The sequence below is a fragment of the Staurois parvus genome, unplaced genomic scaffold (assembly GCF_062004578.1).
Source record: "Staurois parvus isolate SC_StPar_1 unplaced genomic scaffold, SC_StPar_1.0 ptg000059l, whole genome shotgun sequence".
Classification (NCBI taxonomy): Eukaryota; Metazoa; Chordata; class Amphibia; order Anura; family Ranidae; genus Staurois; species Staurois parvus.
The window spans coordinates 12,900,634-13,188,991 of record NW_028317855.1 but is presented as its reverse complement, the minus strand read 5'-3'; the positions used below and the strand labels follow the sequence as shown (position 1 = coordinate 13,188,991).

The 288,358-nt window shown below is 41.9% G+C and overlaps 4 protein-coding genes across 7 annotated transcripts; 1 reads left to right on the top strand and 3 right to left on the bottom strand.

Moving 5' to 3' along the window:
* Window positions 1-1,254: 1,254 nt before the first annotated feature.
* ZC3H12D (zinc finger CCCH-type containing 12D) lies at window positions 1,255-20,272 on the bottom strand. The gene is made up of 5 exons (XM_089668651.1): window positions 19,621-20,272; window positions 11,668-11,807; window positions 6,851-7,085; window positions 5,541-5,647; window positions 1,255-2,828 (listed from the first exon to the last, which is right to left on the bottom strand). The coding sequence occupies exons 1-5, from the start codon at window positions 19,929-19,931 to the stop codon at window positions 1,804-1,806; spliced, it is 1,818 nt and encodes a 605-aa protein (XP_089524777.1). The 5' UTR covers window positions 19,932-20,272; the 3' UTR covers window positions 1,255-1,803.
* A 50,794-nt stretch (window positions 20,273-71,066) lies between these two features.
* On the bottom strand, window positions 71,067-118,911 carry PPIL4 (peptidylprolyl isomerase like 4). Of its 2 annotated transcripts, none has more exons than XM_089668620.1 (13): window positions 118,634-118,911; window positions 115,323-115,390; window positions 114,193-114,257; window positions 113,280-113,397; window positions 110,483-110,625; window positions 104,056-104,152; window positions 102,803-102,919; window positions 101,591-101,715; window positions 101,011-101,077; window positions 100,820-100,931; window positions 98,440-98,536; window positions 81,762-81,897; window positions 71,067-72,619 (listed from the first exon to the last, which is right to left on the bottom strand). In XM_089668620.1, exons 1-13 carry the CDS (start codon window positions 118,701-118,703, stop codon window positions 72,410-72,412), a joined length of 1,425 nt encoding a protein of 474 aa, XP_089524746.1. In that variant the 5' UTR covers window positions 118,704-118,911; the 3' UTR covers window positions 71,067-72,409. The 2 variants fall into 2 exon arrangements, with proteins under 2 accessions (XP_089524746.1, XP_089524745.1); XM_089668619.1 differs by having other exon boundaries at window positions 81,762-81,900; window positions 118,634-118,909.
* A 123-nt stretch (window positions 118,912-119,034) lies between these two features.
* Window positions 119,035-192,698, top strand: GINM1 (glycosylated integral membrane protein 1). Of its 2 annotated transcripts, none has more exons than XM_089668622.1 (8): window positions 119,035-119,330; window positions 152,848-152,898; window positions 156,962-157,058; window positions 163,588-163,739; window positions 164,137-164,296; window positions 169,075-169,205; window positions 170,423-170,586; window positions 190,723-192,698. In XM_089668622.1, the coding sequence occupies exons 1-8, from the start codon at window positions 119,217-119,219 to the stop codon at window positions 190,829-190,831; spliced, it is 978 nt and encodes a 325-aa protein (XP_089524748.1). In that variant the 5' UTR covers window positions 119,035-119,216; the 3' UTR covers window positions 190,832-192,698. The 2 variants fall into 2 exon arrangements, with proteins under 2 accessions (XP_089524748.1, XP_089524747.1); XM_089668621.1 differs by having other exon boundaries at window positions 119,036-119,330; window positions 169,072-169,205.
* A 3,147-nt stretch (window positions 192,699-195,845) lies between these two features.
* Window positions 195,846-267,109, bottom strand: KATNA1 (katanin catalytic subunit A1). Of its 2 annotated transcripts, none has more exons than XM_089668617.1 (11): window positions 266,952-267,109; window positions 243,613-243,772; window positions 224,920-225,077; window positions 222,640-222,817; window positions 215,297-215,412; window positions 211,652-211,757; window positions 209,714-209,872; window positions 205,912-206,038; window positions 202,073-202,207; window positions 198,975-199,101; window positions 195,846-196,384 (listed from the first exon to the last, which is right to left on the bottom strand). In XM_089668617.1, the coding sequence occupies exons 2-11, from the start codon at window positions 243,769-243,771 to the stop codon at window positions 196,186-196,188; spliced, it is 1,464 nt and encodes a 487-aa protein (XP_089524743.1). In that variant the 5' UTR covers window position 243,772; window positions 266,952-267,109; the 3' UTR covers window positions 195,846-196,185. The 2 variants fall into 2 exon arrangements, with proteins under 2 accessions (XP_089524743.1, XP_089524744.1); XM_089668618.1 differs by lacking the exon at window positions 266,952-267,109 and adding an exon at window positions 233,900-233,926 and having other exon boundaries at window positions 243,613-243,747.
* Window positions 267,110-288,358: the final 21,249 nt, after the last annotated feature.

Here is a 288,358-nt window from a genome sequence, read left to right as displayed (position 1 = left end):
GAGTGTAGGGGACGGAAGCCAGACTGTAGTGGATCAAGGAGGTTGTTGTCAGTTAGGTGGGCGCTTAGGTGATTGTAAACTAAGCGCTCAAGGAGCTTGGAAGTGAGTGGCAGCAGGGAGATGGGTCTGAGGTTGTTTGGGTCAGTGGGGTCCAGGGAGGGCATTTTGAGTATGGGGGTGATGTGCGCATGCTTTAGGGGGGAGGGGAATGCGCCAGTAGAGAGGGAGAGATTGAAGATGTGGGTGAGGGAGCGGATGAGGGAAGAGGGGGGTGACCGAGGAGTTGAGAGGGGATAGGGTCCAGGGGGCAGGTAGTGAGGCGGCCTTCTGAGAAGACCCTGGTGACTTCCTCAGTGGTAGCAGGGCTGAAGGAGTACAGTGCTGGGGGGGTTACGGTAAGCGGGGCCTTGGGTGTGATGGGGGGCAGTGCGGTTGCAAGGTCAGAGGAGGGGAGAGATGAGGGGGTGATGGGGGGGGGAGGCTAGGTGGGGAGGTAGATTGCGAGTTGACTATGTCCTTAAGGATTGCGTCAATCTTGTTTTGGAAATGGGTGGCAATCTTGTGGGCGGTAAGTGAGGTACTGAGTGGAGGAGGGGGGGGGAGAGAGCAGGGAGTTGAAGGTCGAGAAGAGTCGGCGAGGGCAGGTGGAGAGGGTGTTGATCAGGTTTACGAAGTAGGCCTGCTTGGTGGCGTGGAGGGAGGAGGTGTAAGTGAGGAAGGCAGATTTGTAGAGGGAGCACCATACAAATATTACCTGGAGGGTGGCAAAAAAAATGTTATTGCATGTGGTGCCACCACCTGGACTCACCTCACAGTGCTGTGACCAGGACATGGTATTGTGCAGGGGACTTAGAAGGACTGGAGTCTGCCTGCAGGCCTGCTTTCTGTCTTCAGCCCAGAAAGCCATCCCCTCCCAATGCCGTGACCTCAGAATCTGGTCAGGTAAAGTTAATTTGGCCAGATCCTCCTCCCGCCCTCCATCCTGAGCTGTGCTGTCCTCCGCTCTCCGCTGTGCACTGACAATGACAGCAGCAGCGGAGGAGACTGGGGGTAGGAGGGGACAGGGACTATTTGTGGTCTACCTATCACCTGCCTGTGGTCAACAGGTAGACAACAAATGACGGGTTGCCGACCCTCGACATAGACCCTACAGCTGCAAAAAAGCTCACAGTGCATCATCACTGTACAGTTTCTAAATGAGGTGCTGAGGTTCATTTACAGACACGAGGTTTGAGGCAAGATAGCAGTGCTAAATAGCAGCATGAATCAGATTTATTCTTGTTTTAATTTATGCTGCAATTTGTGAATATTCTGAAGTGAATTATTACCCGTGTGTAGAGCGAAGTAGTACTTGCATCCCTATAAATACAAAGGGTCAGTGAATGCCTTTTACTGGTCAGATGTCCCAAGTCCAATCAGCCTCTACTACTGAGGCCCAGACTACACTTGAATAGGGAGCATCAGTGAAATCAGATAAATGAAGATTTCAACCAGGGGCTACCGGCTGACCACTTCTGACATTGAGGGACCACTCTGCACACACACACATAAAAACATGCAAGAGAAAGACCTGCCATAAGCCAGAGACTTGAGGAAAAAATTCTCAACTCTCGTACTCTCACCTCAGGAGCAGACAAGCAGGGTTTAATTATTACATGTGGGATTTTGACTATACATTGCATTTCAATTATTACTAATGCTGTTGATTTATTCCCAAATGATTGTAAATTTATGAAAGACTTTCATAGTTGTCCTGAAGGTGATGTTCCCCTATATTTTAGCTCTGGATGTTCTACAAAATGGTCAACTCCTTCTAGTTTTTTGAATTAAGGCAGCTAATTCTGGAATGTTAGTGGTCTCTGGGTTTGAAGCCATAACTTGATCAATCTCTACATTTGTATAAACACCACATAATAAAGCATATATTTCTTTTCTTTGATTCAAATGAGTATCTGTCGAAAGTCTACAATTATCCTTTAGAACTGAAGATAAGCAGTCATTCCTAGTAAATTGGCCATGGTTCCAGGATGGTTTCATTATGGTGGGATTCTGTCGCTGAATCAGGTGATCATTTGGTTCCTTATAAATATCTTTCTCAATTTCAGGGTACAATAAAGTGTCTATTCTTTGACGATGTGTATGTTTCCTGCTATTTCCTAAATGTCCATTATGTTCATGCAAACAAGGCAATTGTCTTCTTCCTTGATGTTCACAACACCCACTTTGTGTATGGAAGTTATGAGGAAGAGTCAAAAAGTTACAAGGAAGGTAATGTTGTTTGGTGCGCGTACAGTCCATGCTATGTGCGTGAGGATTGAGGAAGCAGTTGGTATGAATGTAATTACAGCTACAACAGTGATTTAGATCTGTCATTCTATATTGTGTTTGTTCACCATCTGACTGTGGATGAGTCCATTTGCACATATGCACTGCAGAAAATACATGTTCTGTAATACTCACTTCCCTGTGCAGAATTGGATTTTGTCCTTCTAATGTGTTTAGGGCTGATTTTTGATGGCAACTGCTGTCAGCCCATTTACTCATATCAGAGTACCCCGGCTGCCTTTCCTCTGGTATCTGCTTCATCTTTAAACTTGGAGATATTTCTTTGGTATCCGTAAATTGTTCTGGCCACTTGTAGAAGCTTGGAAGGGAGAAAACCGGGTTGAACCTTGCATGACCTTTTGACAACAACTCATTACAATGTTCAGACTCTATGAAGGCATGCTTTGTTTTGGCCCTTAGTTCATCTGCAACTGATAGCTGCTGCTGATTTAGTCTTTCTGGATGGGAAAATTTGCACTTGATGCCATAAGTGCATTTTTGTCCTGAATGGAGAAGAACAAATCATTTTAATAATATTTTAGGAATATAGTTTCAAAAACTGTGTTTAACAAAAAGCAATTAATAGCTAAACAGTACAATACATTTAGAGAAAATGGCAAATAAAGACCTACAGACATAATCTACTTTAGTCGAGGGACTAGTAGATCACGATTACCAGTAGATCACAGCCAGGTGACTAGTAGATCACGGCCTGGGCTTTCTGACCCGCCATCCCAGAGCATCAAACAGAGTGCAATGCAGAGGGACTACTTATAAAGTTGGATCTCTAGTAGGGAGCAAGAGTCGCATAAGCCAATGCCTCCTCTGTAGTGCCGGTTCCTGTCCCATGCGGAGTGATACTACCTGCTCTCTACCTTGTATCCCAGCTAACGATCTCTAGAAAGCTTCCAACAGCAGGAAAGCAGAGATCTTCAGGTCAGTGTGAAGCAAGACACTGGGAATAATAGTATAGGCCTGCTTTCACTCCGATTCCTGCAGGTTTGCTGTACTTAGCTTTAGACTTCTAGTATATCCTGCAGGTATACAGGAGTGCAGGAGTTTTGATGTGCTTTCAGAAAGTGCACCACACCTGCAAGTGCAGCAGGCACTGCTACTCCTCTTGAAAGCGATTCAAGTGTGTTTGACAGGTGGTGAGGAGTGGATATGTTGCGATAAGTATGGCAATTAGGGGTTTAAATCAGGCGAGGAGGCAACACTGTGCCCGGTGATCTTCTCCTCCTCCCATGTTGTTCAGGTAGATCTCCCCCTCTTTAACCTTCCTAGCGGTCTGATTATGTCAAAATTTCTGTGCTCAAAGTGGTACATTTTATTGCATGGAAATATGTCGTTTTTTTATTGTAGGCCTTTAATTTTTAGGAATAACTCACTGAAATCTGTCCAAACAAGAGTCTAGTAAACATCCCGGGCATGATAAAATTTGAAACAAAAAATCATAATTTATAATATAATAAATAATCATAAATAATAACATAATAATACATTTAATTCAATAATGTAATCAAACTAAAAACACTGAAATTTGAAATATAGGGCCAAGTTCGCACATCACTGAGTAAAGTCGCAAAATCGTTTTCAGTGTCTGATGATGAATTTCCCCCACGAATCATTATCACTCAATTCTGCAAGTGGTTCTAATTTACTATCGCTGTTTTCTAGCTGGTCTAAAACCGCTTTTGACCTAAAGGGACGCTTTTTGGATGGCATTGACGTTTCTCAGTTTCCAGGCAGAAACAACAGTAAAAATGCGGGCAGGGCACAGGACAAAGCACTAGGGACAAAATGTATGTGAAATGGTTTGATATAGTATTGTTATACTATGAGATTTTAGTGAATTGAGTGACTGTCACTCAATTTTTTAATTTCCCGCCGGTTCCATCCCCCGTACGTCCCGACGCTCACATGGAAGACGGATGCCGGCATCAGCCAAAGGAGATGGCCGGGGACGCTCTGGGGGGGACATCATGGGAGCGCAGGACAAGGTAAGTGAAACAGGGATCTCGGAGCAACGCTGCAGGGTAATCCCGAGTGTAGCTCGAGGTTACCGCTTTTGGTACTGAAAGTTTACCCCGAGCTACTCTCAGGAATACCGCCAGGAAGGTTAAGGTTGCCTATCCCTGACTTAACTGATGGGTTGTCCACCTCTTCTTTGACAAATAAGTTCAACACTCTTAGGACTGAGCCTGGAGTAGGCATGAAAAAAATGCTAAACTTGATTTCTCTGCAAAGTTATTTTTAAATTTGAATTTTTAGCAAAATTGTCCTTCATATTGCCTTGTGGCACTGCCAGGGAAAAATCAAGGAGTCATTTAAAGCTGACCTTCATTGACGGAAAGCTTTCATAAAAAGGATGGCTTTGAGTTCTGGACTTAGACTACGTTCACACTGAGGAGTTTTTGAAGCGGTTTTGCGTTAAAAAAAAAGCACCTGAAAAGCTCAAGAAAAACACTTCCTTATGTATGTGAATGTATATCTATGTATGTTTTCACACTGAGGCATTGTGCTTGCAGTGCAGTGTAAAAACTCCTGCTTGCAGCATCTTTGGGGTATGTTTGGCGAGTTTAAAAAAATGCCCTAAAACACCTCTTCCCATTGAAATTAATAGAAAATGCCTGAAAAATGCCTCTGAAAAGCATTTTGGTGCAGTTTTTAAGTCACGTGTCCTTTACTAACGCTCAGAAAGAGCAGCAAAAGCACGGTAAAAACACCTATATGTTTTTGCTGAATTTTTGCACTGGATCAGTGTGAAAGTAGCCTTATTATGTAGCAAAGTTCATGCATTACCTGTTGTTTAGGATAATGGCAATGCACTGTTTATACCAACATTGTCCCCCTGTCATTCTTGATGGAGTCTTTGTCAAATTGAAAAAGGTTTCTCACTCTCCCCAGGCTTTGATAAATGGAATTTACTGTTTTTCCAACCATCTCATTCATTGTACTAAGTGCAAGATTTCAGCATGTGTCCTTATTTATGTTTTTAATGTGATTTTGATATGGTCTATTTACAATACAGTTCAATAAAAGAGAAGTCAATTCATAAAAAGATTTTGGAATGGAACTTCTTAATCAATGAGCTGTTCTATAAACAGATCCTTCTGTTTAGCAAGGTGTGTGTATTGCCCGAATGGCTGCCAAAGCCTGACAAAACCTCTGGTAAAGATAAATGTAATTTGTGAGTGATGTTAAATAAAACATACCATATGGACAAGGTTGTCTTTCTGGATCAAATGGAGCATGTGTTTTCCTGAGAAAATTGGAGATTGTAGGTCCATGACGTCCTAATGGATCATCTGGAGGCATAAATCTAAATGAACATAAATAAATAGTATCAGAAGATTTTAAAAAAATCTAAAAAACATTAGCAATGTGGAAGTCACCATTTTATTTAGTCATTTTTGTCACTGTTTAGGCAGAGGGTCCAGAATTTATGTAAAAAATGTAAGTAATCTATGGACTATTTCTGTTTGTTCCAGTGAACTTAACCACTTCAACACTGGGCACTTTCACCTCTTCCTGCCCAGGCCAATTTTCAGTTTTCAGCACTGTGACGCTTTGAATGACAATTGCGCGGTCATGCAACTCTGTACTCATATGACATTTTTTTGCATTTTTTATAGGTATAGTTAAAGCTGATGTAAGGCTGTGCCATTCCAGTGTGGTTCCCTTATTCATAGAAATGCTAATTACTATGTAAATACTACACACAGGTAATGCAGGTTACAAACAGAAATTTATTAAAAGATTAGTCCACACAAAAGTCTTATTTCAGCTATAGGTAGAGTTTTATGTAATACATTTGTTTGTGGCTTTCCAAAAGGTCTGGCTGCAACAAATTGTTCTGTTTCAGCACACTGGAGTTTTCCCATCATCCTTTTGCAAAAAAAGTAAGCTTACAGAAAAATTCTGATTGTTTGGCAACACTACATTATATCTGCTGCCATTTGTCAATGTATCCACTAGGCATGTGTGTTTTTCTTCATTTCTATTATTTTTCGGATGAAAATGTAATTTTTGTAGATACAGATGTATACAAATCTCCAAATTGATTCAGTAGTGAATGTCAATGAATCCAAAAAAAAAGTTATAATGAAATTAACTAATGCATTTGTTTTATGATGCAATAGTAGTGACATTGGGCAATGAATTCAATTTTCAAAGTTGTTTGATCATTTGGATTTGGATAAAGAATAGATACAAATGTTGTTTCATTCATTAATTTGGATGCATATGACAGAAGTAAACATTGTCCAAACAGCTCATGCCATTTCTTTTGGTGGGTTGGACTAGCGTCCGAAAAATATTGAATCCTTCTAATCAGAATCCATCTGATTCGATAATATATCGCATATATAGCAATCTTCCGGAAAAACCGCAAAATTTTCAAACCCACCTGGACCAAAGAGTATATGAAACAATTGCCAAAGATACAAAACAAATTCCGAAAATGAATGGGGTTAACATAACAATAATATGACTAAATGAAACATATTAAGATATTGTAACTTACTTATCATTTACAAAGGAATACATTAGCAATCTTTTTTCTATGAAGCGTTTCCAGTGTACATTTTCACTCTGTAGGTCACGATAGTTATCATTGGATACAATGATGGCATCTTTCTCAAAGGCCAGTTTGACAATGTAGCGATCATCGTAGCATACAATCCTTTTTCCGTTAATGTTTCTAGATGGAGTGTAAACTAGAATCATTTTCTTTTCCAGATCATCAAGAATGTGCTTGTCTATAAAAACCAAAACATTTAAAATAAGTTAACTGAACACAATCTTGTATTAGGAAAATCTATAATCAATGTGGTCTTATCAACTCATAAAGCTGTGTGGATTATTTTAACTTGGTTTTTTTCATGATTCTTTTCTTATCTAAACATCAGTTTTACATGCAAAATATCACATAAGTGTGCAGTTATTATTTGCACTCATCTGACCTTTACTAGCTTTTTACGAGCTATAAGTATATCCAATGCAGACTCTGGGTGTGTTAGACACGGACAAAAAAATGTCACCATTGTACACAGGGCATCTATAACACATCAAGTCCTTCTGCCCTACTTCCAGGACCTCCTCTGTCCCAGTACTCAACAATTCAGCTCTGATTAATCAAAGAGGCATTGCCCAGTACACAGAGAAAGTTCTGACAGCTGGAGCTGTCAAAAAAAGCAGTCTGTCAATGTCAATTGATAACAACAACAATGCTCAGCCTCCAATATAGGAACATGCAAAGAAACATTGGGGTTGATTTACTACAGGCAATTAGATTGTGCACTCTACAAGTGCAGTTGCTTCAAAGCTTAGTAAATCAGCAGAAGCTCTGCTGACTTCCATCATCCAAGCATGTGCAAGAAAAAATGCTGTTGCTGATTGGGTATTTTTGGCAAAGGGAAGCTTTACCTCATTTACTAAGCTCTGGAGCAAATGCACTTGCATAGTCTATTTGCCTTTAGTAAATCAGCCCCCAAGTTTCATTTTATATTTTTCTATTTATTCGTCTACAGATCAAAGGGATGAACTTGATCTGCAGATGACATCAGTTAAAGCAACCTGACAAGTAAAAAAAGTTGTTGTTTTTTTAATTAAATGTTCTTCTTTAACCCCTTATTAAATCATAGTTTACTCCAATCAGCCCTAATTAACTCATTCTTTTTCTCCATTCAGTTAGTATTTCCCTGCTGATCTGTTTTTTTATTTATTTTATTAACTAATAATATTTAAACGTTTTTTGGTTTAGTTTGTTTTGTTTGTTAATATTTTTACACCTTTAACATATATGTACAAATTTCATATTTAAAAAAGTGCAAAATTATAAAAAAAAAAAAAACATTTTTACTTAATTTGTAAATAACTTTGCAATGTTTTCTACCAGTATCATAATTTTAGTGTCATTTTAAAGAGCCCAAATTACAGAATACAATGCACACTATTTATGTGGAGTAACGCTATTTATTTTTAAACCAACTTGACTAAAAAAAAAAAAAGGAAAAGGTGTGTTTTATTTAGTATTTCTATGTTTACTTGTCTAAAGTTTTTAGAAAAAAAAATCATTTTTGTCAGAAAATATTCACTTTTCCTGTTTCTGAGCAATACTTTTCATCTGCCCGCCATGACCTTTTGCCTGTTTGACTGTGATGATCTTGTCTGCCGATATTGTACCATGCTTCATTTCTGCCTGCTGCTAGCTGTTGTTGGGTCATAACCTGAGAGCTATCTACAGCATCATTCCTTCCCACATGGAAGAAAAATATATTTAAAATATATTTTAAAAATATTCTTCCAAAATATATTGCCATATATTTGAAATGCTACAATTTTAGCCATATTCAATATATATATATATATATATATATATATATATATATATATATATTGCATGTTGAAATGCGTTTTTATTACAAAATATATGAAAAATATTTTTAAAAATACATTTCAAATATACTGTGTGTCTTTAAAAATACACATCTACATTTTTGGAATGCATTTACAAATATATGTAAAAATATATGTTAAAATTAGAGATGAGCGAATCGAACCAGGCGAAGTGGAATTCGATTCGAATTTCAGGAAAAATTCGATTCGCGTCGAATCCGAATATTAGCCTACTTCGGGTGCGCGAATCGGATTTTTACCGATCAGCCGGCAAAAGTGTCCCTGCAGAGAGCTCCGCTATTTCTGACAGTTCTCTGACAGTTCCTTCACATGTACAGCGGTTGAAACATTGTATCTATTTGTTTCCATTTAGGATACAGATGTTTTTATTCGGAAACAGATACAATGTTTCAACCGCTCTAAATGTGAAAGTCAGAAAACTGTCAGAAATAGAGGAGCTCTGCAGATACACTTTTTGCCGGTTTGGAATTATTCTTATTTTCATCCTACTTCTTCTTCTTCTTCTTCATCCTCATCCTCAGAAGAAGAAGAAGAGGATGAGGATGAAGAAGAAGAAGAAGAAGTAGGATGAAAATAAGAAGAATTCCAAGCCGGCAAAAAGTGTATCTGCAGAGCTCCTCTAAGTGTATCTGCAGAATAGAGGAGCTCTGCAGATACACTTTTTGCCGGCTTGGAATTCTTCTTATTTTCATCCTACTTCTTCTTCTTCTTTCTCTTCATCCTCATCCCCATCCTCTTCTTCTTCTTCTGAGGATGAGGATGAAGAAGAAGAAGAAGAAGTAGGATGAAAATAAGAAGAATTCCAAGCCGGCAAAAAGTGTATCTGCAGAGCTCCTCTATTCTGCAGATACACTTAGAGGAGCTCTGCAGATACACTTTTTGCCGGCTTGGAATTCTTCTTATTTTCATCCTACTTCTTCTTCTTCTTCATCCTCATCCTCATCCTCTTCTTCTTCTTCTGAGGATGAGGATGAAGAAGAAGAAGAAGAAGAAGAAGTAGGATGAAAATAAGAAGAATTCCAAGCCGGCAAAAAGTGTATCTGCAGAGCTCCTCTATTCTGCAGATACACTTAGAGGAGCTCTGCAGATACACTTTTTGCCGGCTTGGAATTCTTATTTTCATCCTACTTCTTCTTCTTCTTCTTCATCCTCATCCTCAGAAGAAGAAGAGGATGAGGATGAGGATGAAGAAGAAGAAGAAGTAGGATGAAAATAAGAAGAATTCCAAGCCGGCAAAAAGTGTATCTGCAGAGCTCCGCTAAGTGTATCTGCAGAGCTCAGCTATTTCTGACAGTTCTGTGACATTCCCTCCATACAGCGGTTGAAACATTGTATCTATTTGTTTCCATAAATGGAAACAAATAGATACAATGTTTCAACCGCTGTATGGAGGGAATGTCACAGAACTGTCAGAAATAGCCTATTTCTGACAGTTCTGTGACATTCCCTCCATACAGCGGTTGAAACCGCTGTATGGAGGGAATGTCACAGAACTGTCAGAAATAGCCTATTTCTGACAGTTCTGTGACATTCACTCCATACAGCGGTTGAAACATTGTATCTATTTGTTTCCATAAATGGAAACAAATAGATACAATGTTTCAACCGCTGTATGGAGGGAATGTCACAGAACTGTCAGAAATAGCGGAGCTCTGCAGAAATAGCCTATTTCTGACAGTTCTCAGACATTCACTCCATACAGCGGTTGAAACATAGCCTATGTTTCAACCGCTGTATCTATCTGCAGAGCTCCGCTAAGTGTATCTGCAGAGCTCCGCTATTTCTGACAGTTCTGTGACATTCCCTCCATACAGCGGTTGAAACATTGTGTCTATTTGTTTCCTTCTCCTTCTTCTCATCCTTCTCCTTCTTCTCATCCTTCTTCTCATCCTTCTCCTTCTTCTCATCCTTCTCCTTCTTCTCATCCTTCTCCTTCTCCTTCTTCTCATCCTTCTCCTTCTTCTCATCCTTCTTCTCATCCTTCTCCTTCTCCTTCTTCTCATCCTTCTCCTTCTCCTTCTTCTCATCCTTCTCCTTCTCCTTCTTCTCATCCTTCTCCTTCTCCATCTTCTCATTCTTCTCCTTCTCCTTCTTCTCATCCTTCTCCTTCTCCTTCTTCTCATCCTTCTCCTTCTTCTCATCCTTCTCCTTCTTCTCATCCTTCTCCTTCTTCTCATCCTTCTCCTTCTCCTCATCCTTCTCCTTCTCCTTCTTCTCATCCTTCTCCTTCTCCTTCTCCTTGTCCTTCCTCATCTCCAAGGGCATTTAAATTAAAGGTACAGTGTTCTGCACTAATTTAAAGGCTCTCTGAAGCCTAGAAACCCTTTTAATAAGTTAAATTCGTTGCGAATTAATTCGCATCGAATCGAATTTCTTCCTCAAATTCGGCGAATCAGCCGAATCGAATTTTTGAATAATTCGCTCATCTCTAGTTAAAATGACTTTTTTATATGTTAAAAAAAATCTGAAGAATGTATATTAAAAAAATATATTTTTTAAAATATATTCTTCAAATTTTTTTAACATATATTTTTACATATATTTGTATATATATATATATATTTATTGAAATATATTTTGAAATATTTTTCTTCCGTATGGGTTGAGGGATGCATTCATGAACACCTCCTGGTTCCTTAGACCCTGGTTCTCAACCCTCTTTAAAGCCTATATTTGCCAGGCAATACAGAAGGTCCACTATCTCCCTGTAACTTTAAGAAATAAACCTCCAATGTTTTGTCAGTCACACCTGTCATACAATATTTTATTCATCTTATAAGAAGAATGATTCAGTCAACATAGTCAAACATGTATTTCTATATGCAGAAGGAGATTCATTTTACGACTTCTTTCCATTCGTGACATTCTTTAACAAACCATTCATTTCTTCTGTTTGGCTTTGTTAAGCAGATACACACGTACCTGATATGGGTGAATCAATTCTTGGCTGTTCCTTTCTCCAGGAAGGCACAAACACCTTAATGTAGCCATGTCCTCTCTTTCTAAACCAGTCCACCGCAATTTCTATGCCTCTGCATGAGAAAAATGTCTTGCACCCATGACTGTGAGTAGAAATAAAATTGTAATATCAGTTGCATGTTTAGTATTACATTGAATTACTTCAAATTACTGTCACTTTAACCAAAACATAAAAAAGGTGCTCATGGTTATAAAGGGCACACACTTTGAGATGCCTACACTTATCTGGTATTGTTGAAGTCTGCCAGACAACCTTCCCCTTATTCATTCATTCCTACTAGCCCATCAGTATAATGGACTGCCTTACTCTCCTATAGGCAGGGCCGGTGCTATCACTAGTCAAACTAAGCGGCTGCCTAGGGCGCACTGCCACCTAGGGGCACCTGGGCGCAGCACAGGCCGGCACTCTCTCTGTGTGGGACACCGCCACATCATGAATGATCCTTCAGCTGAAAGGAGGGGCGGCAGAGGGGAGGAAGAAAGGACAGAGGAAGATGCCGGGTGTCTGGGGTCAGTGTAGCAGCTGAGCTGCCGCTCCTTCCAGTGTTCCTCTCAGACTCAGTGCCTTACTGCAAGCTGGGTCGCCGCTGCGGATCACTGTTGAGTTCCAGCCCTTCTCTTCCAATTCATCAGCAGAGGTAGAGCTGCGCCTGCTGAGGAAGGTAATGTCTGACACTGATGTCTCATTTCTCTGTAAGTGTGACCCGGCCGGCCATCCATAACATGTGCAATGTGTCAGTGAGTGATGATATCATCATGAGCCCACGGCCTGCTTTTCTAGTGCCTGCTGATCTGTGTCAGTGTTGGTGGTGGTGTGTTGTGTCGGATCTGTCACTGTGTGGGATCGTTCAATTCAAGTGTTCTCACTGTGTGTGTGTGTGGGCTGGGCTGCCTGCAGTCACAGCATTTTTATCTCATTGTCTGGGGAATTCCAGCCTGGGATCTGTCAGAGCTATCTTATGGCACTTATTTTTGCAAATTAAAAGAAATTTAGCAGTTTCATGTTTTGTTGATTTAATATTTTCTACTGTTTTAAAAAAAAAAATGGGGGAGGGGCACAAGTAGCTGGTCTTGCCTAGGATGCAAAATAGTCTAGCATCGGCCCTGCGTATAGTAGTGTGTAATAGGTTGGTGAACTTCAGTATTTCCAGGAAGAGCCACAGCTTTGCCTGATCAGAAAAGCACAGAATTCAGACAAATCAGGGACTCTAAAAGCTGCTATAGATATGTGTAGTCACCGCTGGATGTCTGCACTTTATACCGATCAGTGTTTTTTATTTAATGTAATTCTTCAGGCTGAACAATAAACTGCAAAGGGATAACAAAAAATGAATGTGATTTTCATACTCTACACCTATCAGTGGCTTTTGTTTATTAAAGCCAAGAGCATTTATTAGTTTCCATTTTTTAAGTTTTTTTTTCTTCTATTTTCATCTAAAGATCCAGTCAGTGCGTCTGTTGTTTTCCAACAGAAAACCTCTCTTGCAGTTGCAAGGATAAGACAAACCACTTAACACTGGCAGGGGTGCTTACAATGATCAGATTTTATTTATTTATCTGAAACCTTTCTCCCAAATTGAAACAAACTGTTTGCTGTAATTGATTATAAAGTGTTATCTGGAATTTGGCTTCAGTTTGTTATTGTATTTAAGTGCCCAGTTATACCGGTGTGACTTGTCATGCGATTTGATAGTTTCAAATCGCATTACAAGTTGCACTATTTTGTCGGCAATTGAAGCGGTCATATCGGTGTGATTCTGACTTGGTCGGAGTCGCACCGATTTTGAAAGTAGTGCATGCACTACTTATTGCAAGTTCAGGTGCGACTTGCATAGACATCTACAAATCGCACCTGAAGTCGAATTGCCATTCTACTTTGAAATCCTGCGACTTCAAGTGAAGTCACGTGATTTCAAAGTCAGATTGGTGTGACCAAGGTCTAAATCTGACAATGCTGCTGTCCAAATCTGCCTCCTGTGCTCCTTCATCCAGAGTGGTGGCACTCTAATACAGGAGGCGTGTTACTGGCCAGATCATCAGAGAAAAACAGGGAAAAAGCCTAAAAAAAGAAAATGAATGCAGCCACCACATCTAATGATTAGTAAGCTACAATACATTACATTACAGATATAGGCGGCACTGATGAGCTGGCACTGATGATGGGTACTTATAGTTGGCACTGACAGGTGTCACTGCTGGGCATTGACAGGCTGCACTGCTGAGCACTGACTGGCGCAACTGCTTGGCACTGACTGGTGGCACAGCTGGGCGGCACTGAGTGGTGGCACTTCTGGGTGGCACTGATGGGCACAGGTGAGCGGCACTGCTGGGCACAGGTGGGTGCACTGCTGGGCACAGGTGGGCAGTACTGATGAGTGGCACTGCTAGGCACCAATAATCAGGGCACTGACCATCAGTGCCCTGATGATCGGTGCTCATCCCTGCTCTGACAACTGCCGGTTCTCAGCAGTACTTTCCTCACAGCGTGAGGAAAGTGCAGCCGAGAACCGGCAATTGCATTTCCCGGTGATCAGCGTGTCCTTGGACACGGCTGATCACGTGGTAAAAGGCCGCTGTGATTGGCCTTTTACCACATCACGTGATCAGCTGTGTCTGTAGCTGGAGAGTGCGTTCTGGGAGGTACGGAGTTAACCACTCCAGCAGTCAGTTTACAGGAAAATCCACGCATCATTACACAGCCTTAGAGAGGAGGATATGCCAGCCAAATGCATTACTTGCAAAGTTGCACACAGTTCCCGTGCACTAGCGTTTATCTTCTAGCACACCTGCTGACATCTAAATGACCTCACACCGGGCCGGGACTTTTTTTTAATGGTTGAACTGGGTGGACTTTTGTCTTTTTTCAACTGGACTAACTATGTAACTAACACCAGAAAGTTGCTGTGCCCAGGACTTCAGCCCCTAAAGCCACCAACCCCCCCGTCCCGGCCCGGCCTTGATAATAACAGAGGGTTTCACAAATACTATTAACCATACAGGTTTACTTTTCTTTACATCTTAGTGAATTCCCACTTCCATGTGGCCATCTTGTGAGAGTCTCCTGCCTCAAGAGACAGCCCTATAGACATTTGTAAAGATGGAGAAGAATTTTCTTAAGCATGAAAGCATCGCTGTGTTGGGGAGATAGAGGTAAGTATTCGTCTATAGTGGGGAGATAGAAGTACTTTATGCAGGGGGACAGCAAAAAGGATTATTGCACTTTATTTGAAAGTGCACATATCCATTTGAACATACTGGCCCTGATGTACTGAAGGAGTAAAGCAAGTTCACTTTAGAGCTGAATTAGGGCTAGTTCACACTAGATGCAGTCCAGTGCATTTTTCTTCTGCATCAAAAGTGCATGCACAGTATTCTCCATGTATTCCAATGCCCCTTGTTAACACTAGTGCAGTCAGTTCCGGTCAGTTTCCAGTGCAGAAAAAAAAAATAGAACATGCTGCATTGTTTCTGCACATACTGGAACATAGCAAACTGCACTGGAACTGCGTGTGGTGTGAACTGTTTGCAAAAATATATGAGGAATGCATCCGGAGTGCATTTTTGTAGTGTGAACTGGCCCTTACACATATCTGTTGCGGATTGAAGTTCAGGTTTCACAGCTAATTTATACAGTAGTTGTTCAGCGGTTCACATCAGGGTTACATCAGGTTCAGGAAAGGATCAGCTCAGGATCTTATCCTGTTCACACATATGCGGTTCCCATAGAAGTCATTAGCCTGTAATCAGCACCTGAACCGGACCGTACTGTCCAGAAATTATTATTATTATACAGGATTTATATAGCGCCAACCGTTTGCTCAGCGCTTTACTATATAACGGGAGACAATACAGCAACAATACAGTTCAATACAAGAGGGATAGGAGGGCCCTGCTCCTTGAAGAAATTGGACATGACTCTTTTAAAATTACATTGAAACCGCACTGAATCTGCACCGCCAGTGCACCGGACATACGTGAACAGGCACCGTAGGAAGCAATGTTATTTCACATGTAATGTGCATTGGATACGGTTCAAACCACATCCAATCCGCATATATGTGAATGGGCAGTTAAACAAATTTTTATTTTAAAAAAACTCATTTTCATCTGCCTTAGTGAATGAGGCAAAATAAAGATCAAATTCAGTCAACACAATTTATTCTCATTCACTAAGCTATAAGAAAATTCACATTGCAAAGAGAAAATTTACTTAACTTAGTAAAAGGAGCAAAGCTGTGATGACTTCAATCATGCAATCATGCGTAAGCAAAAATCTTGTTTTTTTTTTATTTTCCTTGTACATGATTGGGTATTCTTTGCAAAGAAAAATTCCACTTGCAAGGGAAAATGTACTGCTCCAAGTCAGTCCACCACTTGCCAACCAGACACAACACAGGGTACAGATCCGGTTTGCGTCGGAGAACCTGCAAATGTTAAGAATGGATGACCGCCCCCTTAAACCATGACAAAAAAATCCATAACCCTGATTATAACGTCAGTGAGATGTGAAACGTGCAAACCCTGTTATCTGTGTGTGCTGATGTGCTGTCAATGTCCTATTTTTAACCGATGAAATAAAGAAAGATTTTTTGCCATGATTTGAGGTGTGCGATCATCCAGTCTTAGAATTTTCACTTTGTTTCCCCTCATTCACTAAAATAAGTAAAAATTCAGTTTGAAAGTGAATATTCTCTACCGCAAGGGCTAGGCAACAATAAAGAGGTGGAGGTCTACCTGAACAACATGAGAGAAGTCATCACCGGGCCCAATGTTGCCCAGTGTCGCCTCCTAACATCAGATTTAAACTTCTAATTGCCATACTACCGTGTCCCAATCCAAGCATGGGTTTAAATCAGGTGGTGAGGAGGCAACATATCACCTCCTCACCACCTGTCAAAAACACTTGGATCACTTTTCAATGGAGCAGCAGGACAGTGACAGTGCATAGTTTTTAGCACTGCTGACTATATTAGTGTCACTGGTGATGTCAATGTCAGTTAGTCCGTGCGCCAGCTAGTGTCAGATTTCCCTCCGCACTATCACAGTCCTGCTATAAGTCTTTGATCATCACCATTACTAGTATAAAAATAAATAAAAATAAATAAATAAATAGAAATTCTAGTATATATCCCATAGTTTGTAAACAGTATAACTTTCACGCAAACCAATTGATATACACTAATTGGGATTTTTTTTTTTCTTTTACCAAAACATGAAGCACAATACATTTTGCCCTAAATTTATGATTTATTTTTTTCACTGAATATGTTTTATAGCAGAAAGTAAAAAATATAGGGTTTTTTTTCAACATTTATGGTCTTTTTTTTTAATTATATGATTAAAAATAAAAAACCTGGTGGTGATCAAATACCACCAAAAGAAATCTCTATCTGTGTGAAAAAAAATATATATAAATGTCATTTGTGTACAGTGTTACATAGCCGCGCAATTGTCAGTTAAAGTAGTGCAGTGCAGCATAGCAAAAAATGACAGACAATGTTATATTAGTAGTGATGGGCTTTATTGGCCGTTCATGTGTTCGCTGACGCTGAACACATGAATGGTAAGGGTGTTCGGTTGGCTGTTCGCCAACTGCGCCTCACAATGCACTGCTCTCTTACAGTGCATTGTGATTGGGCAAAGCAATGCGGCTGACCACAGGTCAGGTGTAATGCTTTGGCCAATCACAGCACAATTGGGTGGAGCTAGCTCCGCCCAGTTTACATCTCACCGGCAAATGTCAGATTGCAGCGAATGCTCGACAGGTCAGCGGGCATCAGATTTTTTTTAATTTGGACGAGTCGTTGTTGTTGTGACAATGCTGGATGCCATGATTGATGATGGATTGTGCTGTGACTGGCCAAAGCATTGCACCTGACCTTTTTTTTTTTACTGTGGGGTCCCTCCTAATCTTCCTACCAGACCTAAAGGGTCTGGTATGGATTAGAGAGGGGACACCATGCTGTTTTTTTTATAAAAATATAATTTTTTTTTAAAAAGTCAGTCCTGCTGCAGTAGGTTCTATACATTGTACAGATGTGCAGGTTTGCAGGTAGTTTAAGGGGACTCCCCAGGCATGATATTTAAAGGTATTTTTAATTTACTTATTTTTTTACTTTTAAAAAATGAAAAATGACTGCCCCTTTAAAAACGGTACTTTTTTAAACTTTTTTTTCACTGATTCAAGTCCCTTAGGGCAGTACCCAAGTACCCATACCCCTTTTATGGCCAATAACTTGCATAATGCATATAAGCCTTCAAAATTGGCACTTTTGAATTTACAAGTTCGAGTCTCATAGACTTGCATTGAGTTTGAAGTTCACGGTCGAACATTCATTAGGTTCGAATGTTCAACTGGGAATCGAACATGGGAGTGTCCGGCCCACCACTATATATTAACACAGGTAGAGATAAAACACCACTACTATTACAAAGCACGTAAAGCATGATAGGTAACTTTGTGAAATGAGATCTCAGTTGGATAAGGTGCAGCATGGAGCAAATACTGGCTGAACTAGAGAAAGAACGTTTTATGAATTGAACTAATTGGTTTGAATTACTAAAAGCAAATAGGCTGACCACTTGGCATGTGAATTTCTATTATGCAAGAGAATTTTCTCTTGGCTAAGTAAATGAGGTGATGCTCTGTCATACAATCATGTGCAAGCAAAAGTACTGTTTGTTTTTTCTTTGCACATGAGTGGATGTTCACTGCAAAGTTAATTTTCACCACATTCATGTTCAGTGCAAAGTGAATGGCCTATTTGCTTCTAGTATATGAACATTGTTGTCTTTATTTTTAACCCGTAGCCTTACTTCTAGCTCTACAATTAATCCCTAACTATCATCATAACCCATAAATTTATCCCTGTCAGATTAATAAATATAACCATATAAAAGCCATACTCTTAGCTTAGATGTACTTTTGTAGCAAAGCATACCAAAGGAGAAATTTTAAAATCTGGTTTTAGCTATTCCTTATAATATGCAGTTGTTTGAGGGTTGTATGAATGTGTTTACGCAATTCTTGTATTATCATTTATATTGACATTACATTTTCAGCACTAAATTTCGCTGCCTGTATGTCACTGATTCAGCATTTAGTTCCTGGTATGAAAACATTTCAAGAGGACCATTGTGCCAATTTATAGTCAGCTTATAACATGTTATTTGCTGAAGCATTACCAAGGATCCTGATATCCTCCGGATACCTGATCTATGTACTAAATATTGCTATGGTCATTATATGGTTGTAAGATACAAACAGGAATTGTATATCAAGGACACACAGTAGTTAAATTTTAGCTAGAAATTTCAGCCAATTTTTTTTTCTTTTTTTAAGCATGCCAAGATACAGTAGAAGAAGGCATTGTTTAATCTGCAATATACAGGGAATATGCTTGCCAGAGTAAATAGGGATCTAGCAAATGCATAAATAGGAACCCTTGCATACGAATAAAATTAGAGGCTCAAGAAGACCTTTTGAAGCCTGGCAAAATAGACTTCCTTAATAATTTGTATAATGGTACTGTTGCAGCTTGGCATTACCCCAGAAGTTCCTGAACATTTAAAAGTATCAGGACAAGAAAAAAATACTGTTTTAATAATATAACATTCCAGTTGTGATTTTAAAAATGTAATATCCACCACTGGTATAAAGCAATTTTAATGAGATTATGTCTATTTAAATTTACATGTAAGTTAACTGAATATTTTGTGTGTTTTTCTCCTAATATCTTCAAATGTGTTCAGCCATTGCATTGACCATCTTAGGTCAAAACTTTTATTTTTAATTTAGGATAGAGCAGAGAAGTATTAATATCGCTTGGCTTTTAGATACACTTTAGCATTATGACATACAAGACATAAAAAAATTGAGGCTAGATGAACCCCTACCTCATTGCTATATTGCTACCGTCTATGACTATTGCCCTTAAACTGTTGGAAGGATGATTGCTGTCCTCTGTATGTTTTCTTTGTTCTGTGTCTTCTGTGTTGATGCACCCCCGAGCCACCAACCTTGGCATGAATGTTTTTGGAAATGTTGCATCTCTGTCAGCTTGGGCTCTGTTTCCTGTGATTATTAGCTCCTGTAAAATATCGTTATCCAGTGCCTTCTCACCTAGCTTCTCCAATGCTTTCTTTATCTCTTCTTCTGCATAGCCAAGTTTTTGAAACCAAACCAGCTTTCTATCTCTTCCATCCATGTTGTTGAGTTGGGTTCCGTAGAATAGTTTTATTTTTTTGTCATTTCCTTTTCAAATCAGAAAGGTTCAAAGGATTTCCAGAAAAGCTTTGAATGTATTTTTTTCCAGCTGCATTCTACTTTGGCAATTTTCAGAGAAGATAAAGACTAAATTGGTGAGCACTTTGTGTGCTTTAATTCAGTAGTGAAGGTGAGTAGATGTAGCTGCTCCAGATCAGAGAAAGAAAAGAGAATGTCAGTGAACATATAAATGAACAATGAAACAAGCTTTGTCACATGGTTTTACATTTTTTTTAATTTTGGGTCAGGAAGTCATGTTAAAGATAACTAGGGGATTTTCTATTAGTCACAGCAGTCTAGCAGCCAAATATTGCTATTTTACTGCCATGCTGCAATGTGAAAACATGACTAATGAAAAATAGCACACTAAAGTAATTACTGCTTTTTGTAAACACAACACTCTGCCAAGCTAGATTTTTTTATTACTTTTTCACATTTTGTTGCCAATTGCTCATTAAAGCCCAGCTACCGCCAACCTTTTTATTTTGTTTTGGACAGATCAGAGAAGTCTACATCCTCTAAGGTTTTTATTTTGGTCTGTTTCCCTTTTTCCATTTTCACTCACTTTCTATCAGTATAGGTTATGGTAACTTTTCTAAAGGGAAGCACAGGCAAAAACACATTTTTAGTTAAGTGGGAAAAGGTTAGAACGTATGACAATGTTTTCATTACCACCAGGACCTCCCTAATATGGTGACAACCAAACCCCCCATTACTTGTGTAGGTGTTACAGGGACAACCTCTCCAGTGTGGCTCATCCCTATTAACAAAAACCTCCCCAGTCAAGCCACAAACAGAAATAAAAGAACAGCAGAAAATATAACTTTTCCTCCCTCTATCCAAAACTAAAATCATTGTCTTATGAGGGAGGTCATAGACTGGGGCATTGTCCTGCATGAGTGCATTTTCTGCTGGAGTGCAAAACAGCAGTTGAACACAGCAGTTCTATTAAAGTAGGATAAATAAAGCATCAAGAAGATACAAAAAGAACTCTACTGCACTCTGGATGGACTGCAAGCAAACACCCTGGGAAACATCTCCTACAAGTCTGATTCCCACTCCATCTACCTTTTAATATGACCCCTCTACTCCTCCTTTTCATATTACTGTCCTCTGTTCTCAAAATCTTTACCCCTCTGCTCCATCCCAAAGCTTATACATATCACCCCCACTTCTACCATCTCCCTACTACTGCTCTCATCACCTCCTGCTGATACTTAACTCACCTGCTGACCCAAACACCAGAACAGGAAGGCATGTGCACTCATATACATCCCACTCCCATCTTATTTTCCTCACCCTCCTTCTTCTCCTAACCTCTGGGGATATCTTCCTGAACCCTAGTCCTCCAGTATCTCACCCCCACACAAGGCACCCTCCTTCCTCCAGGAATAGCCACAATCCACTCAATTTAATCTCAATCCCCATACTCCTAAAAACCACCCTCCCTTTCTCATGTGCACTCTTGAATGCCCGCTCTGTCTGTAATAAGCTCACCTCTGTCCATGACCTTTTTGTCTCCCACTCCCTTAACTTACTAGCAATTACAGAAATCTGGCTTCAAGCATCAGATTCTGCTTCTCCTACAGCACTTTCCTATGAAGGCCTCCACTGGACTCACTCATCCAGACCTAGTGGTCAGAAAGGAGGTGGAGTTGGTTTGCTTCTATACCCACTGAGCACCTTTCAAGTCCTCCCTACCCTCCCTCTCTATTCTTCTCTTCTTTCGAGACTCACTGCATTTGGCTGTTTTCTCCCATTTCTCTGAGGATTGCAGTGATCTATCGGCCTCCTGGACCGGTGTCCTGCTTTCTTGATGACTTCTCTGCCTGGCTACCCTACTTTCTCTCCTCTGAAATACCCACTATCATTCTTGGATATTATAACATCCCCATTAATGCGAACAACCCAGCTATATCCCAACTCAACCTAACCTCATCTTTTGCCTTAACACAATGGACACAGTCCTCCACTCACTCTGATTGGAATAGATTAGACTTTGTTTTCTCCCATCTTTGCACTCCCTACAACCTCACAAACACCCCCTTTCCTCTCTCTGATCACAATCTCATCACCTTCACAGTGTCCTCATCTTCACACACCTATCCCTCCAAGCAGCAAACAATTACCTGCAGAAACCTTCACAACTTTAACCCTTCTCTTTTCCACTCTGCAACTGACCTCCTCTATGATAGAATCTCTCCCCTGTTCTGCCCTGATCTGATCACTTCTGTCTACAACAGTTCGCTTTCAGCCATACTAGACTCACTTGCTCCTCTAACTACATGAAGTATCAGACCCCGAACATTATAACCGTGGCAGACTGATGACACCAGAAATCTTTAGAGTTATAGTTGTGCACTGGAGCGACTGTGGCATAAAACCAAATCCCAGCAAGCAATCACCCTATATAAATCTGCTTTCTTAAAATACAATTCCTCCCTCCATGCTGCCAAACAAGCCTACTTTGTCACTCTTATTAATACCTTGTCATCCAGTCCTCATCTTCTCTACTTTTAACTCTCTACTTTCTACACCTCCACCCAGTAACTCACTCACTGCTTACGGGATTGCCAAACAATTCAAAAACAAGATAGATGCAATTCGTAGGGGCATTTCCACTACACAGACATCTATCCCATTTAGCATACCTTATACTAAACCTCCCTCAACACTTTCCTCTTTTGACCTTGCTACTACTGAAAAGGTCACTAAAGTTTTCTCAGAAGCCTGTCTCACCACCTGCCCCCTGGATTCTGTCCCCTGACAACTACTATGGTCACCTTCTTCTTCTATCCTATGCTCGCTTACTAATATCTTCAATCTCTCCCTCTCTACTGGCACCTTCTCCTCCCCACTAAAGCAAGCACAGATCATTCCCATACTTAAAAATCCCTCATTGGACCCCACCAAACTGAACAACTTTAGACCCATCTCCCTGCTCCCGTTTACCTCTAAACTCTTAGAATGCTTAGTCTACAATCAACCTGAGCTCCTACCTCACTGACAACAACCTTCTTGACCCTTTACAGTCTGGCTTTCGCTCACTACACTCCACTGAAACTACCCTACTAAAACTCACTAATGATTTACTAACTGCTAAAACCAATGGCCACTACTCCATACTCTTACTACTTGACCTCTCTGTGACTTTTGATACTGTTGACCATCCCCTCCTCAAAAAAAAACTCCACTCTTTTAACTTCCGAGACTCTGCTCTCTCCTGGTTCTCTTCCTACCTATCGCAGGAATCCTTCAGCGTTACCTATAACTCTGTCTCCTCCTCTCCACTTCCTCTTTCTGTTGGGGTCCCTCAAGGTTCTGTCCTTGGACCCCTTCTCTTCTCCATCTACAACTCCTCCCTTGGTCACTTGATAAACTCCCATGGCTTTAAGTACCATCTCTATGCTGATGACAAACAAATCTATCTTTCTACTCCTCACCTCACCCCTTCATTCTCCTCTCGCATTACTAACTTACTAAGTGACGTATCGGCATGGATATCACTCCACTTCCTCAAACTAAATCTTTCTAAAACGGAGCTCTTACTACTCCCTCCAGCCTGTGCCCCTCCCCTGACTTCTCCATGAAGTTCAATAATATAAACATCAGTCCCTCCCCTCATGCCAGAGTAATAGGTGTAATCATAGACTCTGATCTGTCCTTTCAGCCCCAAATCCAACCGCTGTCCAAATCTTGTAGACTTCACCTCCACGCAACATCTCCAAGATATGCCCATTCTTGACCTTTGAAACCACTAAGTATCTTATTCACTCCCTTGTTATCTCTCGCCTTGACTATTGTAACTCCCTCACTGGCCTACCTAATCACAAGCTATCCCCTCTTCAGTCTATCATGAATGCTGCTGCCAGACTCATCCACCTTACTAACCGTTCCATATCTGCCATCTCTCTCTGCCAATCCCTCCACTGGCTTCCCATTGCCCAACGAATAAAATTCAAAAAATTAACAATGACATATAAAGCCATTTATAACTCTGCCCCAAATTACATCACCGATCTTGTCTCCAAATATCACCCAAACCATCCTTTCCACTCCTCACACAACCTCCTGCTCTCTAGCTCCCTTGTCTCCTCCCATGCTTGTCTCCAGGTCTTCTCCAGTGCCTACCCCATCCTCTGGAACTCTCTACCCCAATCTATCTAACTATTGCCTGCTCTGCCCACTTTTAGGCAATCTCTGAAAACCTATCTCTTCAGGGAAGCCTATCTTGCCGTCAGCTAATAACCGAATCTTCTATTTCTCCTATCAGTTCATCCCCCGTAGTTATTACCTTTTGTACCACCAGCCCCTCCCTCTTAGATTGTAAACTCCAAGGAGCAGGGCCCTCCTAACCCTCTTGTATTGAACTGTATCGTTGTTGTATTGTCTCCCTTTATATTGTAAAGCGCTGAGCAAACTGTTGGCACTATATAAATTCTGTATAATAATAATTGTCTAGGGCTAGGCTTTAATTCTTTTTGGCATGCAAGTATTTCTTATTTTAAATTATGTTTGCTGACAGTTAAAATGTTACCTGAGCTACAAATTCTCTTGATTAAAGCAAATTCGCCTACCATCTCCATGCTTTATTTTGTTGAGAAATCACGTTGAAAAACACTGCCTAGCAATTCTAGCTGCTGCCATCTTTACTAAGGGCAGATGATTCGTATAACATTTACTAACTGGAATCCAGCTGTCCTTCACTCTGGCATGCAGGTAGGAGGGTGTACTTAGTTGAGAAAGCTCCCCTCTTGCAGATGAGAAAAAATTGCATAAAGACTCCTGGGACATATGATGTCATTTTGGCCTAGAGCAGGAACCAACTGAAGAAATGTAAAACAAATTAAAACAAGTAAATGTAATATACCTACCTATTTACTAATGTTAGCAGCATAAGGATTAAAACAGGTAATGCTGATTGAGACTGAGATTGAGTTTAGTTCTGCTTTAAAGTGTTACTAAACCCATCTGTATATGCAGTAAAGCATGCTTGTTATACTCACTATGGAACCTAAGGGGTTAATTCTCTGCACTGTGTAAAAAGGCTGTTTGATCCTGTCTTCTCTGATCCTCCCCTTCTTCCAGTGCCCCCCTCTTATCTCCTGATAAGACATATTGTGTGGCGTCACTCTGCACATGCTCAGTGTGGTGTGCATTGCTACAGAGGTTGTTTTTTCTTGGGAGAATGCGTGTGATTAGCACAGGGCCAATCAGCACTGTCCAGACAGAGGTCAGCAGTCCTGCATCCTCCTACAGCAGAATGAAAACTCCTCCTACAAGCTTCAACATGTGCTCAGCTGGACACTGATGGAAGTCACAAGACTGCTCTAACTACTGATGAGAAAAGGTATTTAGCAGTTTATATTTACTAAAATAATTGCATTTCCATGTTCTGTGTACTGTGGGAGATCAGATATAGTGAATGTAGGGTTCTGGGTTTAGTAACACTAAGTTTCTGAGGTGCATATGGTACAATTTTATCCTAAACTGGGATAACCAAGATGTAATAATAGCAAATCATAATACAGAAAGGACAAGAATAATTTGCACTATAGAAAGCACTTTTGAGAAAGAATTCTCATTGTTAAAAAGAGCAGAGTTCAATTTTTTTTTTACGAATACTTACAATATATACCACAGGTGACAACCCAAGCTGAAAGAAAACACAATAGTATTTTTGCAGTATTTCAGGTTGTGCAGGTGCTTACTGCTACAAGTAATTGATCCAGACCAAATAAAACAACATAAACATTAACAGGCAGCATCACCATCTATTACAAAAGATACATTTTGCCCATTATACAAATAATGTTTTCTAAGGGCTAGTTAACATTAAATGTAGTCTAGTACATTTTTTTCTGCATCAAAAATGCATTCCCAGTGTTTTCCATGTATTCCAATGACCCTAGTTCACACCAGTGCAGTCAGTTCCAGTCAGTTTCTGGTGCAGAAACAAAAAGTAGAGCATGCTGCATTTTTTCTGCACAGAACTGTACTGGAACACAGCAAACTGCATTGGAACGGAGTGTGGTGTGAACTGTAAGCAAAAATGTATCCGGAATGCATTTTTGTGGTGTGAACTGACCCTAAGGCAAGCAATACACATATAGTATAAATCAGCGTTTCATAAGCAGCTCTCAGTTATGGTACTCGTTAAAAGTATGCAAAATCTTGATGCACCCCAGTCTAAAATGTCTAGTCTAAAAACCAGAAATGTTAGGTATATATGTGGAGCCTGAGCCTGGGACAATGCATACTACTGGCTTGATGACCTGAGCCTCACATCGGAAGCCCCTCCTTCACATCAGGGGTTCCCCATCACATTAGAGGCCCCCAGTCACAAAGTCCCCTCATCACAGATCCTCCTAATCACACAGTCCTCCATTACGGAGGCCTCCAGTCACAAAGTCCCCTCATCAAAGATCCCCCCAATCACACAGTCCTCCATTACAGAGGCATCCAGTCACAAAGTCCCCTCATCACAGATCCTCCTAATCACACAGTCCTCCATTACAGAGGCCTCCGGTCACAAAGTCCCCTCATCACAGATCCTCCTAATCACACAGTCCTCCATTACAGAGGCCTCCGGTCACAAAGCCCCCTCATCACAGATCCCCCTAATCACACAGTCCTCCATTACAGAGCCCTCCGGTCACAAAGTCCCCTCATCAAAGATCCCCCTAATCACACAGTCCTCCATTACAGAAGCCTCCAGTCACAAAGTCCCCTCATCACAGATCCCCCTAATCACACAGTCCTCCATTACAGAGCCCTCCAGTCACAAAGCCCCCTCATCACAGATCCCGCTAATCACACAGTCCTCCATTACAGAGGCCTCCAGTCACAAAGTCCCCTCATCAAAGATCCCCCTATTCATACAGTCCTTCATTACAGAGGCCTCCAGTCACAAAGTCCCCTCATCACAGATCCCCCTAATCACACAGTCCTCCATTACAGAGCCCTCCAGTCACAAAGCCCCCTAATCACACAGTCCCCTCTTCAGCTCTACTTTTTGACTCCAGGAGTACGCCAGAGGGTGGGAGGTGGAAGGGATCTTAAGGAAGTGGAATTCTATCTTTTCCTGATTGCTGGGGGGGGGGGGTGGTCCTGCAGGCTGCCTTGCCTGGAGTCATGCATTACCATGGTTTAGAGGAGCCAGCCGCAATCAACATAACAACAAATTATACCATGCGTGGCGGCCCTACAACATTACTGATTGTTATGGAGGAAAGAGAAAATTTGGTCCTGTGCTTACAGAGCCCTAGGGGAACCTAGGTGACACTCTAGGGTGCCACAGCAACCTGGTTGTTAGGGACTGATATCAATATCTGGCAAACTCTAAGCAATTGTTTAGAAAACTAATGTAATAATAGGATTTGTACACATTTACACATCTATCATATTAATTTGAACTGCTTAGCTGCAGCAGGTAGGTGACGGAACAAACTGGCAGTAGGGTTGGGCATTGTGAAGTGGAGGATGAATACACATTTCCAAAAAGATGTCATTGGAAAAAAGCACCATTTTTAAAAGCATCAAAACAATTCTTGATTCCAAGGCAATTTTCACAATTGGTGCTGCAGTCACAGGGATAAGCTGTGAGCTGAGGTTGCTCATTGGTTCACGGTGAACCCAGTTCACAAACCCAGCAAACTAATGCAGCTTTTTTTTAATATCGTAACCAAGTACCAAAAATGCACTTTCTGCCTTTGAACTGTGGTCAGGTGGCCTAGAATGGCCAATAATGTGGGTTTCCCTGTGTGCTAGCCCCTTCCCTATAAAAGGCATAGTTCCCAGCAGCCTTTTGTCAGTGTGTGCTGGAATAGATAGGGGGAGCTGATATTTTCTACATAGGGAGAGATTAACTTAGTGTTGTATTGTGCTACAATTACCAGGGAGTGACATTTGCTACTATACAGTGGTATAGGTAGTGCTATACACACTGCTGCATTGTGCTACGTTACTGCCAATAGCATTGTGGTGGGCGACATACTAGTGTGTACCCCCCACCTCCCACCTTAGTAAGCTCTGCATGGAATGAAATGTATTGGGGTGTCTGCTGTCAAGTGGAACAGTCAATAAATCAATAATCAATAACAGTCAATATGTCGATAGTCAAAACACTCAATACATTTGTACAAAGCTTTTAAATTGCGGGTGTCTTTCCCTTCCCTTTGTGATTTTTTTTGGGATTAATTCCTTGGAGCAACAATAGAACAAGGTGCAAAATGATCTAACTATTTATAAAGCATTCAGAAAACAGTAAATTATTCAGTAACTGCCTAAACACACTTGGGTTTACACAATGAGCTGCATAAGCAGATAAAATATCTCCTTTTCCACAACGAAAAAGGTGATTCTCAGGTGGTGCATTCTTATCAAACTCCTCGTCTTTGTCAGGCAAGACAGTAATGTCTGCTTTGGCAATCAAAAAATATTAATGAGCTTCAATATGCTTGGCCTTTCTGCAATTGCCCCAACAAAGTCAGTTGGATAGAGGACCTTATGCTTTGGCACCCACATCAATCATCTTTGGATCTAGAGTTCCAATTGGTTTGTAAACGCAGAGCCATAATAAATCATTCTATCAGTACAGATGTCTCTGGGAGCAGAAAAAGATTGTCCTGCCTTTATTTAAATTAGAACTATAGGAAAAACCTTTTTTTTTTCATTTTGGATAGCGTAAGGGACACTTCTTTCCCTTGTCAAATTATTTTTTTTTTCGTCCTTTGCTTCCCATTGCAGAGATTTCTCTTCACTTCCTGTCGATGGCTGAAGCAGGAAGTGAGAGAAAATCCCTGTAAATTAAGAGAATTCTTTGGGGATCCCCAAGTCACCAGAACTAGTGTCCCCATTGCAAGATTTCGGATTTTCTTTTACTTTCACTTTCAGCCCTGGTTCACACTGATGTACAGAATTCGCAGCATTTTCTGTGCAAATTCAGCACCACATCAGAATCACACCCCGTTCATGCGAACCGCTGCGGGTGTGTAAGTTCACAACACCCCGAAAGCAGTCCGCAAAATGCGGTGCGATGTGAAGAAACGGATCGCATAGGTGTGAACACCTTTGCGATCCGATTCTAGTGCGGACCAAAAAAGGGCCTTACACCTTTTTGGTGCAGATGCACTGTGATTAGAGCCATACAAAATGTATGGCTCCAATCACACCGCACACAAATCTTATGTGATTTGCACAGGAATGCGCTGCGGTGATACGTGATATACCGCACTGCATATAAGTGAACCCAGGCTCAAGCGTAATGATAAACAGGACAAATAGAGAGGGTGAATCTCCTCAACAAGGACACAGATAGAAATAAAAACTGACGTGTTCTAATCCCTTTCCACTCTATCCAAAACTAAAAGAAAACGATGACACAGTCTCCCCCACCAGGTAAGTGACAGATACCCCTCCACCACCAAGTAATGACAGATGACCCCCTTCCCCATTAAAAATGCAAAATTCCTTTTTAATAACATGCCTGGGGGATGCCATTAACCTGCCTGTGAAGTGGTGCATATGTATGATGAATACAACCAATTGCACCAAAATTAACATTTATAAAGACATTTACTGCTCCTGGCTGCTTACTTTTGTTTGTAAACAAAGTGGTCGGAGATTCCCTTCACCTTTACAGAAAAAATTATAAATGCACATTTTTGGCAGAAAAAAAATGTGCATTTAATATTTGTTTAGTGCAGGAACCTTGAAAGCATTGCACCCATGATCAGCAAATCATGGGTGCAATGTGGTCGCCTGCAGACATTTCCCCTGGCTTTCAGACCCTACCTCTATGCAAGCCAGAGGACATTATTATTATTATACAGGATTTATATAGCACTAACAGTTTGCTCAGCGCTTTACAATATAACGGGAGACAATACAGCAACAATACAGTTCAATACAAGAGGGTTAGGAGGGCCCTGCTCATTGGAGCTTACAATCTGTCAGTGGACTATGAGACAGCTCAACATCACCCTCGCAGACCATTGATACTACTAGTCCATCTGCCAGAATGGCAGACGGTACTTATAGTATATTTATTTTAAGGAATCCGTGAATGAATGATGCAGCTGCATGGGTGGAGCCCCCCACAGCCACACTGGTTTTAGAATATGACAACAGATGCTGTTATGGGGGTAAGGGGATGGGGGAGAGGGGGCATAAGCTGGAACATGTTACATGTTCCACCATAAATACAGGTGAAACATTGAACATGTTCCAAAGGTGAACTTTGCCTCTAATGGGATCCCTAAACAAGAAAAAAATGGCATGGATATATTTGTCCTTGATGAGGAATATGGTATTGATTTTAATGAGGAACCCCATGCAAATACAAGTAAGCAATTAACCCAAACTCACTATATGAAGATTATTGTACAATTCACAGAGTTCCTTTGTTTTCATGGATATTCTAGTATAGACACATATACCGAACTGATATGAGTTTTGTTTCGTTTCATGACCCCTGCACCTGAAGTCAGGTTTATTTGATATTACCATGTTGTATCTAATGGTGTGCTAGCTGCTGGTTTAGAGATTTTACCCTTTAGCACAGTTTTTTATTTTAATTATTTTAAACAAGTAAAAAGCATAGGATCCCTCAAAATTCAAACAAAACCCTGATCTGAGCATTCAGCCTGGGCCTGGCAAGCAAGCCAGGAAAGAGGGGGGACAAATATGTAAAGTGAACCGTGCCAGACCGCATGCCCTCAACATGGAGACTTTGGCAAATCCCCATAGTGATGAGGACAAGGAGTTCTTCCACACAACCCTGGCTCAGGGGTTGTGGGAGTGAGACTTATCATAATCTGAAAGTCCCCTTTAAAAACAAGGGGCCCTCCAGATATGTCCCACTTCATGCAGATGAGTAAGGAATGTATACTCATTCAGAAAAAAGTGAAAGAAAAAAAAAAAAGACACTGACACAGTTTTTGTCAAGTCCTTTATTATAAAAAACAAAAATGCCCCATTATGTAAAAATCCATCATAAACCATGTCATCCTGCGGTACAGGTCCTCGTCAGTCATGATGATTGAAACCCGCCATCCCACAGAAAGAAAAACCCACTGACACGTTGCTTCTTGTTACTCACTCATCATGAATGACAGCTCCCAGTCTTTGACAATAAATGTAAACAAAGAGACGGGATCTCCCAGGGGACTTCATTGACCAAAAATGGCCTTGTCCATAATTGGTTAATGCATGCTCAGGTCAGAGTCTGGTATAGAATTTGGGGGATACACACTTTTTTATACTATCCTTGCCCCTGCCAGGAATCCCCAGCTAGAAGCTGAATAGGTTGGGGAGAGATGAGTCATGGTTTTTAGGATGTCAGGGGCTCCCTAAAACCCAGGAGTCCTATGTGGAAAGCTGTCACATTGGGCAGCGGTAGTAACATCGCTGTTGAATCTATCACTTTCTGCTGTAGCTGGAGGTTCAACTCAGGTCTGACTCTGAATACCCTTTTAGTCCAATCCTCTGCTGAACCTCATGAACAAGTGATTCAACAAGTTCATCCTTACAATTTAGAAAAAGAAAAAAAATACATCTGGAATTACAAAATACTGTTTAAAACAAAAATCATTTTAAAAAAATGACTACATCAGCATGCAGACCCTTTGCCTCTCACTATAAACCTTCCTCATGCTTTGGTGCACACAAGAGTTCCACACACGCATCCAATGGTAGGCTGCACACAAGGGACAGACCAAAGCCACATTGCAGAAGGGTTGCCATCCTACAGCCTTAGGTTTTCCACCTTCAGCTATCCCTAAAGTGCAGAGGATCTAGCCACCATCATGAAAGGAGGCAAAGGGTTTCTTCGTACCACATCCTCAGAGTAGGACATTTAAAGCCCACTGTTGAAACGTTGGCATTAGATTTCCCCAGGTTTTTCCATTATATTGGGGTGGGAGGGGTTAAACACCCACTTTGAAGCCTTCTCCAAATAGTTCCTCTTAACCAGCAATACCACAACATTCCTTCTCATATCCCTCTTTTGCCTCCTGCTGCCTCATGCCTTTCCACATATTGGAAGGCAGGGATAGCCATCAGTGAAAATGAACGGTGCTGACTCTGGACTTCCGGCCCAAATTATGGCAGCTGAGTACCTGTCCTTGAGGTGTAACACACTGTACGCCACTAAATGAAAATGAGGTTCAATAAAAAAGAGGCTACTATGCTCCAATGAGGAGGAAGAGGAAATGGAAAAGGCCACATTAAGAGTCCAAAGAAATGACTGATATATGCACCCGTAAGAAGGAAGAGGAAAATGGGGCATTGGGAGTCCAGAAAATGGTTGATATGTGTTCTTGAGGAGGAGAAGGATGATGGAAATGGATAATTAGCAGTCAAGTGGCTGCTCTGCACCCAGGGGGGACAGACCCTTCACTACCTCCTGTTAAATTCAACATACATGGACACATAGGCTTTTATTGAGTTCAGTTCAGGGGCTTTGGCAAAAAAAACGCCAAAAGCTCCTAAACTCACATTTAGGAGCAGCTATGTACATGAGGCCTTAGACTCCATGTACACGAGCCTACCCTGACCACCGGCTGCAGGAAACCGCAAATCACGGCATAACGCTGTAGCCACAATACCGCGATTTTGCCACAGTTTTGCATTTTCCCGCAGCTGGCGGTCAAAACGTTCCTACCGTTCCTAATGGACACATAGGCTTTTATGGAGTTGAGTTTAGGAGCTTTGCCAAAAAAATGCCAAAAGCTCCTAAACTCGAGTTTAGGAGCAGCAGTGTACATGGAGCCTTACAATTGTTGAACAATGCATTGTTGAAAGGGCAGACAACCATTTTTATTTTTGCATAGGTACAAGGTAGTGTATTGTACTCAGATCACATTGCTATCCCATGTTTCCATTACCAGGACAGGGGCAGCCTTACAATTAAAAAATATATACATATACATTCCCATAACATTTTCAAACAATTGTAAAAATGTAAACAATACCTTGCAAAATGTTTTTTTTTTACAACACACAAACAACACGCACACAACATCTACTCTACGACAGCCTCACGCTGTCTCTAGACGTTTGCCTGTTAAAGTGATATTTGGGTAAGGGCAGGCAAGCTGTGGCCATTTTTTATTTATTTATTACAGGTACTTATATAGCGCCATCAATTTACGCAGCGCTTTACATATATATTGTACATTCACATCAGTCCCTAACCCTCAAGGGGCATACAATCTAAGGTCCCTAACTCACATTCATACATACACATACCAGGGCCAATTTAGACAGGAGCCAATTAACCTACCAGCAAGTCTTTGGAGTGTGGGAGGAAACCGGAGTACCCAGAGAAAACCCACGCAGGCACAGGGAGAATATGCAAACTCCAGGCAGGTGTTGCCATGGTTGGGATTCAAACCAGCGACCCTAGTACTGTCAGGCAGATGTGTTAACCATTTAGCCACTGTGCTGCTCATATTGGATGTTACAATTAGTTTTTGATGCTGCCTGCAATTTCCCCTAGTCATACAATTTGGCCCATTCATTTCATGCTGCCTGCCCTTCCCACTGCCTTTTTTTTTTCCTATGCTTTTCCAAAATAACAGCACCACATCCCTCCTACTCTATGGTGGGATTAGCAGAAGAGACAGAGAGAAGGGCGCACTAGCTGTCCTCCAAAAAATAAATGGCTGCTATGCATCCTTGCGGAGGAGGAATAGGTGAATTAGCAGCCCTAAAAATAAAATGGCAGCTATGTGCCCTTGAGGAGGAGAGGAGGGGGGGAGACATTAGCAGCACTCTAAAAGAAACTGGCTGCTCTTCACCGGTCAGGAGGAGAAGGAGGACAATATCGCGCTAGCAGCACCATTAAAGAAAGAGGTTGCTTGTGTCCTTGAAGAACGAAGAGGACATACCTTTTGCTGTTAATCAGTTTCATTGAAGTGCTGTTTCCACCATGTTCTTACATAGTTACATAGTTAGTGTGGATGAAAAAAGACAAAAGTCCATCCAGTTAAACCATTAAACAAAGAAGTTATAATCCTATACCCACAGTTGATCCAGAGGAAGGCAAAAAAACCCCAGCAAAGCATGATGCAATTTGCTCCTGCAGGGGAAAAAAATTCCTTCCTGATCCCCCGAGAGGCAATCGGATATTCCCTGGATCAACTTTACCTATAAATGTTAGTATCCAGTTATATTCTGTGTATCTAAGAAAGAATCCAGGCCTTTTTTTAAAGCAATCCACTGAGCTGGCCAGAACCAACTCTTGAGGGAGTCTATTCTATAGTGCAGAGTCATGTGTTTCCTCAATACTGAAATGGTTTTTACTTTTACCACAGTTGATACGATGTAGGCATAGGCTGCATATCACAACAGTGCTGTTGGCAGCAGATACCTTAAAAGGGCCCACACTGCACAGCCCTTTCTATTTGCTGCCCATTTAACCGTTACTGTCCCGACACTGCCAGTTTTTGACCAAAGCATATCTGAGATTTTTGAAATATTTCGGGAATAACTGGGGATATGGGGATGAGAGGGGTTTGGGGAATGTGGGGTTGTGTTTTTCCTGCGATCTGTCAGGACATTTTATTAAACTTTTAAGACAACGCAGTGTGATACAGCAAAAAGGAAGCTTACAAACTATATTATTATTATTATACAGTGTTTATATAGCGCCAAAAAGTTTGCTCAGCGCTGTACATTATAGTGGGGGACAGTACATGAGACAATACAGTAACAATACAATACACGAGGAGTTCGAGGGCCCTGCTCCTTGGAGCTTACAATCTAGGAGGGAGGGGATAGTGGTACAGGAGGAAATGGCTGTGGGGGATGGAGTGGTAGGAGGAGTGGAGAAGATCGGCTGTTAGGTGAGGGCGGGGTAGGCTTCCCTGAAGAGATGGGTTTTCAGGGTGCACCTAAAGGTGAAGAGGGTAAATGACAGTCTGATGGATTGGGGTTGTGAGTTCCAGAGGATGGGGGGAAGACATGGAGAAGTCCTGGAGTCGGGCATGGGAGGAGGAGACCAGGAAACTGAAGAGTAGGAGGTCTTGTGAGGAGTGAAGAGTACGTGTTGGGTGGTATTTGGATATCAGGTCAGTGAGGTAGTTTGGGGCAGTATTATGACTAGCTTTGTATGTCAATGTTAGTAGTTTGAATTTTATGCGTTGGGCAATCGGAAGCCAGTGGAGGGAATGACAGAGGGGGGTGGCGGATACGAGCGGTTAGTAAGGTGGATGATTCTGGCCGCTGAGTTCAGGATAGACTGAAGCGGGGAGAGTCTGTGATGAGGTAAGCCGGTGAGGAGGGAATTGCAGTGGTCGAGTCGTGTGATAATAAGGGAGTGAGTAAGTTGTTTAGTAGTGTCTGGGGTTAGGAACGAACGTATTTTGGAGATGTTGTGGAGGTGGAGCCTGCATGAATTTGCCAGTGATTGGACATGGGGCTGGAAGGATAGGTTGGAGTCTAGAGTGACACCTAGAACTTTGGCTTGCGGGGTGGGACTGATGGTGGTGTTATTGGTCATGATGGAGAGGTGGGGGGGGGCATGGGCTGGGGGGAAAACTAGAAGCTCGGTTTTGGAAAGGTTTAATTTGAGGAAGTGGAGTGACATCCAGTCTGATATGTCGTTCAGTAGGCAGGTGATTCGGGCGGAGACTGAAGGGTGAGGTGAGGGGTAGAGAGGTAGATTTGCATGTCATCGGCATAGAGGTGGTAGTTGAAGCCGTAAGAGTGTATCAGTTGGCCAAGGGAGGAGGTGTAGATGGAGAAGAGAAGGGACCCGAGGACAGAGCCTTGGGGGACCTCAACAGAGAGGGGGAGAGAGGGGGAGGTGGCAGCGTTATACTATGCTATGAATCAGATTTCCGGGTGGCCAATTTGTACAAAGTTAAGGGATTTAGCTTTATTTTTTTAAGAGTAAACTTTGTTAGCTTTTAGACCTGTTGTCTTTTTTTTTAGCCATGTAGCTTTTCCATGCATTTTTCTGCTGTTTGAAATTGTGGCAAAAAGTGTATGAACAATAGTATTGCCTGCAGTTAGAGATTGCGTTTTGGTTCAATGAACTTTAATGGAGATGCTGCAGAAATGCATGTAGTGCGTTTTTTACGTGTATTTGATGCGTTTTAATCTGTCCAGCAACAAGTTGGCAAAAAAAACATAAAAAATGTGTCAAACACTCCTGTGCAAAATCGCAAAATGCACCACAAAAAGCACTTCAGAAACAGATCAAAAGTAAACTGCATAGGTGCGAACCTAGCCTTAAGGTGTTTTACATGCAGTATTTTTTTTTTCACACTAAGGCCAATGGAAAGATCACCAAAATGCTTGCAAAACGATCAATAAACTGAACAAAAGACTATTCAGTGCCCCAATTTGTTCTAAATGCTTACAAACCTCTTCTAAATGGCTATGAAATATTTCAAATATTATTATAGCTGCCCATGAATGAACATGACTATATGCTTTGTATATTTATGGCAAACATCCCAATAAGGAAGTTTAACAGCAGGAGTACAAAGGGCAGTTACAGTATCTCACAAAAGTGAGTACACCCCTCACAATTTTGTAAATATTCTATTATATCTTTTCATTGTGCCAACACTGAAGAAATTATACTTTGCTACCATGTAAAGTAGTGAGTACACCCCTAAGTGAAAATGTCCAAATTGGGCCCAAAATGTTAATATTTTGTGTGGCCACCATTATTTTCCAGCACTGCCTTAACCCTCTTGGGCATGGAGTTCACCAGAGCTTCACAGGTTACCACTGGAGTCCTCTTCCATGACGACATCACGGAGCTGGTGAACGTTAGAGACCTTGCACTCCTCCACCTTCCATTTGAGGATGCCCCACAGATGCTCAATAGGGTTTAGGTCTGGAGACATGCTTGGCCAGTCCATCACCTTTACCCTCAACTTCTTTAGCAAGGCAGTGGTCATCTTAGAGGTGTGTTTGGGGTCGTTATCATGTTGGAATACTGCCTTGCGGCCCAGTCTCCGAAGGGAGGGGATCATGCTCTGCTTCAGTATGTCACAGTACATGTTGGCATTCAGGGTTCCCTCAATGAACTATAGCTCCCCAGTGCTGGCAGCACTCATGCAGACCCAGACCATGACACTCCCACCACCATGCTTGACTGTAGGCAAGATACACTTGTCTTTTGTACTCCTCACCTGGTTGCCGCCACACACACTTGACACAATCTGAACCAAATAAGTTTATCTTGGTCTCATCAGACCACAGGACATGGTTCCAGTAATCCATGTCCTTAGTATGCTTGCCTTCAAGAAACTGTTTGCGGGCTTTCTAGTGCATCATCTTTAGAAGAGGCTTCCTTCTGGGATGACAGCCATGCAGACCAATTTGATGCACTGTGCGGCGTGTGGTCTGAGCACTGACAAGCTGACCCCCCCACCCCTTCAGCCTCTGCAGCAATACTGGCATCACACTCATACGTCTATTTCCCAAAGACAACCTCTGATATGACGCTGAGCACGTGCACTCAACTTCTTTGGCCGACCATAGCGAGGCCTGTTCTGAGTGGAACCTGTCCTGTTAAACCGCTGTATGGTCTTGGCCACCTTGCTGCAGCTCAGTTTCAGGGTCTTGGCAATCTTCTTATAGCCTAGGCCATCTTTATGTAGAGCAACAATTCTTTTTTTCAGCACCTTAGAGAGTCCTTTGCCATGAGGTGCCATGTTGAGCTTCCAGTGACCAGTATGAGAGAGTGAGAGTGATAACACCAAATTTAACACACCTGCTCCTCATTCACACCTGAGGCCTTGTAACACTAATGAGTCACATGACACCAGTGAGGGAAAATGGCTAATTGGGCCCAATTCGGACATTTTTGCTTAGGGGTGTACTCACTTTTGTTGCCAGCGGTTTAGACATTAGTGGCTGTGTGTTGAGTTATTTTGAGGGGAGAGCACATTTACACTGTTATATAAGCTGTGCACTCACTACTTTACATTGTAGCAAAGTGTAATTTCCTCAGTGTTGTCTCATGAAAAGATATAATAAAATATTTGCAAAAATGTGAGGGGTGTACTCACTTCCGTGAGATACTGTATCTACAGCAATCAATCTGTTATCAGTCTATTAAATCCAGTAACTCTAGATTGCTCAGATTAGAATTCCGTTTGGCTTCTAAGAGTTTCTTCACACTATCACAATATAATGATCAGGACCAGATTTCTGTTAAGCAGTCTTTGGCCCTCAAAGCAACACACCTCTGCTATAGTCACTAAAGTGCTTTTACACATAAAATTTCCTGGTTTTACTTTTCCTAAACTGATTCTTTGTTACAATATGAGAATAAGCTACTAGAGGACTGATGAGCGGGGAAATGGAAAGTATGTGCATGATAACTATGCAAGTCCTATTTTTGTTTCTTCCATGTACAGTCCAGTTCAGTGGTGGCCATATAAACTTTGATTCATGATCGATTTCTTTTCCAATCACTCTCTTCCAATAGGAATTACTGATCTATAGGCATCAACCTATTCAATTGATATGCCACACATACAACAGTGAATTTGATTGATGTCTAAAGCATAAGTTCACCTTTTTTGACAAAAATAATAAATGCACATTTGTTTGTAGGTAAAAAAATGTGCATTTATTATTTTTGTCCAAAGGAGCCTGGAAAGCATTGCACCAGCGATCATTAGATCGCTGATGCCATGCAGGTATCCTGCAGACCTGTCAGAATATCTGCTTGCTGTATTGGATGTACGGTCAAGCAGATATTCTGACAGGAAGCTTCAATGAACTACCACGGTGCTCCACAGCACCATGGTAGTTCATTGAAAACCACAAGTTGACAGCCGCTAACACTGCCGGGACCTGTAGGCACTCATTCACAGAACACTGTGAACGACAGACACAGCCATGTGGGCGGAGCCCCGTATGCCCACGCTGTTTTCAAATCTGAAAGTACGGGGAAACTTCTCCCTACACTATCTGTCAGAAGGGGGGCCAGGTGGGGGGTTCAGCAGGTGCGGCTGCAGCTATGGGAACATGTTACATGTTCCACTCTAAAAATAGGGTGTAACATGTTCCAAAGGTGAACTTATCTTTTAACCACTTGAGCTCCTGAGGATTTACCCCCCTTAACCATTTCAATACTGTGCAATTTTACACCTTCCTGCCCAGGCCAGGTTTCACGTTTCAGCGCTCTCACACTTTGAATGACAATTGCGCGGTCATACAACATTGTACCCAAACTAAAATTTTATCATTTTCTTCACACAACTAGAGCTTTCTTTTTGTGGTATTTAATCACCGCTGGGGTTTTTATTTTTTGCTAAATTAACAAAAAAAGACCAAAAATTTTGAAAAAAAACACGTTTTTCTTTGTTTCTGTTATAAAAGTTTACAAATAATTGTTCTTCATAAATTTAGGCCGAGATGTATTCTACTACATGTCTTTGGTGAAAATCACCCAAATTAGGATGTATTTTTTAGTTTGTAGGAAAGTTATAGAGTTCACAAACTATGGTATAGATCTGAAAATTGATCAATCTTGAAGTACTGACAGCCAATCTAATTTCTTGAGGTCCAAGAATGTCAGAATAGTACAGATATCCCCAAATGACCCCTTTTTGCAGAGTAGACAGTCCGACGTACTTCATAAGAGGAATGGCGAGTTTTTTGAAGTTGTATTTTTTTGTCATAATTTTTCGGAAAATTAAAATTATTTTCACAATTTTTTTTTTTACATACGGTCACCAGTGCAGTACAGCGTCATCATATAACTGGCATGGCGGTGATCAGGGACACTGACTGGTGACAGTATGAAAAAAAAAAATAGATATATATATTTTTTTTAATTTTTTATTACATTTTTTTTATTTTTTTTAAGATTTTTTTTTCATATTTTACTATGACCAAAGTAGTACAATGTTACCATAGTAACATTGTACTACTTTGGGGAAGTGATCAATATTTTTTTTATTTTTTATTTTTTTACACAATTTGCTTATAGCAAAGAATTACTTTGCTATAAGCAAGCATTTACCAGAATGAAATCGATTCATTCAGTTGTTTTTTTTTTGTGCTTAGCTGTGATTTGGTCACAGCTAATCACATGACATGTGCATGTGACCTGCTGTGACCATTCACAGCTAGGCACTAGTATACAATGGATGGCATGAATGAAGCCATCCATTGTATACAACTGTCATGTGACCTGCTGTGATTGGTCACAGCAGGTCACATGGTACCAGCAATGGGAGCCGGTACTCGGATCTGTCATCGGCCGTGTCCGAGGTACACGGCCGGTGACAGATCACGCTGCCGCGCCGCTCTGCAGTTGCGCCACTCTGCAGTTGTGCGAACTGAGCATGTGCGGGAGCACGCCAAATGGCGTGCACCCGGAATGCAGAAGCACTTTTGCCGCCGCCAAACGGCCATTGGCCGGGCGGCAAATGGTTAATGACCAGGCCTCTTTTTGCTACTCGGCGCTGCAAGAATTCAACTGATAATTGCGCGGTCATGCAATGCTGCACCCAAACGAAATTTACGTCCTTTTTTTCACACAAATAGAGCTTTCTTTTGGTGTAATTTGATCACCTGTGCGCTTTTTATTTTTCACGCTATAAACAAAAAAAGGCCAAAAATTTTGAAGAAAAACAGTATTTTTTATTTTCAGCTATAAAAAATATATAGTAAACTCAAAGCTGGTTATAAATTTAGGCCAAAATGTATTCTGCTACATGTTTTTGGTAAAAAAAATCTCAATAAGTGTATATTGATTGCTTTTTGTGGAAGTTATAGTGTCTACAAACTATGGTATAAATACTGCATTTTTTTGCTATACAGCGCTGCGCTAGTTTAATGGACAATTGCATGGTCATGCAATATGGTACATAAATGAAATTTACATCCTTTTTTCCCCACAAAAAGGCTGACAATTTTGAGAAAAAAAAACAATGTTTTGGACTTTTTGCTATAAAACATGTCCAGTAAAAAAAAAATGCAAAAAACAAATTTAGTCATACATTTCTGCCAAAATGCATTCTGCGACATGTCTTTGCTAAAAAAAAAACCCAATACGTGTAAATTAATTGGTTTACGTGAAAGTTATAGCGTTTACAAATGGCGGGAAAGATACTGGGATTTTTAGGGTTTTTTTTATACTAATAATGGCGGCGATCAGCGAATTATGGCGGCGATCAGGGACTTATGGCAGCGACCAGCGACTTATGGCGGGACTGCGGGACTGCGGCGGACATTTTGACATTGGGGGGTACTGAATTGGGGTCACTGACATCCCCAAAAACACTAATACAGTGATCAGTGCAAAAAAAAAAAACTGACACTGTACTAATAACAATGGGGAGGAAGGGGTTAACTTTATTTTTCAGGGAAGGGTTATACTAGGGGACGGGGGTGTGTACTGGGCGGGACAAGGCTGATCGAGAAAGAGAAACTGTTCTTTCTCGATCAGCTCATCCTCGAGCTGAGAAGGAAGTGACAGACAGCACAGCTACTGTAGCTGTGCTCTCTGTCACTGTTTGCCGCCGATCGCCGGGACATAGCCGCTAAGGAGCGGCTGTGACCCGGCGACTGACATCTGCGGCGGTGATCCGCGGGACATATAGGGCGGCGGCGCGCCTTGAGCGCACCCCCTATTTGTTTACAAAACACACGTCTTAAAACGTGGTTTTGCCTGTGAGTGCCGCCCTGCCGCCGTATATGTACAGTGGCTGGGCGGCATGCGGTTAAGATACTATCTTAACGTATGATTGTAAGTTATTAATTGCATCTCTGTTTCCACAATGTAATCTCATAATCTGATTGTTCAAAATATGATCTTATTTATGAACAAAGGGGTTGATTTACTAAAACTGGAGGGTACAAAATCTGGTGTAGCTCTGCATAGAAACAAATCAGCTTCCAGGTTTTTGTGTCAAAGTTTAATTAAGCTGAATTAAGTTTAATAAACTGAAGTTAGAAGCTGATTGGCTACTATGCAGAACTGCACCAGATTTTGCACTCTTCAGTTTTAGTAAATCAACCTTAAAGTATCTCAGCGCTGCTGGTGGATACAAAATAAATAAAAATACCCCTGGCAGACCAACTCTGATCCGATTCAGTCTAAATCAATCAGAAGGGACATTATGGCTAATCAATTGTGTGCTGATTTGATCATTTTGATCGAAACGCACATCGATTGCAAAAAAAAAATAACAAAGTGTGTATGGCCACCATAATGGTAAACCCAGCCCAGATCATTAGGCTAAACTGTCTCCAGTGAAGTTTGTCAACCAGGAACAACATGTGTAGTTTTCATAGATGTGCATATCCATAAAGATCTGGCATCAATGGAGAGAGTCGCATGGAAGATTGGAAAGAGGCAACCATTCTGTCCTTGGACTTGTGAGTACAGACTCTGAGAGATCTTGGGGACTCTCTGTGCTTTGCTACCCCTCTGGTGCTTGATAGTCAGCGTGGGTCTAAAAAGGAAAGGGAACCCTGGCTAGTGTTCTGAAGAACTTGTCCAAGTGTTGCTACTGCAAAGGATTTTGCTCAGCTTTGTTACCTTTGGGCTGTTGCAGTCTGTCATAACTGGCTTATACCTGAGGAGCTCAGCCCTGTAACTACTACTACAGCAAAAAGGGATTTGCTCACTCCTAAAACTACTTGCTGCTATATGTTACAAGAGAAGTCTGCTATCTACTATCAGCCAAGACTTCATTAGTGTACAACTAAGAGATCAGCTAGATGTCCTCAGTGTGAATAGTTTTAATTTTGGAGTATCCTACTACAATTCCCTATTCCCAATTTTACAATAAAACTCCAAAATAAAACATCCCCTAGACTGGTCATTGCAGACAACGAGCGGACATGTGTGTGTGTATTTAGCTGAAGAAATACACTGTGTCTGGCTGCGAGGCAAAACAAGGGGAGCCCATGGAAAACATATAAGCTACATATGAACTATATATGGGCACATGTGTCTGCTTAATTGTATGTTGTTGTTGTTGAATGTGCATTAACACTTTGGCTTTTCAAGTATAATAGATTGGAGAGCTTTGGAGAGCTACATGAAAGGTTCTTAACCCCTTGCCTACCTGGCACTTATACCCCCTTCCTGACCAGGACAATTTTCAGCTTTCAGCGTTGTCGCACTTTGAATGACAATTGCGCGGTCATGCAACACTGCACCCATATGAAATTTTTATAATTTTTTTTTTCACACAAATAGAGCTTTTTCTTTTTTCTATTATAAAATTTTGCGAACAGGTAATTTTTCTCCTTCATGATCTGCGTTGATGAGGCAGCACTGATGAGGTGGCACAGATAGGTGGCACTGCTGGGCACTGCTGGGCACTGCTGGGTGGCACTGCTGGGCACAGGTGGGTGGCATTGCTGGGCACAGGTGGGAGGCACTGCTGGGCACAGGTGTGTGGCACTGCTGGGCAGAGGTGGGCGACACTGGTGGGTGGCACTGCTGGGCACAGGTGGGCGACACTGGTGGGTGGCACTGCTGGGCGACACTGGTGGGTGGCACTGCTTGGCGCCGATCATCAGGGCACTGATCATCAGTGCCCTGATGATCGGTGCCAATCCCTCCTCTGACAACTGCCAGTTCTCGGCAGTATTTCCTCACGCTGTGACAGCGAAAGTGCAGCCAATAACCGGCAATTGCATTTCCTGGTGATCAGTGTGTCATTGGACACAGCTGATCACGTGGTAAAAGGCTGCTGTGATTGACCTTTTACCACATCAAGTGATCAGCTGTGTCCGTAGGATACAGCAATCACAGAGATCACCAGGTGCGTGACCCCGGGGGCGCACAGGAGAGTGCATTCTGAGAGGACATCATATGACGCCCTCCCAGAACTGGTCGGCCGCAGTGAAGCTGTCATTCCGCTATCTGCGGTCGGCAAGTGGTTTAAAGGGATTATGCACTTAATTAAATGGTTTATAACACATTTCACTTTTGGAGTTGATTGCACTTTTTTTGTTTTTGAATTGTATGTAAATGTAGAAGAGAACCTAATAAGGATGGTTAGATTTATTAGGAGCACCACACTATTTTTTTATTAATATGTTTCAAAATGGCAAGCTACATCTCCTCTAAACTTGGCCTCATTAACAGGATGAGACAAGGGCCTTCATCAGAAGAACAAAGCTAGTTCTGTACAGCTCACATGTCTAAGAAATCTACTCAAAAGAACAGATTGTCAAGTAATTACTATGCAAAGTCAAGGAGGAAGTATATCCCTTGCAGAAAACAAACTCACTGTTTAAAGTCACAGGAAGACAATGATTTGAGTGATGTGAATTTCTCAATACTTTAACACTTCACAAGCTGACTTATAAAATTTTTGCAAGCTATGAAGTTTTGATAAGCTTATTAAAATTCTGATTACATTTACAGTATTTCTTTGATGTGCCAAACAAGGAGGAATTCTGAGAACAGAGTTAGCAATCAGGTCCAGTAAGAACTGACAAATTCTGCAGAAATAGCCAAACATGCTCGTTAGTGTGGTTAATAGCACAAACATGCCTAAACTTATGCAAAACTGAAAACTCTCACGTGACCCTGAGTCATTAGAACAGCTAAAGAAACTGGAATGAAGTTGGTTTGGTTTAGCAAAAAATTAAAGCATTATTTATATCTGTAAAATGCAAGAACCGAAAAAAATGAAAAAGTATTGCAGTGCATTTTAAAACAGTTCTAACAATCTTTTTATTTTCCAAAGTAGTACTAGTATTCTTTGCAGGACATCAGCAATGATAGCTCCATTATTCCTCTCCATTCTGGTTTATTTATTTATTTCAGGTACTTATATAGTGCTGTCAATTTACGCAGCGCTTTACATATATATTGTACATTCACATCAGTCCCTAACCCTCAAGGAGCATACAATCTAAAGTCCCTAACTTATATTCATACTGTATATACACATACTAGGGCCAATTTAGACAGGAGCCAATTAACCTACCAGCATGTCTTTGGAGTGTGGGAGGAAACCAGAGTACCCGGAGGAAACCCATGCAGGCACAGGGAGAACATGCAAACTCCAGGCAGGAGGTGCTGTTGCTGGGATTTGAACCAACGACCCTAGTACTGCCAGGCGGAAGTGCTAACCATTTAGCCACTGTGCTGCCCATAAGGTTTCCCTTAATGGCAATTTTTGCCACCCAATTTCCTGGAGGACGGAACACTACTACCTTTCTCTAGCTCTCTCACTAGCTTTTGAATTGTCACTCATGTGTTGGGGCTTGCTATAGACTAGAGGATTTTGGCCATGCTTGGCTATGGTTGGATAGGCTTGGTCCAATGCTGCAGCTGTCCCCAACCGGCTCTAAGACTGAGAACAGAGCGATCACCTAACATCTTGATCTTCACTAAGCAGAAAGCAGTGACTATCAGTCACCGACTCTCTGCTCTGCCCCTCCAGCCCTGGCTGGAATGCTGGGCCATGAATGGGGCAGAAGCAGCTAGCTCAAGCTCTCAGCAGCATGCTTGGAGGCTGAGTCAGCTGCCAGTTAAGCATCTGGGTGGATCCTGACCTTAAAGTCAGAATCCTTGCAGAACCCAGACTAGCTCTGTGATGTCGACCCATTGCGTGATCTAAAGCCTTAGCAAAAAATAACATACTCCTTGCTACGAGGAATTTTATGTGCTACATTGTTACAGACTGCAGTGAGACTGTTACTTTCAATGAGACAAACCCTGCCTTTCAGATTTTCAATGACAGTATATATTAGGATCAGTAAGACATAAACAGAAAACAGAGAGTCTGCATATGTAATAAGAAAATTTGGCTCCACCATGTATATAAATAATTATATAATAGACATACAGTATAGACCCTTGTTGCCCAATAAGCAGCCCACTGAGCCTGCCTGGCTGCTGAACAGGTGGGTCCTAACCAGGGCTTTCTTTCTGCCGGAACGCGGCGGTACTGCGTTCCGCCACCTTTTTCTTCTTGTCCCCGCTCACCGACTGCCTCTGCAGAGCTGACAAGCTATGCAGAGCAGCGAAAGTGACAGGTGCCGGACGCGGCTTGTTTATGTCATGCTTGCGCGTGCCCGGCACCTGTCACTGCCGCTGCTCACAGCCGGTGAGCGGGGACATGCACGCTTCACCCCCCCCCCCTCTACCGCCAGCGTGTAAACATCGGGGGCGCGGACGATGGGCGAGGACACTATGCACGCTTCACCGCCCCCCCCCGCCGGCGTGTAAACATCGGGGGCGGCGCGGCGACATCAACGGCAGTGACAGCGTGGACGCAGGGGCCGTACAGCTTGGAGTAGGTAAGCTGCGCTCGGCTCCCTGTCACTGACTGCAGTATCATGTATTGCTCTAAATTTTTACTCTCTCCCCAGCCTGTGCCCACCTAAACTATCCCAACCACCTGTGCCCACCTAAACTATCTGAGCCCACCTAAACTATCCTCACCCACCTGAGCCCACCTAAACTATTTCAGAACGCAATTGCTCAGCGCTCAGCGGCGCCGATCGAGAGCGCCCCTCCTGTGCATGAGGAACAGGAAAGATAAATTCAGTGATGGACGGTATTTTTTGGAGGAAAAGGTGGCAACCCTAGGGGAGCCTGTAGGAGCAGGCACATCTACCAGACAGGGTACACATGCATGCTAGACTGATTTTATATCTATGCTGGACGTTTACAAATGGCCTGCCATGATTTTATATCTATGCATGTGTTCCTGGTGTCAGTACGGTACTGATTTTATATCTATGCGTGTGTTTCTGGTGTCAGTACGGTACTGATTTTATATCTATGCATGTGTTTCTGGTGTCAGTACGGTACTGATTTTATATCTATGCGTGTGTTTCTGGTGTCAGTACGGTACTGATTTTATATCTATGCATGTGTTTCTGGTGTCAGTACATTAGTCATTTTATATCTATGCATGTGTTTCTGGTGTCAGTACGGTACTGATTTTATATCTATGCGTGTGTTTCTGGTGTCAGTACGGTATTCATTTTATATCTATGCATGTGTTTCTGGTGTCAGTACATTAGTCATTTTATATCTATGCATGTGTTTCTGGTGTCAGTACATTAGTCATTTTATATCTATGCATGTGTTTCATGCAGATCATGCAAGAGGCAGCCGGGGGTCCGATGACATCATTTCCCTTATATGGTATGTACGGGAAATGATGTCATCGGAAGCCCCTCCCAAATTTTACTTGCATTCCTGTTCTCTAAAGGGGTGGTCCTAGGGTTTGATGGGGGCGTGGCCAGGTTTGGGTGGGGGAGTTCCACCACCTTTCCTCTGAGAAAAAAAGCCCTGGTCCTAACACTTGGCCCTGCTCTCCCCCCACCTGCCAGCACACTCCCAAGCTAGGTGACTGTGTGGACACTTGGCTGCCCCACACTGCCTGGTACCAGCTCTCTTCTGTCACCACTGCTCTGTCAAAAGTTATTTTTTTCCCAATCCCCCAAATTTCACTTTGCTTTCCCCAGTATGTGGACCCTCAGTTCCTCACATCATACCGTACCTGGTGCACTGAGCCCATTGGTACATTGCTAAAGGTACATGAGGGCATTTCCAGATATTACATTTCCCATCACTTTTTGCACCAAAGACTATAGTCACCTGGGAATATAGAAAAGGTAAATATCCCCAGAACAGCAATAAAAATTTGACAGGGCTTTTATCATTTCCCCACTCTATCCAAATATATTTTAAAAGTTTGGACTTTGCATACACTTTAACGATGCTAAGATTAAAATGTGAAGGATAAAGTGAGCTTTCTATGGGACAAAAGAAACTGACATTTCTAGAAGTGCCAGTTTCCCAGCAGACCTTCCAAAACCATTTCACAGTCCCTGTGTTGCCTCCATCTAGATGGAGCCCATAATAAATGTACTGTTTTACAGAAACTAGAGACTGTTTAGCCTCATAAAAAATATTTAATTCTAAGAAAAGGAAAGAGATGCATCTTGGGAGCTCAGACTCCATTTTAACAACTGAGGGAAAGGAACCAGCCACTGCAACATACATCATGGACTGAACTTTATCCCTTACAGGCAGCATCGCTGGTGAGCATGGACTTATTGTCATCTACAGCCTAATTATTCACTGTGTTTTCAGTAAATTTCTTATACAGATTATATGCACTTCTTATCTGTTTTTCCTAATAGTTTCACCCACCCTGTTTTGTTAATAAAGCTTCAAGATTAGATTCAGTCTGGCTTATTGCAGAATAGGAGGGTTTAGCTGTATCTGGAGTAACACGCAGAAAAACGTGTAATGAGGACAGAACAGTCCCAATACTAATTGTGTACCAGGCTGCTGTTCGGTGTAAAATCCACCTGGTCACCAATAAGTTGGTCTGCTGTAACGTCTGAATCTATGAAAGCCAAAAAGTCCAAAGTTCCTAGCTACACCCATGAGTAACAAACAGAATAAAGTACATGTTATTATGTTATTGCATGTTAATATCAAACTTTATGTTAAACCACATATGTGACTGTTTAACTGTTGTAAGTACATTTAACCTGTTTTTTAATTGAGATCTTTATTTCTTCTGAAATACCTGGCCATGTCAAGCACAGCAGCAGATCCATGCTGGTGTGGTCAGTTAACCTATTTACGTTCTGAATGGAGCACTCAAGGAAACATATAGGAGCAGAAGAGCAGGTACTAGCAGAACAAAGAGAACACTGTGGAAACACACAAGAAAAGAACAAGTGTCTTGCAGCGCTGGAGGCCTGGATACACTAGACTGTAGGTAAATACTAGGAGAGTGTGAGAAACACAGGCTGGGAGTGCAGGTGCAGATAAGAAGGGATTGACTGAGACACACAGGGAAACAGACAGGTGAAGACAAGCAGGAACAACTGAAGTGCAGAGGGTGAAGAAATACAAGACACTGGCAGGAATGCATGGGATAACTGAGGTAGGCAACAGACAGGGAAACACAGGCATGGGGTCACAGGCAGGAAGACTGGAAACCAATAACACTGGGAACTCTGGGATACAGAGGCACACAGACTAAGAGGCAATACGGAGAAGCACAGAAGGCAATCCTTAGATCGACTTCTGTCGAGCTGGAGTGACCATAGATGTATCAACATTTCGATCCATCTATGGCCAGTTTAGGACAATCTCTGAATAAAAAACACCAAATGTACAATATACAGCAATGATAGGTTGACGGGCATAGTTGGTGAAATAAGGAAAGGAATAGGCTATGGAATGGGAAGGGTGGAGGGAGCAGCAGAGAGTCACAGAGGTGAGAGTGGACTGTAGAATGATCATTCATATGTAGGCAGGTGCTTAGCTCAGGACTGGATTTACATCTCAGGAACCTATAGGCAGAGAATTCTGAAGCGCACACCACCATTTCCAGTATTGGTGGGTGGTAGCATCGCGTGTCGCTGGGCCTATGTGTGATGCCGCAGCAAAACCACAGCAGGTAGCAGCCCACGGCCACAACACAAATGTATGTTCCATTTGTATAAATGCAAGCGTATTATAATGCCACAATATATTGCACTATATATTTAGATATACAACAATCATTGGTATGCACAGCCTATGGCATTAGGGTGTGCACCACTAACCAAAACTCAAACACACGCGTGTATGTTTATATATTGCCAGTTAAAATCACATCTCTGCCACCCTATAGCAGATATACTGCCATAGGGTGGCAGAGGTGTGCAAAATTACGTATATATACGTGACTTTGCATTTCCGGGTAGGGGGCATGCACGGGCCGTGCGCACGCCCTACCCGTGCTACCATTCACAGCCGTGGCTGTGAATCACCAGGTCCCGGCCTGTAATTACCCGCTGACGCCCGGTGATTACCGAGGATCTCCGATGGGAAGGAGGGCTACTTTGTTTACTAACAGTCCCCCTCCCCATCGGCTCGGTGCTCTGGATGGCTGTGCTGTAGGCCATGCGCACGCCCTACCCGTGCCGCCATTCGCGGCCGTGGCTGTCAATCACCAGGTCCCAGCCTGTAATTACCTGCCGCCGCCCGGTGATTACCGAGGATCTCCGATGGGAAGGAGGGCTACTTTGTTTAATAACAGTCCCCCTCCCCATCGGCTCGGTGCTCTGGATGGCTGTGCACAGCACAGCCATCCAGACCAGTGTCCTTACAGTTAAGCACCAACACACCGCCCCCCAGTACAACACTCCCAGCACACAGTTAACCTTTTGATCGCCCCTCATGTTAACCCCTTCCTGCCCAGTGTCATTAGTACAGTGTCAGTGCTTTTTTTTAGCACCGATCACTGTATTGGTGTCACTGGGGATGTCAGTGACACCAAGTTAGTTTCCCCCAATGTCAGAATGTCTGCCGCAGTCCCGCTATAAGTCGCTGATTGCTACCATTACTAGTAAAAAAAAATAATTCCAGTATCTATACCGCCATTTGTAAACGCTATAACTTTCATGTAAACCAAATAATTTGCACGTATTGGGATTTTTTTTTTTTTAGCAAAGACGTAGCAGAATACATTTTGGCCTGAATTTCTGAGGAAATTAGATTTTAAAAAAATTTTTACTGGACATGTTTAATAGCAAAAAGCCAAACATATTGTTTTTTTCTGAAAATTGTCAGTCATTTTTTTTTTATAGCGCAAAAAATAAAAAACGCACAGGCAATCAAATACCACCAAAAGAAAGCTCAATTCGTGGAAAAAAGGATGTAAATTTCATTTGGGTGCAGCGTTGCATGACCACGCAATTTTCAATTAAAGTAATGCAGCGCCGTTACACAAACAAATAGCATGGTCAGGAAGGGGGGTAAATCCTCAGGAGGGCAAGTGGTTAAACAAAGACAGTGTGGAATAACAAAAAATGGCCTAGTCATGAAGAGGGTAAAACCTTTGAGGTCAAGTGGTTAAGTTTTTACCTGTAATTTTTAATTGTTCACACATGTTAAAATAAAGCTGCGGTATCCTATCAGATATCAAAGCATTTTGTTTTTAACTTGTGTGAGAAGAATTAAAAATAACAGTTAAAAATCAACTTAAAGTGTATGTATGACTGAGGCATTTTTATTTTGTTTGCAAATTGCTATATTTTATATATATATATATATATATATATATACACACTGTGTGTATATATATATATATATATATATATATATTTTATTTTTTTTTAAAGAAGCACTCTTCTCGCAGAGCATCACCTGTGGCTCCTAATAATGTTGGAAGTGGAGGTTAAGTCTTTGAGTCAACCATTTGTCCATACATTGTTGCATTTTTTACATTACATTTTTTTCTGCTCATTTGCTGGTGACCGGCCTGCTGCTGTCCTTTGCTTTGCTCCTGTCCCATGAGAGACACCAGAGGGCAGGTGAAGTGCAGCTATATCACTCCACTGCCTACTGTAAGGTACCTGCAGCCCGAGAGCGGGTGCATCGGACAATGCGGCCAGCTCCCCGCTTGCCTGCATACTCCATGGACCACGGCTGAAGTCCAGCCACTGCCACTGGTGTACTGTATATATAGCAGGGATGCCGGACCGAGTTCCAACATTTCTGCCAGAAGAAATCCCAGCTCATGTAGGTGATTAAGGTTGCTACATGATCATCCCATGATCATACAGACGGTTGCCCCTCTAGGAAAGGCGCCTGTAGGCACATGCCTACAGCGCCTATTGGGAAATCCGGCCCTGGCTTGGCTAGAGAAGAAACCATTATAAAGACCCTGTACTACATCTGATTTGTGTGCCTATACAAGACTCTTATGTTGGCTTTCAGTGCATTTCAGCATCCATCCAGCAGTGAGTCATTGTACAGGAAAGACTTGAGAGACATTGTTGCAAGCTGCATTGAACTTTGGGAAATGTAGTCTGGGAGTGATTGACTGCAACTTCCAGATATACACTCCTAACAGGAGGGGAAAAGTGCAGTTTTTCTCCAGGGCTTAGAGAGAAAACATCCTCTTTCTGTGAGGGGATCTGAGTGTGCACATTTCTATTCTGAGTGTAATATAACTTGCTACAAGTCTTCAGCCTGGGACAGAAACCAGAACAATGTTAACCTGTGTGCTGAGGACTGGAGTCGCTCAAGGCAGATCCAGAAGTGATAAAACAGGAACCAAGGCTGCTGTATCGCTGGGATTGGTGAAAAGGTATTGCTGCCATTGATCTATCGCTGCTAGCAGAGCCTGAGTACTTGGGGACTGGACATTTAACTACCAGCCTTTACGTAGACTATACTTATATGCACCATCATAAAGACTGGGCCCCAACACTAGTTGGCTGAAGAACTAGGGCAAAGGTCAGCTAGCTGCTCTATAAAGACTTATCTTGTTGACTATAGAAAGGGGTACCTGTGCATCAGCATTAATGCTAATGTGAAGATTACCATGCATAGATTATTCTAACCATATAGATCCTTATTTTTTAACTATTACAATATAGTAATACTTTTGTCTAGAGAATTGTGTTTGCCTTACACTCTACTTGTTCCCATATGTACATATTGCCATCTACTTGAATCCGTTACTGTAAAAGGCATTTCTTAATTCCTAACCAGTCTTATGTTTGCTTCCTATACTGTAGTGTGTGCAGGATATTTATTTGTGTGCTAGTAATAGTGGTGAAATATCCTTTTTGCTTAGCTTAGTTTGTCAGGTGGGGCTGAGGTTGTTTACGAGTCATGGAAAAGAACAGAACAATTTACCAAGCGGCTCCTGAGTAGTGCTACACAGTTCAAAAATAGTCTTTTCCTGGGTATTTTTAAAGTTCCCTTTAAAAACTAAAACATTCATGTCTTCCACAGAGTGGTCAAATTGTGAGAAATCATATCCCCATAAGTGTGTTTTCCCTATGTTTTAGGTTGTGTTCATTGTTTTTTTTGTAATTTCTGTCCTGTTTTGCCAGTGTAAGATCCTTTGTTGTATTTTTTTTTTGTATTGAATGAGCTGCAACTGTGGAGATTTTCAGAAAATGTGAAAACATTTCACTCACTGTTTAATGCTTTTTATTCTTCAATTTAAAAATGGACTTATCAGAGTTGTGACTACAGTTGGGATCAGGGGCGGACTGACAACTCATGGGGCCCCCGGGCAATAGGGGATCATGGGGCCCCTGTGTCCTTGCCCACACTCAAAAAAGCCTATGACAAAGGTACCAGGGGCATCTCATGGGGCCCCCTACTGACCCCGGGCCCTCGGGCAGTGCCTGAGTTTCCAAATGGTCAGTCCGCCAGTGGTTGGGACTGTTCTTTTTTATGTTGTGTTTTCATTTGAGCTGGGGAATGCCCAAAGGCTCTGTTTTGTAGAGTATTTTTCCAAAACCAATAAAAACATACTTTAAAAAAAAGTTTTATGCTGGGACATTTCTATGATTATTTAGGCAAAGGTCTTGTTGTTGCTGAGAAGCTTTTAGTATCTAAGCCATGTGCTTGCTTCTTAGACACCATGATAACAGTGGCAAAAAAGGTGAATACAAGAACTCCACATTTAGCCCTGGTGCATGGGGCTCCGGCATTTAGCCATGGACAGAATGCACAGGTGCATCATCCAGCCCTGCTGCTGGCAACCTGTTAACTCAGCAGTATATTCATTTAATTTTAGTATGAGCGCTTGGACGAATGCCTGGAACTTTGTACATTCTGGTCATTCGTCCCTGGGCACATACCGCACTAAACATAAGTACCTTTAGCTGCACCACCCAACCCCATCCAGCTGCTGCAACTGTCAGCTTCTCATAGAGTTTGACAGACTATTGGCAGCAGGGTTGGACAAGTGTACCTGTGCCCTCCAGCTGAAGCTAAACAACAGAGTCCCATGTACCCAGGGCTAAATGCCCAGGGTGAATGAGGCCTTATAATGCATGGTAGTAAAGTGAGGTGACCAAATGACATAGGGTATTGTGGGACTAGAAATTATTTTGTAGAGATGATACCTTAACCTTGGCTTGCATGCTGTAGACTAACAGATGGAGGTAGCCAGCCATGAACCTCTGGTCTGCAGCACCAGGACTCCACAGATAGAATCTACCTATAAAGCACTGGGAACCTTCACCTCGGTACATCAAAACATGCCACCCTCAGTTTAAAGAAGAACAAGAGGCTATAATTTACCTAGATGACCTACTGGATCCTGGTCCAGGGGTATCAAACCAACAAACACCTGAACTCTGCCAGCACCTAGTACGGACAGTGGAGAGGGGCTTTTTAATCTTATTTTTGGTTCCTGTCCTTGTAGATAGGCAGAGAAATCTTTCTGTGGGTCAGTATAGGGAGGAAATGGAATATCCAGAGTATACTACCTATGGTGGGGTGGTTCCCCTGTGTCCGGGAACCCAGAGATTTGTTAAAAAAGGAGTTAAATAGGCATGTGCCTGCATCTGGGCATAGTGAGTGAATGGGCACTCCACTACAATGCTCACTTGTATGCAGTAGAACAGTACAATGGGATTGCATTGTAAAGGGGGTCTTAAAGTGGTTGTAAAGACTCAAGTTTATGCATGAAGATAAAAAACCTGTGTGCAGCAGCCCCCTCAGTCACCCTAACATTTACTTGAGCCCCATCATGATCCAGCGATGTGCACGTGAGCCTCATTTTTCCAAGGGCTCTCCCTCCTCATTGGCTGAGACAATGAACCAATGAGGAAAGAGAGGGGGCAGGGCCAAGCTGCGGCTCTGTGTGTGAATGGACACGCAGAGCAGCAGCTCAGGACGTAGCCTGCTTGGGTGCTCCCATAGCAAGCTTCTTGCTCTGGGGGTACTCAGTAGAAGGGAGAGGACAGGAGTGCGGGTGGGGGACCCAAGAAGTGGAGGATTGGGGCTGCTTTGTTGAAAACCACTGCACAGAGCAGGTAAGTATTATTTGTTTGTTTTTTTTAATTGCCTTTAATATTGCTTTAATTTTTTGATCTGCATTGCAGGCCAAGTCATGTGTGGACTATTAGGACTTCCCAAAATGGCAGGCAGTATGTGCTTTCCATATTGTTTAAAAATTTCCATATTATTAAATCTCAGCTGCTATTTTATATGTTAGACATCTTGGCAAATATGTCTTAAAGAAGTTCAGCATTTAATACATTGGATACATTTATTGTTAAAATAATTGTCATGCAATATATTGAAAAACATAAATATAACTGCCTTCTGAATCATTTTAACATAAAGGATAGGGAAACTTTCAAATCACATTTTCTGACTATTTCTTCCCCCTGTCTCCCCCTTGCCCACTGTGCTGATCTCCCTCTTATCTCCTGATAATACATATCATGTGGAGTCACTCTACACATGCTTAGTTGGTGTGTATTGCTAGAGAGGTTTTTTTTTTTCTTGGAAGAGTGCATGTGATCAGCACAGGGTCAATCAGCACTGTGCAAACAGAGGTCAGGGGTATTGCATCTTCCTAGAGCAGAATGAAAACTCCTCTTACATGCTTTAACATGTGCTCTGCTTGACACTGATAGAAGTCACAAGACTGCTCTAACTGCTGATGAGAAAAGGTATTTAGTAGTTTATTTTTACTAAAATAATTGAATTTCCATGTTCTGTGTACTGTGGGAGACCAGATATAGTAATTGCAGGGTCCAGGGTTTAGTAACCCTTTAAATGCAAAAATATATACGATCTTAAAAGCCTTGTAATAACAAGAAATTTGACAGCACAATATCTGTGCATTGTACAGGAATTCTAACAATATGATGAATAAAAGAATGTCAAAGACACAAACTGTAACAATTATTTCCATATATGATGTACATAACATGTTGTGAAAGTAATTTAATTTATATAACTTGTTAAATAAAACACAATTTTTTTAGTGCAGGTTTAAAAAGCATAGCTTATTATATTGCTATATTATTAAGTCTTTGTAATGCTACACTATACTGTAAATAACAATAATTATGATAATAATAAGAAGATATACAAATTGTTATACTTACAGACTACAAACAGATGTTGCTTCTAAGAGACAAGAACATATTTAGACAGTGGATGAAATGCAGTAAAATAGAAATCTGTGCTTCTACCAGGAAATTGCAGAGCTGTATTTACAAGTAAGCTATACAAATTAACCAGGGTGACTTTATTTTTTACTTCTACTTCCTTCTAGGATAATAGCTAGCAAACTATTTGCAGTGGTGCTATTGCAGTATGTATATTTTTGCATACAAGAAAAGAAATCAGCCTGGAACATTGTTCTGATTACCTGCAAGGTAAAGCACTTTCTTTAGTTTTCACCTTTTAAAATAGAACAGCATTTAGAACAGTGGTTCATTGCTAGCCTGATTTTTGCTAGCAATGTAAGCCTTCCTTTTCACAATCTGGCAGTTTATGCAAAAAGATTAAATACTTTTGAGTTCTACAACAGACAAAAAATATCTAAAAAAAAGACAGGATCAGTTTTAGACAAAAAACGAGAGGTCTCATACATTGACATTCTGTTTTTAGGGTGGCAGGGGGTCTCAATAGATAAAGGGGCCAAAGAAAAGGTAAAAAGTAAAGTCTAAAGCAGTGGTTTTGAACCTTTTTGAGACCACCAAATTATTCCAAAATCTTGCCCCAACAGTAAAGAATAAGGTTTATACTAAAACAATAAAAGTATTGGGATGCAAAACCTATATTGAAATGCTAGAAGGCTATAGCTGGTGCTGGGTGTCACTGTGGAGGGATGGGGGTTTTGGAGTGGGTTACGGGATTCTGCAGCAGACTTGGTGGCCCTTTAGGGAATGAGGTTTCTGGAGTGGGCTGGGGACCACTGTTGAAGGTTGGGGGCACTATGGAGGGCTGGATGCTCTACAGTAGGCTGGGTGGCACAATGAAAGGCTAGCTGGTGGGAGGTTGGGGAGCACTGTATAAGTGGAGGGCTTTCAGGTGGTCACTGAACACTGTTAACCACTATGGGAGCTGTGAGAGATTAAAGGATCTGCAGCTGACTGGAGGACTGGGAGAGGGGAGGGAAATCTAATTGCTGTGGCACCCAACCTATGGTCCAAGTGCCATATGCAGCCCTTTGTCACTTATTATGCAGCCCTGGGGCCCCTGAGGACAGTCTGTGCTTCCCTTACGTAGGTGTTTACTCAAGCCAGTGAAGGAAAATAGTCTTTAAACTGGCCTTCAGTAGTTAAAGGGTTTGGTTTATCTATCTGATTTTTTCTGTATTGTCCATCCCTTTTCTCTTTTTATGTTTTATTCCTTCGATCTTTTATAATGGATCTTGCTGTCAGAAATATCAGATTTGGCACATGTAACTTAAACAGTGCTGTAGGAGGCATAAAATAGATAGTCACATTCAGCTGGGCTTGTTCTGTAATGTTGAAGACATTTCGTAGCTTCTAAGCCACTTCTCTGGTTCTAATGAGTGTGAAGAAAACAATCCAGCATTTACACTCACGAGCCACTTTATTAGGTTCACCTGTTAAATTGCTTTGTAACACAAATTGCTAATGAGCCCATCACATGGAAGCAACTCAATGCATATAGGCTTCTAGATGTGATGAATACAACTTGCTGAAGTTCAAACCGAGCATCAGAATGGAGAAGAAAGGGGATTTAAGTGGCTTTGAACGTGGCATGGTTGTTGGTGCCAGACGGGCTGGTCTGAGCATTTAAAAAACTGCTGATCTACTGGGATTTTCACACACAACACAACCATAACTAGAGTTTACAGGGAATGGTCCGAAAAATAGAATAAATCCAGTGAACGGCAACTCTATGGACAAAAATACCTTGTTGATGTCAGAGGAGAAAGGGCAGACTGGTTCAAGATGATAGAAGGCAACAGTAACTTGTGTCAATATGGACCAAAATCTCTGAGGAATGTTTCCAACACCTTGTTGAATCTATGCCATGCAGAATTAAGGCAGATATGAAGGCAAAAGGGGGTTCAACCCAGTACTAGCAATGTGTACCTAATAAAGTGGCCGGTAAGTGTATATCCACACAAGTAGCACAGATATCCTAATCTAATCTTCATGGAAAAACAGATGTTATTGTCCAAGAACAGGGTGGGAGCAATGAAAGTTGTGGAAATGTCCTGTTCTGGTCACATAATCCAATTCTTGATGTAAGGGAGTCTGCATAGGTGTCAATCCTTCGATTTATATGGCTAAAGGTATGAAATGTTGTCAAATCACCAGGATAGTGCTGTTAAAAAGACATATGTGGGTGACTGATGGCGTTTAAGACCCAACCCTAATTCAATGATGGCTCCAATAGGACACAGAGGGCCTCTTTCATGCAAAGTAGTTGTTCAAAATGTGTAGCTCACTGTCCTCCAAAGAATGCCCCTTTTCCTTAAAGTGTAGGAAAACTGCTAAGTCCAGACCTGTAGAATATGCCCTTCCATGCTGGGCTATACATTTGTTGAGAGGTTGTGAAGTGCCCTAGTATCCATGTCTTTGCATTCCTCACTATAGCGTACTGCATATACCACATTACTATGCTTGAGTTTGGGTGTACAACCTCCTGTCTCAGTGTAGTGCTGTATTCCTGCAGAATGTGCGCAGTCTCTAATCATCTATTGTAGCATTCCTGTAGTCTGTGACCATCTGTTGTAGCATGCCTGTAGTTTCTGACCATCTACCGTCTCACAGCCTTTTGTAGCATTACCCTTACTCAATATTATGTGCAACACTTTGGTGATATCAGGGGTTACCCCCTATATCAAAAGCAGGTTGACCATCACTGCTCTATTGGGTTAAGATAAAGCAGGTTTGTTTACAAAGCGTATGCATTAGTAAACCGTATCATATACCTCATAAATTCAGAAGTATGATAACCATCAGTGTAAAATATTAAACTATTCCTATCCTTCAGACCAGAAGTTGTAGAGATGGTCTGGCTGGGAACTAGACAGCATGTCATACGCATCACGTCACGGTCACGTGACTCCATCAGGGAAATCAGGATTGGAACGTATATGGCAGACGCAGACCAGCAATGACATATGAGGAAGCGCATCCCTGTTCTCCTGTATGTTTTACGTGATTTAAAGTTTTAAAGTGTAAGTGCAATTCATTTTTAATAAAGAAGTTATTTATTTACTACACCATTTGAGGCCTTCTGTTCTTTCTTACATGGGCAAGACAAATATGGCTGCGTGAATATACAAGAGTCTTAAAGGTACCTTACCCTGTATATTACTGGAGCACTGGGAATACATTAGGAAATTTTCTAGTGGATTGGTGGATTTATCCAGTGGAGAAACCCTGATGGATTAATGTCTACAGGCCTGGTTACATCTGTATGGAGGTGAGAGAGTTCTGTGAGCACAGAGGTGGCACGAGTGATTTACATTTAGTAGCAGAACATGGTATTATTTAGAGATGAGCGAATCGAACATGGCGAAGTGGAATTTGTTTCGAAGATCAGGAAAAATTCGATTCGCGCCGAATCCGAAAATTAGCAAACTTCGGATGCACGAATCGAATTTTCCCAAAAATGGCGGCGACATGTGTGGCGACGGAGCGGGGATCTCTGGGAAGGCGCGCAGACAAGGCGCGCTGACCCATAATGCATTCATTCATGACATGTGATCGCATTAGCCAATCAGCAGCAGGCCAGCCAGCACTGTGTAATGGTGGAGCTATAAATTGCGGCCATCTTACAATTCTCCATTAGCCTCCGGTCATTCAAGAGAGACAGACCTGTCTGTATTAGGGACAGAGTTAGGGCCAGAGAGACTTTAGGGCCACAGAATCGTTACTTAGGGACACAGAATCGTTACTTAGGGACACAGAATCGTTACTCAGGGACACAGAATTGTTACTCAGGGACACAGAATTGTTACTCAGGGACAGACACAGAATTGTTACTCAGGGACACAGAATTGTTACTCGGGGACACAGAATCGTTACTGAGGGACACAGAATCGTTACTGAGGGACACAGAATTGTTACTCAGGGACACAGAATTGTTACTCAGGGACAGACACAGAATTGTTACTCAGGGACACAGAATTGTTACTCAGGGACACAGAATTGTTACTCAGGGACAGACACAGAATTGTTACTCAGGGACAGACACAGAATTGTTACTCAGGGACACAGAATTGTTACTCAGGGACACAGAATTGTTACTCAGGGACACAGAATCGTTACCGAGGGACACAGAATCGTTACTCAGGGACACAGAATCGTTACTCAGGGACACAGAATCGTTACTCAGGGACACAGAATCGTTACTGAGGGACACAGAATCGTTACTCAGGGACACAGAATCGTTACTCAGGGACACAGAATCGTTACTGAGGGACACAGAATCGTTACTGAGGGACACAGAATCGTTACTCAGGGACACAGAATCGTTACTCAGGGACACAGAATCGTTACTCAGGGACACAGAATCGTTGAATTAAAGAGTATGTCAGACAACACGCAGAGGAGTGGCAGAGGAGGCAATGTTTCAGGAGCGAGCAGACGTGGCAGCAGAGGAAGGGGTCGAGGCAGCACTAGTCGCAGCCAGAGGCCAGTGCTCCCGGTGTCATCCAGCGGTCGTGTTTCCACCGACAACCCTGCCGTCATCGATTGGTTGGCTCGGTCGTCTTCCTCTTCCCAGGTCACCTCTGACACCTACAGCCAACGGTCGGTGGGTACGTCAGACACAACCGTTAGTTGGCATGGCCCGGGAGCAAGCCCACTGAAATCACGTGTCCTCTACCTGCCCCTGTCCTTTGGTGTTCCCTCACCAAGCGAAGTATCGCATGCTGTGGGCTCAGCCCCACTGTACAGTGAAGAAGAGCTAACAGAGGGCGGTCAGGAACGGGGGGAGACATCCGCCTCTTCAGCAGCCAGGTGAAGAAGTACTGGCGAGGAGAGTGGCTCGGTAGCCGGTCTAGAGACAGGTCTGTCTCCTGACCCACACGCAGCCGAGGGGGCTAGTAGTGAGGCGGAGACCCTAATTGATGATGATGAGGCTGATCGCACTTGGCAGCCTCGTCGTCATCAGGCTATTGCTTCCGCATCATCAGGAGAAGAGGGTGCCAGCTTGGCAGCGAGCAAAACAGTCGGTGGGTTGCCCAGGAGGCAGCAGGGTCGCAGCAGTGTCAGTGGAGGCAAACGGCCACGGAGTAGAGCACCAGCTCCACTGCAGCCTACCACCACGGCCAGTAGTGGTGCCGGTGTGCACGGAGGAAGTAGCAGTCAGCCAGTGAGGAGTAGCGGGGGCAAAGTTTCCTACTCGGCGGTGTGGCAATTTTTCGTCAAGCCGCCCAAGGAAGTAAACGTAGCCGTATGTCGACTATGTGGCCAGAAAGTCAAGCGTGGCCAGGGGGCCCATGTTGGGACTACAGCGTTGCGTCAGCATATGCAGCGTCGCCATTCGGTGGCCTGGGAAAACCGTGATAAAGATACGGCGGTTCTGCCTGCCCCAGCCCCCGCTCCATCACCCGCTCCGTTACTTGCTCCGTCACCAGACGTCAATCGCCCTCTATCAGCCAGTCAAGGCTCCAACACCTCTGCTGAGGGGAGTTGTCGCTCGTTGGCATCTTCCGCTCGTTCAGATGCTCCTTCTCCTGCTACTCCTCTTCACGGATTCCGTCAGCAGTCTTTCTTGGAATCCGTTTCCAAGAGACAACAGTTTGCGAGCACGCACCCGACGGTGCAGAAGCTGAACGTCCTCCTGTCCAAGTTGCTGGTGCTGCAGTCCCTCCCTTTCCAAGTGGTGGACTCAGCACCTTTCCGAGAAATGATGGCTTGTGCCGAGCCGCGGTGGAGTCAGGGTGGTCAGGGTGGAGTCAGCCAACAATGGCTGGTCAGGGTGCGGTAGACGTGGCGCACAGATCTCAACGCCACATGACCCCTGTGGGGGCAGGACAGGAAGAAGAGGAGGAGGTAGAGGAGGACATCGGTGCTCAGGAATTATTGAGTGAAATGGGTGGTTTTTCCACTCAGCGGACAGGAGTGGAGGAGCAGGAGCATCTGGTAGAGGAGGAGGAGGAGACAGAGGACCCAGACGCACCGTGGCAGTATGCTGTGGAGATGGAGGCAGGGAGTCCCTCGCATTCCTTGGCACAAATGGCCCATAGCATGCTCGCTTGCTTGCGTAGCGACAGCCGAATAATAACCATCAGACAGAGGGATGACTTTTGGCTGTCCACCTTGTTGGACCCTCGCTACCGTTCAAAAATGGTGGCCTTTTTCACACCTGCTGAGAGGGAGGCCAAAATAACGTACTATAAAAACCACCTATGTAGTCAGTTGGTCTCTGCCTTTCTGCGCCAACGTCCATCCTCAGACACTGTGGGCCCTGTGCGCTCGCGTTCCGCTGCCATGGCAGCAGGGGAGGGGTGGGGTGGTAGGAGCAGTGGCAGCTCCACCAGCAGCGGCTGCCTCAGTCTGCAGTCGATGATGAGTAGCTTTCTTCACCAGCGCAGTGAGGAAACTACTAACCAGCCGCAGCAGCAGCAGCATCAGGTGGACCTGGAGCAGGACCTCAAACAACAGGCTTGGGCCTACTTGGACAGCACCCTGCCAACCGAGGTAGACAATCCCCTTGACTACTGGGCAACGCAACTTGACCTTTGGCCCCAACTAGCTGAATTTGCCCTTGAAAGGCTGTCATGCCCGGCCAGTAGCGTGGCATCGGAGCGCGTGTTTAGTGCGGCAGGAGGTATTGTAACTCCGCGGAGGACACGACTGTCCACCCAAAGTGTGGAGAGACTCACGTTTGTGAAAATGAATCAGGCGTGGATTAGTCTGGATTTCAAACCACCAGTTCCTGACACAACTGACTAAATCCGCCATGAATCATGCCCCAAACATGTTATTATTTTTAACATAGGCCTCTGTATGGCCTTCAATTTAAGCTGCTTACGCTTCGCCACTCTGCCATGGGCCCCTGTACCGCCTCCTCTTGCTGCTGCCAGGTCCAGAGTGTGTCATGGGTCCCTGTACGGCCTCCCATTGCTGCTGTCTCCATCGCCACACTCTGCCATGTGCCACTTTCAGGTCTCCTCACACTGCTGGTGGGTTCCATTTTGTCATAGGGTGCTGGCAGATTACGGGCCTCCCATTGCTGCTGCCAGGCCCGTAATCTGCCATGGGCCCCCGTACTGACTCCTCATGCTGCTGCCAGGCCCGTAATCTGTCATGGGCCCCTGTACCGCCTCCTCATGCTGCTGCCAGGTCCAGAGTGTGTCATGGGTCCCTGTACGGCCTCCCGTTGTTGCTGTCTCCATCGCCACACTCTGCCATGTGCCACTTTCAGGTCTCCTCACACTGCTGGTGGGTTCCATTTTGTCATAGGGTGCTGGCAGATTACGGGCCTCCCATTGCTGCTGCCAGGCCCGTAATCTGCCATGGGCCCCCGTACCGACTCCTCATGCTGCTGCCAGGCCCGTAATCTGTCATGGGCCCCTGTACCGCCTCCTCATGCTGCTGCCAGGTCCAGAGTGTGTCATGGGTCCCTGTACGGCCTCCCATTGCTGCTGCCAGGCCTGTAATCTGCCATGGGCCCCCGTACCGACTCCTCATGCTGCTGCCAGGCCCGTAATCTGTCATGGGCCCCTGTACCGCCTCCTCATGCTGCTGCCAGGTCCAGAGTGTGTCATGGGTCCCTGTACGGCCTCCCATTGCTGCTGTCTCCATCGCCACACTCTGCCATGTGCCACTTTCAGGTCTCCTCACACTGCTGGTGGGTTCCATTTTGTCATAGGGTGCTGGCAGATTATGGGCCTCCCATTGCTGCTGCCAGGCCCGTAATCTGCCATGGGCCCCCGTACCGACTTCTCATGCTGCTGCCAGGCCCGTAATCTGTCATGGGCCCCTGTACCGCCTCCTCATGCTGCTGCCAGGTCCAGAGTGTGTCATGGGTCCCTGTACGGCCTCCCATTGCTGCTGTCTCCATCGCCACACTCTGCCATGTGCCACTTTCAGGTCTCCTCACACTGCTGGTGGGTTCCATTTTGTCATAGGGTGCTGTATGGCCTCCCATTGCTGCTGCCAGGCCCGTAATCTGCCATGGGCCCCCGTACCGACTCCTCATGCTGCTGCCAGGCCCGTAATCTGTCATGGGCCCCTGTACCGCCTCCTTATGCTGCTGCCAGGTTCAGAGTGTGTCATGGGTCCCTGTACGGCCTCCCATTGCTGCTGTCTCCATCGCCGCACTCTGCCATGTGCCACTTTCAGGTCTCCTCACACTGCTGGTGGGTTCCATTTTTTCATAGGGTGCTGTATGGCCTCCCATTGCTGCTGCCTCCACCGCCACACTGTGGCTCCACACTCTGGTTTTGGCCCCGTGATAGCCCAAATGAGTGAAGTGTGCGGTGATTCTAAGATCGACGGCACTCATCTGCATGTCATACTGACTGACAGTATTATTTCTCTTCCCCAGCAGACTCCAAGGGCATTTAAATTAAAGGTACAGTGTTCTGCACTAATATAAAGGCTCTCTGAAGCCTAGAAACACCCTTTTTATAAGTTAAATTCGCAGCGAATATATTCGACTCGAATCGAATTTATTCCGCGAATTCGCCGAATCGAATTTTTGAATAATTCGCTCATCTCTAGTATTATTGTGGTGATGATGGTCCCATGATCACAGAAGAAGGCATCTGTTATTGTTATAAGAACGCCTTGAAAATTTAAAGAGAGACTCTAGACCTTGATATGAACTTACCTTTGGATGGTTTCCGAGTTGTGCATTTATGTGATTTAACACTGGATATTTTTTTTTTCTATTAGGAGCTGCACACACTAATGAGGTGTTTTACATTATTGAGTCACTATTTACAGTGCCTTGAAAAAGTATTCATACCCCTTGAAATTTTCCACATTTTGTCAGGTTCCAACCAAAAATGTAAATGTATTTTAATGGGATTTTATGTGATAGACCAACACAAAGTGGCATATAATTGCAAAGCAGAAGGAAAATGATAAATGGTTTTCAAGATCTTTTGCATTTGTATTCAGCCCCTGTTACTCTGATACCCCGAACTAAAATCTAGTGGAATCAATTGCCTTCAGCAGACACCGAATAAGTAAACATAGTCCAGCTGAACATTTGTGAACAAACAGCATCATGAAGGGCAAGGAACACACCAGACAGATCAGTGATAAAGTTTGTGGATACGTTTAAAGCAGGGTTAGATTTTAAAAAAAAAATATCCCAGGCTTTGAACATCTCACGGAGCACTGTTCAATCCATCATCTGAAAATGGAAAGAGTATGGCACAACTTCAAACCTACCAAGACATGGCCATCCACCTAAACTGACAGGCCAGGCAAGGAGAGCATTAATCAGAGAAGCAGCCAAGAGGCCCATGTTACTCTGGAGGATCTGCAGAGATCCACAGCTCAGGATGGAGAATCTGTCCACAGGACAACAATTAGTTGTGCACTCCACAAATCTGGCCTTTATAGAAGAGTGGCAAGAAGAAAGCCATTAGAAGTCCCGTTTGCAGTTTGGTAGAAGCCATGTGGGTGACACAGCAAACTATGTGTGGCAGAAAACCAACAATGCACAGCACCCTGAACACACCATCCCCACCATGAAACATGGTGGTGGCAGCATCATCTTGTGGGGATGCTTTTCTTCAGCAGGGACAGGGCAGCTGGTCAGAGTTGATAGATGGATGGAGCCAAATACAGGGCAATCTTAAAAGAAAACCTGTTAGAGTCTGCAAAAGACTTGAAACTGGGGTGGAGGTTCACCTTCCAGAAGGGCAACGACCCTAAACATACAGCCAGAGCTACAATGGAATGCTTTAGATCAGCGGTTCTCAACCTGGGGGTCGAACGACCATTTCCCAGGGGTCGCCTAAGACCATCGGAAAACACATATTTCCGATGGTCTTAGGAACCGAGACACCGCTGCTGTCTCCGGCGATGTGTGGGCGGGATGATATGCTGCCCCTGTCACCGCCTCCTCGCCGCTGATTGGCCACCGGAAATGTAGCTCAGGAGAGGCACACAGGCGGCCAATCACCGGCGAGAAGGTGGAGCTTGGAGAGGAGGAGCCGAGCGGCAGCGCGCGGAGATCGAAGAAGATCGAGGGAGCTGCAGGAACGAGTGAAGAGAGAGGCCAGAGAAGGAAGACAGCTGACAGGTAACTGCAAATTTTGCTGCTGCAGCCAGGTATGCAGGCTGTAGATGGGAGACGGAGAGAACGAGCCCAGGCTGGAGCAGGAGTCAGCAAGGTAAGTATCATTGGTGTCAGTGGAAGGGATAGTGCCCCATCATTTGTGTCACTAATACCAACGATGGGGCACTATTCCTCCCCCCCACTGACACCAACGATGGGGCACTATTCCTCCCCCCCACTGACACCAACGATGGGGCACTATTCCTCCCCCCCACTGACACCAACGATGGGGCACTATTCCTCCCCCCACTGACACCAACGATGGGGCACTATTCCTCCCCCCACTGACACCAACGATGGGGCACTATTCCTCCCCCCACTGACACCAACGATGGGGCACTATTCCTCCCCCCACTGACACCAACGATGGGGCACTATTCCTCCCCCCACTGACACCAACGATGGGGCACTATTCCTCCCACTGACACCAATGATGGGGCACTATTCCTCCCACTGACACCAATGATGGGGCACTATTCCTCCCACTGACACCAATGATGGGGCACTATTCCTCCCACTCATACCAATGATGGGGCACTATTCCTCCCACTGATACCAATGATGGGGCACTATTCCTCCCACTCATACCAATGATGGGGCACTATTCCTCCCACTCATACCAATGATGGGGCACTATTCCTTCCACTGACACCAATGATGGGGCACTATTCCTCCCACTGACACCAATGATGGGGCACTATTCCTCCCACTGACACCAATGATGGGGCACTATTCCTCCCACTGACACCAATGATGGGGCACTATTCCTCCCACTCATACCAATGATGGGGCACTATTCCTCCCACTGATACCAATGATGGGGCACTATTCCTCCCACTCATACCAATGATGGGGCACTATTCCTCCCACTCATACCAATGATGGGGCACTATTCCTTCCACTGACACCAATGATGGGGCACTATTCCTCCCACTGACACCAATGATGGGGCACTATTCCTCCCACTGACACCAATGATGGGGCACTATTCCTCCCACTCATACCAATGATGGGGCACTATTCCTCCCACTGATACCAATGATGGGGCACTATTCCTCCCACTCATACCAATGATGGGGCACTATTCCTCCCACTCATACCAATGATGGGGCACTATTCCTCCCACTCATACCAATGATGGGGCACTATTCCTCCCACTCATACCAATGATGGGGCACTATTCCTTCCACTGACACCAATGATGGGGCACTATTCCTCCCACTCATACCAATGATGGGGCACTATTCCTTCCACTGACACCAATGATGGGGCACTATTCCTCCCACTGATACTAATGATGGGGCACTATTCCTCCCACTGACACCAATGATGGGGCACTATTCCTCCCACTGACACCAATGATCGGGCACTATTCCTCCCACTGACACCAATGATGGGGCACTATTCCTCCCACTGACACCAATGATGGGGCACTATTCCTCCCACTCATACCAATGATGGGGCACTATTCCTTCCACTGACACCAATGATGGGGCACTATTCCTCCCACTGATACTAATGATGGGGCACTATTCCTCCCACTGATACCAATGATGGGGTACTATTCCTCCCACTCATACCAATGATGGGGCACTATTCCTCCCACTGATACCAATGATGGGGCACTATTCCCCCCACTGATACCAATGATGGGGCACTATTCCCCCCACTGACACCAATGATGGGGCACTATTCCTCCCACTGACACCAATGATGGGGCACTATTCCTCCCACTGACACCAATGATGGGACACTATTCCTCCCACTGATACCAACGATGGGACACTATTCATCCCACTGACATCAGTGATGGGGCGCTAGTCCTCCCACTGCAAAATTACAGTTATGAAGTAGCAACGAAAATAATTTTATGGTTGGGGGTCACCACAACATGAGGAACTGTATTAAGGGGTCGCGGCATTAGAAAGGTTGAGAACCACTGCTTTAGATCAAAGCATATTTATGTGTTAGAGTGTGCCAAGTCAAAATCCAGACCTAAATCTAATTCAGAATCTGTGGCAAGACTTGAAAATTGCTGTTCACAGACGATGGCCATCCAATCTGAAAGAGCTTGAGCTATTTTGCAAAGAAGAATGAGCAAACATGTCACTCTAGATGTGCAAAGCTGGTAGAGACATCCCCAAAAAGACTTGCAGCTGTAATTGCAGCAAAAAGGTGGTTCTACCAAGTATTGACTCAGGGGGGCTTTATAAAAATGCATGCCACACTTTTGATATATGTATTTGTAAACAATTTTGAAAACCATTTTACATTTTCCTTCCACTTCACAATTATGTGCCACTTTGTGTTGGTCTATCACATCAAATCCCAATAAAATACATTTATGTTTTTGGTTGTAACATGACAAAATGTGGAGAATTTCAAGGGGTATGAATACGTTTTCAAGGCACTGTAGCTTGGGGCAGAGTTGTGGATGGCTTTGTATGTTGCTAGTATTTTTAATTGAATTTGCTGGGCAATTGGAAGCCAGTGGATGGATTGGCAGAGATGGGTGGTAGACACTGAGTGGTTGGTAGAGGATCTGTTTTTGGTTGTAACATGACAAAATGTGGAGAATTTCAAGGGGTATGAATACTTTTTCAAGGCACTGTATATTATTGTTTACTTGTATTTACACAAGGAGGTCACACATTCATTTTATGCTGCTTGGGTATAGGTTAAGCAACATTTAAAACACACCATGGGGTCACATTTGAGTTTTTTTAATTTGCGTATAAGCAGGTCAGCATCACATATTTTCACATCATGCACCATGTTACAACCAGCACACATTCTGGAAATCTCACCATGTACTTCAAATACACCCTACCATTAACCCCAATAGACACAGCATCACTTAATAGATCAAACTCAAGAATTTCAACTATGCACCTCATTAAAACATAGAACACAGAGCTTGTACCTTGTTACAATGAACACACCATATATGCACCCCATTATGCTCAGTACATTTCACTTCAGTATCCCATTACACTCAGCATCATTCACTTCAATACGAACAGCACCACACACCCCAAATACACTCAGTACATCACATCATAAACACCATTGCATAGCACAATCACGTCTGTCTGCAGTCACGTGGCTGCAGGAAGGTCTGAAGCTCCCAGACAGCTTCTCCATGATGTAAACCTCTGCCTATATTCTCAGAATCATATCCCTCTCTACTCCACCTGCAGTACTTTAAGGTTTCCTGCATCAGGTCATTGCAGCATGAACAGAACATTACAGCTCTGGATCCTGCCGTCACTCTTCAGTACTCTATTCAGCTGGAACCCTATCAGAGTGGTGACCATGGGCAATTATCAGTATTTTTCATCAAAGACTGCAGCCCCGGCAGAGATGTAGATTTAACTAGGTATACTAACCAGAATATCTGTTGATTGTACTGCTCTTTGTAGAAGTTACAACAATATTTACAACCATTGCATAAAATCATAGTGGCAAGCCACGTAATGGGGGTGGAAAAGGGTGGCATGGTCTGTTTTAGGCTGGCTGTACAAGCAAAAAAACCTGAAAAAGAACTGTGCTCAGAGAAGGACAGCAAGAAGGCAATCACTACTACTACAAAAAAAAAAAAAAGAAAGTTAAAAATGAAATTGTGTGCACCCACATCACTAATTTGTAACCTAATCTTAACACCTTAGGTCATGAATAGGCAAAAAAAAAAAAAAAAATTTATAAAACCCCACATCCACTACTCTCCATTACATGCACATTTTCCAATGTTTTGTATCTTTAAAAATGCTCTCAATAAAGAAAAATACCTGTTGATCCTGCCAGAAACCTACTGAGTTTGTGACTTCCTGTGCGTTCTACCTTTGTTGCACTGAAACCCCAAGCAAAATTGGGTATTATATTGTGTTTGTGTGCACTAAAATTCATAAAAAATTTTTTTTTCCAAAAAATTTGTGTTTGAAAAACCCCTATGCAAATACTGTGTGAAATAAAATATTGCAACACCCATCATTTTATTCTCTAGGTGCTCTGCTTGAAACAAATATAGAATGTTTAATGGTTCTAGTAAGTAATTTTCTAGCAAAAAAAAAATTAGATTTTTACACGTAGGACAAATGTCAGAAGTGGCCTGGGTGGCAAATGGTTAAATGCACTAACAAACTGATGCTGAACTCCAGCGAATACTCTATAAGGGTCCATGTACACTGGCTTGGAAGCTGTAGAAGTTAATGTTACCCTATGTGTCCATGAACATTAGGGAGTGTAGAGGCATATATTAAGCTCAGTGTATAGAGGCAGTTTTCTGCCAAACTGCCCCCCCCCCCCCAAAAAAAATCTAAAAATGTTCCTAAATGATAGTACTAACAAAAAAAAAAAAAACACACTCAGAATTAGTGGTTTTTTTCTTGCAAAAGCATTGGGGTTTTGTTTCCAAGCCAGAGTGCATGGACCCTAAAAGCTAATAACTTTAAGCACCCCTGCCAGTGTTAAATGGTCTATTCCATCTCTAACTGCAAGAGAGCTTTTTTTGTTGAAAAAGACAACGGACTTACTGGCTGGATGACCAGATGAAAATAGCAGAAAGGAAGCTAATATAGTCATCCCATCGAAGAACTGGTAAGCTGCAATATAGGTTAGCTTTTGCCTTTAAATAGGAATTTGTTTTACTATATTTGTACGACTAAAAAACGGGACTTACTGCTGGCCATTGTGCTGCTTTCACTTCTGAATTAGTAATTCGCCCGAGAGGAGCACATGACTTCTTTGCATGACTAGAGAAGCAAATAAGTGAATAACATCCCATTTCTATACATATGAACCTTCTTGAAGCAATTATTTACTGTACGTATATACAGCTATCTTTCACCTAGTACATATGGCACAACATAAAATGCACTAAATTTACAAATGTTTAGCATTTTTCCTTTCATAATCAGATGTTAACCACAAGGGGAATTCCTCATGCCATCACTAAGGGGATCCCCACAATATGCTTGATTTGTTTCCCATGTACAAACATCCCCTGCTGTTTTTTTATTGAACAAAGAAATCCCCGAGTGGCTCACATTGCTAAAAATGTCACTGAATAAAAAAGGTAACCAGTTTTCAGTCTGTTTCATCTACTGTTTTATTACACATGGATATCACACATTGGAATATATGAACATTTTTTATTCTATAGCGTATGAAATGGTTATGTACATGTTTTCATTGTTTAAAATATATGCCTCATTTTCACAAGTGTATGGCCTGCGCTCTCACTGATTATCTCAAAGTTCTGCTTATTAAATACAGCACTGCAAAATGCAAGATGGAAAGAATCTATGGCAATCAATCAGCATCTTGCGCTGGTCTGCCTTCAGTAAAATGGTTGTTGTAAATAATTGTGCTTTGCTGGATGCAGTGCTTATTGTAAAACTGTATAAAGAAGTATTCCTACTCAAAGTTTTAGGCCAAGGCAAGAAATAAAGTCTGAAGTCTAACAACATTGAGCATGTGTGCGCACAGACATGCCATGGCACACAGAACACTTCCATCTGATATTCACAGTTATGTTTTCCTTTTTTTTCTGCCCTCTGGTTTTGCTAGCCCAATGAGGTTTTATTTTATTTTGTATAATGGTAACATTTGCTTTACAGTAAGGGATTGTGAGGGATTGTGAGTTTCAAACATTGAAGAAAAAAAAAAATAAAAAATTAAAAAGCGGAATTTCACCTCAAGAGTTCAGCTGATCCTCCTCCTTCCCCCCTCATCTGCCTGTATTGTAAAAAGTTTTTTTTTCTTCCTAGGATTGGGTACCTATTTCTGGTAGGTACCTACTCCCACAAGCAAGATGGTGCTGCTGGGAACCCGAAGACCGTCAAAGAACTGGTCTAGGTAATGACAGCGCTGGATCCCTGCGCTGGTAAGTGTCTATATACTAAAAGTCAGTAGCTACAGTATTTGTAGCTCCCGACTTATTTTTTTTCACAATGACCAGAGCTCATCTTCTGTAATTGCTCAGACTCATTACTGATATCTTGATAATTTGACCTGTTTTTCAAGAGAGATACAAAGGTTTGTTTAAATAGTAATTCTAAGCAACAATAAATGGCAATCAGCAAGCTATCTAGAAAAAACACTGCAATTATGCTAAAGTCAGAAGGTATCCAATTCTCCCTAAAAGGAGTTCCATGTAACCCACTGCAAATTCTATATTAATAAACTATGGAATGGTGTAAACCCATGTCAGTGACTTTTTTTTTTCATTGCTGTCTGTGTGCCATTTGGGACATTTTTACTTCACTTTTTTTTCCTGTAGCCAAAATAGGAAATTAAAGAAAACCTTTACAAAAGTGATGGGAAATCCCATCTTAAAACAGTTGTCTCCAGGACAGGTTTCCCCATTAGAAGAATTTCTTTTCTACTCCAATAACAACAACAGCTGCAAACTTTTGGATTTCACATCAATACTTGGACCTCTCTTTGTATGGCTTTGGACTTCTGTCTTTTCTCCTGTCCTTGTCTCTTTCTTTTCCATTGTCCCTGGAGCTATGGTAACTACTACGTTCACGGGAAAGACTACGACTTCTCCTGCCTTCTTTTTTCTCACTTCGCCTCTTCTCTTTGCAATAATCCTCTTCATGTCTTCTGTGGCGATCATTTCGATCAGAATCCTGCAAATGCAAAAAAGAAATTCATAACTACAAAAGGGCTAACTGGTCAAAACGAAAATAGGAGGAAATTCATGGACTTTTTGGGCACTACAACAATAATTCGTAAAATACAACATTTTATTGAACATATACATACATGTATAAAATCATTACAGAATATGACTTAACCCTGTAACATCAGAGAAATTCACTGCAGATTCACATACTATTGATGAACCCCACAATCTCATAGATATGCCGCATCTCGCCAATAAATAAAGGGGATACTCTTTGTATAGTGATGGTAATGGCTCAACATGTTTCGCAATGATATTGCTTCTTCAGGAGCTATAAGAAGATTTCTAAATATGAAATATAAAATTACATTGATAACACATAAATCCTACATAAAATAATTATAGCATACATATGTCAAAACAGATAATGATACAACAAATACAATCATACAATGTACATATATCTGCACATGGACAATGGAGGAACGCACCCAATGACACCATGAGAGGCCAATCGATGAAGGGATCCCAACAAAGCCGGAGGAATAGACCATAGAGGAAAAAAAATAGCCCAAGTGGGCAGTTTTAGTAGAGGATTTCCCTCATTGAGCATGGGTTCACATATATGAGATGTGGTATATCACATGTGATTCGCACAGGAACCGCACCTCATTCCTGTGCAAATCACATGCGATTTGTGTACAGTGCGATTTGAGCCATACATTTTGTGTGGCCCTAATCGCACCGCACCAAAAAAAAAAAAAAAAAAAAAAAAAAAAAAAAAAAAAGGTGCAGGACCCTTTTTTGGGTCCAGACTAGAATCGGATTGCATGGGTATTCACACCTATACGATCCGATTCTGCACATCGCACCGCGTTTTGAGGACCACTTTTGGGGTGTTAACGTAACATACACACCCGCACCGGTTCACATGAATGGGGTGCGATTCTGATGTGCGGAATTTGCACAAAAACCGCTGCAAATTCTGCACTGCATCAGTGTGAACCAGGGCTGAAGGTAACAACCTTGCTGAAGTAGAAGTACAAGAGTTAGTTCCACATCTTCAGAAGCAATACAGATTCTCACCAAGAGGTCTGGGACAATCTAGACATGGGAAGAAATAGAAGCCTCTTATAAAGACTTGGTTGAGCACCTAGGGGTCTCACAGGGATCAATTTCAAGAATAACTTTTAAAGTACCACAAAGTGTCTGCTTCCTTAGAGACCCTTTCCTTTTCCAATAAGCCTTTACCTAAAAGTTCCTCACATAAAGCAGGTTAGCCGTGCTACAATGATGTTGCAGATAAAATATTTTTTTATAAGTAAAATGGCAATACAAACATAACAGCTCACATAAGGACAAGGCAAAGTAACACATTTCACACAAACATGTGCATAGGCTGGCCATACATTATACAATTATCTGCAGATTTTTGGTTTAGATTTACCAAAAACCATATAATAGGACAAACCTAAACAACACTTTCAGTTGTATCCAATTAGGCAGGCCCTTGAACTACATAGTTGAAGGTAAATCTAAAGGAAATTGGGCAGAAAATCTGCAGATAATTGTATAATGTATGGCCAGCCTTAGTCATTACTTAAATTTCACCTGTCAGAAAACAGCTTAAGTAGTAAATAGCCCAGCTGATTTCAATTAGTGATTACTTACCCTTTCCATAGCATAGACATATTCAATGAATATATTGATCATGAATAAAAAGTATTGAATAAATATACTGCAACATAATCCAAAAACACAAAGAAAGATAAAGCAAAAAAAAAAAAAACAAAACAAAACAAAAAAAAAAACGCACCAAAAGATCACAAAAATGGTATTAATTCCCCAAAAGTGATATGTACTCACGAATAAATTTGTATGCATTCATACAGCCTAAAAAAATATTATAAATCAGATAATCTCTCCCTTCTAGTCAACCTATGCAAATAGAGATGTGAAATAATTTAAAAAAACAAGAAAAATTAATCAAAAATTTAAATAAAAAACAATGCATGGACATCCAGGACTCAATCATGAAAATTAGTAACATCCCACTCAAAGTTTTACCCCTGGGGAATGCGAGTCTGTAAATGGAATATCCAAAAGACCCTTCTGACTGGCATAGCAGACGAAAAACATCACCCCCACGTACAGAGGTCTTGATCTTTTCTATCACCTGAACACCAACTGCTGTACAGTCAGCTGCATGTATGGAGATAAAGTGTTTGGCCACATTAATTGAGTGATTATTTCTCACATCACTTAATCACAAAATCTATCTTTTAACCTTCTGCTAGTACAGGGGTAGGCAACCTGCGGCTCTCTAGCTGTTGTGGAACTACAATTTCCCATGAGGCATTGCAAAGATTACAAAACTTGACAGTTACAGCTATGACTTGCAGAGGCCTGATGGAACGTGTAGTCCTGCGGCTCTCAGGTTGCCTACCCCTGTGCTAGTACATCCCACATGCTGGACATGCTATAAAATGACAGGTGATCAAATAAATTACATATTTGGTGTTGCAAAAGAAATTTGTTAATTTTAAATATTTTATTAGTATGAGAACAAAAACTATCACCTTAATAATGTGGAAGCATGATAGACACTCTGAGGAGCCACATTTAAAGTTTCCTTAAAAATTAAGCCAGGATATAGATTGAGTTGAAAGAGGATTAAAAAAAAAAAGCGAACTTTTCCTACGGAGGGTGTTCTTCTGGAAATATTTATTCCACTGCCCAGAATTTCAGAACAGGTATGATCATTGTATCAAATCTGTAAATACACTATATTGCCAAAAGTATTGGGAAGCCTGTCTGTACAAGAACATGAACTTTAGTGGCATCCCAGTCTGAGTCTGTAGGGTTCAATATTGAGTTGGCCCACCCTTTGCAGCTATAACAGCTTCAACTATTCTGGGAAGGGTGTTCACAGGTTTAGGAGTGTATCTGTGGGCACGTTTGACAATTCTTTCAGAAGAGCATTTATGAGGTCAGGCACTGATGTCAGACGAGAAGGCCTGGCTTGCAGTCTTCACTCTAATTCATCCCAAAGGTGTTCTATCGGGTTGAGGTCAGGACTCTGTGCATGCCAGTCAGGTTCCTCCACCCCAAACTCGCTCATCCATGTCTTATGGACTTTGCTTTGTGCCTGGTGCACAGTCATGTTGGAACAGGAAGAGGCCATTTTCAAAATTTCCCACAAAGCTGGGAGCATGAAATTGTGCTAAATGTCTTGATATGCTGACACCTTAAGAGTTCTCTTCACTGGAACCAAGCCCAACCCCTAACCCTGGTGCACAGTCATGTTGGAACAGGAATAGGCCATCACCAAATTGTTCCCACAAAGCTGGGAGCATGAAATTGTCCAAAATGTGTTTATATGCCTTAAGAGAGTTCCCTTCACTGGAACTAAGGGGCCAAGCCCAACCCCTAAAAAACAACACCACGTCATAATCCCCACTCCACCAAACTTTATACTTGGCAGAATGCAGTCAGGCAAGTACCCTCCTCATGACAACCGCCAAACCCAGACACGTCCATCAGATTGCCAGACAGAGAAGCGTGATTTGTCACCCCAGAGAACACGTCTCTACTGCTCTAGAGTCCATTGGCAGCGTGGTTTACACCACTGCATCCGATGCTTTGCATTACACTTGGCGACGTAAGGCTTGGATGCAGCTGCTCGGCCATGGAAACCCATTCCATGAAGCTCTCTGCGCACCTTTGTTGTGCTAATCTGAAGGCCACGTGAAGTTTGGAGGTCTTTAGCTATTCACTCTGCAGACAGTTGGCGACTTCTGAACACTGGGTGCTTCAGCATATGCTGACCCCGCTCTGTCATTTTACGTGGCCTACCATTTTGTGTCTGACTTGCTGTTTTTCCTAGTTGCTTCCACTTTGTTATAATACCACTAACAGTTGACGTGGAATATATAGTAGCAAGGAATTTCACGGATGGACATATTGCACAGGTGGCAAACTATCACGGTACCACAAATGAGAGCAACCCATTCTTTCACAAAATGTTTGTAGAAGCAGCCTGCATGCCTATTATACACCTGTGGCCATGGAGGTGATTGGAATACCTGAATTCAGTGATTTGGAGGGGTGTCTCAATACTTTTGCTAATATAGTGTATCAGTGCCTTCTCATTAGTGCCCCATCCTTGAAAATAAAAACTACTTATTTGCAAAATTTTATAACAGAAACTAAGAAAAACATTTATTTCATTTGTTTTGCAAAAAATAAACCCAGTGGTGATTAAATACCATCACAAGAAAGCTCTATTGGTCTCCCAAAAAAAGGATAAAAATGTGTTGCATAACCGCGCAATTGTCACTCAAAGTGCGACAGCACTGAAAAATTAGCCTGGGAAGGAAGGGGGTGAAAGTGCTCATTATTGAAGTTGTTTAGGAACTTGTGGACAAACATTTGTGTTGCTTTTTAACCACTTCCTGCCTGCAATGCACTGTGGACAGGTGACAGCTATAGACAAAAGTGACGTACCCGTACATCACTGCCTACTACTTCCGCGTTTCAGGTGCCCCCCCCAGCTGGCACCCGCTGTAACTGTACATAGCAGGAGCCTGTTAGCAAGTTCCAGCTAATGATTCACAGCTGGGGTCTGCTGATCAGCCATGTACAATCATAACCCAGAGCTCTGTGTTGACAATCAACACAGAGCTTTGTACACAGAGAATGATCTCTCTGTTTCTCATCCCTGCAAAGCAGGGGTGAGAACCTTAGAGATCTACTAGTAAAAGTAGCACACATCACACATATTTAGGCACACATTTAACCCCTTGATCGCCCTAGATGTCAACCTCTTCCCAGTCATCATCATCTTTATTACAGTGACAGTGTATAATATTATCACTGATCACTGTATTATTGTTACTGGTGATGTCAGTGGCAGTTAACCAGTTCCCCCTCCAGCGTCAGATTGCCTGCTGCACTATCGCAGTTCCATTATAAGTCGCTGATAACCTCCATTTGTAGAATAAAAAAAAAAAAAATTACAGTATATATACACCATAGATAGTAGGCACTAGAACTTTCTCGCAAACCAATCAATATACACTTATTGGGATTTTTTTTAGCAGAATACATTTTGACCAAAATGTATAAAGACATTTGAATTATGTCAGATATGTTTTATAGCTGAAAGTAAACAAATTTTTTTTTCAAAATTTTCAGTCTTTTTCGATTATATAGCAAAAAATAAAAAAAATATCATGGTGATCCCATGCCACCAAAAGAAAGCTCTATTTGTGTGAAAAAAACAAAAAAAAAAAACAAAACAAAAAAAAAACAAAGAGGGGGGGGGGGGGGGAAGAGTGGCCTGGAGTAGGACACATGTGAGGTGTGCTCTGTCTTCCAAGCATCCTTTTTCTGATATTCTACCAGTTATCCTGACCAGCACTTATACAGTTTTGCTCCAGAGGACCCCCACATCGTACACTATGTCCCGCCCCCCAAAAAACATCTGAAGCCAGCTCCAAACTTCCAAACTTTGAGAACAGGAGGCCCCAGGGGAAGATGGCAGTGCCTCCACTTTAGACTTAGAATCCTCAGGAGACAGAAATAGCCAATGTCCTAAACATGAACTCTACATGCCAGACAACTCTTCACGCTAAGATAGAGGAGGTCAAGTTTGATATCTCTGTCCTCCACCAGGATTTTCACAAGCTGCTTGACAGAATCAAGGAGGCCAAGACCAAACTTAGTAGTGAGGAAGACAAGCTGCATCCACTGATCACCACACGGGTGGCTACGGATCGCCACCATTGGAACATTAACCAACTGGGTGCCCATTCTGGCTTATGTATTAACTGGGAAAAATCCTAAATTCTTTCCCTAGACCATTTTCCACCAACTGCTAACCAGGCCAGCTTACCTTTAGCCCCTGTGACCTTTCACCGGTATTTTGGGATGAGGGGTTCCCGGTCCAATTAGGATCATATTTTGTTAACATATTAAACCTTTGTTTACCCTAATCAAACAGAAAACTCTAATATGGGCTAAACTGCCCCTTGGAGTCATGGGCAGCACCAATTTAATTAAAATGGTCTTATTAACTAAACTATTGTATCTTATCTGGAAATCTTCTGCTTACCTACCTCTGAAAATTTGACACTAAAATACCTTTGTCTGGGGCAAAGGCAGACATACATTACCTTGGTTAACTTTGAAAACCCTGAATGCTTTGGGGGGGGGGGGGGCGTAGCCCTGTCCGACTTTAAACTATGTTGCTGCCCAGTTGTCTCATATTTTACAACTTTGACAAAAAACAGACCTAAAAAAGGTACCAAACATTAGTCTGCGGGCATCCCTCTCACCCAGCCCACATGCAGTCAATATTTCGAGGTACTAGAGGCACCAGCTCCCAGTATGCACGGAATAGTATTTTATTTCACCATCAAAGTATTTGGGAGATAACTCTGTCCAGGCTTGGCAACCCTCCCTCTCATAGTTTACAGCTACAGATATTAAACCATTTTCAGAACTATGGGTTGAGTTCTCCCTCCCCAACACTATGCGCTTTCGCTTTATACAGATTCATCATGCCCCGTGAACTCAGTTCCTAGATGCAAATCCTTCCTATACCTTTTTGTCCTTGACAGAGGTTCTTCTGATCACTGACCCCGCTAAATTGATCTCCACAGTGTATAATATCTTACTAACCCCCCACTGTGACTAAGCTGGCTTTCATAACTAAAAGTAAATGGGACCTTGAATTGGGTACTGTTGATCAGGCAGATTGGGGAGAAATACTGGATAACTACAAGTTGGTCTCTCCCAAGATCCCATTTAACACAGATGTACATTTTACACAGGGCTTAACGGATTCCAGTTCGTGTCTCTCGCTATAAACCTTCTCATAGCTCCTCCTGTCCTTTATGTCTGCAACATGTGGACAACTTTTTTCACCCAATATGGTCTTGTCCTATTGTACAGACCTACTGGAGTCAGGTGGTCTGATTTCTACATGACCATATGGGCTCCCCTTTGTCACTTGACCTTAAATCATGCATGCATTTCCTGAACCCGATATGGATACATTTTATGGAACACCAATTTGCTGCTCGCAAAGAGACTGCACGAAACTGAATGCAGGCTAACCCTCCAAACACTTGAGACGTGGGTACAGGAGGCAAATTCTACTCTCCGTTACAAAAAGCAATTTACATACATAGAGGATGCCCTGATAAATACAACAAGGTGTGGGACAGATGGTTCGCACAACCCTCCACACGTATGTCAGGCACCTTTACTGTAGCTTATTGACCTGAATAGGTTGTCTATTATTCTCTCTTCCCAACTCTTGCCTAAATGTCTATAAGCTCCAAGGAGCAGGGCCCTCCTATCCCTCTTATTGAACTGTATTGTTACTGTATTGTCTCCCATTATATTGTAAAGCGCTGAGCAAACTGTTGGCGCTATATAAATCCTGTATAATAATAATAATAATATTGACGCAGGACTGTAATGGTAGATCACTACTTTTGTCCCTTGAAGACTTACCAGGCCACACAACTGGCTTGTTTATGTTAGTATGCAACATTATTTGTATCTCCGCTCTTTATCTCAAAGCTTTTTGATCATTTCAGAGGTTTTTATACAGAACATTACCTTTAGAAAAAAATCTCCTCCTCCCTGCAGCTCCATGGCCGCATTTACTGGCAAATCCCAGGTTTCATTTTAACAACCGGGACGTGTTCTGTAACACAGGAGAAGAAGGTCCTGCTTGTGTAAACTGATGCAGTGTCTTCAGTGTTAATAAGAAGTACAATGTAGCATTGCTCCAGCCAACAGGGGGAGGTATAGTCACCTTCTCACATAATTTACAATGATTATCAAATAAACAGAGCCTGCTTTCTCTTTAGATAACCCGTAGTGCTATAGAAACCCTTTATCATTTATTACTTTGGTCTGTAAAAGAATGTATTTAGAATAGATAGTGCAATTTGACCAGAAACCATTATCGTTTCCTTATTAAAAACGCATATACCCTTAACCACTTTAGCTCTTTGAAGGTGTCTGATATGTCTAAAGCCTGAAGAGGTTAAAGCAAGTTCACAGCTGCAAGAGAAGCTTTGAGCTTGCTTATGTTTTGTGCAGTAGTTGCTCGGCTTTTATGTAAAAGTAATTCAGTTGGCCACTGTGTCAAAATATCTGTGCCTAATGAGCTGGAGCAGAAGGCAGGGGAGACATTAGGGTTCAAATAGACCCCTGATGCCACCATAAAGAGTACTTGTCACTTGTCCACTGCCATCACATAGGGAGCTTGTTAAGCCCCTAGCAATAGAAATAAAGTGAAGTGCAAAAAAAAAAAAAAAAAAAAAAAAACCACATTAAAAAAAAAAAATTACACGACTGTAAATGATTTTTCCCTACATATACATTGCTGCACACACCAGAGTAAAAGCAATAATTCTAGGTTTCTCATATACAGTTAACTTGCAACCCATGAGTGGTACAGGAATATAAAGTGTCAGCTATTGATAATTTTAAGTACCACAATTCTTCTCCATTTTGCAGGCATTCAAGAATTTTTTGACAGGTTATGTTGAGTGAAAAGATACCAAATATTTTATTTGGGGGGGGGATTAAAGTGATTTTATAGCCAAAAATGTTGGTCTTAACATTGTTAAAGATATTTAGAAACTGCTCCAGATGGGAAGTGGTTAAACAAAATGTAAAACCTGTCATGAGAATTACGTAAGCTACTTTTGCGGACGTCTTTTTAAACATCAAAGCTGCCTGACTGTCATGTTGATCCAGTCGTTTCAGTAATTTCTGGGTCACTGACTCAAAACAGGTGTAGATATCAGAAATGCAGAATTTTCTGACTTTCTCTGTACTTGTTTTCGAGTCTGTGACCCAGAGGTACTAAAGCCAGATTCAGTCAGGAAACTAGCATTCCCAGGAGACCAGCAATGCATTTACACTGTGAAAAGTGAGCATTTTGGAGCATTATGTAGCTTTGCATCAAGGTTCAATCCAAAATATGTATACCAATGCATTATTTATGATACACGGATATTTTAACATTGCTGGAAATGTTGAAGGAAATTAACATATACATAAAGAATGTATAAAGGAAAAAAAAGTTCACAAGTGTAGCAACGGGCTGAATACAGTACCTTTGACTTTTTTATTCTCCTTTCATCTTCATCATCAGAGTAGTGGCGTTTCTTTTCTTTTTTATGTTTAGAATGTCGATGACTTTGACTTCTGCTTGTCTCCTCTGCATTGTCTTCTAACAGAAGATCATATTTGCTGCTAAGACTATTAAGGTTTTTTTTTTTTTTTTTAAAAGGGTAAAAATACTCCTTACAATAATGATGTCTTCTAAACAGCAATTCATAGGTGTCCCCTCTATATACACTTAAAATAAAGCTTTGTAACACTAAGAGCAGTGGGGGCCATCACCTTGTATTGTTACAACGCAAGGATTACTTTTTACAAAATGACATTGTAGTCATTGCTATGCTGCGGTTTGGTGATGGATGAGGTGAGCTGTGGAAGAATGCAGGTATGCTGCATTTTTCTGTACCATATCCCTCTGTTGAAATTTGGTGTGAATAGGGCAAACCGAAAACAATTATTTTCTATTTACCTTGGACTTTGCCTCCATTGATTCAGTGCAGAATAGCAGAGGTAAATGGAAAGAGTGTGAACAAGCCCTTAAAGTGTCCGTTATCTTTAACAAAAAAATCAAAGTTACATTTACGGTAACGCCTTTTAGGACAGAACCTTGAGAGACCTCGGCTCCTCCCCCACTTGAGGAAACCCCTCCACCCAGAATAAAAGTACGGTCTTCCCCACTCCAACCTAAGTTCACGACTTAGCACCTCTGGTCACCTGGGGAGACAACACAAGGCACAAAAAAAAAAAAAAAAAGGGAAGAAGAACCTAACCGTATAACCAAATCCTTAAAAAGGGCGGGCAACTGGCACGGTTCTGAAAGACACCTAGAAAAGGTGCTACCGTAAGTGTAACTTTGCTTTTTCTCTTCCCTGTCATTCAGGACAGCACCTTAAGAAGATAGGCGAACACTCACCCCATGGTCCGCTTGTAGAACCTTGAGTCCGAAGGCCTGCTCCTCTACCGAGACCAGGTCAAGTCTGTAATGCTTAACGAAGGTGTTCTTAATTGGACCAGGTAGCAGCCCTACAGATCTGTCCTGGAGTTGCACCAGCCAGCTCAGCGTACATGACCGACATGGCCTGGGTGGAGTGCGCCACGATGCCCTCCGGGACTTCCAGACCCTCAGTAAGGTATGCCCAATTGCCAGTCTTAGCCACCTAGCTAAAGTGCGCCTAGAGGCTTTACAACCCTTGCTTGCTTCTGAAAATGATACGAAAAAGGGAAACTAACTTCCTGATCCCTTTAGTCCTATCTAAATAAAGAACACCACATTTCCTAACATCCAACGTGTGAAAATTCCTTTCCTGGTCACACGAGGGGTTAGAACAAAAAAAAAGGTAAAGTAATTTCTTGGCCTCAATGAAATCTCAAGGCTATCTTGGGTAAGAAGGCCAGGTCCGTCCTAAACGCTACCCTAACTGCAAAAATCTGGAGTAAGGGGGCCTTGATTGATAAGGCTTCCAACTCACTTACTCTCCTCGCTGTAGTAACCGCTACCAGGAATACGGTCTTGAGGGTCAGGATCTTGAGAGAACTTGAATCTAGGAGGTTCAAACTGGGGGCCTGTCAGAACATTAAGCACCGTCGTCAGGTTCCACTTTGGAAAGGGCCTCTCTCCTACAGGTCTCTGTCTGGTCAAGGACTTAAATAATCTAGCCACCAGCTCCTCCCAGGCTAAAGGGAGACTGCAGGATAAACGCTAAGAGCCGACACTTGGCCTTTCAGCCTACTCACCGTTAGCCCCTTGTCGCCCTCCTGCAAAAATTCCAGGACTGAAACTAAGCTATATGTTTCCAATGAAGTCTGAGCTCACATCTGTTAAAAAGCGTCTAGACCTTAAAAAGGTAGATAGATCGAGTCTCCTTTTTCCTACTATTTAGGAGAGTGGATACTACCCTAGCTGAAAACCCTTTGCTCCTCAGGAGCTGTTTCTCAGAAACCAAGCCGCTAGGTTCCATCTGTCTACTTGGGGACACAGGACCGGACCGAGACAGCAAGTTCTCTCGACATGGCAGTATCCAAGGAGGGTAGACGGCCAGGGTCGAAAACCAAGTGCGGGGCTATTTCGCTCGGTTCTGAATTTCCTCAGAACTGCTGGTAATAAGGAGACTGAAGGGAAGGCGTAACACAAGGAAACGTCCCACTACTGCACTAGTGCATCCACTGCCATTGCTCCTTCCCATCAGTTTAGAGAGAAGAAAACCGGAACTTTGGTATTTTGGCCTGACGCAAAATGTTCTATGGATGGAGACCCCCATTCCCTTATGATGGCTTGGTAGATCCCCCAGCTGAGCACCCATTCTGATTCCCTCAACTGCCTCCTGCTGAAAAAGTCTGCCAACTGGTTTATATCCCCCTTCAGGAGGACGGCGGATAAGGAGGCTACAATGGTCTTGGCCCAGCTGAGCAGCTCCGAGGCCAGGGACCACAGAGTCTTGCTTCGAGTTCCTCCCTGTCTGTTGACATATGTCACAACGGAGGAATTGCCCGAGAGGATTCGCACATGCTGGCCCCGTAGCTGCTCCTGGAAGGCCAGCGACACTGCTTTTGAGTTCTTTCCAGTTCAAGGATCTGTTCCTCTCTTCTGGTAGCCAAGAACCCTGCGCCTCAGACTCCTTTAGGTGCGCTCCCCAACCCCTGGCACTCGCATCCGTCGCAACTTCCCTGGAGATGGGAAAGGCTGATAACAGCCCCTGGGCCAAATTGGCTGACCTCCTCCACCACCATAGGGTCCTCTTCACCCAGGGGGTACCTGTATCAAGGAATTCAAGGACTCCTGCCGGCGATCCCAGATGTCCAGAATGAACAGCTGGAGGGGCCGTAAATGTAAACCTGCCCAATGTACCGCCGGGATAGACAAGGTTAGCAGGTCCAACACTGACATAGATTGTCTTAGGGACACGGCCTGGTTCCCTAGCAGCTGCCCGATTCCCCTGTCCAACTTTAGGACTTTCTCCTGGGGTAGAAAGGTTTTTTGAAGGGTGGAATCCAGTTTGTAGCCCAGGTACACCATCCTCTGGGCAGGGACCAAATTTGACTTGGATAAATTTTTTAGCCAGCCTATATTTTCCAGGTGTCTCATCACCAAGGTTATGTCCCACGACAGCTGTTCCACTGAGTCTGCAAATAGGATATCGTCCAGGTAAGCCACCTGCAAGACTCCCGTTAGGCGAATGGACATCAGGGCCTCAGCCATGATCTTTGTGAAAATCCTGGGCAAGGAGGAAAGCCCAAAGGGCAAGGCTCGGAACTGCAGGTGAAGTATTTCCCTGGGGCCCCATACTGCCAACCTAAGGAATTTTTGAAAGGCCTCTGCAATTGGAATGTGTAGGTAAGCGTCCCTTAGGTCTATTAAGGCCAAAAAGCAGTTGGAGGGGAAGAATCCCTGACCGAGAAAGTCAAATCCATACAGAATCTCTTGTATTTGATGGTCTCGTTCAAATGTCTGAGGTTCAGAATGAGCCTGTAATTCCCTGAGGGCGTTCTGACCACAAAGATGCAGGCAGAGTTAGACCTAGCCTTTATCCTTACGGACTCCGCTGAGGCGTCTGCAATATAGCCCACCTCCTGTAGTAAGGAAGGAGGGTAATATTTTGTCCTTCGGGGATCCTGCCACGATATGGGCCTGTAGCTGTGAAAGCCAATATTCCATGTTCCGAGCTACCACAGTAGTGGCCATTTCAGGCTTTAAGTTGGATAGTGTGGAGTCCCAGGACTTTTTAAGAAGGGAATCCGCCCTTCTATCCATGGTGTCAGACAAGACCTCCATGTCCTCAAAAGGCAAGGTCCATCTTCCTGGCTACCTGAGAAAAAGTCCTGTCAAGCTTTGGGTTTCCTCGTCAAATGGGAACCTGCGTTTCAGAAATTTGGCAAAGAAAGGCTTTCTCTCCGGATCCCACACTCACTCTTTATGGTTTCTACTAGCAAAGTATTTTATTAAGTTTTCCATTACAAAAACACAGCCCTGTAACAATTACATCTAAAGTACAAACAAATCTCCTAAATTTATCATCCCAACCTCCCCTCTCCCTGTCCCCACCCTCCACACAACCCACCCCAGTCCATGTCTCTGCAACAATCCAGTTCATATCTATACCCTTTACTCTTCATTTTCTGGTTATTCTTTCTCTTTCCCTCTGACTTTTCTTTTCTGTTTTCCTGTTTCTGCTACAGTCATACAAGACATTCCCTTTAAATCTCCTACCACATAGATCACTGGGCCTCCCACTACTTCCATATATTTTCCAGATGTCTTAAAGTCAAACCATCTTTCCCATTCCTTTCTAAATTTTTCTATTTTACCTTCATCTATATGGTATAATTCCTCCATCTTGTTTATATAATCCACCCTCTCTAACCAGTCCCTCATTGTTGGCGGCTCCTGTACCTGCCAAAATTTGGGAATATGCCTTTTAGCCGCACTAATTAGATGGTATAATACACTATTTTATACTGCTTCACTGGTACATCTGACCTATGGAATAAACACACCCGCCGATCCTTCTGTATGGTTGTCCCCAATATCTATTGTGTAAGTTGAATTACATCTTGCCAATACCCCTGTATCTTTGGACAATCCCACCATATATGAGCCATTGTTCCCTTTGCTCCACATCCTCCATACCCAGATACATTTGATCATGCAAAGTGAGGGGCTTCTTATCTTCCTTAATGTATATTATATAGGGCACGGTTGTTAGAGCCAACCTCTGTAGCTGTAGGATAAAGGTACCAGATGGATATCAGGTATGGATGGATGGGAGCAGTAACACTGATGTAGCTCTTCTTAGATTGGAAGCAAGGCTCTAATGCAGTAAACATGAAAAAGAGAGGAAGGCACCTCTAAGTGCAGTATAGACAATTTATTAGTGAACAAAAGATAAATTGCACTTACAAGATAAATAGTTAAAAAGACTCATTGTATGGTGTATTAAGATCCAGGTGAGACATCCAGCAGCAGCTCAGTCTATAGGATCAGGAAGCAAGATCTAGGATGTGTCTGTGTATCAAAATGAGGCTTGGAGAGCAGAGTCGGATGTAGGAGGTGAAGGGGGCAGTAACACTTTTCAAAGCATGCTCAGTAGGCTCCTTCAGTAGGTCTTAAGAAGGAGCCTACTGAGCATGCTCTGAAACACGTTACCGCGCCCCCCCCCCCTCACCTCCTACATCCGACTCTGCTCTCCAAGCCTCATTTTGATACACAGCCAGCGCCGTCCATTCAGAGCGCAGTATGCATATGCTGGTGACATCACTGGCACTGCTAAAAAGGAAAGATCTCCTCAACGGTGCACGTTTAGGAGATCTTTACAGTACCTCCAGGTAAGCCTCTTTCATGTTTTACCTACAGGTAAGCCTTTAATAATGAGAGACTTTACTACCACTTTAAAAAATACAAACTATTGCATTATTGCTTTCAGTTACCCCTATCTACCAGGGCTACACTACATGTTGTAGACATATGAAATATTTTTCTTCTCGAAAGTGTCTTATTGTGAATTCTAATTGGCTGAAAAGTGATGCTGGGACCCTTAACCTCATGGACTTAGGAGAAACTGCACCACCCCCCTGTGCAACAGTAAAAGATCTTATGCCTAATAACAATTCTAGAGACAAGTTCTGCTTTAGAGAGGTGAAATTTTTATAAACATAATAATAATAATAATAATAATAATAAATTACATTTCCACTCTTTAGCTGTAGGTCAACTATGTGGAATACTAATAAATATAATGAACAGTGGACAAGAAAGGGTAGTTTTACCAAGACTGGAAATATAATTTCAATTTAATGTTTCCTGCATATTAACAAATACCTCTAATGTAGATCGGATCTAGAATATCGTGATGTCCAAAGAGCCTCACATTTGTGCAATACCTGTTTTGTACATGTAGAATATATTAGTCTTGGAAGAACCAATAGGCTATACTTCGTACATTTTTTTCAGTTTGGCATAAAAACAGCTGTGCATGTTTGCCATCTATAAATGCTTTTCCAAAATAGATCACATTGATACCACATCTGGAATTACACACAGGGGGGAATTTAGCAAAACTGCAGCATGAAAAATTTGGTACAACTCTGCATAGAAACCAATTAGCTTCCAGTTTTTTTTTGCTAAAGCTTAATTAACAAGCTGTTTGAAGCGGATTTGCTACCATGCACAGCTGCACCAGATTCTGAGTGCTCCAGTTTTCATAAATCTCCCCCAGAGTGCATCTATAAATGCATGCAACATTTGAGTACACAGTTCCATTTACTGGGTAGAAATGAGAATGCAATATTCAGTATGTAACTGACTAAATCACTATTATATTTTCATTAAAAAGTAATGCTTACCTTGCAAGTAATATACTAATGCACATTTCCAATGTGTAAAGAAAAAAAAAACAGAATTACCAACAGCATATTGACATCTGTTATGCTATTGAAAGCAACGTATTGAAAGCTGATAAAAAATGTTTTGAATTAAAGGAAGCTTAAAAGGATAAGTTCACCTTTGAGAACATTTTGCATGTTTCACCTGTTTTTAGGGTAGAGGAACATGTAACATGTTCCCATAGCTGCAGCCGCTCCCCTCCCTCTGACAGATAGTACGGGGAGAAGTTTTCCTGTACTGTCAGATTGGAAACAGCGCGGCCGTACTGGGCTCTGCCCCCACGAATGTGTCATTCATTCATTCATTCACGGACTTCCGTGAATGAACTGCAAGTCCTGACAGCCTCGGCGGCTGTGGGCTTGTAGTTTTCAATGAACTACCATGGCACGGTGTAGCACCGTGGTAATTCATTGAAGCTTACTGTCAGAATATCTGCTTGGCTGTACATCCCATACGGCAAGCAAATATTCTGATAGGTCTGCAGGAGACCTACATAGCATCAGCTATATATACATATATATATATATATATATATATATATTTTTTTTTTTTTTGGTTGATTTATTAAAGCAGAAAAGGCAATTCACTTAGCAAAGTGAATGCTTGTAAATAAGATAAACCTGTGTTCACTATACAGTCACGTTCACTCTATTTACTAGTGAACTATACCCCATGGAAATAGTTGTAACGTATTTCAACAGGTAAACATTAGATCCGGATTTACACAGTGCCTACCATTAACGGTAATATATTACAATAAAAGCACAAAAAGTGTGATTTCAATCAGTGTGCACAAATGTAAATGCCCCCCTGTCCTCAGAAACCCATATTGTCCCATTTAGCAGATTACTTTTTTGTAGGAACTTTGCATAAATGGTCTACTACTTTCTGAAATTGTTGACCAATCCTCCTGAGAAATTCCTTCAATTTCAAGGCATTTGCGGATTTCCTTGCATGAACTACCTGTTTCTCTTTACAACATTACAAAATTATTCTGATAAGGACATTGACAATACCAGCGTATAACCTTCAAATTCTCCAATATTTTTCTGCATTTGGTATATTCTCTCTTTTGTGCTTGAATAATCCATTTCTGGTGCAACTTTCCTTTTAAACAGATGGCCTCACAATCATATCAAGCACCTTTGTTATGATACAGAATTCATATCTAACCAACTGTTGCTGCCTAGGCCCTGAAGCAGGAATGCAGCCTAAAATCAGATTTAAAAAACGGCATGCTTCACAGTATGAGGTTCTTTTGCTAATATGCAGTTTTCAGTTTGCAACAAACATGTCTAATGTTACTGTAGCTAAACTACTATTCCATCAGTCCACAGCACATTGTCCTGTGCTGATCTGGCCTTTGCCTACATGATTAACAGCAAACTAGAATTGCTTTTATGTTCTTTTTGGACAACATACTTATTCCTGGCACACCTCCCAAGCAGGTTAAATTGGTGAAATCTTTATGATTGCAGATGCATGCACTTTGTTTATAAAAATAATATAAAATAAAAATACACAGGCAATTAAATACCACCAAAAGAAAGCTCCATTTGTGGGAAAAGAAAGGACATAAATTTCATTGTTTCAATGTTGCATGACCGTGCAATTGTCAGTAAAAGTAATGCAGCGCCGTACTGGCCTGGTCAGTAAGGGGAATAAATCCTCTGGAGGGCAAGTGGTAAAAAAAAAAAAAAAAAGAAGGGCATTGTTAATTTTACAATGGACCCTGTAAAGCATTGCATCTGCGATCAGCAGATTACGGGTGCAATGCCAGGCTCCTGCAGATATTTAGTCTGCTGGTACCTCCTGTATGAGAGCACTCACCAGCTTCCTCTCAGTTCTTTGAGGACTACAAGCTGTCGGCCGCAATGGCTGATGGTACTTGTAGTTCAATCACAGAATGAATGATGCGGCTGTGTGGGAGGAGCCCCGCACGACCGCACTGTTTTATAAAAATTGTGACAGTACATACTGAAAGATGATCCCCCGCCTGTTTTGAGGGGGGGGGGTGTAATTGGGCATTTGGTTTGGTCAGGAATTGGAACGAGGTGAACTTGGCCTTGACATTTTGTGGCTGCTGGAGATTTATATTATATTCAAACAGTCACATTTTGGTCTTTTGCCGAAACCTACACTTGTAGATTATATTCTTTGCTGTGAAATAACTAATTTCATATAATTTGGCAATCTTTTTAAATCTCGAGAGACTCCTAGCCATCAACAACCTTCTTTCTAAAGGAGAGTTTTTTTTTTTTTTGGGATGAGTACACCAGACCCTCAAAAGGAGGTTTTAATTTGTGACACCTAATTTTAATTACTTGAAGTAGTGGTAAATAGAGGTGTGTAGTTATTTTTTCCATGTAACAAATCTGCATTTTCATTAATTCAAAAGTCAGGAAAATGCATACACCATGTTAATATTATGTATCATTGTGAAAGCATGGCAGAGCTCAGGAAAAACCACCAGTCTACAAGGCTCTCAGATTCCCCTCATTGCTGATGCGAAGTACTAACCCCAGGAGCCCATCCAAGCTTCATATACATATAATGCAGGCAAAAAGGTTGTACTCCAATGACATCACTGGCATTCTCTCTCAGTTACATCTCTCCATCTCTACTGGTACCTTCTCCTCCCCCCTAAAGCATGCACCGATCACTCCCATACTAAAGAGCCCTCACTGGACCCCACCAACCTGAACAACTTAAGACCCATCTCCTTGTTCCCATTCAAATCTAAACTTTTAGAAGGCTTTGTCTACAACCGTCATAGCTCCTACCTCACGGTAAACAACCTTCTTGACACCTTACAGTCTGGCTTCTGCACTCCGCTGAAACTGTCCTACTAAAACTCACTAACGATTTACTAACTGGTAAAACCAATGGCCACTACTCCATTTATTTACTACTAGACCTCTCTGCAGCCTTTGATACAGTTGACTACCCGCTGCTTCTCAAACTCCACTGCCTTGGTCTCAGAGATTCAGCTCTATCCTGGTTCTCCTCCTATCTGTCACAGCGCTCTTTCAGTGTTACCTATAACTCTGTCTCCTCCTCTCCCTGTAGGGGTCCCCCAAGGCTCTGTTCTTGACCCCTTCTCTTCTCTACATACAACTCCTCTCTTGGTCGCCTGATAACCTCCCATGGCTTCAAATACCACCTCTATCATTCCTTCAGTCTCCTCTTGCATTACCATATTACTAACCGACATATCAGTATCAATGTCACACCACTTCTTTAAACTAAAGTGCTCTAAAACCGAGCTGATAATATTCCCTCCCCGTCATGCACGCCTGAATGACTTTTTCATCAAGATCAATAATACAACATGCAGTCCCTCCCCTCAAGCCAGGGTACTAGGTGTAATTCTAGACTCAGACCTATCCATTCGGCCCCAAATCCAAATCACTGTCAAAAGCTTGTAGACTTCACCTCCATAACATCTCCAAAATTTACCCCTTTTAACCAATGAAAACACAAAACTACTAGTTCACTCCCTTGTTATTTCTCGCCTTGACTATTGCGACTCCCTTCTCATTGGCCTACCTCTCTGTAGGCTATCCCCTCTTCAGTCTATCATGAATGCTGCTGTCAGGATCATCTACCTTACCAACCACTCAGTGTCTACCACCCCTCTCTGCCAATCCATCCACTGGATTCCAATTGCCCAGCAAATTCAATTCAAAATGCTAACAACATGCAAAGCCTTCCACAACTCTGTCTCAAGCTATAGTTCCTTGAAAAAGTATTCATACCCCTTGAAATTTTCCACATTTTGTCATGTTACAACCAAATGTCATGTTAAAAAGTAAATGTATTTTAGTGGATTTTTTTGTGATAGACCAACACAAAGTGGCACATAATTGTGAAGTGGAAAGAAAATGATAATGCAGTTATTTACCTATTAACTGGATTTCCAGGAATCTTCCAGGACAGCTTCACATGATGGGCTCCTCCCACCAGGAAACACCTGATCCACGTTTTTCCTAATAAGTAGCCTCTTTCCCCAGGGATCTTCAGTACAGGAATATAACTAGGATAAAGCACAAGGATAACAGTAGGAACAACATAAGTCTAGTCCATTAAATGACGGAACGCCAGCATTTAACTATACAGTAAATCGGGAAGGAGCTACGCTGTCCTGGAAGATTCCTGGAAATACAGTTAACAGGTAAATAACTGCGTTTTCCCCAAGTCATCTTCCTGGACAGCTTCACATGAGAGGATTGAAAGGAATACGTACGTTAGGGCAGGACTGTCGCTTGCAAGACCTGCCTGCCAAACGCCTGATCCTTATTGGCCATCAGGTCCAACCGGTAGTGCCTGGCAAAGGTGCTGAAGCTGGACCATGTTACGGCCCTGCAGATCTGTCTGGGGGAGGTGCCAGCTCTCTCTGCCCACATAGCTGAGGTGTCCCTAGTCAAGTGTGCTTTCAAGCTAGGTGGTAGTGCTAGTGACACGGTTTTGTATCCTTTCGAGATGGCTTCTTTTATCCATCTTGCGATGGTGCTTTTAGAGGCATTGTATCCCTTCCCTGGTCCTTGAAATAAGACAAAGAAGAGGCTGGACCAGTGTCTCCATGCTTTAGTGCGCTCGATATACGCAATTAGGCATCTTCTTACTCAATTTTGTTGTAGTCTCTTTCTTTGGCGTTGCTTGGGTTCCCACAAAAGGATGGTACTACAATTTCTTGTGTTCTGTGGAAATGCGATGCGACCTTTGGTAGGAATGCCGGATCCATATGGAGGATAATCCTATCCAACAGGATTGTGCAGTAAGGTCTATCACTGCCAGTGCTTGCAGTTCGCTGACTCTGCGAGCAGAGACTAGGGCTGCTAAGAGCGTGGCTTTGATGGTCAAGTTCCTGAAAGAACATTTTACCCAAGGGTTCGAAGGCTCACGTTGGAAAGTTTTTAAACTGTACCTAGATCCCAGAGAGGTTATTTAGGTGCGCACGGGACTCTACATCTGGAGATAGCCCTCAAGAATCTGACCACCAGGGGATCCTCCGCTACCTTCAACTCAAGGAAGTTAGACAGGGTAGCTACTTGCAATTTGAGTATATTAGCGGCTAAGTTCTTGTCTACCCCAGCTTGAAGGAATTTGAGTACTGTGTTTAGGATAGGAGCTCCTGGTGACTCATTCCCATTCCTCCAATAGGAAAACTTCCTCCAGATTTTGTCGTAAATGGAATTCGTAGACTTTTTCTGCCCGTCTAAGATGGTGGCAACCACTCTCGGATAAGCCTTTTTTTAGCTAGCCTACAGCTTTTCCAGGTGTGGATGTACCATTGCCCCCTGTACTAGTAGGTCCTTGTGGGTGGTATTGTCCATGGGTCCATTAGGCTCAGCTTCAGGAAGGAGAACCATGACCTTTTGGGCCAGAATGGAGCGATCAAGAGGACTCTGGCCTGAGACGTCTGTATTTTCTGTACCACTCTAGGTAGTAGTCTGAATGATGGAAAAGCGTAAAGGAGGTCCTCCTCCCATGGCTGGGCTAGAGCATCCATTCCTGCACTTTGAGGGTCTCTTTGAAGGCAGAAGTACTTCCCTAGTTTTGAGTACCTTCTGTTGGCGAAGAGCCCCATCTGCTGCAGATTTGGGCGAATGCTGTGTGGCTGAGGCACCATTCTAACTGGTTGATTTCCTCTCGGCTCAGCTGGTCCACTAAACAAGTTTAGGTCTCCCTTCAGATGGACTGCCATGATTGATTTTAATTTCTTTTTCTGCTCAGCTCAGGAGGGTTTCCATCAATTCCATTAGTTTTTGGGACCTTGTACCCCCTTGCCTGTTTAAGTATGCGACAGCCGTTATGTTGTCCAACAGGATATGAACCTGTTTCCCTTCTATTTTTTCCTGAAAGGCCGTAAGCACTTTGAAAGCTGCCAGTAACTCCCTGAAGTTTAACGACCTTTTTGCGGTTTCTGGGTCCCACTTGCCCTGGGTCAGGCAGCCCTCCATGTGTGCGCCCCACCCCCGCAAGCTTGCATCTGTAGCGATTTTTGTTGGGTTGGATTGGTTCCACCTTCTCCCGGATCCCAGCATGTGAATGTTTCCCCACCACTCCAACGACTCTCTCACTTTGCACGTGAGGCAAATGCTGGAATCCAGAGATGCTTGGCTGCCGTCCCAGTGGGAGAGGATGTGATTCTGTATCGTTCTGGAGTGTATTTGTGCCCATTGTACCCTCAGTATGGCTGTGGTCATGCGGCCGTCGAGCTTCATGGAGTTTCTGATTGTGCAAACTGGCGTCCCCCGGAGGCTCCTCGTGTCTTGTAGTCTTGAGTGCTTTTTCTGGTGTTAAGTATAAGCAGGTGCTTACAATTTTTGTAAATATCCTTGGTGCGGAAGACAGACCAAAGGGAACAAGATCGTTCTGTTCCTGCCCTTTAGCGCGAACCTTAGGACCTTCCTTGACTCTTCCCTTATCGGGATGTGAAGGTATGCGTCTATTGATGCCATGAATACTCCGGGAGAGAGAATTTCTTTTGTCGTGTAGATTGTCTCCATGCAAAATTTTTGGAGTTTTACGAATTCGTTCAATTTCTTTAGGTTGAGTATCACTCTGTATTTCCCAGACGTCTTCCTTCTTAAAAATGGGAGCAGAATCCCCTTCCCTTTTCTTCTTCCTCCAACTGACTGACTATGTTCTGTTGGAGCATTTTTTCCAGAAGGTTCACAAGTGCGTCCGCCTTGCTCTCCTCCCTTGGCAGTGGATTCACAAGGAACCTGTAAGAGGGGGGAGTTGTGAAAATTCTATCCTGTAGCCGTTTCGAATTGTATCTAGGATAAATGCATTCTGGGTAGTCTGTAGCCATTGCGTGTGAAAGTGTCCCAGCCTTCCTCCCACCTGGCTCCGCCAGTCACTTGGACTGAGTTTTTGTTTTGTCCTGGTTGGGGTTGAAGAGAAAACCTCACTTCTCCTTTCGTCTTTTTGAGACACAGCCTTTCTTCTGGCCCTGAAATCTGGCTTCTCATTGTGTGCTGCCTGTTGGGACAAAAAAAATTTCCATCCCGCTTGCCTGCTGGGAACTGTTGCTTTTTGTCGGCAGACCTCTCAAGGACCGAAGTCAGTTCTGGCCCGAAAAGGAGATTTCCCTCAAAAGGGCAGTCTGCAGAGTCTGGATTTGGAAGCGATGTCCTCCTGCCAGGATTTCAACCAAATGGCTCTTCAGGCTTAGTTTATGAACGCAGTTGATCTTGCAATGTATTTGATGGTTTCAACTGATGCGTTTGCAATAAAGGCCACGGCTTTTTCCAAAACCGGTAGGGATTTAAGAATTTCCTTTGTCGGCATGCCTTGTTCAAGGTGAGATCGGAGCTGGCCCAACCATATGTCTTGGGTCCTGGAAACGCAGGTTGTTGCTATTGCTAGTTTAAAAGTTTACTGCGGACGCTTCCCACGCTCTTCTGAGGAATGTGTTGACCTTGCGGTCCATTGGGTCCTTTAGGGAGCCCCCATTTTCAAAGGATAAATCCGTGGATTTCAAAATTTTTGAGAGGGGAGCATCTGGTTTTGGGCAAGACTCCCACACAGACGCATCTTCCTTCATAAATAGACATCGCCTTTTAAGATTTGTAGGAAAAAAGGCTTTCCATTCCGGCTCTTCCCATTCCCCATAGGGTGGAATGGGCCGGGAACGTGCCCTGCATAAAGCTGGTCGTGCAGAGAGAGATCCCGTTGTTCCTCTTCTAGATCTAGAGTGTCATTGATTACTTTCAAGAGGCGGTCTGTGTCTTCTACTGGAAAAAGGAACCTTTGTGACTTGTGATCCTGTTCTTCTGTCATGCCTTCCTCAGATTCGGAAAGTTCCTCTTCTCGGTCTGCGTCAGTGCCCGTGTCCTGTTTTCTCTTCTTGATTGGTGGGGAAATGCCGGAGGTGCCAGGTTGAGGGCTGTCTGGGGTCGGTTCCTGCATGTTCCCTAAAGTTTTGAAAGGTTTTGGACATCTGCTGAGTCATGTTTCATAGGAAATCTCTGAAGAGGGACCCTGACTTTTTTGATCCGCTTATTGATGCATTCCTGGCACAGCTGCTTTTTCCAAGCGTCCCCACAACATGATGTCACCACCATGTTTCACGGTTTATTTTGGTCTCATCTGACCAGAACACCTTCTTCCACATGTTTGCTGTGTCCCCCACATGGCTTCTCAAACTGCAAAACGTGACTTAGCTTTCTTTCAACAATGGTTTTCTTCTTTCCACTATTCCATAAAGGCCAGATTTGTTGAGAGCACGACTAATAGTCGTCCTGTGGACAGATTCTCCCACCTGAGCTGTGGATCTCTGCAGCTCCTCCAGAGTTACCATGCTTCTCTGACTAATGCTCTTCTTGCCCGGTCTGACAGTTTAGGTGGACGGCCATGTCTTGGTAGGTTTGCAGTTGTGCAATACTCTTTCCATTTTCGGATGATGGATGGAACGGTGCTCCGTGAGATGTTCAAAGCTTGGGATATTTTTTTTTTTTATAACCTAACCCTGCTTTAAACTTCTCCACGTTATCCCTGACCTGTCTGGTGTGTTCCTTGGCCTTCATGGTGCGGTTTGATCAATAACAAACCTCTGAGGGCTTCACAGAACAGCTGTAGTTTCACTGAGATTAAAATTACACACAGGTGGACTCTATTTACTAATTAGGTGACTTCTGAAAGCAATTGGTTCCACTAGATTTTAGTTAGGGGTAGAAGAGTAAAGGGGGCTGAATACAATTGCAAGCCACACTTTTCAGATATTTGTAAAAAAAATTTGAAAATAATTTATCATTTCCTTCCACTTCACAATTATGTGCCACATTGTGTTGGTCTATCACATAAAATACAGACGTTTTTGGTTATAACATGACAAAATGTGGAAAATTTCATGGGGTATGAATACTTTTTCAAGGCACTGTACATCACCAATCTTTTCTCCATATATTACCCAAACTGTCCTCTCTGTTCATTTCATGACCTCCAGCTCTCAAGTGCCCTTGTCTCCTCCTCCCATGCTGGTCTCCAGGTCTTTCCCATCCTCTGGAACTTTCTACCTCAATCTGTCTATCCCCTACTCTGGGTGCCTTTAGGTGATCCCTGAAAACCCATCTCTTCAGGGAAGCCTATCACGGCTTCCAATAGACATTTATCACTTCCATCAGCTAATCCCCCAAAGTTATAAGCTTTTGTTCTACTTGCCCCACCCCATTAAAATTTCAAGCTCTCTTAATCCTGTTTTGATTGTATTGTAGCTGTACTGTCTCCTTTTATATTGTAAAGCGCTGCTCAAACTGTTGGTGCCATATAAATCCTGTATAATAATAATCTCAGTTTACCCAGCCATGAATGGCAACAGATATACTCTTGCCTGAAGGACACTCCTTCTAATGCATTTCACCCAAGAGAGTAATCCTAGAGATAGCAAATCTCTATAAATAAGCCCTTCTGGGTGAAATGCATTGGGGAGGAGCTGGCTTCAGGGAGGATGTCTGTTGCTGCTCCTGGCTGAATAATCTGAGATGATAGTGATTTCATTGGAGTATAGCCTTTTTGTGTGCATTAGGTAAATCAGTTTTGTCTGTAGGCACTGTTTGAATGAAGATCTAATGTTTGCCTGTTCAAATATGTTGAAAATGTTAACACTTTCCCTGGGGTATACTTACTCTTTAACATGATTGTACTAATATTCACTTTGCAAAGAGGGACCTTTACGTTGCTAGTGAACAAGCACTTCTTTTGTAAATCAACACCGCTTTATTTATAGCCTACTCCTGCATATAAAGCAGCATACAAACCTTTTTCTGGCCAGGCACATGCAACAGCAAGCTCATTCATTGGCTGAGTTTGGACTTCAGTACTACAGAGAACAAATATACACATTATAATTACAGCATTGTACTATAAAGCTGGGTCTACATGTATCGAAATTCAGCGGGAAACAGCTGAATTTTGATCCATGTGTAGCCATGTTAGACCAGCTACTGTCAAATGGCATTTGATCAACAGCTACAGCACAGATATCTGTATCATGACTGGGGGGTGGGGGGGTGTAGTGTGCACTATCAGAATACAATAGTGCAGCGAGAGATCCCTGCATCCACATTGCTTGCGTGGATGTGGGATTTTGGGAGATTTTTTTTTTTTTTTTCGCAAAACCTGCTGTTTGAACGAAAAAAAAAAAAGAAAAAACTCTGCATGTATACCCATCTTAAGACCAGGAGGACATGATCACTCACTTCCAGAGGGCGTGTCTATGAAATATTTGGCTCTCAAAGGGGGGTTGAGAGACAATGGGCTCGAGACTGCACACTATAAAAAGATACTCTTGTTTAGGTCTGGCTTTGTCCTTTAGGGCAAGCTTGGACTGTTTCCCCATTTCCTTCTCATACTCTTTAAAGTCATCTTTTGTGTACTTTCCCCCTGGAAAAAAAAATAAAAATAATAAAAGACACACAACACATTTGTATCCAATGTTCTACAATTCATAAAGCCTAGCAAACACAGATATTCATCTGGGATTTTTATAAAGCAATACACTGAATTTTTAAAAGCTTTTTCTAGTGACTCATGATGGATTGAAAGAAACCTATCCTTGCTCGTTTTTGGAACAATGTGGTAAAAAAGGAAATTTGTTACTGAAGAGACTTTAAAAAAATGAGGGGAATATTATTGCTTTGCATAACCTCCTTCTCATTGACATGGGGTATTAAACTTAGTGGCCTTTAAAAAACACTTCACAGTCTACACCAATTTTCTACCAGGCTGAAAACTGAAGTCTCCGTGCAGATTCCTCCCAAAAAAAAAAAAAAAAAAAAAAAAAAAAAAAATAATTATATATATATATATATATATATATATATATATATATATATATATATATATATATATATACACACAGCTGCAAGAAAAAGTATGTGAACCCCTTGGGATTACGTGGAGTTTTGCATGAATTGGGCATAAAATGTGCTCTGAACGTCATCTAAGTCACAGCAATAGAAGAACACAGTCTGCTGAACATAATACTACACAAACATTAGATGTTGCCATGGTTTAATTGCACATAACATGTAAACATTCACAGTGCAGGGAGGAAAAAGTATGTGAGTCCCTAGCTTAATGACTTCTCCCAGAGCTAATTGGAGCCAAGAGTGAGCCAACCTTGACTCCAATCAGTGTAATAACATTGGATGTGTTGCTGACAGCTGTCCTGCCCTTAAAAAACACACACCTGTTTTGGGTTTACTGGTTTCAAGAAGCACTGTCTGGTGTGAACCATGCCTCGCAGAAAAGAGCTCTCAGAAGATCTACGATCAAGAACTGTTGACTTGCATGAAGCTGGAAAGGGTTACAAAAGTATCTCCAAAAGCCTTGATGTTCATGTGTCCACGGTAAGACAGACTGTCTACAAATGGAGAAAGTTTAGCACTGTTGCTACTCTCCCTAGGCGTGGTCGTCCTGTAAAAATGACTGCAAGAGCACAGCGCAGAATGCTGCATGAGGTAAAGAAGAATCCCAGAGTGTCAGCTAAAGACCTACAGAAATCTTTGGCACATGCTAACATTTTTGTTGACACATCTACAATAAGGAAAACATTAAACAAGAATGGAGTACATGGGAGGACACCAAAGAGGAAGCCATTGCTGTCCAAAAAGAATATTGCAGCACTTTTGAAGTTTGCAAAAGAGCACCTGGATGTTCCACAGCACTACTGGCAAAATATACTGTGGACAGATAAAACCAAGATTGAGTTGTTTGGGAAGAACACACAACACTATGTGTGGAGAAAAAAAGGCACAGCACACCAACATCAAAACCTCATCCCCACTGTAAAACATGGCAGAGGGAGCATCATGGTTTGGGGCTGCTTTGCTGCCTCAGGGCCTGGACGGATTGTTGTCATTGATGGGAAAAAGAATTCCAGAGTTTATCAAGACATTTTGCAGGAAAACGTACGACCATCTGTCCGCCAACTTAAGCTCCACAGAGGATGGGTGATGCAACAGGACAATGACCCAAAGCATACAAGTAATTCAACAAAACAATGGCTGCAACAGCACAGAATACGCCTTCTGGAGTGACCCAGTCAGAGTCCTGACCTCAACCCGATTGAAATGCTGTGGTATGGCCTTAAGAGAGCAATTCACACCAGACATCCCAAGAATATTGCTACACTGAAACAGTTTTGTGAAGAGGAGTGGTCCAAAATGACTCCAGATCATTGTGCAGGTCTGATTTGCAACTACAGGAAACGTTTGGTTGAGGTTATTGCTGCCAAAGGAGGGTCAACCAAGTCCAAAGGTTCACATACTTTTTCCTCCCTGCACTGTGAATGTTTACATGTTATGTGCAATTAAACCATGGCAACATCTAATATTTGTGTAGTATTATGTTCAGCAGACTGTGTTCTTCTATTGTTGTGACTTACATGACGTTCAGAGCACATTTTATGCCCAATTCATGCATAACTCCACGTATTCCCAAGGGGTTCACATACTTTTTCTTGCAACTGTATATATATATATATATATATATATATATATATATATCGAACACTAACGAAAATGCTGCCAATAAATTGTGCAATTTGAATCAGAGGGAAACGGTAAAAGGAAAATTGATCAAGGTGGCATAATTGTTTTGAAATATACAGTATATAACCAAAACATCTAACAACATTCTATTAGTATAATAAAATGATGGTACCTTTTCCTTTCCATTTCACCTTAGCAACAGACTGACTGAAATCCACATGTATTCGCCGGTCATCAATAAGCACATTGTCCATCTTAAAATAGGCTTTCTCACAGTCTTCCTCCTGGTAACATGTAAAGAAATATAAGCAAATGTGTATTGTTGAAATTTTGGAATAGGCGACAAACACTAGCAATTGGTACCTTTTCAAACTCAATAAAAGCATAACACAATGATTCACCAGTCTTCCAGTCTCGAATTATCTCACAGCTAGAAGAAAAAAAAACAAAAAAACAAAAAAGTCAAGATAGACAACATAAGTAAACGAAACAAGTTCTATTCATGGTATATGGACATGACCGTACAGTCACCACTCCACAGCGGTGCATGTGCAGATAATTTAAGCTGCCCCCACAGGGTTAGTTTCTTTTTCATTCAGCAGACAAAACAACTAACAGATTCCTCCATATACACACAAACAAGGTGGTATCAACAGGACAGGAAGTGAAGAAATTGTAATGGGGTACAGATGGTTAATAAAAAAAAACAAAAAAAAACAAAAAAAGGGACAGATTTTAAATCATTCCCTACTCTGTATTAAAATACAAGAAAAAAAGTTTTGGCTATGCATATACTTTTAATCCTATTGAGTATAAAACTTTAACTCCTAGGATATGCTCTTCTTTTGGATGATAGCAAGCAGAGATCTAGAACATAGAAAAAGGCGATTGTTGCCCATGGAAATGTTCCATTAAAACATGCAAAACGTGGGTAAAAATATACCTTTTTATAGATCCAAATCGGGAAAAGATAATTTCCAAATCTTCATCTGTTGTTACAGGATTTAGTTTGCACACAAAGAGTACATTTTCAGGAGGCTTGATTTCTGCATCTGGTATGTCACCAACCTTTGAAATGAGCAGTAGTCAGTTTAGCACAATTACAGTAAGAGTACAATGCTGTACAAAACCACAGAAGCAGTATATACTAAAACATTTATGTTTATAAAGTCTGGCAGTCTAAAAAGTTATGCAGTTAAGCATACCTTTTGTGTTACTATACATTTTCCTCTTAATTATCTACATTAACTTGGGCCTTATTACTATGATTTTTTTAGAAGTAAGTAACTTAGCAACTGGGAAATAAGCAATTAGAACCATATAGCTTAAAAAAAAGTGTGAAAGTGGAGCTAAAAGTAATCACCCATCGCCAGTCAGGCAAGAGCAGGGGATGGGGCCAAGCCGCACCAACGTGTGTCAATGGGCATTCAATGGGGATCAGTGCTGCTCTGTGCAAAACTATTGCATAGAGCAGGTAAGATAACATGTATGTTAATTAAAAAAAAAAAAACATATATTATATATATATATATATATATATATATATACATACATACACACACATATACATATATATATATGAGGTTTACAATCACTTAAATATAGTTATAACTGAAGCAACTACTGAAACATCCAGTTAGCACTTTTCAGTAAATTAATATACACCTATATAGTGGTGATCATAGTTGCATTGTATCTAATCTTGTATTACCTGAAAATATTATGGCAGTTATGGTTTGTTCATTGTAATGCTCCAAAAATGAGTACTTGCTTATATTCCACAGTGAGAATCTTAGCTTGGGCCATCATAGGAAATTGCTTTTGCTATCATTTGTTATCAATCGATAGTGCTGTAGATAAAGCTAGATATATGAATTTTTCTATTTGAGATTCAATTTTATATTAACAATTTTTATTTCTCTTACATAAAAAACAGCAGTAGTTACAAAATGTGGCTGGTGACCAATGTTCTTTTGACTCTTGGGCTTTGAGGGTATTGCACTCTCCCTATTCACTTCTCCAAGGAGATCAAAAGAAAATGCTTAGCATAGACCCTTTAACAAGAAGGCATTAAGAAATTGCAGCTTAACAAGGTTATACTTTTTTGTGTGTTGAAGAGTTTTGAATATGCATTTGGAGGGTAGGCAATCTTTACCATTTCCAGCAGGACAGCTCTAGTCTTGGCTTCTTTCTCTGCCAGATGTTCTTCCACTTCTTCTACTGACTTTCCTTTGTTGTCATCAATTTCTTCATCTGCACCAATTCTCCCACTCTATTTATCATATAGAGGAAAACAATCAAAATTCCAAACTCAAAATCAGGGCAGAAACAGCCTTTCATACATTACTTCAATAATGAATTGTAATAATACATTCTGTACAATACCTTAATAAAATTTCTTTGAAATAATGAACTGGCAAGCCCATACACTGAAACATCTCAGAAAATATTGAATACCTAGTAGTCTATATATTTTTTTCCGTCATCATGACAAGATGCAGAAAAGGGAAGAGTGATAGCGACAGATATAGCATACAGAGGGGATCACTGAAATCTTTGGAGGCAAATGTGCAGCATATTCAGCATACTCTTCAAGCTTTGCTCTGCTAACTCCTAATACCAATCCACAAGATTCCAGTGCTCACCACAAAATAGACAATCGGTCCCAAAATGAGATGCAAAATGTGGGGCCCATTAATGGGACTGAACTTTACAAGTCCATGTAAAAAATTAGAAAGCTGCAAAGACAGCAGCTGTACATGTAGATGTTTTATGTGGTAACAGTCATGATTTATCAGGGCTAATGGGATCTGTAAGCTGTGTGTCCCATGCCAAAGGGAAACATTCAGGAAGTATGCAAGAGATGAACTTCATATCAGTCGATCAACAGTCTCATTCTGCACAAACCCTACACTACAAACTCAGCAAACCATCATCATAAAAAGAAAACACCTCATTGTTATACACACACAGTAGGAAAAATTACATCAATAAATCACTGTGGAAGGGCCTTACTAATTTTATCGACCTGATTAAATTTGCCTGCTGCCATTACCTGGCACATTGTTCTCCTCAAGTTGTGACAGGAATCCCTTTCATATGTAACCTCTTGTATTCAAGTTGGCCATTTCTAGCCAATGAAGGAGAGACAATCACTCAGACTATTCTGGATAAGTGATATGAGTCTGTGGAATTATATACACCTCTTAAAATAGAACGCTGCGGTCTAAATTATGTGTATATATGCATATGATGTAGGCATCTTTGACTGTAGGCTCTTTCAGGGCTGGTACTGATGTGCATGTACTAAATAAAAAAAGCGTTGAATAAAAAAAAAAACCAAAAAAAAAAACAAAAAACAAAAAACTGTTTGTGTTATATAAATATCTGTAATAAATAAATACTTACATCTAATTGCTCTTTTGTGGGTTCTGGGGAGCGATCTGGAATAACCAGTCCTTCTGGATCATCAAATGAATCATCTAAAATCACAGTATGGTTTATCCTATGGCAACACAATAGATCATGTTTATTAGAAAAAAAAAAAAAACTGTAAATTTGAAATACATAAAGCGTAAATGTATTGAGCAACACAAAACAAGTCACTGCAGCACATTAAACTGTTGTATCAATTTTATTATTTGTGTAGAAATCAGCAAGCGCTTAGAATGGTAAAAAACAGCTGCACACTAAAAGGAAACCACAGACCTTAAAAATAAATATGTATAGAAATTGTGCAGCGCTAAGATACGGAGATAAAATCCATGTGGATCACAATGCATCAAATGAATAAAATCAAATGTATCAAAATATATAAAAATACATTAAGTCCAAAAATAAAATATTGATAAAAGTGAGGAAAGAGTATAATATGATGTGACCAAGGTGACTTTTGTTAATCCAGATATTGTGTGACTCCACAGTCCATGAGAGTGGCAGGCATATAGTTAAAATGCGCACTCACCGGATACGCATAGAATATGCGCAGTATATAAATCAATGAAGTTCCGCCCGGAGGTCCTCTTAAGGATGGAACTGGAGATGTCAGCCCAGGGTGGATAGATCACATCAAGGTTGGCACTGTGCCCGGAAGCCCCTTCGAGGATATGGACGCAACCTCTTCTGGGTAAAGAAATGGTCACCATGGGGGGGGGGGGGGGGGAAGGGGGGCTCTGGGGAATTAACAGCTCACAAAGAACAACAAAAGGAAATGCCCATAGTGTAGTAGGTTAATGATCCAAAAAAAATGTATTAAAAACATATAGGTAGATAAAAGTGCGAACATACATGCAGCAAATCCTTAATGCAGACACAACAAACAAGCAGCCAAAAGACTGCTATGAGCACTGACCAGCTGGTGTAAATCCAAAGGATCTAATAAAAAGAGACTCGTTTCACAGGCTGAGAAGAAGTGGATATATAACATGAAATCCCTAGCATCAGCTGGCCTTAACGTAGATGTGGACATTAATTGTTTCATAGACAATAGCAATAGCATAGACAAGACCCCCCCACGGTGACCATTTCTTTACCCAGAAGAGGTTGTGTCCATATCCTTAAAGGGGCTTCCGGAGGACATAGTGCCAACCTTGATGTTATCTATCCACCCTGGGCTGACATCTCCCGTACCATCCTTAAGAGGAACTCCGGGCTGAACTTCATTGATTTATATACTGCGCATATTCTATGCGTATCCGGTGAGTGCGCATTTTAACTATATGCCTGCCGCTCACATGGACTGTGGAGTCACACTATATCTGGATTAACAAAAGTCACCTTGGTCACATCATATTATACTCTTTCCTCACTTTTATCCATATATTATTTTTGGACTTTATGCATTTTATATATTTGATTTTATTTGATGCATTGTAATCCAAGTGGATTTTATCTCAGTATCTTAGCGCTGCACAATTTCTATACAATTTTAATTATTTACTTTAAGTTTGTGACTTTGTAAACGGATATGTTAAATGTTTTAAAAATGTTTGAACTGTATATAATTTTTTTTTTTTAAATAAACCTTGTTAAATGACACAGATTTTACAGAGCACTTTGGAATTAGCTAAAAATCAGAACAGCATTAGCAGTTTGCCACATGACTGCGTTTATCTGAGTTAAACTTTTAGACTGAATCATCTTACAAATGATACATTGCTCAATGTAAATTGCAGCAACATCACCTTTAGAGAAGATGTTCTTTAGTAAATAACATACTTCCTTTTCTCCCTGGCCAGATGTTAAAGGGAGGAAAGGTTAACCTTTTTTGTACCATGTATTTAGGGTATACCATGAAATAAGGTGCAAATGCCTCCCCACCACCCTCACAATGTCACTCCCTGTGACAGTGGATGGGGGTTCTTCTCCCATGTAGCCGCTGTCACATCTGAAATCAGCACGGCCCTGCAGGGCTCAGCCCTTACAGTCACATCATTCATTCACAGGGATCTGTTAAAGAGAACTACAAGTCCCATCTTTCTCTACAGCAGACAAACTTCTAGTTCTCAATGGACTAGGAGTGTGGTAATCAGAGCCCTTGTAGTCCTATGAATCTTCCTCCAGCTCTCCAACTGATAGCCTATACAGAGGTACAGGCAGAGAGCTGGTGAACAAGTTTGCAGGAGCCTGATATGGCACATGCGATCCACTGATCGTGGGTGCGATGCTTTGCAGGCTTCTGTAACACTTTTTAAAAATGCACTTTTTTTTCCTGCACAAACATATGCATTTATAATTTTTTTCAAAAATAAGCCTTAAATCACGGTTAATCAATGACAACAGAGGTAAACAGCAAAATCAGCTCCAATAGATATCATTCCATACATAGGTTTACCAGTCTGAACACTGTATAATAAATGCAAACAGTGTCGATTTTGCCAGAAATCCAGTGCTGTCCTATGATAGTTTGCCATTTCCAAACCAACCTGTGTCACTGTCCACAGCAGTTCATGTTTCAGCCAAGTTACTGCAGGAAGAGTTTGCGGTTTCGCACCTGGATCCCTTATTTGATCCCATTTCTCTGTGGGACTACTTTGGAATTCCCCAGAAACGCTGGAATGCTGTAGATCTTTTTGAGTCCATACGTTTAGATGCTCTTGCACTGCTGCTCCACGTTGGTTCTTAGTAAGAATACTGTTGAACACTTCCTCTGAAGTCAAGTCAAGTTAAACCCGCTAAGTGCATTTGGTAGTTATCTGAGCAAAGACCTTTCTGGCTATCTGTTCCAAGGCTCCTGTACCCATGAACTCTGTTCCAGTTCTGATACCGGTTTACAACCTATGCCAGTTTCATAATTATCCTTATTACCTGACTGCCCTGACCTTGCGCCTGTTTGACCACAATCTTGGCTTCCATAATTGTACCATGCTTTGTATATGCCTGCTGTCAGCTACTGCCATTCTGAATGTAACCGAGGGCCGCAATCAGTTGTCCACAGCAAAGCCTATCATCCTTCTGGGTGCTCTGCAGAACATGGGGACATTCCTTAGACCCTTCACCTCGGCCCTCTTTAGGGCCTGTCAACAGAGGGTCCACTACCTTCATGACACTTGCGTTATCTCACCTTCCTTCCCAGGCTACCACTTATCTACAGAACAACTTCCTCATGTTATGAAGAAAGCGGAGAGAAAGGGGGGGGGGGGGGCAGTGTCTGGAATACTTCCTATTGCTTCTCATAAATCTTAAACATTTGAAAATGAATGAAAAAAAAAAAAAACCAAAAACTATTGTGCTCAATCCAGTCCATATGGGTTCCAAAGCCTAGTCTCTCTCTCCTTGATCTCTCTCTCCTTGATCTCGCCTATAAAATCTGACCTTAAAAACAAACCCCTAACCCTAAAATTTCACAAGATGCAACTCCCTAAAAACTAATCATTTCAAAATGTCTGCCTTTTCCCCTGCAAGAAAAAGGAAGGTATAAATTTAAAACATTTAACGCGAACACTAAAGAATTTGGATGGAATACGGCTGAAGGGGATATGGAGGAACATTACATTTAGTAAAGTTAGACCTTGACTGTTTGGCCCTGTCAAGTGCCAAAAGTCTTTTCTTCAAAACAGTCCAGACTGGACCCTGTGCCTACCACGCATGGACAAGTTGGTTCCCACTCATTACAAGGTATGGTTCTGTACTTTGCACATCGGAAGTAAGGGTATGAACCCATCCATAAAGTGGGGCGCATGTGCTGTATGTGCAGGGCATGGCCAAGACAATTTAAAAGAAAAGGCTATGTGGCATTCCACTTTGATTGAAGCTCAGCCTAAATGTAAAACACTAAACTTTAAAGTGGTTTTAAAGGCTCAAGGTTTTTACATTCTGTGAGCAGCAGCCCCCTAAAATTTACCTGAGCCCCATCTCGATCCAGCAATGTGAGCGAGAGATTCTGCTCTCTGGGGACTCTCCCTCCTCATTGCCTGAGACAGCAGCGGGAGCCACTGGCTCCCGCTGCTGTCAACCACAGCCAGTGAGCCAATGACAGAGAGGGTGGGTCGAGCCATGGCACTGTGTGTGAATAGACACATAGAGCATCAGCTCAGGAGCAAGCCTGCTTAGATGCCCCATAGCAAGCCGCCTGCTGCTCTGGTGACACTTGGAATGACAGATTGGCCAGGAGTTCTGGCAGGGAACCTGAGAAGAGGAGGATCCAGGCTGCTCTGTGCAAAACCATTGCACATAGCAGGTAAGTATAACATGTTTGTTATTTAAAAAAAATGCCTTTAATATCACATTAAATGCTTATTCTGAATACCGTATTTTCCGGCGTATAAGACGACCCCCTACTTTTCCTGTTAAAATATAGGGTTTGGGCTATACTCGCCGTATAAGACTACCCCTCTTCCAACACACACACCAAATAAAAAAACTTCAGATTTGATTTCAATATGGTATGGTATTCCAATGATGGGGCACGATTCCTCGCTCTGACACCAATGATGGGGCACGATTCCTCGCTCTGACACCAATGATGGGGCACGATTCCTCGCTCTGACACCAATGATGGGGCACGATTCCTCGCTCTGACACCAATGATGGGGCACGATTCCTCGCTCTGACACCAATGATGGGGCACGATTCCTCGCTCTGACACCAATGATGGGGCACGATTCCTCGCTCTGACACCAATGATGGGGCACGATTCCTCGCTCTGACACCAATGATGGGGCCCCATCGTTGGGGTCAGTGGGAGGAATAGCGCCCCATCGTTGGGGTCAGTGGGAGGAATAGCGCCCCATCGTTGGGGTCAGTGGGAGGAATAGCGCCCCATCGTTGGGGTCAGTGGGAGGAATAGCGCCCCATCGTTGGGGTCAGTGGGAGGAATAGCGCCCCATCGTTGGGGTCAGTGGGAGGAATAGCGCCCCATCGTTGGGGTCAGTGGGAGGAATAGCGCCCCATCGTTGGGGTCAGTGGGAGGAATAGCGCCCCATCGTTGGGGTCAGTGGGAGGAATAGCGCCCCATCGTTGGGGTCAGTGGGAGGAATAGCGCCCCATCGTTGGGGTCAGTGGGAGGAATAGCGCCCCATCGTTGGGGTCAGTGGGAGGAATAGCGCCCCATCGTTGGGGTCAGTGGGAGGAATAGCGCCCCATCGTTGGGGTCAGTGGGAGGAATAGCGCCCCATCGTTGGGGTCAGTGGGAGGAATAGCGCCCCATCGTTGGGGTCAGTGGGAGGAATAGCGCCCCATCGTTGGGGTCAGTGGGAGGAATAGCGCCCCATCGTTGGGGTCAGTGGGAGGAATAGCGCCCCATCGTTGGGGTCAGTGGGAGGAATAGCGCCCCATCGTTGGGGTCAGTGGGAGGAATAGCGCCCCATCGTTGGGGTCAGTGGGAGGAATAGCGCCCCATCGTTGGGGTCAGTGGGAGGAATAGCGCCCCATCGTTGGGGTCAGTGGGAGGAATAGCGCCCCATCGTTGGGGTCAGTGGGAGGAATAGCGCCCCATCGTTGGGGTCAGTGGGAGGAATAGCGCCCCATCGTTGGGGTCAGTGACACCAATTATGGGTCACTATTCCTCCCACTGACACCAATGACACTTGCTGACCCTTGTTCCAGTATGGTGCTGCTGCAGCCAGCATATGTGGTTGCAGCAGCACCTCTGCACTGCACACATTTACCAGCTGCTCCCTCACTCGATTTTCGAGGGTCCGCTCGGCTCCGCCTCCTCGCCCGTGATTGGCCTCCTGTGTGCCTTTCCTGAGCTACAGTTCTGGCAGCCAATCACCGGTGAGGAGGCGGAGCCGAGCGGCAGGAGTGAGGGAGTGGCTGGAGTGACTGAAGGAGCAGCGCTTCCTGGATTGGATCGTCGTGGGAGCCAGGTAAGAGACAGCAGCCCTCTGCCCACCCCTGTACTTAGTGTCCCTTCTGTCGGAAGGGGGGGACGGCGGCAGCACTGCGCTGCCCCCCTAAAAAGTGCTGCCCTGACGTATACCGGCGTATAGGACGACCCCCGACTTTTGAGAAGATTTTCAAGGGTCAAAAAGTCGTCTTATACGCCGGAAAATACGGTAACTAAATCTAGCACATTAAGAGGAGTTGTTTTTATATGCGAGATGCCGGCTATCATGAGGATTAGCGGTTTTTTAGTTGTACCGATTTCTCATTTACCAAGGTTTAGTTTTTAAAGGTTTGCAGTTAGCTTCTCTTGTAATTCCTCCCATAAATTGTCAAAAGCATATGTGTGCCAACTGAATAGCAACCACAATTTTGATACTGGCCAAGAGAAAAAGAATACTGTTACTACAGCAAAGTTCATGGTTTTAGATGCAAAATTTCATTATTAACATTGAATAACCTGTGATTTTACAGAAAACCGGTTTTACAGAATAAAACGCATTCTGTATACCTGATATCTTGATAAGGAACAAAATCTTTATCCACAAAAGTCTCATTAATTTTCTTCAGTACATCCATTCCTTCCGTCACTTCTCCAAATACTGTGTGCACCCCATCCAAATAATCCAGATTCTCCCCTGTTGTGATCAGAAACTAAAAAGGAAGAAAAAGAAAAAAAAAAATATATATATATATATCAGAGTAATCCTAAATAGTAATTATAAAAGAAATCAGCAGTTAACAGAATGGTTGTGCAGGGAAAAGAAAAAAAAAAAAAAAAGGAAAGGAAAAGAAAAATATGAGTGGAAAGGAGCCCCAAATCCAATCGCTGTCCAAATCTTGTAGACTTCACCTCCGCAACATCTCCAAGATACGCCCATTCTTAACCTCGGAAACCACGAAGCAACTTATTTACTCCCTTGTTATATCTCGCCTTGACTATTGTAACTCCCTCCCCATTGGCCTACCTCATCGCAGGCTATCCGCTCTTCACTTTATCATGAACGCTGCTTCCAGACTTATCCACCTTACTAACCGTTCTGTATCTGCCATCTCTCTATGCCAATCCCTCCACTGGATTCCCATTGCCCAACGGATAAAATTCAAAACATTAACAATAACATATAAAGCCATTTATAACTCTGCCCCAAATTACATCAGCAATCTTGTCTCCAAATATCACCCAAACTGTACTCTCCGCTCCTCACAAGACCTCCTACTCTCTAGCTCCCTTGTCTCCTCTTCCCATGCTTGTCTCCATAACTTCTCCAGAGCTTCCCCCATCCTCTGGAACTCTCTACCCCAATTTATCAGACTATCGCCTACTCTACTCACTTTTAGGCAAGCTCTGAAAACCTCTCTCTTCAGGGAAGCCTATCCTGACCTCAGCTAACGAAATCTTCTACTCTTCCTACTAGTCCATCCCCCACAGTTATTACCTTTTGTACCACTCCTAGATTGTAAGCTCCAAAGAGCAGGGCCCTCCTAACCCTCTTGTATTGAACTGTATTGTCTCCCTTTATATTGTACAGCGCTGAGCAAACTGTTGGCGCTATATAAATCCTGTATAATAATAATAAATATTACATTCATGGTACTCTGTTTAAAATTAAAATCTGTAATGGATCAGATTGGACACAATGTTGTAGTTACAGACAACATGGCTAGGATACCTAAATGTAACTGTAGCAATCTTGCGCTCAGATATGGACGCAGTGCCACCATTTTGTCAAGGCACATCCAATTTGATAAGAGCATACATTTCTACCTCAATCCTTCATTCCTTACCCCCTCCCTTCCTGAGAGGCACAGGGACAGATGTGCAAGTGTTAAAAGTTGCTGGCAGGCTGGAACAGCAGGGGGCCCAGAACTACAAAGCCCCCCCCATAGAGACAGCAGACGTTCTGTCCCAAAACCTGTGTAACTTCGCACCTCGGGAAAAGATAACAGGGCCTTCTCAAGAGTTCAAGGCATTCCCCAGAAGCACAAAGCGGATAACATTTTTAAAAGATCCAGTTTTCACCTATGTTTCATATCATGAATTATGAAGCTGTTGGTTTTAATTCAGAGTTCGCCCGACATCCCTCCCTAACCAGGGTATTGGCCAGTTACTCAGAGCCACTCCCCTTGTTGGGGGACTTTAAAAAACACAGGCTGTAGGACTGAGATAAGCTAAAACACATCTCCCAATTGTAACAGCAGGAGATCAAAGACCCTTCGCTCTGCAACTGGGATCTGCTTACCTTAAGGCTGAACATGGCAAGTAACTTAACCTTTTTTTTTTTTTTTTTTTTTTTTTTTTGTCTCCAAGAAATTTTTATTGAGATATGAAAGGCATAACAAGACAAACAAATACGGATCACAGTCCGCGCAAGTCTTTAAGCATGTTCTCCCGAACTTAACCTTTTAACTTCTCCCTGTTATCTCTTTGCTGTGCTGAGCTGTTAGAGATATATATATATATATATATATATATATATTAGTTACATTTTCTTTGTAAATATTTCATTGCACCTGTTTCTAAGCGCTTACTTGCAATTTACGAATCCCAGCCTTTTGAGGAGACGCTACTGTGTTTGTTTAATCCTCTGCCCAATCGGCCTGCAGTGACCGTATTGGACAGGCGACTTTTCAACCATTACAGTGTATATTTGATAAAGAGAGTTTCCCCTTTCTCTGTACAAAACGGGGTGGTGGCAGTGAAGGGTTAGTTGCGTAATTAACCCGACCCAGTAACAAGCGCATTCAGGCTGCCGGTGCGTCGATTGCGTTCCATTAGCTGCACAATCGTTGTGCAGGGCGCAGCTGAGTGTGGCATTGTTACACGCGTCACACCGCGGTTTTAGATCGGCCGGTCCTTCGGTCACGAGTTTGGTGAGAAGGTCTGGGGTCTGACGCCGCGGGCGTGTCGTATTGTTAGTCGCGGTCGTGCGATTGTGGCATGCTGAGGGTGGCAATCGTGCGTCCGTGACAGTAACCTTAAAGAAGATTTCCAGGAAAGGCAACGAATGACAATGGGAGGAATAGGTAGACGCATAAGTGTGTGTACATACAGTATGTGAGATGAATTTCTAGAATTTCTCTAGCATGGGGATGCCTTTTAGAAATACAGTGGACAAAATTACAAAAAAAAAAAAAAAAAAGAAAAAGAAATTGTTAACAACATTCTGTTGTTGCCTTCTGCTATTCATTAGCTATTCGCTTATTAGCAAATGGTCTATATTGCACAATGACTAACCAAATATAGTATTTTTACAATATTGCTACTGTTGCCTGAAATTTTGCTTTAGAACATTTATTTCACTTACTTGAGATCCATGCTGATCATTGCCATTGTTCACCATTGACACTGTTCCCACTTTTTTGTGTTTTATCCGTGGCACTTTTTCAGGTTCAAAATAACGAGCTTGGTCACCGTACAGTTTACTAAATGGAAAACAAAAAGCAGAACAAATCCTATTTTGCAGAACTGAAGGGAGAAAGTAAATTTTGCATCGACAACAGTGATGGATGCCAGTTCCCTTACATTTTTACAGAAAATCTCCCTACCCCTCACTGGCTACATCGTGCAACAGTAAACAGCACCTAGGCAATTTCAAAAGCAAAAAACAAGGCTCCACCACCCTCTTTCCCAGACAATACATTCAGCAGTGACTCAACTCTGAGCACACCAGCACTGAACATCCTCCTTCCAACTGTTAAAAGACATTGTTGGCAATCAAAATGCACTTTAGAAACACAAAATAAAACTCAAACTGTGGTCTGAGTCACCCACATTGTCCGTTCTGTATAATGACCATTAGGGCTGTATTAACACTACTTTGACCACTATAAAAGCTGAACGAAGAGCAGTCTGCTGCAGTACTTTATATATCATAAACATTATATAACTAAACTTTCTACTATTGAGATCCCTAGATAGGATTTCCTACGGCACTGATTGTGTGATAATATTGTATATACAAAGTCCTTAAAATACACCATGTGTCTGTAATTTACTAGACAGCAAGGAATTTGCCAATACCTAAATCTGACAGCATAAAAGAAGTAGCCTGAGCAGTGTCGCTGAATGGAGATGAAAAACCTGCATGGCTTTTCCTATATGTAGCCAAGACAGTAAATTGGATGAAGGATCAGGAAAATGTATAGCCCTGAAACATACCCATTTTAGATTACGTTATTCCACATTTAGAAAATAAAGTGTAAAAAAGCTGAATATACCTAAAAATAGATTCGCCTCCTCGGCCTGTTCCCAGAGGATCACCGGTCTGTATGATAAAGTCTTTCTATGAAAAAAAAAAAAAAAAAAGGAATTATATTAGGGCACATAAAATCAAATGGTACTTGGCAAGCCCTGTCCTAAAACTGATGTTTCTCCATTGTGTGGTTGCTGTGGCACACTGAGAGGCAGAGGCAGCTGCTGGTCAGGCATGTGGATCCCAACAATATTGTCAGGATCACTGCAGAGCCTGGACCGGCTCTGTGACATCAGCCAACAGCAGACTTTAGCCCACTGATGACTGAATTTGGGTCACAGGAGTGCAGAACTAAGAGCACTCCTGGAACCCCCAGGAAGAGTATGTCCAAAAGAGCTTTGGTCATACTTCTCCTTTAAACTTCTTCAGGACTCCACCTGTAAGATACTGTTACAGAATTTCCATCAATGGATTTTACATAAAGTTTGCCTCTAATAAACTATTTAAAGTGATCTGAAAGCTAAATTTCTATTTTAAAGCGGAACTAAACCCTCCTAACCTTTTCAGCCAAGAAATCTGCCATTATGGCCTCTGTCTAATCTTCAACTGCCATGATGCTGCACGTGCGATCAGTTATGACTCCAACCATTTGATGGTTTGACAGTTTGATTCAGAGAACAAGCAAATGTGACAGTTACATTCCTGGAACGTTTGGAAATGTTTTATACTGAAAAACGTATTAGAAAGTATCGCTGTAAAAAGGGCCAACTGACATTGGATTTCTAGTTACAGTAAGGGGGGTGTACGGCACAAGAAGCCCCCTCACTCCTTGAGGACCCTGGTGGTATGATTTCCCTGCCAGAGTTCTTAGTTTTGGAAATAAATGGAAAATGGAATACATATCCAACAGAAGAGCAAAGCCTACTTTCTATTGTTCAAGGAAAAAGGACAGACATACCACATAGCCCAAGCACATATATCTTCAAGAAATGAAATAATTGGATGGTTTAATTCTTCAGGATCTAGCAATATTAAATTATGATTTTGAAATACTGACCCTTTAACTTTAACAATTAAGCATTTTAAAGTCAAAATGACATATCATCTTGATGGTCTATGCTACTACAAAAAATAAATAAATAAATAAATACTCACCTGCACATTGTGTATGAGACAGAAATTATAATATTTTATTTTGCACAACTTCAGAAAATTTAGGCAGGCTGAAAAAGAGAAAAAACAAAAGTAAACAAATATAATACTGTACAGCGGTAGGGGGGACGGGACTGCTTATCAAGGCATACAGGACGGGACTGCTTATCAAGGCATATAGGTTTTAGTTTTTTCTACACTTTGCTATAAATTGTCTTCTTCATCTTACTAATAATACTTGACTGCTCATTGCAGTAAATTTTAATAGGGAAAAATAACCTTTATAATCACTTTAAAGCTTTATAAAACCAAAACCAAAATGTAATATATTGCATCTTAGCAATCCCAAAGTATAGTGGTTGCATCAGTTTTCTTTTTTTCCTTCATTTTCACCTCGTGATCTGAGCAGTAATACGCTTCTTGTCTTAGGGTGTGTCCACTCTTGATAGACTAGGAAAAGAGACACCTTTGCACATCAGCATAGTCAAGCTGGGGAGAAGGCAGTGTTAAGCTGGGTACTCACAGTTAAGTTTTTTTTAATGTAAACAAAAAAAAAAAAAAAAAAAAAAAAAAAAGGGATTCCTCCATCCACATAAGGTAGGTGAATGCAGGAAACCTCCCCGCTGTGCTATTGCATTCAGGCAATATACACTGATCAGCGCTGCAGCCGACTGGCTGCAAGCTGCTGATCGAAGGAGGTTTTCCAGCTGTAAGGGCCGGTTTCCACAAGTAAGGGATTTTTTTTTTTCATAGTGCAGCCGCTGGCATGCATGGTGACGGTGACAGTATCAATTCATAACTAGTGCTTCCCACCATTTATATTTTCAATAACTTTAGTGAAATTTCACAAGTTTAATTTATTTTTATTCACCGTATTGGGCTGGGTGCAATGTACTGTAGCAAGCACGCAATACACGCTGTGCTGGAAAAAAAAAATGTAATGCATGTCCTGCTTTTTTTTCTCAGTGTACACCGCTGAAGCCCACTAGTGTGAACTGAACTCATGAGTCAGGGGCAAACTGCCTCATTTTAAGGCTAGGTTCACATCTCAGCATTTCCTCTGGCTCGCATTGTGGAAAACGCAAGGGCAAGGGCCCTGCACTTTTTCTTAAAGTGGTTGTAAACCCTTACATATACCCATTAAATTGACTGGCCTCACGTGATGCAGAGAGATGAAACAAATACTCCTACATACGTTGTAGCTGTTTATCTGCTAATCTTTTCAAAGTGTAGAAATCATAAAGCTTGTCTGAGCTGTTAGAAAAAAAGTGGCAAAGAGCTAAAATTATATACTGCAGAGCTCCATGAGGAGAGCTCTGAGAGCTGATTGGAGGAAAGGGACACACCCGTTACACACAGTACACAGGAACAGAGCTGAGGCTGTCAATCACATGCTGTGGGCTACAGATCCCTCCCCCATCACCTTTTTTCAACTTTAGGCTACAGCCATAGTGAAACCACATGGTGCTTTTGTACCATGCAGATTCATGCATCCAAAAATGTGCTGTGTAAAGTGATTCTAAAGGCTTAAATTTATTTTAATAAATAACCACACACAATAAACATGCCTATACTTACCGGCTCCATCCAGTGGTTTTGCACAGAGCAGCCCGGATCCTCCTCTTCTCAGGTCCCGCACCTGCGTTCCTGGCCCCTCCCTCCTGTCGGGTGCCCCCCCAGCAAGCAGCTTGCTATGGGGGATCCCCCAAGCAAGTACACTCCCCAGCTGCTGCTCCATGTGTCCATTCACACACGGAGCTGTGGCTCCACCCCCTCTCTCTTCTCATTGGCTCACTAGCTGTGGTTGACAGCAGCAGAAGCCAATGGCTCCTGCTTCTGTCTCAGCCAATGAGGAGAGGGAGTCCCAGGATAGCTGAGATTCTAGTGCACACCGCTGGATTGAGAGGGGACTTAGGTGAGTATTAAAGGGGGCTGGGGGGTGTGGAGCTGCACAGAGAAGGTTTTTTTTACCTTTATGCATAGAATGCATGAAGGTAAAAAACCTTAAGCCTTTACAACCAGTTTAAGAATTAATGGCGTCCCAACCCCCCCCCCCCCCTGCGCATCTGCAAAAAGAGAAGTGCGTTTTGGCTGCAGGATCACATGCAACTTATACGCTGTCCAGCAACAGTGTGAACCTAGTCTAAAGGAGTTGCAACTGAACATGATTAGGAGACTGTATGGGGGAAAACAAAGATGTGATTGATAATATACGGTGATACCTTCCAGCTATTTGTTAGAATCCAATTCTCCCATGTGTGTCATTTCGATCTAATGGGTTGTCAAGAACAGATAAATTATTCCTATCGAGGCAGCTTGATGGGAAATGAAATGGATCATTTATGGAAGTGTGTATGACCACCAGTAGTCCACCTCCTGGATGTCTGCACTTTTGCTAGTACTGGAGAACAAGAAACATGCATACAGTATGTATACTCTGCATCATGCTCCTGGGAAACAACACAATGGGGGAGATTTACTTAGAATAGCACCTGTGCCTGCCCCCGCAACCACCTGCAGTCAAATCACGCTGCTCTTACAAGACATGCGGGGCTGACATTCAGAGCTGATTCACACATGTGCAGTGCGGATTGACGCTCACAGATAATTGACACAGTAGTTGTTCAGCAGTTCAGGTCAGGTTTAGGACAGGATTGAGTCGGGCTTTTATCTTGTTCACACATATGCGGTTTAGAAATGGTTCCAATAGAAGTCAATAGCCTGTAATCCGCACGGAAACCCGACCGCACTGCTCAGAAATCATACATGACTCTTTTTCAATCCGTACTTCCAGTGCACCAGACATATGTGAACAGGCACCATAGGACGCAATGTTATTTCACATGTCACGCCGATTGGATGCGGTTCAAATCGCATCCAATCCACATATATATGAACTGGCAGTCTGAATGGCACCTCCACGCATCTCAGCTTGCAGTGCGATTGTGGGTGCGCAGGTAAACCGCATGCTCAAAAAGACTGAGTTTTCCCTGCGGCTGTGTTTTCAATGCGCATGCACCTTTTTCATGCAGAATTTGTGGGCACAGCGGCTCATTCAAATGAATGGGCTGTCAAACACAGGCCACAACAGTGTAAACTGGGCTTAAAACTGGTGCACACAGAATCTGGTGAAGCTCTTCATAGAAACCAATCAGCTTCCAGGTTTGATTTTCAAAGCTTAACTGAACAAGAACAAGTTAGAATCTGATTGGTTCCCATCCACAGCTGCAGCGGATTCCGCTTCCCTACATTTAGTAAATCTCCCCCAGTGACTCTGAGAAGACAAGACATAAGGGATCCCAACATCTTCTTACCTCTGGGTCTTTCCTCAGTGTAAAGATCTATGACAATGTCCCCTAATGTGGTCTCCAGAAGCACAGCCATGACTGCAACTAAAGCCCGCCTTCCCAGAAGGCCAAGAAGCACAGAAACAGTCCGAGTCTACTGAAATCCGAACAACTCCATCAAGCCGGAGCCTCAGAGCGCTGTGCACAGTATAAACCTCCAACAATATGGAGCTCTCTGGACAGACACCTATAGAAGACGTATAGCACGCCTTTCTGCCCTCTTAGATTGGCTCACAGTGATTACCTAATCAAATAAACGTCCAATGGCAGACAACGGAGAGCTCAGGAACTGAATGAAATACGTCGCGGAGAGAATGACTTTTCCGCCAATCCTGGGGCGGATAAGGTGGAGGCGTGGCCTGCTTTCCATATTTGGACGGTAATACGGAAGTAAGACAGTAGACAAGCTGTAAGAAGTTTAGGATGGAGTTGGCAGCTTCCTGGGCGGGGGGGTGTGTCTGCTGAAGAAGAGGGGAGCACCAATAGTGGACTCTTCTCCTCCCTGTTCTCCTCCTCTTCCCAGTTCTGGGGTTATGCGGTGTGACAGAAGATGGTGCGGAGTAGAGTGCGGTGTATGGGGCCGGCCTGGAGCTGCCTGCCTGTGGCTTTCCTTGTCTTCCTCGTCTGTGACAGCCAGAGAATCCCAGGAGCAGCCTCCTTCCAGGTAGTCTGATCTATACACCTCTGGGGCTGGGAGGACACAATCTGCTCCTGTGGTGGCCATACATACATCAATAAATCATCCATTTCCTGATTGATCTCTTAAGTCCCCAATCACACTGGATATGTATTGGCATGTGATTTACAAATTGCATGCAAAGTCGCACCCTATTGTCCGCTATTAGAGTAGTCATATCGGTGTGGTTCCTACTTGGTCGGAGCCGCACCGATTTCTAAAGTACTACATGCACTACTCTTGGTGCGATTTGCATAGATATCCGTGTCAGATGTCTTGCAAATCGCACCTGAAATTGGCTTGTCCTCCGACTTTGAAATCATGCGACTTTGCTGTAAGGTTTGGTGTGACCGGGGTGTAAATGCCAACCTATTAGTGCCTGGTTGCACCAGTGAGATTTGTGAATTGAAATCGCATCTAGTGAATGCCAGTGGCTTAACGTGCTACAACACGATGTCTACCAACAATTACATACATAGACTACACTGGGAATCGCACTGCAAATTGCAAGAAATCATTGAAAATCTTCACAAGTAATGAAATCTTCAGAAATTGCACACAAATTGTGCAATTTTTAAATCGCAGTGGTGTGACTGAGACCAATATTCCACAAATAAGGAAGTGGATTACGATTAATACTCTGTGACAACTAAGTGACCATCTCTGTTGTAACTGTTTATTCTCAGAATTTGATCATCTGAAATACGATCCTAATTGTAAATTAAGTATTTCAGTGCTGCCAATTGATCAATAGTATTCAGCACTGACCGAACAACTCTGATCGAAATTAAAGTGTTACTAAACCCAAAACCGTAAAAACAGTCTGTATATGCAGTAAAACATGCTTGTTATACTCATTGTGGAATCTAAGGGGTTACTCCTCTGCATTGTGTAAAAAGGCTGTTTGATCCTGTCTTCTCTGCCCCTCTTGTTCAGATGTCCAAGCTAAGACAGACTGAACCGTAGCCATTCTGCACATGCTCAGTTTGGTGTGTATTCCTAGAGTTTTTTTGTTTTTCTTGGAAGAGTGCATGTGATCAGCACAGGGCCAATCAGCACTGTCCAGACGGGTCAGTGGTACTGCATCCTCCTAGAGCAGAAATAAAACTCCTTCTACAAGCTTTAACCAGTGCTCTGCTGGACACTAATATAATTCACAAGACTGCTGATGAGAAAAGATATTTAGCAGTATATATTTGATAACATAATTGCATTTCTATGTTGTGTGCACTGTGGGAGACAAGATATAGTGAATGCAGGGTCCTGGGTTTAGTAACACTTTAAGAATAAGTCCTCATTCACACTGGATGTTTTTACAGCTGCTGTTTGGCTTTTGACATTTTTTTCTACATCCAGTAAACTCCCCAGCAAGTTATCCTATGTGTCCATGCACACATAGACTATAATCAACGGTTTTTGGCTCGAAAAAAAGAACAAAACAGGACTAGTGGGTTTTTTAGCTGTAAAACGCCACAAACCGGTGTTTTTGGATGTGTGGTTTTTTTTTTTTGTTTTTTTTTTTACCAAAAAATAAATTTTGTATGGTTAAAAATAAAAACCGTGGGAAACCACCACTAAAATGCTAATGCAAAAACGCTTAAAAAAAAAAAGCTGAAAAACATTTTTAACATGCCTTTACACCGCTAACGTTACCAGCGTTATCAAAACACCCAGTGTGCATAGAGCCTAAATCAATCAGAAGGGAAATGTCTATTTGCTGTTTTAATTGAATCACACATAGATCGGAAAAAAAACTTTAACGCATATATTGCCACCATAAGGCTCAACATATACTCTACCATCTGATGGTACAATCCACTGTAGAGCTATCAATATGAGGATTTACCTAAACTATCCAATTAATTTGGATCATATCAGGCAGGCCACTCTACTACATACCTGTTGTTTGTACAATCTCCTTTAAATCTACCATCAGATTGAAATGTGTGTAGTGAGCCTAAGGGTGGCAATACACCCTACATATCTGATTGAACGGTCTTTGTACAATGTTATTTACATTTACTCAAACTTTGTCATGTAAGGACAAGTAGGAAGTTTTGTAGGTAGATCTGAAGGAGACTGCATAATGTATGATAGCTTAACCACTTCCCGTCCGCTGTACATATATATACTTTATGCCTCAGACAGGAATGGTGGTATCATGATCATGGATGCAGCCATGATCGTGGTATCCGGTTTAGAGCAGGCTACGGGCCTTTATGTAAAAGTGATCAGAGCGGCTGTACAACCACTGGATCACCTTTACAGGCGGCGGAAGGAGGTCCCTCCCACAGCCTTTACCGGGCTCTCCCTTCCTTTCCGGGGAGCTCGGTACCAATGCCACTGGCTGCATCAGATGCACTACTCAGAGTGAGATGAACTTTTATTGTTCCTCCCTGTCTGTGAGAACAGAAACTGGTATCGGCAAGGATTGAATCACTTCTGGCTTTGGTTTATTTGTCTAAAATCTGTTACTGGCTTGAAGAGCATCTGGTCAAACTGATCTTGTTTGATGAGATGCTCCTGAGGTCAGAGGAGACATCTGGGGTATAATAGTCCCCAGATCTGTCCATAAAGAGGACTTGTCATGGACCATGCTATCACAAGGGATCTTGTTTAATCAAAAAATTTAAAGGTATAGTGTTAAAAAGAAAAAGGAAAAAAAAAAGTTAAATAGGAAAGTTAAAAAAAAAAACCTAAAATATATAAGTATTGGGCCAGCCCTCCAAATCATTGGATTCAGGTGTTCCAATCACCTCCATGGCCACAGGTGTATAAAATCAAGCACCTAGGCATGCAGACTGCTTCTACAAACATTTGTGAAAGAATGGGTCGCTCTCAGGAGCTCAGTGAATTCAAGCGTGGTGGTACCGTGATAGGTTGCCACCTGTGCAATAAGTCCAATCCGTGAAATTTCCTTGCTACTAAATATTCCACGGTCCTGTCGTGAGCGGACACCAACAGGTGAACTGTGTTGAGCTCCAGCACCTAATATGGACTGACTTGATTCCCCATCTCCATCCTACGACTTCCTGTCCTCGAGTCCTCACTTGTTTACTCCCCACTTCTGCTGCTGCCGCTGCTCACACCGCTGTTCCCTCTCTTTCATCACTGTTTCGTCTTTTGGAGATGCTCTGGGGGTCCTTCGCAGGGGTCCTCTCAGGGGATTTCGTAGAGGTGCCTTCTGTGTGCTTGTCTGCCTGCTTTCCCTTCCCCCTACCACAGGAGTGCTGTTTGGTGTCAGAGCCTCCAGAGGGCCATTGTTCATCTCCTCCACCACCCCAATTGCCTATTCATGCAGGTAGTTTTCCTCCAGCATGACCAGGAGGAAGGAGGGTGGAGGAGCAGCCTCCACGAATTCAGGGAAGCAGGAGGGTCTAAAAACCACGCAGCCTCCTCCATCGAGGGCCCTGACAAAGGGGGAGAAGGCCCAGGATACAGCTACAAACTGTGTGGAGGGAGAAAGTGATCAGTTGATTGACCAAGGTGATGAGGAGCAGCGAATGGAGGATCATCAGCGCATGGCTCTGATGGTCCCACAAGCTAGGGACACTAACTGACCTTCCCTTCCTCCACCAGACGTGAGAATCTCTGCCACTGTTTCAACTTTGGTAGGGGGAAGGTAGCTGAGATAGCCGAGGGGGGGCAAGAACCCAGTACATGCTATGTGTATTCTCTAGTAAAGCAATGCTTTTCCTCTATCCCTTTACTTACTGGGCAAGTACAGGCTGTACGTGAAGATGTGGCCCTTATTCATCATGATCTCCAAAAAAGTGCAAGATTGCATGACCGCTCTTGAGAATCGAGTTAGTTGCATAGAAGATATTGTCTCCCCACTTGCTATCGATGAAAAAGAAGTTAAGCACAAGTTGAACAGTACTATTATTAAAATGGAAGGTTTGGAAAATCGGCTGCGTCGCAATAATGTGCATGTGGTGGGCCTCCCTGAGAAAGCTGAGGACGATGACCCAGTTAAATTTGCTGAACGATGGCTGGTGGATATGTTTGAGGAAGAAGACTTCTTGTCGACGTTTGCTGTGGAACGTGCGCATAGGATCCCTAATAGCCCAGTACTACCTGGAGATAGTCCACAGCCTCTCATTCGTCTTCTGAATTTTAGAGGGCCAGGGTTCTGAAGGATATTATATATAATGGATCAAAAATTATATGCTTTCTTGATTTTTCACGAGAGGTGCAGAAAAGTCAGGATCATTTCCAAGATGTTATGAAAATATTTATATCATCTGGATTTAAAATATATTCTATGTTGTATCCTGCTCTCCTTCGGGTGGTTCATGACGGTAGGTGCAATTTCAGGCGGCTCAAGGAATGGATGGATTGCCATTTTAATTCCTGATGCATCCTGATGGATGGTTGTCTTGAGGTGTGTGGGTTTTTTTTTTTTTTTTTTTTTCTTCCTACTTTTGCTATATGGAGAGCCAGGTTTGGAGCATTTATGCTCTTCGTGGGGAGATATCAACGGTAATAATTGGGTCAGTTGTTAGATTTTATTGACTGAGACTATGGTTAATCAGTTTTGTTTTTTCATGGAATGTTAGGGGTCTAAATAGTGCTTTTGAAAAGGCAACCTGTTTTTGAATATATTGCTTCTTTCCGTCCATACTTGGTCTGTCTACAGGAGACACACACCACTTGTAATATTATATTTTTAGAGTTGTACTGTACAACGAGGCCTATCAATCACTCCTTGTATACTTCATATTCATGGGGTGGTGTCTATTTTGGTATACAAGGGCATGGTGTTCTCATGTGGTAGGACCTTGGTGGACAGAGATGGCAAATGTTTTTCTCCAGTGCAAGATATATGATTTTGGTTTGACACTAGCTGCTGTGTACATACCTGCTCCTCCTTATAATTCAGAGGTTTTGCACCAGCTAGTCTCCTTTGCAGGGGCCTCTTCCCTAGTACCAATTTTGATGGTTGGAGATTTTAATAGGTCTCCAGCTCCCAGATCCCACTTTGGAGAAGGTCTTTCCTCATTGGGGAGACTGTGCAGGGAACTGAGGCTGCAAAACATATGGAGACAGTTACATCCTGATGCAAGCGTTTTTACATGCTATTCTACATTGCATAAGTCTTTGTCCAGAATAGATTTGGCCCTATGTTCTATGGAGCTAATCCCAGCTTTAGTTGAGGTCAATATAGAGCCCAGAGGAATATCTGACCATTATGCGCTGTTAGTCCCCTTTTATATCTGTCCCTTGAGAATCTAATATTTCTTAGCAATTGAACTCTTCCTGGCTGGAATTGCTCCCCAAAGAGGATCCTTTGCCTTTTGCTTTTGAGGTTTTCTTTTTCCTAATCTGGGTTCTGCTTCCCTAGGTGTAGTATGGGATGCATTCAAGGCTTTTCTTTGTGGCCTGGTTATTCAGCAAATTAGTGTTATCAAAACAGCCTCCTGTGGGGAATTGGAGCTTGCTAAAATAGAGACTTCGGTGGCAGAAGCCAACTGTATTTCGAACCCTACCCTAAATAGCAGATTGGAATGGTTGTCTTTCCAGAGAAGGCTTAATGAACTGTTGGAAGACCGGGCTAGGAACAAACTTTTTTAGGAAGAGGTTGACATGGGCCGAAGGGGAGGCAAATGGTAGGTTATTGGCTCAGTCCAATCTCAATTTAACCCCACTCACGTCTCGGCTTTGAAGAACAAGGAGGGGGAGAATAATACTAAGGCTTAATTATATCTATTTTTCAGTCCTTTTACCAAGATTTACATGCTTCTAAGGTTGAATTTGTTGAGTGGCCATATTTGATGGCTGTTCTTGAAAAATTTTTTGGTCCAATTTTTTTTCCACCAAGATTTATATGTTTGTTGTATAAGGCCTCAGTAAAAGTTAACGGCTTTCAATCTTCCATTTTTAGACTTTCGTGGCACTAGGCATTTGCCCCCCTGCTTTTTGCTACTGCCATAGGACCTTTGGCCTGCCTTATTTGGGCTTCAATAGATGTGAGAGGCTTAGTCAGAGGTGTTTTTGAGGAAAAAATTGCATTATATGCAGATAATGTCCTTTTTTGTTCTTATCTTGTATCCAGACCTCTCCTCCAGCAATAATGAAATATATTGATGAATTTGGGAAATTTCCAGGCCTTGGCATAGACTGGTAGATATCAGTGTTCATGGCATTGGACCCTTTGTCAAATCCCTTACCATCTACACTCTCCTATTTAAGAGTTGTGTCATCTATGAAGTACTTGGGGGTAACAATATCTACTTCGTTTCAGACATTCATTCCAGATAATATTGCCCCATTGTTGTTTTATTTTTCAAAGTAAAACTTGGATTAAGTTACCGCTATGTTTGGTAGGTTGTGTAAACCTACTTAATAAAAATTGGATGCCCCAACTCTTTTATTTTCTATATAACCAGTTTGGATTCTTCAGCAGATTTTTACTAAGATCCATAGTGTATTTAGGGATTTAATCTGTAGAAAGAAAGTTCCCTGTATAAAATTAGAGACACTGTGATGCTGGAGGACTAGCAGTCCCCAACCAAGGTTTTATTTTTTTGCAGCTCAAATGCAGCACCTTGCAAGTTGGGAATCTAAAAGACCTCATAGGGCTGCTTGCCAACTATTACATCTTTAAGGGCTGGCCACCATTGCATGTTCTGGGAGGGGCACTGGGGAGCATTTCATTAACTGTTATGCCTACTTTGGCATTAAGGTGTGGGAGGAAACTAAGAAAATGGTAGGGATTTCAAACCAATACTCCAATATTGGGAAATGATAGGCTTCTTGTTCTTCAGGGCTTTTGGAGATGGGAAAGGATCTCTACCTTAGCATAACTCTATAAGACTCTTAAACTCCTTTAAAATGTTTGAGCAGTTGAGGACAGCATTTTTCTTACCTAAAAAGGTGGTTTTACCAGTTTCTGCAACTTTGCCATGCGCTATCAGCTTAATTCTCTACAGTAGAGTTTTTTTCTTTTTGTTTTTTTTTTTTTTCTTTATTTTATTTTTTTTACCCTACTCCGTTACTGGACAGAATAGGGACCTATTTATGTAAATCTGTTAAAGACATTTTTACTGAGGGTCCCGTCTAGGATAGGATGGCAACAGGATATTGGTTCCCTCTCGGAGGGGATCTGGGTGAAGATCCTGCAGACTCTTCCTCTGGTGTCTCTTTCCCCATCACATAGACTAACACAGATTTTTATTCTCCATAGGGTATATATAACCCTGTAGCAACCCTGGTACTTTTATACATCTTATGTGGCGATGTCCTAAACTCCAGATATATTGGGTGGAGGTGGTTGGTACACTCATTGGGCTTTTTGATGTGGATATTCATGTTGAACCACTTATTTGTATATGGGGCTATATAGATTCTTCAGTATACACACCTCCTATGGTGATTACCATCATGCGGGCACTTTTTGTGGCCCACAGACAAATTGCCCTTAGATGGACCTCCCAACATTTGCCTATTCTGTCTGACTGTATTTTTTATTTCAGTAAGCTTATTTCTTTTGAAAAACATACATAATATTTTAAGGAATTCAATAAGTAAATTTGATGCTATTTGGTCAAAATGGATTAAATCTATGTTTCCTCTATGGGATGTTATGTATTCATGTTTTAATTACTGGTGTCTATGCTCTGGAAACATGACATGTCTGTTTTATATAGATAGCGGATTTAGATGACTATTTGTAGATCTGGGCATCTTCTTGGCTGTAGCTCTCCATAAATGTATTATTGTGCTTTAACCTCCCTGGCGGTCTGGTTATGTCAATATTTTTGAATGTCAAAGTGGTATGTTGTTTTGCATTGAAATTTGTTCTATATTGTAGGCCTGTAATTCTGAGGAATAACTCTCTTAAATCTGTCCAAACAAGAGTCTAGTAAACATCCCAGGTATGATAAAGTAAGAAACACGAAATCATAAATTATAATAAATTATTCATAATTTAAATATTGTAATCAAACCAAAACACTGAAATTTGTCCAAACAAGGGTGCAGTATTACTAGACGCTGTATATTGGTTTAGTAAATATCCCAGGTATGAAAAATTTTGAAATATGGGACTGCACAAAGTCCGACGTCACAATCGGGACAATGGAACCTGGTTTCCTTTCTGATTTTCTTTCCACTGTCACCTTGCTTCGAGCAACAAACCATGCAAACTTTTTCTCTGTTGGTGGGATGTAGTCCATGAAGTGAGAACCAGTCAGGCGTTCCAGGTTGACAACGCCAACAGCACGACATCTAGCTCTATTCACAGCCATTGATGGTGTTTGGTGGTTCACAAAGATACGTTTGGCATCTTTCCAAATTAAGTCAGAATGAATCATAGGCTTGTCACTTTTTTTTTTTTTTTTTTTTTTTTTAGCAGAATGTAGGCATTCCACAAGTATTGCTCAAGAAGATACCTGAAGATCTTATAGTACTTCTTTTGCGGTTTCCTCATTGCTGGGTAGAATGTCATTGCTTGGTCGTCTCTGTCGACACCTCCCATGGTGTTATTGTATGTAATCAAGTACCGTTCTCCAGGCAACCGCCAAACCCAGATACGTCCATCAGATTGCCAGATAGAAACACGATTCTTCACTCCAGAGGACACATCTCCACTGCTCTAGAGTCCAGTGGCAGCATGCTTTACACCACTGCATCTGACACTTTGCATTGCACTTGGTCATTCTTGGATGCAGCTGCTTGGCCATGGAAACCCAATCCTTGAAGCTCTCTAAACGCTGTTGATCTAATCTGAAGGCCACACAAAGTATGGAGGTCTTTAGCTATTGACTCGGCACTGCCCCTGCGCTGCCCCTGCTCTGTCATTTCACAAGGCCTACCATTTTGTGGCTAAATTGCTGTTGTTCCCAGTTGCTTCCACTTTGTTATAATACCACTCACAGTTGATCAAGGAATATTCATATAATATATCTTGTCTCTTGTATTAAATGAGGTATAGACTCCAGAGAGAGAGATATCATATTACCCCTGTACAAATCATTAGTAATACCTCATCTGGAATAAGCAGTTCAGTTTTGGGCACCTATTCACAAAAAGAACATTGGGGAACTTGAGAAAGTACAGTGAAGGGCAACCAAACTGATAAGCATGGAGGAGCTCAGCTATGAGGAAAGATTAGAGGAACTGAATTTATTCTCTCTTGAGAAGAGGAGATTAAGGGGGAATATGACCAACATGTATAAATACATGAGTGGTTCATATAGTGAACTCAGTGTAGAGCTATTCACCCTAAGGCCTGGATTCTTTCTTAGATACACAGAATATAACTGGATACTAACATTTATAGGTAAAGTTGATCCAGGGAATATCCAATTTCCTCTCTGGGGATCAGGAAAGAATTTTTTTGCTCAGCAGGAGCAAATTGGATCATACTTTGCTGGGTTTTTTGCCTTCCTCTGGATCAACTGTGGGTATAGGATTATAACTTTTTTTTTTTATGGTTGAACTGGATGGACTTTTGTCTTTTTTCAGCTAGACTAACTAATAAATTATATATAATATTTTTTTTCCCTTTTCATCAACAAATGCCAACAGACCGTACATACAAATTCTCGCCACACAAAAAGAGGAAAACACCCCAAAAAGAAAAACCTTCCCACCCAGCCATCATTGCAGCTTTAACCTCCCTGGCGGTAATCCTGAGTTTGGTTCGGGGTTAATTTTCAGTACCAAAAGCGGTAACCCCGAGCCACACTCAGGATTAAACTGTAGTGTAATTTACCTTTGTCTCTGCGATTCCCCCGATGCCCTCCCAGCTGATGCCAGCTTCTGGGTTCCCTTCCCTGCCAGCGCCACGACGCAGGGGGTGTAAGCGGCGGGAGATTAAATAAACAAAACATTACTGTATCAAACCAATCACACTCAAACCAAACAATACATTCCTTGACTGGATTAGATATTTTGATCCCTAACCACATAGCAGGTTCTATTTTACTACCACATATTGATATGTGAAGAATGTTTCTTTTTAAAACTTTACATATTAACTAAATTATACACTATACTTTGTTTTTTTTTGTTTTTTATCCAGTTAATCAAAACAATAATCAGCCAACTAATTGATTATGAAAATATTCGTTAGTTGTGGCCAAAGTAATTGCCCCTCTTTTTTACCCTTAGGATTTAGTTTTTTGTTTTTTTTTTCCTCCATACAAATGTACATACAGTTAGGTCCATATACTGTATATGTATAAGTGTGATTTCTTGTGCGCTACTATGGTGTATTTAAATTATCTGATCAATTTAAAATAAAAAGTGAAAATATTATCTAGTGAATTAATACATATATAAGTTGAATCAGTGGGTCGCCTACACTATACACATACCCATAAAAATGTGTCTTTATCAAGTTAAAAAACCATTTTGTGTCACGCTCCACTAACAATATACACAAAAACCAATTAGTGCAAAACAATAAACTGATTACTAATATATCTCCATAACGTGATATTATCAATCACTCTGGTAATGCATGCATATCTTCACATATAAAGTCCTCAAAAGGAATCCTCAAAACAATCCGTGATTCTATAGTGTCTTCTATGATATATAACACAAATGGAAAATAAAAAAAATATTTTATATATATAGTCCACCAAATTTATAAATGTATACTGTGCTCCTTCACCAGTTTTGCTCTCACCTGATGTGTACGACCAAACCATTAAGTGAGGTCATACAGGCTTGTGTCCCTTTTAATTGGGCTGAGAATAGGACAAATGGATAAATTCCTGTATCCAAGATGGATGGATAGGTGAATGGAGTTTTTTCTTTTTTCCAGCAGGGGGTCTCGCCATTGTCAAGAGATCCTTTTCCCTAGTATGGATGAAGTTATCCCTCTTCCCTCTAGGGGGTCTCTTGGCTCCTTTCAGACATTTTCCTCCATATATGTGTGTTCCCAAAAATCAAAGTAGCTTTCATTCTCAGGTAGAGGATCACAAACTCAAACAATATATACATACACACACACACACTCATGTGATTCGCACTCCAGTGGTTTTCATGCCCCTCCCAGATAGCATCAGATTGCCCATCAGCACACCAGTAATTACATTTAACCCCTTGATTGCAAGGACCACGCTCATACACAATAAACCTTCATTGCTAATACAGTGTCTGAACAGATCAATATCTTTGATCAGATCAGCACTATACCAGCATTCACATTAGTATAGTGTCCTTAAAAATGCAGCGTTTGCGTAATCAGCCCCTCCACCTGCCAAAACCTGTGTTTAGCCCCTATGCTTACCCCCCTCCCCCAGCAAGTGCAGTGTCCAGTAGGTCACTGTCACTTGATACATTGCACACAAAACCACAGTGTTGGCAAAATCAGGCCTGATCTCTGATAGCACTTGTTGGTAAATTTTGATGACTCTCATATGCAGCAGAGTGCCAGTACTAGTGCCGCTCTACCTTTTGGTGAACTGGCTAGCACCAGCGACCTAGTACATCCTGGTCTTTCACATACCAGCACTGTAGTATCACTTGGTGATGTGGCAAGTCCCATAAGTGCAGTGCAAGCTGGTGCGATAGCGAGCAGGAGTATTGTCCCCCAACCACCAAGAATTTGCACACAAGCTCGTAGAGCCCCTAGTGACCTTCCGGATGTGCTTGCAGATCCCGATTGGCAGCTCACAAATTCTGCAGCACCCGTACTTCTTCCATTCACTGCCCAACCCAGAATTCAGGTGGAAACCGCAAATTGAACTACTCCCCTTGATTTTTTTTTGGAGCAATTTTTCATGGAAGATCTGTATTCATTGATTGTGGATCAAAGCAATTTATATGCACAATTTATCGCCGCCAACCCAAATTCAAACCTTGCCAGACCATTCACATGGAAACGCATTACAGTTTCCGAATTGAAATTTTTTTTGGACCTAACCCTCAACATGGGCATTACTAAAAAAAAATGAATTGCAGTTGTATTGGTCCATAGACCCGATTCATTATATCCCGTTTTCTCTGCTGCCATGGCCAGGCATAGATAAGAGAGTATAATGTGTTTTATGCATTTCAACGACAATGCACTCTATCGTGCTCGGGGTGACCCTGAATTTGACCGGCTCCACAAGATTCAGCCCCTCGTAAATCACCTTAACCAAAAATTTGCAGATGTCTATACTCCCTAGCAAAAAATCTGCGTTGATGAGTCCATTAATTTTTCTGGCTGCCTTGCATTCAAACAATTTCTCCCCAGCAAGAGTGCCAGATATGGGGTCAAGATGTAGAAGACCTATGAGAGGGCAACAGGCTATACATATAAGTTTCGGATTTACAAAGTAACAGATGGTCACGTGGAGCCCTCCGAATGCCCAGACTACATGGGGAGCAGTGGCAAGATAGTTTGGGACTTGGTGTCATCCTTTTTCCCTATGGGGTACCAATTATACGTGGACAATTTTTATTCAAGCATGCCACTATTTAGACATTTGCACAATCTGGGAACTGGTGCATGTGGCACAGTGTGACCTAATATGTGCCCACCATTAGAAGTGGGTGGATGCAGGGCGGTATATTCTAACGGGGATACCACATACTTTTTTTCTGGCAAAGATTTCTTCTCTTTTTTTCATTCAGTCCACAGGCTGCATACAAAAAAAAAAAGAACATAGCATATATACCCAACAAAGACCAGAGATGTACTGGTACATCACTAGACTTTGAATGGTTATACCAGGATGATGCCAACAGCTGCAGGCATCATCCTGGTATAATTTTTTTCAGCCGGCGATCGGCTTTCATGTAAAAGCAATCCTAGTGGCTAATTACCTGCAGGGTTGTTTTAAGCAGCGGGAGATGATGCCCAACCCCCTCCCCTGCTGCCTTCCACGGCCTTCTCGGACAGTCCCATGCCATCAGGGAACCTGAGAATGCAGCCGGTGTTTCTGGCAGCTGACCATAGAGCTGATTGGAGACCAGAATGGTGCCAATCATCTCTATAGCCTAAGAAATCGGAAGCTATGAGCATTTCATCACTTCAGTTTTGCAAGATATAAACAAAAAAAATTGTGCTGCAAAATCGCTGCGCGAGTACTATGTGACCTAAAAAATTGCAGCACCCACCATTTTATTCACTAGGGTGTTTGCTTTAAAATATATATATATATATATATATATATATATATATATATAAAATGTTTGGGGGTTTAAAATAATTTCCTAGCAAAAAAAATACTGTTTTTTTTTTTTTTTTTCATGTGAACAAAAAGTGTCAGAAAAGACTTGGTCTTCAGGTGGTTTGAAGAGTGAGTGATATGTGACATAAACTTCTAATGCTGGGAATAAAATGCCCCCACCCACCCAAAACGACCCCTTTTTTGAAAAGTAGACACACCAAACTATTTGCTGAGAGGCATATTGAATCAATAGAATTTATTTTTTTACCACAAGTTTTTGGAAAATAACAATTATTTTTTTTTACACAAAATTGTCACTTAAATGATTTATTGCTCAAGCATGCCATGGGTATATGTGGAATCACTCCCCAAAATACATTCTGCTACTTCTCCTGAGTATTGGGGTACCACATATGAGAGATGTTTTGGCAGTCTAGCCAAGTACAGGACCCCAAAATCCAAAAGGCAACATCAGGCTTTTAAAGGGCTTTATTTCCTGGTTACACTTCCTGACTAACTATCACAGTTTCGGAGGCCCTGAAATGCCAGGATAGCACCACTCCCCCCCCAAATGTCCCCTTTTTGGAAAGTAGACACCCCAAGCAATTTGATAAGCATGGTGAGTGTTTTGCAGATCTCATTTTTGGACAATGAAGAAAAAAACAAAAACTTATTGTTTCTGTGATTTTTTTTTTTTTTTTTTTTTTTTTCAAAACCTTGTGAGAAAAAATGAGATCTGCAAAACGCTCACCATGCCTATTTTTAAATTCCTTGGGGTGTCTACGTTCCAAAAAGGGGTCATTTCTGGGTGCTATCCTGGCATTTCAGGGCCTTTGAAACTGATAGTGAGGAAGTGAAATGAGGAAGTTTACACATCTTCAGGCTTTCAAAGTGGTCATTGGATTTCAGGCTCCTGTATGTGGCTAGACTCCCAAAAAGTCTCACGTGGTATTCTCATACTTGGTAGAAGTAGCAGAATGTATTTTTAGGTGTATTTTTACATATACCCATGGCTTGTGCAAGAAATATATAATTTAAATGACAACTTTTGTGTTAAAAAAAAAAAAAAAAAAATTTGTTTTTGTCATTTTCCAGAAACTTGTGGAAAAAAAATAAATCTAGTAAATCTTTCATGGACTCAATATGCCACTCAGCAGATAGCTTAGGGTGTCTATTTTCTGAATAGGGGTAATTTGGTTTTTTTTTTTGTACTCTCCTGGTATTTTAGCACCTCAAGAATTGTGATGGGCAGTCAGAAAGTAAAAGCTGTGTAAATTCCATTCTTTTTTTTTTTATTTAAAAATTTATTGATTTTTCAGATTAACAAGTTATTCAAGCATATCCTTTCTAAAAACACAAACACAGTATCAAAAACTTAAATCTTTTCATCTTATCCCCCCCCCCCATCCCCCTCAACTCTGCAATTTCCTATTCCTTTCTGGAAATCCCAATCACACCAAAGGAAGAAGCAAAACCATATTGCTCTGTTAGTCCCCCATAAACTTTAGCATTAACTTTGACTTTTCAATTCATCCAATTTGTTCCATCTTGTATGATGACTCTCCATCTTATCTTCATTCATATGGTAAAGTTCCTCCAATCTACATATTTGATCCACCCTGTCTACCCAGTCCTTTATTTTCAGCACCTCCTGTCTCCTCCAGAACTTAGGTATCAATCCCTTTGCTGCATTCAAATAATACAATAAACCAGATTTTTTTTATATTTTTTGACTGAAAGCTTGGTACTATAAAAAAGGCAAGTCTCGGGGCGTGTCCAAGATTGGGACCGGACGAGTCGCATGACCCGGAGCTCTGGCGGAGACACTGACAATCCGCTGCCATCCAGGCGGCAGTGGACCCGGAGTGTCAGGCGCCACATACAATCTGAGGCCTTCATTAGAGCCCTCGCCCGTCCTACAGAGTAGCACATAAGTTTATAAGCACAGAGGGGCCAAGCTTGGGCCCAGAAAACATGGTGGCTTAGTTACAGGAGCCCTGACACAAGGAGGTGGAAGTTTTTTGATACTATCAAGGAGAGACACCGCTGCTATGGGGAAAGCGGATAGGAGACCTGCTACCCCACGGTCTAGATCCCCCCCCCCCCGCCGGCCTAATGGTCCCACAAATCGCAGCATTCCGGAGTTATTCCGGTCTCAGACACCAGAACACGCTGAGGCCTCCACTCTTGCTTATCCCACACAGTCGCTTCACAAAACACCTCACTCACAAAGTAGGAACACAGCCACAACACCCACAGCCTGTCATCTTGATACCCCACCTCTTACTATAGAGGATTTGAAAGCGGTTGCATCAGATATTAAAGAGACCCTCTCTGCTGCGATAGCAGATTTACATATCGACATGCAGGCGGTAGCCCAAAGGCTTGAAGTGGTGGAGGATAACGTTATCACACAAGACCTTGCCATTCATGAGACTTTACATTACACGTGCTTTTCTTTTACACGATACCTGGTGGGCCCTTGAGGTTTTTGTTGGTTCTGTCCTGAGGCACCTCACGGAGGCCGCCGCTGGATCTGACATAACTCCGATCTCTACTATATACCCATACACAATACACCAAATACCTTCTCAACGTATAAGACTACTTTTACAGGACAGCGTAGCTGGACTACTCGGTCCCCGGAGTTTATTTCTCTTTAGAAGTATTGGGATTAAACCTTAAATTAAATCATCACATCTGTTCTTGAATGTGAATGACTAATGCTTCTCACCTCTATTGTTTTCTGATTTCTTGAACTCCTTTTTTTTCTCTTTCATTTCTATTCCTCTCTTCTACCTCTGTCCTTACCCCAATCACCCCCTTAGCCGGGGTTGTTTTTTTGTTTTGTTTTTTTTTTCCTTTCCTCTAAAACTTAAATGTCTACTAAACGCACAACTGTACAAGCCCACCGTACACTCACTGTGGCATCTCTTAACGCAAGAGGCCTAAATATACCGGAGAAACGTTCACAGCTCCTGACCTACATGAAAAGTCTGCGAGTAGATGTGCTTCTCATTCAAGAAACTCATTTTCGTGCTGATCACATCCCTAAGTTTGCTAACGCCAACTATCCAACAGCATATCATTCAGTTAACACAGAAGTAAAAGCAAAAAGGGTATCCATTTTGATCTCCAAAACACTCCCGCTCATGATCATCGAATCTCTCGAGGATCCGGAGGGAAGATTCCTCTTCCTTAAAGGCACCCTACACAACAAACCACTCACTTTAGTGAACATCTATAGCCCCAATACAGCACAAGTGAGTTTTTTTCGTAAAATCTCAAACTCTAGCAGCATTCCAATCGGGTCTCTTGATTCTTGGAGGTGATTTTAATGTAGCACTGAATCCCTTAGTAGATACATCGACAGGCTTCTCATCGCAACCCTACCAAGCACTTAAACAGATTAAAATCGAATTGAATGACCTTCTCCTCCATGATATATGGCATACCCTACATCCCACTGATAAAGATTACACTTTTTTCTCAGCACCACATAAACATCATTCCAGAATTGACTACTTCTTTCTCTCGCAAAAAGACTTACACACATTGAAGTCAGCCTCCATCGAACCAATGATTCTTTCTGACCACCACCTGATTACGATGACTTTACAACTTCCCGATGCCCCTCCTACATCTAAAACATGGAGATTAGATTCCTTTCTCCTTATAGATTCGTCCGTTATTGCTCAAATGCGCAAATCTCTAACCAATTACTTTAAGGAAAACTCGTCCCCGGAAACGACTCCCCTCACTCAATGGGAAGCACACAAATGTGTGATTCGTGGACTCTTGCTTTCCATATCTGCCTCTTGGAAACGTATGGCTCAAGCGTCTTTTACCTCCATACTCCAAAAAGTACGTACACTGGAATGCTCACATAAGCGCTCTAAGGCTGTCGATTCTGCGTACGAACTTGACCAAGCCTGCAAACAACTTGGAGACATAGTGGAAAAGAAAACAAAGCGTAATTACATTTTAACTCAAAAACTCTTTTACGAACATGGAAAGAAGAACGGTAGGTTTTTAGCCCAGGCCTTGCAATCTAAAAAAAAGTGTCTTGTACCATCTCTCAACTTCACTCTAAACAAGGTCACTCACTTACCACCTCCACGGATATCGCAGCCGAATTCGAAAAATACTATACCTCCGTGTACAACCTACCTTTACCAACCAAAACCCAGTCTCAAGCAAAAGAATTAGATGGTGTTTTGACGCTGGAAGAATTGCAACAGGCCATTGCACAATTAAAACCAGGCAAAAGCCCGGGACCTGATGGACTTACAACCACATATTACAAATCTTTTGTTGACGTCTTAGCACACCCATTCCTAAGAGCTTTCAACTTACTAGATACCCCAGGACAGTACATGCGCCATCTCTCTGAAGCCCATATCACACTGATTCCTAAAGAAAATAAAGACCAGACATTACCATTACCAACAAACTATCGCCCGATAGCCCTATTGAACGTCGATCTAAAGATTTTTGCCAAGTTATTGGCCAATCGCTTATTGCAGATCCTATTATCTCAACTGACCGGGTGGGGTTCATTCCCGGTAGAGAGGCTAGAGACAACACGATCAGGGCAATCAACATACACCATTGGTTAACACACAAGAAACAATCTGGCTTCTTACTTTCTTTAGACGCTGAAAAGGCCTTTGACAGATTAGCATGGGACTACATGGAAGCAGTTCTGGTTGGCCTTGGGCTCCCTCCCCGTCTTTTGAACTTTATCATGTCGCTATACACCGACTGCTAAAGTGAGAGTCAATGACATCCTTTCAGAAGCCTTTTCCATAAGCAATGGGACTAGACAGGGCTGCTCACTATCCCCTCTTATTTATTCTTACGTTGGAACCTTTCTTGAATTGCATTAAATGGAATGACAATATTAAAGGGATCTCTATAAATGGCAAAACTCACAAAATAGCTGCCTTCGCTGATGACATATTACTCTTCTTGACACATCCACACATTACACTACCTAACCTACTACAAGATTTCAAACTGTTTCAGTATTTGGCCAATTTTAAAATAAACTTCAATACATCCCAAGCACTCAATATCTCCCTAACCCAGGATGCGATTAGACAAGCAAAATGTAATTTCCCCTTCACGTGGCAATCGGAAGCCATCACCTATTTAGGAATCCAATTGCCAACCCATCTTACAGAGCTCTACGCCAAAAACTTTTTACCCATCCTGCGTAACATTACCAAAGATCTGCAAACTTGGGATAAACCGTTTTTTTTCTTGGTTTGGCAGAGCAGCTATCCTCAAGATGAATGTGCTTCCAAGACTTTTGTACCTACTACAAACGATTCCAATCAAATTGTCCAACTCCTTCTTCAAGTCCTACAAAACATTATGTACCTCGTTTCTATGGAGTAATAAATGCCCTAGAATTGGTTTTGACCAACTAACCATGCTCAAAACGTGTGGCGGTATAGGGCTACCTGACATCTCCCGTTTTTTTACAAAGCTTGTCAAATGGCAAGAATAGTCGATTGGTCCACGAACCATGCTCGCAAGGCCTGGGTTGAATTGGAGACTGCTTTTTCAGGGACCCCGCTCGCCACCTCCCCTTGGCTGCTTAAATCTCAAATTCCATCTGAGCTTAAGGAACACATTCTCATAGGCCCTACTTTGTCCTGTTTCCATCAGATCAGCAGGAATACAGCGTTCTCATCTTCCCCTGGTCCACTCACTCCAGTCAGATTGAACCCAGACTTCCCCCCAGGTATGTCTCATGCCTTTCTTGCGGGATCTGGCCTCACAGACAGCCTCTTCAAAGACTGATTGCTCTTATCCAGAGACCTCCTTATGAATAAATGGCCTACCTTGACCTTAACTCCGTGGATGTATAGACAACTCCACCACTTTATCCACAGCTCACCCCATCTAAAAGAATATACTAGACATCTTACCCCCTTTGAGAAACTTTGCTCAACGGACTCTCCCCAGAGACATGTTCTATCCCTGCTCTATACATGTCTCGAAAACACTAGTGACCTCTCAACTCGGAAAGCTTGCAAGGCCTGGAGCGCTGACTTACAAATCCAACTTTCGCCTGCTGCCTGAGACCACATATATGAACACATACACAAAGGATCTATATGTGTCTCCATACAAGAAAATAACTTTAAAGTATACTCTAGATGGTATAGTGTTCCATCCCTGCTTCACCGCTTCGACTCCAACATTTCTGATTTGTGTTGGAGATGCCATCAAACGACGGGTACACTCCTGCACATTTGGTGGGAATGCCCATTGTTGCAACCCTTTTGGGGGAAAGTTCAATCTACAATCGCACAAATTACTACGTATGCCCTAGACCTTTCCCCCGCACAATTTTTGCTTCACCATACCGCTCTTCCATTTCGGACATACCGCAAATCACTCACCATGCACATGGTAAATGCTGCAGAGCAATGTATCCCAGTCCACTGGCGCTCAACACATGTTCCCACTATATGAGAATGGTTTGCTAGGATCGACAAAACTGAGGAAATGGAGGAACTGATTTCTATAGCTAAGGAACATCCTGAGAGATTTAGGAAAACATGGGCATGCTGGAGTAATTTCAAATCCACTTCTACCTATCATCTAATAGTAAAGGATCAATCTATATCCCCTGATTGAATGTCCTATTACAGTGCGGTATTGGGAAATACCCGGATCACCGGGGACACTTTTACCACGTGTAAGGATGGGCTGTAGGTATATATCATGACATGCCTTACGGGGTTTTTGCTCCACGGGTTACCCCACTGACCGATCTTGCACGTACCATATTCTAAGCCTTATTACTACCTTTCTGGCTTGGCTAATACTTAGGGAAGTGATCCAATTTAACTTTTTATTACCTATACATTCTACTGTCACTTAACCCCTTACTCCCCCCCCCCCCCCCTCCCCAAATTATTATATATTTTTTTTCACACTTGTTATACCAGCTTATCATTCATTCTTCACCAACCAAATAGAGCATTTACTTCCACACAGGTATGACTAACTGCAACTTTATCATTCACTCAAGTTATAAATACGTAAACCATGACTTTCACAGCATCTAATGCTTTCCCTTCCCTAATCTTCATATCACCTAATCATTAAAAATTGCTGATATTCAAGAAGTGACAACATATACATACATCAATCCTCTTTCCTCTGCGTATCCACTGGTTTACATTGTATGCCTGACGTATTGTTCTATCCCATTTTGACTTGTATTATAGTTTACAATATGTCCCGTCTGCGAAATGGGAGGCAACATGTCATGTTTATGTTTTGACTGTGATCTATAGCTGTATATGCTCTATATGCTATTTTGTTTCTTCCTATATTAAAGTATTTTTGGAAAAAAAAAAAGGCAAGTCTCAAGGTCTTAATATATCAACCTCTGAAATTTTTTGAATCGCTTACTATTTTTCCCCAATACTCTTGGATTTTAGGACACTCCCACCATATGTGATACATTGTGTCTCTACCACCATATCCACGCCAACATAAAGGTGAATTATCTCCACTTAATCTAAGTGCCACACTCGGTGTGATATACCATATTGTCAAACATTTTATAATTAATTTCTACCTCCTGCATATATACATTTCCATGAATTATTCTATACATTTTTCCTCTGTTTTTCCACATCCATTATTACGCCTATATCCCTTTCCCATTTTTCTATAAATGTTGGCCTTATATCAGTGTTTATTTCAGTGAGAATCTTCTATATTTTAGAAGTTCTGTGTTTCCCATCTCCCCGTGTATCTAATGAATACTCAAAAGGGTTCCAATTCTCTCTTCTTCTTTTAAAGGCTTTGGAAGCTTCCCTATAAAGTGTTTCAATTGAAAATAATGCCACTCATCCATTTTCCTGAAAACTTCTCCCTTTTTTTCCAATTCCTTAAGTGACTCAATTTCCTCCCCTACCATTATATCCCTTAATTGTGCATCTTCCTTCTTTATCAACTTCCCTGTGATTCCTTCTTTACCCGGGGGGAAAAACTCTGTGGACCCTACGGACATTAATAATGAATTAAATTCCCATCCCATCTGTTTGTGTAAAACATCCCAAACTCTTAAAACATTTAATGTATTGTGGAGGTAACCATATGATTCTACTTAAGTTAGTACTACTTAGTGTATTTTCTATTTTAACCCAGCTTTTGCATTATGTGTCCAGTCAAAAATTCTCGCCATTATTACCGGGCTATATTATCTTTTCAAGTCCTGGTACTCCCAGTCCACCTTTCTCTTTATTTCTGCTTAAAATTTCATAGCTTATGCTCGGTTTTTTATTCCTACAAATCTTAACATTTTTTTTAATTGTTCTAAAATATACTTCTGGTAGTTTAATTGGTATCATTTGAAATTTATATAGAATTTTTGGAACTATCACCATTTTTATCAAATTTATACGACCTATCCACGACGGAGTACCCCCTCCTAATTTCCTTAGTTCATCCTTAATCTCATTTAACAATGGGATGTAATTCAATTTATACAAGTTCTTGGAGGATACAGTTAGTTTTATTCCTAGATATTTTAGTTCTTTTTCTCTCCAAACGAAGGGAAAGTCCTCCTGTAATCTATTTTTCTCTCTATTTGGAAGATTTCTATTTAAAATCTCTGTTTTTGTTATATTGATTTTTAAATTTCATATCTCCCTATACTCTTTCCGTGCTCTCATTAAATTTGGCAATGTTATCCTTGGGTATCCCACATAGAACAGCATATCATCTGCATAAGCTGCCACCTTATGCTCTGTGTCTCCTATCCAGATTCCTTTTATATCTATATTATGCCTTATTGTAGCTAATAGAGATTCTAATGACAAAACATAAAAGTGGAGACAGAGGACATCCCTGTCTTGTTCCATTTTGCAACCCAAAATACTCTGATAATTCCCCGTTAACCATGATTTCTGCAGAGGGTTGACTATATAATTTCTTCATTCTCTCATTCTAGAACCCATCCCCAATACTTCCAGTGTAGCCATCATATATCCCCAATCTACTCTATCGAAAGCCTTTTCAGCATCAATCGAGAGTACCACCATAGGGGTTTTTTTTTTTTTCCTACTTTTTTGTATGAGAAACAAAGATCTCAATCCATTGTCTCTACCCTCTCTCCCTGGGACAAAACCTCCTTCATCTATGTGTATCCATTCCGGCATATTGTCTTTTAACCTGTTTGCCAGAACTTTTGCATATAATTTAGTGTCTGTATTTAATAAGGAGATCGGTCTATAACTTGAACAGTGAGTATCATCTTTACCTTCTTTATGTATGAGAACTACATGTGCTTGTAGAGATTCCTTCCTCATTTCCATCTCTCCACCTAATGCATTCATATATATCCTCAATTTAGGTACTAATAGTTCTTTATATTTTTTATAATACCTCAGTGTATCCATCTGGTCCTGGACTTTAGCCCCGCTATTGTACTTTTTAATGCTGTTTGTATTTCTTCCTGCGTTATTTCTAATTCGAGTGATTTTAATTGTTCCTCACTTATTTTTGGCAGTCCCGCCTTTTTTAAGTATGTCCGTCTTTTTTCTATTTTTCCTACCCCATCTTTCTTCCTAGAACTGTGGGGAATGTTTTATTATAATCTTTTAACACTTTAGCTATATCTTTAGTTGAATACACTAATTCTCCTTTTGGGATCCCTTATTTTCTCTATATAGTTCCTAGTTTTTTGGGTTTTTTTTTCTCTGAGCCCTCATTAAGTACTTTCCTGGCCTGTCTCCCCATCTATCGTATTTTCCGGCGTATAAGACGACTGGGCGTATAAGACGACCCCCTACTTTTCCTGTTAAAATATAGGGTTTGAGCTATACTCGCCGTATAAGACTACCCCTCTTCCAACGCACACCAAATAAAAATGAAAAAACATCAGATTTGATTTCAATATGGTATGCTATTTCAGTATGGTATTCCAATGATGGGGTGCTATTCCTCCCACTGACACCAATGATGGGGCACTATTTCATCCACTGACACCAATGATGGGGCACTATTCCTCCCACTGATACCAATGATGGGATACTATTCCTCCCACTGACACCAATGATGGTGCCCCATCATTACTGTCAGTGTGTGAGGAATAGTGCCCCATCATTAGTCAGTGGGAGGAATAGTGCCCCATCATTAGTCAGTGGGAGGAATAGTGCCCCATCATTGGTATCAGTGGGAGGAATAGCGTCCCATCATTGGTATCAGTGGGAGGAATAGCGCCCCATCATTGGTATCAGTGGGAGGAATAGCGTCCCATCATTGGTATCAGTGGGAGGAATAGCGCCCCATCATTGGTGTCAGTGGGAGGAATAGCGCCCCATCATTGGTGTCGGTGGGAGGAATAGTGCCCCATCATTGGTATCAGTGGGAGGAATAGCGTCCCATCATTGGTATCAGTGGGAGGAATAGCGCCCCATCATTGGTATCAGTGGGAGGAATAGCGTCCCATCATTGGTATCAGTGGGAGGAATAGCGCCCCATCATTGGTGTCAGTGGGAGGAATAGCGCCCCATCATTGGTGTCAGTGGGAGGAATAGCGCCCCATCATTGGTGTCGGTGGGAGGAATAGCGCCCCATCATTGGTGTCGGTGGGAGGAATAGCGCCCCATCATTGGTGTCGGTGGGAGGAATAGCGCCCCATCATTGGTGTCGGTGGGAGGAATAGCGCCCCATCATTGGTGTCGGTGGGAGGAATAGTGCCCCATCATTGGTGTCGGTGGGAGGAATAGCGCCCCATCATTGGTGTCGGTGGGAGGAATAGCGCCCCATCATTGGTGTCGGTGGGAGGAATAGCGCCCCATCATTGGTGTCGGTGGGAGGAATAGCGCCCCATCATTGGTGTCGGTGGGAGGAATAGCGCCCCATCATTGGTGTCGGTGGGAGGAATAGCGCCCCATCATTGGTGTCGGTGGGAGGAATAGCGCCCCATCATTGGTGTCGGTGGCAGGAATTGCGCCCCATCATTGGTATCAGTGGGAGGAATAGTGCCCCATCGTTGGTATCAGTGGGAGGAATAGTGCCCCATCGTTGGTGTCAGTGGGGAGAATAGTGCCCCATCGTTGGTGTCAGTGGGGGAGGAATAGTGCCCCATCGTTGGTGTCAGTGGGGGAGGAATAGTGCCCCATCGTTGGTATCAGTGGGGAGAACAGTGCCTCATCGTTGGTGTCAGTGGGGGAGAACAGTGCCTCATCGTTGGTGTCAGTGGGGGAGGAACAGTGCCCCATCGTTGGTGTCAGTGGGGGAGGAACAGTGCCCCATCGTTGGTGTCAGTGGGGGAGGAACAGTGCCCCATCGTTGGTGTCAGTGGGGGAGGAACAGTGCCCCATCGTTGGTGTCAGTGGGGGAGGAACAGTGCCCCATCGTTGGTGTCAGTGGGGGAGGAACAGTGCCCCATCGTTGGTGTCAGTGGGGGAGGAACAGTGCCCCATCGTTGGTGTCAGTGGGGGAGGAACAGTGCCCCATCGTTGGTGTCAGTGGGGGAGGAACAGTGCCCCATCGTTGGTGTCAGTGGGGGAGGAACAGTGCCCCATCGTTGGTGTCAGTGGGGGAGGAACAGTGCCCCATCGTTGGTGTCAGTGGGGGAGGAACAGTGCCCCATCGTTGGTGTCAGTGGGGGAGGAACAGTGCCCCATCGTTGGTGTCAGTGGGGGAGGAACAGTGCCCCATCGTTGGTGTCAGTGGGGGAGGAACAGTGCCCCATCGTTGGTGTCAGTGGGGGAGGAACAGTGCCCCATCGTTGGTGTCAGTGGGGGAGGAACAGTGCCCCATCGTTGGTGTCAGTGGGGGAGGAACAGTGCCCCATCGTTGGTGTCAGTGGGGGAGGAACAGTGCCCCATCGTTGGTGTCAGTGGGGGAGGAACAGTGCCCCATCGTTGGTGTCAGTGGGGGAGGAACAGTGCCCCATCGTTGGTGTCAGTGGGGGAGGAACAGTGCCCCATCGTTGGTGTCAGTGGGGGAGGAACAGTGCCCCATCGTTGGTGTCAGTGGGGGAGGAACAGTGCCCCATCGTTGGTGTCAGTGGGGGAGGAACAGTGCCCCATCGTTGGTGTCAGTGGGGGAGGAACAGTGCCCCATCGTTGGTGTCAGTGGGGGAGGAACAGTGCCCCATCGTTGGTGTCAGTGGGGGAGGAACAGTGCCCCATCGTTGGTGTCAGTGGGGGAGGAACAGTGCCCCATCGTTGGTGTCAGTGGGGGAGGAACAGTGCCCCATCGTTGGTGTCAGTGGGGGAGAACAGTGCCCCATCGTTGGTGTCAGTGTGGAGGAGGAATAGTGCCCCATCGTTAGTGTCAGTGGGGGAGAGGAGCTCCTTCTTCCAGTTCGGCCGCTCGATTTTCGCGGTGCCGCTCGGCTCCGCCTCCTCGCCGGTGATTGGTCGCCTGTGTGCCTTTCCAGTGCTGGCGCCCAATCACCGGTGAGGAGGCGGAGCCGAGCGCCCGCGTGACCATGGTGCGGCTGAACTGAAAGAAGGAGCAGCCGTGCTTCCTGGACCGGATCGTCGTGGGACCGGAGCCAGGTAAGGTACAGCAGCCCCTCTGCCCACCGCTGTACTTGGTGTCCGTCGGAGGAGGGCGGCGGCGCCGCGCCGCCCCTCGAAAAAGTGCCGCCCTGACATCGGCTCGCACCGGCGTATAAGACGACACCCGACTTTTCAGAAGATTTTCAGGGGTTGAAAAGTCGTCTTATACGCCGGAAAATACGGTATATCTCTCACTTATTTTATTAAATACTCTTCTTCCAGGAAATTACCTAATTATTGTCTTTTATTTGTTACCCTCTGCATAATCTCTTTTGTTGCTCATTGTGTGTCTGCTCTACAGTTGCAAGAAAAAGTATGTGAACCCCTTGGGATTACGTGGAGTTTTGCATGAATTGTGCATAAAATGTGCTCTGAACGTCTTCTAAGTCACAACAATAGAAGAACACAGTCTGCTGAATATAATACTTCACAAACATTAGATGTTGCCACGGTTTAATTGCACATAACATGTAAACATTCACAGTGCAGGGAGGAAAAAGTATGTGAACCGTTGGACTTAATAACTGGTTGACCCTTCTTTGGCAGCAATAACCTCAACCAAACGTTTCCTGTAGTTGCAGATCAGACCTGCACAACGATCTGGAGTAATTTTGGACCACTCCTCTTCACAAAACTGTTTCAGTGTAGCAATATTCTTGGGATGTCTGGTGTGAATCGCTCTCTTAAGGTCATGCCACAGCATTTCAATCGGGTTGAGGTCAGGACTCTGACTGGGCCACTCCAGAAGGCGTATTCTGTGCTGTTGCAGCCATTGTTTTGTTGAATTACTTGTATGCTTTGGGTCATTGTCCTGTTGCATCACCCATCCTCTGCGGAGCTTCAGTTGGCGGACAGATGGTCGTATGTTTTCCTGCAAAATGTCTTGATAAACTCTGGAATTCATTTTCCCATCAATGACAACAAATGCGTCCAGGCCCCGAGGCAGCAAAGCAGCCCCAAACCATGATGCTCCCTCCACCATGTTTTACAGTGGGGATGAGGTTTTGATGGTGGTGTGCTGTGCCTTTTTTTTCTCCACACATAGTGTTGTGTGTTCTTCCCAAACAACTCAATCTTGGTTTCATCTGTCCACAGTATATTTTGCCATTAGTGCTGTGGAACATCCAGGTGCTCTTTTGCAAACTTCAAACGTGCTGCAATATTCTTTTTGGACATCAATGGCTTCCTCCGTGGTGTCCTCCCATGTACTTCATTCTTGTTTAATGTTTTCCTTATTGTAGATGTGTCAACAAAAATGTTAGCATGTGCCAGAGATTTCTGTAGGTCTTTAGCTGACACTCTGGGATTCTTCTTTACCTCATGCAGCATTCTGCACTGTGCTCTTGCAGTCATTTTTACAGGACGACCACGCCTAGGGAGAGTAGCAACAGTGCTAAACTTTCTCCATTTGTAGACAGTCTGTCTTACCGTGGACACATGAACATCAAGGCTTTTGGAGATACTTTTGTAACCCTTTCCAGCTTCATGCAAGTCAACAATTCTTGATCGTAGGTCTTCTGAGAGCTCTTTTCTGCGAGGCATGGTTCACATCAGACAGTGCTTCTTGAAACCAGTAAACCCAAACAGGTGTGTGTTTTTTAAGGGCAGGACAGCTGTCAGCAACACATCCAATATCATCTCACTGATTGGAGTCAAGGTTGGCTCACTCCTGGCTCCAATTAGCTCTGGGAGAAGTCATTAAGCTAGGGCCTCACATACTTTTTCCTCCCTGCACTGTGAATGTTTACATGTTATGTGCAATTAAACCATGGCAACATCTAATGTTTGTGTAGTATTATGTTCAGCAGACTGTGTTCTTCTATTGTTGTGACTTAGATGACGTTCAGAGCAAATTTTATGCCCAATTCATGCAAACTCCACGTAATCCCAAGGGGTTCACATACTTTTTCTTGCAACTGTAGCTCACAGAGTTCCCCAAGAAGTGTGTTCATTTTTTCTCTTCTTTCCCTCTTCTTGTTTGCTCCTATCGCTATCAGGATTCCTCTATTATACACCTTCTGAGCCTCCCACACCGTTGCTACAGACACTTCCCCTGAATCATTTTCTTCAAAGAATTGATCTATTTCTTTTTTATTTGTTGATCCGTTCCCCATAATAATTGCATTGCGACAGGGGAATGGTCCGATATTGACATCACTTCTATTTTTACTTTAACCAAATACTCAAGGGAGTCGATGTTCTAGCAATATATAATCCAATCTTGAATACTTCTCATGTGCATAGAAGTAAAACGTATAATCTCTGTCCTTCATATGCTTAATTCTCCATATATCTACAAGTTGGCATTGATATATAATTTTTTTTCAAGGATCTCAAAGATCTACTTTACTCTTTCTGCACAGGAGACGTCATGTCTGAGGATCCATTACAGAGATTGAAATCTCCTGCCACAATTAAACTGCCTTTTTTGAAATCCAGTAATTTTTTCAGAGTATCTTTTAGGTATAGCTCCGGTTTTGTATTCGGGCAAGAAATATTTGCTAATGTACCATCTATTTCTTGTTGTTTTCCCTTCAGAAACAGAAATCTCCCTTCAGGATCTACCAACCTGTCTTCCAACTTAAACCTTATATTTTTCGCAAAACCTATTGCCACTCCTTTAGCTCTTCTAATTGGGGAATCTGCATAAAACCACAATGGATAGTATCTGGAATTTAATTTCACATTTGTTTCTTGCCCCAAATGTGTCTCCTGTTAAAAAAAAAAATGACAATCTATGCTGAATCTCTTTAAATATCCTAAATCTCTTCCCAGGGCTATTTAATCCATTAACATTATAAGTCATGAAGTGAATTTCTTCCATTCTTCCCTTTTTTCTCCTATCCTTTTCCTCCATCACCACTCTCCTCCTCTCTTGTCGATAACTTCCCCTTCTTTCTTTAAAACTTCTCCAAACTAATGTATCTCCTACTATATTGCAGAGTCTTAACCTACCCCCTCCCCCTTTAAGGTCATCTATTGGTCTATGAATCATTTGTGGACTTGTTCCACCCTAGATTCAACCTGAGGTGGGGCTCTAGCCATGTGTATTATCCCCCCCCCCCACACTTCCCGCTGAGTTCAAAGTGGAGGGAGTGAGAAAAAGAGTGAGTATAGCGAGGGGACAGAAAAAAAAAATCAGTCCCCTTCTATTTCTCCTTCCTCTCTCCCTCTCTCAGTTCCCTCTCTACTCTATCCCCACTTTATGAAACCTGCCACCTATCTTTTTCCAGCTGACTTTTCCTCTCATGACTTTCCTCCCAATCTGGAATATTTTATTCTCTGCAATTCAAGTCTCTCACAAAAGTCTCTTGAATCTTCAGGAAACCTCAGTCCTTGCCGATCGACCATTCTTCCATCTGATCAGACAAGCGGGAAATCCCCATCTATATTAAACATTCTGCTTTCTCATTTGTTCTAGTAGTGGTTTTAAAGTTCTCCTTCTTATCAATGTTTCTGCTGCAAGGTCAGCAAAGATCTGGATGTTTACTTCCCCATATTTTATTATTGCTCTTCCTTTTAACTTTTCCATATTTCCTCTTTATCTCGGTAATAATGAAATTGTAGAATTATGTCTCTCAGGTTTCTCTTTTTTCCCTCCTGTTGGACCCTTCCTATTCTATAAACACCATCAAGTTCAAACGGGTCTGTTGGAATTCTTTCTAACATTATATCAAACATTTTCCTTATTATTTCCTGCAAATCTTCTCCTTGGGGGATCTCAGGGAGACCTCATATCCGTAAATTGCATTTTCTGTCCCTATTTTCCTGATCTTCCAATTTATATATAGTAGATTTCTTTGTTCTTTTCTCATGTACATTAACTTTTTTTTCCATAACATGTATGTCTTGAGCATGTTTGTCTAATTTTCCCTCCGTCTCTTCCACTCTTGACAATATCTGCCCCAGATCTTTATGTAGTTTCACCATTTCTTGTTTTATAGATTTTTCTAATTCTTTAAACATGTCCACTATTTCTATTTTTGTGGGCAATTGTGATCTCTTCTCTTGTTCTTCTGTATCTTCCCATACCCTTGTTCTTTCTATATCCATGTCTTCCATGTTTTGGCTAATGTGTGCCATTCCCTGGGATAGTCTAGAACTTTCTCCACTACTGTTCCATCTCACCACTACCATTTATTGCTGTTTGTCTCTCAGGGGTACTTTTTTCCCTGTGGAGGTATATATTTTTTAATTGAACTTGTTTGAGAGACTTTTGAGCATCCTCCCTTTGTGCTGTTTTATTCATTTTATTATTATATTTCTCTTTCTCTCTATTTTTCCTCTTCTCCCCCTCTCCAATGCTCAGTCCTTTGAATCTTTTCTCTTCTTATCCCTTTTCCTCTCTCTTTTTCTTTTCTTCTGTCCCCCACTTTCACCTGTAAATCCTCTGTCTGATTCTAATCCCTCTTAAGGGCTTCTCTTTCTTAATTTTTAACCTCTTCTCACTTCTCTTTTTGATGGACCCTCATGGGTGCAATACTCCTCCCTATTCCCCCCCCCCCCCCCAGATTACTTTCGCATTCACTTCAGCAAAAATTTAATATACATCAACACAGTACATTTTATTTCTCCTGCTGCTCTCACTCACCCTCTTAGCTCATTTTTCTTCCACTCTGACTGAGGCGGCTTTCCAGATTTTTTCCTTCCTTTTTTTTCTTCTTTCTTCTCTTTTCTTTTCTTTTTTGGGGTTGGTTGCTGGCCTCAGTATTCTCTCCGAGGTAACAGGTGTATTCGGGGGGGGGGAACTCTCCATTATATTCTAAGCCTATGACTCAGCTGAGCGAAGTTGCAAGGAATGCACTTGGGAGTCATGAGAGACAGGAGCCGGGACTCCCTTTACTCCTGCACGCCGGCTGGCTTCTCTTCTCCCAGCTCTCCTCTGCGCCAGGCCACGTGACTGCTCGGCATCCTCACAGCTCGTGTCCCCTCACAGGTACAGTGGGGATCGAAAGTTTGGGCACCCCAGCTAAAAATTTGTATTAATGTGCATAAAGAAGCCAAGGAAAGATGGAAAAATCTCCAAAAGGCATCAAATTACAGATCAGACATTCTTATAATATGTCAACAAAAGTTAGATTTTATTTCCATCATTTACACTTTCAAAATAACAGAAAACAAAAAAATGGCGTCTGCAAAAGTTTGGGCACCCTGCAGAGTTAATATCTTGTACTGCCCCCTTTGGCAAGTATCACAGCTTGTAAACGCTTTTTGTAGCCAGCCAAGAGTCTTTCAATTCTTGTTTGAGGTATCTTTGCCCATTCTCCCTTACAAAAGTCTTCCATTTCTTTGAGATTTCTGGGCTGTCTGTCACGCACTACTCTTTTAAGGTCTATCCATAGATTTTCAATTATGTTGAGGTCTGGAGATTGTGAAGGCCATGGCAAAACCTTCAGTTTACGCCTCTTGATGTAATCCCCCGTGGATTTCGAGGTGTGTTTAGGATCATTATCCATTTGTAGAAGCCATCCTCTCTTTAACTTCAGCTTTTTCACAGATGGCATCAAGTTACCATCCAAAATTTGCTGACATTTTATTGAATCCATTTTTCCTTCTACTCGTGAGATGTTCCCAGTGCCACTGGCTGCAACACAACCCCAAAGCATGATTGATCCAACCCCATTCTTAACAGTTGGACAGAGGTTCTTTTCATTAAATTCTGTGCCCCTTCTTCTCCAAACGTACCTTTGCTCATTCCGGCCAAAAAGTTCAATTTTAACCTCATCGGTCCACAGAACTTGTTTCTAAAATGCATCAGGTTTGTCTATATGTTCATTTGCAAAGTTCAAACGATGATTTTTGTGGTGAGGACGTAGAAGAGGTTTTCTTCTGATGACTCTTCTATGAAGACCATATTTGTACAAGTATCTCTTTATAGTGGAATAGTGTACCACAACTCCAGTGTCTGCCAGATCTTTCTGGAGGGATCGTGCAGTCAAACGTGGGTTTTGAATTGTTTTTCTCACAATCCTGCGAGCTGTTCTGTCTGATATTTTTCTTGGTCTTCCAGATGTTGCTTTAACTTCCACTGTTCCTGATGACTGCCATTCCTTAATTACATTCCGAACAGAGGATATTGACATCTGAAAACGCTTTGCTATCTTCTTATAGCCTTCTCCAGCTTTGTGAGCATCAAATATTTTCAGTTTCAGTTTTCTAGACAACTGCTTAGAAGAACCCATGGTGCTGATTGTTGGGGCAAGGTCAGATGAGTCTGGGCATTTAAAACCTTTGAGATTGACATCACCTGGTCTTCCCAGACGATGATTGAGAACAATCCATGACACTGGCAGGTCTCAGCTTGGCAAAGGGGGCAGTGCATGCTATAAATTCTGCAGGGTGCCCAAACTTTTGCAGACGCCATTTTTTTGTTTTCTGTTATTTTGAAAGTGTAAATGATGGAAATAAAATCTAACTTTTGTTGACATATTATAAGAATGTCTAATCTGTAATTTGATGCCTTTTTGGAGATTTTTCCATCTTTCCTTGGCTTCTTTATGCACATTAATACAAATTTTTAGCTGGGGTGCCCAAACTTTCGATCCCCACTGTATCTCCACTCTCCCTCAGCACTCGGTTCTCCAGGGCAGACTTGTGGGCAGGCTCCAGATGCTCTCCTGTCTCCTAGGGGACCGCTCTCACATAGGTGCCATCAGCTGCGCCTAGAGGTGTTTTGGCTTTTTTTTTTTTTTAACCTGCCTCTAAACTCCCCTGTATGTTAGCCTATGTGTCCATGCACACATAGACCTTAGCAGTGTTTAGTAGCAGGAGAGTTTAGAGGCAGGAAACCCCCCCCCCCCCCCCCCCCACTGCCAGTGCATCCAGGAGCAGCAAAGTTTTGGAAGAAAAAATGCTTGACGAGTGTAAACACATCTAACCGCGCGTTACCATTAAGTGCGTTTAGTGTTTGAATGTTAATTTATTTCAATGGGCAGAATAAATTATTTATTCTGGGCAATGAAATGAATTAACGCCCAAACGCTTGCCGCCGATAAACGCACCTAAACACGTTACACACAAGCCAAAATGCTGCTACCAGGAGGAAGGCTTCTAGGAAAGTTTAAAAAAAAAAAGTCCTGTGTGAGGCCTAAAGCTGAACTTCAGGATAAATTAAACAGTACCTAAATACAAGAGACATGTATTCCTACTTGAGTCTTGGTGTGCCTTGTGTATTTCTTCCAGATTTTGGGCAGTACTCCAGCATGAAAGTGTGTGTGTCGTAATAAAGACCAGTCACTTCTGCTCTCTAGTCTAGTGCAGGCTGACTGGTTCTGTTTCCGCCCCTTTCTGTAGTTTTCTGCAGGCAGTATGTAGTGGGTGAGGCTGACTGGTCCCTCCTACATCTCATCTCTGTGCACGATCCATGTACAGCACAATGATAATGTCACTGCTACTCTTACAAGGTAATATGTGGGCTTGTGAAGGGATTAGGCATGCACAAAGTGGGCTTCAATCTTTTTATGTCTAATGCACATTATAGTTAAATGAAATTTTATTGTACTGAGTTCAGCTTTAATGTGAAGATGTGTTTTTGGAATGCAATAATGATTTGCACTTTTCCTCAATGTTCCCTACTGCATTATTTTTATATATACATACAGTGCTTTTATGTAAACTTTGATATTCAGGTGATATTTGTGACTCCTCTATTAAACCTACTGAAACTGTCTTCCTTGAGCAGTGCTTTGTGTGACAGTCATATATCATGTAACTTTTGATATGTTCTATGTCCAGTATGTGTTGTAGCTCTGACATAGCTGTCCTGTTGGAAACATGTATGCATTCATTGCTTTTATCTGACCTATAGCAAACACTATATTGTGCTTTTGTCTTTAGGAGCTTATAAAAGTTAACGTGACAACACCGTATGTCAACCTGATTGAACAGGTGAGTGTTTGTGTTTTTTTTTTCCTAGCAAAGTTACTGAGCATTAGTACTGAAAAATATGAATCAATACATTGTCTGCATGCAAAATGTATAAATGGGAATTATGTGATGAAACCAGAGCTGTTTTTAGAACCTCTGTTACCACTGGGAAAGCCAATTATTATTACTTTTGGAAAGAGTGGGAAAAGGTTAAAACCCTTGTTGGGTTTATATTGCTATATCCATAATAATTGTGGAGAATTTTCACCCATGTGACTCACATACCTGTTTGGTCACCTGAAAGTGAAGTTCTTTTTGGGAATCCTGACCGGGGGTTGTCTACCCTTCTTTTTTTTTTTTCTTTTTTTTTTTTTTCTTTTTTTATCTATCCATTGTTCTTGATAATGCAGTTTTTGGTCATTTTGAAATTTTAGAGTGGAGAAAGCTGAGGTCTGCATTGTATTCCTGGTACATTCGGGTAATCTTACATTCAGTTTTGTCACCAGGGCATAAAGTGAGATGATCTAAAAATCCCCAAAATGGAAGTATATATACACGTCAAAAACATTACATGATTACCTTTGCGGAATAAAGAAGTATTTTTTTCCCCCTCCCACTGCAGTGTGTGTGTGTGTGTGTGTGTGTGTGTGTGTGTGTGTGTGTGTGTACACATTCTGTTTTTGGCAGGTTTTCATTATTTTTTTTTTTCTATTGATTGAACTAGGTGGTCTTATTCAACCTATGTAATTTTATTAAGTATGTTTTTATTTTAGATTTTAACTGACTTGAAATGTACTTTTTTATTTTTGAATCTTACCTTTCTAAATAAAGAAAAAGCAAGCAAAACCATGATCTGTTCTCTTTTAAGATGGCAGTAGCAAGAGCCAAGGGCTCCCGCTGCTGCCTCTGTGCCCTGAGAGATGAGGGAAGGGAGAATGCCACTGCAGACAGGCACAGCGCTGGTACGAGAGAGCAAGTGTTTTGCATTTTTCAGGGAATGCATTAAGGTAAAACATGTCTTGACTTTGGAACCACTTTTAGAGTAACATTAGAGCTGCCAGGCAATCGGCATTTTTATAAATCAACTTCAGCAATGGCAGCCACTGTGTTACGTTCAGTACAGGTTTTCAGCCTGTTGCTTTAATTGGTGTGTTATATATTTTCTTACTAACTAAAAATTAGCATACATATAAGAATAAATCTGCAATTCATTTTGTTGATTTAAATTAATAATCAGAAATAGTTTCCTGAAAAATACAGTGCAAAGCAATTTTTCTAGAAAAATTATTGTTGTTGACAGTTTATAATATAATGGCTTACTTATAATCACTAAATGCCATCACAGTCATTATTATTTTTTTCTCTCTTCTTTTGCCTAAAAGATTTCCCCAGGATCTTGATTTCACTTTGTGTCCATTGTATAGGTTTTTTCCACTTCCAGACTATTATATTGTTATATTAAAGCCTTTTTTTTTCTGCACGTAAAATTAATTGGCATGCCATAATTGTTACTATATTTTACTTCTTAATAATGTTCAGTGGTGGAATAGATCTTCTGAAACATAATTAGTATAGCTCATAGGAGTATGCATAGTGCGATTTATAGAAGGTATATGCACAAGCATAAGGGTACCTCTTCTTCTCCTTTTTTTTTTTTTTTTTTTTTTTCACCTCAGTACTTACATTTTTTTTTTTTTTTTGTATATTCTCAGATCTGTTTCCTGAGGATAGCCTCGCCCTATTTCCTGTTTAACCTGAGCTGATCCAAGCTAATAGTCTAAGACCATTCTACTCTTCCTGAAGTTTGAGTCTTTGGCCTCATATACCTAAATCCATTAGTTAAATAATGAATCTTCCTTTTAAATCATCAGACTTTAGGGAAAGGAGGAAGTTGAGTGGGATTAAGGAACAATGGCATTAATGAAAATCATTCTAATTTAATATTGGTTAATAATTTACAATGTACCCTCCATGGATTAGTTTCAATAGCATACCACACTGTTATTCATTAAACTTGGACCGATTATTTAGGTAGAAACAACCCCTGGTGGGGATTCCCAAAGAGCATTATTGAATGAAAGGAAGATCATCCCACCAACGTTCTATAATATTGCTGGCAACGTACCCCATCTGAATTATATATAGGTCATGTTATGGTGATTAGACATCTGTCTAATACTTTAGAGATGTTTCTAAATTTGGCTCTTATTTCAATATTTGGTTTATTTTTCAAAACATATATTTGCATTTGAAGATTAATATTTTTCTGCATGAAAATAAATCAATATGTTTTCTTCCTGGAATTACTGGCATTATTAATAAAAAGGTCTTTTATTGTTAAAATGGACCTAAAGCCAATTATTAGCTGCCACCTCAACTAGAGTGCTGAAATACCTCCCTGACGCCTGGGGCCTCCCTCTGGAGGCCAGTGGCCTTTTGCTTTGGTGGATAGTCTGCCTGGTTCAGCTGAATGGTCTGCCTCACACAAAGCGGTGACAAAGATGTGGAAGTAAAGAAAACAGGCCAGTCTGCCATGGCAGACAGGTAAGTAGTTATGTGCTCTAGCTGAGATATACTGTCACTGGAGGCTGCCATTGCTCATTTCAAGATGTGGTTGTCCTGGTTGTGTCTGCATCCTAGTGGGATGCCTTTTAAAGTGCACCTGGCTTAAAAAGGTGAAGATTTGATATGTTATGGGGAACATCTAGAAATATTTAGTGTGTCTAATCGGTACCCTGAAAAGCGTACCTTTTTGTCATGAATCTTTACAATTTTATTGTCTTTACAACTTTATTAAAAACTTTTTTCACATTAGTACGTGTTCCCCAAGGCAATGCACAACACCACCCCCATGCGCTCCTTTTTTTTTTTTTTTTCCGACACCCCTTGCCTTCTTACCTTCAAAAAAAAAAATTGACAGATTAGGGCTCCCATTGATTTCAGTGGGGTTCTCGTTCAGTATCCAAACTTCTTTGAAATGTGCAGGTCCCTGCTCCGAACTGCCTTTTCACATCCCAAATATCTGGCTTATTTTGACTTTGTGCCAGTGTGTGACCGGTTACAAATTTTTATCTACTGCCTTTCTATTTTGAGTTGGATGGAGGAATCCCTATGCTGGGACATTGTATTCTGACAGCAGCACCCATCACTGTAAGATTACACTAGTCAGTGGCTGCAGCCGCTGATTGTCCAAAATTTTCTGACATATCCTTTTGTTAAATGTGATATCCCATGAAGTATCCCTTATTTTTTTTTAAATAAAAGAGGTAAGATATTTTTTTTTTTGGGGGGGGGGGATTTACTGGGGGAAAAAGACTGGAGTAGCCAAAATCTGGAATAACTGTGCAAAGCAAACAGTCACTAGCTTTAATTTTCAAAGCTTAACTAAACAAGCTGAAGATAGAATCTGGTTGCTTTGCACAGCTGCTCCAATTTAAGTAAATACCTCCCTCTGTATCTCTGGGTATGCGTAAGTGACCAATCATTAGGCTTGGATGCTGTCACGTGGAGGAGGGTTCTTAGCTCTGTGCAAGCTCTGACCAGGCTGATTGGCAGCTTACACAGTGTTTGGTTTTTGTTTTTTTTGTTTTTTTATGTTTTTTGTTTTACCGGTAAACAAGGTGATAGGAGAGTAAATTTATGTATGTGTCTCCAGATCACTCAGAACTCCTCCAGCTAGTCCCACTCCTGTTCAAATTTATGTGCCCCCACTTTAGAGAATTTTCTCTTTTTTTTTTTTTTGGATAATCTTTATTACTACATTTTTAAAGTATACAGTATGCATATAGGAACATCAAGCAAAATGAGGAGTTTGTAAATCCCTTGAAGACAAGCAGGACATTGTCAAAAAAATAAAGTATGCAAACATAGTATGAAAATATCATGAAAAGATGTGATTGGTTATCAGCGACATACATGTACATTGTTCCACAAACCACCTCCTCCCAATTAGGGGATATATTTTTGTAACCAAAAAATGAGAGTGAGAAAAAGAATAATAAAACCAGAAAACATGAGTGGAGTGTTTTTTAATCTGATTCTTATTTTCTCTTCTTATTATTATTTTTGCTTTTGTGACATAAAGGTGGCTTTTAACATCAGCTATGATCGAGGACAGATTCATCTGAATGGATTTCCCTTGAGTAAAGGTGTTTCAAGAATATCCTGTAAAATGGACAAAAGTAAGAAATGTGTTTAGTTAATCCTGGCATAAGGGGATTGTGAATGCATGTTGTGTGCATCGCGGTAACATGGGGGAAAAAAAGAGTGAAGTCATTATGTATTTACCTTATTTAAAAGATTCAAGGTTAGATAGTTATCTGCTTTTAATCTTTTCATTGACTGGTGATTCAATTTAGTGCCTATGTTCCAAAAATCAGATGCTTTCATTTAGCCAGAGTATATAGTGGTGAAAGGTTAGAAATGGTTGAGTATGATTGCTGTTTGGGGCCTACCAGTGGAAATGTCTACTCTCTTCTGGTCTTGATGGCTGGATTTTCACCAGGTCCAGGAAAGAATGGGAAATCCTCTGATAGGGACACAACAGCAGTAAAATCTTATTTGTACAGTGCAGGATGCATCAAAGTATTCCTGGGATCCTGGGAATTATAGGCTTGTACCTTCAGGTGATTAGACACTGGCAAAGTTTTTGAGAACATGTTGCCTGGGCTAACTCTACCCCACTCCATGAGTCCTTAGTTTTTTGCTAGAATCCTAATGTCACCTCTTCTCCTTTTTGCGGAGAAATAACTTTTAGCTTAATTTATTATATTGTTTTATCCTCAGATTCTTTAACGCTTCAATCATCTCCTTCCCTGCTTTCTAATGCCACAGATAAAAGCAGTCCACCAAGATCTGCACAATCTCGGTAACATCTCGAGGCACTGGATCCTGCACAGGCTCTCACCTTGCCACTTAGTACAACACTTTGTAGTTATCCACAGGACTTTATATACAGTCCATTGTCATGGACAGGTAAGGCAGGGTCACCTTGTATTTCTGACCTTTACTATAAAAACAGGGCTATTGATTGGCGTGTACTTTCTTTACAGTGTAAAACTTTTAAACTTGGAACTAAAATCCTACCACTTAGCCTCAGGTGGATGAAACCATTAGTCCCACAACTTTCCATCACTTCAACTTAGAGCCGTTATAAGGTACACAGGCGTTTCATCCCACCCTTTCGCCATAAGCATTCATTACAGGATCACCTAAAGCTGGGTTGCTGCATACTCCTGGAGATGTATTTCAAGGCCGTGCCTTAATGGAGCAATTAAAGCAATTCCCTTCTGCTCTGCTCTGCTCTGCTCTCTTGTGTAGATGCTCTAGAACAGAGGTTGTCAACTTATGGGCTAAAGGGGGCCTCAAATGTGGCCACTGACATAAGCAAATGGCCTCACAAAATGTTCAATATATGTAGTGCTTGACAGGACTGTCAGACCTAATAGAGAAAATAATGGTCAGAGTGTGTGAACATGCTACATGTTATCACTGGATGCTACAGAAGACATTACGAAACTGGGAACATGTTACATGAGGCTAGCAGAGTTCACAGAGTACCTAACTGCTCTTCCCAGACTTCACCTTCAAAAGCTCCATTCAACTCTTCCTTTTTGTGATGGACTGCCTGACACCCCGACTTATCTTTGCTTATCTTCGACTTAGTTTGCTGGTATCTCCGGCAAACTACAGCTTTCTCCACAGGAACCAGAATATAGCAACAGGCAGAACCAATGTTGGAGTAAAACAAGGACTGACATTTATTAACAAACCACACAGCATACACAAAAACCTTTCTTCTAGACAGGTATGGCACACATGACAAGCCCCAGAAGAAAATTATATTACTGTACATAAGCTAACACAAGATAACAATGGATTCCTTTCCGGCACCTAGCAGTGTGGTCTATGGCAGTGATTAAACAAAGTGAGAGCTTATCATCTAAACCTAATTACAGCAAACAATAGTTGATGCCAGGAAATCTGTAACAGAAAATAGTTTAAGTGCACATATGCTGGAATTCACCCTCTGCACATATTCATAGGCAGCCAGATACGCAGGGAAGTGTTATAACCCTCTTGGGTTCCTTGTAACCCCAAGAGGGGTGTCTCCTTAGTCCTGGCTCCATAGTCGGTGGGAAGGAGGTTGGCCCCCAGGACCCTCCAGGAGCCTAAGTCATGGTGGTTTCTGTGACACTTTTGGCACAAGACTTTGGCCCACAAAACCCACCAAATCTTCCTCAAAGCCCTCTTCCCAATGAAGGGGAGGACATCTGTTACATTGCACCTTTTCTCTAAGTCACAGACATCTCAGACCTGTGGTTTCAAAGGGGTACACAATAGAAATCAAAACTCTACCCCCCCCCCCCCCCTCCCACTGCTTGCTTCTCTCACAAAACTGTCCAAGGACAGTCAGATTTGCAGAGTGCCCCGAACCATCTGTTGTCACACGGAGTAGTTGCAAGTGCCTCCACAGGACGGGTTCAAAGGGTTCTAATCAAACTTGCTCACTGTACCAACACCCAGTAGAGAGATTCATTCTATCCTGGACCTAAACCCCCTAAACAAAGATCTTCAAATTTCACATGGAATCCACAAGGTCTGTTTATTGTTTCAAACCACTGCACCAAAGCCCAGGAGGGAAAAGAGTGCCTTTTTGTGGACCTAAATTCTCTCAAAAATACTTTCAAATTTCAAAGGTTTTCATGGAATGTGCAAGGTTGGCAATCGCCTCCCTGAGATGGGGAATATCTATCATTGCTAGACATCCAGGAGGTCTTTATACATTCTCAGTTATCCACCTTATCAGCACTTTATGCACTTTGCGGTGGTTAACAGCGATTTCCGTTTTATCGCACTGCCATTCGGCCTGTCATCTACTCCTACAGTATTCACAAAGGTCCTAGCACCTTTTTTTCCTTATCTCAGAACTCAGGACAATCCATAGGTTGTGTAGACAACATTCTTTTGAAAGACTCCTTTCCTTTACAGCTGTCTGCAAACATCCACAGGGCAATTCAGATACTCCAGGACTTTGATTGGGTGATCAAAGTTAAAAAATCTGCTCTCTTTCCTGGGAATACTTGGATCTGGTCCTGGACACATCACAAGCACCTATTTTCCTTGAGAGTTCTAGAAAGATTTTTCCATGGCCTCATTTGAGACCTCTCCAACACAATATCTTGTCAAACTGGAACAAACATGCTCCTCTGGACTTACCCATGCTCCTTTTTTTTAGGTAATCGGGGAATTCCCTAAATTTGGTGATCCTCCAGCCCAGCCTTAACAGTAAGGAAGAGTTTCCTTCCATACAACTGGGAAGTGATCATAGATGCCAGGCTTTCAGGCTGGGGATGATTGTTCCAGCCCCTCACAGTCCAGGAAACATGGTCACCCATGAAGGAAACAAGCTAGATAAACTCAGACAGAATCTCACTGTCCAGTGATATCTGTGGTCCACATCCCAGAACTGCAAAACAGACTACCTTAGCTGCCACAGCCTTGGTCAAGGGGAATGGGCCCATCACCCAGGCATCATCAATCTGATATGTCAGAAATAAGAGGGTTTCTGGATGTAAACATACGAGCTTCCAGAGTCAACAACAAGCTACCTCTGCTTGTGGACAGGACCAAGCAATTGCTTCAGTGCCCTGATGATTCCCTGGTCTCAGTTCACACTAATCTATTCCTTTTCCCCCAGTGCAAATTCTGCCTTGTCTGCTCAAAAAAAAACAGAGCAAGAGATGAAGATTGTGATTCTCATTGCACTAAACTGGTATACAGACATACTCTGGCATCTAACAGACAACCTCTGGCCTCTCCCCAACAGCCATATCTGCTGTCTCAGAACCCTCTATTCCATATTGCTTCTACGTTTCTGGCTTTAACGGAATGGCTGTTGAAGCACATGTCCTAAGTGAATCTGAATCTGTAAATATACTTTGGTGAAAGCAAGAAAAGCCACTTCCAGAATGATTAACTATTAATACTAGAGAGAGAGAGAGCGCGAGAGAGAGATTCTGGGCGTATCTGCCCACCCCCCTCGCCACGTGTACCCTGTACTACTTGAGGTTTTAACTTGGTTCTATTTGCCATGCAGAAATCCATTGGGGATATTCTGTTAGATGACCTCCCCTGCAAAGTCACTTGTAATGCGCCGTTCCTCACTCTTCACAATGACCAGGTAGTCTTATACCCAAGACTATCCTTTCTTTTTAAGGTGGTATCAGTCTTCCACCTCAATGAGGACATAGTCTAACCATCCTTATGGCCTGCTCCAAAGTATCAGAAGGACATCTCTTCATTGCCTGGATGTAGCTGCTGACTTTTAAAATACAGTCACTTATCTGTCCTTCGGTCCAGTGGTGTCCTCACCATGACTGGTTTCACCGGCGGTCTTCTTTCCCTGGCGCGAGTGGGCACCCAGCTGTGACAGTTTGTGGCTTCACAGCCGGGTGCCCACTGCGCATGCGCGAGAAGCGCTGCGCTTTGGGTGTGGCCCCGTAGTCTTCTTGGGCCTGTCGATTGTCTCAGAAGACTATAGGGAGGGAGGAGGACAACTTCCACTTCCGATCACCTTAGGCGATCGCTGCGGAAGTGGGAGCGGGCACCTGTCAAATTCGATTACCTGCTCCCCAAAGGTGCCAATCCTGGGGAGCGGGGGACAAAGACTTAAAACGGAGCTTCCCCTTTTGGGTTGAGTGCCGCTTTAAGCTTTGACAATAAACCTGTTGATTGGTTTCTATGCACAAGTGAGCCTGATTTTGCACTCTCCATCTTTAGTAAATAAACCCCCAAGCTTCTAAATAAACTTTTTGCTCAATTGAAATGACATCTCATCACTAGGGCTTACACTATTAAGGACAAACCTCCCTCCTGTGCTTTTTAAGTGCCCATTCCACCTCATCAGTAGGAATTTCCTAGGCTTTCTGGCAGTAGACCTTTATAGCCCAGCTTTGTAAGGTTGCCACCTGGTCCCCTGTTCACACCTGTTCAAAGGTGTAATAGGTGGACTGCCATTCTTCTGCAGATGCTGCTTTCGACCGCAAAGCTATTGAAGTGGCACTCTGAAGTAGGTTTTTTTGAATGTTGTTGGGCCTTTTGGCACAGTTGTGTGCCCAGTTGTTGCCCACTGTTCTCATTCATTGCTTGGAGATGTCCCCAAGCCTGTGTCCTGTACTGTTTGATTAAGATAAGAGGAATGTTGATTTACCTGTAAATTCCATATTTGTAGTACAGTGCGGGACAAAGGACACCCTTCCTTCTATTTCTTGCTTACTCTGTATTGCTTGCTACAAAACTGCAGACTCATGAAGTGGGATAGGGTTATAGGAGAGTCACCCAGGATGTGTGTCCATTGAAAGCTTTGCCAATATCCAAGCACAAGCCTATTACCTAGGGGCTCTTAATACTTTTCCTGTCTTTATAATGTATTCCAGGATTAGGATAGGAGCAGGAAAGAACCATGATCTGGCCCATTTTCCAAGCATAGGAGAGTGGTGCAGGAACAGAGCCTGCAACAGTCGTAGTTCTTTTGAAGACAAATTAGATGTTTTTAGGGACAGGAAGAGAGGCTTATGGAGATTTTTCTGAGAATACCACTCTGTGTACTTGAACACCTTTGGAAAACCTAAATATACATGTAACTCTGTAATGGAGATTGAGTTGAATTTGCCTGCCTTTTGTGTATAAAGTTCAATACATAAAATATTTGAAGGTGGTTCTTCCTATCAAAGATTTAGCCACTATTTTTTTTCTACTCATTAAGAAGGGCACATTTATACTTTTAGCTTTTAACCACTTCAAGTCCGGACACTTTTTTACCCCCTTCCTTTCCAGGACAATTTTCAGCTTTCAGCGATTTCACACGTTGAATGACAATTGCGTGGTCATGCAACACTGTACCCATATGAATTTTTTTGCATTTTTTTTAGACAGATAAAGCTTTATTTTGGTGGTATTTATTCACCACTGGGATTTTTTTTTTTTTTTTTTGCTGTATAAATGAAAAAGTCCAAACATTTTGAAAAAAAAGTGTTTTTCTAATAAAAGTTTGCAAATAAATAATATTTCATCATAAATCTTGGCCAAAATGTATTCAGTTATCTTGTTATAAAAAAAAAAAAACCCAAAATAAAAGTCTAACTGCATCATCATTTATAACGTCTAAGAAATAATCATTGTATCCATGTAAAAGTCTTACCCAGAAGCATTGGAATTTTTCAGCAGATTGAATACACTGTCTAGAATGAAATAGATTTGAAAAGCAGGTGGTATACTAAATGGCATTTTAGCAGTCTGTTTCATATTCAGTACTAAAGAAAGCCTAGAGATGCGTACAGAGCTACCTTAATTTAATTATAGCACAGTGGCTAAATGGTTAGCACTTCCGCCTGGCAGTGCTAGGGGCATTGGTTCGAATCCCAGCCACAGCACCTCCTGCCTGGAGTTTGCATGTTCTCCCTGTGCCTGCGTGGGTTTCATCTGGGTACTCCAATTTCCTCCCACACTCCAAAGACATGCTGGTAGGTTAATTGGAACCTGCCTAAATTGGCCCTAGTATGTGTATGTATGAATGTGAGTTAGGGACCTTAGATTGTACATCCCTTGAGGGTTAGGGACTGATATGAATGTAGAATATATATGTAAAGCGCTGTGTAAATTGACAGCGCTATATAAGTACCTGAAATAAATAAACATTTTTTGTTACAGTGGATTATGGATTGCCTTATGAGCAGTTGAACGTGGTACATGAGGCTTTGGTCAGTATGCGATTACTCATTTTGCACTGGCCTATGAACTCTAGTACTGGAGAAACTAAAATAATTGTTCAGCAAGAAGTGGTTGAAATTGATGGAAATCAGGTTAGTAAAAAAATTACTTTGTACTTTTGGTGTAACATAATTGCCATATCTCCATTTTTATGAGTGTACATTTAAAATGCATTAGTAATACTTCTCCTATCCCTTATCCACAATTCTTTAAAGTAGAGTTCAGCTTTAAACATCTTTCTTTCATCCACAAAGGACACTCTCTTGTCCTTTGTGTGAATTTAAGGATAGAAGATTTGCACTGCATTCTCTGTATGGACCTTTCTATTTTTTTAATCTATTTTATATAGAGTAATTAAATAAGAACCTTGAGTGAGATGTTAGCTGATACAATTATGTAAAGTTTTTACCTACATTCTTGAGACCACAATAGGAATTTACCGACGAGTGTTTTTGTTTTTTGGGGGGTTTTTCTTTTTTTTTGTTACAGGTTTATCAAAATGTGACAGCTGAGATAAAACTAGTAGTCGGTAGAGATATGGAAGTACTTCAGCACATGGTGTCGACTGTCCTTTTGAAAGATACGTGGCTTTACTCCATTCCAAGGACCAGTGATGTTTTATTTACATTTCCAAATATACCACAAGCAGGTGAGCTCCACTTTTAAAAAATAAATGCATCCACTTTTTTATTTACACTGCAGAGTTAACTTACTTCCTGCCTGCATGCCTTTTCATTTCCAATATATGAACATTCATATAAGTGTGTGCAGTTATACTTATGTTTGCTGTCCTTAGGGATTTTGGAGAGCCTATATGATTAGGCAACATACAGACAATAATAGTTATACTTTACACTTGCCTCTCTCTTTAATAAATATACAGTTGTGTTCAAAATAATAGCAGTGTGTTGAAAAATTGAATAAAGCTCAAAATCCTTCTAATAGCTTTTATTTCCATACACACAAATGCATTGGGAACACTACACATTCTATTCCAAATCAAAACATGAAGAAAAATATATCAAATTTGTATTGTTCCTCTAAAAAAAATTGAAGAAAAGTGAATATTAGACTGTTCAAAAAAATAGCAGTGTTTGTATTCTTCTTTACAAACTCAAACATTCACTATATAAACTGAAAAATGTTTGAAGATTTTGCTTTCCTTTGAATCACTTAATTAATATTTAGTTGTATAAGCACTGTTTCTGAGAACTGCTGTACATCTGTGTTGCATGGAGTCAACCAACTTCTGGCATCTGTGAACAGGTATTCCAGCCCAGGATGATTGGACTACATTCCACAGTTCTTCTCTATTTCTTGGTTTTGCCTCAGAAACTGCATTTTTTATGTCACCCCACAAGTTTTCTATTAGATTAAGATCCGGGGATTGGGCTGGCCACTCCATAAGGTCAATCTTGTTGGTCTGGAACCAAGATGTTGCACGTTTACTGGTGTGTTTGGGGTCGTTGTCTTGTTGGAACACCCATTTCAAGGGCATTTCCTCTTCAGCATAAGGCAGCATGACCTCTTCAAGTTTTCTGATGTATGTAAACTGATCCATGATCCCTGGTATGCAATAAATAGGCCCAACACCGTAGTATGAGAAACATCCCCATATCATGATGCTTGCACAACCATGCTTCACTGTCTTCACAGTGTACTGTGGCTTGAATTCGGTGTTTGGGGGGTCGTCTAACAAACTGTCTGCGGCCACTAGACCCAAAAAGAACACTCTTACTTTCATCAGTCCACAAAATGTTGCGCCATTTCTCTTTAGGCCAGTCAATATGCTCTTTGGCAAATTGTAACCTCTTCAGCACATGTCTTTTTTTTAACAGTGGGACTTTGCGGGGGCTTCTTGCAGATAGCTTGGTTTCACATAGGCTTCTTCTAATTGTAACAGTACTCACAGGTAACTTTAGACCTTCTTTGATCTTCCTGGAGCTGATTGTTGGCTGAGTCCTTGCCATTTTGGCTATTCTTCTATCCATTCAAATGGTAGTTTTTCGCTTTCTTCCACATCTTTCAGGTTTTGGTTGCCATTTTAAAGCATTTGCAATCATTTTAGCTGAGCAGCTTATCATTTTCTGCACTTCTTTATATGTTTTCCCCTCTCCAATCAACTTTTTGATCAAGGAACGCTGTTCTTCCGAACAATGTCAGAATTTCAGAGAGAAATGCACTGCAACCAGCATGTACAACATTTGCTGCCTTCCTTCCTTAAATAAGGGCAATAATTGCTACCTGTTTTTCAAAGAATGACTGACCTCACTAATAGAACTCCAATAGAACACTGCTATTATTTTGAACATGCCCCTTTCAATTAGTGATTCAATTACACAGAATCAGCAGCATGCATGTCATGACTGTTGCGTCTGTTGGATTTCTATTACTCTACTACACCTGCTTTAAATTATTTGCCATGTAGAAATATCATTTCTACCAAAAACAGTGATTGATCAGGTTAGTGATGTCTGACTGCTATTATTTTGAACACAACTGTATGTACATGATGCATGGGCTTCATGATGCAGCAAAGCAGCTCCCTAATTAACAAAATGTAAGACATGTTGGACATAAACTTGAAAAATACTTTCTTTTGATTTTAAGGAGCAAGTGTTAAGGTCCCCTTTGTACTTTTAGCCTCATCATGATCATTTTCCCAAGTGAAAGGCCAAAAAAGAGTGGCAAGTAAAACGACCTGGGGGTGCAGAAGCAATGCCTAGTTTGCACTGTTCTTAGTTGGATGTAGAGCACAGCAAAGCTAAGCACACTTTAAGAACTCAACGGCTATGAGGAACAAGCTCCCTTGATTTTGCTTGGTGTGGGTGAATTGAAAATAATGCCTCTTGATTTTGTTTGGATGTCTGCAGAGTGCTATGGCAGGTTGTTGCTTCTCAGCGTCCAATCAAATCAACTCCATCAATGTGTATCCTTCAGTGTCCTTCCACATGTGATATTCGTAATTCCTACTCTTGCCCTATAAATATGAATAACTTGCTCATATATTTTCCAAACTCATGCGTTCTTGCTTCCAAATCACTCCTGAATAATCATTCCTTCCAGAATTTAAATTCCATATAGTGTAGTATTATCAACAGTTATCGTGCCACTCTGTGCTCCTGTGATAACTGACCAATGACCACCAATGCGTGAGACAATAAGAAATTCCACCACCTTCCAACCCATGCACCATACCAAATAGTAAAGCAAACACAGCTTTTCACAAATAGACTGCTCTGTAGCCAATATTGCTCTTGTTGTTCTGTCACAATGCCCATATGTATAGATCAAAACAGAATAGACCCCATCGGTTAATATGTCAAAAACCTTCTATTTCATTAGATGAAAAGCGTTTACATGGCTGTGATGTACATCAGCGTTATTTCAAACAATTTGGACCGGACCTCATCCAAAATGGCCGCCACACAACTTCCGGTTGATGTCTGATGTCAATTCATGACTCGTTTCATCATTATGACTTTGTCAAAGGATCCTTTGACAGTCAATGACGAAACACGGCAGAAAGTGATACCAGGCGCCAACTGGATGTTGCACTGCGGCCATTTTGGATGAGGTCCGGTCACAATTATTCTTGGTTAGTAACTCTCAAATAATTAAAGGAAGAGAAGAGCATCACATTTACAGCCAGGTGCCTAGCATTTCCAAAATGAAGAGTTGGGCATGGCAGATTTCGTGGTTTTTCTCTGGAGACATTTCTCCAGAAAGAAGAGCAGACCGGAAAATGATGTCCCTCTGGTTTTAGCCATTTCCCAGTCTATGATCTGGAACAAGTATGCAGATTGGGAAAGTCCGAAGTAATCATCTGCATACATGGTTCAGGTCAGGGAATCGAAAGCTTATCTGTATGACAGGTAGACAGCTAGACAATTACCACTTTTAAAGGAGAGTTTAGTAAGGATGGTATTGTGACAGTCGCGGTGTCAGACCCCTAGCCCTTCTCACCAACTCGTGAGGACTAGCCAATCTAAAACCGCGCTGTCATGTGCGTAACAATGCCACGCTCAGCTGCACCCTGCACAAAGATTTTCCAGCTAATGGACCACAATCTATGTACCTGCAGCCTGAGAGCGATTGTTACTGGGTCAGGTTAATTACGCAATTAACCCTTCACACTGCCACCACCGCCTTTTTGTAGAGAAAAGGAGGAAACTCGCCAATATTAGCAATAACACTATGATGTTTAAATAATCGTCTGTATACCACTGTCACCGCAGGCAGAGGTATATAGAGGTCTAAAAACACACAGTAGCACTCTTCAGAGACAGGGATTCTTAGTTTTTATTAAAGAGCTTTAGAAACAGTTTAACATTTTCCAGAAAATAGGATTTATTACTAAAAAGGTCAAACTGGTGCAATAAAAGTATTTACAGAAAAAAGATGTAGCCTATTATTTATTTATATATATATATATATATATATATATATATATATATATATATATATATATATATATATATATATACATACATACATACATACATACATACATACATACATACATACATAGAGATAACAGAAATTTAGAGAGGTCGAGTACTTGCCAAAAGTCCTGAGTTAAGCAGAGCAAAAGGGTACCATCTCCCAAGTTGGTTCCTGATGTTAAAAGGGGAGAATTCTTCAACTTAGTTCTCCAAACCTGACCGCCTTTTTCTAGGAACTCAGCAGGGTGTCTCCTTACAGCAGAGAACCAATCGCCTCATTTGGGAAGGGGTGTTTTGGGGGGGGTCTCAGGCTAGAACCAAAATACCTCCCAAGTTTCACCAGGGTCAATAACCTTCCCTAGGTACATGTAACATTCTATCCACATGTAGGATAATCTGCAGAATGATATTCTGAACGTCCAGATACCAGTTATGACATATCTGCTTGGGACGGTTAAGAAGATATCGCTTTCTGCTCTCGGGTTTACTTAACCCAGGGGGGTAAGATATTAGGTGACTCGCATTAAGCTGAGCTATCCGAATATGTGCTTTATTTTTATGTCATTATTTCCTACCTTAAGATATGAAATTATAGGCAAAAGTGGGTTTTAAATGTGATGCCTGTTTTACGGCTACCTAGGAATGCGTTTGAAGTCCAGTGAAGGACTGGTTTATGGCTTTAAGATTATCTCAGATTGAGAAGCTAACAGACACCCGGGCACCAGCTACTTTGGGATTTATAACCATGAAGCTGTCCTGCTGTGCCTGATTGCCTGTGCACTTCTGAACCCAGCACACAGGGACCACGTGTCACTCAACAGAGAGGGAGGGGGGGAAGCTGATTTGGAGTAGAAATGATACAAGTTTGAGGGCCTTTGGCAAAATGGAGGTTCACATCCATCTCTGTACGTACAGTTGCTACAGGCATCCTTTTTTCTCTCGAGACCTGTTTATGTATTTATTGACTTCTTTTCTCCAGCAGGTGACCGTGTTCCACAGGAAACCACCAGGGAGTACAATGTAAGGCAAAACACAACTATGGATGAAGATCCTTTTCCAGGAAAGCTTCCAGAAACCCCTCTCCAAGCAGTGATCCCAGCTTCATCCTATAAGGTGAGCTAACGTCTAGGAATTTTGGGTTTAACCTTTATCCAGCCCTTGGATCACTATTCTTCCCACTGACACCAAGAGTGTGGTATAACTATTCCTTCTACTGAAACGAGGTGCCATGTAATCCAGGATACTTTCTCCACACACTGGCCACAGTCCAGCCCCTTTAAAATATGAAGGACAGTAAACTAGCCCTCCATTTAGAAAGTTTAGAAACCCCGATCTAAACAAAGAGATGCCGTCCTACCATTTTGCCTTTTACATGGGCATCTTTCTTGTGGCTACTAGACGGTGCTGTGCATAGAGCACAAATATAATCTGCTGCATTGGTAGGGAAAAAACAAACCATAGAGATGATGGAATGGTGAATTTAAAGCATATCTGTGGTCAAACTTGAAGAAGATATTAATTTCCTCGTTGAATATCAATATTTTCTAGCTTATTCTTGACCTTTGTAAACTTCACTACCCACTGTAGGCTTCCTGTTGTCCTTCACATCAAAAAGGCTTTCTTTATCAAAGCATTACAACCAAGACATTTTCACAATTGCCAGTTAATATAAAACTGGCCTTAAAAATGTAAATTGATTTGGTGTCATTAGGCATATTTATTATTTATTTCAGGTACTTGTATAACGCCGTCAATTTATGCGGTGCTTTACATATATATTGTACATTCACATCAGTCCCTAACCCTCAAGGGGCGTACAAACTTACATTCATACAAACACATACTAGGGCCAATTTAGACAGGATCCAATTAACCTACCAGCATGTCTTTGGAGTGTGGGAGGAAACCGGAGTACCCGGAGGAAACCCACGCAGGCACAGGGAGAACATGCAAACTCCAGGCAGGTGGTGCCATGTTTGGGAATTGAACCTACGACCCGAGTACTGCCAGTCGTAAGTGCTAACCATTTAGCCACTGTTCTGCCCTTTATATGTAATATGTATATGCAGATGTAAAAAAGTGTACAATTCTGACTACCACTTACATGTAAGGCACGCGTCAAAATCCTATTGTAGATTATGTTGAAATCGGGTAAACTAGGTGGACTGCCATCATAAGCACAGTTGCAAGGCTAGCTGGTTTGCATTCGCAGTCCACTTGTTGTTTCTGTAGTCAACACCTTAATCTTCACTCTCAGTTGCTATATTAAGTTATATTTATTCTGTAAAGGATAGTGTGTGTAAAACCCACTTTTGTCTGATCTCTTCTAGGTGATGTGCCAATTTGCAGATGATCTGAGAGAAAAACTCTGTCTTATCTGGAATGGGCTATATCCTGTTTTAATTAACTTTATAGAAGTTTTCATTGTGGGAGTGATAGCTGCTGCTCTTGTCTTACAACTACTGAAGTTGGTGTATCCATCAAAAGAACACAAGTAAGATTTAAATAATATTTAGAAGTGTTAAGATTTGATGTAATTAAGTGTGTGTGTGTGTGTGTGTGTGTGTGTGTGTTAAAAAAAATTTAAAGGGATACTTTGAAAACACATCAGAAATGCTGGATATCTATACTGATCTGGACTGGGTTATGTGTTTATGAATGTAAGGATGCCCCACCATTTGATGGAAATGAAAATTATCAACCTACAGAGGACTAAAATCAAAGTGAAAAAATAATGCAGCAGGCTAGTCCAAATTTCATTGCAGCAACTCAAAATGGTACTCCAGTAGTTTGTATGGCCCCCACATGCTTGTATGCATGCCTGATAACATCAGGGTATGCTTGTAATGAGACGACATATGGTTTCCTGGGGTATTTCCTCCCAGATCTGGACCAGGGCATCACTGAGCTCCTGGACATTCTGAGGTGCAACCTGGCGGTATCAGATGGACTAAAACATGATATCCCTGAGGTGTTCTTTTGGATTTGGGTCAGGCTAGCGTGGGGGGCCATTCAATGGTATCAATTTCTTCATCCTCCAGGAACTGCCTGCATACTCTTTCCACATGAGGCCAGGCATTTTCATGCACCAGGAGGAACCCAGGAGCCACTGCACCAGCGTAGGGGTCAGACAATGGGTCCAAGGATTTCATCCCGATACCTAATGGCAGTCAAGGTGCCATTGTCTAGCCTGTAGAGGTCCGTGCGTCCCTCCATGAATATTCCTTCCCAAACCATCATGGACCCACCACCACAACGGTCATGTTGAATGATGTTGCAGTCAGCATAACGTTCTCCACGGCTTCTCCAGATCTTTTTTACCTCTATCACACGTGCTCAGGGCAAATCTGCTCTCATATGTGAAAAGCACAGGGCGCCAGTAGTGGACCTGCAAATTCTGGTGTTAAATGGCAAATGCGAATCAAGCTTTATGGTGCTAGAAAGTGAGCTCAGGGCCCACTAGAGGACGTCGGGTCCCCAAGCCACCCTCATGAAGTCTGTTCCTAATTGTTTGGTCACCACTTGCCTGCTGGAGGTCATTTTGTAGGGCTTTGGCAGTTCTCATCCTGTTCCTCCTTGCACAAAGGAGCAGATACTGGTCCTGCTGATGGGTTAAGGACCTTCCACGGCCCTGTCCAGCTCTCCTAGAGTAACTGCCTGTCTCCTGGAATCTCTTCCACGCTCTTGAGACTACTGGGAGACACAGCAAACCTTCTGGCAATGGCACATATTGATGTGCCATCCTGGAGGAGTTGGACTGCCTGTGCAACTGTAGGGTCCAGGTATCGCCTCATGCTACTAGTAGTGACATTGACCCTAGCCAAATGCAAAACTAGTACAAAACAGTCAGAAAAGATGAGTAGGGAAACAAAATATCAGTGACCTCCACCTGTAAAACCATTCCTGTTTTGGGGCTCATCTCAGTTTAGTGAAACTGATTAACAACCCCCCTCTGCTACTTATCTGCTACAATATCCCAGGAGTTTTATTGACTTGATGCTATACTCTGATTTAAAAAGTGTTCCTTTAAATTTTTTGAGCAGTGTGTATATAGTGCTCACCATAAAATGAGTACACCTCAACAGATTTGTCAGAAAACCTTTACTTTCCATCCACATTTTTCTATGGGACACTATACTACAAAATATTCCGACAAATGTGGGCCATTGATTGCAAACAAGATTTGTAAATTTGCGCACAAAGTATTTTTCCTAACAAATTTATTCAAGGCCATGTTGCAAAAATGAATACACCCCAATTAAAATTTAGCTTTGTGCCTAAGACTTTCAACAACAAAATCCTAATTAACAAGAATTCAACTACAGGTGAGTCTAATTATTCATTAAACAGGTGTCCAGTAGACATTTGATTATAAAAGGGCAAAGAAAACCCCTTCCCATTTCATGCTGTCAGCAATGGCACCACATGGGAGAGAAATGTCGCAAGGCTTGAGAAAGATAAAATAATTTCTTTACACAAGAAAGGTGAAGGCAATCAGCAAAGATTTACTTATCAGTCAGATTACTGTAGCAAAAGTGATACAAGAATTTAACAAAGATGGAACTAGAGCCATCTCACAGATGTCAACGTCCTCCACAAAAGTTAACCCTTCTCATCAGAAGATGCTCCTGTCGAGGTGTTGAAGAAAATCGCCATGCAAGTTCACTGCAGTTAGTTAAAGAAGTAGAAAGCCAAACTGGGGTGATTGTTTCCCGTGACACAATACGGCGTACACTGCAGAGGAATGGCATGTATGGGTGTTGTCCACGAAGAAAGCCTCTCCTAAAGCCCGGCACAAAAAAGCCCGCCTAGAATTTGCCAAGGCCATGCTGAAAAAGAAGATGACTACAGGGACATTGTGTTCTGGAGTGATGAGACCAAGATAAATGTTTTTGGAACTGATGGCTTCAAAACTGTATGGCATCACAAAGGTGAGGAGTACAAAGAAAAATGAATGGCGCCTACAGTGAAATATGGTGGTAGCGAGGAGCTGCTCTTCATTGATGGTATCATGAATTCACAGATGTATTGCTCTATTTTGAAAGAGAAGATTCTGCCATCACTCCGTGCACTTGGTCGTTGTGCACTTTTCCAACATTACAATGATTCAAAATACACATGTAAGACCACTGTTGCATTGCTGAAGAACAGGGTGGGTGAAAGTGTTTCTGTGGCCAAGTATGTTTCCTGATCTGAACCCAATCGAACTCCTATGGGGAATTCTGAAGAGACAAATTGAAAATCACACTCCATCCAGCATCCAGGCTCTAAAAGAGGTCGTTCTTGAAGAATGAAAAAAGATCAATGTTGCAATATGTCGCAAAATTGTTAATTCCATGCATAGAAGACTTGGTGCTGTCCTTACAAATCATGGAGATCATACAAAATACTAGATGTAGTAGTTTTTGTTGTGGGGTGTATTCATTTTTGCATTGACTAAGTTGAGTAAACCTGAAGATCTTGTAATCGAAGTTATATTATTAACCTTACTTTCATGTAATGAGCTAAACAAATATTCTATAAAACTCAGTTTTGTCAAAATTTTGCGCCCTCCTGAGGTCGTACAGGCAAAATGACGTCCATGCCGCCGGCCTGCAGTAAATGTACTGTGGGCGATTGTCAAGTGGTTATATTGTTACACTGCATTTAATACTGGTCAGCCCTGTATCCTAAAAGGAATATCCCTTATTATTGAGGGGTTTTTCAATACAGCTACTTCTGTTTATTTTTAGATATGATGATTTATTTTTTTGGTTTTGTTTTTGGGGATTAGCGCACAGTGGTGAATTTTGACATTTTAGAGAATTTTACATTTTATACATAACTTTTGCCTAAACAAAACAGAAAATTTTACATAATCTGGTCTCTGTCACCAGAGTGTACGTGAAAAACCAGCTCTGGGTGTTTTTTTTTTTTTTTTTTTTTCAGCCAACAGTCCTCAGTTTTCTAGTTTGAATAATGGCCATCAAGGGTATGTAACTTGTCTGAGGGGTCCCTCATCTTGTATCTGTAGTAGTCACAAGAATAAGATTTTTCCCCAAGTCCTCTTCCAGGAGGAATGCTTTGGCTCTGCCTTTAACAGAAAACCTAAACCAGAAAGAGCTCAAAAATCCCCTCTGTCTCCCTCATTCTCAATTGTTGTGTTTCCGACTATCCAAGAATATACTTCGTCATGTTTGTTTTGTCTCTTCTGGCTCTGATTGTGATTATTGGGCCCCCCTCAGGTGACTAGGTTCTGGTATGCCTGTGTTCCTGGTTCAGTTGCTTACCTTAGGGTTTTTATTTCCCTGAAGACATGTGCTGGACCTTGCTGCTTGACTGATTGCAGGCATATCCAGCATCCCATTGGTTTTTGGCCTGTTCCTCCTGATGCAGTAGTGATGCTGGTGGTTATTGGTCTCCCTGTGAGATTTTTTCCTGCATTTCCCCAGCAGTATAGTGGGCAGGTCCCCTATATAGTAGACTGAGATGGCTCTGGCTCCATTCTGGCATCCGATCATGACATACTTTCTGGTTCATGGGATGTGCACTTCTGCTCAACCACTTAAAAAGCATGGGCGTAAATGGGTGCTGTTTTATTCTGGGCTGTGATTGCTGAAAGGGGCTGACATCAATGCCGTATTGGGCCAGAGAATACTACAGGCTGTAGGAGTGGAGAACATACTGCTGAGGGTCCTAGTCTGTACAAAGGGCCCAGACAGCAACTCTTCTAACGAATCCACCTCTTTGGAGCAAGGTGGAGAGCCATCCTGGAGCAATGAAGCCTCCTGGGCAGGCTAGGTTGGGGGTCCACCTCTAATTTCAGAGATGCACTTCCTAAGGTAAGGTCATATCATGTACCTTGTGTTTTATTTCTTTTAGGTTACAATCAGGTTACTGATTGTATTTGTATGTTAAAAGTAGTTCAGCCCATTAAGAATGTGGAGGTTGTAAATTTTAAGCTTTCTCATATTTTACACTTTTTTTTTTTTTTTTTTTTTTTTTTATGAAATGTATCCTGTTCATAACAGTATTAGAATCTGACATTTGCATAAGGGTTTTTATGATGTCCATGTGTGAGGGTATGCTTCATCAAACTTTCAGTTGTAATTTATTTGCCCTACCTTGTAATGATAGATTAGCACGTGGTGGCTGCAGTTTGCAGTGTAATGGCTAATTGATCTCCCTGTGTCCAAGCTCCAGAGATTGTGGGATATACTGCATGGTTTCTTCACTGGAGGGGTCAGTCTATAGCCTGCAGAAAGAGATCATGCCTTGACCAGGGCAGTGCCATGCGGCATGCCCTTTATTTCAAAGAAACAGAAACATCTGATATTGAACTGTGAAGGTTGTCTGTTGGTCTATACAGACAGTCTACAATAAAGGACACCATGATTCCACATGGTCATAGTACATGTTAGACAGGTGAAAGGCATGTAGGTAGATTTATAATGCCTTAAGGGATTCAGGTTAGGGTATGCTTTTCTCTCAATATCTTTGATAACCCTAATGAACATAAAGATTATCCAGGACCAAGCAGAAGTAAGCTTTGTTAGCCCCTTGGGTCCAAAACGTTGCTGGGTCTCAGCTCTGAAGTCTCTGGCAGTCTGTTCACCCTGGATTCTGCAGAATTGTCCAGATTTATTTTCACAGGGTCAGGGAGCAGCATTCCATCTGAATTCTTGTCTCTTCTGCCTGATGGCCTGGAAAGGAGTATTGACACCTTTCTCCTTAGCAGGGGTGTATCGTGAGATCTGTGGGCCTGTGTTTTTAAGATCAAAAGTGGGCCCTAGACATAGAGAAAAATAGAAATCAGTGGACGTGATTTACATTGCGCTAAATATTTGGTGTGGCTTAAAGGGTGTGTGGTTCAATGGATGCTGATATGACTTTTATAGTGCAGAATGTGATAATGTTAACTACAGTGCGGAGTTTACGGTGGTGGGTAGTATGTGCAAGGAGAGGGGTACGGAGTGTATGGAGGTGGGTAGTATGTGCAAGGAGAGAGGTACGGAGTGTATGGCGGTGGGTAGTATGTGCAAGGAGAGGGTACGGACTGTGTCGGTGGGTAGTATGTGCAAGGAGAGGGGTACGGAGTGTAGTATGTGCAAGGAGAGGGGTACGGAGTGTGTGGCGGTGGGTAGTATGTGCAAGGAGAGGGGTACGGAGTGTGTGGCGGTGGGTAGTATGTGCAAGGAGAGGGGTACGGAGTGTGTGGCGGTGGGTAGTATGTGCAAGAAGAGGGGTACGGAGTGTGCGGCGGTGGGTAGTATGCATTGCAGAATAACCCAGGAATAGAAGGGGAGGGTGGCTGTGTCCTGTACTCCAAGATATGGAGTTTACAGGCAAATTAAAATTCTGCTTTTCATACAGTACAGGACACCAGCTAAGTGTTTATAGATACTAGATGTTTTCTTAAGGTGATTGGATGCTGGCAAGCTTTTGAGGACACACCCCAGTACAGGGCACAGGCTGAAATTTCACAGAACAGAGTGTATGGAGGTGGGTAGTATGTGCAAGGAGAGGGGTACGGAGTGGATGGCGGTGGGTAGTATGTGCAGGGAGAGGAGTACGGAGTGTGTGGTGGTGGGTAGTATGCATTGCAGAATAACCCAGGAATAGAAGGGAGGGTGGCTGTGTCCTGTACCCAAAGATATGGAGTTTACAGGCGAATTAAAATTGTTGCGTGTCCCAGATGACTACGGGGAGGGGGACAACTTCTGCTTCTGATCGCCTTAGGCAATCGAAGTGAGAACCTGTCAAATTCGGGTACCCCCCCCCCTGCTTCCCAAAGGTGCCAATTCTTAACGGGGAGCGGGGGGACAATGCATTAAAGCGGAACTTCCCCTTTTGTGTGGAGCTCCACATTAAAGCTAGTGAATGAGAATCCGGATGTAATAAATAGCATGATTGTTGAAGCCCACGTTTTTAGAGGGCACTGAGACAACATATCTAGCCTATTGGGTAGAGGCCAGTGGTTGTCTCCTATTAGTCTCAGTACGTCTGTGTACCAGGTTCTACTGGCTGTTTTGCGCAATGAAAATCAGTGTTTTTTTTGTTTTTGTTTTTTTTCTTCTCTTGCTCAGTTTTGTGGAGTAGGCAAGGTTAAATGCACACTGGAGGGAAGGCATTAACTAGTCTGGACTAAAATCAGGGCATTATCAAGGTATCTAAAGCCAGTGCTAGAGGATCATTGGCCCTGGCCACAAACAGATAATTTGTTGCTCTATCTGGAGGCCAGGAATATTTACATCCTGCCTTCCCCACCTCTGACATGAGGTTGAAAATCTTGTGGTGGAAGGCCCATTCCCTTTTGTCCAGATGATGACAGCTGAGGTAATCCGCCTTCCAGTTGTCTCTGCTTGGGAAAAGGACAGCTGAGATCAATGGACAGTGATATTCTATCCATGAGATCATTTGACTTGCTTCCTTCAAGGCTGCATGACTCGTGGGCCCCGATTCACTAAGATGTGAGTCTACTAGCAGAGTCTGACCATTCAGGCAGACTCCGGTCAATCAATCAGTCGTCTGACCAGCGTCTAGCAAGCTCATTAACGAGCGTCTACTGACTACTTTGCTATTACTAAATGTGGTATCCCGTCTGGCACATTTTTAGGTGCAATACCGGATATGTGCGCTAGATGGCACACAAGCGCGGGCTTTATTAATATTGGCGTTTTTATGATGGCAAAAGAGAATCCTTAGAATGTAATAAATAGTACACCTGTATTAGAATTTTCTGTTTTCTTCTATTTCTTTTTTTTTTGCTGTGTCTCCAAAATGATCAGGAAACTAATGCATTTACTAATGAATGTCATACATTCTGTATTCAAATGTTAAACATTTTCACACTTATATCTCAAATAATTTATATACTTCTAATTTCCCAATATAATTCTATATCTTCATTCTCTTTAATCACGTAACTATTCTATGTTAAAGAGAAGTGCAGCGCTATAAATGCATGTGATTAATAATGAACGCATGTAAAAACCAAAAAGTGCAAAGAATTGCAATAATGATGTAATATTGTAAATGGTGCTAAAATAAGTTCATAGAATCATTCCTGAATAATGGAATGTCCTTGGTGTGAGAGTACCAACTCGGAGAGTGCCTATGAATGGCACGTGTGGTCTCTCCGTGACGGACAGTAGTGCATGAACTCATGAAAGGTAAACCACCCTTGGGACTGGTCTACACTCACCAGAACAAAAGTATTAATGTGCATGGGTTATACACATCACACATCTGGGGGTGCAGCGATATGCTGGCAGCTATGGGTTAGCCATCCAGCTCAATCCATCCATCAGGGTGGGTGCCCAAATGGTCCTGGGGAGGAATTAGCTCAGCCACAGGAGCCAGAAAGGTGCTCAATAGTGTAGTACACTGTCACAGGGGTGGATGACCTTTCACGAGTTCATGCACTACTGTTCGTGGTTATATTTATCTTGTGTAATACCATTTTACTAGTCTATATCAGCGACCAGCTCGCTCTATCATTTTTAAACAATGTAACTATTCTACATTATAGCTCAAACTGTCTCCCACAGTGGTTTAGTGGTTAGAGCTCAGAACTTACAGCACTTGGGTCATGGGTTCTAATCCCAGTCATGGCTACATCCTAAAAAATGGAGATCAATTTTCTGGGTTGTGTCAGTGCCAGGAATATTGATCAATCAATTATGATTTTGCCTAATGACTAGAAAGTGGATGAATGTTACCTATGTACTGTTCTTCTGCCAGTTAGGAAATGTGCAAGTTTCATGCCGTGTATATTTCATTGTAACATTTTTCTCTTTTAAATCTGTCTCCTTATACAACTTGACCCCCTCCCCCACCCCGTCATCACCTGTCCCATATGCAAATCTATGGATCACCGCCCCACTCTTTAACTATCTATTTACTGATCAAGTGAATGTGTCTCATTTTCTATCAGCTACAGCTCAGATCTCACATTATTATACGATTCCTGATTGTATATCACCACTAGTCTGATTGAATTCACAATTCCTGGTCAGTCCCGTTCCCTGACCTCTAATAACCTTTAAGGCCAGTTCACACTACATGTGTTTCAGTTGCTTTTTCGGCATCACAAACGCACAGAAAGAAGGTTATGTGGTTGTCAATGTCATAGTTCACATCAGCGCTTGCATTTTCAGTGCATTGCAGGTGCTGTAAACAAAGCTGACCACGCTGCATTGTTTCTGCACAGAACTGTACTGGAACACATTGAAACGTCCTTGAATGTACTAAAACGCACATGTCCCTAACTACATTGAATACAAAGAAAATAGAAAAAAATAAGTGGAAGGGATACAAAAATGCAATGTCAACGTGTCCAAAACGCATCCAAAATGTACTGGAACACACTAAACATGCATGCCAAAAGGGCATGAAAAAAACCCATCAGGAACACATCTAGACTGTTTCTATAGTGTGAACCGGCCCTTAGGACTTGTTCACACCATTGGTGGTGCAGAAACGCATGCAAGAACACACATTTTCCAGCACAGCAAAGAAATGCAATGCCCAATGTAGATGTGCGCAGGTACCATGATGAAAACGTTGTTGCACCTACACACGTCTATTAAAAACAGCCCCATTCACAGCCACAAATACGCATGGCACCACACTACTGTGCAGTTAGGTGCAACACACTTGGAAAATAACATAAAAATAAGCCAACATGGCTAAAACATATCTTGAAAATATGGGGACTCTGATATCCGGCGACAGTCCGTTCACGAACGAGAAGCAATTCTGCACCCCTAAAACCAACATAGAGGAAAGGGATGGTCAAATTGCTGTGCTGCTTCCAAACCACCTCAGGCATGCCAGGGTCATTATGCAGGTCCTCGATGCCAGTTCTTGCCTGCGGCCACAAAATATCCACTGGCCACAAGTGAAGGTGAGTGGAGGACGTGAAGGTGGATTTCTACCAGCTTCAACCGCAAGCAGTACCACTCCTGAAAAATGAGAGCAAATAATCATTGACACGTCATCATGACAGTCAATTCTCAGTGCAGGCTATCTAGAGTGTCTTTCCTTTTTAACCATTTCAAGAGTTCAAGGAAACATTCTTGGAGCATCTACTGTGTTTGGAAAGGCCAAAGGACCCCCCCTCCCCCAGGCACACTAATGCTTATGCAGGCCATAGACTGGGAGAAAAACGGCCGATTTTTCTTTTAAAAAATGAAAAATCGGTTGTTCAAGCGGCCGACGTTACCAGCAATTGTAAAAAAAAATCGGCCGATTTTCATCCCGTCTACAGCCAGCAAAAAGTGTCCCTGCAGAGAGCTCCGCTATTTCTTTGACAGTTCTTGGACATTTATAGCGGTTGCAACAATGTATTTGTATCCATTTAGGATACAGATGTTTTTATTCGGAAACAAATAGATACAATGTTGCAACCGCTGTAAATGTCAAAGAACTGTCAAAGAAATAGTGGAGCTCTCTGCAGGGACACTTTTTGCCATACTGGAATTCCTCTCATTTTTCATCCTTCTTCTTCCTCTTCTTCTTCTTCATCAACTTCATCATCATCCTCTTCTTCTTCATCATCATCCTCTTCTTCTACTTCATCATCATCCTCATCTTCTTCTTCTTCTCCTTCTTCTTCTCCTCCTCCTCCTCCCTCCTTCCTCCTTCCGCCTTCTTCTCCTTTCTTCTTCCTTCTTCTTCTTCCTTCCGCCTTCTTCTCCTTTCTTCTTCCTTCTTCTTCCTTCTTTCTTCTTCCTCCTCCTTCTTCCTCCTTCTTCCTCCTTCTTCCTCCTTCTTCCTCCTTCTTCCTCCTTCCTCCTTCCTCCTTCTTCCTCCTTCTTCCTTCTTCTTCCTTCCTCCTTCTTCCTTCCTCCTTCTTCCTTCTTCCTTCTTCCTTCTTCCTTCTTCCTTCTTCCTTCTTCCTTCTTCCTTCTTCCTTCTTCCTTCTTCCTTCTTCCTTCCTCCTTCCTCCTCCTTCCTCCTTCTTCCTCCTTCTTCCTCCTTCTTCCTCCTTCTTCCTCCTTCTTCCTCCTTCTTCCTCCTTCTTCCTCCTTCTTCCTTCTTCTTCCTTCCTCCTTCTTCCTCCTTCTTCCTCCTTCTTCCTCCTTCTTCCTTCTTCTTCCTTCTTCTTCCTTCTTCTTCCTTCTTCTTCCTTCTTCTTCCTTCTTCTTCCTTCTTCTTCCTTCTTCTTCCTTCTTCCTTCTTCCTTCTCCTTCCTTCTTCTTCTTCCTCTTCCTCCTCCTTCCTTCCTTCTTCTTCTTCCTCCTTCCTTCCTTCTTCTTCTTCCTCCTTCCTTCCTTCCTTCTCCTTCTTCCTCCTTCCTTCCTTCTTCCTCCTCCTCCTCCTCCTCCTTCTTCTTCCTCCTCCTCCTCCTCCTCCTCCTCCTCCTCCTCCTCCTCCTTCTTCCTCCTCCTCCTTCTTCCTCCTCCTCCCTCCTCCTCCTTCCTCTTCCTCTTCCTCTTCCTCTTCCTCCTCCTCCTCCTCCTCCTCCTCCTCCTCCTCCTCTTCCTCTTCCTCTTCCTCTTCCTCTTCCTCTTCCTCTTCCTCTTCCTCTTCCTCCTCCTCCTCCTCCTCCTCCTCTTCCTCTTCCTCTTCCTCTTCCTCTTCCTCTTCCTCTTCCTCTTCCTCTTCCTCTTCCTCTTCCTCTTCCTCTTCCTCTTCCTCTTCCTCTTCCTCTTCCTCTTCCTCTTCCTCTTCTTTTTTTTTTTATCAGTAAAAAATCGGCCGATTGGCAAATTTGGCCGTTTTTTTTTTCCAACTTTACCGAAAAAAAAAATCTGCCAAAATACCGAAAAACGGCCGAACAAATAGCCCACTAGCAATCCGAAAATCGGCCGATTTTATTTTCGGCCGAAAAATCGGCCGATTTTCGACCTATCTATGGCCTGCATAAGATATGGTGTGGCCCTAGGGTCAATGTGTGTTTAGAATACTTCCAAAATGCACATACAAAAACACTCCATCCAAATGCATGTTGCATTTCTATAGCATGTTAAACAGAAGAATAACGCACTTACATAATGTTAACATGCGCAAGTAAAAGTAGACAAAATCCACATCCTTTTATTGTGGCTTCACATACATGCATTGTGGTCTAACACCGCACTCCTGGGCAAATCACATGCAATTTGTGTGCGTTGCAATTAGAGACAAACATTTTGCACACCTCAAATTGCACCGCATCCGGGCCAAAAATGTGCAGGACCCTTTTTCAGGGTATGCACATGGGTGTGAATAGGCATGCCATCCAATTTGGCAAATCGCAATACGCTTTGTGTACCAATATTGGTGTGTTGGTAACTTCACCTAGAAAGCCGCAGCAGGTGGCATGAAGGGGTTGCGGTTGTGATGCGGTGCAGCGCTTGCACAGAAAACACTGCAAATTTCACATCGCATCAATGTGCCAATATGTGGCTTGACAAAGCACAGTGGTCAGTGCAGATTATTTTCAATCCATGTTTTTTGACACTTTTCATTCACTGGTTTAACTCAGGTGATCGTTAATCACAATTATCTCCGGAGATCACATGCAGCCCCTCAACCATCTACACATATCTCTGGAAATCTATACAGATCTCCTTGAAAAAATGTCTCCTCTCTTCTTCGGAAAACAATTGTCCTCCACCTCATAAACAGGGGGACAGAGAAGACTTCTCCTTGATAACTAAAATCAGATTAATTATCTGTGCTTAATAAACATACCCCAATACTGCAAATGCATTGTACTGTCCAAGGCATTGCACACTAACGCATTGCACACTAGAAATGTCAAATGTGTTAGTGTGTACAGTGCATGAGTGTAAAATGCTTTAGTGCACACTGCAGTGTACAACGCATTGCACACTGTAATACACTGTACAATGTAATACCGTGTACACCAACACATTGTAGACTGTAATGCACTGTACAACGTAATACCGTGTACACCCACACATTGTAGACTGTGATGCACTGTACTCTGTCATGCAGGATAGAGAACGCATTGCACACTGTGATACCGTGTACACCCACACATTGTAGACTGTGATGCACTGTCCACTGTCATGCAGAATCCAGCAACGCATTGCACACTGTAATACCATGTACACCAACACATTGTAGAATGTAATGCATTATACGCAGTATACATGTCCAGATATTCAAAGATTAGTCATGAAGGCCTAGCTGGTTTCCTATTTGGCGACCGCAGATAGCCGAATAACGCTACACTGCATCCAGGCAGCTCTGGGAGGGTGTCATATGACATCCTGGCAGAACGCACTCTCCGTGATTGCTGTGTCCTAAGGACACAGCTGATCACGTCATATGGTAAAAGCCAATCACAGCGGCTTTTTACCATGTGATCAGCCATGTCCAATGACACGCTGATCACTGGGAAATGCGTTTGCCGGGTCTTGGCTGCACTTTCCTCACGCTGTCAGAATGTTTGGAAAGTACTGCCAAGAACCAGCAGTTATCAGAGCAGGGGTCAGCACCGATGATCAGTGCCCACCAGTGCCACCCAACAGTTCCGCCCACCTGTGGCCAGCAGTGCCACCCACCAGTGCTGCCTCATCAATGTACATCACTGTTGCTAAATTACCGGTTTACCAAATGTTATAATATAAACAGACTTTTATTCATTATGAGCTATTTTGTTGTTTATCGAGCAAAAAGTAAAACACAGCAGCAAGTCAATACCACCCAAAGAAAGCTCTATTTGTGTAAAAAAAAATGATCTAAATTTAAGATGGGTACAATGTGGCATGACCGCACAAGTGTCATTCAAAGGGTAACAGTGCTGAAAGATGAAAATTGGCCAGGACAGGAAGGGGGTATGAGTACCCAGTAGGCAAGTGGTTAATATAATTGACCCATCAATACCCAGGAGCTAATGTACAGATAAGTAGCATGTGCACCAAGTGAGATTCTGCTAGGCCCCACCCAAAAAATTGCAATTACCTGTCCCTCACATGTTATAAACATATTTGCAATGGCCACAGTTACTGTACATATAAGGATCATCTCCTCAGTTGAGAACTGTGCTCTCGCCATGTCCAAATGCCACTAGAGTTCTCAAAATATACGACACACAGCAAACCGCCAACCACTTCTCATCAACTGACACTCCCCACAACCACTTCCGGGTGCGCGCGCACGTGATGACGGACTTCTGGGAGGACAGCCGCTCGTGCGCCATGGGGTACACCTGTTTGGCGCTTATTCGTATGCGATCGCGCAATTTTGTACCCTATCGCGCATTTGTATGCGCGGCTATGATAGCTTTCGTGAATGTGTGTTACTTAGTGATTTGTTTAACCTTGGCTAATATATATTGGTTTCCAAAGGCCAAAAATCAACACAGTGTGGACTATTTTATTACTGTAAATCGAATTGTAGAACATCTGTAGCTGGCTGCACAGTGAATGTGACGTATTCATTGGTACATAATATTGTGGTGCAAACTGGTTTTTTTTTTTTTTGTTTTGTTTTTGAAAAAGCCAGTTTGCACCCACTTGCATATTCACACTCTTATATAATGTACTCAAATGTAGCTTGTAAGTATACAAAGTAACTATTAAGGTTGGTCATATATTGAACATAAAATAAACACAATATAATCAAATATATCTTCATTTATTTGGTCAGGAGGAACAAGTAGGTACAGTCAATATCTTGGTGAGTCACAAAAAGAATAGCATTGATGTGGCGAAAATAAAACACTCCTGCTCATAAGAGCTTACAATCTAAAGATACTTCTAATGAACTGTGTGTGCTCAGGTTATAGCAGGAAACAAAGGGGAAGATGAATCAAGTAACATTTTCATGCACATAAGATTTACTTACACAATCACTTAGTATGAAGATCCATTCACAAAAAAAGTCTACACATCAAAATATAAAGAAAACAAAGCATGTGAAAAAAAAACCCTCCCACCTCTACAAATCCCCTACACATACATTTGTCAGCAGGTTTGTCAGAAAAATGCATGGGAGTCTAAATAAGCAAGCAAAATTAAAACAAGAGCAGATTTTAAACAAAACGATTGACATGTGTGAGGCTTTCAATGCAAAGAGAAAAAACACAATCATTGTGCAATAACACACAAACACACTTTACAAGGCCAAAAATATGCAAACATTTCCAGCCCACTTCCAAACACAGCCTGAGTGGTGTCTGGGGCAATTCAGCACAAAATCTCTTCCTCCCCCAAACCACACCATGCAAGGACTTAGTCACAAACCACACGGCCTAGTAACAGGCCAAATTACTCCCTACTGCACGTCTTTATATAAGCTAGGTTGTATTTGGAGCACGCCAAACAAGGCCCCACACCCAATTTGGTTGACCTTAATTTGGTCAGTGAAAGTGTTTTCACCTGATGAATCCGCTTCCTACCTGCATTAACCCTTGGTATACAGGCCCCCACATATCAGAAAGATATATACAGTGAAATGTACGTGTGCAGCATACAACAGGACATTGAGCAGGGATGTAAAAGGGAACCCCAATTGGAACCTTTATTGCTACTATGGTCACAATTCCCTCCAGATTCTCGTATGAGGTAAGACAGTCACATGACCACATCTTGTATGCAATACTGAAAATGACAAATCGATTTGACTAGTATGGTGAATTTCCCATCAATTGGTAAAACACTCCAGAAATCAAACATCACCAAACATTACACTCTGGGCAAAACTGATTTACAAATCATGCGACTTACAGTAATGTTGACCATTTCAATGCAATTTTCAAAGACATCTGACACAGATCTCTATGCAAATTGCCACTAAAGTAGAACATGTACTACTTAAGAAATCAGTGTTTGAAACACACCCATATGGTCGCTCTAATACAGTGTTTCTCAACTCCAGTCCTCATGGATCCCCAACAGGTCATGTTTTCAGGATTTCCCTCAGATGAAACAGCTGTGGTAATTACTAAGGCAGTGAAACTGATCAAATCACCTGTACAAAATAATGGAAATCCTGAAAACATGACCTGTTGGGGGTCCATGAGGACTGGAGTTGAGAAACATTGCTCTAATAGCAGACAATAGGGTGCGACTTTGCAGACGATTTACAACTTGCATGTTGTGCAAATCACATGCCAAGTCCCACTCAATGTGCACGCTATTGTAGCGTTCATATTGTTGTGGTTCAAACTTGGTTGGAGCCGCAAGTAATAATAGAGTAATGAATACACTACTTTTCATGCAATTTGCTGAGAGATCGGTGTCGGATGTCTTGCAAATTGCACTTGAAATCACCATGTACCCCGACTTTGAAATCATGCAACTTCTATGCAAGTCACATGATGTGACTGTGGTGTCAATAACACCACTTAGAAATCTGCTTTAATGTGACCGGGTGGCCCCCAGTAACATTGTTTGGGATTGCCATGGAATTGGCATGACAGGCGACTTGCAGATCGTAGACCAAGTCGCACCCTATTGGCCACTGCAGGCTCTGTTCACATCCAATTGGATTGTGAACTCGTGCAACTTCACTGTAAGTTGGGCAATTGCCGCATCGGATTAGATGTGACCGTGGTGTTGGCCCCCAGTAACATTGTGTGCAATTTGCCATGCAAAGAGCAAGCTGCTGGCCATGCCAATCACATGACAAGTCGCATCCAGGGTGTGCAATTTCAGGTGCGATTTGTGCATTGACATCGTACCTGATATTGGATATAATGAATGTGAGTGTATTAACGTACGCCATTTGTTGCAGCGGGAGTTCAAAGGTATTTGAGAATTGTGGCCATTTATTAGCAATTTAACATCTAGACTCAAATAGAAATCGCAATGCTACACACAATTGAAAACACAACTAGTTAGTAATTCTCTAGAAAACACAGTAAAATTGGCAACTTAAAGAGTAATTTTCAATTGCATATAGTGTGAGCGAAGCAGGAAAATCAACAAAGGAAATAAATCTTTGAAGGCGTGCGGTACCTGCCTGCTGGGATAAGGGTCTGCTATGCATTTGGGGGAAAAATGCACGCCAGGATTTGTGACAAGTTTGATGTGTGGATTCACCAAGTCTTTTCTCTCTCGCTCACTCTTCTGAATGTCTCTCTTTATCACTCTTCATATGTATCTCTCGCTCACTCTTCTTCGTCTTACTGGCTCGCTCTTCTCTCTCTCTGTCAGCTCTTTGCTTGCCAAATCCTTCACAAAAGTGGGTGGAGTGTAAACCATCATTATCAAATCTATTAGTAGTCCAGGCCCTTACCTTATCCCATTGTATGACATTCACATAAGGTGCAGCTTTGAAGGTGTTTCAACAGACAAGGCCTCATTCTAATTCACATTTTAGGGATCATTTAGACAGAAAGCAAAGATGTTGCCAGAACATCTATTTGAAGACAGCCACACACGGAGATCATGCTACTTCCTTGCCGTGGTTGGGATTCAAACCGACAACCCTAGAGTTGTGAGGCAGTAGTGCTAACCACTAATCCACGGAGCTACATTGCTAATCCAGCCTGTATTTCTGTGCTGTGAATCAACCCTAAATCCCTGGGCAAGGTCAGTGTAACTAGCCAGATAGCTCCAATGTGACACAAATGTTGTGCTATGTTGCCAATTCAGATGTATGTTGGTTCTATGTATCCCAACACAAAGGATTGCAATACTAATACAGGCGTACCTCGGTTTACCAACGCCTCAGGGAACGTCATATTTGGGGTACAAATGTCAAACCATTTCAGTTCATTGTTCTGTTTACAAATGTTTGAATAATTTGGTATGGGCATGTGGCCTGGTATGGTTCAGGAGGGGGGGGCGCTCGCTCGTCCCCCCCCCCCCCCCTCCTGACCTGCCAGGCTGCATGCTCGGATAAGTATGTATTATGGATTTTGGGGGGTACCCCATGCTGGTTTTTTATTTAATTTCAGCGTGGAGTTACCCCTTAACATCCATACGAGACCCGAAGGGCTTAGTATGGATGGGAGGGAATACCCCACGCCAGTTATTTAAAACACTGTTTATAATTCCCTGCAATACTTTGACATTCAACTGTCAGTGGGGAACTCCGCCGACAGCTGAAACATGAGCGCTGCATTGGTTTTCACTACTAAAACGCTGCATGAGTTGATAACATATCATGCGGGATTGTAGGAGCGACAGCCATGTGTTAATGTTTCAGCTGTCAGCGGGGTTCCCCACTGACAGCTGAATGTAAAATAATTCTCTTTATTGCAGAAATAATAAAAAAAAAAGCGTGGGGTCCCCCCTCCCATCTGTACCAAGCCCTTCGGATCTGGTATGGATATTAAGGGGGAACTCCACGCTGAAATTTAAAAAAAAACAGCGTGGGTTCCCCTCAATATCCATACCAGACCCTTATCCGAGCATGCAGCCCGGCAGGTCAAAAAAGGGGGGGGGGGACCCTGTACTGTGGTTTTTTTTACACCACACTTTTTTTTTTGTGAAGGAGTCTGCGGGAGCATGTACCGCAGACTCCTTCACGTGGGGGGGGGCGGGATCTGGGGGCCCCCTTTTTAAAGGGGGCTTCCAGATTCTGATAAGCCCCCTGCCCGCAGACCCCCACAACCACCGGCCAGGGTTATGGGGAAGAGGCCCTTGTCCTCATCAACATGGGGCAAGGTGCTTTGGGGGGGGAGCCCCCCTGCCCCAAAGCACCCCCCCATGTTGAGGGCATGTGGCCTGGTATGGTTCAGGTTTTCTGACCTGCCGGGCTGCATGCTCGGATAAGGGTCTGGTATGGATATTGAGGGGGACCCACGCTGGTTTTTTTTTTTTTTTATTGCGGACCTTTATTTTTACATTCAGCTGTCAAAATAAATATTATCTAGACCTTTGAAATAAGTAAAATCATTACAGAAATAATTATAAAGTATAAGAAACAAAAATAGAATCACTAGAACTAAGGAAATCTAGTTAGATTACATGAAGATATGCTGAGTGCTGTTTATTAAACACAGTAGTCACGACCGAGTGCCGGCTGTCAGAGGAATCCACAGTAAGATTCACTATTAGTCAGTGGCTAAAAAGCAAACGCCCATGGCAGAAGTCTAAAATGTGTTCTGCACATGCTCAGTTGTATCTGCCAAAGACACTGCACGGGCGTCTAGATTTTTACTGTGTCGATTTCCTTCAAAAAAACGATTTTTAACACATTCTTAATTTTTTTGGAAATAGCAGATATTGTTTAAAGTGAAGTCCTGATATTTGGCAAAGCAAATTTCTAAGTGAACATGTCTCTGCAGTGATTTTTCATGGTGTTAGACTTGCTTCTTAGCAAGTCTGCTTTGTGAGTCTGATTCCGGGCGTGTCTTTTTGTGAATTAGATTGGACATCTGCTTATGGGCGCTGGTCGATCGTGAATTAGGTTGCAGGGTAAAAAATAGACAGACGCCCATGAAAATTGGGCTTAAGCCCATGAATATGTGCCCACGCCCAATAGTGAATCAGGGCCATGATGTCCCCTTGGTGGCTGATGTAGGTGACAGCTGTGATATTGTCTGATTGCACCCGATTGGGTGTTCTCTTAGTGGGGGGGGGTGCGCATTATTACTACGAGCTCCAGGATGTTGATTGGGAGCTTGGCTTCCAGTGATGTCCATGTTTTCCTGAACTGTGATGGGCTTCAACATTCCTCCCAAGCCTGAAACACTGACATCTGTTATGATTTTTCAGTGATATGGAAGGAATGGCTTTACTGAGGAGCTTGGGCTGAAGATCCATCAAGCTAAAAAAATCCCTTGCTTTGCTGGACAGCAGCATAAGTAGGTCGAGAGGAGGAGTCTACTTGTTCCATGCCAACAAGAGGTTGTGTTGGGGAGCTCTCAAATGAAATTGCGTGAAAGAAACATCCTTGAAGGAGCCCACTATGAGGCCCAGATCTCTAGTCTCAAGCGTGAATTCTGAAAGAAGGCAGTTTCTTTTCTGGAACAAAGACATTTGCTTGGGATGTTTCATAGTCAAACTGAAATATTTCAGGTGAAGAGAAGGTTGGGGAGAAGATTTTTGGAAGTTGACAACCAAAACAAAAGCATGGAAGAAAGACAAGTTCTTCAGAAGGTTGTCTAGGTAACCTCTGTCCTGAATGTGCTGACTTTATAGAAGGGCAAGAAGAGTTGCTAGGATCTTCATGAATACCCCAAGGGCAGACGATAGGCCAAATGTCAGCAGTATTAGACTTTTTCCAGTTTGTCACTCTAAGTGTAAAAAGTGCTAAGGAAAAGCATAAATGGGGGGAAAAAAAAAAAAATCAAGCAAGTACAAGATGAGAAGACATTTTGTTGATGTTCATAACATAGTAGGGTATGGAAACTCTTGACAGAGCTGAGGCTTTATTGTTCCTGATTTATACTCCTACTAAATTGTTGTGGACTGGGCATGCCACGTCTTGAGAGGTAATGGTTTCTGAAGAACTGACACATTCAGGATGTTATCCAAAGAAGGATGATGCATTTGGCTGTCCTGGAGCTACAACTCACTCTAAGGTCCCAAAGCCTAAAAGGATTCTTGCTACAGGAGTAAATGGTGCAGAGAATTCAGCTCTACTATAGAGGAAAGATGCTGGTGGGGTGTGGGTGCAGGATGGCAGAGGGGTGGGGTCAAGGAGATTAGCTTAATTGCATACTTCAAAATGGTATAGTCTTTTTAGGAGCCCTCATTTTGACCGTTTTATAATGTCTGTCTTCTTTGTTTTATAGAGGAATTCTGCAACCCTGTGATATCAAGGATTCTGCCGTGTATGTTCCCTTAATTTTAAGTCCTGAAGAAGTTACAGTGAAAGCACAGGAGGCAGGAAATATTATATAAAGCCATTTTTTTCCCTCCGTTTAACGTTCTGCATCCAGTTATGATATTCAGATGGGAGTGTGATGTAAATTGTGGTAAAAGGTTTTTCTATTACTGTGAGACTGACGAGTAATGAATGTTGTAACAAAAGGTATCTAGGCACTTATCCTTTGAGTAATTACTTCAAACACTATTTCCCTGAGGCCAATTTCCATATCTATAATTCATGAGATGGCCAGCAGGGAATATTATGTGTGGCTCTTTGTAAAGCTTAAATTATGTTTAATAAGGATGTGTTTTACAGCTTCCCAGTGCTGTAAAGGACCAATAGGCATGGGTAGCCTATAGACTATCCATTGACAGCCTGGTGCAGACACTTCCCACCTATCTACTGAACACTGTAGTTGTAAATACAGTATACAGGGCCCCCTTGTGCAGTTAAGAAGGTACTGAATAATACTCTGAAGGCAGCCCATGTCTGCACATTTGTCCATTGATTCTTCAAATATATTTAAATGCATTCTGGACAAGTTTTATAACCTTATATTTTATGTAAACAATATAGTCCAAAGTTCTTTTATGCAAAAATGTCTGTAGGAAGAACAGTTTCTGATGGTTAGAATAAGCAATTATACTCTCCCTTTAAATTTTCTCTCATTGCACTGACACGTAAAAGGGGGGAATACTACTTTTCTGAAACACTTATGAATAAGGTGCAGTGTATTGTTAGCAATGCCAGAAACAAATTTAAAGCAAACCTGTCATCTTTTAAAGCAGAATATCAGCTTTGCCCTCATTTGTGCAGATTGGGAAATGCAAATTATAAACAGAATACATTTTTCAAAACTGAGGTTAGGTCTACCATAAGCCTTTCCACAGGCTTGTCCTTGCCAACAGATGCCTCATGGAAGTAAGAATGGTATTCCTATTCAAACATTATCAGACATAAGTCATTCCTTCCTACCCTTTTTTTTCCCTTCTTTGAGTGCCACCTCAAAATGTGTGCAAAATTAAATAAAAACATATATATAAAAATAAAAACTTGACTCTGCTTTGTACCAGAGACATTGCAGAGGAAAGTCTTAGCGCTTAAGTTGGAGAAACTGTTAGCAAAGGGAATTTGTTATGCCTATTTTTTTTTTTTTTGAGAAGATCTTGTTTTAAAAGCTCAAAAGGATGATTGGGTGTGTTTTAAAATATAACCTTTTCAGATATATTTTCTTAAATTATTAAACTGTATATACACTAATTGCAATTTGAATGGCTCTAAAAGTGACTTATTTTTAATGAAGCCAATTTTATTCTACCTTTCTTATAAATGTAATCAGGGTATCAAATAGTGTCAAAAGATTTCCTGCAAGACTGGAAACTTATATGCAGAATGAACATTTATAAACTGTACTACTACTTTTTGCCTTTCATGCCCTCGATTTTGTTTTACTCAGCAATGTATGTTCATTCATGTTACCTTGCTCATTGTAGTTTAAAGTTCTTTGCATGGTATTGTTTGCTTTAGTACAATTCACAAGTAAATTCACCAAGCTTTGAGCCCTGTAATCATTAGTATAATGAAGGGCATCAAAAATGTATAGCTACTTCCATGAAGAAAATTAAATCACCCTTTTCTCAGGATGTTAAATTACCGGTAAGTGATTCTGCTATCAACAGGGATAGATAAATTAGCTCACATTTGTATTAATCACATACAGGGACATTTACCAGGTTATATTGGATTTTTAGTTTACAGTGTTGAAAATAATCAGTTCATAACCAAATGTTTAAAAAAAAAATCAAATGCAATTTGTTTTTTTAATCTGTTTATAATTTTCTGTTTTGTTAAATACAATATGAAATGGTGAAATTCAATAAAATGTTTTGTATTCTGTGATTAAGATTCTTTTTTTTTTTCTTTTTCCCTTCTTGTCAGAACTGAAGCATATGATCAGTGTGTAAGGATAGAACCTATTCTTTAAAAGGAGCCAAAGCCATTTTGGATATACTACTCCTGTAGGTCACAAGTGCACAGTTCATTCTGCACTCCTGTGACCTGTTTTCAGCTGACAGTGTGTTTGTCTTGCTGTTGACTAATATCACAGAGCCATCCCAAGGTTCAATAAAGATCCTGACCATATGATCAGGATCCACCTAGAAGCTTGGACTGGCACAGCCTCTGTGACCCACCGAGAGCCTCAGCTGGCCCCTCCACAGCCCATCACTGGAGTGGCAATGCAGAGAGCTGGTGTCTGGCAGTCATAGCTCTCTGCTCAGAGCAGAGGGGAGAACTGAGGCGAGTATAAATGTCCATACTTTTCTGTTAACCATTACACATTTGGTGTAGTTCCTGATGCACTATAAACAAAGTTGTATGATATATACACCAAAACAGACAGAGGGAGCACTGAAAATAAAATGCTATTAAATTGTCCTAGACAGAATTACTGTGCAAGCAGTCAGTGTCATACACTCACCCCTTATATTACACCAATAGAAAATATACCCATGTCTCCCATTTCAGGTGCACCTATATTAAAGAGAACGTGGTGTGTTTTCAGTGAATAGAGTTTGAGATGACTTTAGACTCACATTTTTACATACTTTTTTCCAAACGTTGTTGTTCCTTTTAAAAATATAGAGGTTTATATATTATCCATCAGGGGAAGGGTACCAGCTGCACAGAGTACATTGTTATGAGCCAGCCAATTATAGACTTGCATTACAAGGTAGAAGTAGCACATATGTACATATAATTACAAACTACATAGAAGTGAGGGTTTAATTCATTAAAGCAGAACTACTCACCTCTGCTTCAGCGATGCATAGTCGCCCTGCCTGCTTCTGAGCCTCGATTGCCAACCGCTGTCATTGGCCAGGCAGGGATGATGTCATTGCCAGGCATGCAAGTTCACTTGGATTCGGCATTGCTGAATTTGTACCAGTGAGCTGCGCATGCTCGTCTCACTATAAAGGGGCAGACAGGCAGGTAAGTAACTATTAATGCAGAAGAGACGAAGCATATCTCTTCTGCATTAAAATTCCTGCCTGTTCACTATTTTTTTTCTTTTTACCTAACATTCCACTTTAAGAAAAAAAAACTCTTCAAGACGGCATTCTCTTCGCACAGGAAATGTTGAAAAATGTTATAGCCTTTATTTGCAATACAGAGTTAGTCCATGGATTCTGTTTTGTGTTGGACTATCTAGACTTGAAGTAATGAGGCCACTGGATCAGCAATGAGTTCAGCCAAACCATTTATCAACAGGTGGTCAGCAATGGCAGCCTCTTTATTTCTCTTAATACAATTCAATGAGCAAACCTATCCCAACAGGTACTGAATCGGCAGTTTTCAGAGAAACTGGCACTGATAGCATCACTTTTTTTTTTTTTTTTTTTTTTTTTGACACCAGTTTTGAAGGTTACAAATCAGTATATTGTAGAAGGTGTTAAAGTACTCATGCAATGAGAGATGCATAGGGAAATCTATAACAAGAGAAATATACAGACTGTGGTTTCTGATCTCCTTCTGAATATCTTAGCTGCCAGGCCAGCCTAGCCTTGAATGATTTGTATATCACTATTCTGGACAAATAAAGTTGGTTCAGCAAATAAGGTTGGAAGTGACAGTTTTCTTATTCAAGCCTTGCAAGCTGTCATTTCTTAGTGCAGGTCTAATAGTAAAAGGTGTGTTTAATTTGAAACAAACTCTACAGGCTACTGATAATCAGAAACCATGTGATACAGTTTGCCTAGGCAGGAATCCGCAGGATCTCATTCTTTCAAGGATACTTCAAATGGACTTAGCATTCACATTAGTCAGTTTGGCCCATGTCTGTATTTCCAAGTCACGTTTTAAGTGCTCATTTACTAAGGTTTCTGCTTGTTAACAGAGGTGTACAAAGATTGTTGACATAACAAGGAAGCCATATTTTGAATTTACCAGTTTTAAATTGAAAGTTGGCTACAAACTAAATGCTATTACAATATAAGCTATAATACGCCATTTTATCCTTGACCTCTTCTGTCTCCTAAGGTTTGTGTAGAAAGTTTTAAAACCTGCATAAATCTAATCATTAAAGTGCCCTTGCTCACCTGATGTTCTGGCCAGACCCAGCAGCTTGTGGCTCACATAATCACCATGTCAACAAAGCGGTTATGAATGAATTCATTCATAACAGCTCTGGTGCCTATACAGTGATTGGCCCACAGCTCTCACATGTACCTGAGCCATTCGCAGCACCCTGTACCATGCGAGCAGCTGTAGCCAAATCACAGGTCAGTAGTAATCATGAATGTAACCCAAATATGACAGTTAAACACTGCTGTTACCATGAAGATCCCAGTTCTCCCTCCCAGAGTAGTAGAGTGTTACTAGGGTGACATTGAACTACTCTACTGAAAGTATGTGTAAATAAACATTGAATCCAATTTTTTTTTTTTCTTGAACAAAAATTGAGACAATTACAACTTCAAAAAAACTCGCCATGCCTCTTACTAAATATCTCAGAATGTGTACTTTCCAAAAAGGAGCTCATCTGGGGGTATACGCACTGTCCTGACATTTTAGGGCCTGAAGAAAAGATGAGTAATCACAACTGATCAACTTTGAAATAGATATAACAGTTTGTAGATGCTATAACTTTCACACAAACCAATTCATTTTTCTTTTACTAAAGACATGTAGCAGAGTACATGTTGGCCTAAATTTAGGAAGAATATTTTTTTTTACTGGATGTTTTATAACAAATTAGAAAATATATTTTTATATTATCTAAATGGAAGACTAGAGAAAAAAATCCAGTGGTGATTAAACAAAAAAAAAAAGTTTCAATGGTGTGAAAAAAAAAAAATTTTCATCTGGGTACAGTGTTGCATTACCGCACAATTGCCAGTTAAAGTAGCACAGTGCCAAAGAGCAAAAAATCACCTGTTCATGAAGGAGGTCAAATCTTTCAGAGCTCAAGTGGTTAACTGGTATCTGTATATAATACATTCACCTTTAATTTTTGAGCTAGTCATGTCCTAATAATCTACTAGCATGTTGAATGAAAACAGAGCTTTTTATTATTTAATGAATCATAGATATTACAAAAGGATTAAAAAAAAAAAAAACAGGATCCAGTCCCAACACTCTACAAATAATAACGAAAACAATTAGAGCACATACGTGACATGCACTGAAGAATCATTTACCCACCACCTGCATAGTAGGCTCCCTCTGGTGCAGCATCTTATTTTAAGAATGGTTACCATCTCCATGAATAGCTGCAGTAGGCTCCCAAAGATCCTATGCAAACAGGGTTCTGATTTTTATATGCATGTGACAGGTGCTCTTTAAGACTTAAGGCACATTTCCCTCCCCAATAACAAAAGATGGCTGTTCAACAAGAACCAAATTCTGCTATCCACTTTTCATACTTTTCAATATCTGATGCAGATACTGATTTAGACACTTTCTTTAAAGCCACTTCAAAATCTTCCATTGTGGTAGGCATGTGCATGTCATCTTTTGAAAGATTTCGAATTTCTTCTGGAGTAAGCCCTTCAATACGTCTTCTCATTGCCATCAAAGAAGCGTCTCTGTGTAGATAAAAATACAGTGTCAGTTCCAAACCACTATTTAGACATATTCTATCATGAAAGTTAGTACTATGAAAGTTTGTTGTACACAAAGTTTTGGTCATTTACAGGATCCCTGCATTGAATGAAATATGCATCATTTTAGGTATCCAGGTCTCTAGCTTTGATCATTTCACAATCACTGTTCCAGTAAAAGCATAAATGTTCAGGCTTTCACTTCTGCCATTTCCTACACGCTTGTTAGAGGCAAGGATACAAATTCATTCATAAATGAGCAAACAGGTAATTCTAGAACATGTAAAGCCAATTTAGGATTTATGGTATTCATCTACCTGGTTGTGCAGATGTTAAAAGGTATGTCAATTACTGACTAGCTAACAGTTTCAAATGCTAGCAGGTAATAACATTCTGTTTTTCAGCCCTATATTCACATTTGCCTGGAGCACTTTTTGAGTGCCTTACAGTATTCAAAAACCCTTTGCAAAAGGGGTGGAACATCTAACATGTTCCTAAAGGTGAACTTCTCCTTTAAACACAGCTGTATCTATAGAATTATTTCTATTTCATGTTTGAGCATGTGTAAGGATGAATGAAAAGAAACACTCGATAACCAAGCTTATGATACTATCCTTTCTTGCAACATCAAATGTCTTTAAAATGAATTAGACTATTAATCTTTGCCTAACCAGGTATCACTGACTTACAAATACACGTTTTGCAATAGGATATAAAGCAAACTAAATTATAATGGGATATAGACACAACCTAGGAGGCAGGGCACTAAAGAATGTTATTTCTACTGAAAAGGTCTGCCTTCCAGCATTGTTGTTTTTTTTTTGTTTTTTTTTTTTAAATTCAAGCTTTTTTTGTAGTGATGAAGAGGTTTTCAATATATGTACTGTCAATTATTAGGGAAAAATCCTGGTCCACTTTCTCAGCCATGCACTCCTTCACCAGCTTTCCAACCAGAGAAATTTGTCAGATCATTGTTACCAAAGAAGAATAGGGCCAACTGGTCACCTTCTTCCCCATTAGCTTTGAAAGCAGAGAAAGGATAGAGTCTCTTTATGGTGGAAAAAGAGTATTCTATTGCCACACAATTCTTTTCAACAACTATCTCCATTTAACATTTTTTGTATGTTTCTTAGCTGTGAAAAGGCCACCCTTGTGTAGATATACAAAGCCCGGAGAATGCAGCTGTGGTTAAAAGGTACCCCCACATTTTCCACCCCAATCCATACAATTTACATTAGCTCACAGGTGTTACCCTAAGCAACAGAGTTCAAAGTGCACCTGCAGTCTTTTTTTTTTTTTTTCCTTCTGTTGATTGCATGTTGCAGGTGAAACAGTCACCTTGTTAACCCTGAAAATTATGTAACCAGGAGACAACCAGGGCACCAAAGTTCAGGTTGGGCATTGGCCTTCAAGGATTTCTGTTTATCAGTTGTTAAAGGGCAGCTTTCCAATTTTATACTATTATCCTCTAAATTCCCTGCTTCCCTTGACTTTGTGACTTACAACTGGGTAACTTCCTTCAAGGCTCATTTATACATTTTTCAACATTAAAGTGTTACTAAACCCAGGACTTGCATTCACTATATCTGGTCTCCCACAGTACACACAACATGGAAATGCAATTATTTTAGTAAATATAAACTTCTAAATTCCTTTTCTCGTCAGCAGTTAGAGCAGTCTTGTGACTTAAAGCTTGTAGGAAGAGTTTTCTCTCTGCTTTAGGAGGATGTAGAACCTCTGACTTCTGTCTGGACAGTGCTGACTGGCCCTGTGTTGCTCACATGCACTCTCTCAAGAAAACAATAAAAAAAAACCTCTCTAGCAATACACACCAAACTGAGCATGGGCAGAGTGTCTCCACACAATAGGTCTGATCAAGAGATAAAGGGGGACACTGGAAGGGGAGGATCAGATAAGTCCGGATCAAACCGGCCTTTTTACACAATGCAGAGGATTAACCCCTTCTGTTCCACAGTAAGTATACCATGCACTGTTTACTGCATAAACAGACTGATTTTACTGTCATGAGTTTGGCAACATTAACGTCAACTTGAAAGAGCTCATATCTTTCTTTGCAGTACAACCTCCCTAATTTAAAGGGCACGTATAGTGGTTTTGTATACATTCTTTTATATTGTAAGGTAAATATGAAATACTGCATATGACTATTATGTGTTCTTTATAACCAGCGGGTGCAGTTTTTAGGTACCTTTGTTTTCTTATGCCTCTACCATTTGTTAAAAAAAAAAAAAAAAAAAGCAGCCTACTTACAAAACCTCGGTAGCAGCAAGTCAGAGGAGGGATGCATTCCTTATAAAACTACTCCATCCAAGGCTTTCATCAAAATGAGCCTCAAAGCAGGCAGCTACTGTTACACGATTTAGGTAGCCCATGGTGTTCCGGGAACCCTTTCTTATGTAACACTTTATATACAAATATTTGTAAAACATCTCATCTTTACATATGAGAGCCACAAGAAATTAGGACACTTTCACTGAAAGTTTCCTTCACTGCTTAAGTAATGTTACATTTAAATGTAATCTCCATGATACCATGTTTACAATATATGACATACCTGCACACATTAGTTATATCTGCACCTGAGTAACCCTCCATGTTATGTGCTATACTTGCAACATCAACATCATCTGCAAGCTCCAGCTCTTTAAGGTTTATTCGCAGGAGCTCCTCTCTTCCTGTAGCTGAAAAACAAAAAAAAAGGTAGGTTTATCACATGTGCATTTTGATATAAGTAATACAACCCTCCTTCCCTCTCCCCCTCTGTTCCACCTTCCTATAGGTAACACCTCCCTTTCTCTTATTCCACATTTTTTTGTGACTGTAGTTTTTGTTCTGTATACTTGGCATGTTTGAATGCTAACCAATAAGTTTATTGATCATATTTGAAAAACTTTGATTTCAAATATATTTAAACTAAAAATACAATCCAATTTCAGCTCCCAGCCTTCGTTGTCAACTTTTTGTTGCCCTAAAACACAGCTATAATAGTGGTTCTCAAGGTACCCTAACCCCTCGGTCACATCAAGCCCGACTTTGAGATCGTGCAACTTACAATGAAGTCACACGATTTCAAAGTCGGGGGACATGCCGATTACACATGCGATTTGTAAGACATCTGACATGTCTACGCAAATCGCACCAAAAGTAGTACATGTACAACTTTAGAAATCGGTGTGGCTCTGACCAAGTGGGAACAGCACCAATTTGACCGCTGTAATTGCGGACAATAGGGTGCGACTTGGCATATGATTTGCACCCGTTGTGACCGGGGTGTAACATTGCATGGTTTCCACAATGCCAGATGAGCACGTCACTGCAGGTTTTATTGCTGCCTGTGTCCTGCAGTCACTGAAGGGAAGAGAGAAAGATGTCTTCTGAGATTTCTGTGTCAGTGGCCACAGGTTCACTTCTACAAAATAGGTCACCTGTTAAAGAAGTATGTATCCATGGTCACAGGTGTATAAAATCAAGCACCTAGGCATGCAGTCTGCTTCTACAAACATTTGTGAAAGAATGGGTTGCTCTCAGGAGCTCAGTGTATTCAAGCGTGGTACCGTGATAGGTTGCCTCCTGTGCAATAAATCGATCCGTGATATTTCCTTGCTACAAAATATTCCACGGTCAACTGTTTGTGGCTGAGTTTCTGCTGTTCCCAGTTGCTTCCAGTTTGTTATAATACCACTAAGTGGTAGGCCACGTAAAAAGACAGAGCGGGGTCAGTGTATGCTGAAGCACACAGTGCACAGAAGTCGCCAACTGTCTGCAGAGTCAATAGCTAAAGACCTCCAAACTTTGCGTGGCCTTCAGATCAGCACAACAACAGTGCATAGAGAGCTTCATGGAATGGGTTTCCATGGCCGAGCAGCTGCATTCACGCCTTACATCACAAAGTGCAATGCAAAGGTGTCAGATGCAGTGGTGTAATGCACGCCACCACTGGACTCTAGAGCAGTGGAGACGTGTTCTCTGAAGTGACGAATCACGCTTCTCTGTCTGGCAATCCGATGGACATGTCTGAGTTTGGCAGTTGCCAGGAGAACAGTACTTACCTGACTGCATTGTGCCAAGTGTAAAGTTTGGTGGAGGGGGGGATTATGGTTTGGGGTTGTTTTTCAGGGATCGAGGTTGGCCCCTTAGTTCCAGTGAAGGGAACTCTTAAGGCATCAGCATACCAAGATATTTTGGACAATTTCATGCTCCCAACTTTGTGGGAACAGTTTGGGGACGGCCCCTTCCTGTTCCAACATGACTGTGCACCAGTGCACAAAGCAAGGTCCATAAAGACATAGATGAGCGAGTTTGAGTTCTGACCTCAACCTGATAGAACACCTGGGATGAATTAGAGCGGAGACTGCGAGCCAGGGCTTCTTGTCCAACATCAATGCCTAACCTCACAAATGTGCTTCTGGAAGAATGGTCAAACATTCCCATAGACACACTAAACCTCGTGGACAGCCTTCCCAGAAGAGTTGAAGCTGTTATAGCTGCAAAGGGTGGGCCAACTCAATATTGAACCCTATGAAAACTGGGATGCCATTACCCACTTGCCCTCCAGAGGATTTACCCCCCTTCCTGACCAGGCCGTTTTTTGCATTATGACGCTGCGTTACTTTCACTGACAATCGCGCACCCAAATTAAATGTATGTCCTTTTTTCCTACGAATAGAGCTTTCTTTCTGTGGTATTTGATCGCCTGTGCGTTTTTGTTTGCGCTATAAAAAAAAAAAAGACTGACAATTTTGAAAAAAAAAAAAAAAAACCAAAATATTTTGACTTTTTGCTATTAAACATTTCCAGTACAAAAAAAAAAAAAATTTAAAAATACAAAATTCGGCATAAATTTTGGCCAAAATGTATTCCGCTACATGTCTTTGCAAAAAAAATCTCAATGCGTGTAAATTGATTGGTTTATGTGAAAGTTATAGCTTTTACAAACGGCGGTATATCTACTGGGATTTTTTTTTTAAGTTTAATTTTTATTAGTAATGGCGGCAATCAGCGACCTATAGTGGGACAGTAGTGGGCATTCTGTCACTGGGGGAAACTGACTGGGTGTCACTGACATCCCCAGTGACACCAATACAGTGATCAGTGCTAATAAAAAGCACTGGCACTCTAATAATGACACTGGGCAGGAAGGGGTTAACGTGGGGCGATCAAAGGGTTAACTGTGTGCTGTTTTACCGTGTGCTGTGTGTGTGTGTGTGCTTCCCTGTAAACACACTGCTTTGCATGGCTCTGCTATGCAAAGCCATACATAGCACTGTGCAGGAGCTGACAGGGGAGAGAACTGTATTGTTTACTTACAGTTCTCTCCCTCCGCCAGTAATGCTCCTCAATCACCAGCCGAGACCTGGTGATTGACAAAGGACGCAAATAGCGGCACGGGCCCCCTACCCAGAAATGCAAAATCATGTATGGTTTTGCGTACCCCTGCCACCCTGTAGCAGTGTATCTGCCAAAGGGCTGTGGTAAAGCGGTTAAAGTGCATGTGGGTGTAAGGTGTCCCAATACTTTTGGCAATATAGTGTATGTATATGGGGCTGCCATATTTAAATTAGGCTTAAGCTTTTTACCGAGCAAAAAGAAAAACACAAATTCCAGATCTCCATTAGTAGCAAATGTGGTACTATTGCAAAATTTCATATTCACCTGAGGGTAATGGAATGTAAATCCTTTTCTCCAAACGTCTTCTCAAAGCTTCATCAATATCCCACGGAAAGTTGGTAGCTGCTAGAACCATTACCATTTTAGATGGGTCCTCACTCTCAGATGCACCGCCTACACCTAGGATAGAAAGTACAGCTTTCAAGAACATAGTACAGTGTGAAAAAAGGAATTAAAAAATATTGTTAATTTCTCAGTATATGGTAAAAAATCTGAACATGGTATGTATTAAAACAGATCACCAAACAAAAGCTTTATGTCCCTAAAAAAACAAAAGTGAAATTATTTAGTTAAAATTTGTATCAATCTATGTTATTACTTTAAAAAACTGGATTTTTGTAGTCATTGCAAAATCCTTTTCTTAGAGTCTATTTATAAGCAGTCCTAAACCTTTGGGTAATACGGTCATCTATGGAAGGACTGAACACTGTCAAAAAAAGAACTGTAGGCCAGCCCAGGCTAACCCCTCCCACTATGAGCATGCTTCAGTTTTGTAGCAAAGCAGTATACAGAGCATGATCAAAAACACAGAGGGGTGGAACCTTTGTCCCTTAACCGTTAGCCTACAAGGCACTTATAGCCCCTTCCTGCCCAGGCCAATTTCCAGCTTTCAGCGCTGTCACACTTGGAATGACAATTGCACGGTCATGCAACACTGTACCCATATGAAATTTTTATCTTTTTTTGAGACAGATAGAGCTTTTATTTGGTGGTATTTAATGACCTCTGGGTTTTTATTTTTTCTTAAACCAAAAACCACAAAAAAATTTGAAAAAAAAACCCCAAAACGTTTTTTCTTAGTTTTTGTTCTAAACTTTTGTAAATAAGTGATTTTTCTCCTTCACTGATGTGCGCTAATGAGGCTGTAGTGATGGGCACTGATAGGCTGCACTGATGGACACTGATAGGTGGCACTGATGAGGAATTGGTAGGTGGCACTGATGAGGAATTGACAGGCATCACTGATGGGCACTGAAAGGCAGCACTGATTGGCATTGATAGGTGGCACTCATGGGTGACACTGAAAGGCAGCTCAGATGGGCACTGATATGTGGCATTGATGTGCACTGGTAGGCACTGATATGTGGCATTAATGTGGCACTAAATGATAAAACAGACTGCACTAGTAAAACCGTGTCCAAAAAAAAATGTAGTAAATAAAAAATGTATATAATCACATATAACTCATATAAAGTCCCAAAATAACTCTTAAAATGGTGTAACTGATGAAAAACGTGTTCAAACAAAATCCACCAAGTGCCAATCCACCATCAGACAAAATGAATGAACTCACCAGACCAATATGCTGATAATGTTATAAATCAGCATAAACGCTTTCTGCTCTGGAAGCAATAATCTGCAGGCTGATGAGACAATGCTTGAAATGAGATATCAACTGATATCCACTATCCAGGGAGTAATACTCTGCAGGGAATGTGTAACCATATGGATCCATTTCATTCAGAAACCACTGCTTCCATTGGATGTTTAGACCACCACTCGGGATATAAGAGAACAAATGCTCATGGTGCAGTACCTCTAAAATATCTTATTAAAAACACATTACACTTACAATAAACGGTGTCCTAGCCGACACCAGCACAATCAGCATAATCAGATACAATGGAACGAACCCAGCCTCGCCGCACCAGCCACTGGGAACGTACTGACGTCCCATCAAACAAGCTCCACCCTACGCATTTCATCATCGTCCTCACGGAGCGGATAGATGTGAGACGCCCCACCCTCATTAAATATTTACTGCACTCAAGGCGGCCAGATGTCAACAATCGGGAATCATGTAGCAAACATGCTACACTAATGACAGATCATCGCGCTCGTACATATAATCTAAAACATGAAGTTACATAAAACCAAAAACATCAAATGGCAGGAAAATGTTGTATGTATTGTATTATATGAAAAAAGCCCATAATTCAGCCCCAACAATCAGTATGAAATGCGGGAAACTGCAACCACAAAGATTTAAAGGGCCAGTTAAAACTTAAAGAGGTACTCTAACCAGGAGATTATCTGTATATGAAAAATGTCCACAAAACAGCCACAAATAAGTAATAAAATGCGGAAAAACTCCAAACACAAAACATTTAAAGGGCCAGTCCAAAAACTTAAAAGAAAAAACCTCTAGCCATGTGGAGTCTTGAAAAAACATATAATTATTAAATAATTTCTTAAAAATTTGTGAGAAAACAGTTCAGGTCAGTATTGACCTGAGTGATGGTCTAAACATGCAATGGAAGCGGTGGTTTCTGAATGAAGTGGATCCATATGGTTACACATTCCCTGCAGAGTATTACTCCCTGGATAGTAGATATCAGTTGATATCTCATTTCAAGCATTGTCTCATCAGTCTGCAGATTATTGCTCCCAGAGCAGAAAGCATTTATGCTGATTTATAACATTTTCAGCATATTGCTCTGGTGAGTTCATTCATTTTGTCTGGTGGTGGATTGGCACTTGGTGGAGTGGATTTTGTTTGAACACTTTTTTCATCAGTTACACCATTTAAGAGTTATTTTGGGACTTTATAGGAGTTATATGTGATATATACACATTTTTTATTATTTACTACATTTTTTTGGACACTGTTTTACTAGCGCAATCTGTTTTATCATTTATGCACCTTATAGATATAGGGTAGATTTTGCAGCTGGTATATTTAGAATTAATTTTTTTTTTATAATTTTTTTTCTGTGTTCACTTTATTGTGAGATATTTTTGTGGCGCCATCTATATTTATCTGTATATTGATGTGGCACTGATGTGCACTGGTAGGTGGCATGGATGAGCACAGAGCTGGCACTGATGGACACTGGCAGGTGGCACTGCTGGGGCTACACCGATCATCAGGGCACACTGATCATCAGTGTACATCGCCCCTCCGAGGAATGCAGACTACCGGCTCTCATCTCCTCACGAGCTGTCAGCGTGACAACTCGTGAGGAGAGAAATGTCGATAACCAGCATTTCCCTGTTTACATGCGATCAGCTGTGACTGGACACAGCTGATCACATGCCCGAGCCGACATCTTCGGCTCTTTCCGCGGATAGGTGATCCGCTGTGTCCGAGGGACACAGCGCACCGCCGACTGCCGTGCTGCGCGCTCTCGGAGCCGCGCATGCGCGATAAGAATGGGAGGACGTCATATGACGTCCTCCCAGAACAAGAGAACCGCCTTGCGTCCATCATTGGACTATATGGCGGGCGGGAGGTGGTTAAAGGGCTCCAAGAAACACATTTTTTAGTGAGTACAAAGTTCCTTTTCTCTTTTTTGTTCATTTAAGGGCACAAGAAGTAAAAACTTTGTGACATCCAAAAGTACTCTAAATGAAAAGTGAGCAACAAAGCAAACAATTGCTAAACTACAAAAAAAAAAAAATAATAATTGGGGACTGCCAAGAAGTTATAGTAAGCACCCTATTAGCCAGATCCACAGTTGGAACGGACCACTCCTCCACAAAATTCTCACAAAATTAATAAAAGGATAATAAGCCTTTAGGAAATAACAGGCTAATATGGGTGCCTTCCCTCACCCCCACCCCCCTTCCTTCCCCCTCCGGGGGAAAACCGTACAACTGATAACATGTGAGGGTCAGATGGCCAAAGGTGGCTAACCAGTGGGATACAGAAGGGAAATAATTTATGTGAAATGTTAATATTTTATGAATATCCTATATATGTTAAATAAAAGAATGTTTTGTGAATTAATTTTAGTCATTGAACTAACTGAACTCATCTATGATGTGACTTATGAAGAGTTCTCAGTGTAGTGACCATATAATTAGAAACAAAAGGTGGTTACCATCCATCTGCACCAAAAGCTCTGCTTTAACTCTCCTGCTGGCTTCATGCTCTTCTGAGGTGCCTCTGCGGCTGCAAATTGAGTCAATCTCATCAATAAATATGGTTGTTGGGGCATAGAATCTGGCCTAAATGTAAAAATTGCAGTTAGAACAAAATATTTTACAACCTAAAGATATCAAAGCTAAACTCTAGACAAACAGTTAAGCAAACCAGAAATACATATTTAGGAGCAGCTTTACCGGCCAAAGGATTTGTATATATGTTTTGTCATCTCAGAATGACAGCCTCAGACAGTCCTGACATTTAGACAATCCTTAAAGACAGCACAGCAAGCCAGATGACCTAAATTCTTTTCTGCATTTAAAGTGTTACTAAACCCAGAGCCCTGCATTCACTATATCTGGTCTCCCACAGTACACACTACATGGAAATGCAATTATTTTAGTAAATATAAATTTCTAAATACCTTTTCTCACCAGCAGTATAAAGCAGTCTTTTGACTTCTATCAGTGTCTAACTGAGCACTGCTTAAAGCTTGTAGAAGGAGTTTTCATTCTGCTCCGAGTGTCCTATGAGTCTGCAAAACCCCTGACCCTTTTTCCGGACAGTGCTGATTGGCCCTGTTCTGATCACATGCACCCTTCCAAAGAATAAAGAAAAACCACTAGCCATACACACTAAACTGAGCATGTGCAGGGTGACTCCTAGAGCCCTGTACTATCAGCAGATGGATTGGGGACAGTAGACGGGGAGGATCAGAGAAGACAGGATTAAACAACCTTTTTACACAATGTGGAGGACTAACCCCTTAGGTTCTACAGTGAGTATAACAAGCATGCTTTACTGCATATACAGACAAATTTTACTGTTGTGGGTTTAGTAACACTTTAAGCAACAAACCTGAGTCACCTCCCTGCCCTCTGCCTACTACTGCACAGTGAAATACAGCAACAAATTGACGAGCTCCCTTCTCTGCTCTCTATTCCTCTCACATTCTTTGTCATCACACATTCATGTAGCAGAACCTAACTGGTCTCTAGCACCGTTCTTCCCTAGTATGAATGGTTCTGTACAGAAGATTGCAAGGGGCTATAATCAAATCAAATTCAGGTTTTTATACTGGTTTCAAAAAAGTATTTCAGGTTTTTTTAAATGAATACATAAAATGCATTACTATGATATTCCAATGTATGTATATTTAAATCAGGAAATCAATGGATATTAACATGTATGATAGCAGCCTAATAAAGCCAAAGAAATCATTGGATAAAGCTAGCAAATTTTTTCTGGTCTTAAAGTATAACTAAAGTCAAAACTTTTTTAATTTTGAGTCCAATTGGATTAGAAAGCCCATCATTTTTTATTGCTGTGTTCCCATTAAGTACATTTACCCTCATTTATTCGTGTTTACCATTATCATTGAAAGTGAAAGTAAAAGAAAATCTCAAACTTTGGGTTGTCCCAAGAAAAGGAATAGAGGGGAAATCAACCAATTGGACCACTAGTTCTGGTGACCTGGAAGTGCCCGAGGGATTCCCTTAATTTAAGGATATCCTCTCACTTCCTGTTTTGGCTATGGGACAGGAAGATCAGGTACATTTTCCCAATGGGACGGATTGCAAATAACTGACAGGGATTATTAATCCTTCCCTACTCTGTCCAAAATAAAAAAAAATAAAAAAGTTTTGCCTATAGTTACATTTAAAACATTCACACAAGCAGAACAAATAATTACCATATTGTTTACAATACGATTACGTCCCAAGACTACAGTATTTTTTCTAAAATAACTCAAAGAAAAAAAAAACAGACCTGACAATCATAGAAGATAATCAGAATACAAACAAAACTGATCATGTTTAACACATCCACACTGCACATTTTTCAATACACAGAGTCTAATGCAAATGTGAATAAAATGGTCAGGTTTAAAAATGGAATTTGGAAAAGTTTCGAAGAGCAACAAGGACAGAAATGCACTCGCAGTAAAAGCCTTTTCTGTTTGTTGAATGGAGGACACAACTCTACTTTACATCACCTACTGGGTATAGTACCATCTGCAGGTGTAGATCAGCAAGTACAGCTGAAAAAAAAACAAAACAAAAAAGACAACGCAAGGGCGGAACATGCCATGGAGCTACCAATACATTAAATGTCACTGTCCAACAGCCCTTTGCTCTTGCTGCAAACCTCCCTTTTATTTGAGGTTCAACGCCATAAAATCAATATCTGGCATTCCACATCACTTTCAGAATTCTTGCAAGGCTTCAAGGGTAAGTGCCCACTCTACCTGATCCAGAACTGAAATAGTCCACTTGCCACTTTTATACCCTAGTATTGTGTACTGTGGATGGAGCTGGCTGGTACATGACTCTACCCAGCTCAGGATGTGAGATACTTCCATTGCTGCTGCTGCGTTTTAGGTTCCCTCTTCCCCAATGGTTTATGTTGTGGACAATGTTCTATTGCTGTCCAATTATAATCACACAAGGTGTCCCTCCAGGAGGCGGGTGCGTACAGTGAAGCACATTCCTTCTCAGCCCATTCATGGGCTACAGGGTTCCCACAGGCTCCAAGAACCCTGAGTGGACCAGAGACCCAGTATTTCTCCCCAGCTATGGCATATGGCATTACTATTTTCCAGCACAGAAGGAGAAAAAAACTTCCCAGGAAGCAGCAGGAGACGTCAGAGTGACCCAATGAAAGATGACTTAGAAGTCTTACCTTGCTCTGTCTGTCCAAAGACAAAGGATATGTGTTCCACTGAGACAAGATCTCATGCTGCAACATTCTGATGTGCTGTTAAGCATAAGAAATCATTGCGAAGACTGCTATCATGAGACCCAAAACTTGCATACGATGACAAATGAATGACTACCTTCAAGCACGGAGTAGAGTAAACATGAAGTTGTCATTTCTGTAGTTTTTCCATTAAAAGGGACACTTGACCTGGCTGGTATCCAAGATCAGCCCATGGTATTCCACACAAAGTGAAAGTGAACTTATTCCAGTTTTGTGGGGTGGGGGGGGTTTACTGTCTTGGTTTTAACTTGTACAACGCGCCCTACTCCTGCAGGTGGCACCAAGTTGGCGTGACCTAAAGCAAACCTATGTCCTCCAATTGTCTCAAATAGAGTAGGGTCAGGTTAGAGCGCCTGTCAACTTCCTATTCTAGTTATAGTCTTTATAAATTACAGAATTTTTTCATTTTGAGCCACTTCACTCTTTGTTTTGTTTGATTTTTGGATCACTGTCAAGAGCCAGTCTTTTGAGTTCATATCAAGGGATTTGTATGTGAAGAAGTAGACATACACCTTGGATTTCAAAGACGACCAAACGATTACAATCCTTCTTAGTGCTTTTATAGAAAAGCAACCCTACCCTGTTGCGGTATTTTGAGGGGACAGCAAATTTACACTGTTATACAAGCTGTACACTCACTACTTTACATTGTAGCAAAGTGTCATTTCTTCAGAGTTGTCACATGAAAAGATAATAAAATATTTACAAAAATGTGAGGGGTGTGCTCACTTCTGTGATACTGTATATGTATTACAATGAGGGTGTGTATAAGTATATACTCTGTGAATATGCACTTTGTATTATAAGACTAGCATACACATGTTGAAGTGTGTTTGCAGGAACGAGGTTGTGTGCAATATGTGAATTTCTTCTTCCTAAAAACACTTGTTTTCAAGCACAGAAGTTTTGCTGCCAAACGCTTGTACCTTTCCATATATAAACATGAACACTCTGGTTCAGAACTGCTTCTTGAGTTAAATTGGAAGTTGCCTACACACCATTTCAAACAGAAGGCGAACAAGCTTCTCAGATTCCCCTCTGTACTTAGATGTGAGAGTTGAAGAGGAAATGTTGAAGAATGTAGTCTTGCACTCTGTTGCAACAGCTTTAGCTAAAAGTGTTTTTCCTGTTCCAGGTGGACCGACCATTAGTACACCCTAAGAAAAAAAAAAACAAAAAACCAAAAAAACAACAAAATCAAAATAAAATGCTTATTACCATTTTTGGAGACATACAGCAGCAGTTTATCTGCTTAAATACACAAATATCAGGTTTGATTTTTCTGTAGCTATAGGAAAGGTTTCTGTTCCCTTTTCTCTGTGGTCCCTGTGTGGTTTAAAGTATGTAAAAAGTGAGCTTAAATAAGAGCGAGGAAGACCGAGAACCTTCTTTTTGCCGTTTATGTCCCTAGTGGTGAAATCTCTCTTTGTGTATGGCCACCAGGATGGGAAGTGCGGTGAGATGGCTATAAACGTTTCAGAGGTCATAACCTTTTCTCACCCCAACTCGTGTTTGCAATCAGAATATTAAAGGATAAGTTCACCTTTTTTTAAATAAATGCACTTTTGTTTGCAGGTAAAAAAAAAAAAAAAATGTGCGTTTATTATTTTTAGGAGACTGCAGAGCATTGCACTTGCAATCAGCAGATTGCGGATGCAACGCCAGGCTCCTGCAGACTGCCAATGCATCTGTCTGCTTGTACCTTATTCGGGCAGCCAGTTACACGATGAAAGGAGAAATAATTTAACTACCTAGTAAGCTCACCAGTGCCCTGGTAGTTCATTGAGAATTACAAGCTGTCGGCTGCAAAGGCCGACAGTAGTTTTAGTTCTCCCATTTATATAACTGTGTGACTATGTATGTGTGGAGAAGATCCCTAACCTGCTATCTCAAGGAGAAGGGTGGGGGGGGGAGGGATCGGGGCTGAGAGCTGTAGGAACACCCTAAAAATGGGTGGAAAATGTAAAGTTCTCGAAAGTCAATTTATCCTTTAACCACCTCCCGCCCGCCATATAGTCCCAAGACGGGCACAAGGTGGTTCTCTCGTTCTGATAGGCCGTCTTTTGACGGCCTTCCATTCTCACCACGCATGCATGACTCAGGGAGCGCGCAGCACGGCGATCGGCGGTGCACTGCGTCCCTCGGATACAGCGGATCACCGATCCACGGAAAGAGCCGAAGATGTCGGCTCGGTCATGTGATCAGCTGTGTCCAATCACAGCTAATCACATATAAACAGGGAAATGCTGGTTATCGACATTTCTCTCCTCTCGAGCTGTCACGCTGACAGCTCGAGAGGAGAGGAGAGCCGGAATTTGGCGTTCCGCGGAGGGGACATATACACTGATCATCAGGGCACTGATTATCAGTGTTCCCTGATGATCAGTGTGGCCCCAGAAGTGCCACCTGTCAGTGTCCATCAGTGCCAGCTGTCATTGCTGAACAGTGCCACGTGCCAGTGCCACATATCAGTGCCTACCAGTGCACATCAATGCCACATATCAGTGCCCATCTGAGCTGCCCTTCAGTGTCACCCATCAGTGCCAGTCAGTGCCACCTATCAGTGCTGATCAGTGATGCCTGCCAATGCCCATCAGTGCCACCTACCAGTGCCTCCTCAGTGCCCATCAGTGCCACCTATCAGTGTCCATCAGTGCATCTTATCAGTGAGCATTTTTTTTTCTCTAAATTTTCAGTGGTTTTTGGTTTAAGAAAAAAGAAAAAACCCAGACGTGATTAAATACCACCAAAATAAAGCTCTGTCACAAAAAAAATGATAAAAATGTCATATGGGTACAGTCTTGCATGACCACGCAATTGTCATTTAAAGTGTGACAGCGCTGAGAGCTGGAAATTGGCCTGGGCAGGAAGGGGGTATAAGTGCCCTGTAGGTAAGCGGTTAAAGTACATCCAATCCATTATTCTGCATTGTTTACCTTCCACGGTCTTCTGATTCCCTTGAAGAACTCTGGCATCCACATTGGAAGTACTACAGCTTCCTTCAACAATTTCTTGGCTTCTTCCAAGTCTGCAATATCATCCCTAGGTATAAAGTATATATAGCATTAGAACAACAAATAATGAGGAAAGAATAACCTTCCAACATAATGCATTTTAAAGGTTGAAACAACTGACTGATAATATTCTACATACCTTGCATAATTTCAAGGGACAAGCACCACCTGTTTTTAGCTCTGCTTTATGTAACATTTTACAACAGCCAACAGAATTTGAGCAATAAAAATGCAAAGTGCATACAGAAATCAGATTCAGCAGCACATTTCAGCTATCAGAAATCTTAAAAGAAGATGTGGGGCCAAAGCTCTTTTGGCCCTACTTCTCCTGTAGGTCACAGGAGTGTACTTTGTTCTGCATTCCTATTACCCGTATTCAGCTGACAGCGGGCTACAGCCCTCTGTTGGCCAACATCACTCAGCCAGTCCAGACTCAAGAGATCCAGACTTTAATGTTGGGATCCACCTAGATGCCGGGACTGGCAGCTGGCCCAGCCTCTCAGCGAGTTAATGAGAGCCTGAGCCAGCTGCTCCAGCCCCTCCACAGTCTGACACTCCAGTGATCGCTAGAGGGGCACAGCAGAGAGCAGTGACAGTCACTGGCTCTCTGCTCACTGAATATAAAATGCAATTGAAACAGCGCTCTTCAATTTAATATATATCTAGATAATATGGGTGAGTGAACACAAACCATGAAATAATGTGAAAAAATAGTATAGTAACAAAATCAGTAAAAAACCAATCAGTGAACAACTTAAATCAAAATATAAAAATGTATGAACCAGTGTCCAACAAAAAATATATATAATTAATCGTGAAAATATGTGTCAAACATTATAAAAATTGTAAAAAAGTGTCCAAAATATATATACAAAATTCGTTCGTGACCAATATATCTTCTTTAACTTATCATAGAATGCGAAAAAAACATGAAAAATCCACCACTAAATGAATTGAATAAACTCACCAGAGCTCCATGCTGGGAAAATACCAACAAGCTATACTCGCTTGTGCTCTGGAAGCAATAATTTGCAGCAAAACACACCAGCTGATGAGAAATCCTTGAAATAGCAATTGGCTGCTCGAGGTGACGTCACCACACACGGGTGAGCTGCCATTGTCTGCTTAGACCAGAACAATACCTGTCAGTGATTGTATATGCCTGTAATGCTAGTGTCAGCTCTGACACTGATCCATGTGAGTTGTTTTAACCACTTGCCTACCAGGCACTTATACCCCCTTATTTACCAGGCCAATTTTCAGCTTTCAGCGCTGCCGCACTTTGATTGACAATTGTGCGGTCATGGAACATTGTACCCATATGAAATTTTGATCATTTTTTTCTCACAAATAGAGCTTTCTTTTGGTGGTATTTAATCGCCACTGGGCGCTTTACTTTTGCGCTATAAATAAAAAAGTGCAAAAAATTTGAAAAAAAAAAAAAAAGTTTCTTTGTTTCTATTATAAAATTTTTCAAACAGGTAATTTTTCTCCATCACTGATGTGCGTTGATGAGGCAGGACTGATGGGCACTGATAGGTGGCACTGATGGACACTGATAGGCAGCACTAAAGGGCACTGATAGGCAGTACTAATGAGGTGGCACGGATAGGCGGGACTGATAGACAGCACTAAATGAGGTTTCACGGATAGGCGGCACTAATATGCAGCACTGATAGGCGGCACTGATAGGTGACACTGATGATGGGTACTGATAGACGGCACTGACTGGCATCACTGCTGGGCACTGACTGGCGGCACGGACTGGCACAACCGCTGGGCACTGACTGGCAGCACTGCTGGGCTGCACTGGTGGGTGGCACTGGTGGGCGGCACTGGTGGGTGGCACAGGTGGGCACAGGTGTGCGACACTGCAGAGTGGCACAGGTGGGTGCACTGCTGGGCACAGGTGGGTGCACTGCTGGGCACAGGTGGGTGATCTGCTGGGCACAGGTGGGCGGAGCTAGTGGGCGCACTGCTGGGCACAGGTGGGCGGAACTTGCGGGTGGCACTGCTGGGCACCGATCATCAGGGCACTGATCATCAGTGCCCTGATGATCGGTGCCGATCCCCGCTCTGACCACTGCCGGTTCTCGGCAGTACTTTCCTCACGATCTGACAGCGTGAGGGAAGTGCAGCCGAGAACCGGCACTTGCATTTCCCTCTGATCAGCATGTCATTGGACACCGCTGATCACGTGGTAAAAGGCCGCTGTGATTGGCCTTTTACCACAACACGTGATCAGCTGTGTCCGTAGGACACAGCGATCACGGAGATCGCCGGGTGCGCGCCCCAGGAGAGCGCGTTCTGGGAGGACGTCATATGACGTCCACTCAGAACTGGCCGGCCGCAGCGCAGCCGTCATTCGGCTATCTGCGGTCGGCAGCTAGTTAAACACGTTTTGCATTCATTAAAGCCTGGCTGTATTTACACTATGTCGATTGCTCTCATCTTTTCCATGTCCCATTCTGGTTATATGTGGAATAAGTGCTATTTTAACGAGTTTCTGAGCATCTGAGGAGTAAGTGCTATTTGGAAGTATATTTGAGAAGCCAATTACTATTTCAAGGATTTCTCATCAGCTGGTGTGTGTTGCTGCAGATTATCACTCCCAGAGCACAAGCGAGTATAGCTGGTTATTTTACCAGCATGGCGCTCTGGTGAGAGTTTATTCAATTCATTTGGTGGTGGATTTTTCACGTTTTTTTTTCACATTATATGATAAGTAAAAGAAGATATATTGGTTCACAAACTAATTTTCTATATATATTTTAGACACTATTTTATAATTTTTATAATGTTTGACATATTTTCATGATTAATTATATATATTTTTTGTTGGACACTGGTTCATATATTTTTATATTTTGATTTAAGTTGTTCACTGATTGGTTCATTGAATTTTTTTTACTGATTTTGTTACTATACCATTTTTTCACATTATTTCATGGTTTGTGTTCACTCACCTATATTATCTAGAGATATATTAAATTGAAGAGTGCTGCTTCAATTGCGTTTCATATTTTTTATATTCATCACCCTACCTACAGGGGCACCCAGCAGCTCTTCCTGATATATCTGTTTGATATATGCATATTTACTTTTATGAGGAAAGAACAAACAGAGGGTGCACAGGCCTAGTGCGCCCTCTGTTTGTTCTTTCCTCATTCAGTATATTTGGATTTCCCCGGTCTATTGATGGCAGCAAGGTGTGCATGTTCCAGGACATTCTTAAGGTGGTTGTAGCCTGCATCGAGTCCATCCCAAAGTGCAGGAGCATTTGTGTTTACTGGTTCTATATTAAATTTTTATGTTATATTGATTCTATAGGCGCTTTCCCCAATTTTCAAATCATAACTCTGCTCACTGAAGACTGAGTGACCAGTGGTCCTTGATTGCTCAGTTCTTAGTGTAGAAGCAACGGAGGACAGATGCTACCTCCACCAAGGTGAGAATAAATGGTTGGTTTTTTTTTTGTATTGAGAACTTCTTTTTTAAATTATTGCTGTGGATTATCACATATTTTTTTATTTATTCAATTACCACAGCACCCCATCTAATACTTACCATCGAATATTGGGATTCTGTGAAATGATGTCCCTTTCAAGAGCTTCTACTAAATCTTTATCATACCCAGTACCATCAAATCTCTTTTGCTCATTCTCAGAAACATCAGATTTGTTCTATTAAACAAAAAAACAAAAAAAGGTAAACGTTTTTATCAAGAGCATTACAAAAGTAGATAATATAATAAAAAACTAGAATACATTTTTAAAACATTCCAAGGATGTGAGAAAGGTGAACAAATTGTTTAAAGTAATAACTATGGCCTCCAAGAAAAAAAAAAAAAAAAAACTATTGTGTGCTGTAGCACTAACAACCCAAATTTCCTAAAAGTTGGGATACTGTATAAAATGTACATAAAAATAGAATGCAATAATTGCAAATCTCAAAAGCAAATATTTTATTAACAGAAAATAGAACAGATATCCAATGTTTAAACTGAGAAAACGTACCATTTTAAGAAAATTAAGGCAATTTTTAAATTGATGGCAGTAGCATGTCTCAAAAAAGTTGTCAAAGTGGTACTAACAAGGAAAAACTGGAGGAACATTTTGCAACCATTTAGGTTAATTGGCAACAGGTCAGTAAAATCATTGGGTATAAAAAGAGCATCTTAGAGTCAGAGTGACTCAGAAGTAAAGATGGGCAGAGGTTCACCAATCAGTGAAAAGGTGCATCAAAAAATTGACGAACAGTTTCAGAATAAAGTTCCTCAATGTAAAACTGCAAATACAGTGTGTACAGAAAACAATCAGCCCCTTTAAAATAATCACATTTTGTTGCTTTGCAGCCTGAAATGAAGACAGACACAGTTTTTCTTTTCAAAACAATATAAAGAGCGCTCCCAACCCTGTGGAAGTTGTTTTGTGCTCATGTCTCATTGCTAGCCAGATAAGTTGTTGGAGTTACCCATACTGTTGTTATCTACATATCCCCTGGAACCTATTTGCACTTGGTATTTGCACCTTTTAACAGGTTTTGTTTTATCAGCTATATTTACATCCAAGCTGTATCCAGCTGTATAACATCCAAGTGAAAGATATAATACCAATATGTAAGAAAAAAAAAATTCAAAAACAGAATAACTGAGTTGGAAAAATTATCACCCCCTTTGTGTCAGTATCTTGTGGAGCCACCTTTTGTCTGTCAGGATATGTTTCTACTAACTTTGCATATCTAGACTTTGCAATATTTGCCCACTCTTCTTTGCAGAACTACTCAAGTTCAGTTCAATTTGATGGCGGCCATTTGTGGACTGCAGTCTTCAAGTAAATTCCACAGATTTTCAATGGGATTTAAGTCTGACTAGGTCATGCAAGGACATTCACCCTACCATCTTGCCACTCTACCCCATAGCCCAGACATATGAAGAATATGGGAGATTGTTGTCACATGCACCACACAGCCAGTACTTGCCAGATATTCCTGCAGTTCCTATAACCACTTCAACACCAGGCACTTTTACCCCCTTCCTGCCCAGGTCAATTTTCAGCTTTCAGCGCTGTCGCACTTTTTGTTGAAAATTGCGCGGTCATGCAACACTGTACCCATATGAGATTTTTATAATTTTTTTCACACTAACAGCTTTCTTTTGGTGGTATTTAATCCCGTGTTTTTTTATTTTTTACTAAAAACAAACAAACAAAAAAACCTGAAACTTTTGGGGGAAAAAAAAAAAACACGCATTTTCTTAATTTCTGTTATAAAATTTTGCAAATAAATAAAATTTTCATAAATTTAGGTCAATATGTATTCTGCTACATTTCTTTGGTGAAGCTACCCCAAATTAGTGTATATTATTTAGTCCGCAGGAAAGTTATAGAGTCCACAAACCAAGGTATATATATCTGACAATTGATCAATCCTGATGTACTGACAGCCCATCATTTCTTGAGGCCAGAAAACACCAGGATAGTACAAATACCCCCCCCAAATCATCCATTTTTGGAAAATAGACAGTTAAAGGTATTTAGTAAGAAGCATGGTGAGTTTTTTGGAGGTTGCAATTTGTTAAAATTTTTTGGAAAATGTAGAAATTAAAACCTTTTTTTTTTTTTATTTACATATGGTCACCAGTCCAGTGCAGCATTATTATAGAACTGGTGTGGCGGTGATCAGAGACACTGACTGGTGACAGTATGTAAAAAAAATAATTTAATTTGTATTCTTTTTTTTCAAAAATTTAAAATGTTTTTTTTACATCCCCAGTTATAAGAGGGTGTGCACACTTATGCCACCATATTATTTTAGTTTTTTTATGTTTACTTCCCCCCCTAAAAGATTTCAGTTTGTTTTTCAATTGCCATGGCGAAAGTTAAAAAAAAAAAAAGCTATTAAAAAAATAGGAAAAGAGCTTTTTAAAAAAATAAATATCTATCTATCTATTTATATTAAGGAACATTATTATTTAACTATTACAAAGAACATAACAGAATACATAAAAAGGAATTCAACCCCCCCAAAAAAATCTTCAAATATGTTAATAGTAAAAAGATAAAGTCTGAGCATGTAGACCCTTTACAAAATAATCTAGAGGGTGACGGAGGACAAAGAGAATACAAATGTATTAAATAATTTAATAATTCTTCAGCTTTGTGCATACAAAAAGGAGCATGGGGGAACTCCAGTCCATAATGGAGATAATGACACAGCTCCAAATGAACCCCTATGGCTCAAAATTTATATGATTCAGAAATATTCAGACAGTATAAAGGTGAATAAAGCACCTGGACCAGATGGCATACATCCACGTGTCCTAAAAGAATTGCGCTCTGTCATTTCAAAGCTATTGTTTCTCATTTTAGGGACTCCTGTAAGTGGCATAGTACTACTGGACTGGCATAAGACCAATATGACGCCTTTAAGGGTGGTTCCAGAAGCCGGGAGACAGGGCGGGGTTTTGGACCTTGGACAGAGGGGTGGCGGTGGACGTGGTATACTTGGATTTTGCAAAAGTGTTTGACACAGTTCCCCACACACGGCTAATGTGTAAGGTAAAGTCTACAGGCTTGGAAAAATCCATATGTAAATGGCTAGAAAACTGGCTAAAAGATCGTATTCAGAGAGTAGTGGTTAATGATTCATACTCTGAATGGTCTAGGGTTGTCACTTGTGTACCCCAAGGTTCAGTGTTGGGACCCTTACTTTTTAATATATTTATAAATTATATAGGGTCTGCGATTAAAAATCCCATTTCAGTCTTTGCAGATGACACCAAGCTGTGCAGTGGAATAACTTCCTTACAGGATGTCTCCAACTTACAAGCCAACCTCAATGCACTGTTTAATAGGGCAACTATGTGGATTAAATGTTGATAAATGTAAGTTTATGCACTTGAGGGCTAAGAATATGCATGCATCATACATACTAGGGGGGGTACAACTGGGGGAATCAATGGTGGAGAAGGATCTGGGGGTTCTGGTAGATCACAAGCTTAAAGTGTTACTAAACCCAGGACCCTGCATTCACTATATCTGGTCTCCCACAGTGCACACAACATGGAAGTGCAATACAGAGGTTACAGATCATACAATTCCTTCATGATAACATGGGTTCTCCCAACACTATGCCCAGGCCACTGTTTGTTGGGGTTACTTCCAGACCCTGATCTGATAAAAAAAAACATGACGTTTTTTCTATGGGTGACTGTTTGCTGCACGCAAACTTGTAGCTAAACACTGGATGCATGCCCTACCCCCGTTGCTCACCGAAAGGATTGCAGATGTTAATACTACCCTACCCCTTAGGAAACTGGAATATGTAATTAGGGTCTGTCCCCGTAAATATAATGAAATATGGGATAGGTGGCTGCAGGTCCCAAACACATGTACTTGACTGATACTGTATGTAAGTGAGTGTTTCTACCTGGTAGGGTTTATCTTTGGAAAACTAGAATGCTTAAGATTCACAGCATGTATTATGTACTTGTCATTATGGAGGAATATAGTGCTCATTTGTCCGTACCATATGTTGTTATAGTAGCAGGACCCTCCGAAGCTGAAGGCATGGAACACCACTGCGTAAATTGTACAAACACACAAATATATCCTTGATAATGTCGATTTTCTTTACAATACACCTAACAGTACCAATGACCAATTGGTTGATGTTTGACTGTTCTATTACTAGACCATGTATGCTGCAGTTATTGTACTGTATTGATGTCAATAAACTTGGTCTTTTGTTAAAAAAAATAAATGAAAAAAAAAAAGCTTTTCTAATAAGCAGAGAAGTCTCATGACTTCTATCAGTGTCTGGCTGAGCACTGGTTAAAGCTTGTAGGAGGAATTTTTGTTCTGAGGCTGCATGACCCCTGTCTGGACAGTGCTGATTGGCCCTATGTTGATAACATGCACACTCAAAAAAAAAAAAAAAAAAAAACTTTCTAGCAATACACACCAAACTGAGCATGTGCAGAGTACCTCCTTAGGGCTCTGTATTATCAGTAGATGGATTGAGGACTGTGGAAGAAGGGGAGGATCAGAGAAGCCAGGATCAGACAGCATTTTTAACACAATACAGAGGATTAACCCCTTAGGCTCCACATTGAGTACAAATTGATTTTACTGTTGTAGGTAAAGTAGCACTTTAGAAGCATTTAACAAAGCAATAAAAATCCTAAGAGATATGGACTGGAGAGAGACATAATTTTTACCCTTTACAAATCATTAGCAACACCTCATCTGGAATATACAGTTCAGTTTTGGGCACTAATTCACAAAAAGGATATCGAGGAACTGGAGAAAGTGCAGAGAAGGGCAACCAAACTGATAAGAGGCATGGAGGAGCTGAGCTTTACAGTCATCACAGAGGACAAGAGGGCACTCTTTACGTCTGGAGGAAAAGAGATTTAACCTCCAAAAACACAGAAAGGCTTCTTCACAGAGCTGTGAAAATGTAGCATAGACTCCCCTCAAGAGTTGGTTCTGGCCAGCTCAGTAGATTGTTTTAAAAAAAGCCTGGATTCTTTCCAAAATACACAAATAGTAACTGAATATTAAATATTTATAGGTAAAGTTGATCCAGGGAATATCTGATTGCCTGTTCTGGGATCCGGAAGGATTTTTCTCTTTCCTGGAGCAAATTGAATCATGCTTTGCTGGGGGGTTTTTTGCCTTCCTCTGGATCAACTGTGGGTATAGGATAGTGTATATGGTTTTCGATTTGTGTGTGTTTTGTTTGTTTTTTTTCCTGTAGGCTGAACTGGATTGACAACCAGATTAGCAACGTAACTATGGAGAAGTATGCCTGTATTTATCAGCATCGAGGACACCACTGAACCTGACCAAAATCTCCAACTCAATTTGCAGAAATGCAGCTCCAAACTTGCAAGAAACCTCCACCAAGCTTCACAGTTGCCTGCAGCCACTCACTGTACCACTCTCCAGCCCTTTGGTGAACAAACTGCCTCTTGCTGCAGCCAAGTATTTAAAAAACACCTGCTGCCATTTTTCTACACCCCAGTTACTTTATTTTCATACACAGTTGAGTCACTTAGCCTTATTTCCACATCATAGATATGGCTTTTTGGCCGCAATTCTTCCATAAAGATCACTTCTGGCAAGACTTCTCCAGGCATTAGACAGGTATACCTGTAATCTGCTGCATTAAGTTTCCTTGGCCGACATCTGCATTTACATTCCCCAATATTGCCTGTTTCTTTGTGCTTCTTCAAAAGAGCTTGGACAGCACAGTCTGCTTTGAAATCTTTGCCCAGGAGAGTATCTTGTTGCTTTTGCTCAGTCTTGCCATTGTGTATGACCTGTGATGTGAAGTTGTCTTCCACCACCTCAGCTTAGTAGCAGAGTTTGGCTGTTCCTCACCCAGTTTTAAGTCTCCTACACAGTTGTTTCAGTTAAAGTGTTACTAAACCCACAATAGTAAAATCAGTATGTATATGCAGTAAAGCATGCTTGTTATACTCACTGTGGAACCTAAGGGGTTAAAATACTCTGCATTGTGTAAAACTGCGGTTTTATCTTGATTTATCTGATACTCCCCTTCTTCCAGTGTCCCCGTCTTATCTCCTGATAAGACATATCGTGTGGAGTCACTCTGTCCATACTCAGTTTGGTGTGTATTGCTAGAGAGGTTTTGTTTTTCTTGGGAGAAGGCATGTGATCTGCACAGGGCCAATGAGTACTGTCCAGACAGAGGTCAGGCGTTCTGCATCCTCCTACAACAAAATGAAAACTCCTCCTACAAGCTTTAACCAGTGCTCAGCTGGACACTGATAGAAACTACAAGACTGCTATAATTGCTGATGAGAAAACGTATTTAGCAGTTTATATTTACTAAAATAATTGCACTTCCATGTTCAGTTTATTAACACTTTAATGACTGTTTCAACAATACAATGTATGATCATTGGCACCTGCTTGGTACAACTTGTTAATCATACACCTGACTACAAAATCCCTGACTCTGTGCAAGTGTACAAATTGTACAAGCGTAAGAATTGATTCCAATTTGAAGCCAACAAGGTAGTCACACCAAATATTGATTTGATTTAATTTTTCTTCTGTTCACTCACTTTACTTTTTTTTAACTTTACAGCATTTCTTCACACCTGCCTATACCTTTTGCACAGCACTGTATATCTATGTTTTAGAGCAGCATATGCTCAAATCCAGATAATGTATTTTTCAGGGAAGGCCTTGTATATGTCAGCAGAACAATACCGCATCTATGACAACAGCATGGCTTTGGGCGCTTAACTGGCCTGCCTTCAGTCCAGACCTTTCACTAATTTTAAAGATACACCAAATATTTTAACAGAAAATATGACAAACGACCCAGGACTGTGGAGAAGTTAGAATTCTATATCAGGCAATAATGAGAAAACATTCCTCTCCCAAACCTCCAGGTCTCAGTTACCAGTGTTGTTAAAAGAAGAGGGGATGCTACACCGTGGTAAACATGGCCCTGTCCCAACTTTTTTTAATGTGTTGCCACCAATTTCAAAGTGACCTTATTTTATTTTTTCTTAAAATTGTACATTTTCTTAGTTTAAACATTTGAGATATATTTTCTTTTTTACATTGTGAATAAAATATGGGTTTATGAGATTTGCAAATCATTGCATTCTGTTTTTACGTAGATTATACACAGCGTTCCAACTTTTTAGAACTGGAGTTGTAATTTAAATTTCCACTCCTGCTGCCAGAAACCCCATGCAACATCACAGAGATGAAGGAAACAGTGTACGCAATTTAATTTCCACTCCAGCTGGCAAAAACCCCATTCCCTGCAAACATGCAGCCATTCCTCAAAGCAGTGGCAGAACTGGGATATGCCAACAGAAGAGGTTGGTGCTAAATAACACAACAATTACAAACAGTTACTACCTTGTCTTCTTTCAGTCTGTTTACTTGATCTTTCTTCTCCTTGGCACGAGCAGGCTTTGCTTTCTGATTATTTTTTGAAGGAGGGTTTGGGCCCCTGCCAGCAACACTTATGCGATTGTTATATACCCGATTTTCACTGAACTGGCAAGATGGTCTTTTCCTTGGCCCTGGTGACGGTCTAAAAAAAAAAAAAATGATATAAATATGAAGAAAAACCCCCCCGAAAGAAATATATATACACTCACCAGCCACTTTATTAGGTACACCTGTTCAATTGCTTGGTAACACAAATTGCTAATCAGCCAACCACATGGCAGCAGCACATTGCATTAAGGCATGTAGACGTGGTGAAGACTACTTGCTGAAGTTCAAACAGAGCATCAGAATGGGGACAAAATGGGATTTAAGTGACATTGAACGTGATCGCACTGCTACCATCTTGAAGGCGGGCTGGCTGGGGAGACACAGGATGCAGAGACTGGAGTTCTGATATAACAAAACGCCTTGTTTTTATTTGCTCATTGTGAATGTGATTTTAAAGGGGGTTTGTTTGGCAATAAATTTGTTGGATGATACTGCACTATGGCGAGTATTTTCTTTACCCACATGTGCTAATCTGGATATGAGAGGATCTTCTCTGGAGTTTGTTTGGTGATATGCTGGATACACAGTAGTATGCTGAGCAATTACCAACACATGAGGATCGTCCTTTGAAGTCTGTTTGGTGAATGCTGGATATATACTGACAAGCTAGTTAATTACTAGCACATGGTGAGTGTGCATTTTGATGGGGTGTTTTTGAGCACTGAATACCACATTGCTTATGAAGGAGGATCTCATTACTTCTTTTACTGAGGATCATGTTTATATGGACTTTTCTAAATGGACTATATTGAGATTCCCTATTTATTGATTTTTTTGTTTGCACTATTAATATGCACTTATTTGGTGGTGGTTATATTTAGTTGTGTGATTTGGTTTGCGCTATTTGTGATTTGTATATTTTTCACATTTTTATTATTTTTTTATTATTATTTTGAGTTTTTTAATAATAGCAGCATCCAGTGAGTGTATTTCCTCTCTATTACATTGGTGCAATGATGTTGGTATAATAGAAGTGTTGTATTTATTGGAACATTTCTTTGGCAACTAACTTTTTAGTGAGAGTTAGTGTATACATACATGCACAGGAACATTATCCATCTGAGCTCCAAAAGATGCTACTTTAACTGGCAATTGCAGAGTCATGTAATACGGTACATAAATTAAATTTGTTTTTATTTCACACAAATAGAAATGTTTTGGTGGTATTTAATCACCACTGGGTGTTTTTTTTTTGCAATATAAAATGAAAAAAGGCCAACATTTTGAAGAAAAAAAAAAAAAAAAAAAAAAACACGATATTTTCTACTTTCGGTCATAAAACATATCCAATAAAATCACATTTCGTCATACATTTAGGCCAAAATGTATTCTGTATTTTTTTTTTTAATTTGAAAATTGATCAGTTGTTGTACTGACAGCCATCTCGCTTCTTTAGGCCCCAAAATACCAGGACAGTACAAACTCCCCCAAATGACACCTTTCTGGAAAAAAGACAGTCTGAGGTACTTAGTAAGAAGCATGGCAAGTTTTTTGTCACAATTTTTATAAGAATAAAGAAATTGAATACATTTTCTTTCACTTTTTTTTTATTCTTTTAATACATACTGCTACCAGTGCAGTACAGAGTGTGATTGGTGTGGCTGTGATCAGGGACACTGACCGGTGACAGTACTGTATATAAAAATAAAACAAATGAAATTTGTATCAGGAATGCGTGTGGTGGGAATAAAGACAACCTTCTGCTACAGCAAACACTTCTTATGTTTTTCCACTTCCTGTCTCAAAGCTTCTCTCTGCAACCACCATAATCCAACTTTCACAGTCCTCATTTGTATTCCACTGATCCCATTGTGCTAGCAAACATTTTAAATTACTAGTCAATTATTACTTTATGGATGTTAGAGAGGTACCTCAACTTTGTTTCAAACAAAAAGAAGCTACTCTTCTCTCACTAACCAACTGCCTTTCTGTAATACTTATTACAGCTCTTAGTTAACGTCCCCAGCGTTTTTCTTGGACTACTGAAACAATATTTTGCATGCTTTTACACTTCTAAAAAACTTGCCATTCTACAATTTGTCATCAAGGCTGCTGCAAAATGTATCTGGCTCTTCCAGCACTTACTTTTCTGCACCTAGTCGAGATGGCAAGAGTACAGGAATTCCGGCAACTCACCTACGCTCAGCTGGTACTGGTAAAGACCAAACTTCTCCATCCTGGGACGGTAAATCATGGTGTGCTGCTTTCAGTGGAGAGCTGTCAAGCTTGAAACTTTCCAGAGTAGACATTATGTCCTTCACATGCTTAGCTTCCACACTGATCTCTTGCCAAACCTGCCAGAGAGCATTAAATAAGTTAAAAATCATCAGACCTAGTTTGTTATGATACTTTTGCTTTAAAGTGTAGGCTCCATTTAAAATAATCTTTGCATCTACCTCTCGCATACCCCATTCATCAAATATCAAAAAAGGTTGGACAGATCACACATGCAACCAATATGCCAATCTAATCTCCGATGCAACAGTCTGACTAAGGCCAGGCAATGTTCCCTTTCCAGGACCAAGCTTTTGGAATCCAGCACATAAACCAGCCTTACCAAACCAAAGCCAACCAGAGAGTAAAGACTTCAACTGTCATGTCAAAATATAATCTGAAAAATCAAATGGCTTAGGGATTTGCTACGGCCTTTATGAGGTGCATGTTAAATATGGGATCCAACAACATCATCCTCTGTAAATTTTGGGTTGCTTGAGGGAAGAACTTCAGAGCCATGCAAAAAAAATTTCCAGCATTTAAGTTTTAGCGTTTTTAAAAGATAACTTCAGGAGACCCTCCCAAATGCCCAGAATGCACTGACAAATAGTAAATTAACTATTTCAGACATTTTGTGAGAAATAGAGAGCAGAAGCTGGGAGAGCAGAATGTTTTGAGATTACCTGTATTTTCTGGTTGTATTCACTATCACTATGGATCCCATCATGAGCATAATGCAGCACGTTCTACCATTTTGTCCTGCACGCGAAACATGGAAATGACTGTGCTGGTAACTAGGTCCATTTGAATACATGGAAAACGCTGTACATGCATTTTTGATGAAGAAAAAAAGGCACTGGACAGCATCTGGATTTGGACCAGCCCAAAATCGCATCTAAACACAAATGAGCATAAATGCGTGTACAAGCGTTTGGCTTTGAATTGCCAGTAAACTCTACTCCTGAATGCAATTTTTGTGCTTTCAAAAAAATGCCTGTAACCTCAACTGCCTGTAAACTACTGTAAACAACCATGTGTACATGGACACATAGGAGAACATAAAGGAGAGTTCAGGGGCTGCTGAAAAAAAAAACAAAAAAAAAACGCACAACTGCTCCTAAACTTCAGTTTAGCAGCTACAGTGTACATAAGCCCTTAGGCTTTAGAGACAGTTTAGGAGCTGCAAGAATTTCTGGCAAGTACTGGTTTTGCACTACATGTGGCAACACCAGTATTCTTCATATGTCTGGACTGTAGGGCAGGGTGGCAAAACTGAAGTCTTTTCTAAAAAAAACATTCAAGCCTGGCTACATTTTTCAAAAACCTACATCAAGTCTCCCAAAAGCAAGTGGGAAATGTGTTATGCTCTGATAAGACCAAGATGGAAAAATATCATGCTGGATATCTACAGTATACGGATATAGACTAATGTGTTATGAACATTAGGATGCCCCATCGTTTGATGGAAATGAAAATTATCAAGCTACAGAGGACTGAATTCAAAGACACCCTGAAAATCAAAGTGAAAAAATTATGCAGCAGGCTAGTCCATTTTGCTGAAATGTAATTGTAGCAACTCAAAATGGTGCTCAGTAGTTTGTATGGCCCCAACGTGCTTGTATGCAAGCCTGACAATGTCGGGCATGCTCCTAATGAAACGATGGATGGTGTCCTGGGGTATTTCCTCCCAGATCTGGACCAGGGCATCACTGAGTTCTTGAACAGTCTGAGGTGCAACCCGGCAGCGGCGGATGGACCGAAACATGATATCTATTGGATTTAGGTCAGGCGAGCGTGGGGGCCATTCAATAGTATCACATCCTCCAGGAACTGTCTGCATATACTCACCACATGAGGGCGGGCATTGTCGTGCACCAGGAGGAACCTAGGACCCACTGCACCAGCGTAGGGTCTGACAATGGGTTCAAGGATTTCATCCTGATACCCAATGGCAGTCAGGGTACCATTGTCTAGCCTGTAGAGGTCTGTGCATCCCTCCATGGATATGCTGTGACGAACGCGGCGTCAGACCTCTGACCTTCTCACCAAACTCGTGACCAAAGGACCAGCCAATCTAAAACTGCGATGTCACGTGCGTAACAAAGCCATGCCCAGCTGCACAAAGATTTTCCAGCTAATTGGACCACAATCGATGTACCGGCAGCCTGGGAGCGTTGTTACTGGGTCAGATTAATTACGCAATTAACCCTTCACACTGCCACCACCTCCTTTTTGTACAGAGAAAGAGGAAACTTGGCAATATCAGCAACAACACTATGATGGTTGAGATAATCGTCTGTATAACACTGTCACCGCAGACCGGTTATACAGAGGGTTAAACAAACACAGTAACACTCTTTTAGAGGCAGGAATTCGTAAATTGCATTAAGAGACTTTAGAAAAAGTTCAACACTTTCAGAAAGCAAGATTTATTACTAAAAGGTCAAAAGGGTGCAATAAAAATATTTACAGAAAAAAGATGTTCTCTGTATATTTATATATATATATTGGTTACAACAGTACAGCAAAGAGGTAACAGAAAGGAGGTTAAAGGGTTAAAGTAAAAAAAACATTTAAAAAAAACATATAATCTCCTACGCTTGAATAGAGAAACCTACCACTAAGCTGCTAACACCCCCCTTCAACCATAAAGTGTAAAACAAAAATAAATAATAAATGGTGCAGCGCTGAATAAATACTAAATCAATATACATTCAAACTAATTAAATAAACATAATTTAGTAAAAACTGTGTATTACTAATTAGTGCTCACACATATAATCAAAAATTATTTTCACCCCAACATTAAAATCATATTAAGTGAATAACATTCATGCATGTGTATAAAACACTCTGTGAAATAATACAAACTATGTATAATATATATATATACACACACACACACACACACACACACTGCAAAAATGTCCCAGCAAAGTAAATATAAATCCGTGCTCCACAGCAATGACTCGCGTGCAAATATTGTGAATCCATTGCCCACAACTCGTGAATCTAAAACCTTCTAAAGTGGCCCCTCACCTCCCAATAGTGACCACAAAGGCCAGCTCGCTTTTGGGTAAATAACTCTTTCCCAGGAACAATCTCGTCACCACTAGATGAATCCTCCTGGAAATCCACAGGCCTTTCTCCTCCTGAGTACTCCACACCCCTGGTACTTGTCTCAGTAGTTCACCCACACAGGATCATGATAAAACAGATAAAGATCCTCCATAGTGTAAATCAGTATTTATTAGCTCGATAAATCAAAGAAATCCTACTCGCATGTCTCACAGTAACATCAGGCATTTCCCGATACTATGGGTGTATGTGCATGGTTCCGGGTGTACAAAGATGGCCCCCACGCCGGAAATGACGTCACCACGTACCGGAAGTCCTGTCACCGCGCACCAACGCGTTGCGTCGCGATAATCACGTGACTTCTTCAGGGTATTTTTGATTGTATATTGATTTAGTATTTATTCAGCGCTGCACCATTATTTAAAAGGGTTAAAGTACTTGCCAATCAGCCTTGGTTTTGTAGATCAAGTTTCAGAGCGAAAGGGCTGTCTCCCAAGTTGGTTCTGATGTTAAAAAGGGAGAATTCTTCAACTTAACTCTCTTAGGCCTGACAGCCCATTTTGTGGTTCCCTAGCAGGGGGTGTCTCTGAAGTCAAGGACCAATGCCCCGTTTAGGGAGGGAAGGTCTGGCCATAGACCTAAACTAGAGCCAAAATCTCTTATAGTTCATATTTTGGCTCATAACTTTTTCTATGCACAAGTGACATTCCACCCACGGGTAGATTACTATGCAGACGCATCTGAGGAACGGATAGATATGAAATATGAAATACATATTTGAAGGGTTCTAGAGATGTAATTTTCTGCTTTCCTAGGTATTCCAGTCAGGGAGTGTGACCTATCAAAACGGTTTGTCTTTTTGTGGGCAATCTGAAGACATGCCTGGTTTTTATGCAAGTCTCTCATATTCCAAGATATGAGACATAGGGGAAAAATGCATTTTAAAATTGTTATCTGGTTCGTGCTCCTCTGGAAAGTCTTTGAACTCCTGGGAAGGCTTGCGTCATCTTTTACGATGTGCTCGATTGCACAGCTTTCTTAGACAGCCAGGCACTCAGCCCAGAGAGGTTGTATAGTTCTGGGCACCCCTCTGGGCTCTGGCCTGCCTGTGACACTTCCAACACCCACACCGACCAGATGTCACTGTGGCTCTCAGAGAGGGAGGGGGAGAATGAGGGGAGACATGGAGAATTCTTAACATAATGGAGGACCGTGTCCGTCTCTGTGTGTACGCTTGCTACATATGCCTCCCAAGACCATCACTGATCCACCATCGAAACAGTCATGCTGAATGATGTTACAGGCAGCATAACCTTCTCCACAGCTTCTCCAGACCTTTTAACATCTGTCACATGTGTGCAGGGTGAACCTGCTCTCATCTGTGAAAAGCACAGGGTGCCAGTGGTCGACCTGCCAATTCTGGTGTTCAATGGCAAATGCCAATCGACCTCTATCGTGTCAGGCAATAAGCACAGGGGCTACTAGAGGACGTTGGGCCCTCAGGCCACCCTTATGAAGGCTGTTTCTGATTGTTTGGTCAGAGACATTCACAACAGTGGCCTGCTGGAGGTAATTTTGTAGGGCTCTGGCAGTGCTTATCCTGTTCCTCCTTGCACAAAAGGAGCAAATAACGGTACGGCTGATGGGTTAAGAACCTTCTACAGCCCCATCCAGCTCTCCTAGAGTAACTGCCTGTCTCCTGGAATCTCCTCCATGCTCTTGAGACTGTGCTGGGAGACACAACAAACCTTCTGGCAATTGCACGTATTGATGTGCCATCCTGAAGGAGTTGGAGTGCCTGTGCAACTCTGTAGGGTCCAGGTATCACCTCATGCTACCAGTAGTGACACTGTCTCTAGCCAAATGCAAAACTATTGAAAAACAGTCAGAAAGACAAGTAGGGGAAAAAACATGTCAGTGGCCTCCACCAGTAAAGCATTCCTATTTTGGGTGTTGTCTCATTGTTGCCCATCTAGTGCACCTGTTAATTCCATTACCACCAAAGCAGCTGAAACTGATCAACAACCCCCTCTGCTACTTAACTGACCAGATACATATTCCAGGTGTTTAAAATGACCTGATGCTATACTCTGATTAAAAAGTGTCCCTTTAATTTTAAGATATATATATATATATATATATATATATATATATATATATATATACATACACACACATATATACACATATATACATACATACATATACATATACACATACACACCGTATTTTCCGGCGTATAAGACGACTTTTTACCCCTTGAAAATCTTCTGAAAAGTCGGGGGTCGTCTTATACGCCGGTAACGGCATGCTGACACTTTTTAGGGGGGCGGCGCGGTGGGGCACTATTCCTCCCCCCCCCCCACTGACACCAACGATTGGGCACTATTCCTCCCCCCCCACTGACACCAATGATGGGGCACTATTCCTCCCCCCCCACTGACACCAATGATGGGGCACTATTCCCCCGCCCACTGACACCAATAATGGGGCACTATTCCACCCCCCACTGACACCAATAATGGGGCACTATTCCACCCCCCACTGACACCAATGATGGGATACTATTCCTCCCACTGACACCAATGATGGGGCACTATTCCACTGACACCAATGATGGGGCACTATTCCACTGACACCAATGATGGGGCACTATTCCACTGACACCAATGATGGGGCACTATTCCACTGACACCAATGATGGGGCACTATTCCTCCCACTGACACCAATGATGGGGCACGATTCTTCCCACTGGTGTGCACTGGAAGAGGGGTAGTCTTATATGGCGAGTATAGCCCAAACACTACATTTTAGCAGGAAAAGTAGGGGGTCGTCTTATACGCCCAGTCTTATACGCCGGAAAATACGGTATATTACACTCTTTGCATCGCAAGCTGGTATTGCCAGTGGCAGAAATAACTTCTTGTAGGCATTTTGTAAAATTTCCTGAAAGTCTCGAACACTGACTCAGAAATTGTTGACCACTTTTAAATTTCCTAGACTTGCAAGATGTTTGTGATTTTACTTGTATGAACTGCCCATTTCAAAAATCCTCCAATTAATTTTCTATGATAATCAAGTAACTGCTTTGATCATGGCAATCCATAACCCTCTATTTCTATAGTGTCATATTGTGATTTTGGATACTCAATATTCCCTGTAACCAGACTGGTACTGTAGAATATTAATGCACATTTGTTCTACATTGTTTAAAGTTAGTTTGTCAATATTATGTATTAAATTAATACTGCTGTTGCAACTATTATTAAAGAGCCCCTAAGTTACTAATATTAAAACAGGAGGAAAATTATAAAGAGTTATATCTGGCACTTGTGTGGACATGTGAATATATAAGAACAGAATTACATTCCAGAACAGCATGTGCATCCCCAAGCAATTACGTACAGTAACATGCCACCTAAGGGAAGTGGAATGTTATATGGATTAGGCATCATGAACTAGCAATATGTACTTAATATTTTGAATTCTTTTAACATACCAGAAAATAGTACATCAAGGACACATCATGCGAGACATCAACATCAGTTGTGATGAAACTTCAATGAACAATGTTACCTGAACTCAAAAAGTGATGGTCTGCTATGTTATAAGGAACATTTAGAAACCTTATTTTACTTATAGCTTAACCTCAGCTTTTGTTACACTTAATTCGCTTGGGCCAGCTTCAACCAAACAAACTAAATCCCTCACTAACATGTGAGGCTGCTGGATGTCATGTATAAACTGTATGTAGCTGAGGTTACATACAGCACTGTGTTGTGGGTGCGAGCCGAGACATTTCTGTCTCATATCTGGTACACCAACAGAGTCTGTCTGAGAGGCGCTCATCCACTCATAGAACGCAATGTATTCTGTCCATGAATACAATGCTTCCTTGGATTGGAGTCAGAGAGGTGGGCTGCTGATATCACAACCTCTGACTCAGCCAATCAGAGGAAGCTTTGTATTCATGGATAGAAGGTGTACACTGACAGATTGTGGCCGTGTGGAAGGCACGTTCCAGGAGGACATCATATGACATAAACCCGGAATGAGGAAAGTCCCACCCGGGCGTCATATTACATTAGGCCAGTCAGGAAGTGGTAAAAGTATAACTAAAAGGGAAAACTTTTTTTTTCTTAGTTGTGGATAGAGTGGTCGGGTGATTAGAACACCTGTCGGGTTCTTATTTTGTCTGTGCCCCCCATTAGAGATTGATCCTCTATTTATCCGCTTTAGCATTATCATCGAAAGTGAAGGTAAAAGAAAATCCCAAATTTTGGGTTGTCTATAGAACTGTAATAGAGGGGAAATCCTCCAATGGGGCACTAGTTCTGGTGATTCTGGCAACAACCAGGGATTCCCCGACTTTGAAAGGATTTCCTCTCACTTCTTGCTGCGTTTATGGGGCAGAAAGTGATGGGATATCACACCAATAAAACACAGATAGCAAAAATGAAATCACAAGGGTTTATAACCCTTCCTTACGCTATCCAACTTGAAAAGTTTTGCCATTAGTTCTACTTTAAAGGCAGTCAGGAGAAATAGATATGTAAAATGAAACAAAGATTACACTCCACAGAGGTAACATTGGAATTACTCATGTATAAACCTTGAACCAAAAACAACTGAAAACTTAGACATACCTATACCTAAAGTATTTCTAAAGTCTAAAAGGTTTTTTTTTACCTAATGCAATTGCTGCATTGAGATAAAAACCACCCCACTACCTGTCTCACCAACCCCTATCCTTAAAAACTTACCTGGCTCCATGTCACTGCTTTAGTACTGTCTGCAGCTCCAGCATCGCTTCCTTCACTTCTTGCTTTTACATGAAAAACAGTGAAGCAGAGCCATAGACTCTTGCTGCCATCAGTCAACTTCCTGTGGGAATTGAGTGTGATTTGTGGCTTACTGGTGGTGTGTGGCTCTATGGAGGTGCACAGCCCGGCTCAAAAGCATGCTCGCACAGGTGCCACCTTAGCACCCTGCTTGATAAGGAGGCACCTGGAGTAGGGAAAAGATGGCAGCACGGGCAGGGGACTTTAGCAACCTCTCTGTGCAATATCACTGCACAGTGCAAGTATTTCTTAATTTTAAACCAAATATATAGACATTATCACTTTAATGTGGCAAAGTATAGCAACTTATAACAAATATTCAGCTATATTTTGTTCTGACTACTCTAAGCGGATAAAAAGGTCATGTGTGGTTGGTATGGATCACTGCATTGCACTGTTTTAATAAATGAACCTGTATCACTTGCCCTTTTAAATTAGCCTGTAGCTATTCATGTTGCACATTCAAGGCACAGTGAATATTGTAAAATATTCATAATTACTGTCCCATGCTTTCAACAAATATTATGTCACAAAAACATGAGTGCACATGAAAGTTTTACAACTTGTATTGTCGTCTAATGTTACCCATCAATAAAACACAAGAAATAGTGTACTGAAAAGCACAGAAATCCTTTTCTTTAACTTGTTAGACCTGTTATGGTTTATGAGCTTCTGATGTGAACACAGGCTGTCAAACAAATGACAAAAGAACTAGGAACCTATGGAAAGCAAACAACTAAGAAACTGGCCGACTGATCATATACCAAGGTGCAACACTTTATCCTAATCAAAAATTGAATCCTGAATAAAACAAGCAAGGAAAAAAATGGAGAGAATTTTAGCAATGCCACATTAACAAACAAAAGTATTTCAAAAATTATAACTCAAGTTAAATGAGAAGATGCAGTATTTCTGGTCAAAAGTTTAAAAACAAACAGTCATTCAGCATGCACATACACAACAAAAGACAATAGGTTCTTACCTATATCCCCAATAAACTCCAGTGAAGCTGTGTTAAAGGACAGAAAAATCACTCTATTTAGTTACTACTTGCGTTCCTTCTTGGAATGAACACAGTAATTTTACCAGTCGGAATTCTGCATTCTATTTTTATGATGTAATGTATACATTGTTACTTAGATGCTTTGTTAGATGTACATGAATACATTTGTCCAATTGAATGTCATTGTCCAGTTTACAGGTCTAATAATGTGAACTATGGCTTTCAGCAAAAGTAAGGCAGGGCAGGGGAAATACATTAAACAGAATTCTAGACAAGTCCCATCACCCATATACCCCACGGTAGGAACATTATGCAGAAGACTTCATACATAAAAAGAATAATCCTATGAGAGAGAAACAATGCAATGGATTTATTTTATCCAGTCTACAAAGCAAAAAAAAAAAACAAACAACTAACTGCATTTACCTTGCCTGAATGTAAAGTCAAAACATGTTTTAGTTTTTAGGTATTTTATGCACTATTTAAAACTATTGCTCTTCTTTGGGGCCTTATGCACACAGGAAAAAAAACAAAAAACAAAAAAAAACAAACTCATAGAAGCTGTCCTCCTGGCAACAGTGTTTTTGCAGAGAAAAAAGCCAGACACTTATAAAAGCATCAAACACTTTTACAAGCGTGGAGAGCTGATTCACACATATGCAGTGCAGATTGAAGCTCAGGCTTCACAGCTAATTGATATAGTAGTTGTTCACAGGTTCATGTCAGGTTTACATCAGGTTTAGGACAGGATCTTATCTTGTTCACACATATGCGGTTTAGAAACGGTTCCCATAGAAATCAATAGCCTGTAATCCACACCTGAACCGGAGGTACTGCTCAGAAATCGGACATGACTCTTTAAAACCACACAAACTGCACCGGCAGTGCACCAGACATATGTGAACAAGCACCATAGGAAGCAATGTTTTTTCACGTCATGTGGATTGGATGCAGTTCAAAACGCACGCAATCTGCATATATGTGAATGGGCACTGCGGCACGTTTACAAGCATCAAGTGCTTGGGCATTACGTCATTTAATTGGCCAGAATGAGACCTGATTCACAGACATGCGGTGCGGACATATGTGAAAAGGCACCACAGGAAACAATGTTATTTCACATGTAATGCGGATTGATTGCAGTTCAAACCGCATCCAATCCGCATATATGTGAACAGGCACTAATAATTTATTCTGGCCACTGAAATTAATTAACGCTCAAACGCTAAACACACCTAGCGTTTAGATGAGTCAAGCATTTTTTTTTCTGCCAAAACACTGCTGCTTTAAGGCCTCATGCACACAGGGCATTTTTGCAGCCACGTTTTTTTTTTTTTCTTTCATTTACTGCTTACAAACGGCCCTCTATGTTATCCTTTGTGTCCATGCACACGGAGTTTTAGAAAGCAGATGTAGCATCCAGGAGCAGCAGCATTTTGGCAGAAAAAACGCTTGACGCAGCTTGAGTGTGAATTCACTTCAATGGCCAGAATAAATTATCATTCTGGCCAATGAAATGAAGCAACGCTTAAGTGCTTGACGTGATACTTTTACAAGCGTCAGGCGTTTTGTCTGCAAAAAATGCTGCTGTCGGGAGGACAGCTTCTAGGAGAGTTTTTTTTTTACGTCCTGTGTGCATGAGGCCTTATGAAGACCCGTCCCTTTGGAAAATATTTTTTTTACTTCCTGTCCAGGAGACAATATAAGAAGCGAGGAAATCTCTCCAAAGTATGGGGAAATACCGTTTAGTCAGCTGTTGCCGAACAAGTGTCCCCATTTGAAGGTCTAGTAACAAGTTTTTGGATTTTTTCCCCACCCTCTCAGTCTTAGCAACAGTGGTCATCAGGACAAATACAGAAAGCAGATCTCACCAATGGGAACACACAAAGCAATAAAAATTTAAAAACTTGAGAACTTTTTTAACCATTCAATTCTTTTTCCCAAAACAAAAAAATGCTTTGGCTTTGTATACGATTTTACACACAGTTATGGTTGTTTTCTAGCACTCTAATTATGATGCCCCTTGCAATTAAATTAAATGTTAATTTTTTCACTTTTTAAAGAGGTTCTAAATGGTTTTTTTAACTTAATGCATTCCCTGCATTAAAGAAGAACCCTAGGAAAGGCAAGCGAAAAAAAAAAAATCACCCATTAGTACAGCACCCTACACAAAACCCTAAACAGTTCTCTCTCGCTGCGTTAAAAGGAAACTACAGTTCCCATCAACAACAGGGAATTGCAGTGAATGTGGGCAGGTACACTAGGCCTGAATGTGTGACAGTCTCGCTCTGCACCACCACAGCAAGTAGGGCTGAATTACATCGCTGCTTCCAGGGGAAAGAACTACAGAAGGGATGTGTCAAGACCAGTGGGTGGGGAATAGGCGGCATAGCCGCCACTGGTCTTACAAACAAGAAAGCACACAACTAACAGTTTGATTTGAAAATGAAAAGGCTATTTCAGATCAACTAATGAATGAACCAGAAGATTAGGTATTTTTATAGTGCCGCGCTCCTATTTATGTGCATATATATATCTCTATATCCAATCTGTTCTCATTCTAATTAAATTAATAAATCAAATGTAAATCATGGTGATAAGTGATATTCCATAAACTAATATAACTGAATAATTACCAATATATTGCCAATACACACATAAAACACCTAAATTCATGTGATAAATATTAATCAATATAGAACCTTAATTAAATGTGAATAATAAATAAATAAATGAATGTAATATAGGTATAAATATAATTAGTGCCACTCTAATTATATGTGATCAATCCAGCAATATTTGTGCAAGAACATATTTCAATGTGCACGTGCATTAATATAATACATAAATAAATAAAGTCTTTGTAAACAAGTGCCAAAGTGCAGGTGATTCCCTCTCGCCAGGTGCCTTGTGGTCTCCCTATGCGCTCACCTTTATGTTTGCCTGAATAAATTCAGGCAAATAGACTTTTTGATCCTTCCAGGATCGGTGGGTTAATGCTCTGTGTTTAGATGTGCCAAGGTGTGGATGTAGGTACTCCTGTACTCTCCTCTTTCTCCTTTTGCAACTGCTCATACACCGATATTAAGACCAGCTCTATCTCCTTATTCCCCTTCAGGGGTCATCTCCTTCTCATTTCCTCCTTTCACCAATGTGGAATTTAAGGGTCAGATGTAGAGAAAAGAGAAAGCAGACAATGGTGCCTTATCCTTTTAAATAGTGGAAATTTATTTCTGCCTGTAGCGATATTACACAGCGATATACAGTTCCTTGGTGGTCCAGGGCAGCATAAATATCACAGTCAATAGTGGGTGAGCAATCCTCTACCTCTGCTCTCCCTCCCTGCTTGCCTCTGTCTGCGTTGGAATCGCCGATCCTCTCCGCTACAACGTCGTGACGTCAGAGCCCCTCCCCTACGTGTTGCATCACAGGGTCACGTGACTTCATCAGGGGGATAATGATTGGATCCAATAAATATTGATATTTATGCTGCCCTGGACCACCAAGGAACTGTATATCGCTGTGTAATATCGCTACAGGCAGAAATAAATTTCCACTATTTAAAAGGATAAGGCACCATTGTCTGCTTTCTCTTTTCTCTACATCTGACCCTTAAATTCCACATTGGTGAAAGGAGGAAATGAGAAGGAGATGACCCCTGAAGGGGAATAAGGAGATAGAGCTGGTCTTAATATCGGTGTATGAGCAGTTGCAAAAGGAGAAAGAGGAGAGTACAGGAGTACCTACATCCACACCTTGGCACATCTAAACACAGAGCATTAACCCACCGATCCTGGAAGGATCAAAAAGTCTATTTGCCTGAATTTATTCAGGCAAACATAAAGGTGAGCGCATAGGGAGACCACAAGGCACCTGGCGAGAGGGAATCACCTGCACTTTGGCACTTGTTTACAAAGACTTTATTTATTTATGTATTATATTAATGCACGTGCACATTGAAATATGTTCTTGCACAAATATTGCTGGATTGATCACATATAATTAGAGTGGCACTAATTATATTTATACCTATATTACATTCATTTATTTATTTATTATTCACATTTAATTAAGGTTCTATATTGATTAATATTTATCACATGAATTTAGGTTATGTGTGTATTGGCAATATATTGGTAATTATTCAGTTATATTAGTTTATGGAATATCACTTATCACCATGATTTACATTTGATTTATTAATTAATTAGAATGAGAACAGATTGGATATAGAGATATATATGCACATAAATAGGAGCGCGGCACTATAAAAATACCTAATATACTGATTTTACACTACCAAGTGAGTTTGTGTAAGTGCCAGCGCACCAAACACATAAGACTAGTAAATTATTATTTAACACCCACTGAATGCCTCATTCATAATAGCTCACAAGGATTCACTATATATGAACCAGAAGATTGATGACATATTCTGTAAAGGTAGGAAATCAGCAACAAGGTAAATAACCTTCTGTGTGCCTAATTGAATGACATGCATGGAGGGTCAGGGTTGCGCTTTTTGCTAAAAGAAAGGCAAGTAGAAATTTTTTTTAAAAATGTAAAAAGCACACTTACAACATGGTTGAACTAAATGGACTTTTTTCGGCCAGATTAACTATGTAATAAAACACTGCCATATTTGTGTAGAGAAGGGGAGGAGGGGGAGAACTTGACATAGAGGGTAAAGATCTGCTTTAAAAACAGATAGCTGTAAAACAAGCCCACACTTGCCTATGTAGCTACAGAACTGTGGAGTAATTCATCCTCAAAGTTTACAGCAGGAAGTAGTTTCAGTTTAATTTCAGCAGTGTAGCTCATTCTGCCCCACTCCACCCAAAATACCACCCTTTCCAGCAATTATTTCACAGCCTTCCAGCCAATACAAGCATAGAGCAGGTGCTCTGGAAATGGGAGCACAAAGTGCTTAGCACAACTTTAGTGCTACTTTTGTGAACTTTAACATGGATTGTTCCACACGCTGTCTGCTGCTACAGGCCACTAAAGGATTGCCTAAAAGCTTACTTTCTGTTTATTAAGAATATAGCAATATTTAAATGCACATATTCAAAGCTTCAACCCCTGTAATTCAACTATCGAACACCAAACATTTAGTGAGCAGTAGATGTATTGCCACTCAGCAGAGACTGACAGCAGGCAAAGAAGTCATAGCCTCCTACTTGGGAACTTGGGCCTAAGATCCAAAAAAGGCGCAGATAGAATCAATCTAAAAGCTGAAGTTAGTTTTTTGAGATACTGCACCAAAACACTATAGTTATGTGTAATGATATGTATTCCCTTACCTGCAGGCAGCTGCTTTTGGTTAAAATCTTTCATGCATTCCCTCCTTCATAGCTGCCGGATAATGTCCTGAGATGCTGTCTTCTGGCAATGTGAGAGGTAACACCAGCTATTGCAAAACGTTTCACTGCTTACCCACCCCCTTCTGCCCTTTCCGCCATTCATATTGCTCTTACTACTACTCACACAATGCACTGCAATTCTGTGACTGGAGGAGGAGCAGTTAAATGCCAGGATCTCCACCACAATGTGATGCAAAAATAGCAGAATAGGGCAAGTGGCGCAACTTTTCTCAGTAGTAGCATCGGTTGTTAAATCTCTTACAGACTATGAAAGAGGCATGGCGAGGAAGATTATTTTTAACATAAGCAGCCACCTGCAGTTAATGTGGTAGACATTTCACATAAATAATCTGTTTGGTGCTGTATCCCCCCTTAAAAAAAAAAAAAATAATCTAAACTTCAGCTTTAAAGACTTACACAGGCATGTGCCACAAAGTTCCTGCATTTCAGCTATGTTGTTAAATTAGAAATGTTAGCACCTGGTTAAGTGCAAATGTTCTTCAATCAGAATGTCAAAAATATACAGAATTAAAACTAGATTTCCTATCAGACCTTGTGTTATTATTTTAAATCACTCCCCTCTCCACCTGTGATCATTCTGGTTCATGAGAGCGATTTTGGTGCCCACTGTTTATCACACAGCATTCTGACAATCAGCTCCTAGTAATTGTGACTTTTGGATGGCTAATGGGCATTACCAGGAGCACAGTATACTTGCTCAGCACCCAACACCGTCAATGAGTGCTGCAAAAGAAATGCCCTCATCCTTTAGCCAAACATGGCACTTGCACAAACACTGCTGGGATTTGTATACCAGTAGTAGAGCAATATTGGTATTCTACAGCTGCTACATTTCCCCTACCATCAGTCAGCATAGCCTCTGTAATATTACAGTAACACAACTCAGCATTGGTTTCTTCACAATGAGAGCTGTGAAAATGTGGAATAGACTTCCTCAAGAGTTGGTTCTGGTCAGCTTAGTGGATTGCTTTAAAAAAAGGCCTGGATTCTTTCTTGGATACACAGAACATAACTGGATACTAACATTTATGGGTAAAGTTGATCCAGGGAATATCCCATTACCTCTCAGGGGATCAGGATGGAATTTTTTACCCAGCAGGAGCAAATTAGATCATGCTTTGCTGGGTTTTTTGCCTTCCTCTGGATCAACTGTGGGTGTAGGATAACTTTTTTTTTATATGGTTGAACTGGATGGACTTTTGTCTTTTTTCAGGCAGACTAACTATGTAACTTTGTGTTGGAGAAAATAATTGCTGTAGGGTACAGAAAAGAGCAGTCTACTTTAGATTAAAAGGATTTACTTACTGTAAAATCCTTTTCTTGGAGTTCATTAAGGGACAGGATTCTGTTATTCAGAGACAATTGGGATATATTGTTGCTTACAGGAGGAATGGGACAATGACATGCTAAAATTCCATTGGCCAGGTAGGTGTACACCTTCCCACTCCCAGCAGGTTTCAGTTTGGTAAAAAAAAAGCAACATGAATAAAATTACAAACAGTGTGCAACCTAAATAAACTCCAAAAAATGGATGTAATGGTTCAGAACAAAAATCCTGTTTTCTCTCTTGTTAATTAAGGGACACAGGATTCAGTTATTCAGACAATTAGGATGTCCATAAGCAATCAAACTGAGGGTTAATATCAAAACATTAACAGGCCCACATAACAAAATAGGACAGCCTGCAGCTGAAAGAACTGATGCCCGAAACTTGGATCCAATTGTTAGGATCTTCAAAAGACAGCGGGGAGGAAGGATTTCTTTAACCGTTGGATTTCTGAGTCACCAGGCCAGAGATAACCTGGTCTTCAATGTCAGTTTGTCTGGACACTGAACCAATTTGTCCCATGATGACAAAATGTTGTGTTATAGGGGTCTGGAGTGGAACTGAGAAAAGCCCTCAAAGATGACCACCATCAATCCCTGTACTCGCATGCACCATTGGATGGCACTTGGACTGTAGAGTGAGTCTGGGAGCGGAGAGTTAATTTTTTTGGTGGAACTAAAACTCTGGCTTGAGCTGTGTCTAGGATGAGACAGATCAGGCCTGCAGGTGTGTCACAATAGGAAGCGGCTTCCTATGGCAGCGATGGACCAGAGAACAGCAGGATTGGGGTTGCTCTGTACACAACCATTGCAAAGAGAAGGCCTCCCAGGGATCACAAGATAGTAACCATACTAGTAGAAACATCAGGCTGTTAAATTTGCATCAGTAACAGACAGGGTATCTAAGTCTGGGAACCATTGCAGTTGCCTGCAGCTCTACAGAAGCAAAATCAACTGTCAAGGATTAGACACTGCCTCCCCAAAAGGCTCAGATACAAATTCTGAAGGGGAAGGTGTAAAGTATGCTTACATCTGCATTACAATTCAGCAATCAAAACTGCAACTTGGCCCATAAGGCTCTGTTCACACTTGGACAAAGTCACATGACAAGTCACAGCCAATTGTTTTTAACGGCACCCATTTGGATCTATGAGACTTAAAGTCACAGTGACTTTGAAAACGTTCCTGCACTACTTTGTTGCAACTTTGATGCGACCTGAGTGCAAGAGTGTAAAGTCGTATCAAGGTCACAATAAAAGTTACACTGGATATCGTGTCACTTTGTAGTTGCACAAAAAAGTGAAAAGAGCCTTAAAATCAGCAAAGCTGTAGTGAACGCTTTTCTGCATTAGCAGAGGAGGGGACAACACCTGACAGTGCCAAGAAAGACAAAAGGAGTGTATTGACCAAAGCAAGGGACAATGATCCAGTCTATCAGTGTCATGTCCCAGAAGAGGGACGTTGCAGGTTGCACAGGAATCGAGAGACCTGACGCAGTGAGACTCCTCTCTTTGAATTTAACATGTTGCACTGTTTAACAGAGACCATTTTATTGAGACCACCACCAAAAGTATTCACAAGCAGCTGTTGAAGGTAGGAGAGGTTCAAATGGCCAAAATTTACTAGTCAATGTAGGCAGCATCAAGGACTAACCAAGGTAAAACTGTGTACCTTGCAAATAAAAGCAGCGGTGGGAGGGTGCAAGGAAGGAAGGCAGAAACAGAGCATGGAGTGTGCGCCACACTGCTGCACTTAATTCCCAGCATGGTAACATTTTCCGTAGAAACCAACAGAAAAGCAGTTCCAATAAATATAGTATCCTCTGATGCTCAGCCCACACAGTGTACTCATTAAAGAGTCTTCAGAGACTAGGTCATGGCCCAGGACCTCAAAAGTGCTCATCAAACAACAATATACGGAGGTCTGGAAAGTGCCACAAGCAGAGCCAAGTGCCCAAAGGTCATATTCCAGTGACGCATTGTGATCTTCAGTCCAGTGGAGTGCAAGTATGACCTCCAAAGCTAAGGATACGCTGATCCAGGTAGCTACCTAAAGAGGCCAGCTTAACATGCATGTTGACAGTCTTAAACTGAAGGAAAAAAATATTGAAAAAGAGAAAATGGCTAGAAATTTAGTTAGACATCCATTCACATAGGACACTAGCAAAAAAAATTGAAGCATGATAGGAGTGGGAGAGGCTATACCTGGCTTTTTGTTTGCCAGTGTCCAATTCCTCCTGTAGAAAGCAGTATAACTTAGCGGTATTTAAAAAAGTAACCGTGTCTTTTAATTAACAAGCAAGAAATGTAGTTTGGAGAATGCCCAAAGTTTGTAGTTTTAGTGTGACAATAAGGCTGGGTTCACACTGATGCACATGTTTTTGGCAAGTACTAAAAAGTCTTGCATGCCGCATCTTTGGTACGCTTTCAGAAAATGCAGCAAAATGTGCAACCTAATAGAAGTCAATGGGACCGTGGCTAAAAATGCTGATGAAACACCCAGAAACCACATACACCCGCACTGTGTTCAAAACGCAGTGCACCAGTGTGAACCTGCTCTAAGTGAGCAGATTGTGTGTCAAAAATATATTCCTATTACAAACACTTGCACCATTTAGGGGACATTCATTAACCAATGGTCAGGGATTTTTCTAGCTCTTGGTCTTAACCATATCTTCAGTGCTCTTTATAAGTCAGACAAGAAACAGCGGTGGGTTGCAATGATGCAGAGTACAGGAAGGAGGTCTAAAGCAGATAACGGTCTATGGGAAAGTGAAGGTAAACAGTACATACTTAAAAAGTCTTTTATACAGTTTACAGTAACTTACTGCACCATAAAATGTTATTAACTAAACCTCAGTGACAAAATTCAACATGAAAGATTGTATGCCTGACTTTGGACCAGATTACAGTAAACTAATACATATGTCTACTCTAAAACTTTGATATGCAAATTCAAACACCAGACATAAGGATGTCTTACCTGTTGCCATTTCTGCTGTAGAAAGGTGTCCTTAACATACAAATATTTGCTCATCTGGTCCAATACACCCTGATAGTAAACCATGGCAGAATCGTAGTTGCCCAGAAGAGCATATTCACGTGCCAGTTTCACATTCTCGCTTATCATAAGTAGACTCATTCTGATAAGTGAAAAAAAAAAAAAAAAAAAAAAAAAAAAAAAAGACAAAAACAATATCATTGTAACTTTTCTCTAAGACCTAATAAACAAATTGATATATTATACACACTATGATCCCACCAGTTAATTAGAATATCAGCTTACAATTAAGATAAACACCATCACTTACTACATAATAGCAAACTTTTGGAAAGTATCCGAACCAGATCGCTGGTGCCATGCAGGACTCAGTCAGTTTGATTGATTGATCTGTCTGTCCATACATCGTACATTATGCAGGCAGGCTCACTCTTATAGGAAGAATCAATGAACTACCAGAGCGCTCAATAGCGCTGTGGTGATTTATTGAGAACTACAAGCTACATGTCAGTACTCAGTTGATTCATTCATGGAATTCTGTGAATGGATGACGCTGCCATTTGGGTGAACCCCGGCACAGCCGGGTTCTTTTCAAAAGTGATAGCTAGTACAGGGAACTTCTCCCTATATTGCTGTCACCCTGAGGGATCAGATCGGCAAGCTGCTTGAGGAGCGGAAAAATGTCACGTTTAACCTTAAAAACGGATGGAACATGTGACATGTTCCCAAAGATGAACTTATCCTTTAACCCTTTCGCTGCCAGAGCCCTTATTGCACGTTCAAGAAAAAAATAAAATATTTGGCTGAAGATTACACAAAACCCCCAAAACATTATATATTTTTTGAAAGCAGACACCCTAAAGAATAAAATAGTGTTCGTTCCAATTTTTTGTCACACGATATTACCACAAAGGTCTAGGAAACACAAAACTTCAGTAAAAAACACACTTAAGTTAATTTTAGGGCAAAAAATTACCCATTTTGTTAATAAAATCTAAAAGATGAGGTTGCACAAAGTATATAGATACCCAACATGTCAAATCTTAAATTTGCATGCGCTCATGAATTGGTGACAAACTTTAGTGCCATATATATATATATATTTTTTTTTTTTTCTTTAATACAGGTGCCACTTTTAAAGCCCCTTATAGGACATCAGTTTAGTGTTACGGAGGAGTTCTGGTGCTAGGATTATTGCTCTCATTTTGGCATGCGTGGCAACACGTAACATATCGTAATTGACATTTTCATGTGTAGGTGCCCAAACGTGTGCGTTTACACATTCTTACATGCCTATACAAGGAGGGCCTCAAAATTTTCGAGGGGGGGAATTTTATATGCTTAGGTGTAACATAGGGAGAGGGAAAGGGATAATATATATAATACATATACCCAGAACTAGGCTATATAGTGTATTTGAACTAGGAGTCAGACAAGCTATAGAAGGGTAGGGGGGAGGGGAATATAAATCTTTTATATCAAAATAGTATGAAAAGCTGAGACTTTTTGGCACGTATATAATAATTTTAAATATATTGCACAATACTGGTAGACTAAGTTTTAATTGCATTAAATTGTAAAGCCTTATATTGCCTCTAGTCTATCAGCCTCCAGCTTCTCTGGGTTCATATGCTGATCTTCCCTGCACACAGCCCTAAATGTGATTATAAACATTGGATTTTTTTTTCTAAAACAACAAACTTGTCTCCCTCCTAGATTGTAAGCTCGAAAGAGCAGGACCCTCGAACCCTCATGTATTGTATTGTTACTGTCTTCTCATGTTCTGTCCCCCTTGCTACTGTACAGCGCTGAGCAAACCCTTTGGCGCTATATAAATACTGTATAATAATAATATTTGCTGCTCTGTGCAACCTGCTGCTCTGAGCAGACCCGATTCTCCTCTTTTGGGGCCCCCCACTGGCGCTTCTGGCTCCTCCTGCCTTGAGAGTGCCCCTATAGAAAGTCACAAAAGTATAGTATAGAGTGTCCCTAAAGCAAGGGTAAAAAAAAAAAAAAAAAATTCTGCCTTTAGAATCTCTTTAACCGCTTACCCGCCGACGTATAGCAGATATACTGCTACACAGCGGCACGGGTGCGCAAAATCACGTATATATACATGCACGTGATTTTGCATTTCTGGGTAGGGGGCACGTGAGCTGCACCCTACCCATGCCACCATTCGCGGCCGCGGAGGTCAATCACTGGGCCCCGGCCGATGATTACTGATGGGGAGAAAGACTGCTTTGTTTACATTCTTCCTGTCAGTACGGGCGCACAGCCATCCCAATCAGTGTGCTTAGAGTGAAGAACACACCCCGCCCCCTAGTAAAACAGTCCCTACACAGTTAACAATTTGATTGCCCCTCACATTAACTCCTTCATGCCAAGTCTCATTATCACTGGTCACTGTAGTGGTGTCATTGGGGATGTCAGTCACACCAAGTTAGCTCCCTCCCCAGTGTCAGAATGCCTGCCGCAGTCCCGCTAAAAAGTCGCTGATTGTCACCATTACTAGTAGGGGAAAAAAAAAAATCCCAGTATCTATACCGCCATTTGTAAATGCTATAACTTTCACTTAACCAACTAAGTTACACGTATTGGGAATTTTTTTTAGCAAAAGACATGTACTGAACATGTTTAATAGCAAAAAGTACAAAATATTGTTTTTTCCTCAAAATTGTTGGTCTTTTTTTTCTTACAGCGCAAAAAATAAAAAAACCGCACAGGCGATCAAATACCACCGAAAGAAAGCTCAGTTCGTGGGAAAGAGGACGTAAATTTCATCCGAGTGCGGCGTTGCATGATCACGCAATTGTCAGTTAAAGTAACAGCACCGTAACACAAAAAAATGGCCTGGTCAGGAAGGGGGGGGGGGGGGAATCTCTGGAGGGCAAGTGGTTAAATCACTTCCTTCTCCTGACCAGGACTACATGTCCCACAAGGCATTGTTCCTCATACATTCACAAGTTCTCTGGCACTTACTAACATGTATGGACAGTGTACATGTATGATAGATGTACGGAGTTGTATATGTGCTGTATTGTATTTTGACATGTAAACAAATAATGCATTCTGTATGCAGACCTATCAATGAAAACCGTTAACAACTATTTTCATAATCGTGTACAATTGAAAAATAAAAAAATGGCCTGGACTAGAAGGGGGTGAAACAGTCCTCTCTTGAAGTAGTTAAACTGAAACTTTAGTTCCAGTTTTAGTCATCCACAAATCACTCAGTGCTTTCTCTGTATCGTGGTAATGAAATCTATTCAAACTATATATCTATTATAAAAAAAAAAAAAACCAGCACAAACACTTGTACACAGAAAAAGGGCTTACACGTGACCTAAAATACCAGTATAATTATTCAAGCAATCATACAATTATAGGTATACTGAAGATCAAGATATGAAAGTAGCATGACAAGTAAAAGCAGTGCATGGAAATAATAAAGTCTTTGTTTGCATTACAGCACACTTGTAACTCCTTTATGCACCTCTCCCATCAAACATGCACGAACAGGATCAGGAAGGTATCCATACAGGATGCTTAGAATGATGCTGACCCACCTATGTAAAAGTAAACAGAAGAAAAGCGCGAGTGTCGACTATTACATCACGATTTACAGATATGGCTCTATTCATAAAGCCAAAAGCAATCTTATAAGGATTAAGTCTCTGCTAAAAGAATTCAGACATCCTCTTCATATCAGCTTTCTGAAAACCTGATTTACTATACTGCAGAATACTGTCAGTCTCAGACCTCTTTTAAAGAGAATTTGGGATGTGGAAAAAAAACAAATCATTTTTAAACTATTCCTAAGAGCAAAACTATTTTGTTTCCCGTTTTAGACAGAATGAATAGGGATCAGACCATCTACTAATTTTTATATTATGGTGTGCGTGTCCCCATTACGAGTATTTCTATTTGTCACATTTATAATTTTCACTCCATGAAAGAAAATCCAAACTTTTTCGTTGTCAATGCATTAGTATCACCTTGTGTCAAGAACTTCAGCATATTGCAACCTGCCTCTTCCATTAAATTCAACTGCAGCATGCCTAAAGTGTTTTGACACATTCAGAATACGTTTCAGACGAGTTCACTTCCCCTTACGAAAAAACCTGAAAACCAGTGGTGGCGTTTGGACAGAGATTAATGCTCTGTAACACCTTGAATGCAGGTTAGGGATATAGCCAAGTTAACCCTTGTTTGTTTATTTCTAACCCATGTGGAAGAGGCCTAATACAGAGAGCTTACTGATAGCAACAGGCAATTGTAGCCACATTAATGATGTGTAACAAAACCATTTAAAATTGTATGTATTGTTTCGTTTTTTTTGCACAAACCGCAACATTTTCTGAAAGTGCTTTTGACAGATCAGCCATCTTTTTCAGCAATCCCTGAAAGAAATCCAAGTTCTTTGCATGCATGTAATTTGTTCTTAAAGGTCACTAGAAAGGGTCAGGTAATGCCAGTATGAAAGATGGCGCTTCTGTACTAGCATCTGTGCTCAAGCACAGGCTGGCTGGTACGCGACCGCGTACATGAAAATGTGCACGATTACTATCCCTAGCGCCAAGCTGGAGGGCTGCACATTGCCAGTGCTGACTTGTCCTCAGCAGCAACCTATGTCCAATATTTCCTTATGGTCTTGCTGGTCTAGACCCAGTTTTTCCTGACTTGCTGTGGCAAACCCAAGCTTGCTTAATGACCACACTTCTAGAGTAAGATTTGCAGGCAGATCTGCTAATCTAATACCAACCCCAACTTGGAATCTGATCTCACACCTGCTACAGACTGAACCAGATTTGCCCACCAGCTGCTGACCCAGCCTACCTGACTCTGAATCAGGACTTGAGCTCCTGCACGTTTTCTGCCTACATGCAGCTCCACCTGCTCACCAGTCTGCTGATCCTGTATTCAGCCATCACAGGCTGCAACTCCAGGGACAGGTTCCCTGCCAGTCATCCTTGCAGATGTAGAGAGCTCACAATATGAACCTGTGGGTCTCATTTAGCTGTACCAGCATCCATCAGACCAGCAAGGCTTTCATGCAACTCCTTGCCCTTGTGGTACCAGTCTGTCTCATCAAGTGCCCTGGGCTGGAGATGCAAGAGGCCATTCTTATCTCATCAGGTTCCCTTGCCAGGTATGTGACAGTACAAGTCAGCCATACCAGAGCCTGACAGAGATGCCTCTCCACTGAAGGACACATGTTAACATCTTGCTGTGTTGGCTCAAGCGGTAAAGAACCTTCAGGGTGGTTACACTCAGCTGGAGGGATATATTAAGTCACTGTCCGCACTTGCCACATCACCTGGACCAGCTCCATGACAAGCAATCTCAGATTCACCCAAGACACCAGCTGGGACTACAATCATGATGTTACCACCTGAGCCAAAAAGGTACCTACTCTATTTTCAGGAAACCAAGGAAAATTCAGAGCCTGCCCAGAACTCGTCAGCTGCACATGAAGTAACCAAGGTGAAGTTCAACAATTTTCTTCTACAATGTGAACCACAGCTGTTCTCCACATGCTTCAGCAAGGCTGCTGGACAGTGGAGGACTATGTTACTGAGAAAAAGGACAGAAGCGCCTCTAAGTGAAAAAGGAGCGCACTTCCGCCTTCCACGGCCAGTGCATGCTCCGAAACGCGTCGCAGTGCACCCTGGGATCTGACGTCATCACGGCCACGCCGCCGCTACGTTCCAGCGTGCGTTCCATCTGGCTCTGAGGGAGGACGTGCACGCCGGCCGGCCTCACCGCTGTTCCCCTCCAGCCACCACGCTATTCCAGCCAAGAGCTGACCTCCCCACATCGCAGTAAGATGACGGCTCTTCACCCGGGTTACCACCCCACCGTTAACTATTGTTAACCACGGTTTTTAAGCTTATGATTATTTCACACATGTGAGTGTTTCTACATTTAGACTTGAATAAAAAGACTTATTGCACTCCTCTCCTTTTCTCATCTACAGAAGTTGCTACAGCTTATTTGGAAGCCTTGCCCTCAGTGCCACACGGAATCCTATGCTCTTCATACAGTAGCCACTAATACCACGATCACCCCATACTACCATTTCCCAGGACTTTGCAGTGTTTGCGCTGTTACAACCCTTCCTCATTTTTTCTGAGGACTATGTTACTGACTGTATGTACTGGAGCTTTGAAACCAGTTGGAACAATGCAGCCCTAAGCTATCAATTTCAGCTGGAATTTTGTGAAGTCTTATGGATAAACTTGCTTAAGTATGAGTCCCAGACTCTCTGGAAGAACGGATCTATGTGGCCATACAAACTGACAGGCATCTGAGAGAACAGAGCTGAAAGTTCTACCAGTCAGTCACATCCTATGTGAATGCTACCAAAAGTTCCAGGTCCTCAGGGGCCTGTTCCTGCAACTGCAGCCACACCACGTATAGAGGCACCTGAAGCTGTGCAAATAGGCTTTCTCCATACCTCATTATCCCTTGAAAAACGCTAATGCCATAAACAGAATAACCTCTGTTTATACTGTGGAGACAGTGCCAGTGATGGACCTCTCCTGCAAGTTCTGTAAGCATCTCTCTCACCTCTTGGCCAGTTATCTGTGCTCATTTGGCCTTTATAGCCCAGCAAGATACTACTTCAACCAAAGTCACAAAGACCTTTTGTTTAGTTTTTGATTGGTGTGCAATATTCTGCAGTGGTTCATCCAGCAAGGTTACAAGGTCATAGGAACAGGTCAACGTTTTTGCTGCCAGCAACAGGATCAGTAATGTGACACAACCCTTAATGTCTGTACACATAAAATAGTGTAGAAAATTCTACATACATAAACACCTGAACGGGTACCAGATATTGTTACATTCTGCAGAGCAGAAGATATGGCAATGACCATGATTTAAAAAGTTACAAACCAAGATGTAACAATTCAAGGTCCAGCCAGAGCATTTTTCACAATACAGGATTTGCTCATAAAGAAAGACTTCTAGCCTTAAAATGATGGGTCCAGGTTTGGTGTAAAAAAAAAAAAAAAAATTACATTTAGTTTCTCATTCCTAAATCACATTGGAAGAATACCGCTCAGGAACTGGCCAATAGTTATAGACTATTTTCAAGTTAAAAGATGCAGAAATGAGAGCTAGCATTTAATTGATATAGGGGCTCCAAGCCGGAGCTTTTCTCTTTCTTTCACTTACCAGCTGGGATCCATTTAAAGCAGCACTGATAACATTCTATCATCGAGACAGAAAGTAATGAGCAATTAAAAATGTTACCGTTGCTACTGGTTTAGAAGATGAGGAGACATCTTCCATTGGATCACCTGTTTCAGTGCCCACTGTCCATCAATGGATTTCCTCTTGCTCCTCATTTTGTATCCAGACAGGTAAGCTCTGGGAAATCCAAGCAGTGGAACACAGACCGTAAAAGGGGAAACAAAAATACACTTTAAAGAGACCACTTTTTATTGAGGAAAAGAACCATTCCCCTTTGCAATGTACATTGCAGGGATTAGAACAAATTTTGTTGTACATTCCGATTTTTTGTTATCCAAAAGAAACGGATGTCTGTTTGTTTTTCTGTCTCCTTGTGCAAAGTGAAAGGGAGTGACTCTTGTGTTATTGATCAGCTGCTGCACTTGCAGGATTCTAATGAGGAAAGTGGCAGGGTCTGAATCACTTTAGAATATTTCCCTTTGGGGAGTATCTTGCCACAAATGACATTTTTGTTGCAGAGGATGCCCAAAATCAGAATTGTATCTTAGTGCAGACTTCTGGGAAAATTAGTAAGCCAATCACACAAGCAGGAAATTACATTTATGGGGGGCGTTCTGTACACCATCTGCATACAGAATGTCTCCAGGCTTCCATATTGTGTTGAATTTTACAGAAAAGTACAGCAATGCAAATTGAAAAGGAAAGATCGTTTTTGATAATGCTATATTACAATATAGCTTGTATTGTGTTATAGATTTTTTTTATTTGCAAGTTTGTTTTCCACACAGGTGGAGTTTCCCTTTAGGGCTGACTATATTGCATTGTAATAATAATGATTGTTACCAGTAGGAGAACTGTTACTAATACTGACTAGAGAAACAACCCGATTCTGAATTGTCAGGTTTTTAGTGTAAAACAGGCAGAGGTTTAATTGTAATTGTATAGCATAAACAAGCATTTTTGGATGCTGGATGCGAATTGCCAGCATTTCATCTGGGAGTTGGAATTAAGTTTTCTGAAAATGGACTACAATGAGCACTTCAGAACAGTATTCGTCATACTGGCAAGGTGTGCTGTCTTCATGACCCTGTGATATAGAATATACACACACATAGCTGTCTGTGAGCACCACACTGCTAAAACACTCCACAACTTGTTCCCCAATTTTAAGTGAACTCTGTCAGGTACCTTTTGGCTCTGTTTACACAGTACCAGAGAGCTGCCAGAAATAGCTGCAGAAGGGGGCCCGATTCAGTGTATCACAGGGCTGCATTGTTTTTTTTGTTTTGTATAAACTTTGATGTGTACAAAACATACAGTTCATTCATGGCGCTGTACAGTGGCGCGATGCACTGTGCTGTACAGTGCCAGGCGATTCTGTTTAATGTGTTGCGATAAAATGCAGCATGTCTGCATTTTAGCGCAGCTCTAGGTTGTGTTGCAGTGTGAATGGGACACATAGAAAACAATTGTTTCCTGTGTGTCCTTGCAGCGGCAGATTTTTTTTACAATGCGGTAAAACATCTGTAACCGCACACTATGTGAATTCAGCCTAATAACTCTGATGCCTGTAATGGAACAACCGCTCTCTGACATCAAAGACTGCATACTAGTAATGGGACATTCAAGCAGAGTTTTTGAAGCTAAACTACAGGGGAAAAAAAAAACAGCTATAGGTTTAATCTAGCTGCATGACTCACAAGAGATAATTGCTTAAACATGGCTGATACGGCTGTTACAAAATGCTGTCCTGCTGCCTAGTCTTGCAGGGTGAATCACTTCTTACAAGCTACGTTGGATCTTCTTAGAACTACAAAGGTACCTGGCATGCGAGCTTTCACAAACACATTACATAATGGCTTCATATATATTCATTACATTTTTCTGTAATGTATATTTTCATAACAAAGTTAAAAGTTGGAATGTTGGAAATTTTAAGAAAACTATCACAGTAAAATGTTTAAACTGAAGATCCCTTACATGACAAAAAAAAATTTAACTTCTTAAACAAAAGATCATTAGATGGCAAAAATAATATTTGTCTCAGACTACAATTATTCTGTCAGGGACAAAGCTGGGCTACTGGACTAATGTCAAAAGGTAGAAAATCGGCTGCTGAAGTTCAGCACTTATGTCATGACAATACATGAAGAAAACTTGTGGCGCTGCTCCAAGCCAGGAGACGGAAAAGATTACCCCGCCAGTATGCGGTAGAAGGAAGCTGGTGTCCCAGGTGTGCTTCCAGAGGCTCCAAGCATGCAAAAAAGAACGGACGCCGTTCTAACCAGCCCAATGAGTCCGAGTGAGTATGTGAGACGGCCTTAACTGCTGCTCCAGCCATACCCTCTGGTGAGTTTTGCCCCACCCACTGGGGGGAACTTGATCACAAAGGTATGACTTATGTCATGACAGTTACACTTCATGCCTCATCAAAAAGTCAATATATAGCCAGAATCAATACATTATTGGAATTTATCAAAACTGGAGAAGACAGAGTCTGGAGCAGATGTGCATGGCAACCAATCAATCTGCTTCTATATTTAGCTTGTTCAGTTAAAACAGTATTAAAAAACGCAAAAACAAAAATGTAATATAATGCAGATAAAAAAATTCTTAGATGTGATGGCTGTAGTCATTTTATTTTTAGGCTTTTTTTTACCTTATTTTCACCTGGTGATGCTGTAGGCAAGTTATTTTTACATTAAACTATGTTATAACTTCTTTTAATAGACCAAATTGTCCAGCAAAAGTGGAAGTTAGGGAGTGGAGAACCACTTACCACTGCCAGGGGAGCACACAATGGTCAGCTTAGCTTCATTTATATAAAATCTTAATCCCAAAAAAAAAAAAAAAAAATCTACTGTAACTGCTTAAAAAGTGTTAACTGGAGGTCAGCTTTAAGCCTAGGTTCACGCTACGAATCGCATAGGAACCACACCACATTCCTGTGCAATTCATGTGATTCAGTGCCATGCGGCTTGAATGGGCTCACATCCCACCAAAGTAGTGCATGAACCAATTTTAGAAATTCACTGCAACCAGATTGCATGGTAATTTTGTGTCATGCCATCCGTTGCAGGCAAGTGCACTACATTTGCGACCTGTGTACAGGGTGTCATTAACATTGCACTGACACCCACCGTAGATTGCAAGGGCAATGCGATTTGAACGCAGTGCAAGAGATGCACAGATCGCATGTTTCCTGCACCACGCTCTAGTGTGAATCGAGGTTCAGTTATTAGCCGATGTAAATCTGACACTACCTTCTCCCCAGATTGACAATGCTGCTGCTGTCCAAGGGTGTCACTGTTCCTCCATGCAGAGTGGAGCCACCTTATGACAAGAAGTATGTTACTGGCAGGGTCACCAGCTAAAAATAAAAGGCAAAAGAGCCTAAAAAAGACGACTAATGCAGCTGTTACATTTAGAGTGGTAGTAAACCTTCACATATACCCAGTGAAGTGACTGGCCTCAGGTGATACAGAGATGAAGCAAATCCTCCTACATAAGTTTTACCTGTTTATCTGCAGCACTCTATTCTCTTGGAGTCAGGAAAACTTGTCAGAAGTGACTAATGCTTATAGCAGAGGAACAAAGCAGCAGATAGAAGTAACACTTAGTGCTCTGGATTGAGACAAGTATGCACTATAGAAGGATTTGTTCAGATTGGGCAGCACAGTGGCTAAATGGTTAGCACTTCCGCCCTTCGTACTAGGGTCATTGATTCAAATCCCAACCACGGCACCACTTGCCTGGAGTTTGCATGTCCTCCCTTTGTCTGCGTGGGTTTCCTCCGGGTACTCCAGTTTCCTCCCACACGCCAAAGACAGGTGGGTTAATTGGCTCCTGTCTAAATTGGCCCTAGTGTGTGAATGTAAATTAGGGACCTTAGATTGTACACCCCTTGAGGGTTAGGGACTGATGTGAATGTACAATATATATGTAAAGCGCTGCGTAAACTGATGGCGCTATATAAGTACCTGTAATAAATAAAAATAAATATTACAGGTCTAAAACAACCACTTTAACGACTGATAAGTTGCAAGAGATTACATTTTTGTTTTGGGGTTTATACGGTTTTAAGCTTTGAAAATGGAGTAAAGATGATTGGTTACTATGCATAGCTGCTACAGATTCTGGCTCTTCCAGTTTTGATACATTCCCCTCAAAGCTGTGTTGCCTGAAACAGAATCCGAACACCCAAGTAAGGCTAGGTTCACTGTGTAGGGTGGTTGTGGGTGCAGGAATCGCAGCTGTTCCCGCATCCACAACCACCCACAGTCTAAATGTGCTGCTTTGTTGAGACACACGGGGCTGACACCCCCACAGTGCATTTGCGGGTATGGGAACCACAGGAAAATAGCATGGTGCAAAAACACCATGAGATTTTCCTGCAGCTGAGTTTTAAAAAGAAGCAAGCACCTTTTTTGTGGGAAACACAGGCACAGCAGCTCATTCAAATGAATGGACTGCCATGCCCATGCAAACTAAAGCTGCAAATCCACACAAGTATGAATCTAGTGTTAGGGAGGTAAATGATGTCAGTTGAAGCAAACTTTAAAAATGAGACAGTAAAGTAAAGTAAAAACAATTTCCAATGTCTGCTTTTTAATTCCTACTAACGAACAAAATTACTGTTCACCATCTGCAACGGTTTTCAAACAATGTTTTATTTAGGGTTCACTGAGACATTGGGGGTTAATTACTAAAACTGAAGAGTGCAAGATGTGGGGCAACTCCGCACAGAAACCAATCAGCTTCCAGGTTTTATTGCCAAAGCCTAATTGAACAAGCTGAGGTTAGGAACTAATTGGCTACCATAAACAGCTACACCAGATTTAGTAAATCTACCACTACTTGTTTTGTGGTATTGCATGTGAAGTGTGTTGGTGAACTCTAGTGCTATTCATTAACATGTGATGGTGATGTTCTGCCAACCCCACCTCCATATGATCAGTGGAGACTCATTACTTCAAATCAAATTTTAATCATCGGTAAACATTTCTGGTGCATGACCCTTTGTAGGCATCCACACCTTACATACATCCTTTCTATAACTGGCTAAGAGCTCCTGACAACAATAGCCAATTACAAGCTGGTACCTAGTAATGTTCTCCCTTGGAGGGTTTTAACCACTTCCCATCCGGCCCATGTACATAAACGGCCAGACGGGAGCAGTGCAGGAGCGGGTTGCTGTTCATAAACAGCGCCCGCATTTTCAGCCTGAGCGCACACCCTGGGAGCGCACAGCACCACGATCGTTGCCCGCAGGACACAGCGGAACACCGATCGCTGTACGGGACCTCTGTGTGAGCTCCCGATCATGTGATCACTGATTGGCCAATCAATGATCACATGAATAGTAAGCAAGATGTTACTTCTTAGCAGTTTACAGATGCTCCAGTCCTGCTATAGCAACTTTGCACCAGCAAGACGTATGCTTGTTACCCAGCGGTAGATGCAGGATCCTGCAGTGGTGGCATTTGGACTCAGGCCTGCTAACATCTCCCTATAGTGCAGTTTTCAGTGACGAGAAGGAATGGAAATAGCCATGGTGCAGACATGGACTGTGTGGTAGCAGGATTACTAATAGATTCAGCACTCTTGCTAAGCATGCAATGTGACTATCTACCCATATTTAAAGTGTTACTAAACCCACAACAATAAAATCAGTCTGTATATGTAGTAAAGCATGCTTGTTATACTCACTGTGGAACCTAAGGGGTTAACCCTCTGCATTGTGTAAAAAGGCTGTTTGATCCTGACTCCACTGATCCTCCCCTTCTTCCAGTGTCCACCTCTTACATCCTGATAAGACAGTGTGGAGTCACTCTGCACATTCTCAGTTTGGTGTGTATCGCTAGAGATTTTTTTTTTATTTCTTGGGAGAGTGCACGTGATCAGCACAGGGCCAATCAGAGGTCAGGGGTTCTGCACCCTCCTAGAGCAGAAAGAAAACTCCTCCTACAAGCTTTAACGTGCTCTGCTGGACTTTGATAGAAGTCACAAGACTGCTCTAACTGCTGATGAGAAAAGGAATTTAACAGTTTATATTTACTAAAATAATTGCACTTCCATGTTGTGTGTACTGTGGGAGACCAGATATAGTGAATGCAAGTCCTGGGTTTAGTAACACTTGAAATATCTCATCTGTCCCAAAAGTGTTAACATCCTGCTCCACACATCTGATTATATGACTGTAGCTATTGTTCTACAGCAGAGTGATGGAAGCTACATTTTACAGCACTACAATAACGATTATACTGCACAGAGCAGAATCTAATGTTTACATATCTAACACAATGCAAAAACATCCTTAGACCTGATCAATTAACAGAGCAAAGCAAAATATATGAAAGTCCAATGAAATTAGAGAAGATGAGGCAATGAGGGGAGAAATAATGGGTACGAGAGGACTTGTTTTTGTTTTTACACTAGTGGTAATAAAACCAACTATTTTTATTTTATTGCATAAAATGGGCTAACTGGTAAAAACAGGTATTGCATAATTCAGTTTATTCCCTCAAATTTCTTTTTCTTGATATCAAAATAGACACCCTATTAAAAAAACAAAATCATATATCCCCAACCATAAAACTGATCTACAAAAAAAAAAAAAAAATCTAAATAAACATAAAACCATGACTCCCACCATCTCCTAACCATTCTGTATATAAAGTACAGCCTATTCTAAATTAAGCTTGAATGATCTAAGTGAACTATAAAGAATAATTTCTCCACAATGCTTGCAGCCACAGAGGTGAATGAGGGTTTAATGCTTGTACGGATCATGTTAACACTTCATATTGTACAGAGAAGAAGCTAAATGATTTGTTTGATTGCACTGTTACATGACAATCCACAGCACCTCTTCTGGTAATGGAGACCAGGGATTGCTGCTGTTCCTCGCATCACGTTGCCGCCCCTCCTTTGTGACATTACAACACTGCTGCTTTAATAGTTAAAGTAGAACTATAGCCAAAACTTTCTTCATTTTAAATAGAGCAAAGCAATACAATGCAGTGTACTGGAGCTGACAGGGGAGAGATCTGTATTGTTTACATACAGACCTCTCCCCCATCAGTGATACTTGGCGATCGCCAGTGGGGAATCCACTTGCCGGGACATGGTGATCGACAGCTTAAGCCGCCAATGGCGGTGCGGGTAGGAAAATGCAAAATCACCTATGTATACGTGATTTTGCACAGCCCTGCCGCCCTGTAGCAGTATTTCTGCTATAGAGCGGAGGGCAAGCGGTTAAATACAACCTATACCCCCCCCATTGGAAATCACTCTGCATGCTGATATGAAATCAGCATACACTGATTTTTATGGCTTTTTATTTGCAATGGCTGGTTGTCCCACTTTTTGGTTTCTGGAAGCACCAGGATGTAACCTCACAGATGCACCTGGCGAACATCCTGTCACATGTTCCAGGAGGCTACTCCAGGAAGTAAAGGGAAATGGATCAATCTGCCTTTAGTGAAATTAGCCAACGTGAGAAGAATGGGGAGGAATAGCAAAATAACGTACACAAGGAATAAAAAGCATGCAATTCTATTAGTATCTGTATGTAACTGCTTATGTTGTAATTTTTATAAGGCTTTCTCTATTAAAAGGCATTTGAAAGCTTGGCCAATTAGATTGCCCCATGCTATGCAAGGACAATGAAATGCCTGAAGTGTTGCATGAAAATTGTGAAAACTACTTAAAGAACAAGTTCACTTTTCAGGCAAAAGTAATAAATGCACATTTTTTTGTAGGTAAAAAAATGTGCACTTAATTTTTTTGTCCAAAGGAGCCTGGAAAGCATTGCACTAGAGATCAGTAGATCACTGATGCGCATGCAGGTCTCCTGCAGATCTGTCAGAATATCTGCTTGCCACACGGGATGTACGACCAAGCAGATATTCTGACAGGAAACTTCAGTGAACTACCACGGTGCTCCACAGCGCTGTGGCAGTTCACTGAAAACTACAAGCCATCAGCCGTTAAGGCTGTCAGGACTTGCAGTTAATTCAGTCATGGAAGTCCGTGAATAAAAGATACGGCCGTGTGGGCAGAGCCACGCTGTTTTCAAATCTGACAGATAGTACAGGGAGAAGTTTTCCCGTACTGTCAGAGGAAGGGGGGGGTGGCGAGCGCAGCTGCAGCAATGGGAACATGTTACATGTTCCACCCTAAAAACCGGGTGGAACATGTAACATGTTCCCAACAGTGAAATTATCCTTTAAACAAAGTGGAACCACATATACATATATGTACAATAAAACCCCTGCAAAAGACTAAAATATTTCTGTGATTCCACTATTTTCTAAATTTACCACCACCATGTACATCCATGAATTTACATAATGTTATAAATAAAATAAAATGTCCATGTGAAAAAAGAAAAAAAAATCAAGTCCCCTTGAAAGTGTAACTCAAATCCACACTTCTTGAAGATTCCCGTGATCACCTCCACCGGGATAGATGTACTCTTACCAACTATATTTGACCCACTGGGGTTTATTTACTAAAGCTGGTTCACTCAGAATCTGGTGCATCTGTGCATGGTAGCCAGTCATCTTCTAACCTCAGCTTGTTCAATTAAGCTTTAGCAACAAAACCTGGAAGCTGATTAGTTTCTATGCAGAAGTGCACAAGATTCTGAGAGAACCAGCTTTAGTAAATAAACCCTATATCTAGAGAAGTCAGAAAGCATTTGTGTAGAATGTATCCTAGATACAAAACTATCCACTTCCAGGCTCGTAACATCCCTTCAGGAAGGAGAAAAATGTGCCCAAAAGGTTACTTCAGTCAACACTCGGACTCCCTCTAACTCCAATCACAGATGATATCCAAATATGTATAGCGCAACAAATACCAAAAATGCATGGCAAAAGACCAAAAACCAGACTTCAGCATTTTATTTTTTTTTTAATGCAGCGCAAGTTCGTTAGCACCTACTGTACCTGTGTATTATGGTGTCAACCTAAATGAATGGCAACACACAGGTCTGAGGCCTGGTTCACACCTATGCATGTTACAATTTGCTGGGAGAAAAAATGTCCCTGACCCTAGCCAAAGATGCATCGGCTGAAAACACAGATATGAATGTGCCCCATAGAAAACCACGTTAAGTGGACTGTGGTGAGTTTCTGCAAAAAGCACTAAAAAACGCACAGGTGTGAACCAGGCCTAAGGGACCTAAAGACTGGCTGCTTAGGTAAGGCCATAGTATTAGGAGTATTGAAAATCAAGTGATTACAAGCATTAAGCAGTAATCTCATTCTGCAACTAAAGGAAAGGTACAACAAACTGTAAATTATCTGCGAGCATAGTTTATACAGCACATCACCACAATAATGCAGATCTTCATACTCATTATAAAAATAAGTGATGGTACAGCTGTACAACTTCTTTAAAAATCATTGACTCACAGCTCACAAAATAGAATGTTTGCTGACATCATTTTTGATCCTTCCATGACGTCTTGCACCCGCTCCATTGGTTAAGGACTGAAGAACACTTTTGTTCTGCACTATATTAACATGCACAATAAATATTTTTTTGAATGGCACCGCACTGCACTAGGACATCACAGCTCTAGCAGATGTGTTGCAACACACAGAAATGTACATTATGGTGTACAGTCCCTTGGCAAATGCCTCATGTCCTTCTCAGTGCAAAAACCACAGACACAGCAGGTAAGTATAACAAAGTTTGGTATTAAAAAAAATGGCTTTAATATCACTTTAAATTGAATGGGCTGCCCCATGCGCGACAAAGGCAGCAAAGTAGTGCAAGCACCTTTTTGGGCTTTGTGCATTTTATTTAAACCACTCATCTACACTGCTCAAAAAAAAAAAAAGGAACACTTCTTAATCAGAGTATAGCATCAAGTCAATGAAATTCCTGGGATATTGATCTGGTCAGTTCAGTAGCAGAGGGGGTTGTTAATCAGTTTTAGCTGCTTTGGTGTTAATGAAATTAACAGGTGCACTAGATGGGCAACAATGAGGAGAGCTGGACAGGGCCATAGATGGTCTTTAACCCATCAGCAGGATCGGTATCTACTTCTTTGTGCAAGGACGAAATGGATGAGCACTGCCAGAGCCCTACAAAACGACCTCCAGCAGGCCAGTGGTGTGAATGTCTCTGACCAATCAGAAACAGACTTCATGAGGATGGCCTGAGGGCCCGACGTCCTCTAATGGGCCCTGTGCTAACTGCCCGGCACCATAGAGCTCGATTGGCATTTGCCATTGAGCACCAGAATTGGCAGGTCCGCCACTGGCTCCCTGTGCTTTTCACAGATGAGAGCAGGTTCACCCTGAGTACATGTGACAGACGAGAAAGGCTCTGGAGAAGCCATGGAGCATGTCATGCTGCCTGTAACATTGTTCAGCATGAACATTTTGGTGGTGCGTCAGTGATAGTCTGGGGAGGCATATCATGGAAAGATGCAAGGACCTCTACAGGATAGACAATGGCACCCTTACTGCCATTAGTTATCGGGATGAAATCCTTGGACCCATTCTCAGAACCTTCGTTGGTGCAGTGGGTCCTGGGTTCCTCCTGGTGCATGACAATGCCCGGCCTCATGTGGCGAGAGTATGCAGGAAGTTCCTGGAGGATTAAGGAATCGATACCACTGAATAGCCCCCATGCTCGCCTAAACCCAAATCCAATAGAACACCTCTGGGATATCATGTTTCGATCCATCCGACGCCGCCAGGTTGCACCTCAGACTGTCCAGGAACTCAGTGATGCCTAGTCCAGAACTGGGAGGAAATACCCCAGGACACTATGCATCATCTCATTAGAAGCATGCCCCAACGTTGTCAGGCATGCATGCAAGCACGTGGGGGCCATACAAACTACTGAGTACCATTTTGAGTTGCTCCAATGAAGTTTCAGCAAAATGGACTAGTCTGCTGCATCATTTTTTCACTTTGATTTTTGGGGTGTCTTTGAATTCAGTCCTCTGTAGGCTGATAATTTTCATTTCCATCAAACGATGGGGCATCCTTGCGTATCTAACACATTACTCAGTCTATATCAGTATAGATATCCAGCATATTATTCCTCATTGAGATCTGATGTGTTTTCAAAGTGTTCCTTTAATTATTTTGAGTAGTGTATTTTGCCACCACTAAGGTTCTATGAACAATGAATGGAACCACAAGCACGGCATGCATTTTTGATGTGTGTTCACGAAACTATACTATAGAGACTACAGTGGGAATGCAGTCTAAAGCCCCTTCCACAAGGGGTGGACTCAATTTAGATCACCAGGGAATCTGACTGCTAATTCCCAGCTGATCAGAGTAGAGCGGGTAGATGAGTCAACTGTGCCTGCTTAGTTTATGCAGAGCAAACACAGATAGAGTCCCCCTCTGTTCTATGGGCAGCTGGGTGTAAAAGGACTCTGCTGTCCATTTACACCCATCTACCCTTCAAGCCGACTCTAGACAGAAGGATTCCCTTCCTATGTTTTGGTTTTTTTTTTAGCAGACCAGATTGGAAGTAGGCATGTGTAAATGGCCACAAGTCTGTTTACACCCGCTGGTCCATAGGGAAGAATGGAGAGTCCCATCAGGTCTACCTAAAAAATAGCCAGGTGGCACCAAACGGACGCTTTGTGTGACCCCCCTCACTTTAAGGTGAAATCCACTCACTTCCTACCATGTTCCATGGACAGCAAGTATTGGAAAATTCCAACATTTGCAATATCGCATTTATTAGCAAGGTATGTTGACATTGCATTCAGAACAATGGCACTGAATTGCACTGCTGCATGTTACCACAAAGTGTGAATGAGCCCTTACACTTTATATTCAAAGCCAAAATTTTTTTTAGTTTTGAAGAGAGAACAGGATGGTTGAAACTTCTCTCAGGCTTTTGGGGTTTTTTACTGTCCATGTCTTATTGGGGAGAATTATTTTCACTTTCTCTACGATGAAAAAAAAAAAAAAAAAAAATAGAAAAAGTAAGGGGAGATCTCTCCAAAAGAAGGGAAATCCTCTTACCCTAGGTTCACACCTAAGCGTTTTATGCTGCGTTTTGTAGAAACGCAGTACAGTCCATTTAACGTGATTTCCTATGGGGCATGTGCACATCTGCCCGTTTTCACCCAGTGCGTTTTTTGGGAAAGGGTCAGGGACTTTTTTGAATGCAAAAAGTTGCATTTTTGGTTCTATAGACTTCAATAGAAATGCTGCAGAAAAGCATGTATTGCGTTTTAAATCTGCCACAAGAAACAAAAAAAAAAACAAATAAAGAATTGAAAAATAAATAAATAAATGCAAAATGTGGTAAAAACTCAATGCAGAAAGGGCTCAAACGCAACCTGCATGGGTGTGAACCTAGCCTTAAAGGATAAGTTCATCTTTGGAACATGTTCTATGTTCCATCCGTTTTTATGGATGAACATGAAACACATTCCCATAGCCGCAGCCATGCCCACCGCCCCCTCTGACAGATAGTAAGGGAAGAAGTTTCCCCGTACTGTCAGATTTGATAACAGTGTGGCCGTGAGGGGCTCCGCCCACATGGCCGTGTCACTCAGTGTTCTGTGAATAAATGCCTACAAGTCCCGACAGCCTTAGCAGCTGTGAGATTGTAGTTTTCAATTAACTAAGACGACGCTGTGGAGTGCCGTGGTTGTTGATTGAAGCTTCCTGTCAGAATATCTGCTTACTCGTACATCCCGTACGGCAAGAAGATATGACAGGTCTGCAGGAGACCTGCATGGCATCAGTGATCTACTGATCGCTAGTGCAATGCTTTCCAGGCTCCTTTGGACAATAATAAATGTACATTTTTTTACATGCAAAAAAATGTGCATTTAATATTTTTGTCCGAAATGTGAACGTATCCTTTAAGCCTTGTTCACACAGACAGTAAAAAATGGGCAGTTCACACGTGTGTTACAGCGCCCGACTGCCTGCCAAAAGCCCAACAAACCAGCTGGAAGTCGTTGTACACATGTCATGGCTGTGATGGTTAGCTTTTCAACACATTTAACTCAGTTTATCGAGTATGACAGGTGTGCACTGCCTGTCTAAATTCATCCGAAGTAAGCAAGACCATGCCTCAACCACAAGCCAAAAACACTTGTTTTGTGATTATGGTGCATTAGTTCCACGTAAGATTATTTGGCATTAAAAAAAATGAGGCAGCTGCTGTGTGAACTCAGCCTTAGGGCTCATTCACATGCGAAGTTGGGAGGCTGTAAAACCAGGTAGTTCAGCCACAGTGTTCAGGCAGGTTGGGGTGGGGGGGGTGTATGTGGTAAAACTAGCTCAACTATCTGGTTTTACAGCCTCTCAACTTCGCATGTGAATGAGCCCTACCTCTGAGTTCACACAACAGCAGCAGGCTCTGAAAAGCACAGGTCACTTTTCAGGGGATAGTAAAGCAGCAGTTCCCAGGAATTCACATAAGGATACTGCTGCCTCCTGAATATTTTTTTTTTTATGCCAAATGATGATTTTTTATGAAACTAATGCACCGCAACCACAAAACAAGTGTTGTGAGTCCACACAACAGCGACAGCCTCTAAAAAGGACACCACCCAGCAACATGTGTACAGCTGTGTTATTGTTCAGAAAGGTTGGGGGGAGGTAAAACTAACATACAGCTGTACACATGTTGCTGCTGCTATGCGAGGCCAACAAAAAGTATGGGTGTGGGTTTTTTTAAAATCATATTTAACTTGGTGGATGCAGCATCAATCCCATGCTGACACTGTCCCCCACCGGCTCTAAGGGTGAGAACTGAAAGATCAGACACCGCTGTTCGCTCTGCCGCCCCCCCCAGCACTTACTGGAGCGCTGGGCTGAGGAGAGAAAGGGAGCACTTGGCTCAGCCTCTCAGCGGATCACTGACAGGCTGAGCCAGGTTCCAGTCCAGACATCTGAATGGATCTTGACTTGAGGGCCAGTTCACACCACAAAAATGCACTCCAGATGCATTCCGGATACATTTTTACTTATGGTTCATGCAACACTCCATTCCGGTGAAGTTTTGATGCTGTTTGCCATGTTCCAGCACAGTCCTGTGCAGAAAGAAAATGCAGTACAGTTCTACTGTATGCAGTATGTTCTATTTTTTTTCTGCACTGGAAACTGACTGCACTAGTCTGAACTAGAGCCATTGGAATACATGGAAAACACTGTGCATGCATTTTTAATACAGAAAGAAAACGCACTGGACTGCATCTAGTGTGAACTTGCTCTAAGGGCCGGTTCACACTACAGAAATGCAGTCCAGATGCATTTTGTATGTGTTTCTCCATACGCATTTTTGATGTGTTCAAGGGCATTTTTTTTATGCATTCCAGTTCATTTTTCCCCCTCTTTTTCTTCAATTTAAATAGGAACATGTTCATTCCAGTGCATTTTTGGTGCTTTCCACCACGTTCCAGTAGAGTTCTGTGCAGGAAAAATGCAGCCTGTTCTACTTTTTTTCTACAACCGGAACGCACTGGAACTGCAAGCACTGATGTGAACTATGACATCGACAACCATATAACCTACTTTCTGTACATTTTGAATGCAGGAAAAAAAAAAAAAAAAAAAAAAGAACTGAAATGCATGTAATGTGAACTGGCCCTAAAAGTCAGGATCTTTTCCCAACCTGAACAGGCTGAGTGGTGTCAGCTGACAGCAGACTTTAGCCCGCTGTCTGCTGAAAACAGGTCATAGGAGTACAGAACAAAGAGCTTTGCCTGTACTTCTCCTTTAACCTCCCTTGTGGTAATCCCGAGTGTGGCTCTGGGTTAATTTTCATTACTAAAAGAAGTAACCCCGAGCCATACTCAGGATTAAACTGTAGTGTAACTTACCTTGTCTCTGCGATGCCCCGATGTCCTCCAACCGATGCCGGCATCCGTCTTCTGGGTTCCCTTCCCTGCAAGCGCCACAACGCAGAGCGGAACCGGCAGGAGATTCAAAAAAGTAGAAACATAACACACACAATACATTGTAATCTGATAGGATTACATTACTGTATCAAACCATTTCACCTCAGTTTTGTCCCTTGTGCTTTGTCCAGTGCACTGCCTGCACTTTTTTTGTCGTGATTGTGACGCCGGACTTTGCGCAGTCCCACGTTTCAAAATTTTTCATACCCGGGATGTTTACTGAACCAATATGCAGTGTCTAGCAATATTGCAGGCTTGTTTGGACAAATTTCAGTGTTTTGGTTTGATTTCATTATTGAATTAAATGTATTATATTATTTTTTATACTATAATTTATGATTTCGTGTTTCAAACTTTATCATACCCAGGATGTTTACTGGACAGATTTAAGTGAACTATTCCTAAGAATTACAGGTCTACAATATAAAACACCACATTTCCATACAAAACAATGTACCGATTTGACATTAAAAATATTGGCATAATCAGACTGCCAGGGAGGTTAAATTGGATCTGTGTGCCAAGAACTAAAAATGAGTGGACAGGCAGGATTCTGAATGCAGAAAAGTCATGCTTTGTCTCTTCTGCGTGAAAGTTACTTGCCTGCCCGCCCCTGTACAGTAAGCTGCGCACACGCAATTCATCGCACAAATTCAGCAAAGCCGCAGGAGTGACATCATCTTGGCCTGAGCAATGAGATTGGCTGGCAAACAAGACCAGGGAGCTGGTTGCCTAGAAAATGTCAGTGGCTGGTGGGGAGCTCCAGGATGCCGCATCGCTGTTCCGAAGGCGAGTATAGTTCAGCTTTAAACAGCATGTCTCTTTCACAAGTAATGCACTTCTATGGGGACCATGCTATAAATGTGATTGCGGTGCTGTAGTATGGCAAGTATTGGGTTAAATCAGGCAATGATCAGGTGACCTAATGCCTATCAGACAGGCTCAGATCGCTTTTCAGAGGAGCAGAAGCATCTACCACACTTGTGGTGACAGCTGCTCCTGTGACAACACAACCTGTTGGAGCTTCCCTCACTATTGGTCCAGGTGAAATGTCCCCGGCAGAGACACGGACAGCAATAACAAACCCTCCCCCTTTCCTGTATACTGAGACTGGGGGTGGACTGTTAGCCATCGCTAGGACACCCCACTTCCTCGTAGTATCAGGGAGTCAGGTGATACCATGCAGGTCTCCCACATTCCAGCACATTACCTGCACCCCCGGCTTCCTCCTCCAGGCTCTGTGTCCCCTACGTGACGGTGGCCCCGGCTAATGAGACGGGAAGCAGCTGCAACTCGAATTACACCAGGCACAGCCCGCAACTCATCTCCATATCCACCTCCTTCTCCTACATTCAAACCGGCCCGCCCACGTCACTTCCGCCATGCTAACCCCTCCCAGTCATCCCTCTCTCGGGCCCGCCCGCAATGGGCGAAACATGCGAAGACCGGAGGGCTTATAAAGGGGGCGCGGCTGGAACTGAGGCAGTTGTGATACATGTGATACCTTTGTCTGGTGTGCTCGGCCCATGGCTTCAATGCTTGCTGAGTCACTGACCCCCAATTCAGATCAGGAAAGTCAATGTGCAGTTAGATATCTGATGATGGAAACCATCAGTGGGGAAAATTACATAGTGCCCCATCATTGGTGTCAGTGGGAGGAATAGCGCCCCATCATTGGTGTCAGTGTGAGGAATAGCGCCCCATCATTGGTGTCAGTGTGAGGAATAGCGCCCCATCATTGGTGTCAGTGTGAGGAATAGCGCCCCATCATTGGTGTCAGTGTGAGGAATAGCGCCCCATCATTGGTGTCAGTGGGAGGAATAGCGCCCCCTCATTGGTGTCAGTGTGAGGAATAGCGCCCCCTCATTGGTGTCAGTGGGAGGAATAGCGCCCCCTCATTGGTGTCAGTGTGAGGAATAGCGCCCCCTCATTGGTGTCAGTGGGAGGAATAGCACCCCCTCATTGATGTCAGTGTGAGGAATAGCGCCCCCTCATTGGTGTCAGTGGGAGGAATAGCACCCCCCTCATTGGTGTCAGTGGGAGGTATAGCAGCCCCCTCATTGGTGTCAGTGTGAGGAATAGCACCCCCTCATTGATGTCAGTGTGAGGAATAGCGCCCCCTCATTGGTGTCAGTGGGAGGAATAGCACCCCCCTCATTGGTGTCAGTGGGAGGTATAGCAGCCCCCTCATTGGTGTCAGTGTGAGGAATAGCACCCCCTCATTGATGTCAGTGTGAGGAATAGCGCCCCATCATTGGTGTCAGTGGGAGGAATAGCAGCCCCATCCTTGGTGTCAGTAGGAGGAATGCAGCCCCATCCTTGGTGTCAGTGGGAGGTATAGTGCCCCATCATTGGTCTCGGGGAGGAATAGCATCCCCTCATTGGCATCAGTGGGAGGTATAGTGTCCCCTCATTGGTGTCAGTGGGAGGAATAGCACCCCATTATTGGTAGCAGTGGGAGGAATAGAGCCCCCTCATTGGTGTCAGTGGGAGGAATAGCGCCGCATCATTGGTGTCAGTGAAAGGAATAGCGCCCCATCATTGGTGTCAGTGGGAGGAATTTTGGACAATTTCATGTTCCACACTTTGTGGAAACAATTTGGGGATGGCCCCTTCCTGTTCCAACATGACTGTGCACCAGTGCACAAAGCAAGGTCCATAAAGACATGGATGAGCGAGTTTGGGGTGGAGGAACTTCACTGGCCTGTACAGAGTCCTGACCTCAACTCAATAGAACACCTTTGGGATGAATTAGAGTGGAGACTGTGAGCCAGGCCTTCTTGTCTGACATCAGTGGCTGACCTCACAAATGCACTTCTGGAAGAATGGTCAAACATCCCCATAGACACACTCCTAAACCTTGTGGACAGCCAAGGAAGGCAAAAAAACCCCCAGCAAAGCATGTACGTCTAAAGGCAGGTGTCCCAATACTTATGGCAATATAGTGTATATTGCTATGGGAGACAGACAGTGCCAGAAGCAACCCCCTTGCTGCTAGATGACACCCCACCTGTCACAGGTACTACACTTAATGAAAGGCTGCTTGTATTGGTTGTTAGGCTTCTGTTACCCTTGGCAACCACTTGCTTGTACTCCACACTGCATTAACTACTGCAGAGCTGTCTCCATACCCCAATGTGCTTTGCTGACCTGAGCTGCAGACTGTGTAGTGTGCCCATTACTTGAACACAACCCTTTTGGATAACTTCAGACCAGGCATGGCAAAGTTTTGAGGCTTTTCTTGTGGACCTTAACATAACAGGCAAACAGTCTTTTCTTAACCACTTGCCCTATGGAAGATTTACCCCTCTTCCTGACCAGGCCATATTTTGCTATTCGGCACTGTGCTACTTCTACTGGTAATTGCACGATCAGGCAACACTGTATCCAAACAAAATTTATGTCCTTTTTTCACACAAATAGAGCTTTTTTTTGGTGGTATTTGAACACCTTTGGGTTTTTTACTTTTTGCACTAAAAACAAAAAAAGACTGCATGCTACATGTCGTTGGTAAAAAAAAAAATTCCAAAAAGTGTATATTAATTGATTTTTCTGAAAGTTATAGCTACAAACTATGGTATAGATACTGCAATCTATACCATTTTTTGCTATATGCGCTGTGCTAGTTTAACTGACAATTGTGCGATCATGCAATCCCACAAATAGAGCTTTCTTTTAGTGGTATTTGATCACCTTTATTTTATATTTTTTTGTGCTATAAACAATTTTTTTTTAAAAAAAAACATTTTCTCATTTCTGTTATGAAAAATATCCAATAAACTCAAATTTCGGCATAGATTTAGGCCAAAATGTGTTTTGATACATGTCTTTGGTAAACTGTATATTGATTGATTTGTGTGAAAGTTATAGCATCTACAAACTATGCTATAGATAATGGAATTTACACAGCTTTTACTTTCTGACAGCCCATCACATTTCTTGAGGTGCTAAAATGCCAGGATAGTACAAACACCCCTAAAATGACCCCTTTTCAGAAAGTAGACACCCTAAGCTATTTTCTGAGAGGCATGTTGAGTCCATTAGAGATTTTTATTTTACACATATTTAGAATATAACAAAAAAAAATTATTTTAATACACAAAGTTGCAAAATATATTATACTACTTCTCCTGAGTATGGGGCTACCACATGTGTGAGACTTTTTGGGAGCCTAGCCGCATACAGGAGCCCAAAATCCAATGAGCCTTTTGAAAGCCTGATGGTACATAAATTCAGTATTTCACTTCCACACTACCTATCACAGTTTCAGAGGCTCTGAAAATCCAGGATAGCACAATCACCCCCCCCCCCCCTCCCCAAATGCCCTTTTTTGGAAAGTAGACACCCCAGAATATTTGCCGAGAGGCATATTGAATCCATGGAATATTTTATTTTTTACCACAAGTATATTGCTCACACATGCCATGGGTAAAGGTGGAATCACATCCCAAAATAAGTTCTGCTACTTCTCCCAAGTATGGAGATACTACATGTGTGAGACTTTTTGGGAGCCTAGCCACCTAGCCGCCTAGCCAGCTGTCATATTGTAAAAACTTGTGGAAAAAAATAAATTCTTCAATTGACTCAACATGCCTCTCAGCAAGTAGCTTGGGGTGTCTGCTTTCCAAAGAGGAGAGGGGGGGTTGTTATCTTGGCATTTTATGCCAAGACCAAACCTTTTTGACACTTTTTGCTAGAAAATTATTTTGAACCCCCAAACATTATATATTTGTAAAGCAGACACCCTATAGAATAAAATTTTGGGTGTTGCAACAGCGCAGCAATTTTTTTTTTAAAAATACAGTTTTTTAAATTTTAATGCAGAAATACACAATATCTTGGCCAATTTTGTATATAAACAATGATGTTATGCCGGGTAAATAGATAACCAACATGACGTGCTTTAAAACTGGGCACACCCAGTGCAACGACGACAAACTACATACATTTTTAATATCCATAGGTGACGCTTTAAAAGACTTTACAGGCTACCACTTTAGATTTACAGATTTCTAGTGCTAGAATTACTGCCTTCAATCTTACGTTCATGACAAAACCTCACATGCATGGTGAAACCGCCGATTACATACCAACAAGGGGCCAATGCTCCTTGTTGGTATGTAATGCAGTTGCGTGCGAGCGTGGGGGGGGGGCGAGGGTGCTTTAATATTTTTTTTACACTGTCCCTTTCATTTTTTATGGGGTCACTTTTATTGTTATCATAGGGAATGTAAATATCCCCTGTAATAGCAGAAAGCAGTGACAGGTACTCTTTTCTGAGAAATATGGGGTCTGTTAGACTCTAGATATCTCCTCTGCCCGTAAATCATCTGCTCTCACCAAGATCGGCGTTATCAGATGCTTTCCCAATTTAAAAATGGCGCTGTTTATATCCGGTCAAACAGAAGCGATGAAATGCTCGTAGCTTGCGGTTTATGGTCTCCAATCAGCTCTATGGTCAGCTGGCGGAAACGCCATCTCCATTCTCAGTTTGCCCGATGGGACGGGACTGCCTGAGAAAGTTGTGAAAGGCAGCTGGGGGGGGCATCTTCTCCCGCTGCTTGTAAAAGCAATTCTGCGGCTAATTGGCTGGGTTTAAAAAAGCTAGGATTGCTTTTTCATGAAAGCCGACCACCGGCTGAAATATATATGCAGGATGATGCCTGCATATATGTTATGTTCTTTTTTTATGCAGCTTGTGGACTGAATGAAAAAAAGAGAGGAAATCTCTTCCAGAAAAAGTGTGTGGTATGTCCAACATCAAGATATATAAATGTTGGGCATCCATGAAACTTTCTATTTTTTTAAATTCAGCCTGTGAGCTGAACCAAAAGAAAAGAACGGATTCCTCTATTCACATCAATCGATGTAGATGAAGAAATCTCTGCCAATTTGTTTTTAAATATATGCCGAAGCATTGGAACGATCCACCCACTGACCACCACAGGCCCCCATCTTGGGCACATATGTTCTTTTTTTTACTGTGGATGAGAAATCTCATCCAACAGCGCTGCATGCACTGATGTATATTCTGAGAGCACACCCTGTTGCTCTCAGAATAAACAGATCAGTGCTGCAGCTGAATGGTGTTCCTGCAACAAAAACAACAATGGTTATGTCAGGAATGGACTGGCCAGCAATGGTGGGACTCACCTGCCTTATGGGCTGCAGTACCAGGGCTGGCCAGCGGGTGCTCCCAGCAATCAGAGACTCAACCTTGCAGCCAGCCAAACACCTGAAACTGCTTATACTGGTGTATTTAAGGGATGGCCAGACCTGCAGACTCTGCCTTGGTGTGTGTTTTTCCTGGGCCCTGTATCCTGTTCCTGCATCCTGTTCCTGTCTTGTTGCTGACCCTGCCTGATCTGGACCTCTGCTGACTTCTCCTGCTCTGACCCCGGCTCGTTCCTGACCATCCCTCTGCCTGACCCTCTGTACCACTCTGCCCGCTACCTGCTGAACCTGGCTTGTGATCCCGACCATTCTCCGCTTGCTCCCCCTGTACCTACCTGCCCGATTGATATTGACCCGGCCTGCCTGACGACGCTTGCATTGTATGTACTGTTATCTGTGGGTGGTTGGTTTGGTTTGTTTGCTCTGTGTTATGTTTTAGTATTGCACTGCGTTTATGTTTGTATTCTTAGTGTTAATAAATTATATTGTTTATAACATATCTGAAGTCTGCGTTTCCCTGCGTCAGTCACACACCTCTGGTCATACCCGGGAGCCCTGACATTACACCAAGGCCAATCCTGACCAGAAGTGGCTGCACAGGGAAGCCATCTTGGTTTGTTGATGGGAAGGATGGATCTTGATGAGGTTGTGTATTTATATCTGCTAGTGTTTGATGACAGAGAATATGCTTATCAGACTCTGAAGGAGTATCCCAGGGATGAACTGCTAGAATGTATACGGCTCGCTCATGTTCTAGTAGATCAGGGCACAGAATTCTCTGAGGTGCAGCCATTGATTCAGGTTTGTGCGGAGTTGGTTTCATCTGGTACCCCCGAATGCAGGGATGAATTTTTGCCGCCATTTAGTGCAGACCAGGTAGAGTCCCTGGTATGGTTATTAGAGGATGATGTGGATTACTTTCTGGAGCATTATTCTGCATGTTCACCACAGGTATTAAGGGATTGTATAAACGCAGTGCAGTCTTTGGTCAGACAGGCTTTGTGTAAGCTCAGCTTTGTTCAACCCATACTGCAGACATGGACAGATCTGTTGCACCCAGCCTCAGTCAGCTTGCAAAAACCCAGTCCTGCTTCTAATCTATTTCCTCAAAGCTCTATTCCTGCATTCCCAACAGCTCCTCCTGCCCTGCTATCTACCGCATGTCAGTACCCTGTTCCCACTCGCTCCACCTATCCTGCCTTTAACCCTGTAAAAAAGCCCTCTGTAGCAACTGTTCCCTCCCCTGTTCCATCCTCCAGCTCTTCTTTGTCTCAAGCTGCTCCATTCGTTTGCAGACCTGCATTTACTTGCAGTGCTCCAGTAGTTAAAACCAGAAAAAAGCGAAAATTCTTTCCAACCAGTACCATCCTGCCAGTATCCAAACCGGTGAGCCTGCCGTCTGAGAACCTGCCTTCCGTGGTTCAGCCTGGTGCCTCGGCACCCGCACTTCAGCCTGAGGTCTGTACCCAGCCTGATGCCTGTACCCAGCCTGATGCCTCTATTCAGCCTGATGCCTCTACCCAGCCTGATGCCTCTACCCAGCCTGATGCCTCTACTCAGCCTGAAGCCTCTACTCAGCCTGAAGCCTACACTCAGCCTGAAGCCTACACTCAGCCTGAAGCCTACACTCAGCCTGATGCCTCTACTCAGCCTGATGCCTCTACCCAGCATGATGAACTGATCCAGCCTGATGATCCTATTAGGCCAGTTGACTCGATGCCCGCTGTTGATCCAGACGATCCGGTACCTGATCCGGTGCCCGCTGTCATGCCAATTGACTCAGAGCCCGCTGTCGTGCCTGATGACTCGGTGCCCACTGCCTTGCCAGATGACGCGGTGCCCGCTGGCGAGCCAAATGACCTGATGCCTGGTGACCCAGTGCCCACTGTCATACCTGGTGACCCGATGCCCGCTGTCGAGCCAGACAATCCGGTACCTGATGACCTGGTGCCCGCTGTCCAGCCAGACGATCCGATGTCTGACCCAGTGCCCGCGGTCATGCCAGTTGACTCGGAGCCCACTGCCTTTCCAGATGACGCGGTGCCCGCTCTCGAGCCAAATGACCTGATGCCTGGTGACCCGATGCCCGCTGTACAGCCAGACGATCCAATGTCTGACCCAGTGCCCGCGGTCATGCCAGTTGACTCGGAGCCCACTGCCTTGCCAGATGACGCGGTGCCCGCTGTTGAGCCAAATGACCTGATGCCTGGTGACCCGATGCCCGCTGTCCAGCCAGACGATCCATTGTCTGACCCAGTGCCAGCGGTCATGCCAGTTGACTCGGAGCCCACTGTCGTGCCTGGTGACTCGGTGCCTGTCGCTCCACCTGGGGGTCCAGCGCCCGCCGCTCCGCCTGGGGGCCCGAGACCTGTTGCTCTGCCTGGGGATCCGGCGCCCGCCGCTCCGCCTGGGGATCCGGCGCCCGCCGCTCCGCCTGGGGGCCCAAGACCTGTCGCTCCACCTGGGGGTCCGGCGCCCGCCGCTACGCCTGGGGGCCCGAGACCTGTCGCTCCGCCTGGGGGTCCGGCGCCCGCCGCTCCGCCTGGAGGCCCGAGACCTGTCGCTCCGCCTGGGGGTCTGGCGCCCGCCGCTCCGCCTGGGGGCCCGAGCCCTGTCGCTCCGCCTGGGGGTCCGGCGCCCGCCACTCCGCCTGGAGGCCTGAGACCTGTCGCTCCACCTGGGGGTCCGGCGCCCGTCGCTCCGCCTGGGGGTCCGGCGCCCGCCGCTCCGCCTGGGGGCCCGAGACCTGTCGCTCCGACTGGGGGTCTGGTGCCCGCCGCTCCGCCTGGGGGCCCGATGCCCGTCGCCCTGCCTGGGGGCCCGATGCCTGCCGCCCCTCCTGGGGGCCCGGCGCCCGCCGCCCCGCCTGGGGGCCCGATGCCTGTCGCCCCGCCTGGGGGCCCGGTGCCTGCCGCTCCGCCTGGGGGCCCGCTGCCTGCTGCTTCGCCTGGTGATCTGATGTGCCTCTGCCCGGAGTCCAGCCCGATGTGCCTCTGCCCGGAGTCCAGCCCGATGTGCCTCTGCCCGGTGTGCCTCTGCCCGGGTCCAGCTCGATGTGCCTCTGCCCGGAGTCCAGCCCGATGTGCCTCTGCCCGGAGTCCAGCCCAATGTGCCACTGCCCGGAGTCCTGCCCGGTGTGCCAGTCTTTGATATCCCGCCAGTTACCAGACCCGGGCGGTGGAACATTTTGCCCAGCTAGGACTGTTTGGAGCGTCCTGAGGCCGCTCCTTGAGGGGGGGGTACTGTCAGGAATGGACTGGCCAGCAATGGTGGGACTCACCTGCCTTATGGGCTGCAGTACCAGGGCTGGCCAGCGGGTGCTCCCAGCAATCAGAGACTCAACCTTGCAGCCAGCCAAACACCTGAAACTGCTTATACTGGTGTATTTAAGGGATGGCCAGACCTGCAGACTCTGCCTTGGTGTGTGTTTTTCCTGGGCCCTGTATCCTGTTCCTGTCTTGTCGCTGACCCTGCCTGATCTGGACCTCTGCTGACTTCTCCTGCTCTGACCCCGGCTCGTTCCTGACCATCCCTCTGCCTGACCCTCTGTACCACTCTGCCCGCTACCTGCTGAACCTGGCTTGTGACCCCGACCATTCTCCGCTTGCTCCCCCTGTACCTACCTGCCGGATTGATATTGACCCGGACTGCCTGACGACGCTTGCATTGTATGTACTGTTATCTGTGGGTGGTTGGTTTGGTTTGTTTGCACTGTGTTATGTTTTAGTATTGCACTGCGTTTATGTTTGTATTGTTAGTGTTAATAAATTATATTGTTTATAACATATCTGAAGTCTGCGTTTCCCTGCGTCAGTCACACACCTCTGGTCATACCCGGGAGCCCTGACAGGATAACATAAAACAGTAACGATAGAACAGTAACTCAATAAAACAACAACTTTTTTATTGAAATCTTTGCCAAAAAATATGATAACATATACATGCTGAAGAATAGAAGTGATCCACCCACTGGCTACCCCAAACCCCCATGCTTGGGCATATATGTTTTTAACTGCGGAAGAAAAATCTCATCCATCAGTGCTGCACACACTGACATATATTCATCAGCACACTTTGTTGCTGTCAGAATAAACAGATCGGTGCTGCAGCTGAAAGGCATTCCTGCAAAGAAAACAATGGTTAATAATAAAACAGTAACACTAAAATAGGAACTCAATAAAACAATGTTTTTATGGTTTTTTTAACTTTTTTTTAAACTATAAATTTTGCAGAATGTTAGGGTCTCTCAAAATGCGATAGTCAGTTTCCTGACTATCTAACATCTTTCGAGACCCTGTATAAATATATGCCCTAGACTGTGCCATGCTGTACCCTATACTAATACTCTACTAGTGTGTGGTAGCAACGGAAGCAGTCCTTGATGCAGAGACCTGGTTGGCCAGGACATGAGGGACAAAAAAAAGCCTAATATAGCCTGAGAATGGTGATGTTAGGCTTTAAGTATTACAAAGCAAGTAAAAATAGTGTCATCAAAGCTTATTGGATTCAAATCCAGTTATTGCACCATCAGCCCCCACAAAGCACATGTTCAAAATGGCGGTGAAGAGAGAAACTCCCACAGATGGTGGACTACCCATATGGAAGTAAATATATTTGAAATATATTTTAAAAATATCCTTCCCAAATATATTGCCATATATTTGAAATGCTAAAATTTTGCCCATATTCAATATATTTCAATAAATATATATATATATATATATATATATATATATATATATATACACACACACACACATACATATATACTGCATGTTACATTTTGTTTTTATTACAAAATATATGAAAAATATTTTTAAAAATACATTTCAAATATACTGTATGTCTTTAAAAATACAATTCTACATTTTTGAAATGCATTTACAAATATATGTAAAAATATATGTTAAAATGACTTTTTTATATGTTAAAAAATATGAAGAATATATTTAAAAAAATATATTTTTAAAAATATATTTTTTTAAATATATTCTTCAGATTTTTAAAAAAGTAATTTTAACATATATTTTTACATATATTTGTAAATGCATTTCAAAAATGTAGAATTGTATTTTTAAAGACATACAGTATATTTGAAATGTATATATATATACACACACACACAGTGAAGGAAATAAGTATTTGATCCCCTGCTGATTTTGAATGTTTGCACACTCACAAAGAAATGATCAGTCTAAAAATCAAATGGTAGGTGTATTGTAACAATGAGAGACAAAATAGCAACAAAAAATGTAAAAGAAATGCATGTCTGACACATTATGCACTGATTTGCATGTTCATGAGGGAAATAAGTATTTGATCCCCTATCATTCAGCAGGATTTCTGCTTACCAGGTGTCTTTCAAACAGGTAACAAGCTGAGATTAGAAGCAGGCTCTTAAAGGGAGCGCTGCTAATCTCATTTTGTTACCTGTATAAAAGACACCTGTCCACAAGAGCAATCAAACAATCATATTACAAACTTTCCACCATAGTAAAGACCAAAGAGCTGTCCAAGAATGTCAGGGACAAGATTGTAGACCTACACAAGGCTGGACTGGACTACCAAACTATTGGCAAGAAGCTTGGTGAGAAGGTGACAACAGTTGGTGCAATCATTCGCAAATGGAAGAAACACAAAACAATTGTCAGTCTCCCTAGGTCTGGTGCAGCATGCAAGATCTCACCACGTAGAATGTCAGTGATCATGAGAACAGTGAGGAATCATCCCAGAACTACACGTGAGGATCTTGTCAATGATCTCCAGGCAGCTGGGACCACAGTCACCAAGAAAACAATTGGTAACACACTACGCCGACAAGGATTGAAATCCTGCAGTGCTCACAAGGTCCCTCTGTTCAAGAAAGCACATGTCTAGACCCGTCTGAGGTTTGCCACTGAACATCTGAATGAAGCGGAGGAGGACTGGTTGAAAGTGTTGTGGTCAGATGAGACCAAAATCGAGCTCTTTGGCGTCAACTCATCTCGTTGTGTTTGGAGGAGGAGGAATGCTGCCTATGACCCCAAGAACACCATCCCAACTGTCAAACATGGTGGTGGAAACTTTTCTGCTTTGGGGTATTTTTCTGCTAAGAGGATAGGACAACTGCACCGCATCAAAGGGACGATGGACGGGGCAATGTACCATCAAATCTTGGGTGAAAACCTTCTTCCCTCAGCCAGGGCATTGAAAATGGGTTGTGGATGGGTGTTCCAGCATGACAATGACCCAAAACACACGGCCAAGACAACAAAGGAGTGGCTCAAGAAGAAGCACATTAAGGTCTTGGAGTGGCCTAGCCAGTCTCCAGACCTTAATCCGATTGAAAATCTGTGGAGGGAGCTGAAAGTTCGAATTGCTAAACATCAGCCACCAAACCTTAATGACTTGGAGAAGATCTGCCAAGAGGAGTAGGCCAATATCCCTCCTGAGATGTATGCAAACCTGGTGGCCAACTACAGGAAACGTCTGACCTCTATGATTGCCAGCAAGGGATTTGCCACCAAGTACTAAGTCATGTTTTGTGAAGGGGATCAAATACTTTTTTCCCCTCATGAACATGCAAATCAGTGCATAATTTGTTAGACATGCATTTCTTTTGATTTTTTTGTTGCTATTCTGTCTCTCAGTGTCACAGTATACCTACCATTCAATTTTTAGACTGACCAATTCTTTGTGAGTGGGCAAACATTCAAAATCAGCAGGGGATCAAATACTTATTTTCTTCACTGTATATATATATATATATATATATAAATATTTTTTTTAAATATATTGAATATGGCCAAAATTATAGCATTTCAAATATTTGGCAATATATTTGCGAAGAATATTTTTAAAATATATTTCAAATATATTTTTCTTCCATGTGAGTATATATAGTGTGAGTGTCCCAAATAATCCCTCCCTGAGACCACCTCCTCATTTCTCTTTGACCTTTCTGATTTTACTCCACAATTCAGGGTGGGTACTTACCAACTGGCGTTCTATGTTACAAAATTGGTGGCTATGATCGTTTACAGTGCTGTGATTGTTGTATAATTATGTATAATTTGTTCTAGTCTTTATATAACAAGATCCAAGGCCCTGAGGAAGTGGTTCTCCATGAAACGCGTCGGCCACATAAGCATAGGATCTTAGGAATAGATATATGGTTATACTCAAAGAGAAGTAATATTCACAAATTTTTAAGATTTGTAGTTTTTATAATGATTGTGATATATGTACATGGCTATAATAAAAAATTTTCATGTATCATGTAAATGTTTTTTATGTATTGATACTCTTTTTTTGTGTCATACCTTGGGAGGTACACTTAAATCCCCAATTTCAAATTGCTGTGGATATAAACATCTGGCCGTTGAAGTCCACTCCTCCCATGTTAAGGTTATAGTCATGGACACAGAGGGGCTTCTCAATAACACCAGCTGCCGTGGAAGTTTGGATGGTCGTCTCTGCGTGAATGGAAGACAGAACGAAAACATCCCATTTGTCCTTCCACTTCACTGCGAGTAATTTATTATTTTTGAAGCAGGCTTGCTCCCTCTTTCTAAGTCAGGTATTTACAAGACATTATGGAAAGCCCCGGGGATTAGGTTGCACAGTGCCACATGAGCCAATTCCAAGATTGTATAAATGTCTAAATAGTGTCACGCTTGTATAAAAACTGTCCACGTATAAGCAGTACCCCATATGGAAAAAGAATGACACCAAGTCCCAAACTATTTTGCCACTGCTCTCCATGTAGTCTGGGCATCCAAAGGGGCTCCACATGACTGCAAAATACATGTATAGCCTGTTGCCCTCTCACATGTCTTATACATTTTGACTCATATCTGGCACACTTGCAGAGAAGAAATTGTTTGAATGCAAGACAGCCAGAAAAATTAATGAGAGACTCATCAACGCAGATGTTTTGCTAGAGAGTATAGACATCTGCAAATTTCTGGTTAATTTGATTTACGAGGGACTGAATTTTGTGGAGCCGATCATATTCAGGGTCATGCTGAGGAAAAAATAGTGTATTGTCATTGAAATGCATAAATTGCATCATGGCAGCAGAGAACACAGGCATAAGATGATTCGGGTCTGTGGACCAATACAACCATAACTAACTGTTTTTAGTAGTGTCTATGTTGAGGGTTAAGCGCACAAAAACCTTAAATTCAGAAACGGTAATAGGTTTCCATGTAAATGGTCTGGTTTGAATTTGGGTTGGCAGCAATAAATTTTTGTGCATATAAATTGTTTTGATCTACAAATCAATCCATGCAGGTCTTTTGTGAAAAGCAGCTCCAAAAAATCAAGGGAAGTAGTTAAATTTGCTGTTTACACCTGAATTCAAGGTTGGGCATTGACTGGGAAAGTACGGGTGCTGCAGAATTTGTGGACTGCCAATCAGGATTTGCAAGCACATCCGGAAGGACACTATTGGCTGTATGGGTCTGTGTGTGAATTCTTGATGGCTGTGGGACACTACTTGTGCTAGCCACCGCACCAGCTTGTACTGCACTTATACTTATAGGACCCGCCCTGCTACCAAGTGATACTGCAGTGCTGGTATGTAAAAAACCAGGATGTATTAGGCCGCTGGGGCCCGCCACTTCACCAAAAGGTAGAGCGGCACTAGTACTGGCACTCTGTCGCATATGAGAATTATAATGCAATTATAACACCTCAGCAACCTGGGAACGGGGTCTGGTATGCTTGAACTTAGCAGGAACCTGTATTCCATCATCTGAGCTATCTGTCAGGGTGCTTTTGCTCTCTACAGGTTTGTATTCTGATCCTGCTTCTGTCAGTGAGGCTTTCCCTTCGCTCTCATCTGACACACTCAGAATCCTGTAGGCCTCTTCACTAGTGTACCTTTTGTTGGACATTTTGGCCACTAAATTTATAGGTACCTAGTGCAACTCATGGAAAAAAGAGCACCTGGCTGTCAGGGACGGCTTGAACCTCTACAAAAAAAAATGACCTGCTAGTGCTAGCAGAGATCAGGACTGATCTTGCTAACCCTGCAGTTTTGTGTGCAATGTACCAAGTGACAGTGACCTACCTACTGACACTGCACATGCTGGGGGAGAAGGGGGAGTGGTTAAGTGTACAGGCTAAACGTAAGTGCTGGCAGGTGCCGGGGCTGATCCTAACGCTGTGTTTTTGGAGACACTGTACTATTGTGAACGCTGGTACAGTTCTCATCTGATCAAAGATATTGATCCATTCAGACACTATACTAGCAATGGAGGTTTATTGTGTATGTGAGTGTGTTCCTGGCAATCAAAGGGTTAAAAGTGATGAATGATGTAGTGGTGGGAAATCTGACGCTATCTGGGAGGGATGCTAATGCTATCTGAAGTTGCAATGACACTAATACAGTGATCAGTAAAAAAAAAAAAAAAAAAAGAATACCACAGGATCAGAGGGTGAGATCAAAAAAAGCCTGTAAAGACAGACCCAGGAACGGCAGCAAAAATGTTAACTCCTTCGCTCCTGGCCAGGGACAAGCCTATATGCTATACTCCTATAACATCGCTGTGTACACGGGTACTGTGGTGCACAGCCATTAATGTCACCTGGGCTAAGCCAGGAACAAAAGGTAACTTTATTATTGACCAGAATGTTTCATTCAATGACAGAACCTGCTGGGAAGGACATTGCTTCTCTACTTGTAAAGTAGCCAAGAAAAATGTGTTACTTTATTATTCTTCATTGGAACGAGAACATTGAGTCCATGCATTCCATAATAATAGCCATCAGGAAACATCACAAGATGTGAAGTACAACTGAAGGCCAAGCTTTTTATGTTTGTTTTTATTTGGATAGAGTGGTGAAGGGGTATTTCCATTGTTAGGTTTCATGAGTAATATGTCTCATTTGCAACAGTTTTAGGGCTTTTTAAGACTTGCGGGTTAAAAACACACAGCTGAGCTGCATTTTTAGTGCTGTCTTGTGGCTACTGCAGAATATACTTAATATGTAAACCCAACATTTCAAATTCCTGATATGTGCCTGCTATGCTGTGTACTTTTATGAAAAGGTATCCTGTTCTCTTTGTATTTCTTGCTTTGCGTGAAATCTTCGGAGTTCCTGCTAGTCCCTCTGCTTTCCTATTAAAAACTGACCACACTAAGCAGGAGAACACAGCTCAGTTAGTTCCCTAGTTATTTTGGGAACTGAGTGTGCTCTCCCTCAAAATCAGCCTTGTCCTGAGACACCCCTTCTGCACAGACTTTCCCTCTCACTGTGCTCCTGTTCTCCCTCCCACCCCAGTTTTTATGAAGCTGAGAACAGAGAAAATGATTTATAAAAAAAAAGGAAAAAAAGTGTTTATGTTTTTTTTTATATCTATATACACATTGCGTGGTCATGCAACACTGTACCCTAACTAAAATGTTATCATTTTGTTCACACAACTAGAGCTTTCTTTTGGTGGTATTTATCACTACTGGGGTTTTTATTTTTTGCTAAATTAACAAAAAAAAACAAAAAATTAAAAAAAAAAGTTTTTCTTGGTTTCTGTTATAAAAGTTTGCAAATAAATAATTGTTCTTCATAAATATAGGCCAAGCTGTATTCTGCTACATTTTTTTAGTGAAAATAACCCAAATCAGTATTTATTTAGTCTGTAGGAAAGTTATAGAGTTCACAAACTATGGGATATATCTGAAAATTGATCAATCCTGAAGTACTGACAGCCAGTCTAATTTCTTGAGGCCCAAAAATGTCAGAATAGTACAGATATACCCCAAATGACCCCTTTTTGCAAAGTAGACAGTCCAACGTATTTCATAAGAGGCATGGCAAATTTTTTGAAGTTGTAATTTTTTTGTCATAATTTTTCAGAAAATGAAGAAATTTAAAAAATTATTTTCACAATTTATTTTTTACATACTGTCACCAGTGCAGTACAGCGTCAGCATGTAACTGATGTGGTGGTGATCAGGAACACTGACTGGTGCCAGTACGAAAAAAAAAATAATAATTTTTTTATTATTTTTTTATTAAATTTTTTCTTTTAAGATTTTGTTTTTCATACTGCACCATAGTAACATTGTACTACTTTGGGAAAGTGATCAGGTTTTTTTTGTTGTGATTAGCTGTGATTGGCCACAGCTAATCACATGACACAGATGAGCTATGATTAGCCCAGCCTGTGCATGTGATTGCTGTGACCATTCACAGCTAGACACAGTTGTATACAATGGATGGCATGAAAGGAGAGGGTTTACTTATACTTTAAAAGCTAATTGGAACATTTTACATATTACAGCTCCTGCCCCTTCACCCAGATCCCCCACCCCTCCCCGAGTCAGTGGGTAGGGGTTATTCTCTCTGCACCCGCTGTCACTTTTTGGAAACAGCACAGGTTTGTGGGGCTCCACCTACACAGCCATGTCATTCATTCAGAGTCCTGTGAATGAATAAACTACAATTACCATCTACCACTGTGGCTTTCAAACAGAAAGCCTGTACAAAGGTAATATTTGCAGGAGCCCACATTGTACCTGTGATCTACTGATCATGGGTGCAATGCTTTCAAGGTTCCTACAGGAAAACATAATTTTCTGAAAAAATATGTGCATTTATTATTTTTTTCTGTAAAAGTCAACTTAAGTGTTGCCTTTTGTGCCTAGGATTCAGCTTTAAAGAAATCTATTCCTGCTACTACAACCAGGCAGTGAAATGGACATAAATAATCTGGTTTACGTGTAAATAGGAAAAATAAGTGACAAAAGGTATAAAAGACAAATAAGGAATTCCTATACTAAAGACTTGTGTGCAATAAACAGGTAAATCTAACATAATACAGTATTTTGAGACAACGGTCTTTCAGGATGTATTGCTAGAGGCATCTTTATTATATAAGGCGCATTTTTTTAGATCAGCAAAGTTGTATCTTGGGCAGCAGCATTCACAAATATTGAAATATGCTGTCCAAGTCTATGCTTACTTACAACAAAATAAATGTAAACCGCAAACAAGCATACTTGGTCATAAGTCTCCGAATGAAGGGCAAATGTTTCAGAAAAATGGGTAAAAAGGAAAGGTCCAGGCTCAGCACACAATTGTTTTGAAGAAACAAATGAAAAAATATATTACAAACAAAAAAAATGACAAATGTTTTCTACAGAATATTATTTATAGACATACAGTGTGGAAAATAATTATTTGATCCCCTGCCTATATTGTAAGTTTGCCCATTTACAAAGAAAGGAAGGATCTATCATTTTTATCACAGATGCATTTTAAATGGTAGAGACAAAATATCAAGTAAAAATTCAGAAAAAAAACACACGATTCAAATGTTATAAATTGAGTTGCAGTTCAGTGAGTAAAATAAGTATTTGATCCGCTACCAACCAACAATAATTCTGGCTCCCACAGACTATGTGCTCATGTGATACACAGATTAGTCCTGTCAATTTAACCACTTCCAGCCCGCAATGTACTGCGGCTGGGCGGCAGTTAGAGGCAAAGAGACGTACCTGTATGTCGCTCTGGCTGTACTAACACAGGGAGAGGCAGCGCGCCCGAGCAGGCACGCAGCACTCTCCCCTCTGACTGCTGTGTCCATCGGACAAAGCAGAATGAAGATCCCGGTGAACGGACCCGAAGATCATGTGATCGCTATACTCAATCTCATTCATAACAGCTCTGCTCCTCTTCCTAGTGAGCTGTGATTGGCCCACAGCTGTCACGATACATGAGGCCAATCACAGCACCCTGTACCATGTGACCAGCTCTAGCCAATCACAGATCACTATCCTCAAGCTTTGCATTGCAGGACAAATGATCTGTATTTCTTCTGCAAAGCAAAGGAAAAAAAACAAACCCTGATCAACCCCCCCCCCCCCCCCCCCCAGTAGTAAAATGTTACTATGGTAAGATTGTACTTTTCTGATAAAAGTATTAAAGAAATAAATAATTTTAAAACGTTTTTAAAAAATACCATATTTTTCAACTACTACAGGGAGAGAAGAGGGAGCACGGCACCGAGTAAAAGCACTACATTTTACACACACACAGTAGATTAGCACATTTAACCCTTTGATTGCCCCTATTAACCCTTTGATCACCCAACCAGTGCCATTAGAACAGTGTCAGTATATAGAATTTTTCACTGATCACTGTATTCCCGCCACTAGCTACATCAGATAGCGCCAGGGTCAGTAAACGCCCCACCCAGCCAGGGTCAGCTAGCGTTAGATTGCCCGCACACTATCGCACTCATGCTAAAGGTCGCTGATCACTGCCATTATTAGTATAGTGTTTGTTCGGATCAAGATGTTGATCATGAACAGAACTTTACTAGTGCCTCCTTTGTATAGTGTCCCAAAAAACGCAGAGTTAGCAAGATCAGCCCTGCTTGCTGCCAGCACTATCGCTTAGCCCCTCCGCTGTTTTTCAGGGAAGATTTGTATTAATTGATTGTGGGCCAAGGCAATTTATACATACAATAATACATCGCTGCCCACCAAAATTCAGCTCTTGCCAGACAGTTTGCATGGATTCATGGCTTCTGAATTTTAAACTCTTTTGGGCCTAGCCCTCAACATGGGCATTACAAAAAAGAATGAATTGTGGTCATATTGATCCACAGAGGCAATTCATCATATGTTCGTGTTCTCTGCTGTTACATAGATCCCCAACATGGACCAGCCAAGTAGGAAACGTCACTGGACTTTGAGTGGTTATATTGGGAAGATGCCTGCAGCTACAGGCATCATCCCGGTATTGTTTTTTTCAGCTGGTGGTCAGCTTTCATGTAAAACCAATCCTAGTGGCCAATGAGCCCACATGGAACAAAAATATATTTGAAATATATTTTAAAAATATTATGTCCAAATATATTGACATATATCTGAAATACTACAATTTTGGCAGTATTCAATATATTTAAAAAAAATATATATATATATCTACCGTATTTGCCGGCGTATAAGACGACTGGGCGTATAAGACGACCCCCCTACTTTTCCTGCTAAAATGTAGTGTTTGGGCTATACTCGCCGTATAAGACTACCCCTCTTCCAATGCACACCAGTGGGAGGAATAGTGCCCCATCATTGATGTCAGTGGGAGGAATAGTGCCCCATCATTGGTGTCAGTGGGAGGAATAGTGCCCCATCATTGGTATCAGTGGAAGGAATAGTGCCCCATCATTGGTATCAGTGGGAGGAATAGTGCCCCATCATTGGTGTCAGTGGGAGGAATAGTGCCCCATCATTGATGTCAGTGGGAGGAATAGTGCCCCATCATTGGTATCAGTGGGGGGGAATAGTGCCCCATCATTGGTATTAGTGGCAGGAATAGTGCCCCATCATTGGCATTAGTGGCAGGAATAGTGCCCTATCATTAGTATCAGTGGAGGAATAGTGCTCCATCATTGGTGTCAGTGGGAGGAATAGTGCCCCATCATTGGTATCAGTGGCAGGAATAGTGCCCCATCATTGGTATCAGTGGGAGGAATAGTGCCCCATCATTGGTATCAGTGGGGGGAATAGGTGCCCCATCATTGGTATCACTGGGAGGAATAGTGCCCCATCATTGATGTCAGTGGGAGGAATGGTGTCCCATCATTGGTGTCAGTGAGGGGTGGAATAGTGCCCCATCATTGGTGTCAGTGGGGGGTGGAATAGTGCCCCATCGTTGGTGTCAGTGGGGGGGAGGAATAGTGCCCCATCGTTGGTGTCAGTGGGAGGAATAGTGCCCCATCGTTGGTATCAGTGGGAGGAATAGTGCCCCATCATTGGTATCAGTGACACCAATGATGGGGCACTATTCCTCCCACTGAGACTTGCTGACCCTGTTCTCGTATGGTGCTGCTGCAGCCAGCATATGTGGTTGCAGCAGCACCTCTACACAGCACACTTACCTGCTGCTCCGGCACTCAATTTTCGCGGGGCCGCTCGGCTCCGCCCCCTCGCCGGTGATTGGCCGCCTGTGTGCCTTTCCTGAGCTACAGTTCTGGCGGCCAATCACCGGTGAGGAGGCGGAGCCGAGCAGCCGCACGAACATCCAGTGGCCGAACTGAAGGAGACGCCGCGCTTCCTGGACCGGATCGTCGTGGGACTGGATCCAGGTAAGAGACATCAGCCCCTGCAAACCCCTTTACTTAATGCCGCAGCCCCCCTAACATGTGTACCGGCGTATAAGACGACCCCCGACTTTTGAGAAGATTTTCAAGGGTCAAAAAGTCGTCTTATACGCCGGCAAATACGGTATATATATATATATATATATATATATATACACATACACACACACACACACACATATACACTGCATGTTTAACTGCATTTTTATATATTACAAAATATATGAAATATATTTTTAAAAATATATTCTTCAGATTTTTCTTAACATATAAAAAAGTCATTTTAACATATATTTGTAAATGCATTCCAAAAATATAGATTACACATATTTTTAAAGACACAGTATATTTGAAAATGTATTTTTCAAAATATTTTGTAATAAAAACGTATTTCAACATACAGTGTATGTGTGTGTAGAGAGATAGATAGATTTTTTTTTTTTAATTGTAGTATTTCAAACATACGTCAACATATTTGGGAAGAATATTTTTAAAATTAATTTTTCTTCCATGTGGGAGCTGCTGAATTGTTCTTATGAGCAGCGGGTAGGGACATCCTCCCCTCCTGCTGCCTTCCACAGTTTTCTTGGGCTCTCCTGTCCCACAGGTGAATCTGAGAATGCAGCCGGGAATTCCGCTGGCTGACAATAGAGCTGGTCAGAGACCAGAATGGCTCCAATCATCTCTATAGTCTAAGAAATCGGAAGCTACGAGCATTTCATCACTTCAGTTTCGCAGGATATAAACAGCACCATTTGTAAATTGGAAAAGCATCCGATCACACTGATCTTGATGAGATTAGAGAATATAAGGGCAGAGGAGATATCCAGAGTCCGATAGACCGCAGATTTCTCAAAAAAGGATCTATGACAATGCCCATTGAAGGGGATATTTGCATTCCCTGTGATAGTATTAAAAGTGATAAAAAAAAATGAAAAGGACAGTGTAAAAATAATCTAAAAAATCAAAATAACTAAAAAAAAACAAAAAACACCCTTGCCCCCCTGCGCATGCACACCTGTGTGCGCTAGCGTTGACCCTGTGCCGGTATGTAAACAGCGCTTGTACCATGCATATGAGGTATCGCCGCGGACGTGAGATCAAGTGCTATAATTCTAGCACTAGACCTCCTGTGTAAATATAAATTGATGACCTGTAAAGGCTTTTAAAGCATTGCCTATCAATAATAAAAATAATAAATATTATTAATAATAATAAAAATGTATGTACTTTGTTGCCATTGCACTGGCATGCACAATTTTAAAGCATGTCATGTTTGATATCTATTTACTCAGCGCAACATAATCTTTTATACTTTATCAAACAATTGGGCAATATACTGTGTT

Coding starts and splice junctions, on each gene's coding strand:
- PPIL4 (XM_089668619.1), bottom strand. CDS start 118,703: ATGGCTGTGCTTCTGGAGACCACATTAGGGGACATTGTCATAGATCTT. Junction 104,153..110,482: donor GTTCCTTATCAAGATATCAG/GTATACAGAATG, acceptor GTGTTGCCATAG/GATAAACCATACTGTGATTT. Junction 102,920..104,055: donor CCACAAAAGAGCAATTAGAT/GTAAGTATTTAT, acceptor TATGATAAATAG/AGTGGGAGAATTGGTGCAGA.
- ZC3H12D (XM_089668651.1), bottom strand. CDS start 19,931: ATGGATGGAAGAGATAGAAAGCTGGTTTGGTTTCAAAAACTTGGCTAT. Junction 5,648..6,850: donor TATTCCTTTGTAAATGATAA/GTAAGTTACAAT, acceptor ATGTTCATTTAG/ATTTATGCCTCCAGATGATC. Junction 2,829..5,540: donor AAGACAACCTTGTCCATATG/GTATGTTTTATT, acceptor TTCTCCATTCAG/GACAAAAATGCACTTATGGC.
- GINM1 (XM_089668621.1), top strand. CDS start 119,217: ATGGTGCGGAGTAGAGTGCGGTGTATGGGGCCGGCCTGGAGCTGCCTG. Junction 157,059..163,587: donor ATCCTGTAAAATGGACAAAA/GTAAGAAATGTG, acceptor TTTTTGTTACAG/TGGATTATGGATTGCCTTAT. Junction 163,740..164,136: donor TTGAAATTGATGGAAATCAG/GTTAGTAAAAAA, acceptor TTTTTGTTACAG/GTTTATCAAAATGTGACAGC.
- KATNA1 (XM_089668617.1), bottom strand. CDS start 243,771: ATGAGTCTACTTATGATAAGCGAGAATGTGAAACTGGCACGTGAATAT. Junction 222,818..224,919: donor CCAGTACCAGCTGAGCGTAG/GTGAGTTGCCGG, acceptor TTTTTTTTTTAG/ACCGTCACCAGGGCCAAGGA. Junction 206,039..209,713: donor TTCGCCTTCTGTTTGAAATG/GTGTGTAGGCAA, acceptor TTTTACATTTAG/GCCAGATTCTATGCCCCAAC.